We start from the raw sequence: 288,358 nt of genomic DNA on the forward strand, positions 1-288,358 counted from the left end.
AGTGCTTGTTCATGGTCTGTGCTTCTCAGGTTCCTGCCTTCAGGTTCCTACCAAGACTTCCTCAGTGCTGGAATGTGACCTGAGATTTGTAAGCAAAAATAAACCATTTCCTCCCCAGGTTGCTTTTGGTCATGGTGTTTTGTCACAGCAATATAAATCTCAAGACAGCATTTGTACTTTTAATACTCAGGCATCAGGAAAAACTTTTTATTTACCTGTGCTTCTTGGAAAAAAACTTGTAACCTAATTTTAATGATGTGCCATCATCTCTATTTACAGTTCATTTCTAATTCACTTCTAATCTAAATATATTATGAAATTTAAGTTGTGTATTGTAAGTCAAGTTACCTATAAGTAAAATCATTATAAAGTTGATAATGTTATAAATAAAACTTTACAGTCATTTTTATGTGTTAATTTTATTTTTCCCTCTGTCTATATTTCCCCTGGATATGAATCTTAAAATTTACATCTTGGGGGCCTGAAGAGATGGCTCAGTGGTCAAAAGCAGTTGTTGTTCTTCCTGAGAACCTGAGTTTGGTTTCCAGGACCCATATCAGGTGGCTCACAACTGCCTGTAGTATGAGCTCTAGAGTTTGTTACAGGCTCTTCTAGCCTCCAAGAGCACTCACGCACATGTAGCTTACAGAGATACACATACACACCCTCACATCTTGGAAGTAATGTAGCTCAGTGGTAGAGCACTGGTGTATTTGCTGGAGCACTACACACACACACACACACACACACACACACACACACACACACACACACACACATTTCCTTATACATTGGCAAATTATAGTAGGATTGAAATAATTAAATATAAGTAGTCAAAATAATTTGTCCAAGTGTGTGGTTTTCTAGTAATCTGTTAATTAAAGGGTAGAAGATAATTTCATCATAAATGTTTAGCATACATTTCTCAAATACGGAAAGCATTTCCCTAGCTTCTGGTTGTGTTTAGACAGCACACACACTAAGACTACCCTCACTTGAAAGGCTGACTAACTGAAGTGGTGGTGATAGAGGCATCAAAAGTGCTCCTGTGTGTCATCTCTGTGTCTCACAGCAACTCATTCTTAATGGTAAGTGATGTTAGCTCTGTCTTGCAGATCTGTAAACTGGCTTGATAGTCCCAGGCTATTAAAATGCAGGGAGGGAAATGGGAGGCGGACTTTCTCCAGTTCACAAAGAACTGTGGAGGAATTCTCACCAGCACACAACTCAGAGAGCATCTTTGATCTGCCCAAGTACTCACTGGTACTATATTAAAAATCCTTACTGACCTCAGAACCCTTGGCATGGAAGAGATCACTTTGACCTTGAAATTTTCAGAAGGCAGAAGTAAAACTACCCACAAATACCTACTCATTAGTGCCTGCAGGATGTTTATCTTTGAACAGGGCTGATGATCAAATCTATAACCCAATTTTAAAATGAGGATAAGCCAGAAACTTCCTGAAAAAGGGTGGCACCAACCATCTGTTCCCCATCAGGTGACACCTAAACCATGTCCTCACAGAAAATCCTTAGAAGAAACTTTGAATGTAAGGTCTTTGATGGGGGTCAGGATTAGGGGGGGTCACTGTTTAAGATCTGTGACATGTTGCTACTTTGGATTCATTTCTGCACATATAAATGGCATTTTTCACTGTTGCATACAGCTGACAGACCTGAAGACACTTCAGAGTTGCACAGGCTCTACAGAAGTCCTACAAGGTGTGGGTACAGAATCAGGAAGTCAGAGTGGCCTTTCTAGAGCCCAGCCAGGAGCTATTACTTCCAACAGACATAAATAAGTCAATGTCACTTTTTGTTTGTTTTTTGATTTGTTTTGCTTTTTGAGGCAGTGTTTCCCAGTATTGCTTTGGAGCCTGTCCTGGAACTAGTTCTGTAGACCAGGCTGATCTCGAACTCACAGAGATCCACCTGCCTCTGTCTCCTGAGAGCTGGCTAGGATTAAAAGTGTGCGCCACCAACACCCAGCCGTCAATGTCACTTTTTATTATTGCAAAGCAACTGAGCCTCTTCACTTTTCCAGCAGATGGAAACATCCATGAGTAAATAATGTGGTTCAATAGGAAGTAATGCCATTCCCTAACTCATTCATGGTCAAATTCTTTATATTAAAACAAATGCATCAATGCACCAGTGAACAGTCCAAGTATTCACCATAAAGTCAGGAAAATGATGACAGCAACTGATTCCCTGAGAATGAAGAGAGGTGGCAGCATTATTTGCCAGTTTGGACATCTTCTTGCCACAACTTCCAATTCTCTACCAAAACACAGAACTCTGGCATGCCTTCAGCATGCGCCCAGACACATTAATTAAGTTCCTGTTCTTGGACCCACTGCCATCTAGCTCTAATGCACAAACTGACTTAGTGGCGATCATTCTATGTGGACAGATACCTTGCCCAGCCTAGACACAAGGGTGTGGGGGGTGGAGAGGTGCATTGGTCCTGCCTCAAGGAGATGATGAGACAGGCTTATTAGACTCCCTAAGGGAGGTCTTACCCTCTCTAAGAAGCAGAGATTGGAGGAAAGGGGAAGTGGTAGGAGAGGAGAGAGGGGAAACTGGGATTGGAATGTAAAAAATAAATTAATTAAATTAATTAAAAAATAACTCCTGTTCTGAGAAAAGATTTAGAAAGCATGCCAATGCCTGAACCACACAGGGGAGCAGGGCAAGGAGGAAGAGAGGGACTCATATAACAAGCCTACAATGTGCCCTTTGCAGCAGCCTAGCCATCTTGGAAAGCTGCTGTTATTCTCCATCTTCAAAGATCTTGGATGAGTGTGCTAGCTGTAGTCTTGACCCAAGAGCTTGGCTACCATTAGGTATGTGGAGGGTATTGCTCTGGTAAGGGAAAGAAACTCCAATATGAAAGCTCCACTTTGAATACACATGGCAGACTTTTGTTCAACTATACAGCAAGAAACAGTCCTGTGGCCTACATTGGAATGCATCTGGATGAGCTTCCAGACCACTTCTTCCATGCCCACTCAGAGGTACCCTAAGCAAGGGCCATGCCACCGGCTCCATAGAAACCACATCTTAATGCTAGCTCATAGGTAAGGGGATCTGTGGGAGCGTGAGGTGCTTACCATACTTACTCCATCTGAAATCACCTTCCAGTTCTTAAGACCGGTGGGATAAGCATAGTGATGGAAAGGAGATTATCTGAGGCTGCAAGGGAAATGTCTCAGAGATTCTATGAGCAGACAAAGAGTGTGTTTGAGAGGCAAGATAGTTATTAGGAGTTAACATCTGGGGAAGAAAGGGAAAGGGAAGTCAGAAGGAGGTGACAAGTCAATAAATGACATCCTATATAAAAAAACAAAACCAAAACCAAAAATCATGTTCATACCTGGAAGACAGTCCTAGAGTGTGCTGATACAACATTGTTGATGATCTAATAAAGCCACTGAAGATCAGAATGCTAGGCTAGCCACAGCCATAGAGCCTGGCAGTGGTGGTCACACCTTTAATCCCAGAACTCAGGAGGCAGAGGCAGATAGTTCTCTGTGAGTTCAAGGACACCCAGGCTACATAAGATTGAGCCAGTCTAAAAGAGAAACAGAGCTCACACACTAGAGAGGTATGTAAGATAGGAGCGGGCATTTGGTATTTGGGCAATTAGTCTCCAGCCACGTTGAGGACAGGATCTCCCCAGCCTTGGGAGAAGTAAAAGCTCTCTGGTGATTGACTGCTTTACTTTTCTGATCTTCAGCTTGAACCCCTATATCTGTCTTTGAGGTTTTATTATTTTTTATACACTAGAGCAGAAATCACTCATTACACCTTTCCTGTACCAGATCTAGATAATTCAGCTTTGCTTTTCTACACTGACTCAGTCCCTGGCTGCAGAGATCCAGACCAACCAGAAGGAACTGCTGCTAGGAGATTGTTCCCCAGCCTCATCCCTCCAACTGGGCTGCTAGAGCATCCTTATGGGGCATCTGGGAAGGGCAGTCTGTGTCCATGGAAAATCAAAGGAAGGGAAACTCCAAGCCAAAGCCTGACACCCAAAGGGCTGCCACTGTTTTGTTTTTTCAATCAGCTATTATGGGATGCTGTATTATACAAATATCCTTGGTCAGATGTCATTATCCATCCAGATCCAAAGGAATTTTAGGAGGTCTGCAGATATCCAAGTCTGTCAATGCTCAAGTCCCTTATATCAAATGGTGTAGTATATTCATATAACCTACCAACATCTTGTTTGCCCTCGTTCCTAGATTATTTATATTATCAATGTAAATGGTGTGTAAAAAGCTACTGTACTGTATTGTTTAGGAGGTTATGATAAAGAAGAAGTCTATGTGTTTGTTACAGGTACAACTGTAAACACATTTGTCTTCTGAAATTGCTTAACTCTGTGAAGGCCAAGTCTATACAAATGATACACGGACTGGGCAGACCCTCTGAGATCACTGCATCCCAGCTAGTTGCTGTTAAAAATTGAACTATATTCCACATAGTTGTTCTTAAGTTTTACTCCATGAACTTATTGCTATGTGTTCTAACTTTGTAATTTTATAAATCCTATTGGTTTCCTGGGATGCTTAAAGCTTGAAGCCCTCCCTTATTTTTTTCCTTGCTTATAAAATACTAAAATAATAGACACACAGCACATGCCTTTAATCCCAGTATTTAGTAGGTAGATACAGGAAGATAAAGAGTTCAAGGTCATCCTCAGCTACATAGAAAGCTCAAGGCTAGCTCTGTCTAAAAAATTAAATATTAAATTAAAATTTTAAAGCCCAAATAAAAAGTAAAATTGTGTCATGCCACAGTGGTAGTAATGTGTACTATTTTTACTATAAAAAGTAATAATATTTATTATTCTTTCTGTCACTGAGATTAAAATATTGAAACAGTTTAAAAGGTGAAGGATCTACTTTGGTTCATGGTTTCTGAAGGTCTCAGTTCATTATGACAGGGAAAGCATGGCAGCAGGAGCAGTTTGCCCTGACGAACATTTTGTTAACTTAGAGTTTATTTAGAGACATTAACTGAACCAGAATGATTAAACCTTTTACAATTAACAGAGTTTAGGCTGAGTAACTCAACATCTTTGCATCTTTCCTTCATGTCCATCTCTGTATTAGAGTTTGTGACTCTGTTAAATTTCTACTTTCCACGTTAGTTCATTGATGGACTTTGATAAATTTAGGTAAAAATTATTGAGGAACCAATATGTATGCTCTTTCATGTGGTAACTTTAAACCACAAAGCCTGCCCAGATTATAAATTGGCATTAATCTCTAACAGGACACTGAAAATATAAGTGGTATTTGGTGGTATAGGACTTATATAAATGTTTTTATTTTTTGATTCAAAAAAGATATATTGAAGATTTGGCTTATTTAAGTCAATAACTTGCTTTTATTGTGATTCTTTAAATAATTATGCAGTTTAATTTGTTTGTTTAGAGCTGGGTTTGGTAATCAATGGCTATAATCCCAGCACTTGGGAGGCTGAGGCAGGAGGATTCTGAGTTTGAGGCCAGTATGGACTGTGTCAAGAAACCCTGTTTCAATTCCCATAAAATATGCCAAACTATATACATTACTAGTTATATCAACAATCATGCTATCTAACTTTACATCACAATGCAGTAAAGATCATGGTGACATTTTGTGTTTGTGTACTGGGACAGTGATAAGAATTAAAGATTTAAAAATCAAATCAAATTGAAGGCATTTTGAGTTCAGACTCCTTTCTCTATTTCCTTTTGATTTCAGAACCACTTGATAACTGTTCCTAATGCTGAAGCATGGGGGATCATCCAAATCCCTCTGCAGTTCTGAAACAGAAGCTGAGGTCTAAAGCATAAGTGTCTGAAGTGAGACTCAGCAACGGCGAAAGACAATCATCTTTAAGGGGGGCCAGAAGTGCATCCCATTGTTTTTGGAGTGAAGAGTACCACTTGTCCTCAGAAGTCACCTCTGCTGAAACTTCTCGGCCTATGCTGGGATTTTTATACTGAAGGATAAGAATCAGCCAAAAAAAGCTTCTCTTTAGGAGGACACGGCAATTTGAAGGAAGCATGCTCTCATAAAACCAACACAGCTGGCAGTAAGAAGCAGGCTTCAGTGTAGGACCAGAAGAAAATTTTATAGTGAGGCATGGAGGAGTGTGCCTGTAATTCCATTACTTGGAGGTTAAGGCAAGAGGATTGCCATGAGCTCAAGGACAGCCTGAGATACATAGTGAGTCATGCCTGATTTTATATATACATATACATACATATACATATACATACATATATATACATACATACATACATACATACATACATATATATATATATATAGAGAGAGAGAGAGAGAGAGAGAGAACGAGGTACCTGTTTAACATGCCCAAGGTGTCACCTAGGGGAAAAAAGAATTTAAGTAATAATGTAGTAGATGTTGAAGAACGTGGTTTTCAGAAACAATACGACTTGACCATGCATCTTCAAATTCAATAGATGAGTGGAAACTGCTGCTGGACATACCATCAGTTTGAGATTGAATGAAGAAACCATACCACCCTATGGAGAGCTTTCATGAGCCATGGAGAAAAAATACTACAAGCTGGAATCCCAAAAAGGAAGAGAATGAAGAGAGACTTGGGTCTTTAGGAGATGCAGCCCTCATGTTGTGTGGGCTAGAACAAGGACATATTGCCTACTGACATTCTTGTGCCACAAGCATGGAGTCTTGCAGTTTTTCAGTCAGAGTGAACTGGTTACCTTAAAAGAAGTGGAATAAAACAAGTAAGCCTTTTCATCTAACACTGGAAGACAGAAAAGGCAAAGAGCTCCTTTAAAGAGTGGTGGGTGGGGCATCCAACCCTCCGCCACACAGCACAGCAGTGGCAGAAGGAAGGAAGGGCAGGAAGACACATGACCACACGGCCTTTCTGAGAAAACTATTGAAGGAAGAGCGTGGGTAATGATTCCTGAACACTGCAGGTAAGCTAAGTGGACAAGGATACTGCTTCTGAGGACTGAGTTTAACCATTCGGAGAGGGTGCTTCTCATGGATGTTTCTAGCACAATTACCACCCTCCTTGCATCTGCACCCCTCCTCTTCACAACCGTCTTGACTCTCCACTCCCTGCAGATACCCTGTTTCCATACCCGATCCCGCAGTTAAAATCTTTAGTCTGTGCCCATTCCTCTTGCCCTTATCATCCTCTCATTCCTCTGATGACACTTCTTACAAATTTCTTCCTTGTCACCAGTCTAAGAGATTTTGTTTTGGGTTTGTTTCTCTTTGTTTGTTTGTTTTCAAGACAGGGTTTCTCTGTGTTGCCCTGAATGTCTTGGAACTCACTCTGTAGACCAGGCTGGCCTTGAACTCAGAGATCTGCCTGCTTCTGTCTCCCAGGTGCTGGGATTAAAGGTGTGAGCCACTACTCCCCTACTGGAATTAAAGGAACATGTTTATTAAAATATCAGGGGACTTAGAATATTTCTTTTACTTCCTCTTGCTCCTCCTACCCACATTATTTGACTTAAACATGGAGATGAGTGGTTCCCTCCCTCCTCAAATACTTTCTTCTGGTTGATTTCACGACACTGAGCTACTCATCTCAGGAGCTGCTCCTTTTGCTACTGGGCATGCTCCCTGTTCTTCATTAGTGTGCACTAAAATTAGCTATTGCCAGTGTGACAATATTAAGCAAGGCCTTGTCAATGAGACTAAGCTGTTCTTTAAAAAGAGCTTGACAGGGGTGGGAAAATAGCTCAATGAGTAAAGGAGTTGCCATGAAAGCATGAAGACTGAATTTAATTCCCAGTGCCGAATGCAAAATGCCATGAGAACTGGCAAATGCTTGTAGCAAGGGGAAAGCACACAGATTTGGGCTCCTAGGTCTTGCTGGCCAAGTGCACATGCACTCATGCACGTGTGCTCACAAACACACACAAAAGGGCTTGAATGAAGGACTTTGTCCCATTTTACCATCCACCTCCGCCAAGTGATGACACAATGTTCCTACACTCTGGAGTACTCAGCATTCAAGTTGTCATTCTGGAAGTAGAGAAAGAGGCCACAGCAAACAGCAAGCTTTCCAGGTTGGAATGATGGACTACCAGCCCACACAAGTGTAAGACAAAAGTTTCTGTTCTTTATACATAACCTATTGCAACAGCAGCACAAAAATGGACTTAAGATACTAATAACTAGGAAATACAAATCAAACCTTATATACATTAAGATGGTCATTGTTAGAAGAGGAGGAAGAAGAGGAAGAAGAAGAAAAGGGAGAAAGAAAGAGGGAGAAAGAAAAAAGGAAGGAAGAAAGGAAGACAAGCCAATAGAAAGCAGATGCTGGTGAGGACATGAAGAATTTGGTCCTCGGGTATACTGTTAGTAGACATGTCAAATAGTCCCATTCTCTACAGAGGTTCTTCAAAAATTGCCACATAATTAAGCTATTCCATTTCTGGGCATGTATCCAAAAGAATTGAAATCAAGATCTCAGAGATATTTGCATACCCTGACTAGCTCATTGAAGCTTTATTCACAATAGCCAGGGGGTAGAAGCCACCTAAATGTCTATCAACAGATGAATGGATAAAGAAAATGTAGAGTACAATAGAGTATTATTCCACCATAGCCCAAGAAATCCATCAGGGGTTAGTTCACAGATGAACCTTCAGAACACTGCATTAAACTAGGTAAATCAGTAATGAAAAGATCAGTACTGTATCATTCTATTTTTTTGGCTATGTAGAGAATGAAACTCTTAAAAACGGAAACTTGAATGGTGGTTGCCAGGAGCTGTGGGTAGCAAGGAAAAGGAAATTGTTGAATAGAGAGAGAGTTTCAGTCTTATAAGATGAAAAAGTTCTAGAAATTTGTTATACCAGATGTACATATTCATGTGATTAGCACTATTGCACAGTTTTGTTTTAAAGCAATCACAATGGTTGGTTTTATGTAATGAGGATTATTTTCAATACAACAAATGAATGGATTCACCCAATAAAACAATCCGTCTGTAAGTTATATAATGCTTGGCCCCATTTATGCAATATCCTCAAAAAAGAAGAACTGTAGTAACAAAAACAAGTGATTGCTCCAGGCTTAGAGTTGGAGGAGTGGTTCTATAAAGAGTGTTTTCCAGGGCTGGGGATATGGCTGAGTCAGGAAAGTGCTTGTCATGCACATATGAGAACCTGAGTTAAAATCGCCTATGTAAGGTGCTGAGCTCAGTGACAGGTCATGCCATTCCAGTGCTGGAGAGATGGAGCCAGCAAGATCGTTGAGGCTCACTGGGCAGCCAGCCTAGATGAATCAATGAGTTCCGGTTCAGGGAGAGATCCAGTCTCAGAAATTAAGGTAAGAGATAGAGTACGCACATACATATATACACACACACTAAATACAAGAGTGTGATGGTGATTCTATGATTCCAACCATACCACGTATCATGCTTATCAGTCTTCATAGGTGTTAATTTTGAGATTAAAATAAATAAAGGCTAAGTAGAAAAAAAGCAAGAGTTTGTGCATAGTATTTTATGACTAGCATAAAATTATTAATGACTCTGAGTCATGCTGACATTTAAATTGGTAATTTATATGTATCCTGGGAGAGAACTCAATGCAGTCCTTCACTGAGTTTTTACTCTTTCCCAGCACACTGCTGTGGGGGTGGGGGGTAAAGCTTGTGTCTGTTTAACACACTCAGGACCCTAGGTCCCACCTCAAGCACCTCCAAAAAAAGAAGGGGTGGGGGAAGAGGGAAGGACTGCGAAAGAGAGGACTCTATATAACAATGACACTTTTAGTGTCTGTACCGTGGTACAAATTGCTTTCGTGGACTCTTTCAACGTTGTTCTTTCTTTACTCATGCCTTATTTTCTTCCCTTTTAATAATGTGACTTGAAACTGTTTCCTTCCTAGCCTATCATACTTCTGATTAATGACAAAAAAGAAAAAAGCCTCCTTTTCCTATTCATTCACTTTGTCTAGTCCTTTGCTTCATAGTGTCACTTAAATATGTAATTAAAAGGCTTTTTAAATATCTGTCATCTAGATTATTTATGAAGATGTTAAACAAAACCGGGTTTGACCTAAAACCCTATGGGGTCTGCTAATCTAAACCAAGATCATCCAGCCCCCACATTGCTCCATGTTAGACTGCCTGCTGTTTATGGCCCTATCTAAGATCTGTTTCATGGTATCAGTGACCAAAGGAATTCATTTCCATTCCTCTAATGCATATGCCACAAATACTTGCCGAAATGTCCAGATGTCTTATATCTTTTGTCCATTCATTTGATAATTGTATGAAAAATTTGATCTCACATCCTCTTAGTGACCACCTACGAGGAGGCAAGGAGCACTGGGAGGCCATTAGAATCTGTTTGTTCTTGAAAGTTAGATAATAAGTCGGGAAGTAAACAGAAGAAATGAGCAATAGAGTCAGATTTCTGACACAGATAAGGAGCTCTTCAGCCTGGAGTAACAACATAGAAAGAAGGAAGGGGAAGAGAAGGGAGGGAGGGGGAGACAATGAAAGATGATGGCTCATGGTTCACAGATACAATCAGACTCAGACACAAAGCCAGGACACAGGACAATGTTTGGATATCACAAGAGCAGAAATAGGGTCAAAGCTGAATCTTAACAAGACATACAGAATGTTACAGCTTGGGAAAACATCCCTTTAATGATGAGAAAAATCAGAGGAAAAAAAAAAGCATCTGGATTTCTTCTATGAAGAGTTAGAAACTGGGTGCAATAGCACACAGGTGTTATTCCAGCCCTCAGGAGGCTGAGGCAGGATGGGAAATTTGAAGCCAGGCTGGGCTACATTGTGAGACTGTCTCCAGAAGAAGGAAACAGACAGGGAGGAGGAGAAAGAGAAGGATGCTGTGGAATATTTAAAATGTGTTACATTCTTTTATGCTGTGGAATTTTTTTTTTAATGATTCAACTATGTGTTACATTCTTTTATGTTCCATTTGTTTAACTCTGTGAAGCTATGTTACTTTTCCTGCCTAAAATACCTATTGGTCTAATAAAGAGGTGAATGGCCAATAGCTAGGCAGGAGAGGCATAGGCAAGGCTGCCAGGCAGAGAGAATAAATAGGAGAAATCTAGGCTGGTGGAAGAAGAAAAAGAAGGGAAGAGAGAAAAGGAGAAGGAGTGGAGGAGTGGAGGATGCTAGGAGCCAGCCACACAGCCAGCTATGGGGTAGGAAATATTATATATATGAGAGAAAGTCCAGAGGCAAAAGGTAGATGGGATAATTTAAGTTAGAAAAGCTTGGCTAAAAACAAGCCAAGCTAAGATCCGGCATTCATAAGTAAGAATAAGTCTCAATGTATTTATTTAGGAGCTGGGTGGCCAACTCCCAAAGGGCAAAGAGTAAAAACAACCAACTACAGAAGAAGGCAAAGGAGAAGGGGAAGGGATGGAGTGGAAGCAGGAGGGGAAATGGAAGGGGAAGGGGAGGGGGATGGAGAGGGATGACAATAAAAGAAATAACAATTTGCACAAGAAAACTTCAGTGTTCAAGTCTGGAACACAGGTGAATTTAATGTATCAGAGGTATCTTTAATTTGAAAAATAAGGAGATGAATTGGCATAAAGTCTTGTTTCTAGATGTGAGAAACTGGGATTCAATGTATGAGATAAGGGCATACTGTCACTCACGGTGATAAAAAAAAAATGTTACAGTGAGGACAGAGGGTTACAAAGCTGCTCTTGCTCCTTCCTGTCAGCTTAGTTTTTGTGTCACTCTAACTGGATGATCTTTACAGTCTTTCTCCAATGAGCTAACTCCTCAGAACAGTGTCATCAGGTTCAGGTGCCTCATTATAGTCTCAGAAGCCCCCACTGGAGAGTTGATACTGCCAACACACAAGTGCCTCACAAGGGTGATTGCCTCACTGAATGCTGTGTGCAAAGCAGCTTTCTGGGCATTTTCATATCTACTCCCTGAAACACCTCCTTTCTGTGAACAGGGTCTTGCTATGTAAAGCAGATTGTCATCAAACTCATGATTCACCTACCAAGGCTCATGTGCTTCTGAAAACCTGTTTCATTTTTTTCTTAATTTGGCAAAATGCAACTGACCATAGATGATCAGCGTCACCATCGGTTCTTCATATCTGTCTAGGCTGAAGAGCTCACACGCATCCTCCCAAGTTCTCTGCTCCTAGTCCCTGTAAAATCCTACTCAACAGCTTCTTACAGGATATGCCAGTAAAATTCTCTTGGCATCAAGATTTAATCAGATGTGATCACAATTTGCATGAGTCAGTAAATCTTGATATCACACACGATATCACACACTTTTTTTTTTTTTTTTTAAAAAAAGAGAGAATAGATTTCTGGGTTATACAATAAATATTTATAGCTAGAACAGCAGGGAAATCCCATTAACTGATAGAACTTAGTGAGTGTATCAATGTCTTCTTGTGTGGACTCTTGTCATAAATTTTTCATGCTTTTATATTAAAGTAATGTGAATTTTAATCATTTTTATAATAAGGGAATGTATTTATTCATTTTCTTATTTTCTTTGTGTACTTTGCCATCCTGTTCCTGAAGTAAAACACTGGATAATTCCATTCAAGATCTTTCCACCCGTGCGGGTGCTAAAGCCCCTACTGCGAGTTCAAACACCATGTACCGTTAGAATGGAGGAAAGCTGCTCATTTACGGTAACATGGATGAACCATGAATGGCAAGTAAAATAAATCGGCTCCAGAAGAACAAATGTCACAGGATCTTACATTTGAACTCTCTAAAAGGCAAATTCATAAAACGGAGTGCGTAACTGGGGTTACCAGAGGTTGGGGCTGGGGACCCGGGACTAATGAAATTTTGGTTGAAGCACACAAAGTTTCAATCGGACAGGAGGAATAAATGGAAGAAATTCACTGTGCAGTGTCGGGACTGTCGTTAATGACTAAGCTGCAGATTTGAATTGCTAAAAGAGAGACGGAGGTCTTTGCTGTTCTGATCACAAAAACAATAGCTATGTGAAATCGGGCATGAGAAGTGGCTTGGTTTAGTCATTTCACAATGGGAATGTATATCAAAATGTTGCAGTCACCTCAAATGTCCATAACTTTTATTCATCCAATCTTTAAGAACTGTGTGATGGGAGGGATGAGTGAACTCTGTTGCCTGCCACCTGCCACCAACTAGCTTTGGTAGTTGTGGAGATTTGGGCAAGATATTTAACATCTTGAATCATTTTTAAAAATTAGGGTTTAAAAAATTATAGTTTTCAAGATCTTTTCCAAGGAGTGCCCTCAGGACAAGAGAAAGGACATCTTGAAGAGCTGGGTTCTGTGTACCCACTCCTATAATAGTCACAGAAATTCTGCTTTTATTGTGTATCTTGTTCCCACTTACACTTTCTTTTGAAGTGATATTTTAAAAAAATAATTGGTACTCTGAAATAGCCTTCTATGTAGCTCAATCTTGCAACATTTCTGAGTGCAGGATTATGGACATGCACCACCATGCCCACCTTGAAGTGAGATGTAGAAAGCCAAAAATATTTGATCTCTCAGGTCCATTTTAGTCCTACCACTGTAAGATCTGGTCCAGAAGCCAAAGATGTGTGATGTTCTGTGCACGCTCTGTATTAATAAGGTCCCATTAGAATGGAAGGGAATGAGAGCAGGGAGGTTTATCTCGAATTATGTGTATCTTCACTTGAATGTATGTGTCTTTCCAAGACACAGGTTGGAATCCCAAGATGATGGAATTAAGAGGCAGAATCTTTGGGGAAGCAATTAAGCCATGGAAACATTCTGAGCCTTGTTTGCCTTGCCACCCTTTTGCCATGTAAGCAAACTTTGAGTCTGCCAGATTACTTGGTCATTGATCTTCTATCCTGAAGAATTATAAAGCATTTCTATTACTATAAATTACTAGCTTGTAGTGTTATGTCATAGCATCAGGAACTTAGACAATATGGAAAGTGGGAAAGACCCAGTCTAGTCTCTCTGGAGGACCAGACTTCTAGTCAAGACATAAAGGACCACCTTGTCCCAGTGTAATTCCTGGTGTTCAGCTGCTCTTGAGACTGGGCTCAAAGAGGAATTCCATTTTCCCCTCTCCTATGATTCCTCCATGCTCATGACAGAACTTAAAAATTGCTTTCTTTGGTCTTGCACTTTCTAAGCATATAAACACAGCTTCCAAGTGATAGAAAGTCTGGCTGTCCCAGTAGGAAGTGTCTTGGCATCTTGCAAATTCCCAAATCTAATCATCTTGTGCATAACCAACAGCTAGGGCTATTTCCTAATGACTCTACAAGTATGTAAGGTGCCTAGTTTACTTGTGTAGCTAGCTTTCAACTAAACCTTTGAAACTGTAAGCAAGTTCCAGTTAAATGCTTTCTTTTAAAAGAGTTGCCATAGGCATGGTGTCTCCTCACAGCAATAGAACACTGACTAAAATAATCATTGAGGCCCTTCATGTTAAATTAGTTTCCTCTCCCTAATGCTCACGTCACTTCTATTAAAGTCCCAAACAGGAAAGGACCAACAGGTTATATTATGTTAGCCTTGTATCCACAAATGATAGAGGAGACATTCAAATGCATTTGGAATTTCTTTAGATTTAAAAATCAAGCACAAGGGAATGGGGAGAAGGCTCAATGGATAAAATTCTTCCTGTACAAGCATAAAGTGCTGTAAGATGGACATGGGTAGATGGCTGAGATTCTCTAGCCAGCTACCCTAACCAAAATGGAATGCTCTAGGCTCAATGAAAAACTGTCTCAAAACAGAAGGTGGAAAGTGATTAAGGAAGATACCTGATGTTACCCTCAGTCTTTCACATCCTTCACTGGCAACTGCACAGTACATATGCATTTACAGACACCCCCCCACACACACTCACACACACTCACACACACACACACACTCACACACACACTCACACACACACTCACACACATACACACTCACACACATACACACTCACACACACACTCACATACATACACACTCACACACACATACACACTCACACACACATACACACTCACACAATACACTCACACACACATACACTCACACTCACACACACACTCACACACACACACTCTCACACATACACACTCTCACACACATACACACTCACACACACTCACACACTCACACTCACACACACTCACACACTCACACTCACACACACACTCACACACACATACTCACACACATACACACTCTCACACACACTCTCACACACTCTCACACACACTCTCACACACACACTCTCACACACACTCACACACATACACACTCTCACACACACTCACACACATATACACACACACTCACACACTCACACTCACACACACACTCACACACACATACTCACACACATACACACTCTCACACACACTCTCACACACTCTCACACACACACTCTCACACACACTCTCACACACTCACACACATACACACACTCACACACATACACACTCACACACATACACACTCACACACTCACACACACACTCACACACACTCACACACATACACACTCACACACACTCACACACACTCACACACATACACACTCACACACGCTCACACACTCACACACACTCACACACACACTCACACACACATACACACTCACACACATACACACACTCTCACACACACTCACACACACATACACACTCACCCACTCACACAAGACTCACACACACACTCACACACACACACTCACTCACACACACACTCACTCACTCACACACACACATACTCACTCACTCACACACACACACACACACACACAAATGAATGCACACACAAAGCCCAGTTGTGAAACTTCTATAGTTTTATATATTGACATAAATTTAGGTCAAAGAGGTAACTTTTGTAGTTAATGAAATTTAGATCATAAGAGAGTTGACAAGGTCTGGAGAGATCACTCAGCCATTAAAGGTTAGGCTCACAACCAAAAATAAAAGAGAGTTGACAAAAGGAGTTTTTACTTTGAAAAGACAAAAATTTACATGAGGCTAAATAGGAAAAGTATAGACCAAAGGTTGAGTATATTTTCAAAATCTGTCACTACTGAAAGAAAAAAAAAAGTGTTATGAAATGAAGACATTTAGGGAAGAAGGACCAAGACAATCAATGTGCGGCTCAATGAGACAATTCATCAGGCACTTTCCAAGCCTGACAACCCAAGTTCAGTCACTGAGACCCACAAAGTAGAAGGAACAGTGGACTTCAGCAAGTTGTCCTTTGACTTCCAAATTGCTTTATTGTATGTGCATACTGACACACATGCAGAAAGATCAGTAATTTAATAAATGTGTGGCTTTAATTCCAGCAGTGGAGTGGTAGAGCACACCTTTAATCCCAGCACTTGGGGGGCAGAGGCAGAGGCAGGCAGATCTCTGTGTTCGAGGCCAGTCTGGTCTGCAGAGTGAGTTCCAGGATAGCCAGGGATACACAGAGAAACCCAGTTGTCCTGGAGAGAGGGAGAGGGAGAAAGAGAGAGAGGAGATGAGAGGGGAGGGGGTTGTCTCTGCCTGGACCGCATACCAGTTTAACTTTGGATAATTAACCTTTTATGGTCAGAAATATTTGATTGGAAGTTTGTAATCCTCAAGGCATTTAGGGGAATAGACTCCTTCAGAGTCTGGAAGAAAATAAAAACCCATTACAACATCTAGCAGAAACAGAATTAACGGATTTTCTGTCAATCTTTTGGAAGTTTCCCCTCTACACAGTACCCTGTGCAGCCACCAACAGCTTATTGTCATGTAAATCTTTTGCCTGAATCAGATCTCAGCAATGAGATACGTTGTGATCTTAGGAGCCTTGTAAGGGACCTCACTGATGATTTCAGACCATGTTGTGTTTCTTGTTCACAGCTTGTGCACATCATGTGAAAATGGTACCTGGCGTAGAGTAAGTGCTTAATGTTCATTGACAGAAAAAATGTATATGCAAGTTTAACTTCAAAAGCTCAGTTAATATACAAACTATAAATCTCTCATTTAAAAATTAATTCTTGGGCTGGAGAGATAGCTCAGCTAGTCTCACAACCAAATAAAAATTAATCCTTTAGTGAGTTAATTTTAATGGCTCTGTTTAGTATACCTGTGGATCTTATACTCTGGAGGAGGCTAGCCTTATTTCATTTATGAAGGGGGAGAAAAATCTCAGCATGTGTTTAATGTCTAAAAGGGCTGTTAACCTGTCGTTCATAATATTTGCTGTATCCATGCCTTTGAATATAGCTTATAGATACTGTTATTTTTAATGTGTGAAAGTTTAGTACTCATGGTAAAAAATATTGCTCTCTGTTTTAATCTCTTAAGATAAGGTCTCTCACTGATTCTGAACTTTGCTGTTTTGGCTAAGCTGACTCGACAGTGAACTCTGGACCTGCCTGTCTATGGCCCCCCCACACTGGGATTATAAGCCAGGCTAAGCTATTGTAGTTTTTCCATGGGCACTGGGGATTTGACTCAGTCTCATGCTTGCCTAGCAGTATTTTACACACTGGGCCATCTCCCTAGTCCCAGGGACATTTTTTCCCATTACTGGTCACTAACTAAAACCAAAACCTAACCCAAACAACACTACCACCCAAACCATCAAAATATACTCTGGATTTTATTCCCCTTTTCCTTTTCTCCTGTATATAAAAGATAAGATTCCAACACTGCTTCAGTGTTTTGTTAGAAGTAAGCCACTAGGCACAAGATACTTGAAAAGGAAGATGATAGACTCTACCAGGAGGTAGGGATTCCAGAAAGTCATTCTAGAGGCTGTCTGCCACCTCTTCCAAGAGAGGTGAATTTCAGTTAGTTCCTGTCAATATAACCAATTAAAACAACAGGGAGGCAATGTTCTCTGGCAGAACACTTTCTCATAGCAAAATGGCCCTGGGTTCAACCCCTCCACCCCCAACCCACCTCAGCTCCACCCTAGCCACCTATACCCCCACCCCGATACCTCATATACTCATCTCAAAAGATAGGTTGCATCAGTTCCAGGCTTAGTAAAACTTTCCCCTTGTGACTCCTTTTTTACCTGGAGAAATTTGTGTGCAAACTCTGGTACATAGGAATATAAAACAGTACACAAACCAACCATTTACTGAGAATTAAAGCATTAGAATCTTTTTAATTTTGGGGCAAGTGAGATGGCTCTGTGTAAAGGTACTTGCCATCAAGCCCAAAGACCTGAGTTTGACCCCTGGAACTCATGCAGTTATGCTTAACATATAATGTAATTTGTTAAGTTAGAAAAGTTTTCACTTAGAATTCTCTTCACCGGTTGTAGTAACAGTTTCTTTTATTCAGTATTAGGGCCTCATGCACACCAAGTAAATATTCTACCACTGATTTATACTGCAGCCCAGTAATTACAGTTTAATAGTTGTATAATGTCACTTTCTATTATGTCATGTCACTTGATTTTACATGTGTTTTTTTTTTTCTTTTCAATGACTAATAATGAACCAGAGAACATTCCTGTGCATAACATTTTCTCCTTCTGCTGAAATGTAATTGTTGAATAAATGCCTTGGGGACAGAAAACAATTAGAACTATGCTACATGCTACCTCATTGTGTTTAAAAAAAACAAAACAAAAAACTAGGGCTGGAGAGATGGCTCAGCTGTTAAAGGCTAGGCTCACAACCAAACAACAACAACAACAACAAAAACAAACAAACAAAAAACTCTACTGGTATTACAGTTCAAAAGTATTGCATTTTTTTTACAGTGTGTTAATGTAAAAACAAAGCTCACTTTTTTATTGCAAAATTCACTTATATGCATTACTTGCTATCTGTAAAAGTAGACTTTTTAAAATACTCACTAACTGACTTTTTTGCATAGGTGTATGTTCAAAAGGTATTTGGGTATGTGTATATGCAAGAGTGCACATGTATGTGCATATGCACATGGGGAAAGCTGAACTTGACATCTGGTATCTTCCTTGCTTGCTCTTGTTTGTCAAGGCAAGGCCCTCACTGAACACAGAGCTCACCATTTTGGCTACTTTGACTAGACTGTTTGCTCTGGAATTCTCTGTCCTGTCTCCCTTGGACTGGGTTACAGGCAGGCTGCTACACCCTCAGGCTGGGGGTTCAAGCTCCAGTCCTCAACTGGAGAATTGTAGCAAAGAATATTCCATCTTCCCAGATCACTGCCTGTCTTTTCAGGTTAACTAACCATTTGAATTCACTTATCATTTCAAATTTTTACAGCAAATACGGTAGGTTCTATCTGGGTAGGGGTGTTTCTATGTATTTGATAGTTATGAATTGCTGGTAAATTAAAAACACAGGAAGGATTCATTAGGCATTTCCAGTTATAGCCACCAAGATGACTAGCACAATGACACTGTCAGATTTGGTGAGATTTCTGGGAAGGTTGGCTTGAAATTGTGCAAGTTTGCTAAACGTTTCCACAATTCCAACAGTTCCTATGATGAAGCTGCTTTATTAAAGAGATTTAAAATATTTAGAAGTCAGAACAAAATTGAAAGCATGGTTTTAAAACAAAGTTTTGAGGGGCAAAGTGAAAGAAAGAAGTAACCAGGTGCATTCATATGAATATCCATTTTTAAAGCCTGACTATAATTCTCTGGAGGGCCACAGTGCAAGTACCAACCACAGTGGATGTAAAATGTAATTGATGGCAATGATTGCAAGGAAGCATAAATCAAGAGATGGGCAAAAGATGGAGAGAGAGAGAGAGAGAGAGAGAGAGAGAGAGAGAGAGAGAGAGAGAGAGCGAGCTATTTGGGTACAAGAAGGATGAAAAGAGATTATGATTTGTTAAAGAAATTGTTTCAATTCATTAAACTATCCTATCATTTCACCAGTTGCAGCACCAGGAACATAAATGGCATACCTGCATTGGGAACTCCTACAGGCTTAACTAGCCACAGGATAATTTTGTTTTTCATAATTAAGCATGTATCCTTCTTACTTGTCATATGTAACAATAAGAGATGAAGGGGACTCTGTTTCCTATTCCATTGTGAAAAGATCTCCTTGGCAATTCTTTTCCTCCATAAAATCTGGCGTAAACTTCTTAGAAATACATGGGTCAGTATACTGAACACTTTAGCTGTGTCTGCTGGGATGAATGTGTTGTTGGTGGCAGTAGCACTGTGTGTGTGTGTGTGTGTATGCTGGACTGAGATCATTTATTCCCTGTGTTTTCATGGTTGTAGTTAATCTCCTTAGGTTGGAATTTCCTTCTAGCACCTTCTGCAGGGCTGTATCTGTATATAAATATTGTATAAATTTGGCTTTTTCATGGAATATCTCATTTTCTCCATCCATGGTGATTGAAAGTTTTCCTGCATATAGTAGTCTGGCCTGGCATCCGTGGTCTCCTAGAGTTTGCATGACATCTGTCCATGCCCTTCTGGCTTTTAGATTCTCCATGGAGAAGTCAGGTACGATTCTAATAGGTTTACCTTTAAATATTACTTGGTCTATTTCCCTTGTGCTTTTAAAAACTGTTCTTTGTTCTGTATTTTGTTCAGCATGTTGATTATTATGTGCTGAGGGCACATTATTTTCTGGTCCAATCTATTTGGTGTTCTCTAAGCGTCTTACACTCATGAGGCCTGCCCCTAACTGAGGGACAATAGAAAGTTAATAAATGCTGGGGAAGGGGTATCACTTTATTTTTCAGTAGTGTAGCCATTGATAAATTTCCCTTATTCCAGTAAATAACTCCTGATTCATATTCCTGCAAGAATCCATAAGTAAATTCAGTGGATTCTTCACACACAAAAGAAAAACATAAAAGTAGAAAAGAGTTCACTGGGAAGGAAAAAGTTCCAACAAAAGAAAGAAGAAAAGAGAGGGTAGATGATAGGGTGTCTTTGAGTTTCTGTTGCTGTGAAGAGACACCATGACCACGGCAACTCTTATAAAGGAAAACATTTAATTAGGGCTGACTTATAGTTCAGAGGCAGCAGGAGATTGTATGCCACACTAGGCCTGGCTTGAGCATAAGAGACCTCAAAGCCCACCTCTACAGTGATATACTTCCTCCAACAAGGCCACAGATACTCCAACAAGATCACACCTACTAATAGTACCAGTCCTTATGGGCCAAACATTCAAACACATGGGCCTATGAGGGGCATTCTTATTCAAACCACCACATAGAGTGAGTAAATATGATCAAAATTCAGCATAGGCATGTGTGAAATTATCAAAAATAAAAATTAGAAAAAATAAAACAAACAACAAAAAAATCCATCTTCAAGTCTCTTTGTGTCACTAACTTAGCAGAAGGCAAGTCATAAAATGTTCACTACTGTGCTACTAAATACCTTTTACAACTTTTCATCCTATGTTTACTTTTCAATGTTTAGTTCAAAATAATTTCATTTGGATAAAAATGTTCATTATGATGACCACTCAGTGGTACCTGCTCTTTTCTGCAGCCCCTGATGACATCTTTGGTGGTGGAAACTAATATTTGAGACAATGACCAAGTTAGGATGAACAGTCAAGGGAAAGAACACACAGTATATCTTGCTAGTCTAAGGTGGCATTTTCAGCCTCTTCCATCTGTAATTTGGAATAGTGGCATTGTTATAATCAATTCAGGGCAAATGGTCTTAGCAGGTATTTAGGTACAGGAAACAGGAAAGCGAATAATCCAAAAGGAATAAAATAGGGTATTCCCCTATACCACAGAGTCCTTAATTTAAAAACACTGGCTTCTGTATTTATTATTTTGCCAACTTACAAGTCAGAAATAATAAATTTCCTGAGATGTCACCAGATAGAATTTACATATATTGAACTAAATTTTTCATTGAAGTTACTCATTGTGCATTTGTGTATAAGTGAGTGTGTGTGTGTGTGTGTGTGTGTATGTGAGTGTATACATGTTTGCATGTACTGCATGTGTGTAGAGGGCAGAGGTCATTGTTGGGTACCTTCCTCTATAGCTCTCTACCTTATTTTTTGAGACAGAGTCTCTTTTCAAACCGAGAACTCATTGATTTAGCTACATTATCTAGCCAGGGAGCTCCAGAGGTCCCATGTCTTTGCTTACCCAGCACTAGGATTATAGGTGCAAATCACCACACCCAACATTTTACATGAGTGCACTTTACCCATCAGACCATCTCCCTAAACCTCATGAAAGAGATTCTTATCATTTCCTCCTACAAATAATTTACTCTAATGAGAATTTTACTTATTATCTTTCAGGACTCTGGCTTAGTGATATCAAGCTCTCAAAGGGGTTAATATAGCATCTGTTTTGCTAATCAGTTATTTTCATCTCACAGTTACAAAATTAGCTAATGGTAAAGCATAAATCAAAGAGAGAGTCAAGAGCCAGTGAGTCCAGCTTCTTTAGATGGAGGTAAAGACTGGATGCATGAACTAATTACATTAACTTCAAACAGGCTGAGCTGAAAGACATGCTTAGAAAACCAATGATCAGATGACACCCTTTACTAAAACCATGCTCACTGCAGAAAAGGACTAGCGTTAGCATTTAACAGTTCATGTCTATTTTCTTCATCATGTACACATTTATGAAAGGCAAAGGGAAGGGGAGAATGAGGTTTTCCTGGTTTTGCTTTTTGGGGTTTGAACAGGGTCTTTCTGTGTAGCCAGGCTGTCTTTGAACTCACAGTCTTGCTATTTTTGTTTCCCAAGTGCTGGGAATATGGGTTTGTGCCACCATTCCCTATGGGCATTTTCCTTTTAAGCATTTAAAAAACTATATAGTAAATATAAGGGCATGTGGTTCATAACAACCAGTAGAATTTTCTCCCTCAGGAAAATGATTTTTCTTAAATGTAAAGGTATAAATTATTATATTCTTGGCCAGAGAGATGGCTTATTGCTTAAAGGCATCCACCACCGAAGACCTGAATTGGATCTCTGAGACCCACACCAAAGAAGGAAAGAATAAAATCCCATAAGTTGTCTTGTGACCTCTACATGACTGCCAGGGCAAAACACAACAAAAACCTTTGCCTGTGGAAATGTTTGCCCCCTGGTGGTAAACTTATTTTTATTGTTATTTTAAGTGAAACATCTTCCAGAATCTTGGCACTGAAACATTTTCTGTGGTAAGCAAAAGAAATAAAGTATCACAGATTGGAGGTCGGGAGATGTAGCTGTGCTCTGTGGCTTGGAAACTTGGGTGAAATAGAGCAGTCATATTTGGGGCAGATAACAAAAATGTCCCTGATTTTATCTGAACACAGTTTTCCTTAGTCTGTTTTTTGTTGTTTTCATGTTAGCCATGTTGATAATTTAGTATTGTAACAAATGCCACCTCCTTTTAGTAAGCACTGATGAGGCATGGGATCTCTACACATACTCTAAAGTCTTAGCTGGAGCATGTTAATTGAGGTGAACAGCAATGTTGTTCTGTATTTTGTACTCCAATTTGGCATCACAAACAATATTAGAGGCCTAAAGCAGAATGCCAAACCCAAGCTGTTCATCCTGGGAGAATGGATGATGAAGAGGTCTGCTAAAATTTCCTTTGAAGACTAACTGGAGCCTTTGTATAAGGAAAATGCAACAGTCGCTGCGCCCAGGCTGAACTGAGGACCTGGTAGAGGAAAATGTCTGAGTTGTTGTTCAAAGAGGGAAACTAAGGTTCAAATCATAGAGTGATTTGAATAAGTAGCTGCAAGCTTTTATTGATTAAATGATAGTTCTGAGCCATATGGTAGGGGGAAAAAAGACATTTAAACATACATCTTACTATGGATTATTTTAAAATCCAGAAGAATCAGGAAATATTGTCCTCTGAAAATCTGGAGCTACTTAGCATAAGATAACAATGACCATTGGTTCTTCTGTGATACCATCATTTAATATACATATTTCTCCTTTTGGTTCAATTGGTCATATGTTCTTAATTTAGTATCTGCTTAGCATGAAAAATCATGAATGCTATTTTTATGGAATTGGAACAAAATATTAAATTGGCTCTCATATTCCAGTATTATTTTGTAAAGAGAGTCTTATCTCTTATCACCCTGAACAATCAAAGGATTGGACGGGTTCAGTAAATTTCCAGGCAATCACAGCCCAGGTTTATAATAAATTCCCTTAAAGACTACATCTAAACATTTGCCAATGAGTAAGATTTTATTGCAGAAATCTTTTTGTTGTTGTTGCTGTTGTTTTCATTTTGGTTTGGTTTTTGGTCTTTTGAGACAGGATTTCTCTGTAGCTTTGGAGCCTGTCTTGGAACTCACTCTGTAGACCAGACTGTCCTCAAACTCACTGAGATCCTCCAGATTTTGCCTCCCAAGTGCTGGGATTAAAGGTGTGTGCTACCACCACCTGTCCTCTTGCAGAAATCTTAATGCCACATGGGCAGAGATGTCTCAGAAAACAATAGCGATATTTAAATATAGCAATTACCATATGCTAGGCACACTGTTTTTCTCAATTGCCAAACAGCTTTACAATTGGGTAAGCCAGTAGTTACAAAATTTAGAGATGTGGAAACAGAGGCACAGAGATCACCTAGCTAGGAAGGAGTCAAGCCAAGACTGAAATTTAATCAGTTCGGTTCTGGAATCCATATTCCTATTAACTGTGAGACATAGTCAGTAGCACATTATTCACTGAAATGAAAACCATAGCATCAGCACATTAGAAATGTATTTATTATTTATGACACAAGGAACATCTGTATTTGTTTATGAGGACCTTCAAAACAATTAAAATTCAGTACTGCAGTATAAAAAGGATTATTTCCCAGGGAAATGCTTCTACCAAACAATATTTTTCTAACCTTTGCCAACTCAATAAATTTGTGAATAGTATTTGAACAAATAAATTATTGAGTGAAGGTGATGTTCCATTAAAGAACAATGCTATCTTAGAATTACATGTCCCTGTATTTGAGGAACAGCTTCATAGAGACTAATGAGAACATTTCAGGATTTAATGAGAGACGGGTATTTCTAAATCATAGAATAAGGAAGGCAATAATGGTTTTTTTCAAGATACTCTTACATTTTTAACTGTAATAAATACTTTATTCAACCCTGTTTGGTATGGTTAAATTAGATTTTACCCCAAACTGAAGGCTATACTATCAGATAGCTTATTTAGGTCTTTTTGAGTTCTTTACTTGGTTATTAAATAGCATCTGTGATAGTTAATATTGATTGTCAACTTGAGAGAATCTGGAATCATTTAAGAGACAAGTCTGGCTATATTTGTGAGGGAATTTCTAGACTGGGTTAATTGTGGTAAGAAGCTCCATCCCAAATGTGCGTGGCACTGTTGCATGTGCTGAGTGGGGCCCCAAGCAAAATAAAAAGAGAAAAGTGAGCTGAGCACCAACATTCATCTTTCTGAATTTCTTGACCCATAGATTCAACGCAACTAGCTTCCTCATGCTTGTACTGCCTTGATTTCTCCACCATGGTGGACTGTGCTCTCGAACTCTGAGCCCAAATAAGCCTTTCCTTCCTTAAGATGCTTTTACTAGGTATTTGGTTACAACAACAAGATAAAAACAAAACAAAACAAACAAACAAAAAAAAAAAACAATATAGTACCCTTTCTCATTTCCCCATAGAAAGCAAAGGTCAGTACACTTCCCCTGCGTGTTCATACATAATGACACCTGAACTCTTAGCAACCCCTGTGTGGATGGCCACCCAACACCCTGGGTTCTCCCTCTTTTCTTCATTGCCAATAGTATTTTAATGTATCTTAGTCATATACTGTTGTAATCATACCTTGAGCCCTAGCAATAGCAGAACCCACAAATTTTGAGTTACAAAATAAGATTCCTTAGCCGTATTTGAACTGCTATGTTCCTGGCTCACTTGCATAAATGCCATACTGGACACAATAGATGTCTTTATTGAAATTTTCACTTTAGTTTATCCCACAGTTATTTATGTAAGTCCTTAAGCTGGCACATGTAACTCCTTGAATTGGCTTAGTGCTTCCTGGAATACTTTTAAGGCTACAAATACTCTTTGACATTTTTGTCTTCGTTAAACCCCACAAACTATCCTTCACTTTACCTCTAATATAATTGACTTTGTTTTATTGCATTCACTCTTATTGAGATTGTTGAGTTTGCTTTATCTATGTTCTTCCCCTGTCTTTTAAAAACAGATTTATTTTATTTTTAACTATGTGTGTGTGTGGTCCGGGAGGTATATGTGCATTTGAGTATAAGTGTGCATGGAAGCCAGAGTTACAGGTGTTTTTGAGAGTGGTAACTTGGATGAGAATGGCCTCCTTAGGCTCACATGTTTGAATACTTGGTCCCCAATTGGTGGAAATATTTGGGAAGGATTAGGAGGGGTGGCCTTGTTGGAGGAGGTGTGTCATTCAGGGTGGGATTTGAGATTTGAAAAGATCTCATGCCATCCATGTTACAGTGGGTCACCCAACATAGGAGCTGAGAACCAAAGTCAGGTCCTCTGCAAAGGCAGTACATGTTCTTCCCCATCTCTCCAGGCCCTTTGTTTCTCTTTTTAGAAAAAGTTTTAGCAAGATGCAATTGCCATTCATACAATTAATCCATTTAGAGAGTACAAGCCACCAGTTTTAGTGTATCAACAAAGTTTTGAAACTGTCAAAAATTTACTCTATAAAAGAAAGCTAGCACCCATTTATAGTGAGTCTCTATCATTCCCTGTCATCAGCCCTAAGAAAACACTAATCTACTTCCCAAGTTTGCCTATTCTGGACATTTTGCATAAAAGAAATCATATACTCATTTGTGACTAGCCTTTTTCACTAGGGACATTTTCAAAGTTCATTTGTGTAATAGCAAGTATTCATACCTCACTGCCTTTTATTGATGAAAAAATAATACCATTAGGGATAATATTGACACTATCATTTAGCTATACCACATTTAAGAAAATCTGTTCATTAGTTGATGGACATTGTTATTTCTCCTGCTCTCATATTCCTTCGTTGCCTGTAATTGTTTGTCTAGGGCTGAGGCCTTGTGAGCTTTCCCCTCCCACATTAACTTGTCTATTGGAGTCATTCTTATTCAAATCTTGTATTGGGAGTGTTAGACTTCATGAATGTACCCTCTGACATTTCTAGTGACCACAATATCACAGCAAACTTCCTTTTACAATCTTTTTGTCCCCTCTTCTGCTCTGATCCCAGAGCCTTAGGAGTAGAAGTTGTGTTGAAGATGTATCAGTTGGGACTGGGCTCCACAATTCTGCTTTTTGATGGTTGTGGTTTTCTGTAACGGTCTCTTTGATGAGAAGTTTCTTTAATGAGGGGTGAGAACTACAGTTATCTGTTGGTCTAAGGACAAATATTTAGAATTTGGTTAGGGATTATCCTAGATATTGTTTGCAACATAAAAGTATCCATCTCTATGTAACCTAATTTATATTTTCTTTTCTTTTTGGCATTTGTGTAGTTATTTTCATATCTAATGACTCACTGGTTCCCTAAAAGGTCCTGCTTTTGCTTACAAGGGTTTTAAATTTTTAACATGTACATTAGCTCTATGATTCATTTTGAGTGATTTTTTGCATCTGTGGCTTCATGTCTGCCATTACTTTTGCAAAACTGACTACTAGCCCTTCAAATACCACTTCTGTCCCATCTCTTTCCTTCATTGTTTTGAATTTGTTATACTTATGCTGGATTTACTCATTGTATACCCTCCTTTCAAGGTCTAGTCTTCCTCCATTGTTTTCTCTTTCTGCTTGAGTTTTTCTTGATTTCCCCCAAAACCCACTAATCTCTGTGCTGCTTCATCTAGTCCTCAGTTTAACTCATTTACTGAATTCTTGACTTCATATATATTTTTCAAGAGTTTCCCACTGATTCTGTTAAAATTCTGTACCTTCTTATATATTTTACCCACCCTCCCCTCCTCCATTCTATGACCTATTGCTTTATTTTGTAATAGTCATTTCAAACCTCTCATCTAAACTTTAACATCTGGTTTTTCTGTCTGTGGGCTTTCTATTACATTTTTCCCCCTCCTCTTTATCATTGACCAAAACTTCCTGTTATTTTGTCATGTCTTACATTTAAAACAACCACATATTTCGGAGTCTTACCCAAAACTCCCATAGATGACATAGTTGCTTATTTTCCACTAAAATGGAAAGAAGACAAGTATGTTGAGTGTCTGATACCCTCCACACAGTCACAGATGAACTAGGCTGTGATTGGGATTCAGAGTTAGTATGACTCAGTCAACTTCTGATTTATTACAGTTCATGATTTCTCTGAACTTTTGCTCAAGAACCAGAAAGGTATCCACCTCCTTGGCCCTTACGCGAATAAGAATTCACATAACTTCAATTGTAAATGTCTTGAGTGTGAAGAATAATGTCCATGTATTTGAGGTAGGCTCATCCTTCTAGTCAGTAAGCCTCATATGGACTTAAACAGGTAGGTCATAAGATGATTTTACTCTAAGCACAGCTCCTCAACCTCAAGCAATATCAAGACTTAGATGTCCCGAGGGACTGCTGGTTATATGTTTGGGAATCCTTTGTACCTGCATTTCTAATAAACATTTCACTGGTTTCCTTTTATCTGTGAAAAGTCCCTCTGCCAAGGCCAAAGCCAACAAGTCTATGCCTGATATTAGTAAATGTCACCATGGAAGAAAACAGCTGATAACTGACAGCTCCCTTAGCCCAGCCTTCAACAAAAGATTTATTCAATTGCATTGTCTTTTGTAGCAAAATGGTTAACATGATGATACCAAATTTGAATAGCGGTCTTTTCAGGGACAGGAAGCAGTAGGAACATCATCTCAGACAAGAAAGTGTTATTGAAACTGGACAGGAGGAATCTTCCAGATTAATGCCTCTGTCTGTGAAAAGCACTATGCTGACACTCTACTTCTGTGTAGGCCTGGCCTTAGAAACTGATAAGCTCCCTGAAAACGGAGAAAGTCTTTGGAGTTCTAGGACACCACAGAGTTCAAGAAGTCAATGCTAGACTGCCTGCTAAGAGCTCAGGCTAATCCTGCTACAGTTGTGGCAAGATTGGACCACTTTCAAATAATAATTCAGTTAATGTGATGATCAAATGGGTAATACTTTTGTTGTTGCCATGATTTTGACAACCCACACATTGAAAAACCAAGCATTAGCTTTAATTTAGGGACTTGGTAAAGATGGGACAGTATTCATGACAGGGTTTCTCTGTGTAGCCCTGGCTGTCCTGGAACTGGCTCTGTAGACCAGGCTGGCCTTCAGCTCACAAAGATCCACCTGTTCCTGCCTCCTGAGTGGTGGGATTAAAAGCATACTCAATCAGAGCGGTGGTGGCACAAACCTTTATTCCCAGCACTCGGGAGGCAGAGGCAGGTGGATCTCTGTGAGTTCGAGGCCAGCCTGGTCTACAGAGTTAGTTTCAGGACAGGTTCCAAAGCAACATAGAGAAACCCTGCCTCGAAAAACAAAAAGCAAAAAGCATACTCCACCACCACCTGGTTAAGATGAGGGTCTTTTAAAAATGATTTATTTGTTAAATTTTATATATGTGTGTCTGCCTATACATGGTACACAGGGACCTGTGAAAGCCAGAAGAGGGTGTTGAATTCCCTGGAGTGGTGAGTCATAGGTGATTGTAAGATACCCCGACCCTGGGTACTAGTAACAGAATTCAGGTCCTCTGCAAGAGCAAGAAGTGGTTTTAATGACTGAGTCAACTCTAGTTCCAAGATTAGTTTTACTTAAAGGGCATCTATAAATTTAAGATTTAAAAAGAATTAAATTTTATTTATATGTATGTGCTTGCTTGCTTGAATTTATGTATATCATTTGTGTGCAGGATTCTGCAGAGGCCAGAAGAGGGCTTCAGATCTCCCGGAAGTGGAGTTACAGGCTGTTTATTTACATGACATATACCCGCAAATCTTAAGGCATAACTAGAAGTATATTTTCTTCTTAGTAAATTCATTTTTGTTTGTTTGTTTTTGTTTTCCCCTCTAAACACACTGGAGTGGATTTGTGTGTTTTAGTCATTGGTTCAATTCATCCTATCCTTACTGATCGAATAATAAAATGCACGAGAGAAGCTCTAATCAATGCATCGACCCTGAAATATGCTTTAAATGGTCAATATTTAGGAGGGCAAGGTGAAAGCCATTGAGAGGAAACCCTACAGGTAATCGTTCCAGGTTCTGGAGGTCTATAATTGTCTCCTACCCAGAGCAGACACACGTGCAGTTAGTTACTCTACGCGCCAGCTACTGAAAGGCTGTTCTCCAAGGGAGGGATGCGGAGTGCCTGGCGTTCCTACTTCCGGCCCCGGCCCCGCCCCACAGTTGCTAGGAGACGTGATGTCACCGGAAGCGAGGCCTGGGATAGGCTGAGGCCTGGGGAAGCCTCTCCCACACGGCATCTTGGGCGCCGGCGCTTGCTCTCCAGCTGTTCCTAGGCCGGCGGCGAGGCTCCCGGACGGTGCGACCGGTCACCGCTCCCACAGGCCCGGCCTGCCGTCCTCGCCGAGTCGGTCGGTGCTCCCGACGGGCCGGCAGCCTGGCTAGCAGCTTCCGGGCGGGTGCCCGCGCTGCTGACTGACAGGCGCCGTCCCCACAGCCCGCGCCACCCGCCACGTCCCCGCTCTCGGCCGGCGCACGGCGTGGCTGCCACCGACCTCTCGGAACCCAGCGCGATGTGGGCTCCTGGCTTCGGACCCGCGCGGCTTCCCCAGCGCCAGCGCCGGCGCCCGGGGCCGCTGTCGTCCTGCGTTCGGCCGCTGTGGCCGCTGCTGCTGTTCCTGCTGGCGACCGTGGGGCCGGTGCACGCCTGGGAGAGCGGAGACCTGGAGTTGTTCGACTTGGTGGAGGAGGTGCAGCTGAACTTCTACGAGTTCCTCGGGGTGCAGCAGGTAAGCGCGCGGGCCGCGGCGGGCGGGACCTCGTCGCTCAGCCCGGTCCACTTGACCGTCAGCCCTTTCCCAGTCCCTCACCCACGCGCCAACTTCGGAAGTTCTGATCTAAGAGCCAGGCTGGACCGTGCCATCAGCTTGGGGGTGCTTTTCTTTGGCTTTCTGTAGACCATCCTTTCTCCACCCCCAAAAGCTGTGCCGGAGGAAGAAGGAAGAGAGGTGTGGGTAGACCGTTTTTACGCTTACCCTCTCTCAAGTGTGACACAGTAACTATGTGTCACCCCAAATTGTCATCTTCCCACTTACACATATTTTTACTTCATCTGCCTCCTTCCCTCGTCTTTTCTGGTAAGTTTTGCCCAGCGTCTCTTGGCAGTTTTCTTGCACTGTATTTCGTAATCGTTATAGCCTGCTACTTAGTATTTGTGTTATTTAGAAATCTGGAAGAATTTGAAGCCTCCTCTCCTTCTCATAGGAAAAGCTGCAAAGCCTTCAGGGCTTAAGGTGTTTGGGGTGCTGTAGGGAGAGGAGCCCAGGATAGTCTGTATATGACTTTGCCTCTATTCCTTTCTGTTCTGGTTTTAGCTTGGATCTTTAACTTGCGATTGAGTGAGGATATTTATCCAGGATCTACCTGAAACGGTGAACAGAAAAAGTAGAAATGTCACTGACTTCATGGTTATGGAATGAAAGAGAGAATTTCCCAAGATCTGATTAAGTCCTTCACACAATACATACGTTGTGGAACTTTTTCAAAAAGAAAGACACACTTAACAGGATTAGCTAGGAAATGTACCTCTTCCTACAGATTATGAGATAGTAAACTTTCAAAGGAAATTAAATTGAACTATTAAATAGAATTTTTGTTTTGTTTTTAGAGACGGTATTTTGTGTAGCTTTGGAGCCTGTCCTGAAACTCACTCTGGGCTCAAACTCACAGAGATCCCCGTGCCTCTGCCTCCTGAATGCTGGGATTTAAGGCGTGCGCCACCAACACCTGGCCAGTTCTAATTTTTGTAAGCGTTACAAATATTTCACATCTCAAATTCTTAAACCCAAGTGGTTTTGTGGTCACTGTAAAGGGTCGTTACCTAGTGCCACTTCCTGTTCACAGAGAAAATGCCTCATTTCCAAAGGAAATAATACTGCAGTGTCTATAACAGTAATTAGTGAAAATGTAAGTTTGAAGGCTAGCTTTTTGTTTGTGTGTAGTTTTGTGTTGTGTTTTGAGACAGGGTTTCTCAATGTAGCACTGACTGTCCTGGAACTTAGGCTCAGGCTCCTCCTGGGTGTTGAGATTATAGGCTTTTTCCATTATATCTGGCCAGAAGATTCATTTTGTAATTAAAAAAATAATTTAGAGTAGGTGGGCAAGAAATAATTCCTTTTATAAATTTTCCATTTGTTTGTTTTTTTATTTTATTTAAGTTAGTTAGCCCCTCACCACCACTCACAAGATTTCTCACTGGGCTGCACTGGCTTGCCTGGTACTGGACTGGCCTCAAAGTCACAGATATCCATCCAGCTACCTCAAGAACTACTGGAATTGAAGGCATGTGTCTCTACATCTGGCCTAGTCCCTTCCATTTTTCTATTTTGGTGTGTTTACCTATGTCAGTGTGCTTACACATTTTTCCTTAGTGTCATATCACAGTGCTGCTGTAGTTTGTTTTTTTTTGTTTGTTTGTTTTGTTTTTTAATGTTTATGAGTGTTTTGCCTGCTTGTATGTCTGTGTACCACATTTGAGCCTGGTACCCACAGAGGCCAGAATAGGCCATCCAATCCCCTGTTGTGAATTGCCATGTGGCTGTTGGGAGTCAAACCTTTGAAAGATCAGCCAGTGCTCTTAACCATTGAGCCATCGCTCCAACACCAGGAATATTCTTTATTGAATTTATTTATTTATTTATGCATGCCATGGAAAACATGGAGATCAGAGGATAGCTCTTGGGAGTTGGTATTCTCTTTCCATTAGGGTCCCAGAGATTAAATTTAGTCAAGCTTTGTAGCAGGTGCCTTTAACTACTGAGCCATCTTGCTTTAATATTGAAAATACTTGTTTAGTATTTATTAAAATTGGTTAAATTCTGTAGCTAATAGAGAGTATTATATATAACTGTGCTGACTAGTATTTTATCAATTTGACACAAGCTAGAACCATCTGTGAAGAGGGAATCTCAATTAAGAAAATGCCTGGATTAGATTGGTCTGTAGGCAAGTCTGTGAGAGCATTTTCTTGTCTAATGGTTGATGTAGGAGGGCCCAGCCCACCTTGTGTGGTGCCACTCCTGGACAGGTGGTCCTAAGTTATATGTTGTAAGCAAGGAGAGCAAGCCAGTAAGCAGCATGCCTACATGGTCTCTGCCTCAGTTCTGCCTTGACTTCTTTCAAAGATGGACTGTGACTTGGAAATGTAAGCAAAAAAAACTCTTTTCTTAAGTTTATTTTGTCAGTGTTTTGTCACAGCAATAGAAAGCAAGGTAGGATAATAACCAATAAAGAAAATCTTGACAATGCTTTTGAATTGTTGGTAGAAATTAAGCTTCTTTGAGAATAAAAAGGCTGGGCAGTGGTGGTGCATACCTTTAATCCCCTCACTCAGGAGGCAGGGGCAGGCAGATAGCTCTGAGCTTGAGGCCATCCTTGGTCTACAAAACAAAACAAAATAGTGGAGGGGGAGGGAGGGAGAGGAAAAGAGAGAGAGAGAGAGAGAGAGAGAGAGAGAGAGAGAGAGAGAGAGAGAGAGAGAGAGAACACAGAGACTTAGCAGAAGTGATTTCAAATTTAGATTATCTATTGGCCAGAGAGATAGTTTAGCAGCTAGGAGCACTTGCTGTTCTTGCAGAGGAATGGAGTTCAGTTCCTAGTACCTGTGTTTTTCAACTCGCAACTGCCCACAATTCAGTTGTAGGGGATCTGGCAACCTGTTTTGGCCTCCGAGGGTACTGTACTCACTTGTACAAATCCATACACTGTGCACAATTGTGCTATTTAATTTGCAGTAAATTACTCAGCATGAACTGGTAAAATTTGGTAATAATCCAGAAAATTATTTTAACTTTATTTTTGTGTTTAACTGTATTGAATTAGAAAAGAAAGCCAGAAGGAACTTTATTTTATTGACACATAAAAATAGATTGGAAAGTACTTTGCATCTTAGCTTTCTAAGACTTTCAAGGGACCAGATAGTTGGTAGAGATAAACTCGACTTGTTTAAAGTTCAATGTGTGATAGTCAAGCTAGAGCCAAACAATCGTTTGTTGACTCGTAGATGTTGGGAACAGAATAGTAGAAAGCCTACCCAATGTTGTTCATTCAGTGGAGACTTATTTGGAATTTACTGAATCTTAAGCATAAAACCTTTAGACTTATTTAGCTTAATAGATTAGTGGGGGTGAGGACACAAATAGTGAAAAGGAGTAGATGGTCAGAGGTTTCTGAAGGAAATTAGAAGTTATACAGCATTAATTCCATTCCTAAGGACTACCTTTATAACCTATCAATTGTCAGATGTACTCACTGTTAGTATTTACCACTGGGTATTGGACTTCAATATATTAATTTGAAAGGACTCAAGCATTCAGATGGAGGGGTATTCAGCATGGTAGATAAGCAGTCAAAGAAGGGAGTAAGTGCACAGGCCTTACTGTATTGGCCTGTTTTTTGTGTTTCTGACAGGATACGCCCTCAGCTGCAGCCACTAAGAGCACCACCTGTGCATATTCACTATGGTGCCTACCCACCTCCCATCCTTCTCTCTCTTTCCTATCCCTCTCTCTGTTCCACTCTTTTCTCTCCCTCTTTCTTTCCCTCCTCTTTCCTCTCTCTCCCTCTTTCCACTCTCTCTCCCCCTCTTTCCTATCTCCTGCTGCTCTGTCTCTGGAGGCTGGTCTCCCCTCTCCCCTTTCCCCTTTTTATGATCCCTTTCCCTAATAACCCTCCTCCCCCTGCTTGAACCCTGTCTGGTGGCATCTTTCTCTCGAGCTGTTTTACTTAAATTATAACATTACTCAGAAATCTGTTGAGTGTTTGAAGGAATTGCAAGGCAGCCAGTATGATTGGGCCAGAGTGATAGAGAATAGTAACAGGAGATAAGATCCAAGTCATGAGTGCTAAGGACAGATCATACAGGGGCTTGCAGGCCATTATTAGGACTTTGATTTGACTTATAATTATGATGGGGAGTGGATATTGACCAGATTTGAAGTAAATTTCAAAATGGCCATTTTGTGTTAAGGTTAGTTTATAAGCCATTAGTTACTTAGAGAAATCATAGTAGTGTAGAACGTGACATAGGACTGGGTGGTAGCAGTGACATTGGTATGAATTAGATTCTGGATTTAATTTGATCATAAAGTTGACAAAGTTTCACTCAGATGGTGTACTGGTTAGTTGTTTGTTCTTCTTCCCCCAATTTGACATGGGCTAAAGTCATCTGAGAAGAAGGACCTTTATTTGAGAAAATATATCCATAAAACTGGCCTGTATGCAAGTCTTTAGGATAGTTTCTTGATAAATGATTGGCATGAAAGGGCTCAGCCTATTGTGGGTGCCACTTCTTGGCATGCGGTATTGGGCTGTATAAGGGAGCAGGCTGAGTAAACCATAGGAAGAAAGTAAGTAGTGTTCCTACACAGCCTCTGCTTCAGTTCCTGCCTCAAGTTCCACTTCTAACTTGTCTTCATAATGGAATATAGGCTGCAAGGTTAAATACCCTTCCTCCTCCCTAAGTCATTTTTGGTCATGGCCTTGATCAGAACAGTAGGAAAGCAAAATAGCACAGATGGTTTGAAAGTGGGTTCTAACAGAAGAGAGGTTGAATACAGTTCTAAAGGGTAAGAGGGCAGTTGAACTTAGTTAGTTGTAGAAACCTGGATGGAGACTCTGGTTGAGGGAAAGTCAAGAGCTTGGTGTTGGTCACACTGAATTTGCCATTTCTATTAAGTACAGAAGGGCTGGCCTGTAGGTGTTTGGTTATTCAGATAGAAGGGAGTTCAGATAGAAAATTTTGGTCTGTAGATAGTAGTTAGTTCTTGGTACCTAGAAGGTAACTTGAAACCACATAACTCAATGAGTTTATCCAAAAGAATGAATCTAAAAGGGAAGAAGTCAGGGAACTAAGCCAGACAGATGAACTAGTGAGGAAGATAGGAAAGGACAAACCAAAAAGAGGTAATGTCTTTCAAGTCAAGGAGAGCAAATATCTAAGAGAGGAGGGAGTAAAATGATGAAGATTCAAATAAGATGATTCTGAGAATTGGCTGAACTTAACATAGCTTGTTGGATATCTTATTAGTAAGAGCTAGTGGGTTCAGGAGAGAAGACAGAGGAAGAATTGAACAACAGAAATTAGATGTTCCTGATTGCATCCTTTGTCTTATAGTTGTAATAATGTGGCTTTTAGAGGTTAAACTATACCGTCATCTAGCTTTATGACCTTAGGTAGTTTTAAGAGTTACCCCATTTTTTTTTTTTTTTTTTAGAACAGGTGAATTTTATAGGCACCTGTTAAGACACTTCAGTATATACTGAATGAAATAATTATGAAACCATATAAATATTATAACAAAAACTAAATTGCAATTCCCCCCAAAGAAGTACTTTCTTGATAGTCACCAACAGGTTACACTTATATAATGTTTTTTTAAAAGGCCCTAAAAGAGCACAGGACTCTGTATGTATTTCAAGATGTTCTAGAAAGTTTGGAAGGGACTTCAGAAGTCTTTGGTAGAGGGTGAGTCTGAATGGCATATCAATAGTTTAGCTTGATCTTAGAATGCTTTTTAATTGTTCATAGGGCACTCCAACATGACTGTTGCATCTTTTCAAAGAGTTGGGGATGGGAAGTTGACCACAGTGTAGGGAGAAGGACATGCTTTTGAAAATCTTAAATCTAACTTAAATTCTAGATCTCTATAATATTTGTATTTCATCTAACAGTTCCTTGGACTCCGTTATTTATCATGGGATCGGTGGCAACTCCTAGTTTTTCTTTTCATTTCTTTTCGTTTTTGTAATTATCTTGTGAGACTATGACTTCCCTTATACAGTAATTTTGTAGAGTATTCTAGCCAAGAATAAATAGTTAACTTTTATTTTAAAAATCTACAAGTGTTCTCCAATAGCTTTATTAGTAATAAATGTACCATATATTCTCTCTGTGCCGAGCTTGTGTCGTCTGCTTTTTGGATGGGAAAGAAGAGTCATTAATTGGCCATCTTAAAGTCTGACACAGCCCTTTTGTTAAAATGGAGATGCTTGTCATGGTTGGCTGGTGACTGCACTGTAATTGTCAGTTATGTCCAATGATTTGTATTTGAGATCCTCTGCACTTGCAATGCTAGTGTGTAGTTCAATCTTTCAGCATTTATTTCCTTGTAAAATTGTTATATAATTAAGCCTCCTCCTTTTTATTATGATCTGGAATTATTTCTTAATTTGGAGAAAGGGAGATAGACAAACTCTAGAGTGGTAGATCACTTTCCAACTGTATTTCTTATGTTGGCATATTGTGTATAGTATAGACTTAGAGATGGATAAATACTTATTTTATTATATACAGCTTTGAATCAGATGTGTTTATTAGAATTAGTTTATTTTTCTTGTGTACAAAAGGCTTAGTGTAGCTTAGTGAGGGTTGGCTAAGCACATTTTATTGGGAAAGGCAAGTCTGTTGCAGAAATTGTACCACATACAATCCAGAGCTTACAGAACAGAAAGTTTTTAGCTGCCTTTTCTGGTGTTTGGAATCTTCAGTACCAATCAGTAGAACACTTGGATACTTTACCTTTTTCTCCCATAGCCAATAATTTATATTGAATTGGGAAAGTGGAATTGGCTTCTATGGGTGCAGTTACTCATAGAGGTCTATTCTTTGGTTTTTGTTTTTCAAGACAGGGTTTCTTTATGTAGCCATGGCTGTCCTGGAACTAGCTCTCTATATAGTCCAGACTAGTCATGAACTCACAGAACTCACCACCCATTATGAGGTATATTCTAACATCTTGTTGAATAGGTAAGCACCCTAGTGACAACGTAGCAGATTTCAAAATCTTACTTTTCTCAAGGTTCAGAGTGAAGTAGATCATAGATCATAGGATAGAAGTAAGAGTGAATATTTGGTTTGAGAGTTAGTGAGGGGAGAGTATTTGAGGCAGTTAAAAGTAACAAGTACTTTTATAAAATGCCTGTTATCAGATTAAGTGGGTTCCCAGATTTGTTAGATTTTTTTTTTTTTTTTTACCAGTGAAGAAATCATTGTGTGAACTGTTATTTTAATACTTTTTAAATACTTCCTAAGACAGGCGTTATTGATATATTTGGGTGGTGATGATGCCAATGAATTTTGTATATAATTAAAACTATTCAAAAGCCTTCCTTGAATAGTGTGACAAAGACATAAAGAAATGAAGTTAGAGTGAATGGAGACTTCTAATTGTGAGAAGACCTTGGGTGCTAATATAACAAAGCTATAGTCATATGTACTTTGCAGAACTCAATCTTTATTGTCATAAAGCATTTAATTGTGAAAGATGGGTCCTATACAAATGAATGTGAAATTTTCACTGTTTTAAAAATAACATTTTAAGAGCTGAATATTTGGGTTTTATGATATTATATTTACTGATGGAGATGGGGATCTGACCATTAGTACTTAAATTAGAAATTTAATCTAGAATTTGTGTTTCATACTTTATCTTACTGGATACTAAAGTAAAGTTAGCGCCCATTTACTTTTTCAGTAACTATTCCTGTTTACCACCACTCAGTAGCTGGGATCTCATATGTAATCAGGCATATTGCAAAAGCAAGAGCAAACAACATTCAGCACTCTTGCTTATAGAATGTACATAAAACAGAATGCTTCATTATTAAATGAGTACCTATTTTAATAGTTGGTAGTACAGCATTAGTACCATTAAGCTGTGTGCAGTCAGGAATAGAATTTGAGTTTAATATTGAACTGAGTCTAAGATCAAGAATAAAACAAAGGACATGCAGTATCTAAGTGCTACTGAGAACAAAATAATTCTAAAAGGTAATAATTTCTTTAAACAAATTCAGGAATACATACAACTTCTGATTATAAAAGGCACAAGAATTTTAAAAAGCTATGTGGTATTATACTGTGGCATGTATTGTGAACATTAAATTGAGACCAGAAGGAAGGCATCACCATTGTCACTTACTGGACCATAGGGAAGTCCGAGGGTTTAAAACTATGCCAGCTAAGGAAGATAGAAACTTATTTCTAGCCAGCCCTTTAGAAATTGATCCATACTGAAAAAAGTAAGGATTGGGAGTATTGCATGATTAATTGCATTTGTATATTACCAAGAAACCTCTGACTTTTAGAAATTTGGAAGTTGCAAATTTTATCAGCAGTTATTTTCAGTGATCACACTTTTATTAAAAAGATAGTATTTAGCTAGCCAGGCATTTGGGAGGCAGAAGCAGGCAGATCTCTGTGAGAGGCCTGCCTTGTCTAGAGAGTGAGTTCCAGGACAGCCATAGATACATAGAGAAACTCTGTCTAGAAAAAACAAATAAATAAACAAACAAATAAAATATTTGGGGTGTGGTGACACATACCTGTAATTCCAGCACTTAGGAGACAGAAAATAGAATTCTTTCAAATTTAGGGTCAGCATGGTTTACACAGTGAGTCCCAAACTATCTAGGGCTTCATAGAAAAACCCTGTCTTAAAAAATGTTAATATTTGTTTTAATATTCTTTTTTGGCTAAGTGGTATTTCGTGTTAATAGTGTCTTGAGTTGATTTATGGGAGTTAGGGGACAATAAGAACAATGTAGGAAAGTTAGGAATTGTGGCTTTGCTTTTAGTTAATTATATTTTACATTATTTTTGTATGGATCTTTTATCTATACTAATAAGCTGAAAATAGTGATTTATTTGCAGTTAGTTATATCTTATGGAATTTTAAAAATGGGTCTTTTATCTGTCATAGGAAATAGGTTTAAGTAAAGCAGATTACCTTAAATATTTGAAGTGCAAGTGACTATGATGCAATTTTCATAGTAGTTCGATGGAATTACTGTGACTTGTGGTATCATACTGTTAGATGTATTTTACCTTTAATTTAGGTTGATAGTGAAAGTGGTTATTGTGAAAAGCTTCAGTTTTCAACAGTGCTGACTTAAAAAAAAATAGCAAAACTTATGGTTTTGAATTGACCTTCAGAGACCATAGCACAAAATTCTTCACATTATCTTTATTGTACATAAATCTTTAAGTTGATTTGATTTTGAGCAATAGTTAATAGTCATTTGGAACTAAATTTGGTTATGAAATTAAGTTGGCAAGCTCTGAAAAATACTGTTTATGTTGATGAAGAGATCTGAATGTAGAACAAGTACTCTACTAGCCAAGGTGCGTCTTTAACCCCTGTCAATAAGTTTTTCAAGGCAGGCATGGTAGGGCACTGTAATTCCAACACCTGGGACCACCAGTTCAAAACCAGCCTGCCTTACATGGTAAGGTCAAGGCCATCCTGAGCTGAATAGCAAAAAAGAACTAACTAACTGCACTTAGTGGTAGAGTATTTGCCTAGTGTGTGCAAAGCCTTATAAGGTAAAAGAATGTATTGGAGTTAGTAACCTTTGGGGGAAAGTATGAAAAAAAAATGTATAAATACAAATATTAAAAATAATGGAGTAATATCTCCATCTTGTGGTCTTTTTTGGATATTGCCATTAAAAATGTTGTGGGGTTGTAGTTTCACAACTGTAGGTAAAAGTAAGAATACAGTGTAAGACAGGTAAAAATAAGAGCCAGAGATTTCCTGCAGTGTTCTGTAGGAACCTTGAACTGAGCATCCCAATTAATTCACTGGATATGAGTGTACTGAGGTAGTGATATCCGCCTCAGGCTGCCCTATGCATTTACTTCACTGTGTCTTACATTACATATAAGCCTGCTGGGAAGCACCTGGGTTTATGTGTGGTTCTGACAATAAATAGATATACATAAAAAGGCTCCTTCAAATTAGGTTTATTAAAACCTTTTATAAACTAAAGACCTTTATTTAGCTGTCACAGAAATAAAAGCATTAACATGAACCAGGGAATCAAGCCAAAGGAAGAGCCAGAGTTTTTAACATTAATGTAATTCAATTACTTGATTACTTACCTTAGATAGCAGAGTGCTGACTAAATGTTATCAGTCTGCAATAATCCAGAGGAATATAGTTCAGCTACAGATAAGGGATTCATGTACTTAATATTTGGGAAAAAAATTGTGTGTGTTTTGAATATGTGCAGACTTAGTCATTTTCCTGAGTGATACAATATAACAACTGTCTATATGGTGTTTGTATTGTGTACAGTGTTATAATTAATCTGAAGATGATTTAAGTATTTTTTTAAGATTTATTTATATTTTATGTGTAATGAGTGTTTTGTAGACATTTATGTCTGGGCACTACTTGTATGCTTGGTGTCTCTGGAGACCAGAAGAACGTGTTACATCCTCTGGAACTAAGAGTTATAGCTGGTTGTGAATTGCTATGTGGATGCTGGAAACGAAACTGGGGTCTTCTATGAGATCAGCAAATGTTCTTTACAGCTGACTGCTATCTCCAACCCTTCTAGAGAGGACATGAAGTATACAGGAGAAAGCATGTTGTGTACAGATACTACTTCATTTCCTATAAAACACTTGAGCACCCTTGCATTCTGAGATCTCCAGGGGTCCTGGAGCCGATTTAAAAAAAAAAAAAAAAAAAAAAAAGATTCTTTGTGTTCTAGTGATCCATTTTCATTTACTATATGAAGAGACAGACAAGTTTGTAGCATACAAAATATAGAGATCTTGAATAGCCTAAAGTAATGTTTTATGCGCTAAGAGAGCAGAAATATTCTACCTACAAATCTTGTATAGTAGACACTCCTGGTCTCTGACAGATAGTGGAGAACAGTACTTTGTGATATATACCAGCAACAGATGTAATTTAGAAAATAAAAGATACAAACAGGAAATTAACTTTAATAGTATATTTAACTTAAATTCATATGTCAAAAATACTCAACATTTGGGTTTTATTTGTAGCCCTATGGATTGAATCCAAGGCCTTGCACATGCTAGACAACTATTCTACTACTTATATGCCTTCCTTCCACAAATATCTTTTGAAATAGAGTTTTGCTGTGTAGCTCAGACTGGCCTTGATCTTGCTATTTAAGTCATGCTAATTTTGAACTGGCAATCCTGATTCATGAGATTATAGGTATGGGCCACCATGGTTCTAACTGTAGCAACACACACATACACACACACAGAGAGAGCTTTATTTATATTTCAGAGTCTAACATTTTGTACTAGACTTTAAAATATGATGTATATTTTACATCTATACTTCTAACATACCTCCTTTCTGATACTAAATTTTATTGAAAATACTTGATCTGTGTGATATTAGAGTTATGTTGCAAATCACAAACATTGCTCTAAGCATGCTTAAAGTTTGGCCAGCATGTTGTTCAATTTAAATATAAGTTAAAACTAAAATTGCAGTTATTCAATTCTAGCATATTTCAAGTGCTCACTTATAGATATTAGATAGCAAGTACTAGAAAACACATCCTTTGAGAATTGCAATTTCTGTGTTCTTAGATATAGTTGGATATTTTGAGTAGATTACTAATTGCTGTTTTTTTTTGTCAAATTTGTAGTTTTCTTTCCTGTTTTTACATTGTGTGTGTGTGTGTGCATGCATGCATGCCTGTCTGTGTCGAAACCGTGTGCTTGAAAGTCAGAGGACAACTTTGAGGAATGGGTTTTCTCATTCCACCATGTGGTCCTCGGGATTGAATACAGGTTGTCAGGCTTGACAGCAGGTGCCTTTTACCTACTGAGCCATCTCACCAGTCCTAGTGTGAAGGATGTTTTGTTTGCTTGTTTTAGGATTGCACCATTTATGCTAGATATCATCTTCCTAGTTAGTTGTTTGTACATTTTGTATGTGCTTTGTTCTCTAAAACGTTGGTTGATAGGTTCATGCTGTTCTCTGGGAAACAATGCTCACCTCAACTTCTATGAACAGGCCTGTTTGATCAGGGTGATTTTAAGTAATGTTTGATTTAAATTGATCATTTGCTCTTGCTGAATCACCTGGTATATTTTATGATTCTGAAATTTTGTTTTTGTATTCTTAGAGTGAGCGTGTGTTTTTGGGGGGGTAGTGTATATGCCTATGTGTGTGGGGGGGGTGCACATGTGTATGTGGAGGGCAGAGATCGACATAGGGTGTCTTTCTCAATCACTTTCTATCCTAGCCACAGAAGAAGAGACATTCAGTTGAACCTAGAGTTTGCAGATTTGGACACTCTAGCTAGTCAGCTTGCTGTGGGGATCCCCTGGGTCTCCCTTCCAAGTACTGGGATTACAAACAGGCAGCCACATCTGCCTTGGCATTTACAGAGGTGTTAGGAATGCAAACTGTAGTCCTCGTGCTCATGTGGCACATGCTTTACCCCTTAGGCATCTCTCAGCATTGATTCTGTGTAAGAAGAATTACCAGTGTTCATACTTTGTTATTTTAACTATGAGTTTCCTTCTTTATTCTATCACTCAACCAATCTCATATATTGGTAGTTATTAAATATGTACCTATTTTGTTGTCACCTATTTTGATTATTAAAATGTTTTAATTAGATGTTTTTCAAAGGAGATGTCTAGATGCAGTTAATATTTGTGCCAGTCTTGTAGCTCTTTGCAATACCAATGAGTAGTTCTGTGGGTGTTCTGTTGTTGTGGTTGCCTGTGCCATCTCTTCATATCTCCCTGTGAGTACTGCTTTACTCTGGTCTGCGTTACTCATCCTTTTCCTTTTCTTTTATAATTTCATAAGCAGTTAACGAAAAGAAGTATATCTTAATCTGACACTTTTTACATCTACCTAAGGGTCTGAGATGTTAGTGTTTCAGTGGAGGGCCCCACACTCATCGGAATGTGGGCATCACAAATCTAACTCAGTGGAAGATAATAGGTAGGTAGATATTTGGGGGGAGGAGGAATAGATCTAGAGGAGGGAAAGTCATAGGGATGAGTATGATTAAAATACGTGGTGTGCATGTATGAAATCTCAAAAATTATGTTGAAAATACTTCGATTTGAGGGAAGACCAAAGACAAACAAAAATTAAAGAACCAGCACTAGAATTCTGAGATTGGAAAAACCTCACCAATATCTATACACTTGAGGGTATCTTCTGTAGCACACCCAAGATGGATGGTTATCCAGCTTGCCTGGTTACATCTAAAAGGATTAGGAGATAATTTGCAAAATAATGCTGCCTACGTTTGTTCTTATGTAAAGCTCAAACCATAATTCTTATTCCTACCTAAAACTTCATTCATTACCTTGTTTTGGAACACTGATGACTGTCAGTTTTTCTATGATGCCTTATAAAAATACACAGGAATACGACTGATTTTTCTACACAGTAGAGTCATTAAAAAAAAAAAAAACAAAAGAATATGGGCAGTTGTGAGGGGGTTACTTGTTTTCATTACTGCTTGAGAGAAGACCCCAACTACTAGGCATAGTTTGGAGTTACTGTTAAGTAATTCCTGGGGCTCATCAAATCAGCCATAGGAAATTTCTGGAAAAATAAGATGATTTTGAGTTTGCCACTTTTGGTAATATAGACCATGAAATGAACCTAATTATAAATAATCCCAGAAACTGTTAGAGCTCTGCTTTTGAAGCAGAACTCCAATGTACAGATATGTTGGTTGTGCAACTATTCCAAACTGACTGCCATGATGTAGACAGTTAGAGACTTGGGGATTGTGCAGATCTGAATGTAAGTTTAGACTGTGATGTAAATAAATTCTCATTGATAAGAAAAAATGTAATACTTAAGTAGGTAGGGTTTTAATTGGCAGAATTTTAATTATCAGGCTCATCTTGAGTGGAACAAGTTTCTCTCTTGTCTGATCTCTTCCATGTGGCTTTATAGTTGCTTTTACTCCTTTTCCTGAGACACTTAAGAAGTTCGTTCAGACGTTATTTATATGTAGGAAGTTTAGGGCTCCTTCCTGAGCCTATATTGAGACCACTATACATCCAAACACCAAGCCTATAGGCCCCTTGGCCTGCTGTACAGTGCTGTATAATGAGACCTATCTTAACTAAAAAATATAGTTACACATGTACTTGCATTATATTTTGGTTGGTTTATTGCAGGAATGAACAAATTATGGCATACCCTATTTTTAGACCTAGTTTAAAACATATTCTAAAGTAGGGAAGTGGTTACCCATGGTGACCAGGGGTACAAAAAACAATTAAAGAAGATAATGTTTCTGTTAAATTATCCTTTATAGCTTTTATAAATTATCTCTCTCTTCTTCTTCCTTTCTACCTTTTCTGTTCTTTTTACTGCCTTGCTGTGTGGTCCAGGCTGGTTTGAAGCTCATCCTCCACTTCTTAATTTCTGTCATTACAGATACATACCGCCATGACTTGATTTATGTTTTCTAACCTATCACACTTTAGTATAATAATAATCTATAAATTAATAAGCAAGTAGGTATCCAAAAGTCAAATATGAAGATCACAGCTATTACACTGTATTCTTGCCTACTTTTCAAATGCTACTTACTCAGGAACAGGACTGCAGTATCAGCTGGCAGTCCCATCATTGAGTATACAGCCACAAGGCAATTAAATTAGTATTTCCAAAAGAAACCTGTGTTTCCATTGCAGCACTGTTCACTATACCCAAGATATGGAATCGGTCTATATTGGTTGAGTGGATGAAGCAAATGCAGATTAAAATGTTTTTCAGCAACAAAAAAAAGAAAGAAAAAAAGAAAATAAGAAAAAGAAGTTTTATCGTTTGCAACAATTTAGATAGACTCGTAGGACATTATATTAAGTAAATCAGTCACAGAAACACAGAAATATATTTGGAAACTGAAGGCTAATCTCAAAATAAAGAAAGAATAGAATGATGGATATGAGAGCCTGGAGACAGCATAGGAGAAGTGAGATGGAGAAGCAATAGATAACAGGTATAAGATGCAGTTGGATAGGTGTAATAATTTCTCATGTTCTGTAGCATAGTAGTACAAGTATAGCTACAATAATTGATTTCAGAATAGGAAGGAATTTGAATGTTCATAGCACATGGAAATAGCATATGAATTAGGTGATAGATCTGCCTTGATCCATATCACCATTGGATACATATGTATTGAAATCCCCTGCTGAGTTCCATAAGTAACTAAATTATTATCTGTCAATTAAAAATGCATTAAATAGGTAAAAATGGTAGCCAGACTTGATGGCAGAGCCTGTAATCCCAGCTACTTGGCAGGCTGCAGCAAATTAAAGGCCTGACTAGACCACAGTGAATTTAGGACCAGCCTTGGTAACTTCATGAGACCTATCTCAAATAAAAAGATTGGGGTGTAGCTGAAAGATAGAGCATTTCCCTAATGTGCTTGAGACCCTGTAGTACAAAAACAAACAAAGTAATGCTACTTTTTTAAAAGCTCACTCTAAACTTAATCCCACTATAGGATTTTCTGTATTGCCTATCCGTCTAGTAAGATATGACCACTCTCAAATCCAAGGCAATTTTTTTTTTTTTTTTTTGTAGGGGAAGAGGAGTGGTAGGGATGCTGGGAAAGGAAGCCATGTGTTCAGATATGCTGATCTCATGCTTTGCCACTGAACTACATACACTCAGTCTGGGTGGCAAATATTTTACAGATTTTTAAAAAATTTATGTATGTGAATGTTTGCCTGCATGTATGTATGTACATCATGTGTATACCTGGCTCCCACAGAGGCCAGAAATGGGCATCAGATCTGCAGGAACTGGAGTTATAGACAGTTTTGAGCTGCAATGTAGATGCTGGGAACTGAACCTAGGTTTTTTGTAGCAGGTGCTCTTAACTGCTGAGCCATCTCTCTAGCCCCCATAGGTTCTTTTTTATAGTTCACTCCAGATGTATGTAGTTAGTATAGTGCATGTAAATACAAGATAGAATTATGGTTCAGAATAAACTGTCTGGTTTCCATTACCAGAAACAGAAAAGGTAAGAATGATTAAAGAGAAATGTAATTCTGTAGTCTACTTAAGAAAATCAATTGCATAACTATAGGGAAGCTCTAGTTTGACCTTAATAGAAATAAATGCTCATGTCATTTGATTGCATGTTGAATTAGGCCAACTATTTAAATTTGCTGCTTTTAAATTCTACCCATAAAAAATATAGCATATTCTGTGTTAGTATGCTAAACAATCTTGCTGGCATATTTTAAGAGGGACACTGACAAACTGAATTTTAAGTAGAGATTCTGGGACAGTTTTCAAGAGAAACATATTTAGTGTGAAAAGAAAAGGTAAAGAAGATGTATGATCACTGAGTTCAAATGTTAGTAAGCTGGGTGTGTTCACGCTTGTAATCCTTGCACTCAGTCTGGGGAAGGAGGATACCTGCAAATTGGCAGTCAGCTAGAACTATGTGAGTCCCTGTTTCAAACAAACACCTCCCACAATTATTTTTAAAATGTAGTTTAACACATTTTTACTTAGACTTCCATTCTGAAATGGGATGTATGTTACAGTGAACAAAGGGACCCTGTCTCAAACAAGTTAAAAGCCAAGAACTGACAACTATGTTATCCTTGGACCTCCACACCTTGGTGCATGTGCTCCTGTACTCATGTACATACATACATACATACATACATACATACATACATACATACTATAAGATAAAAATGATAATATAATTCTTCTAATTTTTCATCAGCTTTCTCAAATGTCTTTTAATCTTAGTTAACTCTTCAGAATCAAGAAGTTAACATTGATACAATCTGCTCACTTAACCAGTAAATATTTTTCTTAATATTTATTTTATTTTTAACTACACATATGGTGTGGGGGGGTATATTGCATGTGAGTACCAGTGCCTGTGGAGGTCAAAGAGTTCATATCCCCCTGGAGTTGGAGTTAAAGGCGGTTGGGAGCCCACCAATATGGGTGTAGGGGTAGTATGCACTATAACCAGAATCTATACACCTGCTCACGTTTTATAGTGGTTCTGTCAACTTTTCTCTGACAGAGTCACAGAATTATTTATCTTTGTCTTCAGTGTTTTCTACTCTACATGAGCTCTCTTTTCACTTTCATACTTTTTAGAAATATTGGAGATCTTTTCTTTGAGTTCCCCCCCCCTGCGTCTCTGTCTCTGTCTCTGTCTCTCTCCACTAAGAAATTTATTCCCTTGAGAAATACTGGACTCTTCAGGGGAAAAAAGTTCTTTTGAGACAAGATCTTACTATGTTGCTCTGACTGGATCCACCTGCCTCTGCCTCCTGAATGCTAAGCCCTTAGAATACAAGTACATGCCACCATAACCAGCAACTCTTTAGAAATTTGAGAAGCCTGTTTAGTACTTACATATTTTTTAATCAAAGCATCTATTTTTCAATTAAAAATGAACCAGATCTCTTCCAAAATAACTGATATTAGGGCTGGGTCTGGAAATCCAAGGTGCATCTATTTTAACATGGTGCACTGAAAGAGTACATCAATTCTGTACTATTTATGATGAGTATGTACAGTGTGAATGTAATCATAAAGAAAATCCATTTTCATTTCCTCCTTCCTTTTATGTCCATTTGTTCTCTTTATTTCTAAATGATCTTGCTATGCAGTCATGCTGGCTCAAATTTCTTGGTTCAAGTGATTCTCCTGTCTCAATTTTTCAATTAAATGGGGCTACAGGTGTGTGTCATCATACCTAGCCCATCAAAAATTTTTAGAGAAACCCCACTAAAACATGTCCAATATTCCTAAAAAGTATGAAAATGAAAAAAGAGCTTGTGCTAGAGTAGAAGACACTGAAGACACAGATAGCTAATTATGCTGTTTCCTCACTATCTAGCATATATTTTCTACCAAATACAGAAGAGCTGCTTAGTATAACACTAGACTAGGTAGTGTAAAGACTTACCTTCTAGTTCTGAGAAAGAGAAATAGGAAACTAAACTCTCCACAGTGTTTATGGTAAGAACCGAAGCTTTGCTGTAAAAAAACCATAGAGGTTGAAGACCTATATATCAGGTTTTGCTTCAAGAAGGTAGTCCTTTTATCTGCTATACTGTAGTCTAACTGACTTGCAGAGGGCTTCTTGACTCAGATATATATTAAAGCTTCTTTTTTCTTTATTTAGTAGGGGAAAAAACTTAATATTTGATTGTTAGCTCCTAGGTGTTTATATTTTGGTCACCTGCCTAAGGATTGGGTCTAAACTCACATCTCAAATTGACTTAGCAATTATTCAGAACACATCTAGAGGTATCTGTACATTGAGCCATGTGAATTTCTGCATGGGTTTAATAATACTTTGGGGAGTTACTTCACCTTCAGCAATTTTATTTTGATTCATAGTTTATTTTATGTGCCTATCTAGAAAAGAAGGAAGTGAATTTCTGAGAGGAATCTGGTGATACTTGCTTTACAGAAACTGCATGTTATGACTTAATTAAACTTATCTACATTGTAGCTTTTAACTAAATAGTATGTTTACTTGGCATAGTGTATCCCTTTTTTTTTTTTTTTTATTAAAGTCTGATATTAGCTAAGATAAATTCCTGAATTTTGTATGGCCTTTGAATACCAAGCCCTAGGATTCTGCTTCCGGCTGGTGAGACTATTTCAGGAAGTAGGGGGTCAGCTGTGTGATTAATGTCTGCTCCAATGTCTGCCTAAAGGATTCTGCTTCCGGCTGGTGAGACTATTTCAGGAAGTAGGGGGCCAGCTGTGTGATAAATGTCTGCTCCAATGTCTGCCTACCCCTGAGAATGCACCAGTGTGCTTTGGCTTGCTCTAGAGCAGATGTAGGGTTCTCTGCTGCTTTCTTTTTCCTGTTGCTTACTATTAGCCCTGCTGATCATTACCAACACTGCTTCTTTTGATGAGATCCTTTTACTGTGGTTGTACTGGTATTAAGAAAGAAAAGTAGAGCCTGCATTTATGAAAAGACTAAGGAAGCATACCCCCAGGTTTATCTCTTCTTTCACTGATCTTAATATAGAAGTCAATAAAGATAGTTTCTGTCCCAAGAAGACAGAATACTTCAGTTTTGCATTTTGTGACTTAGAAGAGTTGAGAAAAAGGCAGAGCTGTGAATATCCCTTGCTCCTGAAAGGCAAGGGTAACCATTGCTGTTAATCTTTGTTGTGTCTGCATTCCTTCAAACTTGTCCTCAAAATATCTGTTAGCATTTTGACTGGATGGCTTCATTTGTTCATTTTCTTGAGACATAATCTCGCTATGTCACCTTTGGAGCATGTGAGCAGTGGAAAATAGAAAGCTAAGCGTGGTATTGCACTCCAGTCATCTTGGCATTTGGGAGGCTGAGACCTTAGGATCAGAAGTTTGAGACAGCTTTGACTACAAAAGGGATTTTGAAGTCAAGCTGGGATACATGACACCTTGTCTTAAAAATAAAATAAACATGTAATAAAAAGACATAGTATTTATGTGAATGGCCTTAGTTTATCATTGAACAACCACATGTGTTTACAGTCTCACATACTTTATAGAAATAAGGCTTTTCACATAAGCCAGTATTTCACAAGATGTTCATTACCAAATATTTGAACACTTTGTTGCAGTGTGGTTTTTGTAGTTTTTAGAATGTAGAAATAGGATCCATGCTTTCAAATCCACATATTTAAAAGAAGCCCTATACCTGTTTGGGAAGCAAGAAGATGAATCAGCAATAAGCCTATTATGTCTTTAAAAAATAACACTGTTCTTCAAGATGCAGAGCTTTTTTTTAAAAGTAATAAACTATAGTCACAGATAGAGCCAGCTGCTCATGCAGCAGCTATAAGGCCTATAATTTATAAACCCCTTCAGCTTAATCTACAATTTCTCAAGTACAGTTTTGCCTATCTGAAGTTACTGTTCTATCTGATTTTCCTAGAAGTAAATTGAGGTGAATCATAAAACAAACAAACAAACAAAAAACCACAACAAACCTTCATGCCAAAAAACTTGATAGTTATGAATTCATAGTTTAGTAAAGGGCATGTATATTTGTTTCTGAATAACCTTTCTTATTTGAAAATGGTTCCTAATTAAAACCAGATGAGAGTAGCGAAGGAGACATTTAAAACACTAAAAACAATGTATCTCATGAAATGTGGAGAATTCATCAATACATGTGGCCATGCTTTGTCATTGCATTTGGTCTTAACACATATCAGTGTGACTCTAGTGGGCACAGTAAGTAAGAGAGCTATAATAAAACACTAAGGTGAAAAGGTTAATTGGCCTTACACAGTTCAATTTACCAATCTAGTGGCACTTTCTGTTGTCTTTGTCAACAGAGTTGCTAAGTACTTTCCCACTAAGCTTCCACTCTTTTATTTATACAGTTGAGCTACCAGTGAGGAATGGATCCTCATTGTCAGTTTACCAGGTGTCAGGCCTTTTCTCCCTGTCCTTTCAGACCACTTCATGCTTTTTTACTCCAGCTGTTGCTACACACCTCCCTGATCTTTCCTTAGTCCTCCCATGATTTTCTTCTTTTAACAGTGTCTCCCTTACTCTTACTAGTTGATTGGAACATAGAGACATGGATACTCAGTTCAGTTCAGCTATTCTATACCTCTTTCTGCTCCTCCTTTACCAAATTATACCTCAATATCTTTCAATACTTCTTTAAAGTCACATTTTAAAACATTTAAAAAATAAAGCATAACGTCTCTAGCTAAAAGTCCTATTTAACCAGACTTTAATTGTGAGTACCCCACCCTATTTATCATAAGGTAACATATTGAAATATATACCTCCAGACTATTTTCTTATTACCAACTCTATGTATATATTCATAACTAGCATTGCTAGAAATTTACATGTTAGTTTTGAGATATGTTTGGCTGCTTATTTTTTTACATATATTATACATACACAAAAAGATGTACATCCTATGTAACAATTTCTAATTAAAACTTTTAACTGCTTCATATTACTTTGTATGTATCATTTTAGTTATCTATTAATAGATGTTTCAGTTATAATCTTTTTTCTCTATTTTAAACAATACTACAGTGTTTCTTTTATATAGTCCTCAGTTTTTTGAGGACATGGGGTTGGGGGAGGCAGTGTTTCCCAAACAGCAAGTAACGAAACCAGCTTAGTAGGTTTGGATCTACATTACAAAAGGCAATAGGAAATATTAGTGTTAAGGGTACTTAACGTTTTTGTAAAATAAATGTGTTAAGTTTTGAGTTGTGTTACTAAGTTTATCTGTTGCTATAAGTATTAAGAAAAAAAGCTTACGCTGTGATATCAAGTATATTTGTGCTGTAGGTTGTATTCCTAGTAGTGGATTCTCGGGGAATAGGCTGAATAGTATTAATCTTGTTAGAGCCCAATTTTCAGAGTGCCTATACTAGTTTATATACCCAATACTCTAATTAGAATTTAATATTATAGTCAGATCTTTTACATCTTGTATTTCTGAAAGTAAAAAAAAAAAAATCTTATTTCATTTCATTATTAACTAGTGAGGTTAAGGATAGCATTCTTACAGAAGGGTATTAGTTAAGGCTTGGTTAGTAGGCTATTATTCTTGACAGTTATATTGAAACTAGAGAAATATTTACCTCTGTAACCTTTTCTAACACTTTCCTTCAGTTTTTAAGAATAAGCATAAAAGCTGGGCACTCAAAGGAGGCAGAGGCAAACGGATCTCTGAGTTTGAGACCAGCTTGGTTTACAGAGCAAGTTCCAGGACAGGCTCCAAAAAGCTACAAAGAAAAAAACCAGACCAAAAAAACAAACAAACAAACAAAAAAAAAAAAGTAAAGAATAAGCATAAAACTGAACTTGAAAAGTGATTACCAAAGATAATTTTGTTAACAGCACCACATTGTATTAAATCAGGCTTGTCATTTATTTACTTTGAAACATAATTTACTTAATATGAGTAAACTTGGATATATAATATATTTGAAGAATTGACATTCTTTAATATAATAATTTAATTAATAGCCAAATTCCATTTTGTCCATTTAATTTATTGTAGAAGAAAAGATCGGTTCAAATGAAGTGACTGGAAATATCTTTTTTTGTTGTTGTTGTTAAGACCAAAATAGAATGATAGAACCCCTTCATTGAATAGAACATTCTAAAATAATTTTCATTTAATGTTGCTTTCAGATTGGTTTTCCCTGGTAATGGAGGTATGTTCACTCTTGTTTCAGGTAGTCGCTTTCAGTGTTAGTGTTGGTTACTAGAAAATCAAAACCTGCCAGCTTCTTTCAATGTGTTACATTTGCCTTTGGAATCACATAGAAAGTTAACATCCTGAGTGATGATGGTTCAAATGCTAAAAGCATAAGATTTCTTCTTTGATTGGAAGAATTTTGATTTTTTTTTTTTTTTTACAAGATTCAGACTTAGGGTATACATCAAATAACTAGTAGCACTGTTAATGAGGTAATTGTGTACAAGAATGTCCTATATATGTTAAACATACTAATTTCATTTGGAGGCCTTACTTATTTGTAAATTGGCAGTTTTCATATTTTTTAGTTATCCTTTGTTTATAAAATTGTAAACTGACTTGAAAGATGTAATTGTTAAAAGTCTGTCAGCTATTTTTTTCTTAAAGTAGGCCTTTTTATTTGACTGTATCATGGCATTTAGGTGCCATGTATGAGCAACTATTCTTCAGCAGTAGTTAGAAAAGAAGTTGTTTTACATTGAAACAGTGGGTGATCAGTCCATTCCGTACAGATTATGACTTGGCCTTCTGATCACTTGGAGCAAGTAACCATTTTGTTTGACAAGCAGGGATTATATATAAGACTGATTTAATTGCAGTCCCTCTGTGGGGAAAACAGGTCAGTAGATTAGATAAAATAATCATTTGTAGGACTTATTGTAATGGCCCAGTTTTTCTCATTTAAATTGATTGCATACTCAAAACTTTATTCAGTCTGCACACGCCTTCAAATATGTTTAAAGCCACTACTTAATTTTAAGAGTAAAGTTGAGTTAATGCATTTCTCTTAGATTTAAATACTTACTCTTTAATAGAAAATTCAGAGTAATAATAGAGCTTTAGCTGCTCGTTCCTGATTAGTATAATTTTCTGCTTTTGGGGGGGGTCTCTCTCTGAGAAAAGAGTGCTCAAAAGTGTAGTCTAAAAGCTGTCATGGTGGTTTCAAAATTGTTAATTGCTTACAATGAGATAAATACAGTAATTAACAATAACCATTTAGAAAATTTTATACCAGTTTGGCAGGACAATTTTATCATTACTAAGTTTAATAATAATAAAATTAGGGTTATATTTTATGTCTTTATTAAAATTTCATTCATGTAGAATTCACTTATATTTTTAAAATAGTTTTCTTGAAAACAAAATAAGCTAGATCATACTTTATATTAATGAACAATTACGGAAGAATGCTTAATGTTACACCATTAGGTATAAAATAAAAACATAAAGAAAGATGAGGAGTGAGCTCAAATTGTAGATTCTAATTCCTAAACGTATTTTTTGAGTACTGCCAAAAGACCTGTGCAGACTAGGAAGTGCTCTGTCCCATAGAACTGTTTCATACTTATTGCTAATGATAATTTCCATAGAAATAATTTGAATTATGAAATCAAACTTTTGTTTTATTATTTTTAGAAAATGAATTTTTAGCTGGGTGGTGATGTATACCTTTAATTCCAGCATTTGGGAGGAAGAGGTAAGGGAAAGTAAATTTTAGAAGTATTTCTACTATGAGCAAAGTTTAGTATGAAAAGTTATTAAAAGGAACAAAATATTTAGTGTTTCTCAAATGATGGTACTTAAAAATTGTTGTCTTATGTCAATTTTTATGCTAATATTTATTTCAGAGATTCTTCAAATTTTATTTTCAGATATTGTGTTCTTTTAATTTCTCATAGGCCTTAAAACCTTCTAAGTAATTTAGTCCTGATAAATATATAGCAAAGAAAATGATAAAATATCATTTCTTAAAATTAGGTTAGCTCCTTGGGGCTAAGGATGTAGCTCATTGGTAGATTGCTTACCTAGCATGTGTAAGTCTCTGGATCAGTACCAGTCCCCAGGGAGTTTATACAGTGTAAGGATGGATTATGTTAAGATGCACAGTTAATCATTTGTCATAGGTAAAGCACATCCAGATATTTTTACTCCAAGTTGTTACTGAACTAATTTGAAGGTGTTATGTCACACATATGATTAGACAAATATTTTTATACTTCTGGTGCCAGAGTTATGTTATTATTAAGTTGCCACCCTGTTTAGTATGGAATAAAAATTTAGAATTATCTTGTATGAAAAAGCAACTATGTGAAGTGATAAATTGGTTTCATTGTGGTGTTTTACCATGTGTATATGTATCTTTGTGTCTTTTCTTGATTGTCAACTTGACTACATCTACATTTAACTAAAAACCAAGGAGCTGGGTACACCTGTGAGGAGTTTTTCTTAATTAAATCATTTGAAGTAGGAAGACTCACTTTTTTTTTTTTTTTTTTTTTTTTCCTTTTTGGTTTTTCAATATGGGGTATCTCAGTGTAACAGTCATGGCTGTCCTGGAACTTCCTTTGTAGACTGCACTGGCCTCAAACTCAGAGATCGGCCTATCTCTGCCTTCTGAGTGTTGTGGCTAAAGGCATGAGCCACTATGCCCAGCTGGGAAGACCCACTTTTAATCTGGATCTTTTGAGGTAGGAAGATCCATCTTTTATCTGGGACACACCTTCTACTGGCAGGCTCTAGAAAGGACAGGGAAGAAGAAAGATTGCTGTCATTGCCTGCTTGTTCTCACCCTCATTCCTTCACTGGTACTAGAGCCTACCTCTTTGGGATGCCAGTGTGTATTGAAGACCAGCTGAGACATCTGGTTTTGTGAACTGAACAATTACAGGATTCATACACTTTCCATTGGTAGACAGCCATTATTAGACCAGCTGGACCACAGTCTGTAAACCACTGTGACAAATCCCCTTTATATATATGTATTCATTCTGGAAGTTCTTTCCTTATAGAAAACCATGTATAATACAGAATCAAAATCATATTATCAAGTTTTATAATGTAAAAGTGTATTATAATTTTATACTATCAAGTGTATTTTAATAAATTTTGAAGGGAGTTTAGAAGCTATATTCTTATAGGTTAGTATGATATAAAATGTAGAAAAGACAAATTAGAGTATGATACGGGGGGGATCCTCTAAAATATTATGACTCCATATTCCACTGTGATCCATTTTTGAAAATAAATCTTTGTTGTGCTAACTTTAGAGAGTCTGTCAAGGAAGGAATGATGTCAGGACCAACAATTCACCATGAAAGGACATAAACAAATATTTGAACAGGATTGCAAGTACTTTCTATTCCCCCTAAGTTTCAGATATTTCATTTTTTAAATGTCTGTTAGTGTCTCTTAGTTCTAATGCTATGTCTCCATTTTCATTTTAAGATCTTATAACTATGACTTTTTATTTTTTGCTGACCTTCTTTAAACAGCCTAGTAAAGGATAAAAGAAACTATGAATATATTAGATATTTTAGCTTTTAGAATGATATTTGAAAGGCCACAATGAAAAAAATTTAGCTCACCCATAGTAATTACCACATTTTATTTGCTAGAACAAAATTACATTAATGTAACTTTGAATTACACTATTTTACTTTTATATATAATAAAAATGTTCAGTTTATAAAAGTTAGAAAGACCAAAATAATGAAATGAGAGAAATGCTAATAGAAAGTAAATGAATTTCCTAAAATTTACAATTATAATGATCACTTAAATATGTGCAGTAATTTTACCTGTTACCTTTATCTTTACAAATTGTATAAAGTTTCAGATATGACAAAAAATCAAGAACTAAATAAAATATTACACTGAAAAAAGATCTGGGAAATGCCAAGACTAAAATATAGGTCAACTAGAACCATAATCATTGATCCTGTGCAATCCATGAGCTCCAGGTCAGAAATGGGACTGGAGAAGAGAATATATGGTCATTGATAGGACTGATGACTGAATTCAGTAGTAAAGTGTCTTGTAGTAAATTATTTGTAAACTTTGTCTCATATGTTACAGATGGCTTTAAAAGAGTACTGTCAATCCTTTTACCATCTAGTTTTAGTAAATTTTTTTAGAACTCTGTTACAAGATACAGGTAATATTATTTATAACGTTTGGACATACCTAACAGTGAAACCATATAAAAAAAATTAGTTGAGGAATTGCAGACATCCTCTATATCCAACTCAGTTGAATTGTTTCTGATCCAGTCATTGATGTTCAGTTTTTTTCAGTAAGTCTTTCTGTGTTTGGTTTTACTAAAAAGAATAAATAAAAAGACTATCCAGGTGCTGAGTTCTTAGTCTGGGTTTACAGTTACAGCTACGCCTTGATTTGTTATGAGATTACTTCTCATAAACCCTTTGAAAGTCCAAAATGCATTTAGTACAGCTCCTCTCCCAAACATAACTTGGCAACATCCTAAATGTGGAGTGGCAGTTGTTTACCCTGCAGTTTCATAGCTGGCTGGGAGTTGCAGTTGACTGCCAGTGTGCAGCATCTTCAGAAACTGACTTAACATAACCACTACCCAGGAAAAGTGAAAATTACAAGCGGGTAAGTACCTAAATGTAGGAGGCATGGAAAATTTGGCGGTAGCAAATGTTTCTGAAAGTGCAGTGACCAAACTTTAATTCATTCTCAAATGTGAACTGACTGCAAGGTGCTATGACAGTTCCTGTCTGTGCTACACTGAGTGACTTCCCGCAGCCTTGCTTCTAAATGCACAGCATGTGTACTTTGCACAAGGCCTGTGGTCGGTCATTCCATACAGTGCCAGCCAATGCTGCCTCAGCTAAGAGTCCAAGTTTTGACATGTTATGGAGAGCAGTGTTTTTTACTGTGCATACAAACTCTTCTCCTCTTACAGAAACAGAGTAATTGAGGAAAACAAAGATTTTAGTATTTCCAACTCATTCCTCAGCATGTATCAAATTAGTATATCTTTAGAATGGACTGAGACTGTTTGGTTTTTAAAAATCACTGATATATTGGTGCCTTTTATTAAGAAAAATGATTAAATGAATTTCATCTTGGGATTGAAGCAGAATTTCCAGTGGTTTCTGAAATGACCCTAAACTTGTGGTATTCTGTATTACATGGCTATGTGAAGTGATTTCTCAGCATCAGCAATTACAAAATCAAAATCTGTGTCCTGCAGTAGTAAATGTTCAGCTAAGATTTAATTCTTTATGTAAAAATGAACAAGCACATCCATTTCATTATTATGCAAATCTGTTTTAATCTTTAATAACTGGTAGAATTACAGGCATTTCAAATAATTATTTTAAAATAAATTTTTATTTATTATTAATATGCTTGGCTTGTATATTTGATTTTTGCATCTTTATGCTTAAGGTCACATAAAAATTTCTTGGACAAAAAGAAATTAATAATAGGAGCTGGAAAGATGGATCAGTGGTCAAGTACTCTTTCAGATGACCCAGGTTTGAGTCCTAGTGTGCCCACATGGCAGCACACAACTGCCAATGATTCCAGTCCCAGCAATCTTGACTTCATCTTCTGGCCTCCAAAGGCACTGCATTCATGTAGGGAAAACATGCATACATATAGGATTTTTTTTTTTTTTAACTTGACCAAAGGGGTCACAAGTTGGAAAAAAAGTAAAAATTACTATTCTTCATTAAAGCCCAATTTTAGGATATTTCCATTTCTTTAAAGTCTTTCATTCCATTTGCAGTCAATTCCTACTTTAATGTCTAACCCCAGGCAGCACTGATTTATTTTCTGTATCTTTAGTTTTCCTTGTTCAGAAATTTCCTATACATTCCTTGCTTGGAATTTTTAAAAAATGTGGGTCTGGTTTCTTTAACCTAGCATAATCTTTTGTTGTTCATCTGTGTTTCCTGCTTGCTTGCGTCCCTCTTTCCTTCCCTTAACAGTATTCTGATCCAGCCATATTTTAAGCATACATTGGTTTTCTTGCACCACATTGTTCCAGATGTGCCTTCCATTTCCCCTACTCAGCCCTGAAATCAGCTGGTTCTTAAGAGAGCCCTGGTTCTTTTTATTTACTTTTCTTTCAATTGTCTTCTTATCTAGAATGAATTGGTGAATTGATTCTTTCCAAAATTTGTTTGGCTTCTTCAAAGGCATTAGTTAAAATAAAGGCTAAGTTCCTGTAACAAAGAGATCCTAAAATAGGGAGCTGAGATTGTTCTCTTCTCATTATCATAGTCTAAAAATAGTGCAGAACTAGAAAGGAGGCTCACCATATACTTTGCAAATTGTGCTGACTCAAGGTTACTCACCCATCAGTGCACAAGAAGGGGAACTATGGAGGGTAGGGAAACAGAAGCGTTTGTTTCTCTTGAGGCGAGGCAAAACACAGCATTACACATGACTATTCAGAGTCCATTATTATCACCTCATCAGAGTTCCAAACAACCTTCAAAGGAAGTTAAATGTAGTTTCCAACGTGGCACCCGCATATCCACATAGTGATAGAGGGAGATACCCAGCATTGACCTGTACCCTCTGAAAATCCCACAAATGCACACATACATCATGAACATAAAGAAAAAGAGAAAAACCTACAAGTTCCTAGAGAGAAAATTACATTGGTAACTGTTCTTTAGTGTCCACTCATTATGGAGTCTTTCAGCAAATTATTCTTTTCATATATTACAATGGATAGGGAAATTTGAGATAACTTAAAATGTCCAGGAACAGTAGGGATGATTTTCAAATAAAATATACCAATGGAGTGGGTTGGAGAGTAGATGATAAAGGGCTTTAGTACCAGCCTAGATAGATACAATTGACGTTAGAGCAAAAATAGAACTTTTACCTAATTTTGAAGAAGTGGCAAGTGAGTTTTATTAATTGATCAATAGTCATATATTGGCATTTACTATTCATTAATCTTTCTTGCTTGTTACATGGTTCATACTGATTAAAGACACTGCATCGAACCAATCAGAATTATGTACTTACAGTATTTACATTTTAGTAGAAGAAAATCACCATGAATAAATGAAATACGTATTTATATAGTTAAAATCCTGTTGAGAAAAATAGAGCAGAAAAGAGGGATAGTGTTGGTTGGAGGATTGTAGTTTCAGAGTATATGGGAGAATGCTCCCTCAGCAAAGCCATGAAGTACAGAAAATGTAAGCCATGACAGTGAGAGAGAAGACCATTTCCGGTAGAAGGATCTATGAGTGTGCTCTCAAGGGACATGGAGTGGAGTCATATATGGAAAACAGTTGCAGGTGAGTTCACAGATAGAGGTATCTTCTGGCCCCTACAACTTTGTAGGTCATTTTGATATGCTTGTAAGGATACAGTCCTTTCAGAAGGAGTTGTGTGTGTGTCTGAGAGAGAGAGAGAGAGAGAGAGAGAGAGAGAGAGAGAGAGAGAGAGAGAGAGAGAGAGAGAGAGAGAGAGCTAGAGAGAGAGTGTGTGTGTAGTTGGTACTGGGGATTGAGTCTAGGGTCTTACACATACTCAGATACTCAGCAAATATTTTTAGTTCATGTGTCTTGGTGTTTTTTCTCTTATGTATGTCTGGTCCTACCTACATGCAGTACCATGATGGCTAGAAAATTGTTAGATCCCCTTGGGCTATAATTACAGACAGTTGTGAACTCCCATGTAGCTGCTAGGAATTGAATTGAGGTTCTCTGCAAGATCAGCAAATTCTCTTGTTGAGCCATCTCTCCAGTCCTTTCTTTTTATTTTGAGCCAGGGTCTCATCAAGTTGCCCAGGCAAGCCTTGAGCCTGCAATCCTTTTGCCTCAGCTTCTCACTTAGGTGGGATTATATGCCTGTAGTACCTGGCCCAGTTAGGATTTAGGCCTTTAAAAAAGAAATTGTAATAAAGTGAGTATAACAAGAATATTGGCATTTAAACCATGGTTAGACGTAAAATTCATTGACATTAAGTACAGTCACAATGTTGTACATCACTATTTTTTCCTTTAAAAAGAAAAAAAAAAAATTTATGCCTCCAGACAGAGTCTTTACCAATTAAGACACAGTTCCTCCCCTAGTCACTGGTAACTTCTAGTTTGTTTTCTGTTTCTGTGAATTTGCCTCTTCTAAATATTTCATGTAAGCACAATTATACAGTGCTTTAACCTAACATTTTACTCAACATAATATATTCAATGACATCCCTGTTGTTGAATGCATTAGTATTGCAATCTTTTTTATGGTCATATAATATAGATTGTAGGCATATACCATTTTAGTTTGACCATTTACCTGCACTGAATATTTGGGTTGTTTTTCATCTTTTAGCTATTGTGAACATCACTGCTGAAAACACTGATGTACAAATATCTGCTTAAATCTTTGGTTTCAGTTCTTTGGGGGCATATGCTTAGAAGTGGAAATGATGGAGCATAGGGTAATTAGATACTTAGTGTTTTAAGATCCTTTTAAGGGTGGGCATGGTGTTTTCTGCAGTAGTCATACCATTTTACATCCTCACTATTAAAGTTTCAGGGCCCCAGATTCTCTGCATCCTTGCAAACACTGGTTATTTTCCACTTTAAAACTTTAATCATTCTAAGCTAGGAAAACAACAACCATCCTGAGACAAATACATAAAAAAGTATATATTTGTTTATATGTGAATGCTAGCTGTCAAGTCTTCAATAAACAGACTATAATCTGTATAATTAGAGAAGTTAGGTATAGAGTAATGGACTGTGGATGGGAATGATCTCCCTGGGAAGGAATAAGAGAATGGACAGGGGCAGGGTAACTGGAACAGGAGGATTAAATGGGGAGGAGATGGGGTAAGAGGAGGTAATGATTGGAATATGGTAAGTGACAGCTAAAACTAAGGGCCATTTAAGGGTAATGTGGGAACCTAATGCAATGTAAGCTTTTAAAAATATATACATGTGTGAAAGAAATCTAAATTGGAATTACAAAAATAGAGGAGACAAAACCCCCACTAGACATCTCATTCCACCAAATTAAACTTCTAGTTTTGGAAATGGGTTACATTTGGTTGAGTTGTTAACCAAATGGAAATTCCCAGATAACCCAAATTATTGCCAAGTGTTTTTCACCTTCAGCCAAGGTGTTGGTCTTCAAAAACCTATGGTAAGGACCTCTTGCTGCAGACCCAACTACACAACTTACTGAATATGGAGAAGACAGATTGGTGTCTACCTGGACCCTTTACCCCTACTGACTAGTGTTCATAGTATTAGACCATGCTCTGCATACTGCCACAGGAAAAAAGATAAACACCAGCTCAGCTACAAACCCTGTGATCTACAACGATGACCCACCTTCAAGATACATTGGTGCAATAGTGGCACAAAAGTTTTGGGACTAACCAGTCACTCCCTGATTGAAAGAAATTAAAGCCCACTCCATGAGATAGAGCCTATCCATGCCCCTTCTCTGGTGGCCACATACCTAGGGGAAAATGGTATATTGCTGTTCTGCTAAAGGAACATAGCAATAAAATAACTCCAACAAGATTCTGCTATATTCATCGATCAGTATCTTGCTCAGCCATCATCAGAGAAGCTACTTCTTCCTGCAGTAGATAGGAACAAAGACAAACAGAGTGTAGAGAGTGAGAGTTCTTAGAACACTCAGTCCTAAGTGGGATGTCTCCATCAAATCCCTCCACCTCAGAACACAGGGAACTCTGTGAAAAGGAGGTAGATAGATTGTAAGAACCAGTGTGGATGAAGACACCAAGGAAATGAGGTCTTCTAGCCATAACAGAATTGATAACATATGAATTCATAGAGACTATGGTAGTGTGCCCAGGTGGTCCAAGGCAGATGGGGTCCCAGTGCTAACAGAAGTAGACACTAAGCTTCCAACCTTATCCTAGAAGCTATCTCCAGTTGATAACCTCTTATAAAGTAAAAGTTGTTGTTTTCTTCCAATGGAAGAGTATAGCTGGATACCCAAACCACACTTGAGGACAGGCTCCATGTCTGGCAATAGAGCCAACACAAAAAGAACTCAATGGTATTGTTTTGTTTTCTTTCTCACAATGCTTTGTAGGGGCTTTCCAACCCCCCCCCCCCGTTACAAATTTCTTGCATATATATGCATTTTATGTGTTTTCTTTTTGTGTGAATGTGTGTCCCAGTGTCATTATTTGTTTCTTGTGCTCCTCCCCCTTCCCCCTATTTATTATTCTGATTTGTTTGTTAATTTATCTTATTTATTTTTGTGCCTGTCTTGTACTCTACTGAGAGAGAAGGGGGTGTGGATTTGAGTGGGTAGAGAAGTAGGAAGGATCTGGGAGAAGATGGGGGAAAAGAAACCAATAGAATATATTATATGAGAAAAAATACTTTTTTTACTTTTATTCTTTGTGGATTTCACCTTATGCGTTCCGATCGCACTTGTCTCCCTGTTCCCTTACACTCACCCTCTGTCCCTGTAATCTCCCCCAAAACAAAACTGAAAAATAAAAAACCAAACAAAACAGAGACCCAAATAAAAATAAAAACAGAGGCATCTCCTTAACCTTCCCCAGTGTATTTTTGAGAATATATTTGATGTATGAGCCAATAGGATTGCTAATGAATTGGGTGTAGACTGAGAGAGATCTGAGTCAAGAATAACACCAAAATTTTTAGACAATGAAATTCCACATAGACATAGAATCCCAAGTTTAGAAGACATGGTTAAATGGGTTGTTGCCAAGTAATTTAAGAGGTGCACTCCATTTTTAGGAGAAACATCTCAGGGTTGATAAGTTTATGTCATAGTGGAATTTGGTTTTGTTTGTTGTTGTTTTAAGGCTTACCATTGGTGTCATCCATGTGTACTATACCCAGATATTGCAAGTACAAAAAAAGGGAAAGGAAAAAATAGTTCAGTTAAGCCTGTCATTCTTTTCCCAAGTGATTTAAGCATGCTGATAAATTTTAGTAAGAATTCCAGCAGCAAAATACTGCCAAAAAGAGAAAAATGGTCTTTGTTGTGGTGGTGATGGTTTGAAAGAAAATGGCCCCCAAAGGGAGTGGCACTATTAGGAGGTGTGGCCTTGCTGGATGAAGTGTGTCACTGGGGGCGGGCTTTGAGGTTTTTTTCTCACACTTCCCTCAATATGACTCTCAGTTGACTGCCTGTTACCTGCAAGTTGTAGCATGCTCAGCTTCAGCGCATCTGCCTATATGCTGCCTTCTTTCCCTTCATGATCATACTGGACTGAACCTGTGAGCCACCCTCAATTAAATGTTTTCTTTATAAGAGTTGCCATGGTCATGGTGTCCCTTCACAGTAATAGCAAACACTAACTAAGACAGTTGTTCAATCTAATACTTAAGAAAATCTGAAAAACCTCAGCTTCTTCATGATCTGAACTGCCCAGAAAATACAAATCTATACACTGAGGCATAAGGAACTTTGGGACTGATAGGGATTTTGTTCAAATACTAAACTTTTTATTATTAAATTTTGTGTATTTATTTAATTAAAGGAGTGGGGCACATGTGTCATTGCATATATGTGAAAGTCAGAAGTTAACTTGATACTGCTGGTTCTTTCCTTCCCCAAAAGGAGTCCCAAGGCTTGAACTCTGTCAGGCTTAGTGGCAACCAAGCCATTTTGCTGATCCAAACATCTGTTTTAAATGTATAATTTCTGTTTTAAATTCACAAAAGATGGTACAGGATTGGGAGAGATCTAACTCTCATAAGTCTTCCTCTTGGCCTCCATTATATGTCCTCTGGAGGGCCTGGGGGCACAAACACCGAATGAATGAATGAATGGCAGGCAATGTCTTTTGTGATGCTGCTAAACTTCATATAAATGCATCAGAAAAGAGAAAAATTATTTTTAATTATTAATCATTCTGTTTTTTTTTAATGTTTTATTTTTCAAAACAGGGTTTCCTTGTATAGCCATGGCTGACCTGGTATTCACTCTGTAGATCAGGCTGGCCTTGAACTCACAAAGATCTGCCTGCCTCTGAGTGCTGGGTTCAAAGACTTGTGCCATCACCACTTGACTCTGATTTATATTTTTATACTTATGTTGAATCTCATTATTCTTTTAGTTTCATTTCTATATAATTTTATGTTAAAGTAGCATATGATTTACACAAGAGGAATTCTCAACTGTTTCTAATAATAGCCAATCCTTTAAAAATCGCTGTTAAGTAGCATAGTTTGTATGAAAATGATGAATATTACAGTAAGCCCAATAAACAAATTAGTGAAGAAACAGAGCAGGCATTATAAATTATGTTTTCATTTTCATTTTGAGTGTGCTATATGTGTGTACATATATGTACATGTTTGTGTGGGTGTGAGTGCTCAAGGATATGTCTGACACTAAAACTACAAAGATATTTTAAAACTTAAATACAATTCTACATAAGTATAAAATGTTAATCAGAATGATTAATGACTAAGAATTATTTTTTCCCCTTTTGGATACATTTATTTACATTTTAGCACTTTATAAAGGAAAGTACTTTGCTTAATGATGGTATCATACAAAGTAGAACATTTCTGCATGTAATATATGTGATAGTAAGTGCATTTTTAAAAGCATAGAATTGTATATGAGCTGATGATTGTTTGCCAATAGGGCTTTAAAGAAGGGTGTACTTATTTCTTCATTATTACATGAATAATAGCAAAATATAAAAAACTTGAAAAAACATTAAATTTATAAACCAAAATGGAAAATTTTTGACTAAAAGCAGAAAATACAATACAATATGTATAATTTATTTGCAGCAGTAAAGATGAAGAGAATACTAATGATAAAGTCCAGTGAAGAGAGAGGCTCCCATTATTCTGCTTGCCTTAAAGGATATATAATGATAAAGTAAATATTCAAAATAACATGAAAAAATTTTTACTATAGGCAGAACTAACAAAATATATTGCAAATTATTTTTAAAATGTGTAAGAACTAGTTGATGAGAAGAATATCTACCTACCTTTATGGATCTTTAAGTATCATTCTTGAAAGTCACTACCTCTCAGTGTTATCTTAATTGAGGTTCAGTTTGCCAGCTTTCCAACTTACAGTTAACTAATTCTTCTTTAATCAGGCACAGTTATTTTAATCATGAATTTGTTATATTTTCTGCTAGCATGTGAGATGAATATAATGGAGAAATTCATGAGAAACAGTTCACTAAGTAAGCAAATGCAACTGAGATCATTGTGCCAAGAATAGGGTTTTCTATTTTTATAAACATAATAATAACACAGTTTGATAAAAATTCAATAAGGTACATGTTAAGTTAATTAGTACAAATTAGCCATATTTTAAAGCACATTGAGGCTAGGTGGGGTGGTAGCACAAGCCTTCAGCTCCAACACTTGGAAGGCAGAGTCAGGCTTATTTCTTGAGTTGGAGGCCAACTTGGTCTACAGCAGGAGTTCCAGGCCAGTCAGGGTTACACAGAGAAACACTGTGTCAAAAAACAAGCAACAAAATAAAAGTCCCACCCACATTGTATATGACTAACATATATGACTTTGTGCATTGGAAAACATTAAAGAGAAAAATAAGTCTGATGTGATGGAACATGTTTGTAGTCTCAGTACATGGTGCAGAAGGATCGTTAGGACAACCAAAGGTTACATATGAGACCATGTCTCAGAAAAAAGAAGTTACTGTAATACAAAATGTAAAATAAAAGGTAGCAGTCTTCTATTCTACTTTATTCTCCATTTCTCTTTGATAGAAACAGCTATTTCTAAATGTTTTCCTATTTGTCTCTGTAAGTCTCTATAAACCTTGCATTATCAAGTTTGCTTCTCATTGGATGATGTCTTAGACTATTATCATTCTAAAGTATTTGTAGATTATAATGTTTTGTGTTGCTGTAACTAATTTAAAATTAGGAAACACTTAATTTCATTGTTCATCAATTTATCTTCAGTGCTATAATTTAAATTTCTATTACTGATTCTCACATCTCCCTAGCTGGGACATTTAACAATGGAATCACTAGTATGGAGACAGTTTTGTTATCTCAGCTAAAAGGAGAGCTGTCATTGAAGCCACACTCCTGGCATCTGTTGTTAGAGATTAAGAATGCTGCTAAACATCCTACAGTGCACAGAACAACTTCTACACAGAATTATCTGATCTAAATGTCAGTAGTGCATGGATGGAGAAAACTGGCCTCGTGTAAAAGTCATTACTAGTGAGGATGACCCAGGCTGGCTGCTTAAGTATCAGAATCCCAGGAACTTTGTGGGTCATTATTTAACCCTTCTGTGCATTTTTTTTAATCAATATAATGATAGTTATGCTTGTTTTATAGAGTTGTTGTGAGGTCTATTTGAAATTCTACATATGAAACACGTAAAATAGTTCTTAGCCTATACTAGGGATGTTGACTGCCCTTGTTAAGTTGTTAATTTAATATGGAAATCTATACCTATAATCAAAGCTACAGAGTTTTCAATACCTCTAAAATTTGAAAATAGGCTTCTCAGGAAAAATTAAAATTTCATTAAAAGAATGGAATTTTCTGTACAGGAAATTTCTATTCTGTTTTTTCCTCATTCACAGGCTGTTGATAACATTTTCTGGAACAGTTCAAGGGTACAGTTTATTAAATTGGACAGTATTCACTTTAGTAAATCCTAAGAGAGAGAGAGAGAGAGAGAGAGAGAGAGAGAGAGAGAGAGAGAGAGAGAGAGAGAGAGAGAGAGGGAGGAGAGGACAAAGAAAGGATGAAAACAACGAAAGGAAGGTAAAGGAAAAGGGCCAGGTACAATGCTACTCTTTTCGAGAAAACTATGCTACTGTTCCCCTCCCCCCATCTAATAAAGATAGTAAATGAAATGGGAGAAAAGCTTAGGCACTGCAGAGAGTGCATAAGAAGTGATAAAGAGTAAGTGCAGTTCATTTCCTCTCTACTTTTAGGTTCAGTTTTAGTTTTTTACCACTTGATGGCAGTGATGGAACTAGAGCCACCATAAGGTTAGGGCAGGGACTCCTGAATGACAAAAGGGTCTGTACAAAGGAGTCTCTGACATTTCAATATTATTCACATTTCTAGGTGATATTACTTATATTGCAAGTGACAGTGATAGGAGGAAAAGCCTCTAGATGGAGCTTCAGTACTTTCTAAGAGAGAATGTTTGATCCCTTTCCAAATGTGTGCATTGTTTTACATAACATTGAATCTAGAACAGACTTCTAAAAAATATTTAAGAATGAATCCATCTCACTTGTAATCAGAGAAATTAATTTACTTAAACCACCAGTAATTTGAAAAATTGGCTGTTTAATTGTCTTAAATTTCTATATCATTGTCATTATATTTGTTGAAAGAAGTATGTTAAAGTATTAATAATATGTTTCTATCTAGTATTAAAATGAACTTGCATACCAATAAGCCAGTAAAAGATTTTAATAAGAAATCATGTTTAAAATTGGTACTATCTCATAATTAAAGGAATTTAACATTTTTAATTGATACAGCTATTAGCTTTTCACTTAAGAGACTATTGCATTTCAATTCTGGTATAATACTGGCTGTATGTATATATAATTTTATATTGTCTTATAATTAAAACCATCTGATCAATCAGTAGCAACTAAAAATATAGATGGTTTTGTTTATGAAGCAATATCCATTTTAAACATTTGTGACCTTAATAACATGACTTACTAACTTCATATATAAGCTCATTTTATGAGTTTTAATTATATGGTTTGTGAACACACATATGCATACTATATGTTTTGTTTGAACTAGAGTCTACTTAAAAAATACTATTATTGAACTTTTTTTTACACTTACTTAGCTTTATTTAACTTTTATTTGCTTGGTTTTTTTATCAACAAGGAAGAGCATGCTAATATAAAAATAGTTACATATCTCTTTCATTTAGGGTTAGCTTTAAGTTTTAAGAGATGATGATCTTGACTGTAACAGATTATTAGTACACATATAATTATGACTGAAATAAAAATGTTATTTTTCACATTTACACTATGTGTGTATTAAAACTATAGCTTTGGAAATATGAGTGCTGCTACTTTTTTCTTAGTGGCATAATTGTTGCCACCAAATTTGTTGGTAGACATTTCTTTGTGCTTAGGTTATATGTAAATATTGAACAACCTATGTCATCAATAATTTACTCATTACTTTTATTCTGTACTGTTAGGCTTGGAAATAATATTAGTAATAACAAAAATGATTACCTGTGTTGTTAATTTGCCTGTTGCCACTTTGCATTTGAGTTATTAAAATATAAATTCTTTTCAGTTTGTCCCCATTTAAAAAACATTAAAAGCTTTAAGAATTTTTGCTTATTAGTAAATACCTTTTTCTTACCAAAAATATTTTCTTTTTATAATGTAAGTCCATTTTTACTATATATTGAAGGGTGATCATCTTTTTTTTATAATTTACTTTTATTACATGTACATTAGTGTTTTTCCTGCATATATGTCTATGTGAGGTTGTTAGATCTCCTGGAACTGGAATTACAGAGCTTCCATGGGTGTTGGGAATTGAACCCAGGTCCTATGAAAGAACAGTCAGTGCTTTTAACCATTGAGCTATCTTGCCAGCCCCATGGGTGTTCATCATTTTTACAAAGATGCTTATATTTTTAGTTCCCTGTTTTCTTTTAGTGTGTCACTGTACATTTTAGTGATTACATCCTATGGCTTTACAATTGGTATTTTTAAGACTCAAATAAGGAAAGCCTCATATAATACTTGGTTTAAAATTGACTTTAGGTGGGTCAGTTGTTTTATGATGAATGAGAATATATAACTTGGAATTCATAGTAAATGCATGACAAATGGTTTGCAGTGATTTTATACATTTTCTTGAATAAAAAATATTTGAGACTAAAAGCTCACCGAAACAGTAACTTTTCTCTTTCTTTCTTCCTTTCTTTCTTCCTCCCCCCCCCCCCAAGTTAGGGTTCCTCTGTGTAGTTTTGGAGCCTGTTCTGAAACTAGCTGTTGTAAACCAGGCTGGTCTTGAACCTCCTAAGTGCTGGGATTAGAGGCATGCACTACCACCAGCTCTGAAACAGTAACTTACAATAATTACATTTTATAATAGTGGCAGAACAATTGATTTTCTCTTTTGCAATCAAATACACTACAAATTCCTCTCAGGGTGTGTATAGAACCAGAGAAATTCCATTATTTGTTTGTTAGTTGCTATAAGAGTAACAGTTCACTCAGAATGTAATCTTGATCTACTTTCCTTATCTAGTCTTTTAGATCTATTTAGGAAACATTTCAAAAACATCTAAAAGTATGTTTTTTTTAAAATTATTAATACCATTGAGCTTAAGGTAATTGCATTAAAATAGCTTTCAATTGTTTAATGAAGTGAACTTGAAAAAAATATTTTCAATTTCTAAGGGTTAGGGAAACTCCAAGGGCTACCATAATGATCTCTAAATGGTAGCCAATAAATAATAATGTAGTTACTAATAAAATAAACTCATAAAGTAATTATGGTTAACAAGTTTCAACTTAAATTGTAACTTGAAGGATCTCGCTTACCAAAGGAAACTGACATTTTGCATTTCTGTGGAAGGGCTTTCATGTGAAGGGATGGTTTCATCCCTGTTAATTGTACATGTTAAGCTTCTAAGGGAAAAGAACAAGGTATGTAGTTGTCGTTTGCTACAGTCACATACATTTAGTGTTTTTTAATTTGCTGGAGGAAAAATTGTTTTGCTATCATTTATGTTTCTCAGTTACATTTTTCTGCTTTTGAACCTGTATATTTGTGCTATATAGTATAACTTCTAGTATTTAAAGGTTGTTTAGGTAAATCTGGGAAGAAGCATTCTTAATAACTAACATTTTCTTTTAAATTTAGAGCATTTGTTTGCAGTTTAATATCATAAATATGATATTGGTGTCAAGACAAAAAGTAACGAAGTAGAAAAGGAAAGAACTATCAAGCTTTTCACTTTTTAGGAAAATGGTATTTAAAGGAAACACTAACCATTAAAGATGCAGGATACAAAATCAATGTTAAACAAACAGAACTAGCCTTTACTTATACCAACAGCATACTTTCAGGGAAAAAGCTAGAAAAGAAATGTTCCATTCAAAATAACCTCCCCAAATTAACTATTTAGGAATATATTTAACTAAAGAAGTGAAAGGTTCCTACAATGAAAACTTTGATCCTAAAAAAAGGAAACCACAGAAGATCCTAGATAATGGAGAGACGTCACAGGTTTGGGGGGGGGAATCCACTAATTCATAGGAAGATTATGAATAACCAAAGCAATCCTAAGGGGTAAGAATATGCTGGAAGTATTACAATAACCAACCTCAAACTGTACTGTATGGCTGGGACTGGCATAAAAGTAGGCAAGATCAGTGGAATAGAATAGAGGACCCAGAAGGGACAAAGCTATGCCTACTTCATTTTCGACAAAGGCAAAAGCATACATGGGTGGGGGGACACAACAAATATATTCAACAAATATAGAATGTCTACCTGCAGAAGAATGAAATTAGATTCTTTCAGTTTTTTACAAAAATCAATTAAAACTGAATCAAAACCAGCAACTTCTAGAAGAAAATATAGAGGATATTTGTCTTAGTTAGGGTTTCTATTGTTGTGATAAAACATCATGACCAAAGCAACTTGGGAAGGAAGGGGTATTTAGCTCATGCTCCATATTGCTGTCCATCATTGAGGGAAGTCAGGGCAGGAACTCAATCCAGGCAGAAACCATGAAAGAGTGCTGCTTATGGCTTGATCCTCATTGCTTGCTCAGCCTGCTTTCTTATATCTGCCCATGGGTAGCTCTGCCCTCAGTGAGGGCTGGCCCCTCCCACATCAATTACTTTTTTTTTTTTTTTAAAGATTTATTTTTAGTTATTATGTGTAAGGTGTTCTTCTGCCTATATGCCTGCAGGCCAGAAGAGGGTATCAGATCTCATTATAGATGGTTGTGAGCCACCTTGTGGCTGCTGGGAATTGAACTCAGATCTCTGGAAGAGCAGTCAGTGCATCTAACCTCTGATCCATCTCTCCAGCCACCCCCCTCCCATCAATTATTAGTCAAGAAAATACCCAACAGACTTGCCTATAGGCATTTTCTCAATTGAGATTCCTCTCCCCAGATAACAACAAAGGTTTGAAACAATCAACAGAACAAACTGAATGAGAGCTTATCTTCACTGGCTACACTTCAAACAAGGAGCTAACATCCTAAATTTATAAGGAATTTCAGAAATTAAATAGCAATGAAACAAAACTTCTAATCAGCAGTGGACAATTGAAATGAATAAACATTTTCAAAACAAGTAAAAAGAAACACAAATGGCGAAAAGATATCTTTAAAAGTGTTCCTTATTCTTAGCCATCAGGGAAATGTAAATTAAAACTGCTTTGAAATAACCACTTCATCCTAGTCAAAATGCCTGTTGTCAGTAAACCTGACAACCATGTTGGAGAGTATGTGAAGAAAAAATGAACCCACTACTTTATTTGCTATAGCAAAGAATTGGACTCAACCTCGTTGTCCCTCAACATATGATGGATAATGAAAACATGTGTATATACTTAGGTGTTTGTGTGTGTATAGATACACATTATACATATTCAACTCTAAAGAAAATTGAAATCACAAACTTTTCAGGAAATTGATGGACTTAGAATGTATATGAAGCATAGTCACAGAATTTCAGAAAGAAAAAGGATGTTCTCCCTCCTGTGTGGATTCTAACTAACATTGTGTCTGTATATGTAAACAGTTGCAAATGTAGGTGCAGTATAACATGTAGAAATGAGGACAAGAGGGCTGGAGAGATGGTTCAGCCATTAAAGGCTAGGCTCACAACCAAAAACATAAGAAATGAGGACAAGAAAGGCCAAGTATTAGGGGATGAGGAAGAACCAAATGTAGGAAATGGACACTAGGTTATAAAGCTAATTGTTTTTCTAGTTTTAACTTTGCATGGATTTTTTTTTTGGATGGTGCATGAGTGCATAAAATATATATTTGATAGTGAAAATATAAAGTGTGAAGTCCATAGCTTTAATTTTGAATGGCTGCTCTAACTGTATAGACATTCATTGACTTATATAATCTTTGGATCTGGTTAAGTATATGATTTTTTTATATGCTACTTTGAAAATGATTGGTTTCTTTTTTATTCCTGAAATGTAGTCTGGTTAATACATTTTTAAAAGAGATGTTGAACATAAAAGTGCAAGGAAATCTATAGCAGTTACATGCTTAGTAAATTTCCATTTTGTCAAAACAACTGACTAAAAAAGAAAAAGGAGGCTAGCAATGTAGTTCATTTGGTAGAGTATGTTCCTAGCATTCACAAAGCACTGCCCAAACCGTGGTGCCTGCCTAAAATTCTAAAACACTTTGCTGCTGGCAAGAGGATCATGTGTTCAAGATCAGCTTGGGTTACATTATAAGTTAGAAGCTAGTCTAAATTACAAGGGACAGGATCTCAAAAGAAAACAATATTACTGAAACAGCTTTTGCTGTTAAAACAGAATTCAAAAAAACATTTCACTTTTAATTCCTAAAATGTATCTGCCTAACCTTGTTTCACTAGTCATATACCCGTTAGATACTCTGTGTATAAGTTTGGCTGGCTTTCTATTAGAGTAGTTTTCAGTAATATTTAAAATACTAAGACACAGCAGCTGTAAAAAGTTTTGCTATCTAAAAAAAAAAGTTTAGCTATCTAGTTTTATTTTTCAAAATAAAATACATTAAAACAATTTGGTTTGTTGCTGGAGAGCTGGATCAGAGGTTAAGAGCCCTGGCTGCTCTTCCAAAGGTCCTCAGTTCAATTCTTAGGAACTACGTGGTGGCTCACAACCATCTAAAATGGTGCCCTCTTCTGGCATGCAGGCATACATGCATGCAGAACACTGTATACATAATAAATAAATAATTCTTTAAAAAATTTATTGGAGTACTTTTCCAACACTTATTTTCTTCTGCAGTACAACTTCAGACTCTTCCCCAGAACTATTCTTAGTTCTAATAGAACTGTTCTTAGACTATTTCTTAGTCTGTCCCTCCTTTTAAATGTCTCATTCTTTTTCACTAAAATTTTTGTGACTAAACAAATAAAAAATACTAATGTTTCTCTAACAATACCATGACTTTTAAACTAAAAAAGCAAGCTAAATAGATGAATAAACCCTCCTACTTTTGGTCTTCTGTGTCCTTTTAGCTTTTTAAATATCCAATAACTATAAGAAGACCACATGACTGTAGTAAAAGTCACATGCGTTTTTCATAGAAAGATATAATTTTAATATACTTTTAAATATAAATTTTATGTTAGTACCCTTTATATGAAGTAGCCAAATAAACTTATGTGGATCCAGATGCAACTATGGTAGTGTACAAGAATTATTTGTATTATACATTTCTAAATCCATCGAAGCTGATCCCCAAAGGAGAAATTTCTATATTAATAGTGCTGTGTTAATAAAGATTAATAGTCATATCATGGGAGGCAAGTGGGTACAAAGTACAAAGGGAAGATCATATGTTATTCAATAATATGTAATATCTATATTTTGAGACTTTGAAAGTAATGAAGTAATTGTTTGCCAGTAAGAAATAATATTAATATAAATATTAGGGACTATAGAGAAAAACTCTTCTACTCATCTGTTCTAAAATTGTCAACTACATAATATTTTATTACTGTTTAAAATTTGCTAAAATTTGCATACTACCTTGATATCTGTGTTGACTTAGTCTGCTTATTAATGGACCTGTTGAACTACAGCATGAAAAAAGTAAATTCATGAAACTCAATGTTCTACAGACTGAAATGTTCAATAGATACAATGTTATGTATGTGTTAAACTCATGTGTTATGAAAACATATGTACATGACTTAAATCAGCTTATTTCAACCTGGATCTTGTTTTTAAAATTATTTTTCTCTTTTTTAACAAGTATATTATTAAAGAATATTTTGCCTACATGCACACCTGTGCCCCATATGCATATGCCATATACCTGTGAGGACCCAATAGAGGTTGTTGGATCCCCTGGGCCTGGAGTTATGTTGTGAGCCACCATGTGGTTGGTGGGTTCAAACTTGAGTCCTCATAGAACAGCAGCCAGTGTTCTAAAGCACTGAGTCATCTCTCCAGCCCCTCAGCTTATACCCTATGGTTATCTTCTCATCTTGAAGCTGGTATATCTTAACACAGTGTTGAAATACTAGTAGGAGTATTTAGTTTGTGGTTTAAGAACTTATCTTAGATTTTTAAAATTTTATTTGTTTGCTTGTTTGGTTGGTTGTTTTTGGTTTTTCAAGACTGGGTTTCTTGTGTAGACCTGGCTGTCCTGGAATTCTATCTTTAAACCTGGCTGGCCTCTAAGTTACAGAAATCCACTTGCCTCTGTCTCCCAAGTGTTCAGATTAACAGAATGTGCCTCTATTATTAAATATTTTAAGCATTATAGATTTTCTTGTATCTTTTCTAGTCATTTTATATCCTTTTGTTTTTAATATTATGGAGATTTGTAAATTTATGAAGATAAAGTATTATGTAGTTTATGTATATTTAATATGTAGATTTGAATGTAAATGAATTTGTATGCGCATTTTGAAATGTCATGTAGTCTAGTCTTTTAAAACTCATGCTTGAAATGTTTGTTAGAATATTCTGAACATTTCTAAAAATATGAAGACAAGTAATATGTAAGTAAAAAATTATATAAACTTCATGAATTGAGTTATTTTCTTATAAAATGTCATAAATACTATATTTAAATATTAAATTTTAATCTACTAGATGCAGTGTTTGGCATGAAAAGCCATATAGCTTAAGCCCTTTTACACTAGAAGTCATATATGACAAAGTTTTTTATAAGTAGTACTTCATAATAACCCATAAAATTATGATTTGGGATAGTAAGAATTTGCACACATAGTGAAATTTAAATTGACCAGCAAATCAGCCTAAGAATTGGGTATTTTGTTTATAAATCTTGATTGTAAGCATTTATTCAGAGGCTTTAAGATTGTAACATTTAAATTTAGATATTCTGACATTTAATGTAGCCCATTAGCTACGTTTCTTAGCATATATTCATATAGGTATATGTGAATTTGTATTTGTTCTCTATACACAACATACTTTTTTTTTTTTTTTTTAAGGAGAAAAAAGATACAGGTTGTCTGGTATGCTCTTTTATATTAAAGGTTTTGTTAGGGCTTGTAAAGGAGGGGTTAAAGGAGCCCAGTTTAATTCCTGACTTCCTGATCATAGGTACTGTTTGTGCCATGCTAACTTCTTATATACAAATGATTGTTATACATTTATATATACGTGTGTGTGTGTGTGTATATATATAACATTGAAGTTTTTAAGAAAACTTTTATCAGTGTAACATGCCATCAAACCTTAAATTAATTTGGTTTTACTGAAAGCATTTAGCATATTGTCATAACATAAGTTCCTGCAAAACAGGAATACATGTTCCAGTCAGAGTAAGTCTGGGCTACTCAGATGAGGAACTGGCGATGCCGTTGTTGTAAAACTTTCACTCAGAGCTTAGCTAATCAAGAAACTTGTTTTCTAAGTAATGATTATTAATCAGTTATAGCCAAAGGTTTACTTTACTGGCAAATTTAGCAATAGATCTTTTATAGGTTGAGGTGGAAGGATGTTTTTACTTTGGAAGAATAGTTTAATTTCTGAGATATCTAATGCCATGCTTCAAATGAGTACGTTATAATAAAAGTACTAGTACTAAATAGTCATTTCCTTACCAACTTGCAATCATTAGTGTTCAAGCTATCAGTTGCATGTGTTTGAACTTCTGCATATTACTTTTGAAGGATGACAGAAATCATTGTACAAAGTAATCCTGGGAACAAAGTAAATGACGACAAAGAATTAAATCTGAAGCATCTAGTGCAGTATCATAATAATTTGAAAGTCAGTATTGATGGAATTGATTTGGGAAAGCTATAACTGCAGACTCTTTTGGTGACCTGTAGTATAACGATAACATTCATGGGGAGCTTAAGACAAGTCTAAAGTGTCTATTCTTTAAAACATGTGCCACTAACATCCACTTCACTTTTCCTACCTTCCTAACTGAAGACTCAAAAAAAAAAAAAAAGAGTAGCTTGGAGAAATTCTATTTGTCCCATCAGGACATCAGCCCTCAGTTATATTAGAGGAAATTGATTGTATTACATTTCTGTGTGTACACACAGTATGGAAGTGGAGGTCCAACAACTTTCAGAAGCCATGTAGGACATCACATACTGACAGGCGTGGGGGTTCCTTTTTTTGTTGTTGTTGTTTTTTTACCCACAATTGTTAAAAGTTTTAAATTTTGGATGTGTATTTTCATTGACTTATTTCTGTCTATTAAAACAAGCACAAGACAGACCACAGAAATGGAATTGGCAGAAATTTAACTAGTTTAAGATTGATGATTCAGTTTTCCCCCATGTCACATATATGTTAGAACCAGGAGTAGATTGTTGAAAATAAAATTCTGGATGTATTTGAATGTAGTTTCTTTTTCTTTGCTTTTGACTGAATTGTTAATTAAATCATTTTCAGATTTAGTGGTCTATATTCTATTATATTTTGAGTTCTCTCTTTGCTTTAATAAAATGATTGCATCTAGGACCACATTAGGTAAGTTAGTCCTATAATTTTGGGGGGTTACTTTGATAATTAGAATGATTAAAGAGAGAAATGAGGTTTTTTTTTTTTTTTATGCTGTTGGACAGTTACTAGTTTCTTTTTTTTATTTTTTTTATTTAATTTTATATAACAAAGTCCAATTAAAAGAAAACAAACATTTATACACAATATTTGGGAATTTGGGCATCGTTCTTTCCAAACTACTTCCTGCTGGTAAGGGGCGCTGTCTTGGGGGATTCGAAGAAGATTCAGATATCCTAGCTGTAGTCTGTAGGGCTGTTTTGTCCAGCTGTTTGGAATGTAGGATCAGCTTGTACTCTGTTTCAGGCGGTCTGGTGTGATCAAACCACATTAGTCTGTAAGGAATCCACATCTTTTCATTTTCTGTGGAAACAAAAATAGAAATACTTTTCCCCAGTAACTTGTTCTTCAACTTAAATTTTGGAGTCAAAGCGTTTTTTTTTTTTTTTTTTTTTTTTTTTTAATTTATTATTTTACATGTCGATCCCAGTTCCCTCTCCTTACCTCCCTCCCTCCCCTCCAGCCCTCCCTCCCTCCTTCCCTCCCTTTTGCCCTCTCTGCCCTCTCCCATGCACTCTAAACACCCTCCCCTCCCAACCCCCCACCACAATACCATATGTAGGGGAATGCCATCCAGTTGGGGTCATGTAGATCTGACAGGTCCTGTGAAGTAGGGACTAGGGCTTCTCTCCTATCTCTAGAATAAGGCAGTTATCCCTCCATGGGGGATATGTTTGCAAAGTCCTTTTGTGCACCAGGGATACATCCTGGCTCCACTGTCTGAGGTCTCTTAGACTGCTCAGACCTTCTGACTGAGACCCATATTCAGGGGGGTCCGAGTCAGTCCCCTGTTGGCTTCCCAGCTATCAGTCTAGTGGCCCTTAGCTCCTCCTTGTTCAGGTAAGCTGTCTCTATGTACTTCTACCGCATGGTCTTGTCCTCTCCATCTGCTTCTGGGTTCTAGTTCGACTCAGTATTTATGTATGGGTGTTTGCTCCTGTTTTCAACAGGCATTAGTTGAGGACTCCATGGAGAAGTTAGTTGTTGATCTCACTCTCCGGGAAGGGCATTTATGATAGCCTTTCCACGGAAGCTGAGATTGTTAGTTGGGAGCAGTCTTGTAGTTCCCTCGACCTTTCTTTGTGTTCAACTTTATCTTCAAACCAATATTGGCTCCCTCTTTTATGTTCTTTCTCTCTGTCTCTCTCTCTGTCTCTCTCTCTCTCTCTCTCCCTCTCTCTCTCTCTCTTTTTCCTATTTTCCATTCCTAACCAGGCTCAATCCTCCTGGTCGCACATGCCTTCCTCTCCTCCCTCTCATTTTCTCCTACTTCTCTCTCCACTAGCTGTCTTCCCCCACTTTACCTGAGGTCTGGGGGACTTGTCCCTTCCCAGTTCTGTGAGGGACTTTATATGAATCTCTTAGAATACAACTTGTATCCTAGTTCCTCTGGTGATGTGAATTATAGGCTGGTGATCATTTGATCTAGTTCTAAAATCCATATATGAGTGAGTACATACTGTGTTTCTCTTTTTGTGACTGGGTTACCTCATTCAGGATGGTTTCTTCAAGTGCCATCCACTCTGCGAATTTTAAGATACCATTATTTTTTTCTGCAGAGTAGTATTCCATTGTGTAGATGTGCCACATCTTCATTAACCATTCTTCAATTGAGGGGCATCTAGGTTGCTTCCAGGTTCTTGCTATTACAAATAGTGCTGCTATGAACATAGTTGAACAGATGTCTTTGTTGCATTGATGTGAATCCTTTGGGTATATGCCTAAGAGGGGGATTGCCGGGTCCTGTGGTAAACTAATTCCCAATTTCCTGAGGAACCGCCATACTGATCTCCAAAATGGCTGTATGAGTTTGCACTCCCACCAGCAGTGGAGGAGTGTTCCACTTTCTCCACATCCTCTCCAACATAAGTCATCACTGGTGTTTCTAATTTTAGCCATTCTGGCAGGGGTAAGATGGTATCTCAAAGTTGTTTTGATTTGCATTTCCCTGATAGCTAAGGATGTGGAGCATTTTCTTAAGTGTCTTTCAGCCTTTTTGATTTCCTCCATTGAGAATTCTTTCTTCAGTTCTGTACCCCATTTTTTAATAGGGTTATTTGGTGTTTTGTTCACTAGTTTCTTGAGTTCTTTGTATATTTTGGAGATCAACCCTTTGTCGGATATAGGATTAGTGAAAATCTTTTCCCAGTCAGTGGGCTGCCGTTTGGTCTTGTCAACTGTGTCCTTTGCCTTACAGAAGCTTCTAAGTTTGAAGAGGTCCCATTTATTAATTGTTTCTTTCAGTGTCTGTGCCCCTGGAGTTATGTTCAAGAAGCGGTCTCCTATACCAATTTGTTCAAGGGTACCTCCTACTTTCTCTTCTAAGAGGTTCAATGTGGCTGGATTGATGTTGAGGTCTTTGATCCATTTGGACTTGAGTTTTGTGCATGGCGACAGACATGGGTCTATCTGCAGTCTTCTACACACCCTCATCCAATTGTGCCAGCACCATTTGTTGAAGATGCTGTCTTTGCCCCATTGTATAATTTTAGCTGTTTTGTCGAAAATCAGGTGTTCATAGGTGCGTGGATTAATATCAGGATTTTCAATTCGATTCCATTGGTCTACCTGTCTATTTTTATGCCAATACCAGGCTGTTTTCAGAACTATAGCTCTGTAGTAGAGCTTGAAGTCAGGAATGGTGATGCCTCCTGAAGTTCTTTTATTGTATAGGGTTGTTTTGGCTATCCTGGGTCTTTTGTTTTTCCATATAAAATTGATTATTATCCTTTCAAGGTCGGTGAAGAATTGTGGTGGGATTTTAATGGGGATTGCATTGAATCTGTAGATTGCTTTTGGTAAGATTGCCATTTTTACTATGTTTATCCTACCTAACCAAGAGCATGGGAGGTCTTTCCATTTTCTGGTATCTTCTTTAATTTCTTTCTTTAGAGTCACAAAGTTCTTATTATATAGATCTTTTACTTGTTTGGTAAGCGTTACACCAAGATACTTTATGTTGCTTGTGGCTATTGTAAAGGGTGATGTTTCTCTGATTTCTTTCGAAATGAGGTTTTATGTAACATATAAATAGCATACTTATAATCTAACTGCAAATGTGTTGTATTTTGCATGATGAAACATTGTAGAGTAGGTTTGTTTTATTCAAAGTTCTCTAGTCTTTGCTTAGGTAAATGATTCTTTCTACACATCTTTTTAATAATAATTTAACTTTATTTCATGTGCATTGGTATGAACTGGAGTTACAGACAATTGTGAACTAGCATAAGGATGCTGGGAATTGAACCCAGGTCTTCTGAAAGAGCAGCCAGTGCTCTTTAACATCTCTCCATCTCCCTTCTACACATGTTTTTAGCTCAACTTACAATGTGATATAGCTTTATTCTGTGACAGTATATACATTAACTTACAAGGATAGTTTTTAGAAGAACTTCCTACTTGATAATTTCTGTTGCATATGCCTTATTCTAATTGTTTTTACTTCGGAACATTGAATGCTGTCTGCTGCTTATTTGTATTAGTATATTAAATCTTTTTCATAAAGTTTGAAGTATCAACTTTTCCTACCATTGTTTTGTGCTAGTTAAACTCTTTATTTGTCCAATTATCACTAAAACAGTTAATTTTTCTCATAATTCTCTGCTTTGCCTATTGTTACACTTGCCTCCCAACCCAGCTAGGCTTTATACTCATTCTTTAAAACAAGCTAATCAGAATTTAAAATTCAGTGACCTTTATTTGGCCCCCTCTATGGTTTTTGCAAAAGTGGGATTACATATTTGACTAAATTCCTTTCCCTTTAAAATCTTGTTTTTTATCCTCTGATGTGTTATGCATGTATATAATAATTAATTGTACATACACGTGCATATGTGTGTGTGTGTGTATGCACACACACCGGGGGGGGGGGAGAGGGGGAAGGAGAGGGAGAGTTCCTGTTGCTATCACTCATCTTTTATCCCACTTTTGGTGAAATCCTACCTCCTGTCAAGCTTCCTTCCTATTTCCTGTCTTATTTTGTAGGTGCAATCCATTAAGTTTAATTATGGCTGCTTGCATAAGCATGGGTGGAATGTTATTTATTGGGTAACTTTTCAGTGGCTGCAGTACTGAAGAAATTGACACCCTTTTCCCAGCACAATGATCCCCCTTCCCCTCCCAGATGCAGTGTTGAAGGGCCCAGTCTTGGGTAGATGTTGTACAGGTAACCACAGTTACAGTGAGTTCATGTGTGTAATTGGCCATGTTGTGTTCAAGAGACTTTTTTTTTTTTTTTTTTTTTTTTTTTTGCCATACTTCTGTGTCCTATAGCTCTTACTTTCTTTCCATCCCCCTCTTCTACAATGTACCCTTGTTGGGGACCATCACCATCCTCACAACCTCAGGTCTCTGACATAGAAAATTACTGCCTCTTAAAGTAAAACAGGATGTTCAGCAGAACATTCCAAGGTACAAGCTTGAAGTTTCACAGCCAGCTAAAGAATAGCTCCGGGCTATCTCTCCTGCTGCAATTTATAGCCAATTACAGGTCAGCTAAACAACTTAGGGCATTCCTTCCAGTGACCTTCTCACTCTGCCTACATGCCAGTGCCCATACCCTGGCTACACATAAACCCCTGCCCACAATCCTATTATAAGCCTCCCCTGAGAAAATAAAATTTGTCAGCTTGATTAGAATATTGCTTTGCTGTCCATTCTTCGTATCCCTTATCCCCCATTTTCTTCTAGGTGCTCCCCAGTCTGTCCTTGACTGCCCCGCAGGTTGGGGCATAACCTGAGCCTTGGTGGTTATAAGATAGATGTCTCCTTTAGGGCCAGGTCTTCCAACTTGACTAAAATTTTGATCAGCATGTCAAGTGGAGTACTGAAGGGAAATGCATTATTTTTTCCTCAGTGTGGGGGATAATTGGTAATACATCCTCAGATACAATGATAAGGAAATAAGCATAATGAAATCTAAAATTCCTGTTTTTCCAATCTGTTAAAATTCACAAAACAGAATATGGTATCATTGTGTGGACTACTCTGTTATTAATTTTTTATGCTGACTTGCCTCTGAAATTTCATAAATTAGATCTGTTCTACAACAGGAAAGAACTATTGTAAATTGTTCTAGTTACTGTCATAAAACTAACCAGAGCCAGGAGGGAAGAATGTAGTAGGCCTTTAGCACACCAGGCAGTTTCTCTGCTGGGAAGTGTGAAACTAGGCTTCCTTCCTTTCTTTCTTCCCTCTTTCCCTCTTTCGCTCCCTCCCTCCCTCCCTCCTTCACCCCCCCCTTCATCTTTTTTTCTTTTGTTGGTTTTTGAGGGTTTTTTTGTTTGTTTGGTTGGTTGGTTGGTTGTTTTTTTTCAGGCTAAAGGAAAGGGGGAAGACTAACCTGGAACAGAGCTAGTTACAGGAACATTTTCTTTAGTTTGCATGCAGTGGGTTTTTTGAAGCTTTTTATTTTATTTTTATTTTATTTTATTTAAGAGAGGTTGCTTAGATATTGACATTATACATTTCATTAACTATTGGATTATTGCCATCTTTCTGAGAATATCATTTGGAAAGTCAAATCTGCCAATACATAGTGTTTAAAAGTAAACTTTTTATTGAGATGAAAAAATAAATTATTCAGAAAAATACAAATCCCCTAAATTTTAGTTCAGTTAGTTTTTCAGCATTTATACCCATTCCTGTATTAGATAGGTCTCCACCACAGTCATCAGAGTGGGTGATAGGTTTCAGTGCTCATTTAACCTGTCCTTAGTGCTGATAGTGTTGACTCTTCTTTCATTGCTGAAATGAAACCACATACTTTTCTGATGTTATACCTACCATTCTGAATTTTTCTTTTTTTGTCGTCTTTGCTCTTGTAGCAAATACTTGACATTGTTAAAAGCTTATTTTAAGCCTATGTATATTACCACTATATACTAGAACTCCTTTTTTTCTTTGTATCATTTTTAGAGACAGGGTTTCTCTGTGGTTCTGGCTGTCCTTGAACTTGCTTATGTAGATTAGTCTGTCCTCTAACTCAGAGATCCACCTGCCTCTGCCTGCCTAGTGCTGGGATTAAAGGCATGCATCATCATGCATGGCTATACTATGTACTTTAAGTTATTTTAATCATACCTGACATTTGACTTTTCTTCATGGCAGACTTCTTTGAGCTTAAAATTATTGTAGCCAGATGTTAAATTCACATTTCCACTTGACTATTTTCAGAACACCACCTCTTTGGCACATTCATGGCCTTTGCCCTTCTAAAATTATGTTAACATTTCCCATCTCTAAATGATACCAGCATATCTTCATTTTTCATTCTTTTTGTGTTTTTACCAGTATCAACATGTATCCTTGTTTGAAACCAACAAGTTACAAGAATTTTTTTTGTTTAATTTTATTCCTGTATCACTGAGTGCATTTGACAAATATATTATGTATGCAAAATTCACATAGATTTTTTTCAGACTCTAAATCACATGTAGTTTTTCTTCTTAGAGACTTTCGAGACAGGTTCATTGCCATTTCCTGAAATGGTGCAATTTTGTCTCCTGTATGATTACCCTAGACTTACTCAGTGTCTCTCCCCTGTGTTGTTATGAATTCTGCAAAAAGAAATTCATGTAATCAGTTAGCACTGTGGCATTTACCCTTTCTAAAACCACACTTTACCCCATACAAGGGAATGACCAACACCTTGGTTGAATAATAGGACTTTTGCTAACATTGTTATAGGAAGGCCAGCAACCTTGTTTCTGTCAGTAGTGGTCTTTGGGCTAGGAATGTAGTTCAGTGGTGTAGCTACATTTAGTCCCCAGCAATAAATAAATAAATGTATGATGAACAAATAAATAACTGTTCTTTGTCATGTGTTCATTCTGTACCAAAGTGCATGTGATTGGCTAAACCTAACTCATATGTAGTTTTTCTTCTGTAACATGAGAAGGCACTCTAGAAATAGACCAATTATACTAGTAGCCACTAACAATGTGTAAGTATTAAAATTTAAGTCAAATAAAATTTGAAGTCTCATCTTGGAGCTGCTGTACATGACCTCAAGTGCTCCATGGCCATTTGGACTAATCAGCTTTGTGTTGTGACAAAGTATTTTTGAGTAACAATTGAATTTAAGCTAAAATAAACCTTTCCCACCTTTTAAATGGAGTCAGCTCCCTTGCTGGTAGGTTTCAATGAGGGAAAACTTATGGCAGGGAGCTTGTGATTGTGCAAAACTCATGAATGGTAGGAAACAGAAATAAAGAGCCCAGGAAGAGAAATAGTTTTTACAAAATCCACCACTACAGACGTACTGCCTCCAATTAAGGCTCCAACTTCTAGTAACCATTTAGCTGTGAACTCATCAAAGGATAGATATATTAAGTCATCTTCATGATCTACCAGCTAGGGACCAAGCCTTCAACACATGAGACTTTTGAGGGGACAACTCATATCCAAACTGTAAGAATATCAGACAATGTAGACACAAGTGTTTCCCACATTGTAAGAGATTCCTTTGAATATTGCTGGAGTAGAAGGGAGATGAAATGAACATGATTTTATCTAATTTCAAAGCCATGGTATTTGGAAGAGACTATACATCCATAGATGGGCAAGAATAGGTGATGTAGGCTAGATCTCGGAATTTGAATGACTAGTGAATTACATAAACACCTGAAGAATATAAGTGAATTTAGTTTTGTTATTAGGTTTTTGGCCTGTGCTGCTGAATAGAGAAGCGAAAATCAAGGGAAGGGAGTCTAGAGTCTTTCTCAGTTACTGTTCTATTTCTGAGATAAGACACTTCATGCTTAGTACAAAATGCCCTTGCCCACTTTCTGTTTCATTAATTTCAGCATTTGTGTTTTTACTCCTCTACTATTATTTAGTGTAAACGGATGTTTCCTGTCTCAACTGCCCAGTTCCAAATAACCAACTCAGAAGCTGAATATGGATTATAAATTCTCAGTTGATAGCTCAGGCTTCTTACTAGCTCTTCTATTTAAATTAGCACATTTCTATTCATCTTTGTATTGCCATGTGGCTTGTGGCTTCACCTGTCCTGTAGCGTGTCTTGCTTCCTGGGCAACTGACTTGTGGCTCTCCTGACTCTGCCCTTTTTACCATCATTCTCAGTTTGGCTTTCCCACCTAACTGCCCACCTACCAGCTTGTCAGCTCTTTATTAACCAATCAGAGCATAATTTACACAGTGTACAGGAATATTCCACAGCATTTCTCCTGTTTTTCTAATTTAAAGGAAGGCTTTAACCTTAACATAGTAAAACTATATAACAAAATAGTTATTAAGAATTAGTTACAATATCCAGTCCATTTGTATTTGACAACTTTAGAGAAAGTACTCGATTATCTATCTTATCTTGGTGAGTCTAAAGTTTTATAACTAATTTGTTTTCTATAATAATTAAGGAAAACTATGTTTAACTATTTAGTCTTTAATTCCATCAAAGACCCCAGAAGGATGAAATGTTACCTATTAACAGGGACATTAGGCTGTCTGAACAGTCCTCTGTAATGTTGGGACATCCAATTCTGGCCTACAGACTTAGCTTATCTGACAAACTTTTCTGTGAAGCAGGGAATTTTGAAGGACTGTCTTACCTTGCCTTGGCAAAGTTTGTCAGTTGCCTTTTTTGTGTCCTGTTTGTCCAGTTTGAACAGTAACTGTCAGCATTTGAGGAAAGGGCTGCAGCATCCTTGTGGAGGCCAGAGGAAATTTTAAGGAGTTTGTTCTCTCCTTCTATCATGTGGGTTCCAGGAGTCAAAATCAGGTTTATCAGATTTGGTCTTAAGGGCCTTTAACTACAGAACACTTCACTGGCCACCTTTAAATGTTCTTGACAAATGTCTGTACAGTTTTATAGTTCTAAACTTGATTTTTTTTTTTTTGTATGTTTGTTTTAAGGAAAGTCTTCAAAATACCAGAGTAGACAAACAGGTGAAAACAACCATAACTCTTTGAGAACAAGGTCAGCTGTGCCTTTTCTTGCCTTCAGAGCACTTCCTGAGAATCAGCTTCATTTAATCTTAAATGCCTGCCTGGTTGCCATAAGTTTTAACTGGTTTCCAGGGTTCAGATAAAGTTTATTTTAACAGTTTTGCCAGTTATTCACTGTTTCTGGGGTGGGGCAGCACTTGGAGTTCTCTATCCTGCCTTTTCACTGTATTCATCACAGTATTCCATTTTGAGAAGCATATATGACATTAAAAAAAATGTTAAGGGTGACAATATGTCTCTTCATTACAGAGGTTATCTAAGTGTTAAGATAATTCATATTTTGTCTGCTAGTGAACTACATCACATTTAGAAGTAATAGAATCATGGAAAAATTAATGTAGTGCATCTCTTGATATCAACAATGGTCATCTCACCCTACTCCCTAACAAGTTTTTTTCTATATAAGCCAAAGAGATTTTAAATGATCTTTTGCTGAATTTAGTAGATGAATGTTCTAAATTCACATCTTTAATAGAAATGTGATTTAACAGGCATTAGAGAAGACAGCACAGATCTGAGGCTTTACCTTTAAAAAACTTCATAAAGTAACTTGGTGCTGGTTGATGTGTGCCTATATTCCCAGCTCAGGGACCAAGGCAGGATGATCACGAGCCCAGGAGGTTGAAGACATAGTGAGACCTCATCTCAAATACCAGTAACTGTAGGAGGAAGAAACAGAACTTCATGAGACATACTCACCTTATGGTTTTGTGGATTTCTCAAATTAATAAGATGGTAATGGTTACTTGCCAAAGTGTCCTTCCTTTACAAATTTAAGCTTACAAATTACAAATCTGAAAATTAAAATTTTAAAAATAGTTTATTTAACTTTATTTGCATTGGTACAAAGGTGTCAGATCCCCTGAAACCAGAGTTATATACAGTTGTGAGCTGCTATGTGGGTGCTGAGAATTGAACCCACGTCCTCTGGAAGAGCTGTCAGTGTACTTATTAATCTCTGTAGCCCTGCAAATTAAATTTTAAGTAAAACAGCCAACATAACTGTGATCTAAAAGTAGTATTTTGTGTGTGTTGAATTCTGTCTTCATCTTTGTGTAGACAGTATAATTTTGAACATGTTACTTAGCTTTTCCCTGCCTTACTTACTTGTAGAATGGGCCCAATAATAATATACTTACACAGTAGGTTTGTATGTAGCTAAAAGTAAGACTGATTAAATTCCTCACATGAAATAAATGCATGTTGCCCCAGGGTACAGCTTGTCCAGAGGTTGTCTCTTTAGATAGAAAAAGCCATACCCATTTATGGTAGACATTATTGGTAAGAGACCGTGCTGGGCAGGTTCTCAAGAGGAAAGTCTTCTATGTGTGCAGCCTGAGAGGCCAGCTCCTTAGGAGAGAATTGTCTGGCTTTGTGACCTAGTAAAACAAGAACACAGGTGCTGAGCTGCACCCCAAAGTGTAATTATGTGGGAGACCAGCAGGGTAGTCCAGCAAGGTTGAAAGACAAAGCTAAACAAAGAGATGGGAAAACACTTGACAAAGATAATTAAAACTCTTGGAGGTGTTGAGACAGAATGGTCTGGCTGTATTTATATTTGGGAAGCATACTGTGGCAGAACATTCGGTCAGACAAGACCAGAAACAAGGAAATATCTTTGGTCATTTTTGTTTTTAAGTCAGATATTATATGATTTATGTGATTTTATAATGAAAATATATAAACTCATATTTTATTTAAACATCTGCTTTTTTTCTCTCATACAGTATTAATATAATTATATTTAAATATCACACATTTCCATTAAATAACCCCTTTCTTTCATGTATTACCTGTCATCTAATTTAAAATAAAATAATACATATTACCTGCAAGATTTACTTTGTTGGTTTTATAGCTGCCGGGAGTTCTGTAAGTCATAGATGTATTGCACCGAGGGCAGCATACTAGCCTGAAGCAGTAAGTACTCCTTATACATATACACTGACAGAAAAAATAATCACTTATAAAGGAAAACTTTGACAGACTAATTGTCTTTTTTTCTTTTTCTCCAGATCTGTTTCTTTAACGATTATTTGGCCCTTGGTATATAGATTTTTTGTGTTGGTTGAGTTTTCAGTAAAATTTGAGCGTTTTAGTAATTAATTGAACAAATAGCTATCAGATAAAATGGAATAAGTTGCTTTACTATTACTCGTCTCAAGAATCTGTTCTTAAATATAGTAGAAATGAAGTTTTGAACTTTGGTGTGTTTATTCTAGATATGTAAATGATGTTTTCTTATTTTATCTGTGCAAACAAACTTACTATTATTTTAAAACCTTCCTAATCCATCTGAAGCACTGAACTACTGTGACCTTGTATATTTTTAAACTGTTTTCATAATGCATGAATAATGACCAAGTTTTTTTCTACAAACCAGAATGGGAAGACTATAGAATGGTGGAAATACCCTTTAAAGGACATAACTGTTTGTAATTACAACTGTTTGGGTAATTCAAATTAACTCCCTTCAAATAAACATTTTTGATATGTGAAATTGGGTTTCATAAGTTGTTGCTGGATGGTTACTTCTGTATAAATAATTATATAAAAATAAGCTTGAGCTTCAGAAACTGGTTTTAAGGTTCTCAATAAAGTTTTTTGATGGCACACAGATACATTAATTTTTAATTTGTCTCTTTTTATATCTTAATTAATGGAAAAGATTTATTGGTTAATTTTAGGGAGGCAAGTGTTGGAAGTTTTGCCAAATACCATCTTCTTTAAATGACTGTATTGTAATGAAAGTTAAGAGGAGAACCAATTTAGATTGAATAATTGTTCAGTCATGTGGGTCAGGCTAGCTGCATAGTGTGGTTGTGAGACTGATTGCTCAAATTACATTGCCTGGGGTCCTGCACTTGGTTGGCTGTCTTCTCAGATCTTAACAAGGTTCTGGGAATTTCTCTTTCTGACAAAGTTTGCTTTGTGTTTTCCCTTCCCCCTGCCAACCCAGGATGCTTCATCTGCAGACATCAGAAAAGCATATCGTAAGCTTTCACTGACCTTACATCCAGACAAGAATAAAGATGAAAATGCAGAAACTCAGTTTAGACAAGTAAGTGAAATACAATTTTAGTATAGTAACAGTTGTATTAAATGCTTATGCTAGAAATTTAACTTACACATAGAATATTTTCATTTGAACCTGAAATTTAAATTATAACATTTAGATTTTTATTTGTTGTTAATGTACTATTTTGTGTAAATTAGAGTTTCTTAGTTGTTGGAGGGTCATGGTTATGATTTTCTTATCTAAATTATGCTCTTACTCTTAAAATATTTTTAAGGTAAACTATTACTTTTACACCTTTCACAACAATTCATTTTAATATCAGTTTTTTAAAAAATTGCTTCCAAAAACCTAATGTTACTTGTAATTGGATTTTTACTGTTTATTGCATAGATGGGCACATGGGGTTTTGTGCATGTGCGTTATAGAGCTTTCATCCTCCTATATGATGTCTTACAGTTGAAAGTATTTATATTTTAAAGTAATGCTTCTGTTTTAGTTGGTGGCCATTTATGAAGTTTTAAAGGATGATGAAAGAAGGCAGAGGTGAGTGCTCATTTGTGCTTTTGAGTTTGGATGGGCAAGTTTCATGCTACAACTATTTAGGTTAGGATTAGGGCTTTTATTTGTTTGTTTCCAGAAATGCATTATTTTACATTCTTGTGTAGAAAAGGCCTCATTTCTTTTGAACCTGTTTCCTAGGTTGATTCACAACTCACAGACTAGGATCATGAGTCAGAAAGTTAGCAAGTTTTGCTTCATCAGAATAGATTTTTGATATTGATGTTTATGCCCTGGAAAACAATCAGGAGTACTTGATTTCAGCCGAATTGCTCATTCTTTGCACTATATCATAAACAACTCTTCTCTGTATTCTGTGGACCCACCTCCCTTATGACCACTTGTTAAGTGTTTGAGATTATCATTTAAGTCATGAACTGTAGATGTGAGTTTTTTGTTTTTTGTTTTTTTTTTTTAAAGCCCCTCTTTTCTCACATTTGTTATGCCTTCTTCCCCAAGTCTTCTCCAGTGATGGCATGTCTGTAACCTTAGAGTAGAGGCAGTCCCTCACACAGACCTATCTCGCCCCTTCAGAAGAGCAGTGATAAACTCTAGTGGTTTATAGTGTCAGTGACTCAGGAGATCACAGGCCTTTCCTCTGCTCTAGAATCCGTGGAACGTGGATCCAGTGTGAGGTCCTTGGAGATCTTACAATCAGACCCGTAGGACAAAACACATTTTAAATTATTCCTTTGGACACATACAACAAAAACTCAAAAAAGTTATTGCAGGTGAAATAAACTGCCTTTTTGTTTGTTTTATTCTGAGCTCTGTAGTCTTTGAACAACAAACAATAATACTGCTGGTTGGAGTCCAACTAGTTGCTTTCATGAGACAGTAGTGGACAGCTTTGGAAACTTGATAGTATTATCTTAAAGAAGATACCCACATATTTGAGATTTAAGCTAATGCAAGCATAAATACCTGATAACATTTATGTGGCTAACACATAAACCCCAGAATTACATTATGTGACATTTCTTCAAATGTATTTGGAATAATTCTACACCCTAAAATGTTAGCTGCCCTTCCTGGATCTTAGCTGTTCATTTGAATACCACAGTTGGTCAGGTTGTAAAGCATGGGATTCAGGTACTCTTCTGAAGTCCTTTGATCTATAACAAGAACTGCCTGGCACTGGTCTAGACATTCCTCTAGTTTACGTAGTCTGTCCTGCTGAAGAAGCTTGGTTCCTCTGTACACTTACTCCAGTAGATTTTCTTTAGTGAACCCCTAGTTTTGCTTCACACTTCAAGAATGTGTTGTAAAGATAGCTAACTTTATTCTTCCAATATCTTTGCCATCAAATTTTGTCTTTGGTTATTCTCTTAGAAGTCAATAAACTTTATGATAACTTCTTTTAATTAATAAAATCATTTCTGTCTTTGCACAGCAAATCACTTCTTACCTGTGCATTGTTTTTGTGTTAACATCTAACATAATCTCTTTAGCAATAGTCGCCTCTGCATTGACTTTACTGTTAGTATTTAAAAAAAAAAAAAATGGACCTGACAGTTATACAAACATGTGTAGTATTTCCCCTTGAGGCACAAGTAACTCTTTGGTAACTGGTTTTCCTTGAGGCAAAAGTCTTAACTAATCAAGATGAGAATCACTCCTCTAAAGCTTGTGCCTGAGGCCAAGTGACCTGTGAGCATTTAGACATATAGGAGAAAGAAAAATGTACAGATCTTTTTCTTCAGTAAGTTCCTGATTCCTTACAAAGTAAAGAGCATCTTCTAAAAGACCATCTCATATTAACTCTCACAAAATAAATTTTGTTGACACAATTGTTTATCATAAATAATTATTGAGCAAGTGTAAGAGAATAACCTAGGCATGAACAATTTGAAAAGTTGTCATAGAAATGTTTGTTGTTTGTTCTCCAGACATGTAATGATGTTTTTATTGAAATTAGATGCATTTTTTTAAATTTGGTAGGAAAGAGAAATGCAATAAATATGTTAACAAATGAAATAGCCTTTTCTTCAGAAAAAGACAGATTTTATTTTCTTTTGTAGTGGCTTCATTTAGGTGTAAGTTGCATATCATGAAAATCACCTGCTATAAGTGTGCAATCCAATGATGTGTAATAACTGTGCAGAGTTGGACATTCTCTCTGCACAACCCAGTCTTTAAACATTTTCATCCTTAAAAAAGATGTATCCCAAGCTCATATGTATGCAGTTCCTGCTTTGAGTTCCAGCCCTAGGCAATCACAGATTTATCTGTTCAGTGTTTTTATCAATTTGTATTTTCTTTTCATTTCATAATAACAAAAATATGAAGTATATGATCTGTCACATAATGTTTTTTGAATTTTATGCATACGGTACTATATTCTAGTACTTTATTCTTGTTTATTTTGAGTACCATTCTATTGTGTGGATAATTTTGTTTATTCACCATTTGACTTGTTTTGAAGATGCTTTGAACATTTTCATGAAAGTCCTTGTATCAACATGAGTTTCATTCTTAGGTAGATTCCTAGAGCAGTATTTGAAAACTTTTAACTTGCCCATTCCCCAAAGGCATAGATTATAGCATGAAATTGACTGATTTTCCTGGTGAGTGTAAGGATTCCTAGCACAGAATTCTTCTCTGAACTCCATACAAATTTGGTCATTTGAAGGACCAGCAGCCTATGATCCAACATAAATTTCTACACAAGTTCCCAATGATTTTATCTAAATTTCTGAAAGTGATTTACTACCTGTACACTAGATTGAACTTAGTTAATATTAACATGCATACTTTTGTTTTAAATGTATTATAAATTTAAATATTTCCCCTTTTCTTTCTTTCCTTCCTTCCTTTTTTTTCTTCCTTTCTTGCTTTTTGTATTTTTGTTTCTTTGTGTTTGTTTTTGAGACAAGTTTACTGTATGTAGCTCTGGCTGTACTCAAACTTGCTGTGTACTCCAGGCTGGCCTTGAACTCACAGATCTGCCTGCCTCTAGAGTGCTGGGATTAAAGGCATGTGCCTGCTCACCTGGCAAACTAGTATTTCTGTTAATCCAACTATGTGATTTAAATTCGCCTTTGTTGTATTACTATGTTAGTAAAGCTTAAAATATTTTTTAATTCACCAAAGAAAATCATGTCTCATGTACAAATGCAGGTTAAAATGTGGCATTAACTTTAAGTCTACTAAAACTTTATAAATGCATTACAATAACTTTCATTATAGGTCTGTTCAAATCTGAAAATAAGAAATCTAATTTGACTTTCCCTAAATTAAAGCTAGCTGTTATGACATGAAAGCATTATGTAAAATGCTCTGTACCACAATAGGTTTGCCAAATAGATACATACACACATGAAATTAGTTAAGAGCTGTTAATTTAGTGCTATTTATTGTTTATAATCTCTATACAACTGAGTTTTGCTGGAAGGTTTAAAAATCTGACCTAAAATGGAAATTATGTTATTTTAAACTAAAAAAAAATCATATTCTGTATAATAGGAAATTCACTTCAATTTTGTCAAATGCTAGAATTATTCATGTTTTACTATTCAGATTTTCATTTATTTTCTGCTGATAGTTTAAAATTATTTTAAATTTGTTCTTCAGTATTTTGAGGAGACAGGTGTGTGATGAATTGCAATTCTAGTGTGGAATTGTTATTTTATGTTTATCATGTGTATTGAAGAAAATCAAATAAAGCAAATGTGCATTAGACCATATGTTGGATATGTGGGACTGATCAATTAGTGTTTTAAATTTTAAGAAATGCCTTTGTGATTCTGTGTCAGCTTTTATTTGTGTGTGTTACTGATTGTTTAAGATAGAGATTTGCTTCTGTCTAACTTGTAACACATTTATTCATTTGTACATTCTTAATCTAGTTTAAATGCAGACTTGAGAATAGTTTGTATCCATCTCAGGTACAGAGTGTTTAAGCGTTGTGTTTAAATATGGGAACACATAATAGAGTGTTGTAAATTTTGTGCTGTCAACACATTTTTTCTTTAAATAACTTATGAGTGTCTGTGTATATTTTAAGAAGTATATTTGTCTTTTCAGTGTCCCATCAGGAAGGTAGTAGTTTATATTTTAACAATATACATTCTAAAAAGTGAACTATAATAGAAGCTATCTTCCTTCCAAATGGCTAATTGTGTGAGCCATAATGTTCATTGGAGTAAAATCAATAGAGCATTGACTATACGCTTAATCCCTGGACACTTTTTCAGAGTGGCAGACACAGCCGAGTAAATATCTGCTGTTTCATGTATTCTGTTCATTTGAATTTGGTTGTACACCAAACACAATTTATATGAGTGATAGAAAAATAGTAGATTTTCCCAGTGGCAGTGATGAGATATTTGATAAAAGAGTCAGTTTTGAGCGCAGCTGTATTTTCTTCTACTACACTTTAGGTCCAAAGCAGACTTAATATTTGTACTAGTTAATGCTAATAAGGAACCAACAACACATTCTCAAATATTTTTTATTGAAACCATACCCTTTAGAAGTTACTTCAGTGGAGATATTTCTGAAAATAGTGATTTTTTTCATTAACCTTTATTTCTTCTCAGAAAATATGATATAGAACAGAATTCAGAATAAATGTGAGACCTAATGGTCACTGGACCTCATTTGAGTATTGTAATATTCTGGCATACTAACTGAATGAAACCCTTTTACCTGGGTCTAAATTAACCAGTTTGTAAAAGATAGATTTGAAACATAAAATTCTGAAGACAGAATACATTTTCTAGGACACCATAATATTATATCGTGAAGATAATACTTAAGGAATGGCACAAATGCTGGAAAAGGAGAGTATTTAACACCAAACTGCCTGACCCTGCCACCACAAAATCATATTGAAATTTGACTTTTGTAAATATCCTTTTATTTACTACTCAGATACTCTGATCTAGTTGTATTAATAATCAAAGTTGATTTAAAAGTTGGGTTTTTAAAGACTGACTAATAAATTATAATTTGCATTAATAACCAACGTTTTTCTACTGAAAAAAGTTTTCTATAATAAACCTTCTGCTTTATATTTTTAGCATATCTCCAAGGTATCAATTTAATAACTATCAAAGTAGCCACTGCAGTTGTTGCATTTAAATTGATTTCCATGTCAAGACTGGCAGTTTAGCAGCTGCGCTATTATTCCTAGATCGGTCAATTTACTTGAGAAAAACCTACTACTGAGCTCCGCTGACCTGCCTGACAATATAGGTCCTATTTCTATTCCTGTAATTAGGCCTGCGACTAACTCAGAATATTTTTAATTAAAATATTTTGGTCAATGTGTTGCACCAAATTAGGCCTTTCAGTGGAGGTTTAATTCCAGAAATAGTGTGATTAGAATATTTAATGAGTTGTGTTCAGTTAAGATTAACAGGTTGTGCGTATTGAGCATACAGTGCGTGTGATTATTTTGAGTTTCACAATCAAAGTTACTCCTTATTTTTAGCCTTAAAAATGTTTGCTCAGTAACTGAGAATAAATTTTAGTTTAGTTGAATTTTTAGCCTGATAGTACCAAGAATGATTATTTAAATCTATAAGGAAAACTGTTATGTATTAATGTTCTTCCCTTCCAGCAAAAGCCACAAATGAGGAAATTACTACTTAAGGGTTTACAAATAAGCTGTTTTATTGTGAACTCTGACATACATTTGTTATTTTCATGCCCTTCTCTAATTTGAGATCTTTTTGTTATTAAACACGAGCCCTGCAAAATCATGGGTGCTCATTTTATTTATGTCATTAAGAAGCTTTAATAAAATTATGTATATAGATATTCAACTACTGTTGTCATGAGGGTAGAAATAAAAGTATAAATAAATGTATACTGAGCTTGATTCAATTAATGTATAATTCATTCAAATAATATATAATTTAAATAGGTCTGATTTGATTTTATTTCCTCTGTGAGAGGCTAGCTTTTGTTACTGGTTCTGTGGCAAAGAATTTTCTACATACAGTGTAGACAAGTATACATGTCCCTCTGGTTATATAACTGGGAGCTGTAAATCATGAGATCTGGTGTCCAGTGCATTAATACTGTGGACCTTCCTGAAGACAGTTGCTGAAGCCATGTAACCATGCTTTGATTTTACTAGACACTGCAATGCTGGGAAACTACAGTTGTTACCTCTCTGAGAGAATTTTGTTTTCTTTTTAAATATAGGTGCAGATGAAGTTGTTTTTTGTTTTTTTTTTTTTTTTTTTGTGTTTTTTTTTTGGTTTGTTTGGATTTTTTTTAGCTTTGCTTTAGTTTTGCTATATTAAACTCTCCATAAAAAAAAAAAAAAACTGTTATATTTGCTACCGCAGGTATGATGATATTCTGATCAATGGACTTCCCGATTGGCGACAGCCAGTATTCTACTACAGGCGAGTGAGAAAAATGAGCAACGCTGAGCTGGCATTGCTCCTGTTCATTATTCTCACAGTGGGTCATTATGCTGTGGTTTGGTCAATCTACCTGGAGAAACAACTGGTAAGTGTTGGTGATAAATCAAATGGCCTAGCTTCCTTTATTTTATATAGAATTCTAGTCATTTATTTCTCATCGATGGAAGTTTCTATTTTTCAACATGTTCTCTGTATTCTAATAGTTGTACTGTCACTAGTTACTTTTTGATTCATTTTTATGCCAAGGAAAACACATGAATATTTCTAAATCTTCTAAAAAAAAAACACAGCATTTGGGTTTATAATAAAACTTGGTAAAGTGGGGCCATATTTTTCTAATTATCACCTTCTAAGTAGGATTTTTCTTAATGTAATTGATGAGAAATTTTTGTCACAGACTTCTTGTATAATATATTTACTTTAAAAACATGAAGTAAGATTTAAAGTGGATATATATTTTGACTTCAGGGATCAGTTTGTTAAAGGATTTATTACACTTTCTCAGTCTAATATGCAATATAGCTTATTCTGCTATGACTTTTATTTGTGTGCTATAAATAATTATAAACATTCATAAATTACCATTTACACACTCTTTTTTAAGTAGCACTATTCATGAAAGGTGCATGAATAATGGAAAGTAAGTTGAATGCTTTCTCTTCCTAGAAAACTTTGAATGCTATGGGCATGCAAATGACTGACAATGTTGAATTTCATGTGTCTGTAAGGCTGGATACCATGGCAACAAGTTATTGTGAAAGACTGATGATTTTACTTGATCATGTTGGACCCTACACATTTGCATAAATGTTCTAGTGTTTTCTCTTGATGAAAGAATCTTTATAGCACCTGAGGTATACATGTTAAACACAATCAGTTACTGTCTTTCTTTTCATGGTAAGGATGAGCTGCTTGGTAGAAAAAAGAGAGAAAAGAAGAAGAAGACAGGAAGCAAGAGTATGGATGCAGCAAAACTTGGTGCTTCTGAAAAAAATGAAAGGTAGGAATGCACAAAATAGTATATACTTTAATAGGGTTCTGCTTCATGTGTTGTCTGCTTCAGATATGCTGTCACATCCGTCTTAGGTATAGACATGAATGTGCCATAATTTACAAGACAAATTCTAAGCAAAATTCTTGAAAGTTTTCTTATGAAGTGTTCAGTTATATCTAAATAGTATTAACCTTTTGTTAATACTATTGTAGTTTGCAGTTTGAAATATTTCTACTGAACTTTAGAAACAGAGTGCTACCAGAATAATCTGTCTCTGTTCATAATTGACAATAAATAGAGAGGAAGTGAGTGATAGCAGAACACTAAAAAAGATACCACATTTCTTTCATTGGTTCATAACAGTAATAAAGGGTTTAGTTCACACAGCAGGGCAGGAATTGAATCAATATGGGATAGAGATTCAAAGACCATTCTGCTTGTCTTCTTTTTTGCTTGTTTTGTTTTTCAAGACATGGTTTCTCTGTGTATCTCTGGCTATCCTGGGACTCACTTTGTAAACGATAATGGCCTCAAACTCAGAGATCCGCCTGCCTCTGTCTCTGGGACTAAAGGCGTGCACCACGGCCGCTGCCTGTCCTCTGCTTGTCTGCTGTCATGATGACATCAGAGAGTAATGCTTCAACAAAGTGCAAATGTCATTTACTTTTATGCTTTATAGTTTGTTTATGTTGCCATATTGGTAGCAATGTCAGCACTTGGGAGCACTTTGACAATGACTAGTCTTTTATAGCTGGAGTAATCATAAGGTCTAAGAATTCATCTTGTGTTTTTTTTTTTAATTGAGAATTTCACACATTTATATGATGTATTTTGAACAGATCTCTCCCAAACCCTCCCCTCCAATTAATTAGGTTTTGTGTCTTTTTTTTTTATAACTTGATTATAAACCTCTTTCCCCAAAATTTTATAAATTGGATTCTTGTACTTTTTAAGTCAGATTATCATAAATATGTCATTGAAAACTTTATTTTTTAATTTAAATTGACAATTAAAAGAGATTTAATAATTGCATAAAATGTTCTTTTTCTCAATTTTGTCTATTTTTCTGATTTGTTACTTGATTTCTCCCTCTTTTAGATTGCTAGTAAAACCACAGTGGCATGATTTGCTTCCATGTAAACTGGGAATTTGGTTTTGCCTTACACTAAAAGCATTGCCTCATCTAATCCAGGTAAAATGTACTCCTTTCATAGAATGTTAGATGCTTTCATTTTTAATTATTCATGAAACAATTTATGACCATGTCTGCTATTTGAATGGTGACATATAGTATATGGTTCATAATATTTTTTGGATAATATATGTTCATTACCCCTAACTTAGAATTGTTCTGAGATTATTTTGGCACCTATTCCTATACTTATCTCTTATGTTTCATTTTGAAATCCAAGACACTGGGAAAAGGAAAATGATAAACTATCTTTATGACAGACATAAAAGCAATAAAAATTTATTTAATCTGATGTTATTCTTAAAAGGCAAAACTAATAAAAAGGAACAAGATTTAATGAACGTATCCATTATTTTAATAGCTTTTAATACAGTTTAAAGAAAAATGTTTACATGTACATTACCACTATACATGTATCTATATCTTTCCATTTTATTTGTAGTTTCAAGGAGAATGGGAACATTTTGTTTTCTACCAGTTGAGAATTTTTTTTTTCAAGTTAGCTCTGATCAAAGTAGAAGAACATATGTTAATAGTTCATTTCTTTTTTCTTTGTATTTAGCATACCTGTCATATTTTATGAAATTATTCCTTTGGTAATTTTAGTTACTATACCCAGCTTGAAATTTTCCAATAGGTAGCCATAATATTTAAAAATAAAAGAGTACTTTTTAGTTATAAAATTTGAGGTTTGGTAATAGAACTTGGGGTTAAGATTGTAACTTTGGAGGAGAGATGTTTCATTTCAAAAAGAAGTATTTATCAGACAGCCAACTCTGCCCACTGTACTACATATAGCAGAACTAGTTTTTTGATACTTTACAGAAACTAGTTATTTTGTATTTTATTTTCTGTTTTCTTCTTTTAATGAATTTTTTTAAAACTACTTTAGAATCTTTGCAGAAGGCAATCTACAGTATTGATTCTTTGGGAATTTCACATCATCCCCAGCCCTTCCATGTCTGCCCTCAACCTTGTAGCCTCACCCATAAAAAGAAAAGGAAAAGTAAAAAAGGGAAGAAAACCCACTTCACTGTTTTCTTTCCTGCTTCTCCATTAAATGTTCGTTTGTCATACTGGCCTTGGGAGCTGTGGCATGTCACACAGTGTTCCCTTTTGTTCAAATAGCTTTACTTGTAGATGTTTATTGCAATGGGTTGTTGGTCTGGTTCAAGGCCCTCTGGATTCTGGTACACCATCAATTCTGGACCCTCACCGAAAATCCTCTCAGATATCCTGCTGTTTTCCTGAGTTCCTTCACGAATTTCAGCAGGTTATAGATGGGGTAGATGTTAGGATGGGTCAATTAAAAGCCCTGGATATGGGTCTAGGTAGCTGAGTTGGTCAGTCTCTACTGAAACCACCCACCTTAGGCAAGGGAGAGGGACCAGCTCTCCTGCAGGATGGTGAGGGGTGGAACCTGCTCTCCTAGATGCAAGGCCAGCTCTCCTGTTGTGGCAGACAGTGAGGGCAGTTTTCCCAGGGTGGTCAAGGGTCTCAAGGCCATCTCTCCCTCCCCTAATACACTTGGGCCAGTTCTCCCAGGAGGGGGACAGCTCTCTCTCTGAAGGAGTCTGGCATGGGGCAGGGCCAACACTCCCCATGGCCCCTGGTGGTAACAAGGACCACTGACATCAACACAGACCCTGTCTGTGGTAGTCTCAGACCAGACATGGCCCTCAGCTGCAGCTTAGGCCTGAATATCACCATAACCTCAGGTGACAGTGTAGGCCATCCATATCAGCCTGTTCCTCCCCTCCATCAAGTCTTTAGTTCTGCTTCTCTCCACAGTGCAGGAACCACTGTGCTTTCCCTTCTCTCCCATTTCTCCACCATGTACCTGCTCAGTGTAGTGGTGTCTGGCCACCTGGGCTGCTGGGCACCAAGCGGTTTTACAAGCAAGCGGTTCTCAGGACCTTTTCACAGGGGTCACATATCAGATCTCTTGTGTATCATATATTTACATTGTGATACATAACTAGCAAAATTACAGTTATGAACTAGCAAAAAAAAAAATTGTATGAAGTTGGGGTTACCACAACATGAGGAACTGTACTAAAGGGTCACAGCATTAGAACCTCTTCTCTAGAAACTCTGCACTCCTTAACTCTTGATCAGTTTGAATTTTAACATTTTAACTTTGAGTATGGTTCCATTTGCCTTTCTACTTTTACAGAGACATTAGCCTTCCAGACCTGTAAAAGCCTAAGTTTTACATTTTGCTCTTATCATTTCTTTTAGTAAACATAAGAAAGAAAATGAGGTAATTACCCTTTTTTTAAAAAATTCTAATGTTTAATATTTGAATTCTTCTTTTGGAACTTACAATTAGTTTTTCTGGTCATCACTAACAGTATAATTATTGGAATAGTGAAAGTACTTTTATATTAAAAAACATTAGGGTCTCAGAATTGGCTCATCTGGTGAAAGTCAAGTAATCCATTCCTGGATTCAAGTAAAAGTGAAGGGAGAGAACCAACTCCCGGTAGTTGTCCTATGACCTCCACACATGTACTGTGGCCCAAGTATGTGCATGTGTGCATAGACACACATACTCACATAGTTGTTGTAGTTGTTTGACTTTTAAGAAGAAAACATTAGTTAGCTTATGAAATACATCAGTAAAGAAGTGCTGAATAGTTGCTTTTAGAATTAGGTCGTGGTTTGACTTCTTATTTTCCATCTGTTGTGACCTTTGTATTAATTCATCACCCCTAAAATTGAATAGTGTTGCATACACATGCCTTGTGATGGCACTGGGATATCTCTTTGAGATGCTCTTAATTAAATAAGGTACTTGTGAAATTTAGGAGTAGCCACTTTCACTTGAAGAAGCCTAGATGATAATTGACACAGTAGTCAGAAAAAAAAAGGGCCCTACTAACAACATACATATATATATATGTATATATATATAATCATATATTTCAACTTTAGACATGTACTTTATGCTTATTCATTACTCAGTAATACAGAGTCACTCTTTAATGTTTACATAGGAACTGGCTCAAAATGGTCATTGCCCTCTTGTATAAACCAAACCTATGATCATGCTTTCTTTGACAGTTAATTTTCATCTTGATTTCTTTAAAGAGCCAAAAACTAGACCCTTGTGAAGGAATATAAGTGTGTAATACAGATTTTTATGATTTCTCTTTAGTCTTTCACATCTAGATCCAGCCTCTCTCATATTGAATTTTACAACGTATTACGCTTGTTTTTATAGAAATCATATTGGTAGCCTGCTCTTATTTTATTTTTCTTACACAATATTTTTGAATCATGTACTGTAATACCAAGGTTGACTAACACAAATCTAAGTGCTTATAAGGCCCCTTATAAGTATACAGTAAATTAGTTAAGTAGTCATCAATTGAGAGAAATTTACTTTGGTGTGAAACTCTTGAATTTCCTGAATTCCTGAGCTGCAAAGTATATCGAGATATGGAAGATTTAGTCTTCTAGCAAGTGAGCTTCACACAGAGTCTGAACACACTGACCCAGCTCTTCTCCCAACTTCCTTCTCATTTATCTACATACTAATTCCTTTACTGTAATTCATATATATCTAAAAATTTTCAGCAGAATTGGGAATAATAATATTTTGCTATTTTTACTCCTAAGTTCTCTTTTATTGCTTAGCATCAGAGATTCCTAAGGATACTTCTTATTGCCTACTTAATTTGTCTAAATTCTTTTCTGTCTCTCACCCCCAAAAATCCAAATGAGAATAGTTACATAAAAATTTGATATATAAATCTTTTGGTCATTTACTGAAAAATAAATCAGCCAATTTAACAAAAATATGGTAAGCATATAAAAACAAGACATGACAGGGGGCACTGGAAATGAATATGCCTTCTATAACTTACCAACCAGTTATATCACATGAATACCAGATCAATATCCAGTGATTACAGTATCAGTTGTATGTATTTAGTATGATGAGGAAAACTCAGAGGACTATATGAACTCAGTCATGAAAGATGAATGGATCCTTAACATATAAGTGGCCATTTTGTACTAGGTAGTAGCTTAGTGGTTTCTATTACTGTGAAGAGACATCATGACCACAGTAATGCTTATAAACAAAACAAACAAAAAAACCTCTTATTTAATTGGAATGGCTTACATTTTCAGAGGTTTAGTTCATTATAATGGTGTAACATGGTGGGTGGTATGCAGGTAGGCATGGTGCTGGAGAAGTAGCTGAGAATACTACATCTTAACCTGCAGGTAACAGGAAGTGAACTGAGATACTGGACATGACTTAAGCATATACGAGACCTCAGAGCTTACCCTCACAGTGACACACTTCCTCCAGCAAAGTCATACCTACTCTGAAAAAGCCATACCTCCTAATAGTGCCCTTCCCATGAGCTTATGGGGCAATTAAATTAAAACTACCACAGGTGGTATACAAAGACAATTGCATAGATATAGCACTTCCCATGAAACCATATTATGTGAAAGCTGAGAAAAAGATTCAACCGCTTTTTAAAAAAGAGTATATCATATTACCATCAAAAACTATATTCCAAATCTCTAGATTTAGGTATATTTATTTAGCAAGTTAATTTTTAACAGATAAATCTTCTATGATGAGTCTGAAAAGAATGTTTAAAAAGGATAAATAGACAAGGAAGAACTATAATGCATGATTATGAACAAAGGTGAAGAACTTGACAGTGTTTAGATAAGTAAAAATATCAGTAAAATGATCAGCAAAGGACATGGAATATGAATTAGAAGGAACTTGAATTATATCAAAAGGCTTTTATGCTTTGATGCTATAATTTAACTATGTCATTAAACAGGGCCCTAGTCACTTTCCCAGTCTGCTTCTTGTTCTCATGATAGTTTTGAAAAGAGTACATGTTCCTTAATAGTCTGACTAAGCTGGGCTTTTGTGCTCATTGTAGTTAGCATGGAACATCCACAAAATATTTTAAGGTTCCTAATGCATTGCTGGAGATTATATACATAGATACATGCATGCACACATGCACACATGTATGGTTTTTGTGGCTTGAAACCATGGCCTAGTAACTAAGGTACACTAACTAAGCATGCATTTTACTGCTGAGCTATACCCCTGACCCAGGGATGTTTTTTAATTGATCATGTTCTATATTCTATAAAATAGCAGAAGTTCATAATATATAATCAGTGTTGTCTGTTTTCAATTTTAATTTTACAACCTAGTTTATTTTAATCACCATGTGTGTTGGAGTTGGGTATATTTGAGTCCATAATAATTTAACCATTAGCACCCTCTATTTCAGGAAGCACCACATATCTACAGTTGGTTATCAAGTCACATCTTATAACCTGAAGTAAAACAAATCTTAAATGTCCATAGTTTATTGATGTGAATCCATCATTTTAGCAGCTTACTACTTGATATGTAACATTTCCTAGTAATATTTAAAATTTAAGATGTACATTTCCTAAATTTAAAAATTTTTTACATTAAATTGTAGTCACATCCAATGTAAACATGATTAAATGTTAAATTATCATAGGAAGGCTCTAGTGTGCACACCCTTCACCCCCATCAGGATTCATGAGGTGCACAAAAACAGTAGCTGAGTAGAGATGGGCATCTTCACTGTATTACTCTAGCCTCTAAAAATTGCCTAAAACACAGACTCTGTTGGCGCTTTACAGAATAACCATGTGTAGAAGCGGCCTTCCTTCTCAGAAGTTTCTTTCCCTGAAGCCATAACAGAAGGAAGCCTGGAGGCCACCCTCCCTTAGCAAGATAGCCTTCAATGCTGGTTCACTGCTTCTGTTTACTGAGATTCCTGTCGGAATCCAAGCAGACTAAGCATTTAGAGAGAGCTGGAGCACATGTGGGAAACTGAGTGGCCTCCCCTTCTACTCATTTTAAGATGGATTGTCCAAGGAATGTGGCCACTCTAAAATATATTTTAAAAATTTCAGCCTTTTTGATACTGGGATTACATAAGCAAATAAAAGCTAGTTTGAAGTTTCTAAGACTGAAGCTCTACTGCTAGATAAAAAGATGCAGGGAAGCTGGAGAACCCTCACATCATAAGACCAGAAACCCTTATTTCTTCTTCTGTAAGTGTGTGTGTGCCAGGAGGGCATAATAAAGTGCAGATTCTTGGAGATACAAACTACAGTGCAGAATTTTCTAGTTTTACTGCTAGATGTAGAAAACCTAAATAGCCATAAAAATGTTAATTAGGGAGAATGTTAAAGATACATAGTCTCACTGATGCCGTATTTTAGCATTGAAAAATACTCCTGACTCAGATTGGTGAAATAATTTGCCCAAGGCCACAACTAACTCACATTGTAAATGAAAATTGAACCGATTAAAAGAAATTATAGCATATAGAGAGAAAATGTACAGTGCATCTGATCTGAATTTCTCTGAGTATTTAGGCTGCTTTTCATTGTTCTAAAAGTGGAAGGTAGCTCTTGTGTTGGCTCCTGTTCTGTCTCATCCCAAACTTTGTGTCCCTAACCATTTGACTGTCTCAGGCAGAGGATGGTATAGTATCTACCCCTTTGCAGGAAATTTGCCTCTTACCCAAAGTGTACAATTGTGAAATTTTCCTACTATGTATATAGTAGGATATATTATATGTAAGTCTAAGAATGTATCATTAGTGAATGGAACAACAAAATGTCAAAGTCTTTGTAGGCAGGTTTTCAGGAATGTGCTTATGGTATTTTCCTATTGGAAGGTTGTTTGTAAGCTGCAATCAAGAGATTGATACTGTCAAACAGTCAAAATTACTTGGGACATCCTTCATACTTTTCCCACCTACTTCTTTCCAGGTCTCTTCCACATACCTTATCCCCACATCTTCCGGCTCCTATCACTTTAGAGCAGTGTCTGTCTTTTCTAAAATATCAGATTGCTTCCTATTTTGAGGTATTTAGGGAGAAGTAAAAGTAAACTAAATATAACCAACAATGCCAACTAAGAATGTTATTTTAATATTACTATGTCAGTAATGTCAAAATAAAAATTGATACATGGGCTTTGTCCATTCTACAACCTACCTACCTCAAGAATTGCAATTTACTAAATTTTTCTCTTCATAATAAAATCTCTGTCAGACTAACTAAAAGTTCCCATTTAATGTTCCAAAAATGTGAAATCCAAAATATAAAACTTTTTTAGTGCTGACATGATAGCATACCTCAGGTGATTCAGTGTCCACTGACTTTGTTTTGCAAATTAATAATAGTCTATAATATCTTGCCTTCTTGTTATGTGTCTAATGTATATGTGAGATATTAAAGATTTTACGTTTAGATTTGGGTCCTATTGTATATTAGCACATAATCTAAAAGTGGACAAAATATGTGAATGTATAGTAGTCATTGGAAAAATAAGAGTTCTAAATTGCTTCTGGTCTCAAACATTTTTATATATGAGAGATATTCAACTTATTATTACAATTGACTGATAGATTTTGATAAGACACAGATCACCCTAAAATTCCAGTAGACTGCAGTTATTTTGTAGGTTAGACAATTGTCTGTTGGCTCTTAGGAAATGGGACATTGTTCAGGTCTCATGTCACTCAGGCTCAGAACAATGATGAGTTCCATAGCATCTAGTTGTTACCTCAAACCTCCTGAGTCAACTTGAGCTTCCTTGTTCATCATGGCAAGTACAAAGAGCCAGAGATTTCCATGATCTTCTCTATCAGCTGATTTCAGAAAGACATACCTCCACCTGCCACCCATCCAAGCAAAGAAAAGAAATACTCCTTTTGTATGGAACCAGTATTCTACAGTCTAAAATTTAATTTAATGTAGTTTTTTTATATATTCCATAAGTACAACTTATTTTTTTAATGGAATTATGGTATAGATATGAATACTTCATTTTGGAATGGATTTTCATTTATTGATACAATTTTTTTTAGTTTTTTTATTTAATTTTATATAACAAAGTCCAATTAAATGAAAACAAACTTTATACACAATATTTGGGAATTTGGGCGTCGTTCTTTCCAAACTACTTCCTGCTGGTAAGGGACGCTGTCATGGGGGATTCGAAGAAGATTCAGATATCCTGGCTGTAGTCTGTAGGGCTGTTTTGTCCAGCTGTTTTGAATGTAGGATCACCTTGTACTCTGTTTCAGGCGGTCTGGTGTGATCAAACCACATTAGTCTGTAAGGAATCCACATCTTTTCATTTTCTGTGGAAACAAAAATAGAAATCCTTTTCCCCAGTAACTTGTTCTTCAATTTAAATTTTGGAGTCAAAGCATTTTTTTTAATTTAATTTATTATTTTACATGTTGATCCCAGTTCCCTCCCCCATCCCTCCTTCCCTCCCTTTTACCCTCTCTGCCCTCTCACATGCACTCTAAACACCCTCCCCTCCCATCCCCCCACCCCAATTCCATATGTAGGGGAATGCCATCCAGTTGGGGTCATGTAGATCTGACAGGTCCTGTGAAGTAGGGACTAGGGCTTCTCTCCTGTCTCTAGATTAAGGCAGTGATCCCTCCATGGGTGATATGTTTGCAAAGTCCTTTAAGTACAACTTATTTTATGATAAATAATTCTCACATATTTTTTAAAAAGCACAACGCATAATGGCAATTATTTATCAGGTAAATCTAAATACAGCCCACTGGCTTCTTTTTCAGGAGCCCATGTTTCATAATTATGTACAAATACTGATAACATGAATCCTTTAGATTAGCCACACTATTAAATGTAAAACCAAACCTTTGCTCTCTGTACAGGCAAATTTTGAACTCTTGAAGAACATTTGAATATAAAGAAAGTTGTTTCTAGAGGAAAAGCTTTTGTTGAAAGTTCTAGCCATGAGAACTACAGGCTCCCTAAGAAGGCGAACTCTGGAGAAATGTAAATGCCATAGTTTTGATACACCACTAAAGAGCACTAGCTAGTACCAAAAGCCAGGAGAATGGATATGGTGTTTTATTTACAGAGAGTCTTTAATCTCTTGTGTTAATAAGCTGAAGTTTATCTTAGATTCAACATTTTTTTTTCTATTTTTTCTAAACAATGCTATTATCTTGAATTAACACCTGAAGGAAAACAAGAGGGTGGGGGGTGTTAAATGCCATGTATCCTTTTAAACCCTTTTGAATGGTTGACTCCCTTTAGAAAATATATAAGGAATACCACCCACTCTCTTCTTGAATGCTACATACAGAGTCAGCTTATTTTCAGCTAATTTTTATTATTAGAAAATGATTTTTTATATTCAAAATTGAAATATTCATTTCTAGAACTTTACACAATATTCATACTGTCCTTCCTTTGAGCCTTAAAAATGCTTATGGTAGTTACCAGGTTATCCTTAATCTCATCTCGTACTATATAAGACAGAATTTCAAACTGCCACAGCACATGATCACTCTCCTTTTAGAATCTTCCTGATTGTAGTGTTTTAGCATATTATACTGTAATATCCACAAGGATGGTTGAAACATAGCAGAATTGTTTAGTTACTGTGGAATTATTTGAATGGTAGATTTGTTAGGGAAGTAGCTTTTTTTTTTAGAAAAGGCAAATCATAGCTATAATTTGAAAGTACAAATGAGCTAAGGAAACAAAAACATCAGTAAATGCTTAAAGCTTGAGCAAATGGAAAATGAGATTCTTTGCCTTGAACAAGCAGGTAATAAGATAGAGAATGCAAAACAACTTTGAATTAGCTAGAGTAAGTTTAGGGATTTGATACTTTACAACTCTTGGTATGGTTTCGGATCAAATGACTATTTTCAAAGCAGATTCTTGGTAAAATTACAAGCTGTGGCAGGAAGAAGAAACCCTAGTGGGAAAATTTTCAAGGTTGACGACCTTTAAGAGGCTGGTACACCCAGGTCTTTTCACTGAGTCAAGGAGGTATGGATAAGGAGAAGTAAGAGAAGCAGGAAATGCAGGGTTTAAGAGGAAGCATTTTGGTGAGCTTTGAAGCATAAAAACTCAATCTTTTGTAGCAGAAAGTACCATGATGCCAAATGATTAAGAAGCCATTTAAAAAGCTGATATATGGAAGACCAAACTGTACAGATGGCATCTTAAGTGTCTCCTAAATAGTAAAATGTTAAGTCTTTATAATAGTCCTCGTTTATGAATGAGAAAACTGATCTGTAGAGAAACAATTTGCTGAATGTTACCTAGCCGGTAAAATGGAAGAGCTGACTTCTTCATAAAGAAAGGCAGACTCCAAAACTACCTCAAGCACTTGAGAAGCTAAGGTAGAAGGATCGTAAGTTCAAGGCCTGATGGGGTATCTAGTGAGATCTTGTCTCAGAGATCAAATCTGTCCTCTTAAACACTATATCTCATTGTACTATATACTATGATGGTATATTTCAATCTATATTCTTTCACCTCATAAATAACTAATCTGTGCCCTTCTTTTTTTTGCATGGTGCCACATTTCCTACTCCCCTCAAGGAGCCAATGCCTTCCTGGCCTTTTCTTCTTCCCTACTATTAAACCTACTCTGTGGAAAGAAGCTAATAAGCTCATTCATTCATTCACACCAAGGTATAAGTGACTGATACAACTTGCTACAAAGTAATACTCATATAGGATTGAGGGTTTTTTAGGGGAGCGGGGTGGAAAATGTTAAGGGGCCATAAAACCTTAACCAAGACTTTGAGGAAATGTAGGTATAATTTATGTATATATTGGTATGGGAGGATGAGTAAGTTGGGTGAATTATTATCTATGCTCTTTTGATTACACATTTGTGTAGCTGACCTGTGGCTTTAGAAATGCTTATACTAGAAATTATGAGCACAAATGTTGGACTAAAAGAATAAAAAGAAATATTTTTACTATGTATTCAAGTGTTTTAGGAAGTTTCTGTATATAAATTTCCTTAATTCATAATTTGTTGGAGGAGTTCTAGTATAATCTCAAGAAACAGACCCTATGGGATACCTTTGATTTTGCTTACAGTCATGAATGAAATGAGGTGGGATCATTCATGTATCTACTACATTTGATCTAGGTAGTAGCATTCCTTCATCTCCTGTAGACATCATCACAGGTGATTTATCTTCTCTAGGAATCTTACAATACAGTAATATCACCTTAAACTTATCCTTGATACCTACTTTTTTCCTTACTCTTCATCCCTCATATCATGCCTTCTCATTTCCTTCTTTTTAAGATTTCACATGTATTCCAATTTGATTCAGTTTGGTAAACACAGAGTGCCAGGACTTTGTTCTGTCTCAAATGTCTCATCTTCTAGGTGATACTATAACGTGATACAAGCATGTGAGTGTATGGTGTTTGCAGTTTCCAAATATGAAAAAAAGTTGTCAAAATAATGGCAGGGATCAAAATAGTTCAACCTGAGGGCAGAACAAATAGAGGTATGGAAGCACAATGTGGCCTGGTATTTCTGAAACATAAGAGACTTGGATCAAGAAGATCTGCTTTGCCGATTGTTAGGAATGTCATATGCCCAGAGAATCAACAAGCTTATGTTCATCTCTGTCCTTAATGTGATGCTTAGCCTTTTATATTGGAACCTTGCTAATTGGAACACTTGGCTGTGTGCCACTCATTGAGACTCTAGCCACTGGATGTTTACACCTGAGTGTCTATGTAGTTTGTGTCTTCAGTTTTCTATGGCAAGTGTTACAGTCTTCTCTGAGAGTGATAGGTAAGAAGAGTGACAGCTTTCATTCAGAGCTCAATTGCTTCATCCTCAGTAGTGTGGAAGATTTGGAGCTTGGGTAATAACACAATGACACTAGTACTTTGTTAGTCACAGTAAATAATTCCACATGAAGTATTTGGTTCAGTCAGTATGCTTTTCTGCTGCCTGTACAATAGTATGGTGTTGGGGAGACATCAAACCGTGAAAGAGAATTGGAAGGGAAATCTTCCTTTTTGTGTGTGAAAAGTCTACTTAAAATAACACCCATGCACTTTTTGGCCTTAGTTCTCCAGGCAAGAAATGTTTCTTCCGTTCATCGTGTCAATAGAAAACTTACATGGAAATGATTGTTCTAAAAGGAGCATACTGTCAAAACAAAATATTATGTTGATTTGCTTGTCACTTTTTTTTTTTTTTAAGGATGCTGGGCAGTTTTATGCAAAATACAAGGAGACAAAATTGAAGGAAAAAGAAGATGCACTGGCTAGAATTGAAGTTGAAACACTTCAAAGTAAGTTTTAAATATTGTTTATTAACAATGTCCTATAAAACTAATCTAAATTCAAATTTTCCTTTAATACTAGTTGAATTTTCTGTGTTTTCTTTGTACTTACTGTATTCACACATGGAAAATACTGCTAGTGAACACAAACAAAGTCCAGTCTCAGGAGAGATGATGAATCAACCTGGGGTCATACAACTCTTCAAGTTGGGACTGACCATTCAAAATTTGTAAAGGCCAATTATCTTTTGGTACTAAAATTATAATTAATATATAATGCCCTGGATAACCAACTGCCATTTGTTAATATAATACTATAACAGTGGATAAACCTGGAAAAATATTATTTTTTGTTTTGAAAGCCTTTGCTTCTTTTGTAATATTGTTGCATAATACAATCTTAAATAAATTATCAGAATATTGAAAAGAAGTCATGCATGGGGACTCCTACTTTTAATCCAAGCACCTGGTAAGTTGAGACAGAAGGCATACTCCTTGAAGGCCATGAACTACAGAGCTACACAATAAGATCCTACTTAAAAAAAAAAAAAAAAAAAAATAATAGAAACAGGGCTGGAGATTGGCTCAGGTTATGAGCACTGGCTGATCTGACAAGAGGACTCAGAGTCATCTGTAACTTCCATTCCAGAGAGTCTGAGTGTCTGGCATCCATGTGTACCATGCATATAAGTAGTACATGTCCATACATGCAAGAAAAGTATATACATACTTTTATATACATAAAGTATATACATATACATAAAGTAAAAATAAACAAGTGTTTAAAAAATTTTTAAACAAAAAAGAAAATATAAAAATGCTCCATCAAACACAAAGACATTTCTTGACTTTGTTTTATGTACCTTTCCCATGTGTACACTGACTACACATACTGGTTATTTTATTCACCGTAGAATGTATTAATTTTATTTATATCTAGTTTCTCCCCCTAGATTATAAACTCTACAAATGTTAGGACTTTATTTTGTTCACTGTTGTGTCTTCAAGACATAGCTATTATTAGGGAAAGTTTTTCTGTCACAGTTGTTCCTGTTTCTGGGCAGCTGTAGCAAAGGAACTTTCTTTTTCACTTTGTGTCTGCAGTAGTGAACACTGTCCTGGCACACAGTAAATGCTCAGTAAGTAAATGGTGAGTGGATGAATAGATGAATGTATGGAATTCTACGAATAGTAGTGAATGCCAGCCAAGTATCTCTCCATATAGTACCTGGTCTCAAGGAGCATGTAATTCAACTAAAAAAATTCTAACAACTATAAAATGATACTTAAATCTGTATAATTATTTAAGTGGATGCCTATAAGAATTGAGACAATAGGGATTGTGTATGAAGGTTGCTAACTATGTGTGCTGGGCAATAAAAGCAGTCAAATGAAACTCTAGTAAAATTGTTCCTTTTTAAATAATGTTAACATTTTAAAGTCTTTTAAGTGAGTCAGAACGAAAGTAAGAAAATAGGGAAATTCTTAAATTAACCCCAAATTTACCTGTTAAGGCAGTAGGAGCTTACTATATTTCACTGCTTGCTTCCTAGCTTGTCATTTTTATCTAATTTTTATAACAAATCAACTTATTGGTAAAATTTTAGCGTATATATTAGAATTGTCTAATAATAGCAGATTAAGAATATATACTGCCCTTATGAAAATTGGAGTTAAACACGAAATGTTTATCACAATGTGAAATCTACATTGGAGGTTTGCAACCATTTTTCATTTGTATAAAGACTTTTTAATTTCTGTTCAGTTAAAATTTTCAGGTTTAAAAATTCTATTTTTTTATTTTGTTACTTAATAAAAATCATGTAAAAAAATACAAAATTTTAAGTAGACAAACATCTGGAATTTCTCTCTTCTTTAGTAAAGGTATGTAATAAACAGCCTTGTAAAACTCAGCAATCCATTTCTAGCCCAGTGTTTATATGTGGCTTGTGTTATAAAACCATCTTGTGTTCATATCAGTGGTATATAGGAAAAGGTGAGAATATCAGTGTTAAGAACAGTAAAGAGCAATTGTATTTACTGTTAACAGAGTCAGAAAGTGTTGTGTATTTTAAAGTAATAGTATAATGGTTACATAGAATCTTTTTGTTTGGTTGGTTTGGTCTGGTTTTTCCACACAGGATTTCTCTGTGTTGCAGAGTTCTGGCTGTTCTGGAACTTTCTTTATAGACCAACTGGCCTGGAACTCACAGATGTCTGCCTGCCTCTGCACCCCTACCTCCAAATGCTGGTATTAAAGACATGCCCCACCCACACCCAATTGCAAGGAATCTTTAATTTTATCAACTCCATTATAGTTTTCTACATTGTGTAGTTTAAAAAAGGTTTCTAAGAAATAACAACCAAACGTGACAAAATAAAATATATAAGATAAAGCAAAAACTTTCATATTAGAGTTGGGCATGGCAACCCAATAGGAGGAAAAGAGTCCCAAGAACAGGCACAAGAGTCAGAGACCCACTTTCTTGAGTCAAGAGTCCCATAAACATACTAAGCTAACAGCTATAATAATATAATAGCTATAATACATACTAGAGGACCTGGTGCAGACCTGTGTAGGCCCTGTGCTTGCTGCTTCAGTCTCTGTGAACACATGTGTATCTTGCTTAGTTGATTCAGCGGGCCTTATTCTGGTGTCCTCCATCCCCTCTGGCTCTCATCTTCCTCAGGATTCCATGAACTCTGAGGGGAGGGATTTGATGGGGAACTCCCATTTATACTCTCTCTCCTCATAATATCTGTCTATGAGACTCTGTATTTGTTTCCATCTGCTGCCAGAGGAACCTTTTCTGATGATAGCAGATACCATTAGGAATTACTTTGTCAGGTTTTGTTGTTGTTTTCTGACCAGTTGTGTTTGGTTTTACCCTGCGTCTAGGGACTGTCTATTCTCTGGTTCTTGGCTACCCCGGCAGTGTTGGGTATGGGTTCCTTCTCATAGAGTGGGCCTTAGGTCAAATCAGACATTGGTCGGTCACTCCCACAAGTTCTGTGCTGCCATTGCCTTAGCAGATTTTACAGGCAGGACAGATCGTAGGTCAAGGTTTTGTGGCTGAGTTGGCATTTGTGTTTCTCTTTCAGTAGCCTGAAAATCTTGAGATAATCCTTAAATATTTTATTATTTTTAATAGTATGTATGTGTATTTGCCAGTGTGTAGGTATGTGCATGTGACTGCATGCCACATGCTATAAAGGCCAGAGATGTTGGATTGCCCTGGAGTTGTAGTTACAAGCAGTTTTGAACCACCACATTCTGAGAATCAAACTCAGGTCCTTTAGAAGAGCAGTAGTTGCTCTAAACTCCTGAAACATCTCTGTAGGCTTACAATCAAAATTTAATGAAAACTTCAGTAAGATTTGTACAAGTAGCATCAAGATACTACATGTTTTTCTTAATAAACCTAACAATGCTGCCAAAAAGAAAAATCTTAGATTTTTTTTTTTCTCGAGTGAGGTATAATTGATGTTACTACCTCCAAAATTGTGCTGTGTAGGTTTTGTTGAATCACAATTATTGGAGGGTTACTGAGAGTACTTGGCAAATAGGAATCTTTGGGTCACTTAGGCATGTTTTCTAGACATTTAGTTCTGAAAATACTTGCTTTTTCACTTATAAGAGTTTGCCAAGGGCAAAATGTTAAATGGTGCAAATTCATAAATTACTTTAAAAGCACAGAATTTAATATTTATTTACCAAGCAATTGTTCATTGCTTATAGAACCCCGAATTTACAAAGAGATTTATATTGTATGTCTTGTAAATTATGTCTATAGTTTTCCCATAAGATATGTAAACATACCTTCACATACATATTCTTGTTTTCACTGTGGTATTCTCTTTCTGTATTGGTTTTCACTGCACTTTCTCCTTCATCTCATCTCTACATGCCTTCATGTAGTCATTCATATTATAGAATGTCCAATCTTATAATAATCAGATATGTATGTGCAGACTTGTATAAATGTGAGGATATATAGAAGCATGATTTTGCTTAAAATACGCTTTTCTTATGTTTTCTTTTGCTACTTAAGTTCTGTGAAATTATTACTGTAGCTCTCCTTCAGTGATGATTTAGTATTTCTCCATGTAGATGAGTCATCAATAATTTATGTAGTTGTTTCTTACAAGGTATTTACTGTTAACTAGTATCTATAAATAGTAAATAGTCTCATATATACATACATAAGGACATACATATGTATACACATGCCTGCAATTATATTCAGATTCTTTTATGCTCAGAAAAGTTTTATATTTAATTTTAACAGATCTTCTTAGACTACTTTCCCATAAGGCTATAATACAATAATTCACATTTCTAACCCCCCCAAATTAGAAAGAACCTGTCCCCTACCAGAAATATATGCTATGATATTAGATTTTTAATTCATACCCTCATGATAGGTGTTTAATTATTCATGGTATTACTTGAATTTTCATTTCTTTAACCTAAAAAAAAAAAAAAAAGCTGCTTTTATACCCCTATTTTTTTATTAAAAAAAAAAATAAATTTATTTTCCATCCTGGCCTCAGTTTTCCCTTTTTTTCTTCACTCCCAGTTATTTCTCCCCCCATCCTCCCTCTGTTCCTACCCACTAAATCCATTCCTCCTCAGTTTCTGTTCAGGAAAGAGCAGGTCTCCCATGAGTATCAACAAAGCATGATGTATCAAGCTGCCACCAAACCAAGCACCTCCCCATGTGTTAAGGCTGTAAAAAGAGTCAGAGGCAGCCCCTGTTCCAACTGTTAGGAGTCCCACAAGAGGACCAAGCTACACAACTGTCACATATATGCAGAGGGCCTAGGTCAGTCCCATGCAGGTTCCCTGGTTGTTGATTCAGTCTCTGTGAGCCCCTATGAGCCCAGGTTAGTTGATTCTGGAGTTTGTTGTCCTCGACCTCTCTGGCTCCTTCAATCCTTTCTCTTCTTCTGCAGGATACCCTGAACTCTGCCTAATGCTTGGCTGTGGGTCTGCATCTGTTTCCATCAGTTGCTGGATGAAGCCTCTGATGACAATTGGGCTAAGCACCAATCTAGTCACTATTGCTGGAGTCTAAGTCTTCCTTGTAGATTCCTGAGAGATTCCCTTGTGCCATGTTTTTACCTGCCCCCCAAATGGCCCTCCCTCATGTCCAGTAGTCTTTCTCAATATTCTCCCTTCTGCTCTTCAACCTGATCCCCTCTGTTCCCATCCCCACGCACCCTCAGTCCACTCACAAAATCTCTTCTATTTCCCCTTCCTAGGAAGATCTGGTGTTCCTGAGTGTAGGTTTCTTTTCTTGTTTTGTGGCCTTGTGGATTTAAGCATTTGGATTGCCTAGTTATGACCTTTACTAATGTTGAGTTGCCCGTCTTCTTATTTATAAAATTAATCACTTTGTATAATGTCTTTATCAATATACTATTTGTCCTCTGAGTCGCAGTTATTCTTTCCAAATTTGTTGTCTCTTGCCATATGTTTATTATGGAATTTGAGTTTGTGATATAAGTTAAGATTTCCTCTTCCTTTATATAGCACATAGTTTTTAAGTTAATTTTCATAAGATTTTTGGAATTCCATTTTTAAAAATCTCTTTTCCAGATGGCATTTATTTTTGTATATGTTAGAAGAGTGTATCTGCTTTTATTTTAATTTAAGTATTTAATTTGGTTGGCATCAATAGTTAAGTCATTTTCCCTCTGAACTGAAAGGTTTATGGATTGTCTGTTTTCTTCTAGAAATTAGATTTTTTTTTTTTACAGTAACATTATAATACTTCCATGCACACACAAATATCAGATGGTAAAAATGTCATTGTGAGGCCAGGGGAGTTTGCTGATGAAAAAGGAGCAGCTTCTCAGTGTTGTCATTAATGAGAATGCCATCCATTGCATGCCAGGCATTGTTTGAAGACAGGCAGGGAACTTCTTCATTGTTGGAGTATCATGGGGTGTGCTGACACAAATTGAGATAGCTATGATTTTACTTGTTGATTTCTGTAACCACCATAATAATTTCATTGTTTAAAAAATTTTTTTCTTTCCCTCCCTCCCTTCCTTCCTTCTGGCCTCTGTGAGCACCTGCATATATGTGGCACACACTCACATAGACACATACATATACACGTAAATAAATGTAAATCATTAAAAAAAGTAAGATGCTAAATAAAAGCTCTTTCTATTGTCCCAAATAAACTGTTTTGATGAAAGGTACTTTGAAGACTAAAGGTATGTACAGTGTGATCATGTCATAATCACATTGACAGCATCTGAGTTTATTGTTATGTAATTTACTGATCAATGCTCAGTAGACCTTATAGCTATTTACAACAAAGCAATTCTGTCTTGATAAAATAACATTGATTATGTGTTCTTCAGAGGTAGAATATTTTTAATTTCTTTTTATTATGAACAAATCTCAATAACTGATTCTTTTAAATATTCTTTTTAGGACAGAAGAAAGTTAAAGTTAAAAAACCAAAACCAGAATTTCCTGTATATGTGCCTTTAGAAAATACATATATTCAGTCTTATGATCATGGGACTTCTATTGAAGAAATAGAGGAGCAAATGGATGATTGGTTGGAAACCAGGAACAGAACACAGAAAAAGCAGGTAATTAAATTTAAAGTTGATTTGAAAAACTGATTGGACATCACATCCACAACCCAGGCAAGCACAGCCTTTGAGCTATAGTCCCACCCTGTGTATCTTAGATGGCTGATTTGTGTTTCTGTTGTTATTATAAATCTTGGCCCAACTGTGTAGCCCAGGCTAGCCCAAAACCTGTTATCCTTTTGTCTCTACCTCTCACATTCTACATTATTTCTCTCTGTGTAAGTACATATTTACACTGGTTTTAACTGAATAAGAAACCTAAAGTACATTCACTGTTGTTACACAGTTCATTGAGCTATTATAGAGTCAACCTGTTAACCTTTGCTAAAATAAAGGACTAGAACACAAGCCAGCAAGAGAACTCAGGGGGTAAGGCACTTACCACCAAGCCTGGTGGTTCAGCTTCAATCTTTGGAACCCACATGATGGAAGAAGAAAACCAATTCTCAAAAATTGTCCTTTATGCTGTTAGGGGATTTTATCTTTATAGACTGTTTGGAACCTTTCCTCCCCTTTGTGTTCTATGGAATCATTTTAGGAACACTGGCATTAATTTGTCTTGAAAGGTCTGGGAACTCTGCAGTGAATCCAGGAGACCTCATTATTGCTCAGTCTCATTGCATGCTACTTGTCTGTTTAAGTGGGTTATATCTTGCTTTAAATTTTAGAGGGTTATATGTGTTTGGAAATTTGTCTTAAGTTATTCTAGACCTCTTATTTTATTGGAATATAACTGCAGAATGTTTCTTAATGATCCTCTGGATTTCAGTGATATCTGTTATAATAGCTCCTGTTCCCTATTTACTGATTTGGATCTTCTCTTTTTCCTTTCATTGGTTTGGTCAAGTTTGTTAGTTTTATCTTTTCCATAAGCCAAACCTTTATTTCATTGATCCTTTCTATTATTTTAGTGCCTATTTCATCGAGTTCAGCTCTGATCTTTTTTTTTTTTTTTTTTTTTCTTTCCTTAGTGGTTTTAGTTTATTCTACTTGAGTCATATCAGTAGGTTATTTGTTTGAGAGTATTCTGTCTTCATCCATTCATTATAATAAGTTCTTATACATTATTCCAATTTTCATTTAGTTATAGGAACTTTCCCCCTGATTTCTTTCAATGGCCTTCTTTCATTCAAAGTTATTGTTCAGACTCCATGTGTTTGCATGATCTGATGGGAGTTGTCTTTCTGTATATATGTTTGTCTTATTGGTTGATGAATAAAACACTGATTGCCAGGCAGGCAGATAGGTGGGACTAGGAGAGAAGAGTCTTCATGTGATCCCAGGAAGAGAGGATACAAGTCAGGCATTCTCCAGTAAGATAAGACCATGTAGAAATACTTAGATTATAGAAATGGGTTAGTAATTAAAACAGAATTAGCCAATAAGAAGCCCTAGCCAGCAGCCAATAGTATTATAATTAATGTAAGTTTCTGTGTGTGACCTGCCAGACCAGAGACACTCCCTCAACAATGTTCCTGTATGTAGTTCCTCTGGCTATTGATTTTTAGCCTAGTTCTATTATAATCTGATAAGACAATAAATTGCTTCAGTTTTTAAAAATTGTTAAGATTTGCTTTATAACCTAAAGTATGCACTGTTTTGGGGAAAGGACCATGTGCTGATGAAGAGTATATATACTGTGATAGAAAATTCTGTAGGTGTCTCTCAAGTGTGTTTTCATTTGTACTGTAACATAATTGGTGTCTCTTGTTTGTTGATTTTTTTTGTTTGTTCTTTTTTTTAATTTTTATCATTTATTTTTATTTTATTTTATGTGCTTTGGTGTTTTGCCATGGGTGTCCGACCCCCTGGAACTGGAGTTACAGACACTTGTGAGTGGCCATGTGAATGCTGAAACTTGGACTCAGGTCCTTTGAAAGAGCAGTCAGTGCTTTTAACCACTGAGCCATCTCTTCAGCTGAATGAATTTAAAAATACAGGAGATGAGTGAAATACTCAATAAAAATCAAACAGAAATCTTGGAAGCAAAAAAAAAAAAAAAAAAAAAAAACTCAATAGATGAGATGAAAAGGTAGACACAAAGAGAGAGTTCAAAAGCTTTCCTCACCCAATTTTATAAAACTCCTATGGACATAAAGCAAACAGACCAAATTAACAACAGTGGAAGACTTTACTCTCAGTGATCATTCAGACCAAGAAACAACTAGAGGCTAGATTCTATTATGTCTTTTATTACTAGAATTTTTGTGGTTTCTGTGTTTGAACTTAAGCATCCAAAGGTATGCATAGCAAATTCCCAGTAAGTATTTGTTAAATTAATCAAGCACCCAAGTAATTTATTATGTTGACATCTGTTGACAGAGCATAATGAGGAGGATGGAAATAAACTGTTGGCTTGAAAGACCTAGAGTTGAATTTTAACATCAGGATTTATTACCTGTATAATAGAGCTTAAACTGACCTATCATTTAATACCGAACAAGAATGAAAGGACCTACTTTTTCTACTTTAGAAAAGGAGAATATAAGCTAAACATTGTATTGGAGCTGGGAGTGTACCCCAGTTGTTAGAATTCTTGTCTGGTATGCCCAAAACCCTGGATCCACTCCCAATATTATAAAAATAGATGATGGTGCATGCCAATAATCTCAGCCAGGACCTGGGAGGTGGAGGCAGAATGATCAGAAGTTCCAGGTCATGTTCCGCTCCATTGCTAGTTTGGAGCCAGCCTGGGATATATGAGACCTGATCTCAGAAAGAGACAGGATGACTACTACCCTGTTTGTGATTCTGCTCCTATCCTTTTTTCATTACATGTTCTACAGTTTCATTGCAGTTAAATCATCCTGTTTAGTAAAAATGGAACTTAAATACATATTCCAGTTTCCCAGAGCTTCCTATGTTTTGATATGTAGTCTGCTGACTATATTGCTGTTAGGTTCATGTACCAGGAAAACATCATGGAGAAAGGGCATGACTGAGAAAGCTGTTTAGTAACGGCAGCTAAGAAGAAAAAAAGCAAAAGGTAAGTCCTTCAGAAGCACTCTCCCACCTCAAAGACATGCTTCCTCAATCTAGGCCCCACTTTGCAGTCTATTCAAAATTTATTCATCAATTGATTAATCTCTTGATAAAGTTTCAGAATTCTCATAATCCAGTCATTTCTGAAAAGCTCATCAGTTAACAGCCATTTCCTTGATACATGAACCTGGGGATAGTGGATTTTATAATAGACAATAGCAAATAACATGACAGATGGAGGAAGTATAAGATGTGCTGCTGCTGCTGCTGCTGCTGCTGCTGCTGCTGTTGTTTTTGAAACAGGGTTTTCTCTGTAGCTTTGAAGGCTAGCTTTTGAAACTTGCTCTATAGACCAGGCTGGCCATGAACTCACAGAGATCCACCTACTTCTGCCTTCCTAGTGCTGGAATTAAAGACATATGCCATCCCCACCCAGCATATAAGATTGTTATAATCATTCCCAACATATTTGAATGCCAGGTACTGTGATGTAGCTTGTTTAATCCATGAAAAAGTACAGTGCAAGGAGCATTTGAATATAAAAAAAAAAACCTTGAATTGCTGAGAATTTTACAAACAAGTATAAGCAAATTGACATTAATCCATCTGTATTAGACTTCTGTGGAGGAGAACAATTGACAGACTGACTATATATAAATATACATACACGCATATAAATAGAATTTATTAAGAGTGGTTGGTTTACAGGGTTTGATCTGGCTAGTCCAGCAATGCTGGTTTTCTGACAGCAAGACTGAGAATCCAGTAATTCTTCACTACACACGGCTGGATATCTCAGCTGCTCTTCAGTTGGAATCTGAGGAAGTAAGTGAAAGATTTCCTGTGCAGGACAGATGAACTTGCCAAAGAATGAGGGCAAGCCAGCAAAAAGCAAGAGCTTCCTTCTCACCAGAGAGTGAGGCCAAGATTTAGGGTGGGTTACTCCACCTCAATTGTCCAATCAAGAGAAATCTCTCACAGGTGTGCCAAGATGCTTGGGTTTTAGTTGATTCCAGATGTAATTAGGTTAACAATGAAGATTAGCCATCACAAATCCACTCCTTATCAACTTGACATCCTTGAGCTCCTTATGTCATGCTTTACTTTCCAGTGAAAACAATAAGCAGGTCATAACTATGCCTAACATGATATAACTATCCCACATACAAGTACAAACACATCATATATTTTAGGATAGGTAGCAATGTCTCTTGAGGAACATTATTTGAGTATCTTATATAAATATAATAACCACTGATATTATCTCAATTGATGCAACATTACATGATAAGGAAAATGAGGAAAGAAACCACCAATACTACCTTAAAAATATATGTATATATCCACAAAGCCCCCCCCCCACTTTTTTTTCTTTTTTCTTTTTTTGGTGACAGGGTTTCTCTGTGTAAAAACCCCTAACCAAGGTGGCTTTGGACTCATTGAGATCCACCTGCCTTTGCCTTCTGGTGCTGGGATGAAAGGCATTTGCGGCTCCACTGTCTGGCATACAGACACATTCTTAAAAACATATGACAGAAAACCTCATGTCAATCTCATGTCAATTATAATGCTTGTTTCTGCAACCCGTCACATGACCTTAATTGGTATTTATAACTACCTTCTTTTACTCTTGATCCTCCTGCCTCTGCCTCCTTTAGTAAATCCTACTGGTGTGCACCACCACAACCGGCAACTACCTTCTTTTACTACCTATTTTATATTTCCTTCACTCAGCAAGCACCTTAGCATATCTAGGCTCTTCCTGGAGGAGTGACCCATACCATGATTCCTGAAGGGTCTGTGCCCTTTATCATCCTGCCATGATTAGGTTATTGTTGTTTCCCTTTAACTTTAATCACAGGACATGGTAGCGCCAAGAGTTGCCCCTAAATCATCTCCTATACTCCAGCATAATCATTCTTTCCTCCATGGTGGAAAATCAATCCAATTTCCCCTGATAATTTTAATCCATCACCGCTCCTAACACTGTTATTTCTTTCCTAGCCTGTTGGCTCAAGGACATCAGAAGCCCAAAGTGGCCAAGCAGAAGCCTAAGCTTTCCAGATCAATGTAACGTTTGTGTCTCCTTGCAGGAACACTTCACTCTCCGAGACCAAAACTTCAAGGCTAGCAGATTTAAGATAAGAGGAACAGGAAGCCAATTTTTTTCTAGTGGGTACTAAGGATGATAGTGAATGGAATCATTCCATTTTCCACCCCTTAATTCCTGCACTTGTGAATCATGGCTATGTGATAAACCCTACCATATTTTGGATGCTGATTCAAAGCTTATACTGCCTTAAAAGGCCATTCCATGTTTCTGTCAGGCTAGCTGCTTTAGGATATTGAGGAACATGGTGTGACCAGTGGATCCACTGTCACACTTCAGTGACTGTGAAGTGAAGTCCCTTGGTCAGAAGCAACACTGTGCAATACCCATGACAGTGGATATAGCACTTTTTAGTTCACAGATGATTTGGCAGAAGCATTACATGCAGCAAAGGTAAAGCTATAACCAGAATAAGTATCTACTCTTGTAAAGGCAAAGAGTTGTCCTTTCTATGAAGTGCTTCAATGTAGTCAGCCTTGCTGACTGATAACCCTGAGGAATGCTGTCATATCTGGTACTCAGTGTTTGTCTTTGCTGTTGTCAGATCTGGCACTCAGCAGCTGCTATAGTGGTCAGGTCAGCCTTGATGAGTGGGAATCCATGTTGTAAAGCCCATGTACAACCTTCATCTCTGCCACTGTGGCCACTCTGTTGATGGGTTCATGGGGCAATGGAACAGATAGCTGGCTGTCCACAGAATGGGTCATTTCATCTATGATTACTGAGTTCCTCCTCTGCTGAAGCCACCTTTTGATGAGCATTTACATGGTACACAGTATCTTCATATTGTTTGCCCATTTACAGAGCTCTATCTACACACTTTTTCCCCAGATGTCTTTCTCACTGATTTTCCTCATGCTCTTTTCAAGTCCCTGATCAGTGAACAGTCGCACATCTGGCCATTTCTCCTTCCAAACAAAATGTATGACCATGTGTATTGCCTGAAGTTCTGCCCACCATGAAGATGTGTTCTCTTCTGTTTCTTTCAGGGTTTTTCCAAAACTAGGTTGTAAAGCTGAAGCTCATCCATACAAATTACTTCACCTTTAGGCACTGGTGGCACATGCCTTTAATTCCAGCACTTGGAAAGCAAAACAGAAACATGAGGCTTTCTGTGAGTTTAAGGCCAGCCAGTCTAAGAGTAAGTTCCAGGACAACCAGAGCTACACAGAGAAACCCTGTCTAGAAAATCCAAAAAAAAATTAAATAAATAAAAAATAAAAATAAATAAGTTACTTCGCCTTCTTAAGCTCTTAAAAGGCTCAACTTAGGTAATTTCTCTAGAATTTACTGTGTTTTTTCATTAGTTGATAGCATCTACAACATTTTTATAACAATAAATAAAAGATGACATTTTATAACAATAAGTAAAAAAAATCCCCTAAGTGATAGTAGTGTTAGATTAATTCAATAAATTTTAAAACATTTTTTCTTTTTTTTTTTTAATTTATTTTTTACATTCCAATCCCAGTTCCCTCTCTCTCCTCTCCTCCCACTCCCCCACTTCCTCCCCACCCCACCTCCCATCTGCTCCTTGAAAGAGGGTAAGTCCTCCCCTAGGAATTCTACCAAGTCTGTCCCATCATCTTGTTCAGGCAGGACCAAGGCACCTCTCCACTCCCAAACCCCCGTGTCTAGACTGAGCAAGGTATCTCTCCATATAGAATGGGCTCCACTAAGTCAGTTTGTGCATTAGAGTTGGATCTTGGACCCACTGCCAGTGGCCTCATATATTGTCCCAGCCATACCATTGTCATTTGTATTAAGGGAGTCTAGTTCAGTCTTATGCAGGTTCCCCATGTGTCAGACCTGAGTAAGTGATCTCTCACTAGCTTGGGTTAGCTGATTCTGTAGGGGTTTCCCTGTTATGGTCTTGACTCCTTTGTTCATGTTGTCACCCCTCCCTCACTTTGATTATACTCCAGGAACTTGACCCAATGGTTAGTTGTGTATTTCTGCATCTGCTTCCATCTGTTTCTGGAAGAGGATTCTAGCTTTTTGGGGGTTGTGGATTGTAGGCTGGGTGTTTTTTGCTTTATGTCTGGTGTCCACTTATGAGTAAGTACATACTATATTTGTCTTTCTGTATCTGGGTTACCTCACTCAGGATGGTTTTTTCTGGTTCTGTCATTTGCCTTCATGTTTAAGGATGTCATTGTTTCACTGATGGGTTTCACTGCATTGTATAAATTTACCACATTTTCTGTATCCATTCCTCAAGTTGAGGGTCATATAGGTCATTTCCAAGTTCTGACTATTACGAATAATGTTGCTATGAACGTACTTGAGCAAATATCCTTGTGGTGTGAATTTGTCTCCTTTGAATTTTCTGAGAAATCACCATACTGCTTTCCACAGCAGCTGTAGACATTTGTACCTCGCCAGCAATGGAGGAGTATTCCCCTTTCTCCATATCCTCTCCAGTATAAGCTGTCATTGGTGTTTTTGATCTTAGCCATTCTGATCAGTGTAAGGTGGAATCTCAGAGTGGTTTTGATTTGCATTTCCCTGATGACTAAGTAGGTTGAACATTTCCTTAAGTAAGTGTTTTTCTGCCATTTGAGATTGTTCTGTTGAGAATTCTCTGTTTGGATATCTATCCCATTTTTTATTTGGGTTGTTTGGTAGTCTGATATCTAGTTTCTTGAGTTCTTTGTATATTTTGGAGATCAGCCCTCTGTCAGATGGGGGATTGGTGAAGATCTTTTCCTATTCTGTAGGGAGCCATTTTGTCTTGTTGAGCGTGTTCTTTGCTTTATGGAAGCTTCTCATTTTCAGAAGGTCCCATTTATTAATTGTTGCTCTCAGTGTCTGTGCTACTGGTGTTCTATTTAGGAAGAGGTTTCCTGTGCTTATGTGTTCAAGTGTATTTCCTACTTTCTCTTCTAGGAGGTTCAGTGTGGATGGATTTATATTGAGGTCTTTGATCCATTTGGACTTGAGTTTTGTGCATGGTGATAGATATGAATCTATTTCTATTCTTCTACATGTTGACAGCCAGTTATACCAGCACCATTTGTTGAATATGCTTTCTTTTTTCCATTTTTTTTTAAGCTTGTAATTAGGTATTCATAAGTGGTTGTGTGGGTTGATATCAGGGTCATAAGTGGTGTGTGGGTTGATATCAGGGTCTTCAATTCAATTCCATTGGTCCACCTGTCTGTTTTTGTGCCAGTACTAAACTGTTTTCATTACTGTAGATCTGTAGTAGATCTTAAAGTCAGGGGTGGTGATGCCCCTGGATTTTTTTTTTTTTTTTCCATCTGAAGTTGAGTGTTGTTCTTTCCAAGTCTGTGAAGAATTGTGCTGGGATTTTGATGGGGATTTCATTGAATCTGTAGATTACTTTAGGTAGGATTGCCATTTTTACTATGTTGATCCTACCTGTCTAAGAACATGGGGAATCTTTTCATTTTCTGACATTTTATTTAATTGCTTTCTTTAAAGACTTAAAATTCTTGTCATACAGGTCTTAAATTTGTTTAGTTAAAGTTACCCCAAGATATTGTATGTTATTTGTGACTATTGTAAAGGGTGATGTTTCTCTGATTTCTTTCTCAGCCCATTTATCATAGGAGGACTACTGTTTGTTGTTGTTGTTGTTAGTTTATTTTGTATCCTGCTATATTACTAAAAATGTTTAGACATTATTTTTGATTATTTTATAATTGCCTGATATTTTGAAAGTTATATTTAGTTTCTAAAATAATTATCTAGTGTTTTAATCCAGTAAGGTCATCAATTTTGTGAAATAATTATTCAAGTTGCTGACTAATGAGAATAATGTCTTACTGTCAATGGAAAGCATACACACAAGTGTGGTCTTTGGAAGAGTTCCCGGCTTCTGTTTTCTGGTGCTGGGAATAAGAACCCTGCCCTGAGAGGTGCTCAGTGGTGACTGATGGTGGTTCTTACTGTGCTCTCACCTTACTTACTTCTCCTCAGCATGACTTTAAGCCATCAACTCAAGGTTGTAAAAATCTCATTTCCCCTACAACATCCTGCTTAACTGCATTCTGCCTAAACATACAGTTACTATTTCATCCTATGTAACCAAGGAAGCTTTGTAATCTCAGACTTTCAGTCTTTTGAACTTTCCTTTTAAACCTCCCCACCTCAGCTGTAAGTGGTATTCTGCTTGCTCACCAAGCGTGCAGAATCCATGCTGTAGCATGCCAATAAAAGAAACTTTTGTTCTTGCATTTGGTACGTCAACTCCTTGGTGGACTTTTTGGGGTTCTGAGTACTGGACAAAACATTTGGTGCATTACGCAGGAATCCCAAAAACCCCCCAGGACCCCGACCCCCAAAGGTTTCGTTTTCCAACTGGTTGGTGAGTATTTTGTGTTTGTTAAGCATGTAAATGGCCTGTGCTTGTTAAATGTGAGCTTTTCTAGGTACACTAGCATCCAGGCTAATAGGGCGATGGTTCCCTTGGTGGACCTGCAGGGATCGTGGGGATGTCCTACTCTTCATCCAGGGTGGGAATTCAGCCAGCGATTGAACTGACCATCCATGGCAGGGGCTCAGCTGGTGGCCTAACTAACCTGTACCCCGTATTTGGCTAGCCATCTGAAGTGAATGTTCTTGCAGAAGAGATTTTGGATAGGGCCCCAGTCTTAGTACGGTCATGCTGTGTGTTATTTTTGTCTCAATCCTATGATGAGTAACAATGGGACAGAGCCCCTCTTCCCCCATAGACCTTTGCCTTGCCCACTGGAAGGATGTGATGATGAAAGCTGGCAACAACAGTGTAAGCATCCATAAGAACAAACCGGGTACTCTGTGCATTTGAATGGCCCGTTTTTAATGTGGGCTGACCACTTGAAGGGTCTTTCCAACTGAACCTCATTGCCAGGATGGAAGAAATTGTCTTCCAACTCTGCATTGGTCACCTAGACCAAATACCATATACGTAGTTACCTGGGGTCAAACATTTTCTCCCTTGCCTCGTTCCTTCCACCCTACAGATGCTGGCAGTCACGCCAAAGTAGCCACCAGAATTCAGTACCAAACCTATCCTTCAGGGGAACACAGAGAAATTTGACCTCTTTCCTGCACCTTCACAGGAACCCCGAGAGTGACAAAATGGGAGGAGCTGGCCAGACACCCTGCCAGAGATCTGGGAGGCCCTGCACAAGCCACAGGCAGCTGCAGGGCAACCACTCCTCAGGCAGAGGCTGTGGCCCTCCACCCTGCAGGACTCCCAGATGCTGAAGGAAACCAGCCTTTTCACTACCTGCCATGAGCCACTAGCGATCTGTATATGCATTTGCAGAATGCTTCATTCTCAGACAATTCCCAAGATCTGATTAATTTGTTAGAAACTGTTCTCTTTACCCATCAGCCCACTTGAGGTATCTGTCAACAGCTCCTCCAGGTCCTGTTCACCACCGAGGAATGAAGCAGGATCCTAAAAGTGTCCTGGAAATTGGTTCCAGGAAGGACAAAGGATCCACCCACTGACTAGCCGGCCAAAATGTCCAGGTTGTACGATGTTAGATACGTTTCTTAGGAAAGTCCGACTGTGTACCTAAAAAGGCATCAGGAGGCCTTTCATGGTTACACCGCTCTGTTCTGAGACAAGAGATTCCAGAGATGAGTGTGACATTTGCTTTCATTAATCAGATGACACCGGATATTAAAAGAAAGCTACAATCGATAGAGAGATTAGGGGAAAGCGCCTTAGGGACCTAGTTGCAGTGGCAGGAAAAGTTTATGACAGAAAAAAGGATGTAAAAAAAAAAATCAGAAACCTTAAAAAGGAAAGAGACAAAAAGGCTAACCAGAGTTCTGGAACAGCAGCAAGCACGTCATCAGGCAGAATTAAAAGAGATCCTTTTGGGCATAGGAACAGCAGCTGTGGCTAAGAAAACAATGAGCCTATTGCAGAAAGGATGCCCCAAGAAAAGACAGGCTGCTCTCCTTCAAGGGGCTCAGTCCCCCTTGCTGAACCCAGGGTAAAACAGAAGGGCAATGACTGACAAAACCACTTGGGTACAAGGGACTATCAATGAACTACCTAAAGAACAGTAAATCTGGGGATGGGATGGGTAACCCATTGTTTTCCAGTCATACCAGAATGCCCTTGCCCCCTCCTGGGGCAAGATCTCCTCACCGAAAAAAAAAAAAAAAAAAAAAAAAAGAGCCCAGATTTCCTTCTCTGAACATGGGACCAAACTCAGGCATGAGAATGGTTCCTCCGTGCAAATCTTTGTAACCACCAGCCTGCCAAAGAAATGCAGGCTACATCAAGAGGAAAATGCTGCCCCAACCTATAATCTCTAAATTGTTAACTGCGCATTCTCAGGCCTGGGACAAGACTGGGAGCATGAGATTGGCTAGCCACTGGCCCCTGATTTTGGTAGAGCTAAAGCCAAAAACTAGACTAGCTAATGTTCACCAATACCACATGCCCCTAGAAGCTCAATGGGGGCCACCCCACACAAATCCATCGCCTTCTGAACCCAAAAGTCCTCACTCAAAATGTGGGCCCCTGAGAGCTACAGGTAGCCTACTTGACAGAGAGACTAAATCCAGTGGCAACAGAATAGCCACCCTGCTTAAGGATGACTACAGCTACCATTCTTGGTAAAAGACACAGACAAGTGACAGCCAGGCCCTGTGCCTTTAAAAAAGAAAAGTGCTCAAACAGCCTCGGGAACATTGGCTAAGCAGTGCGTGTGTGGTGCATTATCAGACTCTGCTCTTAAACCCTGCAAGAATTACCTTCCAGGAGCCCACCACCAGACCCCAACCTAGAGGCCCCATCCATGGCTGTCCAGAAATCCAGACCTTAGAGACAACCCCTGCCTGATGCCAAAGAGACTTGGTTCACCAATGGCAGCAGCAGCTTCTCAGAAGGAGCAGAGAAGCTTTTCCAGTAAAGCAGGAAATGGCACAGGTGTTCGCAAAGAAACTTCTTAAAGACATGGTATGGTTTTCCTGCATTACTGGGGTCAGACAGTGGACCAGCTATCATCTCTTAGGTAAACCAGGCAGTAGCCACTGCACTGAGGGCACATTGGAAGTTACATTGCACATATAGACCCCAGAGTCCAGGACAGGTAAAAGAAATAGGATTTTAAAAGACACCTTAACTAAATTGGTCTTAGAGACTGGCAGCTCCCTTTGCCACCCCCCAGGACTACAAGGGGGACACCTGGGAGGTATCCAGATATCCCACCAACCCCCCCCCCAAGGGGAGCTTGTGTCTCATGTTAATCCTGACCTGCCTGCTGCTGCTACGCCTATCTTCCCCAACTGCCACAGCCTACACCGCACATTTACCAGTAAATACCACCTGACTGCTGATGAACATCAGACCGGAAAACTAGCCAACTCTACCTCATCCAGCAACCGTCCCAAGAACACCTGGCTTCCTGACCTATATGTGGATCTATGAGGTTTAGTGGACAGCGATTGGGATCCCTCAGATCAGAAGCCGTTCCCAGAGTCTGGCTGTAATTCCCCCAGGGGCCAAGCCAGAGACCTAGTGTTCTATGTGTCCCATTGGAGGCTAAATCTCTTGTTCTTCCAGAAGGTCATTTCTAGAAGAATGCTGTTTTTACAGGGACCACTCAGGAGCAAAAACTCGAGGGACTTGAAAAACAAAAGCGAAAAAGAGAGGCCAGCCAGGGATGGTATGAGTCCTCATTTAACAGCTCTTCCTGGATAACCACTCTGATATCTGCCTTACAGGATTCCTTCTGATACTTCTTGTACTGCTAGCATTCGGGCCCTACATTGTTAATAAGCTACTCCCTCCAGTTCATGAGGGATTGCCTAGGCATTATTCAGTTAATGGTTCAGAGATCCCAGGTCTACCAGCCTGTACCCCGGGCATCCCCAGAAGTTCTCAAATTACCCACCAGAAACTAAGGGATTGGTTTTTGATGAAAAAGCCAAAGGGGGAATGAAATGGGAAAAGTTAATAGAAGTCTAAAAACTTAAACTCCCAAAAAGCAGCCTACAGATAAGGCTAAACAAAGAATTGTGTGACTAGAGGCTTGAGGCCAGATACACCCTAGCTGTGTCAACATTTCTCTGTCTTAAAGAAGACCAGATAGCCATCAACTCAAGATTGTAAAAATTCCTGGCCCAGGAGATAATTAACAAACTTATTTCCCCTACAATATCCTGCTTAATTGTATCCTGCCTAAATGTCCAGTTATTGTTTCATCCTTTTAATACACAAGGGCCAGAGGGCTCGTTTTGTCCAGCCATATTTCCTGTAGCTAGTAAATGTAGGCTCTGAAAAGTCAAAAGAAAAAAAGTCTCTGCAGGTATATCTCACTTGTATTTTAAAATATGAAAATTACACTTCTAGAAAACCCTTAATACAGTAAGATTTGTCATGAGTTACTTCCCTTTTGCAAAAATAAAATGATTTACTTAAGTACCTGTTTTGTTTATTATCATAATCTCATGAAAACTATTGTTCATTTGGAGATATAGGAGGAAAACAGGAAAATAGCATCCAGTTAATCAGTAACATGGCTGTCTAGAACAGTGGTTCTCAACCCTTTGGGGTCACCTGTCAGTTACCCATATTACAATTCAGAGCAAATTGACAGTTATGAAGAAGCAATGAAACAATTTTATGGTTGAGGGTCACCCCAACATGAGGAACTGTAGTAAAGGATTACGGCATTAGGAAGGTTGAGAACACTGCTCTAGAACAAGAAGCGATTAGTTGTCATAAAACAGGGTGTGTTCTCAGATTTCAAAGTACACAGATATAGTAAGATTCAAGGTAGCAGTCAATAATTATAAGCAAGTCAACATGCAGTTTTAACAAAAGACTCACTTTAAAGACTTAATTATCAGTATTATACTGGCATTATTTAATTGTAAACTATTTCCATTATAGAAAATTCCTAAGAGAAAAATAAGTTTATATTTTAAAAAAATTAAAGTCAATAATCACCACAAGAGAAATGGTATAAAGAACATCTTTGTGTTACATGAAATAGTTTTTTGCATGAGATTATTAAACTGAATACAACATTAGAGAATATTAGATTTTGGAATAAGACAGTGATAAGCCATTAATAATTCCATTAATCTTTAGAAAATTAAATCAGATGTCTGTCCCTTCCACTTTTATATACACATATCATTATTCTCATAGTATTTTGTTAAAATATGTACAAATGTTGTCTGTGTAAACTAGGATGTAAGTCTTATATGCATACAAATGTACACTTTGTTCTATGCTTTTGTTTTATAGCCTACTCTGTAAAATTCTCTTCTAATATCTCATCTGCAAAATGTTTGAGACCAAATGCTTAGCTTTAAGGGTATGTGCAGTTTGCAGGACCCCCAAAAAGTCCACCACCAAAGAGTCGACTCACCAAATGCAAGAACAAAAAAGTTTCTTTTATTGGCATGCTAATTTAGTAAGTTGGTGGTTGTAGATTGTCCTCCAATAACCATGATTTCACCAGCACTGAATAGTAAGCTAGATTTCTGATACAAGGTATGGGACCTTCTTGTTGAATGCTTCTTAAGTTGGATTTAAGAATATTATAGTGTTTAAAACATAACAATATTAAGTTTTTCATCCACAATCATGAGATAGTTTTGTATTTATCTGAATCTCCTTTATTTTCTTTCAGCAATATTTTTAACCATGTATAAGTCTGTTGACAGTTTTTTCCTAAGTATTTTATTCTGTTCATTGCTATTTTAAATTTAGATTGTTCTTTATTAGTATATAGAAACACAAATTACTGTTAGACCTGGTAGTTAATGCCTATAATCCCAGCACTGAGGATATCAAAGCATGTATAACACAAGTTTTAGGCCATCTGAGGCTATATTTATTGCAAGAACCTGTTCTTTTTTTATTTATTTATTTTATATAACCAAGTCCATTTAAATGAAAACAAACTTTTATAGACAATATTTGGGAATTTGGGCATTGTTCTTTCCAAACTTCCTGCTGGTAAGGGGCACTGTCATGAGGGATTCAAAGAAGATTCAGAAATCCTGGCTGTAGTCTGTAAAGCTGCTTTGTCCAGCTGTTTTGAATGTAGGATCACCTGGTACTCTGTTTCAGATGGTCTGGCTTGATCAAACCACATTAGTCTGGAAGGAATCCACATCTTTTCATTTTCTGTGGAAACAAAAATAGAAATCCTTTTCCCCAGTAACTTGTCCTTGAACTTAAATTTTGGAGTCAAAGCATTTTTTTTAATTTAATTTATTATTTTACATGTCGATCCCAGTTCCCTCTCCCTCCCTCCCCCCACCCCTCCCTCCCTCCTTCCCTCCCTTTTACCCTCTCTGCCCTCTCACATGCACTCTAACCACCCTCCCCTCCCATCCCCCCACCCCAATTCCATGTGTAGGGGAATGCCATCCAGTTGGGGTCATGTAGATCTGACAGGTCCTGTGAAGTAGGGACTAGGGCTTCTCTCCTGTCTCTAGATTAAGGCAGTTATCCCTCCATGGGGGATATGTTCGCAAAGTCCTTTTGTGCACCAGGGATACATCCTTGCTCCACTGTCTGAGGTCCCTTAGACTGCTCAGTCCTTCTGGCTGAGACCCATATTCAGGGGGGCCTGAGTCAGTCCCATGCTGGCTTCTCAGCTATCAGTCTGGGGGCCCGTTAGCTCCTCCTTGTTCAGGTAAGCTGTCTGTATGTGTTTCTGCCACCTGGTATTGTCCTCTCCCTGGGAGAAAATAGAATTTAAATTTACACCTATAGCAATACCCATTTCCTCTAATTCCAAATTATGTTCAGTTCATGCAGCAGTTTCCTCAGTTAAATGACACTTCATGAACGTTGTGCTTTGAACAGCTGCACACCGTCCAGCAGCGCACTTGATGCTGCAGTCTTTCCCCACAGAATTCTCACTGCAGCTTATTCTCTCACTGAGCTGACAAGATCAGCTTGAGCCGAGCAGTGACAGCAGAGCATCTGAGAGCTCAGTCAGCTCTGCTCTCTACAATTTAAATCCTGTTAAACAGAATTACTTTACTTGATATTCCCACTTATGAAATTTTATATATCTCTAACCCAAATACTCATTGACAATTTTTAGTAACTGTACTAATAATGTTAATATAGAGTATCCTGTATTATAAGATGACACAAGTGTCATCTTGCAGACAGTACTGTACTCTCTGTCCTCTATATTTAGTCACGTGTATGGTAGTTTGAAGGAAAATGGCCTCCAAAGGGACTGGCACTGTGTGGTCTTATTAGAGGTGTGGTCTTGTTGGAGGAAGCCTGTCACTGTAGGGGTGAGCTTTGAGATGTTCTGTGCAGAATACTCCTAGTGAAACAGTTTACTTTTGTTGGCTACAAGATGTAGAACTCTCAGGTCCTCTCCAGCACCAAGTCTGCCTGCATGACACCATTTGGCACCATGATGATATCAAACTAAACCTCTGAAGATGTAAGCCACCCCAAATAAATGGTTTTCCTTGCTGTTCTTGCAGAGGACCCAGGTTCAGTTCCTAGCATCTGTATGGTGGGTGACAGTCATCTGTAAGTTCAGTTCTGGAAGCTCCAATACCCTCCTCAGGTTTCGCAAATATGTGCTACACATATGTAACACAAATAATATATGACCCAGAGACAGGTACTGGGGTTCAAGCTTCAAGCTGAAAACCAGAAAAGCAAAGCAGCCAAGCCACTAGCTCTCACCTCTACCTCAGGCTGAAAGGGCTGATCCTGTCTCTACAAGTTCTCACCAAGCCTCAGACTGCTGCCTTTCCTCAGTGTGACTGGAGAATCAATGCCTTCCTTTCCTCAATGTGGCTAGAGAATGAATGTCAGCTCTGAGACCCTGTTCCTGTCTTAAATGCCTCTCATGAGCCCTGGAATTGAAAGCATGAGCTCTGTTCCTCTTTTAGACTTAATTCAATCTCCTGTAGCCCTGGGTGGCCTTGAAGTCAGAGAGATCCATTTAGCTTGGTCTCCTGAGTCCTGGGATTAAAGGTGTGTGCCACAACTATCTGGCTTCTAGTATAGCTGCTTTGCTATTTTGATCTCCAGTGGCTTTAATAAATCATAAACAATATATCACCACATACATACATATATACATACATATGTGTGTAAGGTGTAAGGTTTTTCCTCCCGCCTCTGGTCTGTCCTGCCGCCGCGCCAGCCCCAAATAATACACTGAGACTCTGTATTTGATATTATGCTATTGGCCAGGTACTAGTTTCTTATCGGCTAGCTCTGTCTTAAGTATTAACCCATTTCTATGTATTTCCACATGGTCTTACCAGGGAGAGGCGGCTGGCGCTTCTTCCTTCTCCAGACTCTCCATCTTGGCTCCTCCTTCCTACTTCCTATTTCCTCCTTTTCTCCTAGTCCCTCCTATCTTGCTTTCCTATTGGCCAACAGTGCTTTATTCATTAACCAGTATGAGAAACATATACAGAATGACATCTCCCATCATCTCCTCTTTTCTGTCTAAATAAAAAGAAGGGTTTTAACCTTAACATAGCAGAATATATCACATAACAGTTATCAAATAAGAATCACAGTTAACAATATTTAGTCCATTAACATTTAGCCAGATTTAAGAAACTATTCTATCATCTATCCTATATTTGTGAGTCTAAAGTCCTATATGTAACTTATCTTTAAGCCTAACTAAAGAAAACTATAACCATAACTATCTGTCTTCAACTCCTTCAAAGACCACAGAAGGATAATATATAAGCTCTAGAAATGACAGAGACAACTCACTGCCTGGTCACCCGAAGTTCTTTTGTAATCTTCCATCTTCAGCCCATAGGCCATAGTGTGTCTGGCAGACTCTTCAGCAAAGCAGGAAACTTTAAACTGTCTTCTTGTATTGGCAGTTTGTCAGTCACTTTCCTCTGTGTCCTGCAGACTGTCTGGCAGACTCTTCCATGAAGCAGGAACTCTGTAGCAATGTCCATCTTGAATCAGCAATCACGTTTCTGTGGGTCCTGCATGTCCAGTTTATACAGCATAACGTCAAACAGCCCAGACAAGAGCAGTATCTTGTCCAAATGGCTAATCTTGCCATATTGAAAGCAAACTTCATAACGCGTTTCTTCAAGGTCCATCTTCCTTTCTGACGCAGATGGCGTTGCCAGGAGCAATTATGTCTCACTGTCAAGAAAAATCCTAAACCATTTTAAATGCCATTTTCTGTAGGTCTTTGAAAGGTTTGAAGAATTCCTATCTCAAATACATCTCTATATATCTAGAAAACCTAACTCACCTAGCTATATAAGTTTTTACTATTATAGGTAACTATCTAAAATCTGTACTAAATTACATATTACATTTTTAAATGAGCTATATAAACACAATACATAAACAAGAGAAATATACATATCACAAAATTGACCTTAAATTGTATCAATAAATGAAAATCCATTCCAAAAAAAGTATTCATATCTATACCATAATCCCTTTTTTACGTTTAAAAAGAATTTGGTTGTGATCATTAACCATTTATAACCAACCCCAATTTAAATGAAAACAAACATTTATAAACAATATTTGGGAATTTGGGTGTCATTCTTTCCAAACTACTTCCTGCTGATAGGGGACGCTGTCATGGGGATCCTAAGAAGACGCAGAAATCCTAGCTGTAGTTTGTGAGGCTGCTCTGCTTTGTTCAAGCTGTTTTGAATGTGGGATCACCAGGAACGGTGTTTCATGTGGTCTGGCTTGCTCAAACCACATTAGTCAGGGAGCCGGCCGGCATACTGCTTTCTCCCAACTCTCCATCTTGGCTCCTATTTCCTATTTCCTCCTTTTCTCTTAGTCCCTCCTATCTTGCTTTCCTATTGGCCAACAGTGCTTTATTCATTAGCCAGTATGAGAAACATATACAGAATGACATCTCCCATCATACGTGCAGACATACACATACACATGAAAGTGAATAAATTTAAACAAAAAGACCTTTTACTTTTATAACTTTTAATCCTATCACCATCTACTAAAATTCAACATATGTAAACCAAACTTATTCTTCTCCAATTTACAAATATCTGTATTTGTATCTTAGTGTGCTATTTTGATAGACCCATTTATTTGTTTGTGTATTTATTATTTACTTTTTCCTATCATAAATTCCTTTTATTTGGGATACTCTCTGTTCACCTGTCTCATTTTTGAAATCCCTCAGTATTGTCATCCTAGGTAAGTGCTTAATTATCTTATGCTTGCAATATTGAATCTTACTGTATACCCCAGCTTGCCTGGAATATCTTAAGTATATGTAGCCAGGCTGACTTTGCACTCATGCTGTGATTATGGACATGTACCTCCAATCCTGGGTTTGGTCTTTAGATTCTTGAGACAGAACCTTCCTGTGTTACTGGTCTTCTTTCCCTAGAGCTCAGTAGGTCTTTCACTGCAAAACTCTTTCATAAAGGTATTTGCTTACAAACTCATTCCAGAAAGGTCTTTTCTTATATGAATTCTTACAGCACTTAATCTTATAATTGGCTGTATAATGTTTCGAATTAACTAGTTTGATTGTAACTTCTAAAATGTTGAACTGCCTGTTGTGTGGAAAATATGTGATTGGTCAATATGGTGATAAGGTAGTCCAAATTTTGTCCTTCATATTTTTAGCAAATAGTTACTAAGTAGCTTCTATGGACTTGGCACTGTTGTATGCACCTAATAAGTAATAACCCATTTAATTTTTATAAGCAATTCTCTGTGACATGCACTGTGTTTTACCTATTTCATGCAGGTCAAAACTGAATTAGCCATTATTCAGAACTAGCTTACTGTTTCAAAATCCATGCTCTTGGTTCTTGTATCATCTTAGTGTTTGTATTATCTAGTTTAGACAGTACAACAGAAGCCTCACTAGACATATTTTGAAGTATACTTTAGGAGTTTCATGAGAGGTCTAAAGTTCAGCAGATGGCAAGATCATCTCCATCTGGAATAGAAACAAAGGCTTTATAAAGAAGTTGGAAGAAAGATAGGATGAATTCTTGAGACATAATTGTTCAGAGTATATTACCAGGAGTAGTGAACAATTTAGCTATATCAGTGGTACTTTAAATGATAAAGAGAAAGAAACCTTAGAAAATTAGATTGTGGCCAAATCATAATTTTAATTTATTAAATTTTAAAGTTAGCATACAAAGTAGTAAGTTTCATTGTATCATCTTCATATTTGTATACCATTATGCTTGTTATTTTGAAAGAGAGGATTAGTGTCATTGTGTACTTTAGAAATACTTAGCTATAGTGATGTATGAGTTTGAAGGGAGGAGAATGAATGCTAAAAGTTTATTGCAGTAGTTCCAGGCCAACCAGGGTACATAATATGACCATACATTTAAAAAAAAAAAAAGTTATTGCAGTAGTCTGAGTGCAAGAAAAATAATAAGTAGCTAATTATACTATGGCTACTATGTAATACCTAGCTATCAGGAGAACAGGAGGCCATGGCAACCAGAGAAAGATGAGATGCCAGCTGAGGCCGAAAGAAAAGCTCAGCTTTGGGACTCAAGCTGAAACTGCTGCACAAAGCATGGTCTCAAAGGCCAACTCTCCTTTGAAAGGGAGCAGGAAACTTTAGTCTTCAGACCACTATAATCCCTGCGGCTCTAACAAGAAGCCAAAGCAAAAATTCGTAGGACTTTCACAACAGGGCTTTGGGGAGTTTTGTTGGAGGAAAAATAAATCAAGTGAAGATGTGCTCAGAAGAGGCATAAACTTTGATGGTCAGCAGACACAACAAAGAACACAACTGGCATGACAGCAGCAGGAAAGAAAAACAACCTGAAAGAGACCATAAAACTAATTAGCTTTATAGTGCTTACAGAGGAAAGAAAGAATAAAATCGTCATGAGTGAATGTGGCTGCAGGGTAAGCACAGATATAGCTTGTAGGAATAAAGTGTTCATTGAAGGCCACTGAATTTTAGACCACTGAAGTGATAATTTATGAATCAGAAGTTGATCCTTTACAAACAAAAAATGAGGATAAAAAAATACAAGAGTAACTAGGAATGTAGAATGGGACGATAGAATGCCTAATGGTAGTTGCAGATGGAGAGATTGGGAAATGTGACATTAAAATAATAGCTGAGATTTTCTAGACTGGTAAGTTCTGAGAAGTACTCAGTGTTCTAAACCGAATAAATAAAAACAGTCTACATAGAAACAAATCAAGGAGAAACTATTGAAGCAAATAGAGAACCTTAAACCCAACCAACCATAGGAAAAAAACAAACATTAATTACATAAACAATACCTTCAGAATATCTACTGAACATTTTACAAAAAAATAAAAAAAGAAACATGTATGCACTTAAATTAATATTTAACAGTGTGCCAGCAATGGACCTTTACTATGAATATGCTTCACAAAAAGATTGAAACCAACTACTGTGGCATACCCTGTAACCTCAGCATTTACAAGACTGAGGCAGGAGGACTGCAATTCAGGACCCACCCAAGGAAAGACTCTATTGGGGCTGGCGAGACAGTTCATCAAGTAAAAACATGACCTGAATTTGATGCCCACAACCAACTTAAGAAAGAAAGAACCAGCTCAGCAAAGCTGTCCTCTGATCTCCATGTGTATCCATGGCATTCACACAATAAAATATGCAAGTAAGTTTTTCCAAGTTTTTTTCTGTATCTTAGCTTTGCTTTAAGATAACATCGGACCATGAGCCAGTATTAGTTATGAATGAGTGATCACTGAAGCTGGGTGGTAGGCACATGGGAATTGTATTATTGGTTCTATTAAAACAAACTCAAAGTAGAACTAATAGAACTCAGAGCTTCATATATGCTAGACCAGTGATGTACTGAGATGTACTCCCTGGCTGTGTTTGTTTAATACATTAATAGTTGGAGTTGTTTGATTTGAAGTAACAAATTAATTCATCTGACAAAACCAAGGTTAGATATTGGCAGGTATTTGGAGGTAGTGGGACAATATCTCTCCATTGTTGATGGGAAATTCAGTTAAAGGTTCTCTGACAAGTAATTTGATGTGTAATTGTAAAGCTGAAACTATTCATGATATTAATCAGAAATTCCCTTTAAAATATATTGACTAGAGAAAGACAGGCATACATAGACAAAGAACTATTTAAAAGATATTCATCTCAACATAAGTAAAATATGAAGCAACTAGAATATTCATCACTAGAGGAAATAAATGAATAAACAGCATATATTAGTCATGTAGTACATAATTTAATCCAAATTTTACACACACACAAACTCTACAGAGAACCTCAGAATTTAATTATCTGGAAGTAAGGTCTTATTTAAGATAATGTCATATTGAAATAGTATAGTCCCTGTGGTGGTTTGAATAGGAATGGCCCCTTACACTTATGTATTTGAGTGCTTAGTCACCAAGGAGTGACAATATTAGGAAATGTGTCTGTGTTGGAGTAGATGTGGCCTAGTTGGAGGAAGTGTGTCATTGTTGGTGTGCTTTGAGGTCTTGAGCCAGGCCATATGGTATTCTCATCCTACTGTCAACCAATCTGGATGTAGAACTCAGCTATCTCTCCAACACCATATATGCCTGTGTACTACCATGCTTCCCACCATGATGATAATGGACTAAACCTCTGTCCTGGTTAAGGTGTCTACTGCTGTGATGAGACACCATGGTCACGACAACTCTTCTGAAGGGAAACATTTAATTGGGGGTGACTTACAGTTCAGATTTAGTCCCTTATTGTCATGGTAGGAAGCATAGTGGCATGCAGGCAAACATGGTGCTAGAGGAGCTGAAAATTCTACATCTGGACCATCAGGCAGCAGGGAGAGAATGTCATAGTAGGTGTGACTTGAACATCTGAAACCTCAAAGCCCATTCCAATGACAGTTCCTCCAACAAGGCCACACCTACTCTAACAAGGCCACATCTCCTAATAGTGCCACTCCCTATTGGCCTATAGGGGCCATTTTTATCCAAACCACCACAACCTCTGAGACTGTAAGCCAGCCCCAATTAAATTTTTTCCTTTATAAGAGTTGCTGTGGTGTCTCTTCACAGCAGTAAAAAACCTTAAAAAGATAGTCCCTAAAATGAGCACTATGCATGTATTTAGAAAAAAGAACTATATAGAACAGCCACAAGTAAGAGTCCTATGGTAACACAAAAGATATTGGAGCGATGTTATTACAGTCCATGGGACACCAAGAATTGCTAGAAATCAACAGCAATTGGGGGGGGGTCCCATAACCTCCAAAATCGTATCAGGAGGCTGGATAATGAGTAAGTTTCTGTTGTTTCAAGGCACTCTCATAAATTTTTTCAGCCATAGTGGGAATCAGATGAAGAACAGAATATCACATAGATGTTAAAATTAACAAATTAGAACTATTTGAGTAAATCTTGAAAAAAATACTGTCAAATGGGAAAGGACTTTATGGCATGATGCAATTTATGTAGCCCCAAAGGATACAAGAGGGAAAGAAGGAAACTGTCTCCTAATAAGCTAGTTGCCTGAACAAAGTGAATGTGAACTTCATTATAAAAGTGAATGAACTGCACTGAAAATTGCTACTCCATGAACATGAAATGCTTTTTTTTTCCATTTGGTACATTCTCCAGCAAAGTGGAATCTTAAGGGACCCCAAATAGTCAAGACAATCTTGAAAAAGAACAGAAGTGAGATCTCAGACTTCTGGTTTTAAAACTTACTGCAAAGGTAGAGTGATCGAACTAAGTGGTATTGGCATAAACTTAAGAACCAATGAGTTAGATAAAGATCCTAGAAACAGACTTTTGTGGTATTTTTATTTATTTAATTATTTATTATCTTATTTAATTTTATATAACAAAGTCCAATTAAATGAAAACAAACATTTATACACAATATTTGGGAATTTGGGCGTCGTTCTTTCCAAGCTACTTCCTGCTGGTAAGGGACGCTGTCTTGGGGGGATTCGAAGAAGATTCAGATATCCTGGCTGTAGTCTGTAGGGCTGTTTTGTCCAGCTGTTTTGAATGTAGGATTAGCTTGTACTCTGTTTCAGGCGGTCTGGCGTGATCAAACCTCATTAGTCTGGAAGGAATCCACATCTTTTCATTTTCTGTGGAAATAAAGATAGAAATCCTTTTCCCCAGTAACTTGTCCTTCAACTTAAATTTTGGAGTCAAAGCATTTTTTAATTTAATTTATTGTTTTACATGTCGATCCCAGTTCCCTCTCCCTCCCTCCCTCCCCCCCAACCCTCCCTTCCTTCTTTCCTCCCTTTTACCCTCTCTGCCCTCTCACATGCACTCTAACCACCCTCCCCTCCCATCCCCCCACCCCAATTCCATGTGTAGGGGAATGCCATCCAGTTGGGGTCATGTAGATCTGACAGGTCCTGTGAAGTAGGGACTAGGGCTTCTCTCCTGTCTCTAGATTAAGGCAGTTATCCCTCCATGGGGGATATGTTCGCAAAGTCCTTTTGTGCACCAGGGATACATCCTTGCTCCACTGTCTGAGGTCCCTTAGACTGCTCAGTCCTTCTGGCTGAGACCCATATTCAGGGGGGCCTGAGTCAGTCCCATGCTGGCTTCCCAGCTATCAGTCTGGGGGCCCGTTAGCTCGTCCTTGTTCAGGTAAGCTGTCTCTATGTGCTTCTGCCGCGTGGTCTTGTCCTCTCCATCTGCTTCTGGGTTCTAGTTCGACTCAGTGTTTATGTATGGGTGTTTGCTCCTATTTTCAACAGGCATTAGTTGAGGGCTCCATGGAGAAGTTAGTTGTTGATCTCACTCTCCGGGAAGGGCATTTATGATAGCCTTTCCACGGAAGCTGAGATTGTTAGTTGGGAGCAGTCTTGTAGTTCTCTCGACCTTTGTGTTCAATTTTATCTTCAAACCAATATTGGCTCCCTCTTTTATGTTCTCTCTCTCTGTCTCTCTCTCTCTTTCCTATCTTCTATTCCTAACCAGGCTCAATCTTCCTGGTCGCACAGGTTTTCCTTTCCTCCCCCTCATTTTCTCCTACTTCTCTCTCCATTTGCTGTCTTCCCCCACTTCACCTGAGCTCTGGGGGACTTTTCCCTTCCCAGTTCTGTGAGGGACTTTATATGAATCTCTTAGAATAAACCTTGTATCCTAGTTCGTCTGGTGATGTGAATTATAGGCTGGTGATCATTTGATCTAGGTCTAAAATCCATATATGAGTGAGTACATACTGTGTTCCTCTTTTTGTGACTGGGTTACCTCATTCAGGATGGTTTCTTCAAGTGCCATCCACTTGCCTGCGAATTTCAAGATACCATTATTTTTTTCTGCAGAGTAGTATTCCATTGTGTAGATGTGCCACATCTTCATTAACCATTCTTCAATTGAGGGGCATCTAGGTTGCTTCCAGGTTCTTGCTATTACAAATAGTGCTGCTATGAACATAGTTGAACAGATGTCTTTGTTGCATGGATGTGAATCCTTTGGGTATATGCCTAAGAGGGGGATTGCCGGGTCCTGTGGTAAACTAATTCCCAATTTCCTGAGGAACCGCCATACTGATCTCCAAAATGGCTGTATGAGTTTGCATTCCCACCAGTAGTGGAGGAGTGTTCCACTTTCTCCACATCCTCTCCAACATAAGTCATCACTGGTGTTTCTAATTTTAGCCATTCTGGCAGGGCTAAAGATGGTATCTCAAAGTTGTTTTGATTTGCATTTCCCTAATAGCTAAGGATGTGGAGCATTTTCTTAAGTGTCTTTCAGCCTTTTTGATTTCCTCCATTGAGAATTCTTTCTTCAGTTCTGTACCCCATTTTTTAATAGGGTTATTTGGTGTTTTGTTCACTAGTTTCTTGAGTTCTTTGTGTATATTGGAGATCAGCCCTTTGTCGGATATAGGGTTGGTGAAAATCTTTTCCCAGTCAGTGGGCTGCCGTTTGGTCTTGTCAACTGTGTCCTTTGCCTTACAGAAGCTTCTAAGTTTGAAAAGGTACCATTTATTAATTGTTTCTTTCAGTGTCTGTGCCCCTGGAGTTGTGTTCAAGAAGCGGTCTCCTATACCAATTTGTTCAAGGGTACCTTCTACTTTCTCTTCTAAGAGGTTCAATGTGGCTGGATTGATGTTAAGGTCTTTGATCCATTTGGACTTGAGTTTTGTGCATGGCGACAGACATGGGTCTATCTGCAGTCTTCTACACACCCTCATCCAATTGTGCCAGCACCATTTGTTGAAGATGCTGTCCTTGCCCCATTGTATAATTTTAGCTGTTTTGTCCAAAATCAGGTGTTCATAGGTGCATGGATTAATATCAGGATTTTCAATTCGATTCCATTGGTCTACCTGTCTATTTTTATGCCAATACCAGGCTGTTTTCAGAACTGTAGCTCTGTAGTAGAGCTTAAAGTCAGGAATGGTGATGCCTCCTGAAGTTCTTTTATTGTATAGGGTTGTTTTGGCTATCCTGGGTCTTTGTTTTTCCATATAAAGTTGATTATTATCCTTTCAAGGTCGGTGAAGAATTTTAATGGGGATTGCATTGAATCTGTAGATTGCTTTTGGTAAGATTGCCATTTTTACTATGTTAATCCTACCTAACCAAGAGCATGGGAGATCTTTCCATTTTCTGGTATCTTCTTTAATTTCTTTCTTTAGAGTCACAAAGTTCTTATTATATAGGTCTTTTACTTGTTTGGTAAGCGTTACACCAAGATACTTTATGTTGCTTGTGGCTATTGTAAAGGGTGATGTTTCTCTGATTTCTTTCTCTGCCTCTTTGTCGTCTGAAAAAAGTAGGGCTACTGATTTTTTTTGAGTTTATCTTGTATCCTGCTAGTTTGCTGAAGGTGTTTATCAGCTGTAGGAGTTCCCTGGTAGAGTTTATTGGGTCACTTATGTAAACTATCATATCATCTGCAAATAGAGACAGTTTGACTTCTTCCTTTCCAATTTGGATCCCCTTGATCTCCTTTTGTTGTCTTATAGCATTAGCTAGAACTTCTAGTACGATATTGAAGAGATATGGAGAAAGAGGACAGCCTTGTCTTGTTCCTGATTTTAGAGGAATTGGCTTAAGTTTCTCTCCATTCAGTTTGATGTTGGCAGTTGGTTTGCTGTATATTGCTCTTATTATGTTTAGGTATGTTCCTGTTATCCCTGACCTCTCCAATACCTTTATCATGAAAGGGTGTTGAATTTTGTCGAAGGCTTTTTCCGCATCTAGGGATTTAATCATATGGTTTTTCTTTTTCTGTTTGTTTATATGGTGGATCACGTTGATAGATTTTCGTATGTTAAACCATCCCTGCATTCCAGGTATGAAGCCTACTTCGTCATGGTGGATGATTTCTCTGATGTATTCTTGAATTCGGTTTGCCAGTATTTTATTGAGTATTTTTGCATCAATGTTCATCAGGGATATTGGTCTGAGTTTTCTTTCTTAGTTGTGTCTTTGTGAGGTTTGGGTACCAAAGTTATTGTGGCCTCAAAAAAAGAGTTTGGCAATGAACCTTCTGTTTCTATCTTGTGGAACGACTTTTGTGGTATTATCAAGTAATGTTCTACAAGGTTGGGCCTTAAAGTCATGATGATCTTACACTATATAGAAAAAATTAACCAAAATGAATCAAAGGCAAACATAAGAGCTAAACAAGGAAAATACTAGAAGGAAACAATGGGAAAGTTTCATGGCATTGGATTGGTCATGATTCCTTGACTATGACACCAAAAGCAAAAACAAATAACTATAGCTATTCACCAAAGATAAAAACTTAAATGTGTTGTCAGGCAGTGGTGGCACATGCCTTTTTTTTTTTTTTTTTTTTTTTAATTTAAATTTGAAACAAGGTTGTTTTACATGTCAATCTCAGTTCCCTCACCCTCCCATCCTCTCCTATTACCCCCACCAAACCCCAGCCCATCCACTTTCTGCTCCCCTGGGAGGGTGAGATCTTCCATAGGGAGTCTTCAAACTCTGTCATATCATTTGGGGCAAGGCCTAGGCCCTGCCCCATGTGTCTGGGGGAAAATATTCATGGATGTGGGATGGGCTCCCAAAGTCCATTTGTATACTAGGGATAAATACTGATCCATTACTAGAGGCCCCATAGAAAGCCAATTCCTCCTAACTAACACCCACATTCAGGGGGTCTGGGTCATTCCTATGCTGGTTTCCCAGCTATCAAGACTGGGATGCATGAAGGCATGTGCCTTTAATCCCACATTTGGAAGGCAGAGGGAGAAGGTTCTCCATTACTTCAAGACCAGCCTGGTGTACTGAGTTCTAGGACACTCAGTGCTGTTACACAGAGAAACAAAACAAAACAAAAACTGCTTAAAAAAAATCTTTAAAACCAAGATTGACCAAGAACTTAGTTTGACATTTCTCCCAAGAAATAAGTTGATATCCAATAAATGGATTTAAAAAAAAAAAAAAAAAATGTCCCTCAGAATCAGGGAAATGAAAAACCAGTGAGATAACAGCTCAAACTCATTGAAACTCATTGTAATCCTTAACAGAGGATAAGGAGAAAGTGGAACCTTTGTTGTAGTGAGGGTGTAAAATGGTTCAACGTCTATGTAAAACAAGTTAATTTGTGACCCTATGGCCCAGCTATATGGGAATATGGTTTGAGCTGAAAACAGGCCCAAACATGTGCACAAAAACCCAGCTCACAGCAGCACCAACAGCCAAAAGGAGAGAAGCTTCCCCAAATGTCCATCAGTAGATTAATGGATAGATAGACTATGGTGTGTAACTATATATAATAAGATATACTGTTCAAGCCTGAAAAGAAGTGATATCCTACACTATGGTGTTTTCCTATTGTATTCCCACTTACCACAGGGTTCATATATCTTTGATGGCAACCATACTTTGTACCACCATTTACTTAACTCCATTTTTAAACATTGCAGTTTCATTTGTTTTCTCTAATTTCATGTTGTGATTTCTTGCTCATTGATTTCTGTCTTCTAGTCTCTAGAAAAAGCTGACAAATTTTTATTTTATTTTATTCATTCTGTATTAAAATTTCTGACTTAGGACATGCTCTCTACTCACATTTAAATGAAACAAATCAAAAGGTTCTTTTTTTTTTCTCCCAGCTTAAGCAATAACAAATTTAATTTATTTAATTTTATGGATATGGGTGATCTATCAGTTTGTTTGTCTGTGAACAATATGCATGCAGTACCTGCAGAGGCCAGAAGAGGGCATGGATCCTCTGGGACTATGGTTATAGATGGTTGTGAGCTGCCATGTGGGTGCCAGAAATCAAATCTGGGTCCTCTGAAAGAGCAGAGGTGCTGTGATCTCCAGCCCTTTCATGTGTTTTAATACTTGAAAGCTTTAATTTAGTATAACAAACATTATCAACTGGTAATGACAAACCAAAATACTCTCTGATTGTAACCAACACTCAACAGGCTTATAGTAATGATGTTCAATTAATCAGTGGCTAATTTGGAAGAAACAGTTGGGGCATTGTGAGAGGCTGAGTATTGTCATTAAACGGCTCTTGTACATGACATAGTAGATTAAACTCACTTGCTTTTTCACTGAAATACTAGTTTCAGAAACAGCAGCAGTTATTAGCTGTTTCCATATGCTACCACATAGCAGCTCTGAGCTTTATCTGCAATAAAACTGGAGATTATTTTCTAGGATAAAAATCATTTATTTTGATTTATAGAATTTGCAAACTTTAGTCCAGCAGTGGTGATGCATGCCTGTAATTCCAACACTTGGGAGGCAGGGGCAGGTAAATCACTGAGTTTGAGGCCACCCTTGTCTACAGAGCAAGTTCCAGGACAGCCAGAAATACACAAAGACACCTTGTCTCAAAAAAGCATCTCAAAAAAGCAAACAAACAAAAGAAAGAAAGGAAGGAAGGAAGCAAACCTTATCCTGATAATAGTGTCATGTAAATTGTAATGCTACCATAATTTTATATAAACACTCAAAAGATTGCCACTTTCACTCTTTGTTTTTGTTTTTGAGATAGGGTTTCTTTCTGAACAGCCCTAGTTGTCCTAGAACTTGCTCTATAGACCAAGTTGGCCTAGAACTCATAGAGATCTGCCTGCCTCTGCCTCCCAAGTGCTGGGATTAAATCTTGCCACCGCCCGGCAAGATTGCCACTTTCAACTGTTCATCTTGTGATGCAGGTTTTCTTTTCAACGTTCACAACACTTCGATTTGTAACCTCAGGAACTGCTGATGAATTCTTGAGCTAAAATTGGGGAACCTGGGGTCTCCCATAGTGCAGTTATTCATGGCACCGTGAAATTAAGGTTTTCTCAACTTTTGTATGTTTCTATTTCTTCTTGCTGGAAAATGGGGCATAGGACTAGAATGTTTCTAATTGAGATGAATCTATTTTAAGCAAATACAATTACTAAAAATGTTAACTTTCGTGCTTTAAAAACATAGATTCTAGCGCCCTAGAAATCAAGTGCCATCTACTTAGATATACAACTGTAGACTAGGAAAAAAAAAACAGATTTTTAATTTTCTCCATAGCATTTATCAATCATATGCCCTGATTTTTTTTTTTTTTAATCTCTTCAATTTCTTTTGGTTTCAGTTTTTTCCCCAGTAGGATAATACAGAAATTTTTCTGCCTGAAGATAGAATAAGATGTTCTCTTGAGATCACATTTAATTTTAAGAGCCATAAATCTATAAATTAAAATGTCCCCCGAGACATGAACATCTCCTCTGGTAGACCTCTGACAGCGCAATGGAGAACGCTGCTTTCCCCATCACTGATCTTGGGTGTGCGTGTAATTGTTGTCATTCCCACTTAAGTAGAGTTGTCCACGTTTCAGTGTGTCTTGAACTTATTTTCCTACCTAGTAACAGCCGGGTTTTGTATGAATTCTTCTGTTTTACCCCCCAAAACTTATTTAATAATTACTCAGACTCTAAAATGTGTCACCACTGAGGATGTGTACATGAGAATCAAAGGTGGTTGTAATCTATATTTAGAAACAGTTATATGAAGGGACCATCAAAGTGTAGTGCAGTAATTTAAATAAAACTATAAAATGTTACAGAGGGGACTTAGCAGGATTAACTTGAGTATCCTAGGGAGCTAGGAAAACTTCTCTGAGAAAACAATTCTCAGTGGAGGAGGAGTTACCGGGTAGGTAATTTAGAACAGTTGTATTCTGAATAGAAAGAAAATATTGCAAAGGGTCATCGATGTGAGATAGTTTGAGTATTTAGTACCAGTAGTTTTAGCTAGCTGAAGATTTCTGAGACAGAGATAACGGTGAGATAAACTAGAGAGGGAGGCCAGGTCCAGATAACCAGTCTTTAGATCCATACAGAGGAACTTGGGATTTTTTTTTTTTTTTTCCCTTTTGGAAATGGGAAATAATTTGTAGATTTTTAGTAGTGAAAAAATAAAATAATTGTGATCAAATATGTATGTCTTAAACAAGTTCTGTAACCTCAGAGCCCCCACACAATGGGACAATCACATTTCCAAGGTTGTCTTGAGGCCTGAGTAGTAGAATGCATGCGCAGCACTTAGGGACTCTGCATAGTAAGTATCAGTTAACAAGTCTGCAAGGCCTTATGGCATCTCATCCACCACCCCATCCCACTAGAGTCTCTCCATCCTGTTTATTCTTTACTAGACCCCAAATTCAAGTTCACTGTGATTATAATTTGTATACTATTGCTTTTCAATCTGTTAGTGGTGTTAACATTTCTTCTAGTTATTGGCTTTTTGTTGTTGTGGTTGTTTTGTTTTTTTCAAGGCAGGGTTTCTCAGTTTAAGTCATGGCTGCCCTGGAATTCATTGTGTAGACCAGGCTTGCCTCCAGCTCACAAAAATCTACCCGCCTCTACCTCCCAAATGCTGGAATTAAAGGCATGGGCCACCAACATTATTGTGTTGGCTATTTATAAACCATCTTTGGAGAAATTTGTCTTAAAATCCTTTGCCCTTAAAAAAAAAAAAAAAACCTTCATACATAAATATTGTATCTATATCACAACCATCCCTAACTTTAAACCTAGCCTTCTCTTTTCCTTCAAGAGGTATATGAAGATAAGATGTTTTGTGGGAACCATGCTGTTGGCCTGACCTAGCTATCTTGAGAGGCATGCATGCATCATGGATTTTTCAGGTTAGAGTCCATGGTTCCTGGGGCACACTGTACCTTCCAGTTCCTGAGAGACTGGCCCATTCCCTCAGGTAGTGAAACATGCTGGCCACTTAAGTGTTTCTCTGTATGTTCCCTTAGTAGGCAAGGAAGCATTAATCTTGTGTATCCTTTATAGTTTGCAAACATTGTACCCTGGTAACTACAACTGTATTGATCCTGGCAATGCCATTATATTCTGTTGCTGATAAAGGTATAAAAATTCTAATTGCTTTCAATAAAATTTCCACAGCTTAAGTTTTATGAACACTTCAACAGGCCTGGTTTAATTCCTCATGGCCATATCAGGTGACCTTACCCCACTGAGGAAGCACAGACACTTACAATGTTTTATACAAATTACAGGCCCCCACTTACAACTGTATTGGCAGGAAAGTATATTCAACCATATGACCGTGATCTAGGACTTTGTGACTCCTGCAAAAAATTTGAAGTGGCTGACCCAGGACTAGGTCAATTCTCCTATACCTTTTGCTGCACTCTTCCCAAAAGGTGTACCAATGAGACCAGCCTTTGGTTGCCATCAGGAAAAGATGGAGGTCATGCCACTCAAGTCTACATTCTGAATTTTCTAAGTAAATATCTGTTATCACCTACCCCTTGATTATCTAGAAAGTAGCTAAAAGGAAGAGGTTTCTTTCTGGGGACAGTTGCTTTTCATAAACAAAATGTAAAGATGAGGAAAAAGTGAGAGAGGGAATCAGAATTTTTGTTTGCTTTGGGGAGTTTGGTTTGGTTTTTTGGTATTATATGGTTCTGGCTGTCCTAGAACTCACTATGTGATCAGGTTGGCCTCAAATACAGAGATCCACCTTCCTAGAGTCAACGTTTGGAGTTGATGTTTGAGGAAGACTTTTCAGTGTTCAGTAGTCTGTAGACAATAGGGGACATGGAGTTTGCATCCATATTTTTGACTCCTGGCCCCTTGTTCAGTGGCTTTAGCAATGAAAGCTATACTGTTGGCTGTCTGCAAACTGTCTGAAATGCTAAAAACATGACAAGATTAATTTCAAGATTTACAATAATGTGGTCCAACTTAATTTACCTGATGGGAATGGCAACAATATAGTCACCTGAAAAAGAATCACAGTCACAGGACACTGTCATAGCTCCAAGAGGAAATGAGAACTCCACAGTAAAAATCAAATCTGCCAGAAAAGAGCAGCGGAACTGTCCCAGGCAGAGTACTCTCCTTCATTATAAAATAACTGTGTCAGTTTTTGACCAGAGCCACACAGAAATGTCGTCTTGTTGGATTTATCCCAGTAGTGGAGTACTTGCTTAACACTGAAAACAACAACTAAGGAGTAGAGTCCTGTTCTCTGTCCAGTCTTTAGTGGTGGATGTATTGTTATGAGCCCTCTAGATGTGAGAGGTAGCCAACTACAAGCCAGGAAGAAGGGCCTCAAGAGTTTATCTTCTTAAGAGTAAAGATAATTTGAGGTGGTTTAGTTTTAGTTTGTTGCTCTTGGCTTACAATTGGTTTACACAGTTTCTCAATGTCGCTTTAAAATTGGAAAAGTAATTATATAGCTGAAAACAGAATGCATTCTAAAGCTGTACAGAATATAGAGTCAAAGGAATACATCCACATTATAGCTCTATAACTGGCATTTTAACCAGGTGACAGAATGTAAAACTATTTTCTTGAATAAAATTTCTAAAACTCTGAGTTGAATGAAACCAACTAGAACTGGTTCGATACCAAAATTTAACTAATAAATAGAAAAGGACATTTTACTATTAAAATATATGAATACAAGTAATGTGTTTTTTCTTTTAATGTAACCATAATTTTTCAGCCAAGTAAATTGTGTATTATATTATATTTAGTGTTTTATGGCCTAAAACTGGAAGAGGAAACTGTGTGTAGGGTCTATAAAATAACAGCAAGCTTTTCCTTGCCACTTCCAAGCCCTGGTAACCCAGAAATATTAAAGATTTTCAAAGGCACCAAGTCTTTGAACATGTCAGTTTTCATGGCAAAAATCCATCCCAAAAGAATATTATTTTGATAATATAATTTAAATTTCCCTCATCATTCTTATGCATATATATTTGGGGGTCACTACATAAAATATTGAATATAATTTGAAAGCTTACTTTTTATTTTGTATTCAGTATGGAGATTTATTCCCAGAGTGGGGCTTTTTTGATGCAAAATTGGAATGCTTGTGTAGTCACAACAGCTGTCCCCACACCATGTGGTATCTTCCATTACTTTACTGTAGCGATGAATTTTTGGCCCAGTGTTTCAGTAATATTGGACACACATGGTTTTAAGTGGCAAAGCAGTATGCTTATGCATTCATTTGACTTTCACAGCTACAGTTGGCTCTATATTAGAACAGGGAGAATACATTCACACCACGGCCACCCTCACGGCTGCTGGAGTAGCTGGGTCACAGTGGGCTCTGTTCCTTCTAAAGACACCACTAACTATTGCTGAGGAATTACACATTCACCAAAGGGCCGTGCAGCAGTAGGAGAGGGAATAATGAGTAGTCAAAGGCCACACTCAGATTTCAGCCATGGGTTCTTATTATTACCCATATTTTAACAATAATTGTAAAAATCATGGCCATGAAACAACGAAAACTGAAAGGAAGTTTGCTGAAAACTGAAAAAATCAGTCAGTGATTTTTTTTTTTTTCTTTCAAGTTTTCTATACAGGTATTTGATTTAAATAAAATGTTGTTTTCCCAGGAAAACAGTAGTGCTATGTTGTTAGATTCATTAAGAAGAAATTAAAATCTGATTGGTTTTAATGTTGACTGTTGGTGTGTGTGTGTGTGTGTGTGTGTGTGTGTGTGTGTGTGTGTGTGTGTATGTTTTTGGGAACCCAATCCATTAAAATGGTAGTTAAGTTTCTGTTAAAAGTGATGTGGACATCAGGTGGCCTGCTGTGCTCTACTGCACTAGTGTGGTTTTGGTGTGAGCCCTGTTCCAGTGAGAGTCTTAATGGTCTGCATGGCTTGCTTTTGCACTGCCAGCTTATATTTAAATTCTCCTCAAGCTTAACCTCTTCACACTTCTGTATACTTATTAGAGTTTTGGATTTTAACAATATGAATAGTATTTTCTTTGAAAATCTGATTTGTTCCCCTAAATGATATCTAAATAACTAATTTTTCCTTAAATAAGGCAAAAGGAAAGGAAAACTCCACTGGGTAATTTTTAGCTTAAGAGATACAGAAAATTAAGTTTCTGATCTTCATTAAATAGCAAAGAAATTCTAGCCAGATCCAGTGTAGACGACCTTTTTAATCTAAGTGAGTTTATGCATGTATTGTAGGGGCTATACTGATGAATATGTTCGAGGCTTTCAGCCCATAGTGGATACAAAATAGAATGATTGATAAAATCCTCCCTACTATTGGCTATTATTTACTGACTCTTAAGTGGCAGGTTGTATTTATGCCAATTTATCTGCTTCAGGGAACATTCTTGATAGCAGAACAAAGTGAATAAAAGTAGTTTGCTTTGCAAATGAATGCAAATCGGAAAGCCTTTCGGAAAAGCCCTTTAACAGGGGCAGTGCACTGATTCTGAGTGAAGCTGCCATTTGGACATGGTGAAAAGAGCATGCTTGAACCATTGATTGAGGGAGACAGTAAAAAGTCAGGAAGGGCCCCTTTGGCTTGCAGTGAGGCAGGCGGATGTCAGTGTGGTTAGAGCACAGTGGGAGAATGACAGGGAGGATTAGTGTCAGGGAGAGGCTTTGCTGGGGCTATGGAGATAGTCCCTGGGGTCACTCACTGCTAACTGTTGTTCTGTGCTGATGGCTCTGTAATGCACACTGGCTGATGGATGCCTGTTCATTATTGGAAATGGTGATTAGAAAAGGTATTCGTTTCTAAGATTTCTCCACTACCTTTCTCCCCCCCCCCCTTTTTTTTTTAATTAAAGGAAAATGAGGTGAGCTTCCTTCATCTCATTGTTAGTGCCTCTGATTGCTGGTAGCTTATGCCAGACTATGGTTGTCATATTATGGTCTTTTCCCTTATCCAACAGTGATTTATGTTTATTTACTTGGTTTTAGGTTTTAGCCATTGGTAGTCACTAGTAGTAAAATTTGAGAGTATGTTGCTACTAGAATTTTTGTGCAGTTTTGTAATCTTTAAGGTGTTTCCATTATTTCAACTATGAAAAGCTTTGCATGGACTGAACAGTTCACATCTTGGTGTAAGAGTTCCTAATTTTACTTGTTCTCAAGTTTTACAGAATGCTGGCATTTGACAAATTAAACATTTCTAAAGTTGAATGTTGTTATTGTTACATAGAATGGGCACAATTCTGAGTCTCAATACTTTTATCTTCAGATTTTCATGTATACATCTAAGAACCATTTTGTTTTCTTTTATAGTATTTTTTTTACTTGAAAACTTTGCTAGCCATGTTATATGAGTTATATGAGTATTACAACATTTTGTAGCAAGAGTTTTTTATGGGCTTTGACAATGGTTTTTTATTTTAATGTAAAATTGGTTTTTTAAGAAATATCTTCAAAACCATGGTTTTGTATTATGCAGTACTCCCATTTTCTTATATGCATACAAAAATCTTTCCAAGGCTTCTGGGACTCCATTCTGCCCATGAAGTTGGTGCTCCAGTCTTTGACTAAGCTTAAATACATGCTTAGTACTGTTGGTCATTGCAGAAAAGGCTCTGCCAGTAATTGTTTCACAGGCTTGTTAGTGTTTTAGTAAGCATTTTTCTAATTACTGTTTTATAGGCACCTGAATGGACAGAAGAGGACCTCAACCAGCTGACAAGAAGTATGGTTAAGTTCCCAGGAGGGACCCCAGGTCGATGGGAAAAGATTGCCCACGAATTGGGTCGATCTGTGACAGATGTGAGTTCACTAAGATTTGCTTTATGTGGGGAGTGACAAACCAGAACAAGCCAGCTATGCAGGAGGCAGACTTAGATGGGTCCTGGGTTATCTGTGGAAAAAGGACCTGTGACTGAACCAGTAGTGAAAGAAACAAGAAGCAGATGTGAGTCCATCCCCTGTTCTACAGTAAAACAGCAGTGTGAAGAACTGTAGTGTTCAGAGACTTAAGCTACTGAAATTTAATCATAGAAAACAGTGTTAGCTTCTTTGTTTATATTGACCCTTTAATTGTGGAAAAGACAGTTTTCAAAGTGACCAGAGTTAGAGAGATGACATTTCAGCCTTAACAGTAAAGTACAGATTGCTGATGTATTTAGACAGGTGGTTGGGATTAATGAAATAAGCACTAGTCTTAGTGCAGATGGAATGTTTCTTTCCAGGATGCTACTGGCCATTCATTTCGGCTTGTGTGTCTGAATGTCCATACCTAACACCTAGAAGACAAAGTACTGACCTTTTGACAAAGCACTTTAGATGTGTTCATTCAGGGAGTCTACAGTAGAGTACCTGACATGTGCCAGATCTTTAAATATCTAATTAGGAGTGAGGATGGGACTCTTCTGTCTCAGTTATCAAACTGATATTTGTGTAAGGCATAGTAAATACCCTTTACTAAGTTTGCTTTAAATACATCTTATGGTTAAAAGTTCTTTAAAGAGTTGCTGAAAAGCAAAGATTTGAATTTCCTCTTTAATTCTATTGGCGTGTCTTTAGGTCTTTTTTACAGTAGGCACACATTTTAATGAGCATACTGTCCATTTTTTTCTATTCCTCTTTTCCTTTTGTTTAGGACTTGCATTGAGAATTTTTATTATATATATTTACATATGCATGTATATATAAGTAAGTTCACAGAACAAAAGCTATTATATCTAATAACAGATCATTTCTGTGGTTTTGTGAAGCGACCAGTTATCTTTAGCTCATGGACTACCGTAGAGATACCTTTCTTCTTCTAAGAGCACTGCTGAAATGTGCATTTCATTTTCTCATTTTAAGGCATTTTGTAAAGGAATGGTATAACTAAACACATTAAAGACATTCCAAGGTTGCTTATATTTTAAACATTATATTTTTAATTACTAAAATTATTCTTAATCATTCTAAAAATACTTCTTTAAAGAGCCCAAAACATTTAATTTGATTGTATGAAGAAAAAACAGTAGTATGCTAATTAGTGTCTTCTTAAGAGGTAAAGAAAGGCGGCTCATGCCTTTAATCCCAGCACTTTTGGGAGGCAGAGGCAGTTAGATCTCTCTGTGAGTTTAGGACCACCCTGGTCTACAGTGAGTTCCAGGGCAGCCAGGGCTGTTACAGAGAGAAACCCTGTCTGGAAAAATCAAAAAAAAAAAGTTGCTTTTTAGTTTAAAGTTGATTCAATAATCTACCCTTTTATCCTATCCTTTCCATATCCCCCTTTTATTTATTCATTTACTTACTAATTTTCTCAGAAAGAAATCCTTGAATCCTACCTCCCTTGCCTAGTTTCCTCCCTTACCATGACCAGTAATATTTTGCAACCAACTCCCCTAAATGATGACATTCATACCCCATTGAACAGCCAAAAAAATCACCAACCCCCTCCCTTGGGAATGTGGGCATCATGTTCTCTAGACTGCTTCCTGCCGTCTGGGGGCAGTGACATCTTTAGGGACCCTGAGAAAATAATGATCAAGTCCTGGGTCAGCTAGTTTTATCATTTGTTGTTCAGGCTCTGTGTGATGGGAAAGTGTAGAGCTTATCCGAAATCCTGGCTGGGGTCTGTGAGGCTGGACCATCTCAGCTAGCAGATTTGAAGTTGTTCTGGATGTAGAATTTTGAGGAGACTGCAACAAATCTAAGAGGCTGGATCACTTAAGTTACTTGTTTTGTCTTCATTCATGTCCAGTCCCTTTGTTCTGAAAACCTTTAAACTTTTAAAGGTAACATATATATCTGCATTATTACTGTTAGCAGTATTACTCCATACTGTTAAACAAATATGGAATGTGCAGTGTGCATAAGTCAGCTGAAGATACTTCTGTCAGCTAGTAGCTAGCTCTACCCTCTGATTCAAGATAAACTTTATTAGCACAGCCAACTGGCAGTGCAAACAATTTTCCCGCAAAAAGAAGACTCAGCTAACACATAAGTAATGTTTCTTGGTCATATTGTATTGTGATACTGGTTTTTTTTTTTTAATTTTACTTATATATTATATGTGTGGGTGTTTTGCCTGCATATATGTCTATATACCATATTCATGCATGCCTGGTGCCCAAGGAATCTAGAAGAGGATGACAGATCCCTTAGGACTGGAGTTGCAAACAAATGTAAGTTGCCATGTGGGTACTGGGATTTAAACCCCACTACTCTTAACTACTCAACTGTCTCTAGCCTCCAGCAGACTTGTTTTAGTAATGCCCAAGACTTGTGAACCAACTAAACCAGCTGAAGTGGTTTCAGCTGGTACAGTTCCTTTAGTAGAATGTTAATCACACTTTAAAAGGTCACTTACACTTCTTTTTGGCCTGCAGTGTTAATTAGGTTTGTTGTCATTAAGTCCTTGATTGTGTAAGAGAAGCCAGGTTCCTTTGTCGGTCACATTCTCCTCTTACAGCACACTGACCCGATCTTCTGGCGTCCAGCCCACATCTGCACAGCTGTTGTTTGACCCCGTTTCCCTGCTAAATGTGTAGCTTCAGGCTTGCTTCTTTCCTTCCAGAAACAATTGACCTTTTACGGGGAAAGGTGAGAGTGTATGGCTCTTTATTTAGATTGTTAGATTCTACTACAAAACCTATTTTTTTCCTCTGTTTAAAAAAGAATCAATATATTATTTGTCATAAATAGAGTTAAATTATTAAATTCTACCCAGGAAAAGTACAAGCAATATTTTAATTTTTAAACATTTTTTTACATAAAGTATTTTTTAACTCAGGTAAACTGTGAGACCAACTTTATTGTGGCTTAAATTTTAAATGTTAATTATATGCCTTTTGGCATATAATTTTAGTAACCACAAAGGGCACTCAAATTATAAAAACAACAAAGGAAACAAAAACTGTCTGGCATGTAAAACCACCTTTAATGTGATTATTAACTGCAGGCTTCTAAGTTAAGGTCAGGGAGCATCAGATTTCTTGCTCCTGAAGTAATATTCTCTTGCCTGAAAGGCTGTAAACTGACCCTGGTGTGCTGCTGGCCACTAATCTCTTGCATTCTGTTTATGATAATAGACTGAGTGGAATTTTCTGCTTATTTAGTAAAGGCCCAGGTAGACAGTTAAACAAAAGCCAGGTGGCTAGATTTAACTTTTATAATTAATGCCAAAGATAATGTAAGACCTGTGTAAGGTATGCCAGTGAAGAGTAAAGCAAAGAGTAAAAGCCAGCTTATTGTCAGATAGCTATAACTAGCGCTGAGACAGAAGAGCCCTAGTGGGCAAATTGATACAATGTTATTTTGGTGATGTTTTCAAAGTCAAGAAGCCTTATGGTTATTGGCAAATTTAAAAATATAGCTTGATATTATTTTGACAATATATTATTATTGTTAGCATCAGTATAGCCCTACCTGAAGTCCTGAAAATGATGAAAGTTAACCTTTTGGTTTCTTCACTACACTGACAGCTTCCTGCTCTCTCTGTTCTCTGTGGCCAAGCCTGAGCTGTCTTCTAGGTCCTGTTTTCCTGCCTTTGCCACCTCAGCCTTCAAAAGCACTTCATTTTGGAATGCCTGAGTGCTTTATACCATCCTCCCTGCTAGATGAGTCACTAGCTCATTTGAATTATGACTTTCATGTTACTAGATATAATTCACATGCATATATTAAAAGTTTTTCCTTTTTTCTTTTTTGTTTGTTTTTCTTTTTTGATTTTTTTTTTTTGTTTTGTTTTGTTTTGTTTTTTACATAGGGTCTTACTGTGTAAGCTAGACTGAGCTAGAAGTCACATGTGTCCCGGGCTTGCTACAAACTTGTAATAGTTATTCTGCTTCAGCCTTCCAAGTGAATGATAGCCAATTACTCAATCACTCTATTTGGCCTGTTCCACTGAGTATTATACAGTAATTACTGCAGAAGGTTTTATTTATCTTTTAATAAAGAAATCTGGTTTTTGGCTGTTAGTTTACTGTTAGTCATTAATATGGGATATACTGGGGAAGTTTTCTTCAGTTTAATTTTTTGGTTCTTATTTATGACAGTTTTTTCAGAAATCAATGTAGATTTTTTTTTAGTGAGTTTTGAGGTTTGCATTAGATTTATTTGCTCTGTGTTGTGTGAGCATGCATGCCATGGCATGTTTGGAGGTCAGAGGGCATCTTGAAGGATTTTTTTTCTTTGCTTCCATGACGGGGGTCTGAGATCAAACTGATTACTTTGCATACATGCAGGTATCTTTCTTATCAGCCCAGATGTGAAATTTTAACAATGATGACCTAATATTTTCTTTAATTTTCCAAGAGAAACTACTTTGACATATAAAACTATTCACTTTCAAACCGCTGGACTTGGCTACTTACTTTTTATTTTAGTTACATATGAAAATAACAATGTTGTAGACTATTTGATGTTTTACTAGTTGGATATCTTTAGTAAAGCTGAATCAGCCTTCTTGAATTAGTTTATTTGAGCCTATTGATGCAATCTCATTATAACATCCTTCTAATATCCAGATAATCAAGAAAATGCTGAATTATTTTAAAAAGCAGGTAGAGGTCAGTGCATACTTACACATGCACACACATACACACACACACACACACACACACAAAACATACATACATAATTCAATATTTTAAAGGACAAGATACCATAGAAAATATTAAAACAAAAATAAGTATCAAATAAAACAACAGAATTGTTGAAAATTATCTTTAGGAAAATCTCCTAGAAAGCAGAATAAAAAGACTTTTAACATACAGAAAAGAAATACAGGAATTCTGCTGGGCATTGATGGCACATACCTTTAGTTCCAGCACTAAGGAGGCAGAGGCAGCCTGATCTACAGAGTGAGTTCCAGGACAGGCTCCAGAACAATACAGAGAAACCCTGTCTCAAAAAAAAAAAAGAAAAGAAAAAAGAAATATAGAAATATAGAAATGCAATCCTAGAAATTCAGATCTGATTGAGTCTCATTAAAAGAAACCAGAGGCAAGATTTTGCTTAGTAAATGATACAGCAAAGCTTTCTGGAATGCAAGGATACCTGGGGCTACTTTGTAAGAGTTTTCCAAAACCAAATGGCTATATGGAGAAGATCATGGGGAGATTTACAAGCACTGAGAATATATAAATCCTCAAAGTTCTCCTTACTATGGAGAACACTTCTCAGTGTAAGGCATGTCAGAGTGATATCGGGTCACTAGGCCACAGTAGACTCTGGGAGGTGAGGAAGCTGTCCCTTTACAGGTCTAAGAAGTGTCCTGAACAGTTCCTGTGTGAGATCAAATACAGGAGGTTATCCTCCATGAGAAAGAGGGAACTTAAGCTCCAAACAGCCATGGATCAAGTCCTGCAACATCAGTCACAATACTCCACACTATAGCTGGCAAGAGCAGGACGTGCAAGTTGGAACAAGAGATTGATTGGAAAAAGACAAAAAGAGAGAGATTGAGGACTTTCTGACAAGGATCAGAACCCTGGGAAAGGGGTATTTTTAGAATAAATAGTACAGCTTAGAACTTGGGCAATGTATATATTATATGTGTATACAAAAAGAAGACAACTCCAAACTCCACAAAGTACAGAAGCCCATTACCACCACCACCAAAAAGGGGAAATTTCAGTAGACTAGGTAAAAAATACTTACTAGGTCACAATATTGTAATATTTTACATAATGACTTTTCATGTTTTAAACATCATGTTTTACACATATGTTTTCAATTTAAAAATCTGCAATTATAGAAGATTCTTGTGTGTTGTCCACCAAAACATATTTTCTCCTTACTCTTAGATAATAATAGATTTGTAGTTGGGTTCATATGTTCCCAGTAACACTGCCTCTAAGTCTTCTGACCTATGATATGGCTGCATAACTAATTCTGTTCAGTGGAACATAATGGAAATGAATTTTCCCTTCCATTGAGCTAGAATACAAGTTTTCCTGTAACTAAGCTGCAGCCATCTAAGCAGAGGCAGTTGATCTGTGAAACTGCAGAGAGCCCTGATGGGGAAACCCTGATTATATGGAAAAGTCAGATGGGGACAGTCCTAATATGAATAGTAATAAATTAAAACACCCTAAGAAGGTAGAAACTGAAGGAACCTAGTAGAATTCTTGGAAAATCCTTCCTGAGATGTTGCTGAATAGACACAAAGTGAGGGCTCATGGTTGTCCAAGAAGGAGCCTCAGGGATAAAGGAAACGCACGTAAGGACTGAAGCAAGAACATTTGGGGGCTGTGAAAGGTCAAGCGGAGAGGTCCTCGTGGTCTGGAAAGGCATAGGTGGAGGTTATGTAAAATGTGACCAAGATATAGTACAAGAGCAGATCACACAGGGCCTTTCTGACTGAAACTTGGAGATTTCCTGTGAGTGGGTGGGAAAGTACTAGGATGTTGTGAGCACAGGGAAAGTGGAAACAGGAAGGATGGCCAGGTAAAGAGTAGTTCACTTGTCCATGTAAAAGACAGCAGTGGTTTGAATGAAGAATAGAGAGAAGCAGGAAAGAAACCTCGAATATATAGTGTATATGAGAAGCATGCTATTTAGCTGGGTATAATTCTAACCTTGTAACATCCACAAGAGCTGTGAACAGAAATGGAAGCCCATGGGTATAAGGAGCATTGCTTTTCATCCCATGCCCTTATGTACTGTTTTCCCCTAAGGCCATTTACATGCATTACCTTAATTTTTAAAACTTAAAGAAATGTAACATTTTACCTTTCAGATTTTTCCATATTATATATTTAAATATTTATTTGTTGTATTGTTTTATTTAAAACACTATTGATTTATAGAAATAGGATAAAGCAGTTGAAAAATTTATTTGGACCTATAAAGAGTCCCAAACATACAAAACAATCTTGACAAAGAGGAATAAAGCTGGGAGCAATCATATTTCCTGACTTAAAAATATATTACAGAACATGGTAATTAAAGCAATATGGTACTGGCATGAAGACAGACATAGAGACCAGTGGAACAGAATAGAGAGCCCAGACACAAACCCATATATATTCAGTCACTAATATTCACAAGGGGTGCAAAGAACACTTACTGAGAAAGAATAGACTACTCAGCAAATGGTACTTGAAAAAACTTGTACTATATGAAAATAAGGAAATGTCTTGCATCATATACAAAAAATTAACCAAATGGATTAAAGAACTAAATGTAAGGCATAAAACTATAAGTACACTATACCTTGTGCACTGTTAGTTAGAATGTGAATGGGATGTGTAATGCAAAACAGTATTGAGGTTTCTCCAGAAATTAAAAATCTAGCAGTTCTTCTGGATATCCATATTCCAGAAGAAACAAAGCCAAGATGTGGAAAAGGCATCAGCACTTTGTTTCCATCATGGCAGTATTGCCAAGACCATGAGATAACCCAAAGGAATGGGTAGAGAAAATGTGATATAAAGATCTCCAGAGTAAATTTGGGGTGGGGAGGGGAACATGATGGGTCAGAGAGGGAGAGCAAAGAAAGAGATACCTTGATAGCCATTATGGGGTTAATGAGAAACCTGGCACTAGGGAAATCCCTGGGAATCCACAAGGATGACCCCAACAAAGAATCTAAGCATTAGTGGAGAGGGTACTTTAACTGCCCTACCCCTATAATGAGATTAATGACTACCTTACTTGCCATCACAGAGCCTTCACCCAAGAACTGGTGGAAACAGATGCAGAGATCCACAGCTAAGCACTGGGCTGAACTCCTGGAATCCAGTAGTAGAGAGGGAGGAGTGATGAGCAAAGGGGTCAAGACCAGGCTGGGGAAACCCACAGGAACAGCTGACCTGAGCAAGAGGGAGCTCATGGACTGACAGCTGGGGAATCTGCATAAAACCAAATTAAGCTCCCTGAATGTGGCTGGCAGTTGGGGGGGAGTGAGAAGTTTATGGGGGCCACTGGCAATGAAACCAGTAATTATCCCTAGTGCATGAACTGGCTTTTAGGAGTCCATTCCCTATGGAGGGTTACCTTGCTCAGCCTAAATACAGTGGGGGGAGGGCCTTGGTCCTGCCCCAAATGATATGACAGACTATGATGATTCCCCATGGGGGGGGGGGGAGTAGTGGGACAGGAGGAAAAAGGAACTGGAATTGGTGTGTGAAATATTGTTTTAAAAATGAAAATGTGGTTTGTGCACACAGAAGAGAGCTTCTCAACCATAGACAAAGAAATGCTGTATATGGCAATATAGACAAAACTCAGAGATCAATTCAATTTTAGTTGAACAAGAGATGAATACCACTACCTGAATTCATGGCAATGATCCCAGCATTCAAGACCAACATGAAAAGATCTGGTATATAGTATTTTGCCTACAACTAACAATACCATTTTCTTTAAAAAAAAAAAAAATATATATATATATATATACATATATGTGTGTGTGTGTGTGTGTGTATATATATATATATATATCATCTCATATTTTTGTTATCCATTCTTTAGTTGATGGACAGCTAGTCTGTTTCTCTTTCCTAGCTATTACCAATAGAACAACAGTGAACATGGGTATGCTAGTCTCTCTAGTGACATATGGAGTCCTTTGGATATTTACCCAAGAGCAGTGTCGCTGTCTCATATGGTAACTTTGGCTTTACTCTTTTGAGAAGCTTCTACATTGACTGCTGTAGTGACAGCACCAATTTTCACTCCCACCACAAGTGGATGAAAATTCCCCTTTCTCTGCTTCCTCTCTAGCATATGTTTTCTTGATGAATGTGATAGCCATTCCAATTGGGGTGAGATATTTCCATGATGGCAGAGGACATGAAGTCTGCTAGGCATTTGTATTTGAGACCAGTCTCTTAGCCCATTATTTAATTAGGTAGATTGTTTTGTCTAATTCTATGTATGTTCTAAATTCTAATCCTCTGTCATATACATAGCTGGCAAAGATTTTCTCCTATTCAGTGAGCTGTTTCTTCACTTGATTGACAGTTTCCTTTGCTGAACAGAAACAAGTCTTTATCTTTTCATTGGAGACTAGAGATCATTAATATTCAAAGGTATTATTGAAAGATATATATATATATATACATATATATGTATATATATATATATTCCTGTCATTTTGTGATTTTTTTTTTTTTTGGTTTTGTGATGTTTTCTTAAATGTCTTGATTAACTGTTCTTGTATTATTCATTTTTCTTGTTTTCTTCATGTATATTTATACTTGTCATTCTGAAGTATTTCTCCCAATAACCTCTGTATCGCTGGCTTAGTTACTATATGTTCCTGTAGTCTGTTTTTTCTGTTATTTGTTTGTTTAAGAGGGAAAGAAAAATAAAACAAAAGGAAAAGAAAAAGATGTATTTAATGTGAACATATTGGGAAGAATGACAAAGAGACCCATCTACAGGATCCTGAAATGAGATCAAAGTTTAAATAGACCCCAACTCAGGTTGGGGTGTAGTTCTACCCACCACTAGTCTGTTTTTATCCCAGAAAATTTTTATTTTCAATCATGATAAATAGTTTGGCTGTGTATAACAGTCCAAGTTGGTGTCATAATCTTTTAGAACTTTGAATATATCCTTCCAAGCCCTTCTCACTTTAAAGGTTTCTGTTATAAATCAGCCATATTGTGTGACTTGACGCATTTTTTTTCTTTTTGCAGTTTTCACTACTGTCTTACTCTGTATTTTTAGTGTCTTAACTGTAATATGATGTGTGTGAGGGTATTTTTTTGTTCCTTTTGATATTTTATATGCCTCTTGTATTTAAATATGTCTTTTTTTTTCTAGATTTTGTAATTATCTTCTATTTTATTGAAAATATTTCCTGTAACTTTGTCATAGAATGCTTCTCTCTTGTCTGTGCTCTCAATGGCCTTTTCCTGGTGGTTCTAAAACACTCCATTATCCATCCTTTTTTGATTTATCACTGATGTCTTACTTTTTGTAATTATACCTATGTGTATGTGCATACGTACACACTTATGAAAGCAGGTGCTCACACAAGCCACACGTGTCAAATGATCCTGGAGCTAGAGTTGTATGTTGTAAACCACCTGAGATGAGGGTGCAGATCCTCTGGAAGAACAGTGCATGCTCTTAATCACAGAACCCTCAATCCAACCCCCCAGCTCTGATTTGGGTTATTTGTTTTTTAGTTATTTGTGTATTCTAGATGTTATTCCTCTGTTAGCTGTGTAATTAACAAAGATTTCTTCCCATTCTGTACACTGTTCCTTTAGGCTGATTGTTTCCATTGTGCAAAATGTCATTCCAATTGTCAGCATTACTTCCCTAGTGATTACAGTCCTATTTAGAATTCCTTATCTATGTGCGTTCTTTAAGTGGCTTCCCATTTTCCTCTAACATTTCAGAGTTTCAAATCCTATATTAAATTCACTCAATTAAGATGATATATAAATAGCTTTGACACAAGATCTTATACTGTAGCCCAGGTTGTCCTGAACCTCACTCTGTAGCCTAGAATGGCCTGAAATATGTAGTAATTCTCATGCCCTAACCTCCCAAGTATTGGGATTTACAAGTGTGAGACACAATACCCAAGTTGAGAATGGTTTCTGGAAAAATGAGGCCAATTTCACAAATTGAATTCTATTTCCTTACTAAACCCAATATTTTTTTTAAAATAAGATGATGATGATGATGATGATGATGATTATTATTATTATTATTATTATGTTTAGGACAGGGACTTCTGGGTATCCAAGAGCATTATTTACTTATCTTGTCACTATGACATAATGCATTGACAAAAGTGTCTTAAGGAAGAAAGGTTTGTTTTGGCACTCAGTTGAAGTACATAGTACATCATGATAGGGAAGCAAGGAACTCCTGTGTCCATGGAACTAAATGTCTCTTCTCAGCTTCCTGTCTTTAATTTGGTCCAGCACTACAGGCCCCAGGCCATGGAATGGTACTGCCAGCCTTTAGGGATCCTCTTCTCACCTCAAGTAATCCATCTAGATGGTCAGTCCCTCACAGACATGCCCAGAGAGGTTTCTCTTCTGTGACTCTAGATTCTGTCAAATTGACAGTATTAACCATCATAGCAAGTATGACCTTGACCTTCTGACCCTCCTCCATCTCCTTTCCAAGTGCTGAGATTGCAGGGATTATAGGTATGTGCCACCATGTCTGGATATACAAATTGTAAACCAATAAAGCATGCTCTTTCTTAGAAACACGGTCTTAATTAATCTGAACTCTATTGAACAAGTCCCTGAGTGGCTAGAACTATATATGTATAATGCCACCATTGTAACTGCAGTGCTGCCCTAAGCCAACCCTGAGTGGGAAGATATTTCATTACTAATGGCACAACAGATGAAACAGAATGCTTGAACTAAAAAGTTATTAATACAGTCCTTCGGTAAAGTGGATAAAGAGCACAGCTTAAAAGAAAGCCTGATATTGCTGTCTGACTTCTGTCTATGCACTCTGTGACTCTGTCATCCCTCAGGCCACTCTGAGCTTCAGTTTCTTCGTTGTGATACTAGTTTTGTAGGGTGGTTAGGATATGGCATGCAATAGCAGGATGGAAGTACTGTGTTAATATAAACCATTGCCACTTTGCTGCAGATAACATTCTAGAAAAAGGATTTGTTCAAGGCCATAGAGCTATGGGGTTAATGGAGGTCTGGGTTAAGAGCTCAGCCCAGGTGACTCATTCTTGGCCCATGTTGCCCTTTTGAACCCCTCATGTACTGCAGCCTTATTCTGTTAATCATGCCTCAGTCAAAGTCTTTTCATCTTCTGAGGCCAAAGGGATACTTTTGAGCACAGCACAGTCCTGTCCCAGCAGCTGACCAGTAAGCATAGCAGGCTCCTGGCAGGCACCACTGTCTCAGATGTTCTTCCAAGCAGCTGACTGCCATGCATTGGAGGAGCTCTTATCCTCCTGCACCAAGTGTGCAGTACCCAGACTGAGTTCCACCCTTAGCACCTTGGGAGAAAAGATCTTTCTGTGAAACCCAGTCTGACTCAAATTCACAAACCTTCTGCCCCTGCCTCTCAAGCACTTAAATAGCATCATGCCCAGCTGAAATTTTTCTGTATAATTCTCCCACTTCATTCACTCATTGTTTCTGTGGCCCTTTACATGTTCTGTCACTAACAAATTGAGTTTGTGGATCATACTCATCAAAACTTTGTGTCTTAGTAAAAGCATAACATCTTTAACAGCTATTTCCAATTTACTAGTTAAGACATAGGCACTTTGAATACCGGGGTCATTCTTATTCATAATACAGTAGCTCAGCTCACAGTGTAACCTGTGTTCTTATAATAGAATCAGCTTAGATAGTAAAACTTAATATAGTACCCTCAAGTTATTTATATAACATCTTATTGACCTTGGGCAGTAGCTCAGAGGCTAATGCAGTTTAAATTGTCTCCTTTCTCTAATGTTTTAGAAAGCTACCAAACAGAGAGGGACAAGGGTGAATACATACTGGATTACTTCAGTACTCACTGGGTGTGCTAATAGTAGCTACAAAACCATACTGGTGTCTGTCACAGAAGTATTTTCCCAACAGTCAATACAATTTATAGAGATGGTCAGTCAGTTAGTTGAGATGTACCCCCTTTTTTTCTAGGTCTCCCTTTTTAATGGATTAAAGACATTTGGAACAATAATAAGAATGTTCAGCACTGCTTCCTACCAATTGGAAAGATTTTTCAAGTGGTTTATTTAATGGTTAGGGTAGTAGAATATACTTTGAATTTGAAAGCTGCAATAGTTCTAGGTTGTAGCAAATGGAAAATCCAAATGGAAAACTAAAGTAAGGAAAGAGTAGGGGTTACACAAGTAGTGGCACCATGTGTGGGGGCCAGAGGACAACTCTGTGGAGTCTGTTCTCTCTCCATCTCTTCACATGAGTCCTAGCGTATCTAACTTAGATCACCAGGTCTGCGTGGCAAGCACCTTTACCTGCTGAGACATTGTGCCAGCACATAACTTCTGCTATTATACTAATAGTGCAGATACCAAGGGAGCCAGAATCTGAAAGTATGACTGGAAATGTCACTGCAGTTAACATCTTCCCTGGGTTACCTGAAGACATCAGGACTGTGATCATATACTCAGTACAACTTAGAGAATCACAGAGTTCCATGTGTTAAACAGAACTTTAAACTTGTGTGTATCTGTCTGCTTACCCAGCTCTTCTCTGTTTTGCTAATTTCCTTGTTTTTGTATTTTTGCTAATTTTGAGGATAGATTAAGATAATTATTTATAAATGGATTATTAGATTATTTTAGATAATATAAAAGATAATTACAAAGAAATTATTAGGTTTTTTGTTTGTTTGTTTGTTTTGTTTTGTCTTTTGGTTTTTCAAGACAAGGTTTCTTTGTGACTTTTGAGCTGTCCTGGAACTAGCTCTTGTAGACCAGGCTGGTTTCAAACCCACAGAGATCCGCCTGCCTCTGCCTCCTGAGTGCTGGGATTAAAGGCGTGCGCCACCACTGCCCAGCCCTACAGTTCTTTTATCCACACGACTTTTGCACACTAGGTGCATTGTGTTCCCCAAAGCTGCCCAATCTAGTTGTTTAGGTACTAAAGAAGAGACCACAGCTATTTGAATGCTGTGAAGAAATTTATTTCTTCTTCCCAAGTGAGACAAGGAAAGAAAGTCCTAGCTGTAGCTTATTTCATACTGCATTGAGACACATCTGCACTGGCACATAACAGAAAGTAGGACTGGCAGCTAAAACCTCAACTGTGCAGCAGAGAAAGCAGCATAACCAGCTCAAGCAACTCAGCACCCATGTTTCTCAAGTCACACAGTTGTAGAGAAGCAGTACACTTGATGATGGCCAAGCTCACAGAAAGATAACCTCTGGGTAAACTGTATACAGTATAACTTTACTTTCCCAGTGTATACCAGTATACACTGGACATTAGCATTGTTTTTGGTAACTTCTTTATTACACTCAAATGATCAGCTGAAGATGCCAAATTTGCCCCTCCATTTTTGTCATTAGCTACCATATAGATGCTTCTTCTGAGAAAATAGAAGTTATCAAGAAAACTGAGTCACTTGCAGCCATCATTTTTATAAACCATCGTTTTTTATTATTTTTGTCTTATCATATGTGTATAGGTGCTTTGCCTACATACATGTTTGTGCATCATATATTTGCTTGATGCCAGCAGAGGCCAGAGGAGGACATTGGACATCCCAAGGCCAGAGTAACAGATGGTTGTGAGCCACCATGTGGGTGCTGGCAATTGAACCTGGCTCCTCTGAAGAGCAACCAATGAGTGTCTTAACAACTGAGCCACCTCTCCAGCCCCTAAAAATCATCTTATGACATCAGAATCATGCAGACTTGGCAAAGAGGCTAAAATATCAGGTTGTTGAGCATTATAAGTATATATATATAGAGAGAAGCCAAATTCTAATATAAACTGTATTAGGAATTGTCTGTGAGAACAAGGAGTCTCAAGCATCATGTTCTCAAAGTAATTCAATGACCTTGTAAAGTTGGTCTTGACTACATATGGCAGACTTTATCATTATAGTCTGTGTTATGATATCAGAACGCCCTTACCAAGAGAGGGGTTCTTTAAAGTGCTTCATCCCCACATGCAGTGTGGCCTTGTGCTTATGAGAGGGCCCAGGGAGAAAGAATGTATTTGGTTTGAGAAAACATGACAGAGCCAGACATGGTGGTACACATCTTTAATCCCAGAATTTGGGATGCAGGGGCAAGAGAATCTCTGAATTTGAGGCCAGCCTGGTCTGCAAAGCAAGGGCAGCCAGGGCTATGCAGAGAAACCTTGTCTTAGGCTGGGAAAGAAAGGGAGGGAGGAAGAAAGAAAGAAAGCTTGGTAACACTTAATATACTAGCCTTTCATGTGAAAGGAAAAGTTCCAGTGAAAAGAAAAGATTTAATAGAAGGTCATCTCATGATTTTGGGGTACCTCAGGTTCTGAGATTCTGAGGCCAAATACATCTATGACTTTGTTATTTGACCTGAGTAAAATTAAAAACTATCTTGTGGTATATGTCTGTCATCCCAACACCCCCAAGAGGCTGAGGCAGGAGGACTGTAAGTTTGAAGCCAGCTTAGAACAATTTTTTTTTTTAAGTTTGGATTTTTTAAAATGAAGTTATTTTTACTGTATGTGTAATGTCAGCTGTGCATTTAACAACCACAAGCATGGAGATCAAAGGACAATCCTCAGGGTTGGTTATTTCCTCATCTGTAAGGCTTGCCTTGCACACACATTTACCAACATGCTCACCTCCTAAGTGTGAATTCTTTTTTTTTTTTTTTTTTTTTTTTTACCTCACCAGTATTTGAAGCAGGGTGTGACTGGGTACTATATTTCTATTCACAAGACCTGGGGAAACATAAGCTTTTTGTTTTGTTTGAGTGTTTTTTTTTCCCCTCAATACATTATTTTGGAAAACAATCCATGTGGGAAATCCTTCCCATCAAGTTGTCCCAGCTTGTATTTTTAGCTCTAGAACTAATACATGCAGAATTAACTACAGGAGATGGATTTTGGTTTGGTTTGGTTTTTGGGTTTTGGAGGAAGTTGGTTTTTCAAGACAGGATTTCTTTGTGTAACATTGGCAGGGATTAAAGGCATGTGCGAGATGGAAAATTTTTAAAGTAGATTCTTGATGAAATTCAAGCCATTTTAACTTTTTTTTTTTTTTTTTACATGAAGATAGAACATTTTGGTGACAAATGATTATGTCTACTAAAGAATCCGGCCAAATTCAAATTCTTAAAATACATGTATACCCATATAGGTTTATGTTTTACAATTATGTAAAATAACTAATGAATCCAAGCCAAAATAGAAAAGAATTGTACATTTTGGGAGATTGGCTAGAAGCTATATCTGAAGTTATGTTTTTGTGCTTCGTTTATTGTTGATGTAAAATATGTATTCTAGAGGATGGGAAGATGGCTTAGTGGTTAAAGAGTACTCTGGCTCCGTTCCCAACATCTACATGGCAGCTCAAGACTGTCTGTAACTCTAGTTCCAGGGGATCTGTCACCCTCACACAGACATATACACAGACAAAAGATTAATGCATATAAAGTAGAAATAAAGTATATGTGTATGTGTGTACACACATCTATTCTATGTCTCCATGCATCTTTGTGTGCTTGATGGTAAAGGTTTAAATAAAATACAATTTACTATGCATTTTTTTAAAAGGCCAATTTAGGAGATAAAGCAATTGTAAATATATATGTACCTAACAAGAAAACACCAAAATATACGAAGCAAAAGTAACAGAAGTAAGGGGAAAAATAAAAAATTTAACTAACAGTAGTGGTTTGGAATTTCTGCGCCTTCTATTAATGAGTTAATAACAAGGCAGATCAGTTAGGGAGATGTTAGTGATACGATAAACCAAACAAATCTAAAATAGTCTGTGCAACAATGAAATGCCCATGGGCATCCTCCCAGATGACCATGGTGATACTGTGAAGTGTGCTCTTCATCTCTTCATTCCCCACCCACACCCACACACCCACACACACACACACACACACACACACACACACACACACACACACACACGGGGGGGGGGGGGGGGGAGGATGGGGACAGGACGACATTGAACCAATTTGTGGATATGAAATAAAGTCCCTTTAAGTAGCCAGTGGATCTAAGAAGTAACCAGAACCAGACATTTCTTAGCAGTGAGTGAGAAAACACAGCATCCCAGAACTTAAGCAATGTGGTTGATATGTTTGTCATAGAAGAGAGAATTAGCCGCCAGTGCATGCATGCTGAGTAAGAGCAAGGAGCTGAGTCATTAACTGACACCTTAAAATGCTGGGGAAGCAGCATGGTGGCTCAGCTTGTAATCTTAACACTCAAAGAGGCTAAGCCAGGGTAATTACCACGAGTTACGATCCCCCATTATATATGGGTGGGCAGTTCAAATAAAAAATTAACAAAATAGGAAAAACCAGTGCATCAGCAAAGTCGCTGAAACCAAAAGTTAATTCTATACATTAGAATTGGCATGTACTTAGTAGGCTCAATGAAGAGAGGCGTGTGAGAGGATTTAAATTGCTGGAGTAATGAAAAAGACATTACCACCAACCTTACAGAAAAATTTTTAAAAAGATTATGAAGCAATTCTGTTTTGAACAAATGTATGCTAAGAAATAAAATACCTCTTTTAAAAATCTTAACACTTTCCTAAACGTATATGCTAAACCATTAGAAAAACAGAGGAAATTTCCCTTACCTAAAATTTGTCAGAAACAGGCTTAACTATGACATCAAAAGAACAAGCAACCACATGTTAACAAACATCTGATCAGAGTTCTGCTGTATGGAATTCTTCTCTGAGAACTCTTACCCATTAGGAGGCTACTCTATTAATCAAGTGAGAATGAACCCTAATCCAGGGGTGAGGCTGGCAGGGGAGGGAGTAGGTGAGACTGACAGGTAAGAGAGGACTGGTTGCGAAGGAGGTAAAAACCCAAGAACTGACTCTTAGATTTTGTCTCCATGGGGGTGACAGTGCTAGTTGGAAAAGACTAGCTGGTGTGAAGCATACACCTACAGCCCCAGCATGCAGGTGGAGCAGGGGTGTGAGTTTTAGGCCAGCCTTGGCGAGCCTAGCAAGACCTGTCCAAGAAACAGAGAAGCTATTCTTAGAGAGAGATGGTGTTGGTTTTGTTTGAAGTCTGTTTAGTCCCTGGACCTAGCAGACCCTGCATAATGAGATGTAGTCAAAGAACACCTGACCTGTTTCTTAGCCTATAAGAGGTTTCATTTCTATGATTGACAGCAAGAGCCTTAGATCCCTTCCTGCCTAGGCTCCTCATCTCACAGTATTTATTCTCTTTGGGTTTTTTATAAACTGGGTTAAGAGCTGTACACCTAATTGTGGCTGTTGTTAGGATATGTGTATACAGAGTTTACACTGAATAGACACTTATTCACAGTCTGTATACTGCTTATTACTGAAGCCCTTTTCAGATCTGAATTTCTATGAAATGGACAAGAGCAGGGACACAAGTTAATAATTGCTATTGTTGTTATATAGAATCAGTATCTGCTAATAGCAAATAACAACTGAGGTAGGTAGAAAGAGACACCAAGGAAGGCAGGGGACAAGAATAGACTGGCAAGCACAGAAGGTAGGGAGCTCAGGACAGGAAGTGGAGAGGCTAGAGAAGGGACACTCAAGAGTGGGGGTGGGGTGGAGTGGAAAGAGGACCCTGAGAAATCCAAGTGTTAGGATTATGGGATGTATGCAGTGGCTAGGAAAAAGCTGAAGAGGGAAGTGAAGGAAACGCATCAAGGTGAGCTCAGTGAGTGTGCAGTAACAAGCAGGAGACAAGATCATGCAGTCAGATTTGGGGAAAGTTGTAATTCGAAAATCTTGGAAGTTAAACTTGTGTTGTATAACTTCAGCTTGCTTCTAAATAGGAGACATTAGCATCTGATGGGGCAGGGGTAAATTGGTAAATTGGTGTTTCTCATGCTCTGCCTGCCTCCTGCATGATTTACCAAGCTTTAAGTATCTCCCATGCCTCATGTTAAGAGCTTATTTCCAACTTAAGCATGGTTGGGCCTGGAGATGACTCAGCTATTAGGAGCACTTGTTCTTGCAGAGAACCCTGGTTCAAGTGCCAGCAATGACATGGTAGGTAGCTCACAACCATTCAGTCCCAGGATGAGACACCCTTTTCTCGCCTCCACAGGCGCTCCATGTATGTAGTGCACATAATAAATACATGAAGGCAAAATACCCATACTCATAAATATGTCGTTAAAAAAATCTTTAAGAGGTAAGTGTATTAGTAACACAGAATTTACCATTTTTAAGTCATAAATATCACTGATTTATTATTCCTTTGGCTCCACACTCATAGACAAATCTGTTCTGTTTCTTGGATCTATATCCCTTGACCACCAGAAGTTGTCCCTCTGTTACACTCTTGTGATTTTTGGTTTCTTTCCAGTGTGTGGAGAACCTTAAAACATCATTAGCATAAATGTTATTTCCCCACCCTAACTCCTCTGTACTCACTGGTAAGGTGTCTTCCAGTGAAGAGACACATTCAGTTTTTGGAAATGCTAACTGAAAATACTGATCCATTTGGACAGCTATTTTAAAACTATTTTAGGAAACAATCTAGTATAATTAACTGCCAACAGAAGTTAGTGAAATGATTTGGATTCTGGTTCTGTTGTTGATGGGTGTTTTAGAGCAAAACAATTTCTTGGGCCTCAGTTTCCTATTTAATAAGTAGAGTAACCTGGTGTGCATTGATCAGTGAGATTAGGACTGGACCTCACTGGGAGTGGTGAAAGGATAAAGAAAAGACAGATACCTGTACAGAAAAGCTTTGATCAGCTGCATTATGCTTGCTTTGAAAGAGCACACCAGCTACACAAGCTACCTACCACAGCAGCCCAACAACTGAGAATCTCAGCATTTATTTATTATGTATATAGCACAAAGGGGTTTGATGGTTTCAGTAGGAGGTCTCTGTGTGTGAGCATTCTCAGGCCTTGAATATCCTGGGCGAAGAAGCCATGGATGGCAGTTCGAACACAATGGTCAGTTGTTTATAGTTGCACGCACTACCTGCATTTGTACTTGGGAGTAAGGCTCATATCAGCAATGCACATTGACTCAAGGTTTCCTCAGTCTCTTTATGTTCATGACTCCCATGAGCCCTGTTCCTTCCCAAGGGCCTTATGTGAAAAAAATCAGCTTGCAAGGTGTGTGGAAAGTAAGATGACTTGCCTTTTTTTTTATATTTTTAAACAGGTGACAACCAAAGCCAAAGAATTGAAGGACTCAGTCACCTACTCACCAGGTGAGTTCCCACCTTACCAGATTTTATCCCATGTATCCAAGAAACTGAAAGATTCAGTCACTTGCTTCTACTCTGACCGGTTTCTTAACAATTAATCCCTTTGTGTAATAATGTCTTTAAATGGGGGGGGGGAGTTGCCTAGAGACCTCTGCTGCTCCTCTCTCTGAAGGAGGTTAATCATAGACAATGAGTCAGTCTGGTCCTGCACACACAGTTGAGTAAGTTTAAAGATTTAGAGTGTTAGCATACTTGGGGAGCCCGGTCTCCTCAGAGAGGGTTCAGTATGATGTTCTAGCTTTAGAAAAGACTGTAGTCAGCTTCCTCTCTCACCAAGTGTTTGGTCTGGGCACAGGGGCAGAGTGACAGAGGTATATCACAAGAATGGAGCCTACTGCCAACTTTCTCTGGAAACCGTGGTGTTGCAAAGCTACTGCAGTAAGAGTGAGAGACTGCCCTGGAACTTCTGGGTCTTTGTGTTGCCTCCTGAGTAGCTACAGGATTATGTAGGCATGATCATACCCGGATTTCCTTTGGAAAGAATTATGAAATTGTCCTCCAAAGTTGTTCTTTTAGTCATACTACATGGGAGACGTGCATGTGCATGTGTGTGTGTGCGCCCACTCACACACACACACACACACACACACACACACACAGGGAGTGAGAGAGAGCTGGTTCTCTGCCATGTAGGAACAGTATAGGAAGATTATGTTAGGATTTCTCGTGCTTATTTTCCATCTAAAATAGTGAGGATGAACAGATTTCTTTTATTTGATCTATGGAAGTAAGCCAGAGTCTCACTGGCCTTTATGGGAGAGCAGATTCCCTAGGGCTGAGACTCCAGAGAGAACATATGTTGGCAGAGCCCTCACTCACTTTCCTGAGCTTACTTGAGCTCACTACAACCTAGTACCTCACCCCCTCTACTATCAGAGCAAACCTTTCTGAATGACATGGAAAGCAAGCCTGGGACTGTTTCATGTCACACAGAGGCTGTAATATAATAGATGCATATAAATAAATGCTTTCCTGCAACCCAACTATATGTCCAGTTACTCTCACATTCAGTGCTTAAAAAGTCACCTTTGTTTCTCTGAAGCATTTTATCTTAATATCTGGAGCCAAGTTTAGAACTACTGTTAAAAAGTGTGAAAAAAAGTGTTTTTTGTTTGATTGATTGATTGATTGATTGATTGATTGATTGATTGATTGGTTGGTTGATTTTTCAAGACAGGGTATCTCTGTGTAATTTTGGAGTCTGTCCTGGAACTCATTGTGTAGACCAGGCCAGCCTCGAACTCACAGAGATCCATCTGCCTCTGCCTCCCGACAGCTGGGATCAAAGGTGTGGGCCACCACCAACTGGCTTAAATAAATTAAAATTTTTAATTAATTAAAAAAATTTAAATCTGATTTGGGGGTTGGGGATTTCACCTTACAGCACTTTGAAGCCTCTGAGTTCGATCTTCAGCTCTGGGGCGGGGGGGACTAATTGGTGTAAGAATGACTTACTTGGAATTATTGCCAGCCATTCGCTACCCACTTCCTTGTTTGTACCTTTCTTTTTCGTGCTGTTCAGCTATGATTCAGCTAAGTGCCAAGAGCTAATAGGCCAACTTGCTGTTTTGTCCAGTGTTATCTCCTTTTATCTATTTTTTCTATACTGTTAAGGAAAATTTCATGATACTATTTTATTTCACCTAGTAGTTTTAGAAAGCAGTCAGTATGGCGTCCCTGATTACTTATCTGAGCCTGCATCTAGTGTCTTTCCTGTTGGCCCAAGACCTTAGAACTAAAGAAGCCATTCTGATGCAGGGTAGGAACACAGTGTACTCACACTGACCACCCCATAGTGGACAGAAGCACAGGAACAGAATGCCCCTTTATGCTAGGCAGCCACATCACCCCTTCTGATTCTCCTGCTGTGTTTTTAAATGTATGTATGTGTCTGTGTGTGTACCATATTGCATGTAGAAGCCAGAGAACAACCTTGGGTTGGGGGGGGGTGATATCTGTTCTTTCCTTCCATAATCTGGGTCCTGGGGTCAAACTCAGATTGCCAGGTTTGGTGACAAGCATCTTTACCCTCAGAGCCATCTCATTAGCTCAGTATTTTGTTTTCCTAAAGATAATGACAGCTCAGAAACTTCCTCTGTCTGCAGTGGCATCAAATGTGATACCGAGGTAGAAATGAGCCCTGATTGCCGGGTCTTTCAAGGTGAACTCGGACCTCTGGTGGTGGGCAGTGCTGCCAGGCAGGAAAGGGTCATGTGCAAATGAATGCTTCCCTGTTTATGATAACAAACGCCTCACAGGCCACCACTGAAGAGTCTGGCTGTGAACACAGCTCTTCTGTTATACCCAACTAGTCTCACTTTCTTATTATGATGTGTGAGGTAAAGTTTTCAACTGTATGTCTGTCGGTCTGCAACCAGACCATGGTGGCCAGCAACATGCAGTCTTATTGAGTGGACCGACTCTGCCAAGCTATCCTTGGGCTATTAGGACTGCAGTTTTGTCTCTTTTATCCCAGCTCAAGGTACTTGAAGGGCAGACTGGTGAAACTGCATGCCAGAACCTCCTCTTCCCCAAGGAAAGTGAAGCATTGGATGAGAATTTCAGGAGGAGATATTAATTTGTATTTTAGAGACAAGCAATAAAGTTTACTTCAAAAACATTTTTAAGCTTGATGTGGTGGTGTAAGTCTTTACACCCAGCAAAGACAGGTAAATCTCTGAATTTGAAGCCAGCCTGGTCTACAGAGTGAATGTCAGGGTAGCCAGAGCTATACAGAGAAATTCTGTCTTGATAAACAAACCACACACACACACAGAGAGAGAGAGGAGAGGGAGAGGGAGAGAGAGAGAGAGAGAGAGAGAGAGAGAGAGAGAGAGAGAGAGAGAGAAATATGGTAATGTTGTCACATTTATATTCTCCTTTGGTATGTTTCATAATTAAATGACACATTATTGATTGGTACATTCCATGAATTAAAGTAAGTATATTTTAAGGTTTACCTACATTTGACAAATTGTCCTCCAAAAAGACTAAGCACATATCTAATTTGGTAACCAGTAGCCACGTGCAGCTATTTATAATTAAAGTGTAGGGCTGGGGGGGGGGTGGCCTAGCTTTCCATCCTTAGCACCTGTGTGAGAAAGACGAGAAAGAAAGGTAAGTGTGCCTGTGATCCCACTGCTGGCAAGGGAAGACAGGAGGACCCTGGGCCTATAGGCCGGCCGTTCCAGCTGAACTGGTGAGAGCTGCAGGATCTGAGAAGGAATAAATAAAATGGAGAACGCTAGAGGAAGACATTTGATGCTGACCTGCAGCCCCCACACCCATAGGCACACATGTAAGCACATACACACAAAAACAAATTAACTGAAACTGAAATTAAGTAGAATTAAATGAGGTTTTAAACATGGTTCCTTAGAGACCTACCAAGTGGGTTGTGGTGCTGGGGAACATCATATTAGACTCCAGGGCTAGAGAGTCCCTGCTGCCAATGCCAGTGTCCCAATTCAAACTGTTCTTGAGGTTGTCCTGCCTCTGATCATTGCCAGTTTAATCACTGAAGGTCACAACTAGTTCTCATTTATGTGTTCCTATTTGTCTGTCTTCCTTTATGAGGTAAGAGGTTTAATCTTTAGCGAGACCCTTTCCCTGCATTTAAGAACCCACCTTGGAACCAGACCTTGGTGGCACGTGCCGCCTTCAGGAGGTAGAAGCAGGTGGACCTCTGAGTTCCAGGACCACCAGGACTACACAGGGAAACATGTCTCAAAAATAAAATAAGTTCACCTTGGGCTGGGGTGATGGCTTAGCAGGTAAAGACACTTGGCACCAGGCCTAGTCACCTAAGTTCAATTCCCTGGGATCTACATGGTGGAAGGGAAGAACCAAGTCCCATAAGGTGTGCTCTGGCCTACACAATAAATAAAAAGTGGTGAGAGCTCTCCTAATAGTTACTAGGGTGCTGTATCTGTGTGCTTGCCTGCAGAGGAGGCACAATGCTAAGCCGACCTCGTTTATTTTAATTACGTTAATAGAACTAATGAAACCTAGATTATGTATAATGCCCTCATCTGTCTAATGAGTATCAGGTTCCTTCTCTAAGAGGTCCCTGTTCTTTATCACACCCTCACCATATACCCTTAATTCCTCAGGGCAGTGACAAGGACAAGGACAAGAAATCAGAACTGTGACCAACTGCATCTCTGTTACTTTCAGAGAACCCTTCCCTTGTGTATAAGATTGAGGTGAATAGTATAAAAGGTAAACTAAGCAATATGTATAGAATGCCTGAATTCACTATGGCCTTTTTGCTTTGTTCTGTGGCCCTATCCTAGGAATGGTCAGGCTCTCAGAACTTAAGTCAAATATTCAGAATTCCAGGCCAGTCAAGACAGCCTTGCCAGATGATATCATCACCCAACGGGAGGACTCGGCAGGGGCCATGGAGAATGAGGGGCAAGAGACTGCTGAGGGTGAGCAGGAGACAGTGGCCACAGAAGCCCGGCTTCGGAGGCGGAAGTCAGCCAGAACGGCTGAGGCAGTGACCAGAGTCGAGCCAGAGGGGAAGCTGAGAGGAAAGAGGCAAAAAGACTTTGATGTTTCAGAACAAAATGAGTCCAGTGATGAAGACAACCAGAGAAAAGAAAGAACTCGTGCTGCAGAGGAGGCCTGGACTCAGAGTCAGCAAAAACTTCTAGAACTGGCATTACAACAGTACCCAAAAGGAGCCTCTGATCGCTGGGACAAAATAGCCAAATGTGTCCCATCTAAGAGTAAGGTGGGTACCCAGGGACTGCGCCCTGGAGCAGCGGCACCATGCTTGCCCCCGCTTACACCCATCTCCATGACCCGATGTCTACCCTGTGTTTCACAGATGTCTTCAGTCTCTGTTCCCCTTGTGAGGTCAGGGTGCTAGCCGCCTTCTCAAAGAAATAGAACTTAGCCTGGCCAGATGGCTCGGTGGGTGAGGGTCAATCCCTGGAGCGCACTCGGTGGAAACCAAGAAACAACTCCCTTAAGTTGTCCCAACTTCCACATCCATGCTCTGGCCACATATGCACAACATGTGTGCATGTTCACACACAAACGAAAATGAATGTAATATATATTTTATTATAAATATATGTAATATAGAAGTGTACACACACATGTAATATCTGTTTTTTTAAACATAAACTCCACAGTCGCCTGCCAGCCTACTGAAACTTCATTCTACTCAGGAAGGACTGTCTGAGTGGGACAGCGAGAAGTGTCACTGCTCCACAGAAGGCAGGGTAGGGAGAGTGGGGCCAACCCCTACACTGCCATGGTGACTCAGTTCTGCGATGGCACCTCAGCACCCAAAGCTGGATGTTCATATGGGGTCACTACACAGTTGACCTGGGCACATGTCTGACTGTCTGCAGCTCTAGGCAGCTGCTAATATGTCCTTCTCAAATATACGAAGGAAGAAGTGCCCTGCCGAGAGCCAGCCTCCTCCAGCACAGCATCTTCCTTGCAGGCTGTGCTCTAGTGTGAGGCACTGGGAGCAGGAGAAATCAAAAGTAGCCTCTGGGCACATGGATGCTCATTTACATACTTTCTTTTTTAATTGAAATTCTATGTTGGAAAACCTGGCTTGTGGCCATGCATGTCCCTGCGTGCACAGGTCTAGTTATCTATCACCTACTTTATGATGATGAAACTAAGGGTTTCTGGGGAGAAAAATAAACCATTAGCAGCCGGTCTCGTTAGGAAGCACAGATTTCTCCTAGTCCCTCCAGTGGATTTGCCAGAAGTAATTATTTCGCTGAGTTTCTCTAACTTCTGTCAAACTCGGCCATTTACATGTGTGGTAAGGTGAGTTTTGTTCAAAATGAAAGCACTAGAAAGAGATTGGAACTTTACTGTTTGCACCAGAGCAGAGCAGGGCTTCAGAGCACCCACAGGCATCCCTCAGCTTTGACTATGGCCTCACACAGCAGGTGCAGGATGGCTGCCCACTGACTCCCTCATGAGCTGCCTGCTCAGAGCTCAAGACTGCTGAGGGTTGAATGCTGAGGCTGGCCACAGCTGTGCTGACACTGTGATGGCAAGGGTGGGTAGGGATGTCGGGATGTAGGGAGGCCAGTTCAACACCACTGCACTGAGAGTAGGCGCCGTCCCCTGTCCCCAAGCACTAGATAAAGGACCCCGTTTAGAACAACAGTCATTTGCCCTGGACGCAGTTAACAAGCTCACAGTAGCATAGCATTGGCATTACTAAAACACAAACGAAACTGCTTGTGAAACACACAGTGGCCACCTAAGGATAATGAGCCCTTTCCCACCACCTTGTCTGTTCAGGGGAGTGCTAAGGTTACCATTCTATAACCTGATGGCATGGGAAGCAGGTGGGCCTGGGCAGAGTGTGAGGACGTGATTCACAGGAAGGTCCCAGCAGCCACCAGGGAGAGGTCCATCCAAAGGAAAAGAGCATTGTGGTTTCAGGTTGCTTGGTATCTCTGAAATGGGGTGTGATGAGGTAGCAGATGCTACCATGACAGCAGTTCCCAAGCTGAGGTGGGGGTTGACATGATGATCTCCCGGAAGCTGCGGTCTACTGTCACTCCATGCTTAGCGCAGTCACCATGGCCAGCCTTGCAGCAGGTCTTCTCGGCCCAGATCTACCTGGGACCATCTGAGCTTTCCAGGATGATCCAGAAGGTTCCAAAAGAAATGAAGCAAGGCTTTGGCATTAGGACTGGGCATGAGCCAGCAATTAGGTCACAGTGAGCTGACCACACCAGGGCACTAACCCATGGAAGTAACTGTTGCCATCTCTTTTTCTTCCTACAGGAAGACTGCATTGCCAGATACAAGCTGCTGGTTGAACTGGTCCAAAAGAAAAAGCAAGCTAAAAGCTGAAGCTGCTGGAAGATGATTTCTCATCATCGTTTTCCAAAGGAGTACTTCAGAAATCTCATGCAGAAAATTGCATTTTGTACCTCAGTATTTCTAAACGTCATGTGCCTTAGTTTAAAAAAAAAAAAAATCAATCATAGCTGCTGTGTGGTGCTGTTTATACGCCTTGGGTTTCACGGAAGGGATGGGGTGTTTGCAGTTTTAACTTGCCCTCACTGCAAAGTTTACTTCTCTGGGAGATTTCAAATAGTGTTCTAGAGCCAGGCAGAGAGGGGAGCAAGGGAATGAACTAGCGTGGAAGAATTCCAACCTAGAGGCGGGGGGGGGGGGGTGTCCCTGTGAATTTGAGGTCAATCTGGGCTACATAGTGAGACCCTATCTCAAAAAACAAAAACAAAAAAGGAACGGAAGAACACAGTGAATTCATTGCTGAGACTGAGCAGCAAGACAAGGTTACTTACAGAGATACACCAGCTTGACCTGGAGCTGGCTGGCAGGCAGCAATGAAAGGTCATCTTAGCTGATTCAGAAAAATAATCTAAATTAACAGAGCGTGGGGTAAGATAGTGTAAGCTTGGGATGCTGAGTAGTAGCATGCCCACAGCCAGAGAATTCCTAAAGAGCTTGTGTTGGAGTTGCTGGCAACCAAAGGGAGGGTGCAGGTCAAAGTGTACTGTCCTGCTGGCTCCTGTTGAGCCTTCTTGCTCTCTGAGCTGTCACTCCTGCCAAGCATTCCTCCTTTAAAACCTGCCACTGCTGGTGCACGCAGCACCTGAAAAGCATGGAGGTGTCCAGAAGACATTTTAAAAAAAAAAAATTGGATGTCTGTAAAGGTGTCCTTTTCTGTAAAGATTGAATTACAGTGGTAGAGGTGGACATGGAACTAGGTACACCCACACCCTTCCCTGGGCTTAGACAAAAGACGCTTTCCAGCTCTAACCTTGGGGGAGCATCTCAGACTCAGCTGGTCCCAAAAGAGCAACCAAACAACTTGTGTCCTGGAGCAAGAGTTTCATCCCCTCAGCTCTATGGAAAAGGGACCGTGGGGACATGGAAAAGACCACTTATGCCTGGCAGAGGTGGGATGGACAGGACAGCCAGAATCCATCCTTCCCCTAGATCAAGCCAACTGCCAGCCACACTTCCCCAGGACTTCTACCCGTGGCCTAGAAGTGGCCACTACATTCCAGGGTGACCCTACCGTACCCCCACCCATCCAAGGCAGACACATGGGAGAACAAAGTAGACTGTCTGTGCCCAGGGCCATTGTCAAGCCTGTCACTCATGCAGCTTAGGACATCTGTGAGCACCCTGCTACTAAGTCACCCTTTTTGGTCACAGTGCTTTGAACTGCGGCTCCATCATGCCTTGTACAGGTTTCTGGGCTTCTGTAACCATATGTATTTCATAGCAGGACATGGTGACACACACCTGTAGCCCTAGCACCCAGGAGGGGCCGCGAGTCTGAGGTCAGCCTGGTTTAAACAGTGAGTTCTCGGCCAGCCAGGGCTACATAGTGAGACTGTTCTCAGAAGCACTTTGTAAAACACAATTGGTATTTTACCTCCTTCACACTCCTTAAGAACAGCCTTCCCAGCATGGCTTCTTGGCCACATCTGGACTTCCAAAAAAGAGCTATTCCAAAAAAGAGTTGGGTTGCTGTAGGACCAAACAAGGACATGTACTAGACTACTAGCCCCAGAAGTAGGGGGAGAGGAGGTAACTCCAAAGGGACACACCCAACCAGTTGCACTATCTGTGACTCTTTTAGCTCCAGATAAAAAACCCTGGGGCCCAAGAGTCTGTTGTCCTCAGCAAAAAATCTCCATGGGTTCCTGTCACCTCCAACCCTGCCCTTTCCCTGGTGGTGTACTCTGACTTAGTGTATGAGCCAGCAAGTCTCCCAACCCTCTCCACCTACCTTGTTTGTCTTTCAGGCTACGGAGAAGTTGGCTGTGGCTACTACCACGTGGAACCTTTTTTGTCCTTGTTAGATGTCAGAGACATGCTAAATGTCCCCCATGAGAGGGACCTTCCAACCCCAGACCCCATTCTTGGACCAGGGTGATCCAGCCCTGCACCAGACTCCCCTCCATGGTTGTGGAATTTGAGACATTGTCTTTACAATACAGGATTTTGTGTTTTTAACAATGGATGGATCAATCTCACACTTGACAATAGCCAGGGGCCCTTTTGAGAGCCATTGCTAGGCAGCAGCCAGTGTCCAGGAGAGCCTGGAGCTGGTCCTCAGAGGGGCCCAGACCTGGTTGGCTTCAGCTAACCTATGACCTGGGCAAGTTGTATTAGCATCTGTTGGGGGCTATTTACTGTTTACAAAACATGGGTGCTAATATATGACAAGTCCACATGAGACCTTGTCCACCACAGTAGCTCTTCTCTTTGCCACTATATGTCACCAGCCTGGTTCCCAACACTACTTCCTCGGTTGTGATTTAAATAAGTGTAGATTTTGAGTTAAAAGACCCATGTCTGAATCCAGATCTAGAGCATCAAGAAAAGGAGTGAGGGCCAGAAAGTGCCAGGGCCCCACTGCACACAGTTTTTGGATGGAGGATTGGGGTAGGGGTGGGGATTCCCACTTACATTCTACAGCTTATCAGGAGCAGTGCACCATCTGACCATATGACAGGTACACGAGATCTCAGAACTGACTCAGTTCGCCATCATCGTGATTGAGATGATGATGCCCTGACCTGCAGCTTCTGAGCTGTCCCTTCAGGAGATCTGAGCCCCAAAGACACACATGGGCTGTATACCGTGCTAAATCCTGCACCTGGATGAGGTCCATCCTGGACAGGGTTACTCCTGTGTCAGGCTTCTCTACTGGCTGCATCTCTTGCATGGGTAACCCTCCACTCCCCAGAGTGGCTGTGGAAGCTGGAGTAAGGCCTTATATGACTGCAATGACATCACCTAATCAAGGGTAGGCATTTAGCAAAAACAAGTTTCAATTATTTCATCCTTAAGTTTTAAAGCCCCTCGTCCTGATTAATAGCTAAAACAAGGCCAAATTCCAAATAACAGCTAAGACATAATTATTCCATGTCTCTGCTCTGTTTTCCTATCATAACCTCATTCCTGAGTTAGCATCCATGGGGCAGATACTATTAGAAATCGGGTCAACTTTAATGGTGATCCTTAAAAGGCCAAATTTGCAAGAGTCCTCTCAGCTTTCATGAACCCTTTGCAGCCTTCCCAGGAAGCTCCTAAAGACTGGAAGCCCTGAAAGACCTTTGTGGGCTATGAAGTTACCAGCTCCCTACACTGGTCTGCATTGTGACTGTGGGGGCCTGTTCTTTTTAGAAGTAACAAGGAGCCATGAGTGATGAGTGCTCTCTGAAACTAAGGCTCCATCCCTGCTGTCAGCTGTAGCCCTGTCACCTACACCTAGTTCACAGCTGTGGGGTAATTTGCATGGAAAAAGTGAGTAGGGAAGGCTTTCCATGAGCTCTGGAAAAGCGAAGGGCTCCTCGTGGGATGTTAGCAATGTTCCGAAATAGCAAGCACAGAAAAGCTGGTTCTGCCACTGTTCTGCTCCCCTCTAAGAGGTAAAGCCAGGGTGGAGCAGGCAGCCCACACCCTCCCACCTGGCCTGAGATGGTGTACTGCCTAGTGGTCAAGATCTAGTACCTGACTTGGTCCTGAAATGAACAAGCCCAAGTAAGAGGGTGAGGGTGTCCCCACTGAGCAACCTATCTGTTACCACGAGTTACTCAGTGAAGCCCACCATGTTAGAAGGAATCCTAAACTTCAGAGATGGGGGAATATGAATTAAGAGTTCAAGGTCATACTTGTAGATAGCAAGGATGCATGGAACTGTCCCACAAAACAAAAAAGTCAGGCAGTGGTGGTGCATGGTTCCAGGACAGCCAGGACTATATAGACAACCCCTGGCATAAAAGAGAGAAGAGAAAGAGAGAGAAAGAGAAGAAAGGAAAAGAGAAAGGAAGAAAGGAAAGGGAGGAAGGAAGAAAGGAGGGAGGGAGGAAGGGAGGGAGGGAGGGAGGAAGGAGCTGGGAAAATGCCACCTTCCATCTCAGCAGCAGGGGACACACTCTCAGAAGGACAGAACCCTGAAGGGAACCATTAACAAACAAAAACAGAAAACAGCTGGGAACTTCCAGACCTTCTATAGCCAGCACTCTTGAAAAACACAGTGTCATAGGCCTATACACACTGAAAGCCTGTCCAGCAGAAACTTACAGACTGCAGGAAAGAGATCAGAACCTTACCTTCAGTGAGGTGGAAACCGACTGGAGACAGCCTGCACGGGATAAGCCATGCATCAGTAAGGTGCACTGAGGACTGGGACCAGCATTTACAGCCACACTCCCAGTGGACCACCCAGAACTGAAATGGGCACCTTCAACCTATGTACATGGGTGGGGTGTCAATGTGATGGAACTGTTTGGGAAGGATGAGGAAATATGGCCTTATTGGAGGATGCTTAGAAGTTTGAAAAGCCCAAGCTGTTTCCAATGTCTTTCTTTGCTTGCGGACCAACATGTGAGCTCTCAGCTAGTGCTCCAGCGCCATATGCCTGTCTGTCTGTTGCCATCCCCATCTTGATGCTCTTGAACTCTAGCCTTCTGAAACCGTAAGCCCCCAGTAAATTCTTTCTTCTGTAAGTTGCCTTGGTCATGGTGTCTTATCACAGAAATAGAACAGTAACTGAGAAAGACCCTAGACTCCCTTCCCTTGACTTTCTCTTCTCTATTCAGCAGCACAGACCAAAAACCTAATAACAAAACTAAATTCACTTATATTCTTCAGGTGTTTATGTAATACACTAGTCATTCAAATTCCGAGATCTAGCCTACATCACCTATTCTTGCCCATCTATGGATGTATAGTCTCTTCCAAATACCATGGCTTTGAAAATAGATAAAATCATGTTCATTTCATCTCCCTTCTACTCCAGCAATATTCAAAGGAATCTCTTACAATGTGGGAAATACTTGTGTCTACATTGTCTGATATTCTTACAGTTTGGATATGAGTTGTCCCCTCAAAAGTCTCATGTGTTGAAGGCTTGGTCCCTAGCTGGTAGATCATGAAGGTGCTAACATCATCAATATATCTCTCCAAAGTTATAGGTATAGGCAAGGGTCACTCAGGAAATAATGTCAAATGGGACCATATACAGTCAAAATCTACACAGCAGAGGACACAATCATGTGAGGAGATAGCCTAGAAAGGGGGAGAAAACTCTCCAATAGCTGTCCATCTCACAGGAGATTGATATCTGAAATATAATGAAAACTTATCCTATGTTTTCTGTCATTGCTCAGAAATATTTTATTGAATTTAAGATGACATAGTTCATTTAAAACAAATTCTCCTGTTAAGGCCATGTCAGATCTTCAGCCTACCACCCCATGTTTTGATTTTAAGAACTTGGCTAACAAAATTCCTCTTAGAAATTTATTCTTTGCCTATGGTCCTATTGTGTTAAAAGTGAGAATGGGGCTGGGAATGTGTCTTGGTGACATAACACTAGAGTGCTTAGCACATAGGAAGCCTGGGACCTCACAAAAGGCATGATAGAGACAGACGGACAGGTACCATCTACCAATTGGTCTGGCACAATGTTGAGTAGAAGAGGAACAGATCCTGGTCTCCACAGGATGAATCCAGCACCAGGGTGTGGGCAGCACACTGAATTCCGCCCACTTCTGCTCAGAATGTGGCATTCCTGACAGCTCTGCCACCTACCTACCTACCTCAAACTCAAGCCAAGGCATCCACTGATGTTGCTGAAGAGCTGAGGCCTGGGGTGCACTGTCTTCTCTAGAAACAATGTTCCATAGGCAACAGGGCTGTAATCCAATACCCATAGCCCCCTGGTGCTGTGCCAGCATCACGCTGGCCTTTGGCAGATGCAGAGTTAGAATGGGTGACACAGACCTGTGGTAGTGGAGTGTTCAGAGGTGGCTTGACTCCAGCCCCTGGAGATCAGAGCACACCTTGCTGTTGAAAGCAGGCCCAGCCCTCTTCTGCTCCTAGCCTAGCTACCTCATGACCTTCCAGACACAGCCATGCTCCTTCCTACAAGGCTGTCACTACCCAAGGCAGCTGGACGATCTGCTGAGTCAGCATGGCAGTCACGATAGCACCAGTTTTCATCAGGTGGCTCCAGCCTGTCCCAGCTTTGATTCCATTTCACACAACTATAGAACTAAAGAAGCTCCTGCACAGGTGAGCTGCAGGAGCCGCATTGCTTGGTCAGGACATGATGTGTGTCTCTTCACAAGACAGGCTGGGCAGCTTTCGCTGGGCAAAGCTTCCCCCTCAAAGTAAAACCCAAGGCCAGGGACTTTGTGCACCCTTGCAATGTCAAAGCTGCCCACTGCAGACTGGGAGAAGCACTCAGGACACACCCTTCACCCAGTAGGGATGGAGGATTCCAGAGAGCATAGAGGCCATGAGGCCAGAATGGCCCATCCTCCAAGGCCCGGGTTGTTGGTCCCAAGGAGAGTCTCTCCAAGTGGGGTTCATATACACAGAAGACTCAATTGGCTGCCAAATGAGACTGCAAACAGGTACCGACTGCATCCAAAGCCTGTGGGTGCAAGGGCTAAAGAAAGCACAGTGTAATCTGACATTTTCTGTCCCTGCTGCCCAGTCTCCAATAACCAACTCAGAGCCTGAATATGAATTATAAATGCTCAGTTGACTTAGCTCTCTTCTTACTAGCTCTTCTATTTAAATTGGCACATCTCTATTAATCAATGTATTGTCATATGGCTCCTGGCTTTACCTGTCCTCTAGTGTGTCTAGCTTCCTGAGCAGATGGCTCATGGATCGCCTGACTCCTCCCTCCTCCTTCCCATCATTCTGTTTGGCTTTCCCACCTAACTTCCAGCCCATCTATCAGCCTGTCAGCATTTCATTAACCATGAGAGTAAATATATATTTATAGTGTAGAAAGGGATTGCTGACCGTCTCACAGGAGCAGGCTGTGGCCAGACAAGGGGGAAAAAAAATGGGTGAATCAAGCACAAGTAGAGAGAAAGCAAATAAATCTGACTGTCAAGAAAGAGAATTTGGGGCCTGGGAGATGGCTCAGTGGATAAAAAGAAAAGCCATTGGGTGACAAGCTTGGTGTTCAGGTTTACTCTCCAGGAACCACGTGATGGGAATAGCGAACCCAGTCACCTCCACATTTGTGCTGTGATCACCACATACACCCAGAGCCCACAAACACACATGCACACCGGAAAATGTAATTCAAAACCTTTAAAGAGAATCTCTAGCTTTCTTAAAGATTTCTTTTGCATGAGTATTTTCCTTTCATGTATGAATATGTACATGTGTACCTGCTGCCCGTGGAGATCAAAAGAGGACGTCGGATCCCTGGATCTGGGGATATGGATGGTTGAGTCACCATGTAGGTATGTGATGGAAGTTGCACCTTGGTCCTCTGCAAGAGCAACAAGTGCCCTTTACTACTATGCTGTCTATGTAGCCCCTTGTGTGAAACTTCTAACTGCTGCTGAACTGGCTGCAATGTGCTCTTTGTGATCATGGCTCATTCTACACAATGACATCTCAAGGGGTAACTGCTGAGTTCATTAGGCTGACTTATAGAACAATGGGGAAGGGATTATGGGCAGGCACACAGGTGACCCTGAAGCAGCCACATTAGGTCTGCACCCAGCAGGGATGGTGGCTTCCTATGGTTACACCGAAGGAGCTAGCTTTCCCATCTATGGTACCTACCCCCCCCCTTAGACTCCCCAAAGTGCATGCAATTATAACAGAATTGAATAAAACTGGTGGGAAGGGTGGCTGAACGTGGCTGTCCCATGTCTCTCCCCATTCCCTCCTTTCAAGACAGAAGGCCAACCAAAGTCAGCAAGCCCAGAGTGGTGAGCTTTCCCAAGCAGGCCCAGCTGGCCTCCTGAAGGTGGGGCCAGTCTGCAGAGCCCTAGAAAGCCAGCTGTCCCCTTCTCACGTGCAGACACAAGAGGGCTGTCTATTGGCCCAGGCACACAAGAGGGCTGTCTATTGGCCCAGGCACTCTGGCCTTAGCCTCCAGCTTCCAGCATAGGGCTGCTTTCATACACCTATGGCATGTTGTCAAAGGAGGCCACCTCCTTTGGTTTTGTGTAGTGCTCCTACACTGTGAGTACTTGTGGACCTCCCACTAGCTATCCGACACTCACTTTTTGGCTAGTTATCTGTGTCCTGTCCTGGTCCTCTCTCTACCTCCAAACCCCTGCTCATATCACTGTACACCCAGGTACTGCACCCAAGGCATTTTCTGAGGCTGACTCTGCCTCTCTAACCCAGAAAGTCAGTAGCAGTCTTCTTTGTAGTCTCTTATGGAAATAAAGTACACATAAATGCCCCCAAATTCTGTGCTGAGGCTGTAGCCCAACTGGTAGAATAGTTGCCTAGCATTAAAGAAGGGCAGAGTTCAATCCCCAAAACCCCAAAAAAACTGGGTGTGGTGCTACATGCCTGTCATCCTGGTGCTCTGATGAAATGTCTTTCAGATGACATTTGAATGGTTGGTCCATTGTGGTCTGGATGTAATAGGCCCCTATAAGCTCATAGGGAGTGGTACTACTAGGAGGTGTGGCCTTGTTAGAGGAAGTGAGTCACTGTGGAGGCGGGCTTTGAGGTTCCATATATGGTCAAGCCATCCCAGTCTCTCAGGTCACTTCCTGTTGCCTTCATATTTAACTGGAGAATTCTTAGCTCTTTCTCCAGTACCAGGTCTGTCTGCACACCACCATGTCCCACCGTGATAAGAGACTAAACCTCTGGAACTGTAAGCTGCCACTTCAATTAAATGTTTTCCTTTTTTAGAGTTGTCATGGCCATGGTGTCTCTTCAGAGCAATAGAACCTTAAGACATCCATAGTTCATGGCTTAGTGGAGAGAACAGAACTAGGTGTGGCCTTGCTGGAGGAAGTATATCTCTGCTGGTGGGCTTTGAGGTTCCAAAAGCCATCTCAAGTTAGCTCTGTTTCCTGCGTGTGGCTCCTGTTGATGGCTATGCTGGACCCACCACCTCCATTCAGCCACCACGGAGTCTCATAGTTCTGGAACCACAGGCCCAAATGATACCATCCCCCAAGAAGTTTGCCTTGGTCTTGATACAGAGAAAACTAACTAGCATACAGGGGTGAGAGGGGAGGGAGGCAGGGAAGCAGGACAGGATGCCCACATGATCTCCCCTGAATTCTTCAAATCACCCCAGGTGGGCCAGATAATGGGCGTGGAAATCAAGATTCACTAGACTCTGTATATATGAAGTGGAGTTTATTTGGGGGAAAAGAACTTACACAGAAAACAAGAGGTGCTCCAGGGATACAGACCTTGCCATCTGTAGCACTGACCACGCCTTTCGGGTGTGGCCACAGGTGCAGATGTGACTGGTTAAAAGGAAAAGTTCTAGGGTCAAAAGCCGGCTTCATTCATAGAGAGCATCTGGGTGGCCGGGTCTGTATCACTTGAACTGGGGCATTGTTTTCTACAGGTGTGGAGGCACATCTATCACTACAGTGGGACCCTGGAGAACAGGGTAGGTGGTTTGCTGTTATACGGTGGCTCCCTACCCTTCAAGCTACAGACAACTGGGAGAACAGACATTACCTGCCACAGATAATTCTTATGTAACATTTACATGGGCTCATGTGATTAAACCATTGACTCCCTACACAAATCTAGAAACAAAGCCAGGACTGTGTCTCGGGTGAGTAAGAGTTGTGACCCCAACCAGAAAACCCAGTAAAGGACACTTCACGCTGCTCCTGGGATCCAAGTCTGCAGAAAGCAGAGGCCTGTGAAGAGTAACATGATGAGCTAGCTCCCTGAGGTCCTACTGGCATGTTTGTCTTCTGACCTCTGCCTGTCTCTCAGTTTTCCCATCAGTCTCTCCCCACATCTATGTTTCCCTCTTGCCATGGTCAGCTGCTGCCAGCACAAATTTACCTGCATGTACATTCAAATCTTTTTCCTGCCCTACCATCAGGCCCACACTCCAGGTCCCCCACCCCCATTACCTCTCCCAACCCCACAGAACACCCACAGAGGCGGCCAAGGTGTCCATGTGGTGGGAACCATACAGATTAACCACAAAATTAAGCAAACAATACAAAATTTAGCTAGGAAAAAAATCTAAACTCATTCATGTATACCACTTTATTCAAGTTACTACAAGAACAGGGAAACTGTTTGAAAACCGGCTATGCATGTGTACGTGTGTCATAAAGACTGGGAGGAGGAATGGAAGCTTTCTCTTAGCTAGTCTCTTCTGCTGGGGTCCTTTCCTTTGCTGCAAATATAGACAAAGGAATAGGATAGAACAGACTTAGAGCTTCCTGTCTGGGGACACAGCTCAGGAGTGAAAACAATTGCTTACCATTTCCAAAGCCCAGCTCCAGTGCAGAAGAAGGCATCTCATTCTAAAAACTTTGTTTAATTTACACACAAAGACAGTTCCAGAGTGGTGGGTTCATTTTCTTTCTGTTGGTTTTTGTGACTATATCTCAAGTAGCCCAGATGAGCCTTGAACCTGGATCACCTTGAATTCTGATGACCTTGAACTCCTGAAGCTCCTGCCTCTACCTCCCCAGTACTGGCATTACAGGCATGTGCCACCAGCCCAGCTGTACCTGTCTCTGGAGTTCCATCAGAAAGAACTACATGGCCCACTTAGCAACAGCAAAGGGATTCTTCATCCTAAGACCCCTCCTTGAAGTCAGGATCTCTGCTCCTAGGAACTGTCCAGTGAGCTATGGGGAGTATGCTGCCTTCCTTTTGCTGGTTGATAGTTTAACATCTGGGTGAACAGGCAGGGTAGAACAAGCTTATAGATCCAGGGCTGCCAACTGAAAACCAGATGTGGTCTTCCCATTTAAAAATCATTCCCCCCCCCACACACATTTTGGGTGAATGTTTGCCTGCACACATGCATATGTACCATCTGTACACCTTGTGGCCAGAGTTCAAAAAAGGGTTTCAGACACCCCAGAAGTAGAGTTACAGATAGTTGAATCACCATGTGGATGTTGAGAATTGAACCTGGGTCCTCTGCAGAAGCATCTGATGTTGGGTTAGCAGATGTGAATCTCCACATATGGGTAACAGAAAAGACATTTTTTTTTGGGGGGGGGGGGAGACCAAGACAGACAGGATTTCTCAGTAGCTATGGAGCCAGTCCATGAACTCGTTCTGTAGACCAGGCTGGCTTTGAACTCACAGAGATCCATCCACCTGCCTCTGCCTTAGGAGGCACCCATTACCACCCAGCTAGAAAAGACTTCTAAAGTCAAATTTCCATTTGTCTCTTTCCATAAACCTAGCATTCAGTCTGTAATAAAGATGGGGGCTCAAGGATGGATATTTAACTCACATAGCATCACATAAACCAGGTGGGACAGCAGATACCTGCAAGCCCACCACCCAGGAAGCAAAGGCAAAAAGGATCACAAGTTCAAGGCCAACTACAAACTGAGTTGAGTGGACCAAAATACGTAAGTCCCCTGTCTCAATTAAAGTAAAATAGGAACCTAGGATCGGGTTTTTCTGTCCAACTCTTACACACACTTCTACCCAAGGGTCATTAAAAACATCTGTATTCTCTTTCAGAGAAAGCCTAGTTTACTCTGTGAACAAGTGAACTTAGTCTTCAATCAAGTGTGCATGATACTCTATCAATATGCTTTACTTAAACACCTCCTCTGGAGTGGATTCTCCTTCCTCTTACTATGGACACGCCCCACCCACTCTTCTCAACAATCACCTTCCGTCTCTGCACACAGCTCATTTGCTCCCTGTCGTTCCGCACAGCTACCCCTGACAAGTTGAACAACTCCAAGATGGTACTGTGTTGACACTTACAACAAGCTCTGCACACATGAGGGGCCATGGGTTCAGGACAGTCACCTTTCAGAAAAAGACAGGCACAGGGCTATAAACATCATTAAATTTTATTAACAAAAACTTTGTACATTTTAATACATGTGGAATTTTACATCTAAGTAAAATAACAGCACATTCGAAATTTACCATTTATACAAATTGTTACAGAATAACAACCAGTGGGTTAAATCAGTAAAATAAACCACACTGATTCTTTTAAATTATCTACAAAAGGTTTGACTTTCTTTAAAATTCCCCTGAACATATAAAAATAAATTAATTTTACTTTTCAATTAAATCTACCAATTAGAAATATTACAAATCAAAATATCAATGTTATCTTATGAATTTTTCACATTACAAAACAGATTCACAAACCGTATTTACAGAAGTGAGGTAAGAACTGCAGCGTCACCGGGAGGCAGGCCGCGGTGCTAGCTTGATCTTCCAGCTAAGCACTCAGTGCAGGTCCAACTGCAGCTGGGTCTTTCCACTAGGAAGTCATGCATTCACAAACAGATCAACGATGGTATCCCCAACTTTTTAACCTACCAGCCGGCCATCTTGTCACAATCAAGAGCGCGACTACCCAAAGTCAAATGGCTGTGAGACAGGTAGGTCTTAGCAACTGTGGTGGCCCGTTTGTTCCAGTGGGCACTTCTGAGAGGCTGATTATGTATACTTCCCAAATCCACTCGTTTCCTTGTGAGTCATTAGTGGACAAATACCCAGGTAATAGTTTGCATGAGCTCTCGATAGTGGCATAGTTTCAACAAAGGCAGAAGCACGGGGAAGGCTGCTGGTACCAGAGGCCTACCCTGCTGTCTAGAGCCCTTCATCTGTGCAGGTCCGTACAGGCACTTGATTAAGGCCAGACCCTACCAGCAGTTTCCACATTGGTGTCTCTTTCTGAAAAAAAAATTATCCATTTCCAATTGATCTGGTTCTCCCAGCAGCCTTACAATTCGCTTAACTCAAGATCTCTTTAAATAGAGTAGGTTTTAACAATAAGAAAAGCATTTTTTTTTTTTTTTTTTGCAAGAGAAAATTACTGTCAGCAGAAGCAGGTGTTTCTGTCCTAATTTAATCACCAAATGGACAAATCTCATTAGAAAGGAATTTTTTAAGACAACATTTGCAAAGCCCCAGTTGAGGATCTGTATAATCACAACAGTTAATGAAACAATTCCAGGAGAAGAAATTGGACAGTTCTCAAAACTTAAGCTCCGCCCCATAGAGCAAGCACACTCTATTCCAAATGAGATCCCAATTTCATATTCCAACTTTGACAATAAAACCAAGTGGTTTGCAAATGAAGTAAGTCTTTAGTTTTACCATTTGTGTCTCTAATTTATAACAAAACCAGCTGGGCAACTGAGCACATTCCATTTTTCTCGGGTTGATAAACTCTGTAAGTGAATTATTTCATTGACAAAAAGTTACTCATTTTTCTTCCAAAGTTGAACCACTTTGGTAGGGGATGGGGATATAGTAATTTCATTTCAGTGCAACAAAGTGACAAGAAAATTAAGCAAACCCTTACAAGAGCAAGCATGGCGTCCTTCCCTGTGCAAGCCTGCCGCCTTCCTTCATAGCTGTGGCAGAGTTCTACAGCAACTGGGGAGTGCAGGACAGCAGGGGAGTCCAGAAGATGCTGTCAACTTTTCTCTTGAGCTACAGGCCCAGTTTTATCACTAAGTCTCTGTGATTCACAAAACAAAGTAAATGCATTAGTTCAGTCAATTTTGCTCAAGAATTGAGATAATACCCTCTAACTGAAATTGGAACTCATCTAATGTGGCACACGTTAGGATTTATCCTGAATTGGCCATTTTGCAGCATAGTGAGTATTTAAGATTAAAAACACCACACTGGGCATAAAGGTGGTATGTCTGTCCTTGAATATAGTGCCCAATGAAGGACACAGAATTCACTCCCTTTCCACGGGGGGAACAAGGTATAGCCAACACTTCACTTTTATGGACCGAGAAAGCCATCATTCTGACCCCAATGATGTATGTTTTCTCATCATTGACCTCTTTTACCTCTTGCCTATACTAAGTGGGACTGCACCTATTATTTTAACGACTGAAATCAAATGACAGTGTACTTCACAGACGCTGGTACCTCCCTTGTTGACCAGCTTTCCTGTTAGTACTCTGTTGTTTGAGACGGGGCCTCAGCCAGCCATAGTTGGCTCACACCTGCAATCCCAGCACTCAGAAGCAGAGGCAGTGGACCTTTATGAGTTTGAGGCCAGCCTGGCCTAACACAAGTTCTAAAACAGCCAAGACTGTGTAGAGACCCTTCCTCTGAGAAGGGGTAAAGGGCAGGAAGTAGAGAGACAGATGGATGAGGTCTCTCTATATGACTCAGGCCTAAAAACCATGGTCCCCTTCTTCAGCCACTCAAGCAGCTTATAGGAGGCCATATGCCAACACCCCAGGAGGATGGTTATTCTCCAATTATTTATTGTGGTTCTCTTTCATTTAAAATATCTCATACTGCACAACTTGGATAAAACTAGCCTATAATTCATTGATTTTTAATATGGAAAAATCCACAAGCAAAAGCATGGGAAATGTCCATGTAAATACAGAATCATAGATGAGGGAAAAGGAGAGTACTCACACTAAGAAAGCAAGCACAGAAAAAAGACAAACAATTAGCCCAGATTTTGAACCAGTCAGTATTCATTACTAAATGAAAACCAATGTTTTTGAAGGTTAAAATTAAAACCAAAAGAGGAAAACCTCAAAGTAATGGAACACGGTAATATCAGTGCTCACATTTGCAAGTCCTTTGCCCACCTGACCTCCAGTCCTTGTCTGGCCTTCACACTCCTGGCACCTGTCCTCCACAATACTGCAGTATCCCTTCCTCTCACAGATGTCTGTCCTCAACTGTAGTTAGGGGAGACTTAACATAAGGCAACAGTCCTAAACCATGAGCCCCTGTGTGCTGGCTGTTGGTGCAGCCACGCCCATCCTCACTTTTATCCCCAAAGGGTGAAATGCTATGATTCATATTATAAAAATCAATAAATTTAACTTTTATATCCTATTAAAATTGTGATTGCAATTTTTTTTTTTTAAGATTTGAATTTAAGTGTATGTGTGTACCTGTCTGTGGAGTTATGGTTTAGGTGCCTACAAAAACCAGAGAGGACATGTAACCCCTGGAGCAGGAGTTACAAATGGCTGTGCTGTGGGTACTGGAAACTCAACTAGGGTGCTTTGGATGCCCTGTCAAGCACTCAATCATCTCTCTGGCTCAGCAATTTCCTTTTTTAAGGAATCTATTAGAAAGCTTAGAATATTGTCCTGCCTTTGTATATCTACCATATCAAACATGTAACTCCATTTGAAAAAGCATGTTGGAACAAAATAATGAAACATATATAAAATTAAAGGGAGAAAAATTCTATAACCAAAGTAAAGTTTCTTTTTAAAAAATAAAGAATCTGTTTTGAATGGACTGTCTCATACCTCGAAAATGCTATATTATAAATGGCCTTCAAACCTTATATGCATATTCAAATTGATATACTTAAGGGACATGTAAATTAAACAGGCTTAGACCCTCTGTTTATAATATCCAGCTGCAAAATCAACTGGTTCTATGAAGGGACTACTGGCTAAAAAGCATCCATCTCTCCTTACTATGATCCCTGCCTCCCAAGGAATACCACAAAACATACTCACTGTGACTTTCTGACTTGTGCTGTCCCCGTGGATCGTGAGAAAGGGGTTGGTGGTGGCTGTGTGAAGTGGGGGCGCCTGAGTGCCTGCAAGGAGGTTGTTGATGGGGATCTGTGTGGGCGCAGGGAGCTGCAGCTGCTGGAGCTCAGGTGGGTGGTGCTGCTGCTGCTGCTGCTGCTGCATCAGCTGATACAGGAAGGCCTGATGCTGTTCCTTCAGCAGAAATGGAGAAAAGATGAGCTTTAACCAGGACACAGCAAGCAAGAGAATATCCCTTCCATTCCTTTCTCTTACAACATTACTTAAAAGTAAACCATGTTCACACTATTAAGAAAACAAGAGCTGGCTGTGATGGCACACACCTTTAAGTCCACCATTTGCCAAGCAGAGGCAGGCAGATCTCTATGAATTCCCAGGCTAGCTTGATCTATATAGTGTCATGCCAGCCAAGACTATATAATGAGACCTGTTTAAAGAAGAGGGTTGAAGAGACAGATACCTTACTGCTCTTCCAGAGTTCAATACCCAGCAACCACATGGAGGCTCAGAGCCAACTATAAGGAGATCTGGCGCCCTCTTCTGGCACATAGGCATACAAGAGGCAGAATGTTGTATAAATAATAAATAATCTTTTTTAAAAAAAAAAAAGATAGATTAAATAAATAAATAACGAGCAAGGAGGTACTGGCACATACCTTTAATCCTAGTGCTTGGAAGGTAGAGAGGCAGGTGGATCTCTGTGACTTTGAGGCCAACCTGATCTACAGAGCTAGTTCCAGGACAGCTAGGGCTATTACAAAAAGAAACTCTGTCTCAAAAAACCAAAAATAAACAAACAAGAAAATAGGCAGATAGGGCCAGGTATTGGTGGCCCACGCCTTCATGCCTCTAATCTCAGCACTTGGAAGGCAGAGGCAAGCGATCTCTGTGAGTTCCAGGCCAACCTGGTGTACAGAGCGAGTTCCAGGACAGGGTCCAAAGCAATACAGAAAAAATCCTGTCTTGGGGGGAAGGAGAGAGGAAGGGAGAGAGGAAGGGAGAGAGGAAGGGGGGAGGGAGGGAAGGAAGGAAGGAAGGGAGGGAGGGAGGGAGGGAGGGAGGGAGGGAGGCAGGCAGGCAGGCAGGCAGGCAGGTTGCTTCTTCACATACAAGTGCAGCTATGTAGTAAGCAGGGAGATCCAGGGATGCTCTGGACTTCCCTGGACAGAAGTCTACTCTGAAGATGAAAACATCTACACATGGACCAAACTGAAACATCTGACAGTGAAGAACACTGCTGAACTCAACTTTTAAGTAAGAAGGAAGGCCCAAAATGGGCAACAAGAAAGGACTAGCTAGATAGGACCGTGAGACTGCAGCAGTTGCAGAGAATGATCTACTGTCAGATGTGACTGCTAAGAAAGGGAGACACAGGAGAGTGACTGTGAGTCTATTACCTTCCCTGCAGGAACAACTGTAGGTGAGGTTTTGGCTTTTTGAGACAGTCTCACACAGTTAGTCTGACCTTCAACTCCCACATGCTAGGATTACAGGCGTGTGTTGCCCTATCCCATAACTATCAGATGTATAGGTCATCCTATGTTTTTAAGACATAGTTAAAGCTAAGTTTGCTGAGACATGCCTAAAATCCCAGCACTTGAGGGGACTGAGGCTGAAGGACATGAATTCAAAACCAGCCAGTGATACATATGGTTCAAATGCCATCTCCCATGAAGCTTGGACAAATCCATCTCAAACTGGGGCTGGTGATGGAGTGTCATGGTAGAATGCTAGTCCAGCAAGCCTACCATGTGAAGCCCTGGGTTCTCCTCCCAATACCACAAAAGAAGTGAAATGGCCCTCACCTTCATCCTTTTGATGCCCTCATCCCATCTCATTTGCCTTCCTCACCACCATCCCTTAAAGTGAACTACCAGGAAAATACAGCTTGTATTCCAATCCCCAGAGCCTAGTCAGCATCACAATACATGTTCTAACATTTGTAAAGCAATCAACAATGTGATGGTACAGGTTATATCAAAGGGCAAGACAACTTTTTGGATACACATTCACAATGGAGAAGCCTACACCATAATCAGCATTTCAGTCTACAACACTAGACCCTGACCAAAAATACAAACATATAGTCAACACAAAGAACTTACCGGTGTGAGCTGCTGGGAGTTTAATAGCTGCTGGAACTGCTGCTGCTGGATAAACATTTGTCTCTGCTGGTCGGACAGTAATCCTAATCCAGAGGCACTGAAAAACCATTGCAATCCTTACTTCTACTGCAGGCTTTTCAGGTGATACGAAAGGCAGCCTCTTCAGTGAGTATTTAACAAACTCAGTTTTATCTATAACACTTCATTATGTACAAATTATTCTTTTTGCCTATGCATGTGTATACAACTAAAAAGGAATGCACTGCCCAGTAGTTAAATAGGCACAAACTTAAGAAACATAATCTATGTGTTTGTAATGAAGTATATATAATAATCACCTATCCCTCACTTCATCAGAATCTTTGATTAGAGAATATCAAAATTGTGCTGCTCAATCTTTGCGGAACCAATAGTATCTCATGACTGCCACAGTAATATCTTTTGCAGTAAGATAAACATATGACTAAGAGAATGTAACATTTAAAGAGATATCACAGACTGGGACTCACATTTTCAACAAAGAATGTATTTTACATTATGTTACTGAAACTGATATTGAACTGAATTGTATCAGTTTAATTATAAGGAAAAAAAAAAAATACTGTACCAAACACTTACTCAATGAGTTTGAGAAGCTAATTTTCCTACAGAACATCTACCAAATTCATTAAAAATCCTAACCCAGAACAAGAACAACACTGATAACATGCTGCATGGAAAATACCCCCCCCAAAAAAAGAATAATGAAACCTGTATTGAAGGAAGTTTCTTACCTGTTAGTCAGTGCAGCAGCAGGCATTGGATGTGCTGCATTAGGTGGTACAGTGGTGTGGGTAAGGGGGGCAGGATTCTGGGATATTGTGACAGGGGTCTGAATTACACCATTTAAAGCTCCTACAATGCCGTTAATTGCCAGTTGGTTACCTGGCAAAGCTCCAATTATTCCCCCAACTGCAGACACGGCAGGAATGGTGGATGTTACAGTCTGCATTCCACTAGCTAGCGCCCCTACTGTCACACCATTGACCTGCTGAACCCCACTAACTCCTGAGCCTTGCTGAGCTGGACTCTGCCCAGCAGGCGGGGGGGTAGACAGAGCAGAAGAACCGCTGGTGCTTTGTCCACTGGAAGTTAAGTCCTAGTGTAGGAAAGAATAAACACAGGTTGGAAAGAGCACAGCAACACTGTTTAAAATAATTTTACATCATTGAATGTAATATGCTACTGTTTCCAAGTAAAACACAAAATTGAACATAACCATAAAAATTACCTGGTTCAACACAGGGAGAGAATTGTCAGGTAAAAAGTTGTTTCCTATATGTGGGCTCTTACTGCTGTTCAATGAATCAGTAGTAGGAGCTAGAAATAGTAAAAGATAAAAAAAAATCATGTACCTTGTCAAATTAATTGTATTATCTGTAAGATTAAATGCTACTTTAAAAGCATATGCCGAAGCCTGTTATTCCTAAAACTGATTTAAATGGTCCTGTTATTCCTAAAACTGATTTAAACAGGAGGGGGGGGTGAATACCATAGTTTTGAATCAATTATGAAATCATTACATTTAAATGAATTTTACCATTAAACTATGTACCGAAGTGAAAACAAAACTCAAGAAAATTAGAAGGGATTGTCTACGTCCCTCAGAAATAACCCACCATTTATTTACTATAACCAAACATAACTACTAACCAGTATGTAGATGACATTAGGAGTCCAGTATTTTCACACTCACCAGTCTGTGCAGAAAACGTGTGTATTTGATGAGGCGGACTAGGATTGGTCGCTATTGTTGGAAAAGGCACGGAAAGCTGTGCGTTCAGTAACTGCAGACGCTCTTTTTTGGCAGTCAAGTTTTTAATTTGTTCTTCTAATCTTCGATTTTCAACTTGAAGTTGGTGTAACGACTTCAGCATTCCTAAAACTAGCAAATTATTTGTGTGATTTTTAGTAAAGACAGCTCTACTCCCATGACTAAGACTTATGCAGTCAGTGTCAACTTCTTTAGAAACAAAATAAAAATGTGCAAATTCTGTAAACCAATACTAAATGACTAAGGCTTATTACTAGATTTGAATGTATATATAAACATGTTATATTTAGAAATATATACACAAAGGAAGAAAAGATTTGGGGCCAATGTTGATCAAATAAACAAAACTCCACAATCAGGTTCAAGTAGTTTTTATCCTCACAGAAACGATGGCATTTTATTTTCCTCAAAAAAACCAAAGCAATTACAGCAGTAGCAGCAGCAGCAACAAAAACCAAGCATGCCACCAGACACCTGGCAGAAAGCCTTTCATTCTAGCTGCTCAATCTGCCTCTCTGCAGGATGCCCAGCAGGGGGCGCTGCATCTGCACCCTGCTACTTGTCTCTTCAGAAAGACAGGCTTCATCTGTTAACAAGCTTCCTGCCCTGCCACATCACCTCAGATACAATGTTAATTCCTCCAAGGCTGGGACTTCCAACTGACAATCAAGAGCACTGCTGTTAGGCCAGTGATGGACACTTTAAAAACTCCAGGTATTAAAAAGTTGTATTTACTTAACATGACCTCAGGGCCTTCAAAAGACACAGCTGTAGCAGTACAAGATGTAACTTTATCCCCCTTAAGGTGCTCAGATGAGACAAAATAACCTGTCCTCTGGCTAAGGTGTAAAAGGTTATCCCCACATCAATTTCCTCACAAACAGCAGTTTTAGGTAAGGGCACTATTCATAAAAATATCAATTTAAAGCCACTTGGCTTGCAGGAAATTTTTTAAAAGCCTTGTTTTCAAAAAATAAAACAGTGGAAGCTTCTGTGTAAAATTGATAGAAATCACCTGCTTTTTTCTCCTTCACCTGTTTCAACTTGGCTTTTTATTGGGGGGGGGGTATATTCCCCCATGGTTTTAATACTTAAAACAAGAAGTACTAGATACGTATATACAACATATACTATATAATTTCATAAATATGATTAACATTCCAATTAAATTTAAAATATGCTAATTACTATTCCTTTTGGGGGAAATAGGGCCTCACCAAGTAGCCCTTGACTGGTCTGGAACTCAGAGATCTGCCTGCCTCTACTTCCTAAATGCTGGGATTAAAGGCATGTACCACCTGCTTCTACCTCCTGAGTGCCAGAATTAGAAATGACTATCACCATTACTACTCCTTTAAATTGTAAAATAGATAATACCTAGCTATACCTGACTAGATACATTTTTCTAATTTCTTAAATTTGTATTTTATGTACATTGGTGTTTTGCCTGCATGTTTATGTCTGCGTGATCCCCTTGAACAGTTGTTATAGACAGTTGTGAGCCACCATATGGGTTGAGAATTGAACACGGGTCCTTTTAGAGCATCCAGAGCCCTTGACTGCTGAGTGGCCTGAGAGGACACTGTGCATTTTTCACAGGCTGACAAGAACAAAGGGTACATCATATGATAGAGGGAGAGGAGAAACTTTGTATTTCAACCAATAACCAGCTAACAAAAAGCACTTATTTTTCATGTAATTTATCTTCATAACAACCCTAGGATACAGGTACAGTCTTACTCCTAATTCCACAAATAAGAGACTAAAGAAACTAAAAATGAAACCAAACCAAACAAACACTATAGAGTCGGCTCTGTCAAAGCATAGCACCAAAACTTCTCTAATTATATAAAGAGCATGCCATAATGTCATTATCTTGGGTAAATAGTTTCTTCTGCACACATTAATCTATCTGTTGTTCCATTTTTAGACACAAGAAGATGAATACTTACTGTCACTAGGAGTACCCTGTTCTAATAAAAATTGCTGTCCTTCACTCCACTGCCTCTCCAAAAGTTGTTCAATACTTGCTGCTACTGGAGGCAGATTTTCCAAACTGCTATTGCTTGGTTGATCATAGCGAATCTGTAAGTTGCTCACAGGGGATCTGTCAAAAATATTAATTCTTAAGTTACAAAACAAGGGAATGCTTCTAAGTAACTGTGTATCAGTTTCTTGCATCATGCTAAGAGCCCCCTTCCTGTACAACTTTTCTCAACCAAGTGGAAGAGGTATCAGGTCTCATGAAACCATAAATGAATCATTACCAGCCTTCCTCCTCAAATTATAAAATAATGTAGTTGAATATAGTAGATAGTTTAAAAAAAACAATAGAAAACTGCTAATAACCTCTGAATTGGCCTGTGACTTTTTTATTTATTTATTTATTTTTAAATAAACTACAGGGCAGTCATTAGGAGAACTTTTAAAGTACCCGGAAGGAGGGCTGGAGCTGCAGAGATAGCTCAGGGGTTGAGCACTTCCTGCTTTGGGAGAAGGCCCCAGGTTTAGTGTCTAGAACACACATGGTGGCTCACAACCATCTGTAACTCTAATCCCTGAGGATCTGATACACGCTTCTGTACTCCTTGGGCACGTGGTACACATACATGCATGCAGGCAAAGCATACATACACATTAAAATAAACAGCCAGAAAAAGTCTATCACTGTGTCTTAATATAAAGTGTAACACTGTGGGGGCATTTGAATTCACAACAAAATCCTAAAGATCAATTAAAAAGAAAAATTTAATGATTTTTGAATTGAAGATGAAAATCGGTTTCAGTTCTAAGGAAAATCATTCAGTCCAAAGCAATTTCATGTGTAGAATAGATCATACAAGTATTTTTTAAATGTCTTAGGTTAGTTCTTCAAACAGATCTTAACCTTGCCAAAATAAGTGTTTCTTGAATGAAAATGCACATAAAATTTTCTCTATGTCCAGCTTTGGTTTTACATTAATAAACGGGGCTATCTTTGGTCTCTGGCTTGTTCACAGATGGGAAAGAGCATCTTCTAGCAATGCACTAGTGCTCTTGGGTTGGCCTAAAATAAGGACTTCAAGTAGTAAGGCCTTCTATTCTACATACACGCATCACGAGCTGGCCACCACTTTCCAAATACATTATACAAGGGTTAGTTTTACCACTCCAGACTTATGTTTACAGAGTAATGTAACATTTTAAATGCATACGAAAAATAATTTAGTACCATTCATTGTGCTATGGCCTGTTTAAAAAAAAAATAAGTTTCACTAAGCAAAATCGCACTAAACAATTTTGAATGCATTGTGTGATATTTTAAGTTTAAAAGGGGACAAGGAAACTCTTCCAGTATTAAACATGAGCAAAACTCCATTAACAGTCTCATTTGAAAAGAAAAACTTAAACAGTATAGAAATATAACAATGGTGTAACTTACATAGTTCAGATACCTGGTTTCCAAATGAGGAAATGTTTTCTCCAGAATTTAATAAGGAACAACAGCATTACTATTACTGGAATTACATGAGGAAGGTATACTAGATATACCATTGGAAATGGATGATGTCATAGGACTAGTGTCTACAAGGATAAAGAGTGTGTTCCTTAACAAACATTCCCAACTGGGTAGGCAACACAAATGTTCCTTGTGTCACAATACAAAGATTCCTCAATTCTCAGTGGAATACTTCCCTTACATGAAAAGAACCAAGGACTGACTTCGGTTTTTATTATCCTCAACCAACTTAATGTGAGACAAAGTGTATAACACTGGAGACCACAGAAAAAACAAACTAGAGAAAGATGCAGAAGTTGAAAACAGAATAAAAAGGCAGGCATCACTGAAGTCCATGCCCTTCTATAAACTGACACCCACTCCCCCACAACATTCCCCCCATTTAGAGCAGAAGTTATAAGGTTCCATAATCCCACTCTGATAAAGTTCATAGTAGTGGATGGTTCGGGGTGGGATATTACCTAAAACCTAAGAAAATTTAATGATAACACATAACACTGACTAACAAACAGTCTAAAAGGAACTAGAGAGACTTTAAAGAGCTTCATTTGTGGGGTAGCAACTAGAGACCCAGCCAAAGTTGTAACCCAACAGTTACAGTCCTGGGTTTGTAACTTAATGGATTAGTATTTTATGATTTTAAAAAAAGTCACCCAAGTCAATGTATTAATCATTCCAGAAACTAAATATACAAATGATAAATAGTTCAAACTTATTAGAAACATATGAAAATGTATTCCTTTTAGCTTAGAAATCTAACAATGTGTTTAAAATTAGCATTTCAATTAATTTAGGATCATTTTTCTTGACGGTCTAGACAAGCTTCTTATCTACAGAATGCTTTTATAGCCTCAACAAATATACACTTTACTGCTCAAGATAACAAAGTTTCCAAATCTCAATGTATCCCCTCCCTTCCCTATGCCCTGCAGTATAAACAAGGCTTACCTTGGTGAGAGGCTCCCTCGGGGTGAGCTTCCTCGACCAACTAGGCTTCTGCTATTGTCTCCCAGATCTTGATCTGCAGTGTAAATATTTCAGAGCTGAGAAAGTGGCTCTCTTACTAAATAAGAGGTTTCAAATTCTTGCTCTGAGTTTTCCTAATACACATCAAGCCCATACCAGAATCTTACCAGTTATAAAAGTGGGAGACCTGGCCTGTTGCTGTTAAGAGCTGTTAAAACTGTGGTGTGTAAAATGTTGTCTGTACACGTTTTTGTGGGTGTAAAAGACCATGGATTATGTTCTGTCCTTTCATTCCTTTCAGTTTTACAGCACAGAAGCGTGGTTTGAATTTGTACTGCCCTCCCCTCAGCCACTTTTAATTTCTACGGTTAAAGTAATGAATCACAGCTGTAGACAGCTAATCTGTATGCTTATCACAGCAAATCCTTATGCTTTGTATTTTTTAACACCTCGTATCCCAGACAGGTCACAAAATACATTTCTAAGAACCCTATACACCAAGACTAAAATTGTTAAGTGATTCTTCACACCAATTAAAATGTATGTAGCCATATATCCAAATTGGCAAAAAAAAAAAAAAACAAACAAACAAACAAAAACAAACACACACACAGCTAGATATCTTTATTAAATGAAAAAATTTAACCTTGATAAATATATTGCTGATATGTAATAAGAGATGGTCAAGTACCTTGCATCCTAGTCCTTTACAGTCTATCTAGTCTTGTTCAGGTTACCACCAACCCCTTACTCTAAGACCCTTGAAGGGTAAAGACACAGTGAGTTCTTGGCCAACTGCTAAAGCCATTCCCTTCCCAGGCATGACTACTTGAGCATGTCAACAAATTCTTAGGGAATGTAATGAAACAAAGTAAATGCAGAGGCAATTAAAACAGTACAAGAGGCAAATGCTATGAATGTCAACAGGGTTTAAAAGGGAGAAAAAAAAAAGGGGGGGGGAACAGGATAACTAAATACTGTAGAAATTCTCTAATGGGATTTTTTTAAACCAAGTTTGTCTAGTTCAATTCCATGAATTATGCAAATAAAGGCTTGGGCTATTCACAAAGCCCAATGTTATGTTATTTTCACTGCATGGAACTGAGGACTGAACACATCTGTCACAAGAGACACTGTCACACTTCTGCCTGTTGATGGCTCAGCTTAAATATTTACATTCCAGAAAGTAAAAGACACATCACTACTCTGCAGCATAGCACCTACTTACTTCTACTTGTGATTCTTTTGGTTTTTAAAAAAAGAAAACAAAACTACAATCCTCTATTAACTTTTCTTTCTTTTTTTTTTTTTTTTTTAAATGACTTAACACAGAGAACGTTTACACCAGGGAGGGGCTTTACCTGTTTGGTTGCTTTCAGACTGAGCTATGAGAACTGCCATGGGTGGATTTGGATTTAATCTACTGCCATACATATGAGCTGGTGCCTGACTAAGAGAAGATCCAGAAAGGGTATTTGCCTATATGAAAAGAAGCACAATAATTAGTAAGTCAGACTGAAAATGCAGTAATAGTTTACCTCCTGTAGTCTTAGCAGCATTCTCTATCTCAGAATGCAAACAGAAATACTGGCCTTCTAAAAAATAATTGATTTGTTTTAACAGCTAATATGACAATTTTTGAAAACTACAATATTTTTAAGGAATGGATCTAATCTACAATAAACCTAGTACTATGGTAACCGTGTAGAATTAGAACTAATTCTTTAATCTCATTAAACCATTTAGAAAATCGGGCAGGTAGACAACAGATGTTTAACAAATGCTGCCTCTCTTACATCACAAGCTGGCTGTGGAGGTCAAAGGTTCAACTTCTACTTCTAGTATTTGAACTGCTCAAAGCCGTGTTTGCTATTGCTTAGCCCTGCCATCAGGAAAACCTGCAGGGTTTTGTTACTTCCTATTCTGACAGATTTGGAAGCCTGCTGCTTGTGATGTTTTGTTTTGTTTTTATTTTAAAAGAAAGCAAACAGGCATCACAAGTATGTTTTCTATACAATGCAGAGCTCAGCCAATCACAGCTTTGCCCTGACCCCATATACAGGGCTGCCTTTTTGGCTGGAAGCCAGTTCCACTGACTGAAGAGCTCCTCCACAGTGTGTGGTTCATTCATGTTGCTAACCACAAGTATGAAGGCCTCTAACTGGGACCTGTGCCAAACAAGCAAGAATGAACCCTTAAACAGATGAGTTAAGGAGGCTGGCCAAAGTGTTGCATAATCCAATGTAATAAAAATGCCTTCTTTGATGTGTGTAGGCTCCCACTTTCCAAGAATATCAGAACCTTAAGATGTGCCATTTTGGAAACAAATCTCCTGTTCACAAGATATTGTAGCTACCACAAAGCTTTTACTACCCTGAAATAATTTTCAGATTTAACAGAGTCTCAAAATTTAAAGTAAACTTACTCCTCATTTTCATGGCTAAAATCAAAACATAGCTTTTACAAAACATAGTTTTTACAAAACTCTTGAAAATTATTTCAAAAGAGATGGAGTATTTGAAACAGAAAGGAGAAAGATGACATGGGGTCTTGTGACATGTTTAACAGCAGAAGAGACTGGTGACATCAGTTATGATAAGCACATATCTAAAGAATAAAGTATTTCTGAGCAACTCTTATCTCAACCAACATTATATCAGGGCATTTGACCAATTTATTAATAATACAATCCATAGTAGTGGTTTCCACAATATAGACTCCTTTGCTTCCCATCATTCCAAAGTATTCTGTAGTTCACATTTAATGTGTAAATTCAAATGAACAACTTCTATATTTATCCTCAAGAATATACATATAGAGTAAGTTTATATATGAAACCTTGCTTAATAACTGAGCAGACAAAATTGCTGAGGGGCTATGGACCCTTACATCCAAGCTTGATGACTTCATTCCCATTCCTGGGATCCACTCATTGGAGGGAAAGAAGTGATTCCTACAGGTTACGCCCCCTGACCCTCACATAGGTGCGTGTACACACACACACACACCACCACCACCACCACCAACAACAACAACAACAATAACAAAAAAACCCATTTAATCCACAATGAAAGATCAACAATGGATATTTACTATGTATTTAGTACTATGGATCCTAAAACACAATGCATAAACTAAAAGATATGACTCTTTTGGCTTAGGAGATAGTACAGAGGGTAAGGGGACAGGCCACCATGCCTGATGATCTGAGCACAATTCCCATGACTCACACGGTAGAAAGAGAGCTGACTATTCTAAGTTATCCTAATGTCCACATGTGTGCTATGGCATATGCATGGATAAACAAACATTTTTTAAATGTGACTTTTTGCATCTCCAAAAGTGATGATTTTAGGGAAGCTTAAAATAACTTAGAACAACAACAATGGAAACAAATCGGTATTACTGGGCATCAGTAACAAGTCTCAGATACTGACACAAGTTGACACAAGTTCTTCTCATGAAACTCTTTTATGCTTATTTAAGACAGATATTTTTAAAGAGCAACTAGGCATATAGAAAATTTCAAGGAGGAACAAAGTTGACTTTGAGGTTTGATGACAGCAAGGAGAGATCTGTGTGTAACGGGACTGCTGGGTAGGGAAAGAGAGGACTAGTGAGTAGAGCTTTGGCACCTACCTGTTCAACAGGAGACACTTGGCCTGTGAGCTCTCTTTCCCTTTGTGGCTATCTCTCTCTGTTCTATAATTTACTGACAGGAATACCCTCTCAGTTTTGACTTTCTTACTAAACCAAAATTTAAAAAGGGTGCATTTCCTCATCTCCCTGGCCATGAAGCCCACCATACAAAGCACCAAAGCAGAAAGCAGTTCCATACAATAACTGGCCCACCTGATAACATGGCCAAATGAATAAACAGAACTGTCTTTAGTTTATTCTGTCTATTTTAAAATTATTATTTGTTTGTATGAATATGGGTATTTTGCCTTCATGTATATCTGTGTACCACAGGTGTGCTGTACCCACAGAGGCCAGAAGAGATCAACAGTTCCCATGGAACTGGAAGTACAGGTAGTTGTAAGTTGGTCAACCCAAATATGATGTTGCATTCTTATACATCTAACATTTAGGAAGGGAATCACAAGCTTGAGGCTGTAAGAAAAGATCTTGTCTCAAGAAGGAAAATAAACTTTCAAAGGAGAAATTGTAATAGTAACTTCAATGGGCAGGAGGTACTTGTGTTTTACACAGGAATGCTTGTAAACCTCTGCATATTGAATTCTGCTAAGACACAGTATGAGGCAAAGAACACGAGTCAGCACTGAGCACAAGGCCTAACTGGGTAACAGACAGTTTTCCAGCCCAAATTAGCTTTGTTGTCACCAACAAAAGGAAGCACCAATGGTCAAAGGACTGGGGAAAAGTCCCCGTTAACCTATAGAAATAACAGCAAAGGGCACGGAAAGCTTTTGTACAAAAGAAAGCTTGAATGAGGAATAAAGGAGCGATTTACATAGATACATGGCTCTAAAACATATTTCCAACATGGGTTTTAAAAAAGTACGCTGAGCTGGGCAGTAGTGGCACATGCCATTAATTCCATAACTCATGAGGATCACTGTAAAGTCATATACAGCTAGTTCCAGGGTAGGCTCCAAAGCTACACACAGAAAACCCTGATTGGTGGTGGTGGGGGGGGGGGAGATGCTGAAAAAAAAAAATTACCAGTGTATCACAGGTCCACTTCAGAAAGTACGGTATAAGGAGGAAGTGTGTTTGTTTTTCTTGAAGAGATGCCTATTTTATAGCACTATAGCATTGCTTTATTCTACCCAGGTAAGAAAAGTGACTTCTGAAGATTCTTAGATCTGTTCGCATAAGGAGAAGCTGAGTGAACAGGACATTCACAATGCATGTACAAACATTCTGTACTGCTCTAACAGCTTTTCCATGAATCTAGAAATAAAAAAAAATCACAACACTCAAGGAAAAAGCTCAGTATGAATAATTATAATTATTTTATAATTGGACCCAAAGACCAACAAACTAAAAATAAATTGAACTATTGAAATAAATCTAAATCACTTTTAAACAAGAGCTTAATATCTAAAACAAAAAGGCCTTAACAACTTAATGTATCAGACTGCTATAAAGAGGGCAAGCATCGACCTCAGGCAGTGTTCAAACTCAAGACAAATAAATAAAACTTAGCATTCCCTGGATAGACCAACCTATCATATTAAAACTATCTCTGCTTTAATCTACCTATTATCTTTTCTACCTATCTATTCTATTTTAAGGTCTAGCTTATGAACACAGACAAATTTGTGAGAAGCTCTTGCAAAGTAGTGACTAAACAGTGCCTAAATACCTGACCTACACAGGAGGAGAAGTGTTAGATCTTAGCCTGACCACATAACTTTGCTGCCAAGCCTGGTGGACCAAATGAGTTCAATCCTCAGGACCCACATGGATGATGAAAGAACCAACTCCCACAAGTTTCCTTAACTTCCATATGCAATCAGTGAAGCACATGCACGCACATACACAGACGGGGACACACACACACACACACACACACACACACACACACTCTCTGTAATAAAAAGAAAACTGGAAAATGCTGGGTCTAATAAATTATATAAATATAAGACTTAAAAGCTGCATTCTTTTGAGGACTATTTCCCCCTCAAATGATAAAAAGAGAATTAGACCTAGAAAGGGCATTGTGGAGGTAGATTTTGAAGTACTCTGCCCATAAAAAAGAAAATAAAAGAGGAAATGGAATAGAATGGTAGCATCATTTAGAGGTAGGCTTTAAACGCTATAGTTCTTCTAGCACACAGGACCAATGAGAACAAACATTGTTTTACAGCATACAGTTAACCTGTTAGTCAACACTGTAGTCAAATAAGCTCAAAATGTTATGGTAGCTATTTCTTCAACATTCTAGCACTGGAACATAACTTTAAAATGTATGCTTCCGGCCAGGGGGTGGTAGTGCATGTCTTTAATCCCAGCACTCTTGGAAAGCAGGGTAAGGAAGATCTCTGAGAGAGGGAGGGAGGAAGGCAGGGAGAGAGGGAGGGAAGGCAGGCTTAACTTTTATATATTACTGTCTTGGTGGATAGACAGGGAAAGAGCAAAAAGAAACGACTTTTAATAAAAAACACTATAGATAAATTTATACTTTGACTTCATTATAACAAAGTTCTTTAAAATTTTTAAATATAATCTGGCAGTGGTGGAGCACAACTTTAGTTCCAGCACTCCGGAGGCAGAGACAGGTAATTCTCTGTGAGTTCAAGGCCAGCCTCGTCTACAGAGAGAATTCCAGAACGGGCTACAAAACTAGAGAGAAACCCTGTCTGAAAAATACAAAACAAAATTTAAATATAGAAATTAAACATCAGAAAGCAATTCATTTTACAAAAACAAATACTTTTATTTTAGATTCAAAAGGTCTAATCAGACCATAGTGGCTCACACCTTTAATCCCAGCACTTGAGAGACAGAGGCAGGCAGCCCGGGCTACAGAATGAGTTGAAGGATAGCTAGGGTTACAAGGAGAAATCCTGTCTCAAAAAAAAAAAAGAGTATTCTTCCAACATTTTATCAAGAGTATTTACTTTGTTGAATGGTAGAAGAGATGGCTTAGTGGATAAAAACACTAGCTGCTCTTTCTGAGAATCCAGGTTCAATTCCCAGCACCCACATGGCAGCTAAACTCACAACTATCAGTAGTATCAGTTCCAAGGAATATAAGACCCTCTTCTGGCAGACACCTGGTACACAGGCAAAATACAAACATCAAAATAAATATTTTTTTTAAAAAATACTACTTTTGAAAATTCCCAGTTCACATATACTTTTGTTTTTTGGTTTGTCTTGTGGGCTGGGAGTGAAGAGAGGAGTCTACATATGCTAGGCAAGTACTCGACCACTAAGCTACATCTCCAGGGCCTGACTTCAAATATTCTTTTAAAGGAAAAATATTTTTATTAAATTGTCACTGGATTTGCTACTAGCTAAGCTGTAGAAAAGCCATTAAACTTCTCTATCCTTAATTTTCATTTACGAAAATGCCATAATGCCTCTCTTACCAAAAAACTAAATGAATGTAGTTAATATGCATAATAGGTTCATAAAAACATCTGGAACTGGACAAGTAAGCATCACAAAAGTTTAGCTTGTTATTTTATTTTTGTGGCAGCCAAAAAAACATTTCAGCATGTAAAGAGGCCTGCTGCCAAGCATGGCAAGCTAACTTTGATTCCTAAAACCTGAAGGAAAGGAAAAGCAGACTTCTGCAAGTTCTAGTCTGACCTACACACACGCAGCACATGGACACACGCACGCACGCACCACTAATGTGCAATAAAAAACTTTTAAGAACACACAGTTTGTAAACTACTATGGTTTCTGTTTTTCCATGAACTTGAATAAGACAAATTATCAATTATATACTGGGACTAATTGTGGCATATACCCACAAGGAAAAAGTTTCCAAAGAACCATTACATGGCATAAATGCTTCACTTTAGGTAGTATTTCACCTACAGATTTCCATAAAAATACAGCAGTAATTCTTAGCATAAGTGGTCATACCTGTAATCTCAATAACTAATAAAACATGATTCAGACCTCTGTATGAGTTCTAAGCTCACCAGGACTATATGGCAGGACTGTCTCAAAAAACCAAAGCACAACAACAAAAACATATAAGACTACAAATACAATATAAGTATTAAAATGTCTTCAGATTTACACACACACACACCATCATGAGCACATGTTTGGCAAGAATGGTTTTGAGAGAAATAAGAATGAACATTAGACAAGGACTAGATCAAGTTTCGTTTATTCTCAGCCATGATACAAACTTTATACTTTCTGAGAACAAACTCCATTTCTGAGTCAGCCAGTGAGGCTTTAATACCAGCGTGTGATGAGTGATGAAACCAAGTGTGAACAACTTTCTGGTCCCATGAGTAGGCATGGCTGTTGAAGCTGTCAGGTTCAATTGCATCATTCCCCATTACTCAATGCACCAAACTGCTCCTTAATTGTTAGGAGCTTAATATATTCAAAACCATTGTTTAGGCTAATGCTGAATTTTTCCACAATTGAGTCTCCAAAAAGTAGTAGGAGGCTTAAAGTGCAGTTAAGCCATTACTGAACACTCTCAATGGGACAGAAGGACTGGACAGAATAACCAATTCTAAATAGGTTTCTTAATTGATTACTATGTAATCAATGTTATCACTTACCTTTTAGGGAAAATATAGTGGAATTTGAAAGGCAACATGAAAAGTTAATGCCACTCCTAATATAATTACTTTATGCGCTTTATTTATGATCCAATTAGAAAGAACACATCACTGTCACAACATTTTACCTTCTGATAATGTTAAGAATCTACAGTTACTACTACTGGTGTATTCTAGAAAACCTACTGCGTGCTGAGTTATATCAATTACTTGGGAAAAAAACAATTACTCTAAAAACAAGTATATCAGATAAGCTGAGATAAAACATGAAGAATATAAAATTAAATTATAAAGCGGTTTTTAATATTTTCTCTCTACAATTTTACAACTGTCCTTTTGTGATTAAAAGCCCAAATGAAACTATTCCTAGTCTTTAATTTCTAATAGCCTATCCTGATTTTCATCTTCTTGATCACTTCCCTGAGTGACAATTTATAAAGCATCTAAAAATAAGTCTGTTGATTTTACTTAAAATGAGGGTCAGAAAAAGATTCAGGCACTAAAAGTTCTGATTGAATTATGTGGGGTTGATCGAGAGAGAGAGAGAGAGAGAGAGAGAGAGAGAGAGAGAGAGAGAGAGAGAGAGAGAGAGAGAGTTACCTCTTTTTCTTTTTGGTGTTGCTAAATGAGTGAATCCTGGCACTTGCACATGCTAGGTTCTTAATGTTGTTGCACAATTCTTAGTAACTGTGACAAGACATCTAGAATCACATTTTAAATACTGATTATTTCCCCTACCCATCTTTTAAGTAACTACCTAAATATAATGGATTATATGTATGAAAGTCAACTAAGACTTACGTAAAGGTTAAGCTAAAATGAACATTGCTATGGGGAGAGAAGAAGGGATTCAATAAGCAATTTTAGGAGTTCTCTTAATTCCATCAAAATATTTTTGTATCTTTTCTCTTATAGAATGCTGAGAACATTTCACATTTTCACACTTAACACCATTACTTTTGTCTCAGGCAGCTAAATTGAAGTAGATCTGCACTCAGTTCAACTGAGAGGTCAATGTGCCTCAGTTGCCTGGAGACTGATTGTTGCTACAGCAGCACCAATAAGCCAATCTAAATAAGCTTCAGCTTCAAGGCAGAATGCATTTACTGCTACACAGAATCACACATGCAGCTGTCTCAGCATGCAGTATATGAATCTAAATGGATCATAAATACACACATACACACACATAAACATGCATACATATGAGTGATCCATCTTACAGCAACATGGAAAGGAGACAAAAAGTAAAGATTATAATTTCCCTGAATCCTTGATTACTTACAACTTATTTCTTTGTTCTTTGCTTGAATCACATGTCATGTGAAATTTTTCTCGTGCACTATAAATTTCCCTTCACTACCACTTCCCCATGCACCTCTTCCTAATGCCAGCCCCAAGCCCACTGACATGAGTGAGAAGAAATGAGATTTTGCTTAATTCAGCCTGGAATCAACAGAATAATTAAAACAGACCTTAAAAACAGAAAAGAAAATGCAAACTGGAAATGTTCAAGTGAAACTTGGTATTAAGCTACCAGACAGCACAGTTATATTTAATAAAAAGAGATAAAACAATTTATTAGTGCAATCTTTCATTTACCTTTTTAACCTCTCTAAAAAAAAAAAAATAAGCCCTATTATATATTTCTATCACCTTAATGCTTCAGAGAAATAAGCTAAAGAAAATCACTCTAAAGTATTCAAGCTATCCTTGATGGCACAACTAATCATACCACTAACTGATCTGTTGTTCATTTTAATAGTTGGTTTAATTAGAATGATGACTATACAACACCATTCATAAACACATGCATTACAATAATCCACTGCTGTATTCTAATAATACAACCAGGAGGTAGTGGTGCGCACCTTTAATCCCAGCGCTCAGGATGCAGAGGCAGGCAGACCTCTGTGTGTTCAAGGCTGGCCTGCTCTACTGAGTGAGTGTCAAGACAGCTAGGGCAACACAGAGAAACCCTTTCTTAGATAGATGGATGGACAGAAGGTTAATAAACAAATATAAAAATAAAGATACGGTTACTGAAAATACCAAAAAATGCATGTATAAACCCTATATAACAGAAACTTAGCAATATATAAAAGCTCAAATTTGTATGTGTGTATATACATACACACACACATATTGTTCATTTTGTCCTTTGTTAAAGTTGTGTGGAGAATCAAACCTAGGGCCTCATATAGGCTAGACGAAGGCTATATCCATACAGTAATTAAATACCTACTAGGAAAACTAGTAGTTTAAAAATTACATTATAACAAGTTTTTTTGAATTTTACTAGTGCTTTGAAAAAAAAATAAGATTACAGAATTAAGTAAACTGGGTGTGGTGGCACAAACTTAGAAAGCCTTGAATCTCTTCAGATGGACACAGAAGAATCAGTTTGAGAAAGGGCTGTTGCTTAAAAATATGGGAGAGGCAGCAGAGGTGTGCACAAGACTGCTCAGTGCGTGAAGGCACAAGCCTAACCACCTAAGTATGACCTCCAGAATCAACTAAACATGCACACTGGTTTGAACCCACATACATCAAACACAAATAATTCATATATATATATATATATACACATATATATATGAATTATATATTTTTAGTGAAGAGCCCTGCATGGACCTCGGAGGCACCTTGAGCAAGCCTGAAGCTGTGGGCTGGAACATCTTGCACTAAAGTAGTTCTTGGTACTCTTCCTGATTTGCTAACACACATCTGCTGGGGAGGAACTAAGCCCGGCAACTTGCACACTTGACCCTTGATTGTTTTCCACTGTGCAGTGAGTCAGTATATAAGCCCACTCCTACTGCTCAATAAACAGCATTCGGCATTCCAGCATTCCTGTTGCACAAGTGACCAGCTGTCTTGCCTTTTATTTAAACCTCTAGGCCTTCTCCCGATTAGTGAAACAGATTGTAGCGTGGGCACTACAGTTTAGGACTCTCAAACTATTACCTTTGGAAGTGTCCATTCACATGGCTTTTCAAAACATTTAATTATTTTTCTTATTAATAAGATATAAGACTATGGTCTTTCTTAAATCTGTATCTTGTTTTTTACAACACTCTTATTGCCAGACCTAGTGGAGCTAACCAGTGTCAGTTACTCAGTTACTCAGCAGTCTCAGATGGGAAGACCACATGTTCAAGGCCTGCTTAGCCCAAAAAAATGAGTTCAAAGCCAACCTATCCAACTTAGTTGAGACCCCACTTCAAAATAAGTTTTTTTTTTTTTTTTTAATTGAGGGCTAAAGCCAGCCAGGTGTGGTGCTGCATGCCTTTAATCCCAGCATTCAGAGGCAAAGGCAGGTGGATCTCTGTATTAGGACAGCCTGATCTACAGAGAGTCTAGTTCAGGGCTAAACAGAGAAGCCCTGTCTCAAAAAAAAAAAAAAAAAAAAAAAAAAAAAGGATGGAAAGCTGGGTAAGATATAGCTCTGTGTAAAGCACTTGCCTGGATTTAAAGATTGTGAAATAAAGTAAAAATCCTATAGAACAGGCTGCAATATCAAGCTATAGGTCTGAGTGTGGCAGAAAGGAGAGACAAAGAAAGCATATTTATGAACATTTATCACCTACCAGGAAAAAAAGAAAAGCTTGCAGTATATGAAGGGATCATTCATTTTTATGTTTATGAAAGGAACATATTAGGTGGGTCATTTTACATTTGGGAATTTTTAAAGGTTTATTTTCATTATTATGTTTTTAATTACGTGTATGTGGGTGGATGTGTGCAAATAAGTGTAGGTACCAATGGAGACCAAAGGAATTAAGAATCCCTGGAGCTGACCAGGTTTGGGTGCTGGAAACTGAACTCTCCCTACAAGAAGAGGACACACTCTTTATCGCCCAGCCATCTTGTCAGACTGGAGTCATTTATTCTTCAATATTCTCTCCTAGGTTAATTAAAATAATGTAGACAAAAGGTTTGTACAGCTTTAAATGATTTTTTAAAAGACAAACGAAAAGCCCACAAACGTGCCAAATCAACCCATACTTTTTTCTACCTTTTCTCATTTTTGTTGGAGACAATGTTTCACACTGCTTGCTAAAGCTGGCTCTCAGCTATAACATACCTGAGTCGTAGTGGCTGCAGAGGTTACAGATGATGAAGCTGAGGGGGAGAGGGCTCCCACCTGTTGCAAATGCCCAGATGACTGCTGAGGTATGTGAGAGCTAGAGACAGGAGTACTAGATCCGGAGCCAGATACCACATTTGGAAATGTTACAGCTACATCATTGTTGTTATAAATACCTGCAACCAAAGAAATTTTATTTAAATATCTCATAATTTATCAGTCAAATTGGCCAGGCAAGACTTCTCTCCTTCATCCCTCCCCTATCAATAAATTTAATTAGTAATTAAATACTGTACTAAAATAAGCTAACACTAACTTTTCATAAATACTTGCCTAAAAGAACCTAAGTTGCCTTTCACTTAGCAAGTTAAGCACTGTAGGTATTTCTAAGCAATAAAAGGATTCCAAACAGGAGAATGAAGCAGGTGAGAGCTCTTTTTAAATCACTTGGCAAGTTTTCAAAATGCCTAAAACCCTAGAAATTGTAACTGACAAGTTATGAAATGGGAAGAAAGCTTGTTCTAGAAAGGCTACGATGTACAAATAAGATAGAACAGGACTTGATTTGATTCCAATATTAAAAATGCTGGTGGCCTCCATGCATCACAGCTGTAAGAACAGAGGTGGCATCTAGAAATAAACAGGAATAGGGCACACAGGAGTTTTTGAATGGCTGCACTAAGTGAATAAGGCCAAAGTAAGTGAATAAGGCCAAGGAAAGAAGAATTAAAACACCATGAGATGGAAGATGAGGCAGTAACCGCCTTTCAATTCTAGAAACATGGGAAACAAGAAAATGACAGCACACTTGATGAAAATATTTTTTCATCATTCCATTGGGTAAAGCCAACAAAGAAGGAAATGAGGAAGTAGATGTTATTATTCACTGTAGAAGAGCTAGGAAGAAAAGCAGGAGAGAAGAAAACCTCAGCAGAAGCTAGCAGTTACTGAGGAAAAACTGTCCCATCATCTGCCTGATTTATGCTGAGGAAAGGCTCAATGGTTAAAGCCCTTAAGGCATGAGCATGAGGTAAGGTCAGGTTACTAGTACCCACATGCAGAAAGCTAGGCACAAGAACATGTTAACTCTAATTCCAGTACCAGGAGAAGCAGAACACACACCTCCAGTCTCTATGTATGTGCACAGGTGAACTCACCTGTGCGTGTGTGTGTGCACATGCTTGCATGCGCGCGCGCACACACACACACACACACACACACACACACACACACACGCACACACACAGTGGGAGTCATGGGGTTGGGGGGAGGAGCTTTTCCTCAACTAGGAATGACTGCCCCATAGAAACACTTGACTAATTCCAGGAAACATTTTTGTCAATGTCCCAGATTGTAAAGAATTTGGGAATGCTACTGGAGTATACCAAGAGGCCAAGGATGCTACTAACATCTTTTAATGCATGGTACAATCTCTTGGACAACCAATTACCTGGGTCCAGAGCATCAAGAAAAATGGAAACTACAAAACTGTTACAAACCTGAGAGGAAGAAGTTGAGAAATGGAGGGAAAGAAAGAAGAGAGGAAGGGAAGAACAGACCAGGAAAACCTGGCATTTAAAAAGGAAAGCAGGAAGGAATTAAGGAGGCTGTAGTTGAAACTGCCTAAGAGGCTGGGATGGCTCAGTTGGTACAGTGGTTGCTATGTACACATCATGTCCTGAGCATGAGGGCCAGGTTGGGGTGGGGGACATGCACACCAGAAATCCTGAGGTAGAGACAGGAGGACAGCCAGTTTAGTCAGATTGTCAAGTAAGTACCAGGTTCAGAAAGAAATTTTCTCAAAAATTAAAGTCTGTGATAGAGAGAGATGCTATCAGCTTCTAGACCCTGCATGTATATACACATATATTATGAATCTCACACAGAGACAATCTCTCCCCGACCCCTCAGAAACTATACCTCTAGAAGGCAATAATAATTAGTAAATTGTATCAGCTTATCAATGGGGTTTTGTGATTCTTAAAAAAAAATAATAATTTATGCCCTTCCTATTTTCTATAACTTTCTTCTAAATAATTTTGTCTCCGCAGTATATACAGAAAAAAATGCAAATACCTGACAACTCACTGTACATTTTTGTAAGCCTTAGGTGGAATTACTCAAGATACATAGTCTCTGCCTTCAAGAAGCCTGGCAGAAAAGAGAATTACAATAACCTATGAAAAGTACCAGAGACTGTCTAGAGATGGGGTGGGATGAGTACACTCAAAAGGGTAACTAACCTAATCATCAATGACACAGTCTTGGAGGTTTCTGTGGCCATAAAATACCTGCATAATCTAGAACACACTGGGATGAGCATGAAGCCCCAGGGCCACTCCAGCCCATCAGTGGCAGGAAAGTATGTGCTTATTATAATAGCCTAACTTGATTTAGATCTTCAAAACCCATAAAAGTAGAATGAAAAAACTGAATGCACAAAGTTGTGCTCTGAACTCCACATGTGTGCTGTTAATAAGTCACATGCATGTATGTATGTATTCATGCACACACACTATAAAGCACACTTTTTAAAACCACCATGGAGACAAAACTCAGTGTCATAAGCACAGTGACCATATGTGATCTTGTGAACATAAGAAGCTATTGCCCTGTGCAATGGCTCCAAGCAATGAACATACAGAAGAGCACAAATTTCATTCAAAAAAAGTGAATTTTTAGATTCTATTTAAAAACAGATGATCTAAGCCAGGTAGTGGTTCCAGCACTTTGGGAGGTGGAGGAAGAGGCAGGCAGATCTCTCTCTCTCTCTCTCTCCATCTCTGAAAAAGAGTTATGGAGGACAGAAAAGAAACAGCTCTTCTGGGGCTGGAGAGCTGGCTCAGTGGCTAAGATGTTGCCGAATACTATTTTAAGAAGTGTTACATATGTCTATGCATTCCTTTATGTTGCATTTGTTTTAATTCTTTGAAGCTGTGTTAATGTGCCTAAAACACCTGATTGGTCTAATAAAGAGCCAAATTGCCAACAGCAAGACAGGATGGGGGGAAAAAAACAAAAGGGAGTTGGTGAGCAGAGAGAATATAAATAGGAGGAAAACTCAGGGAAGAAAAGATCAAGGAGTGAGAGAAGGAGAAGTAAGCCACAGGAAGCCATGGAGTAAGAAGGAAAGAAAGGTATACAGAAATAGAGAATGGAAAAGGCCCAGAGGCAAAAGATAGATGGAATAGTTTAAGAAAAACTGGCTAGAAATAAGCCAAGTTATCGATGTTCATAAAACAGAACAAGCCTCCATGTGTGTTTATTAGGAGCTGGGTGGTGGGACCCCAAAAGAGCATAAGAGTAAAAAGTTAACAAACAAAAAACCAACTACAGTTAAGAGCTGCTCTTCCAGAGTTCCTGAGTTTAATTCCCAGCACTCACATAGCGGCTCACAATCATCTATAATGAATGATATCTGGTGCCCTCTTCTGGCCGTAGGGATACAGGCAGGCAGAACACTGTGTACATAATACATATTTAAAATAGTAAGAAACAACACTTCTATTAAAATAATTATTAACCAAAGATAGGCACATGGCTGAGAAAAAGATGTGTATATGTGTGCGCTTGAGTGTATGCATGTGGACCACACATGTGCAGGAGGCCAATTGAGTCTCTGGAACCTGAGTTCCACATAGCTGTAAGCTGTGTAAGCTGTCATAGGAGTGCTAGACACTTAAAATGGGTCCTCTGAAGAGTAGTAAGTGCTCTTGATGGCAGGGATATTGTTCTAGTTCAAAAGGGACTTCTGAAAGTTGATAATTCCAAAAGTTTATTCAACAATTATTAGCTTCAAGATATATAAAACAGTAAAAAGAATTTTGCCTTAATAGTCTTCTAGTAGAGGTAAGACTGGTGGTAGACATCTATAGTCCTAGACTCAGGAAGCAGATTGAATGACTGCAAATTCAAGGCCAGTCTAAACTGCAGAGTGAAATTATGCCTCCAAAAATGGAGGAAGGCTGATGATGAGGAAAAGAGAAAACCAGTATGCAGAAATCTAAAGAAAGGTTTAGATGAGTTAATGAAGTTTGCACTAGTCTCTCCAAGGTATACTAAAATCATAAAATGATGAATAACTACATAGACTTTTGTATATATGGTATTCCCATGAGTTTGAGTATTAGTGCTTTGTAAATAGGTGAGTGGAGAACAGAAGTCAATACTGGATGCTTTCCTTTTCTTTGTTTTGGTTTTGAGACAGGATTTCTTTGTGTAGTCCTGGTTATCCTCGAACTAACTCTGTGTGTAATCCAAGCCTGCCTCCACCATTGAGGCATTTTTTATACTGCCCTCCCACCTTTTGAGGCAGACTATCTCACTGAGCCTAGAGCTCACGGAAACAGCAAGATAACTGTCAGCTATCTCCTAGAATCCTGTCTCAGCTTCCTCAGCAGTGGATTACAGGTGTCTGCCATCATGTTTGGCTCTTTACTAGAGTACCAAGGATCTGACTCAGATTCAGCATACACTTTACCAGCAGTCCCAGCACTAACTGCTTACAAGTTCTGAAGATGAAAAGCATATCATACACATCAAATCCAACTTTTAAAGTTAAAAGCTAGGGAGGGCCATGCTGAAGTCAAAATAGTACAATTGCTTTAAGTACAAACTTGGCTGAGATAAAATTGAGTACTGATGTTGCCATATTATTATCCACAAAAAAAGGTAGCTACTTCAATATGAAGACTTTAGCAACATCTACTACACAATAAATTTCAATAAATGGTAGTTACAACCATTTTAGTTCTTTAAGTGCTAATTTAAAATTTCTAAGTAGCATTATAATTTTCTCAACCACTAATGCCTCTACAACACTATGAAAGCCAAAATTATCATCACCATATGCAGCAAAATTCACAAAGTATAATATTGAGAAGCAACATTGTGGTGAATGAGAATCTTCAATCTTAAAAAAAAGTCCAACTATTTTGATACCATATGAATTATCCAGCTTGAGTGCAATCTACTAATCATGCTTTGGGGCTGTTTGTGACACTTGGGTTTTTGTTATAAAATACTGCAAATCAAAATGTTCCTTTCATGGCACAGAAGTTCAAGGAAGACTCTGAACTTCACTCAACACCTTGGCATGAGAACTTAGTAAGACCTCTTAAATTCTCCTGTGTCTGTTTTCTTAATAATAATAATAATAATAATAATAATAATAATAATAATAATAATAATTTGTATTAATATTTTTATTTAAAAATTAGGGGCTGGAGAGATGGCTCAGAAGTTAAGAGTACTTGCTGTTTGAGTGAAGGACCTTGGCAGCACCCACATAATGGCTCACAACCATCCATAACTCCAGTTCCAGATAGTCTATCTGATGCCCTCTTCTAACGTCTACAGGCACCAGGCATCTACGTGATAAATGTACATATATTACATGCAAGAAAAATACACACATCTTTTACAAGTTTTACAGTTTTTAAACCAAGTCAATATGACATTCATTGAGTTCAATGGAACTAAATCCTACAACATACAATCTCTAGGGAAATACTCTGAAGTTCAGGACAGAGAACAGAAATGATGATGCAGAAAGATACAGTGGATGGCAGTGATATATTGATCCACATTCATTTATTCACCCTTCTGTCCCTTCATCCAGTTGACAAAACAAGTATTTAGTAACTACCAAGAAACAGGTAATGAGTTTGGAGCAGAAATAAAACTGAAAACAAGAGCTGGGCAGTGGCACACGCCTTTAATCCCATCACTGGGGAGGCAAAGATAGGTGGATCCAAGCCAGCCTAATCTACAGAGCCAGTTACAGGATGGGCTCCAAAGCTTCAGAGAAACCCTGTCTCTAAAAACCAAACCAAACAAAAAAGAAAAACACTGCAAACAAGAAAAACAAGAGTGCTCATCAGGAATGTACAGTTCAGTAACAAAGACAAGCTTACAAAAAAAGATATGAAAAGCATTCCAACATAAATTAGGATTGGCAAGGAAAAGGCACTTTAATATAAGCAAAAGAACTAGAAGGCTAAAGATGCATCTCAGCTGGTAATACTTTCTTAGATGCACAAAGCCCTATGTTTAAATTCCCAGCACCATAGAAAACCATATGGCACGTGCTTGTAATCTAAGAACTTCGGAACTACAAACAGGATGATCAGAAATTCAAGAACATTTTCAGGGTCAAGGCCAGCCTAAGCAACATTAGACACATTCTCAAACACCAAAGAATAAAAAATAAAAAACAGTCGATAAGATCTCTTTGAAGAGATATAATACCATAAACCAAGATCTAAAAAGTTTGATAGGTGTTAGCCAGACAGGGAAGAAAAGACTGGAGAGGAACTCTCATAGGAGCCTGTAAATAAGAGAGGGGCACTTACAATGTGCTATTATCAGTGGGAAGACAGCAAAGGTTCACAGAAGTAGTTACTCTTTTAAACAATAAACTCCCTGACCTGAGTTACTGGCCAGGCATTTATAATTAGCATTAAGCCTCTGTGTGGTTACTTGGAAACACATTACAGGACAGAAACGTCTATCAACAGACTACTACACAGGCATTAACATATACAGCATGGTTTTACTAGCCTGAGGGACAGTTCTCACCCAGGTAGGATAAAGAAAAATGTCAGGACATTTCATTATGCATGCTACTCAGAAGATTGTCCTGGGATTATCTGTTGATTATTTTCAGACCATCATTCATAGCAAACAAATAAACTAGAGAAAACAAGATAGACATCATCGTTAAGATGGAACTGCAGAAAAACACCTCTTAATTTCATCCCAATGGTTACCAACATTGAACACATAATTAAAAAAAAAAAAAAAAAAAAAAACACAAGTGGCTTGATGAGGAGTTGACAAAACCACTATGGTTGCAGTGTGGACAAAGACCCAAAAGTAAAGAGTAGAAGTACATCATTAAGTAATATTTTATTCAGTGGGGATAAAAGGGGAAACAGAGAGAGGCTCATGGAATTTAAGCAAGCACTGATCTAGAACAAAGAGAAGACACCAGAAGTCAAGAGTGCAGCCAAGGTAAACTGAATGTCTAAAAAAAGAAAACCAGTTTCCAACAACAATTCTTTACCAAAAACAAATTTGCTAAGAGCTAGTATAAGATAAAGAATAGCAAATATTCACTGACTTGACAACATGAAAGTTATCTTAAGTAAGGAGGCAACTCCAGAAGCCAGAATGGTGTATTTTAAAAATAAAAAAAAACATAAGTGAAAGAATTTCTATCTCTAGAAATAAGGTAAACTACATAACTAATAAGCCCTCCTAATTAAAGTTACCTAAAAATGAATACACAAGGAGCTGAAAAGATGGCACACGTGTTAAGAGCACAAACTGCTTTTAGAGGACTGGAATTTAATTGTCAGCATCCACATTAGGAAGCTCACATCGCCTGAAACTCCGGTTCCAGAGAATCTGATAACTGGCTTCTCAGGAACCTGCACTCACATGGACATAACCCCCCAACCAACACAGACACACAGACACACACTCATACACATAACTGAAAAAAAATTAATTTTTAAAATTTTTAAAAAGGAAAGCCATGCTCACAAAAAAAGAAAAAGACACCCATGCAGACCAGGAATAAAATAAACCTAAACAAGCTGGGCAGTGGTAGAGTACATTGTCAATCCTAGCAGTCGGGAGGCAGAGGCAGGTCGATGATGACAATAATGATAGATACTTCAGACAAATGAGATTTTTTTTTTTTTTAATTAGTAGATCTTTAAGTCATGTGTAAATGAGAAGAAAGTGGTTTAGTGAAAGACTGCAGGACTCTGGCATATACTGCAGGTTTTGTAAGGAGTTTAAAGTTGACAATACAGGTGAAAATCAAGGGCTGTACATCCACATATATAAAGATTTCTTTGATGTAACTTCTTAGACCCTGAGTTCCCTAGATTAGAACATTTCTTGGGCCATACCTCCCCCATGATAATGTGAGTAGATCTAGGTTTATGTTTCTAATGTCCCAGTGAACATAGGGAGGTGAATCTCTGATCTACAGAGGGAGTTCCAGGACAGCCAGGGAGGGATACACAGAGATGCATAGAAAGATGTGCTTCTGCCTAAGGAGCCTTCTGATTGGTTTAAAAAAGAGCTGAATGGACTTCATGAGGAAGAAACTGAAGAGGAATCTAGGAGCAGGGATTTTGCCAGCAGACTTGAAGCAGGTCGGACGTGCCTTGTTAAGGAAAGATAACCATATGGCAGAACATAGATTAGTAGAAGCAAGTTAATTTGAGTTATACCAGCTGAAGACCAAGCTTTCACTATTAATAAGTCACTGTGTCATTATTTGAGGCTGGTAATCCAAAGATAGTTTGACAAGAAAGCTTATTGTGGGGGTGAGAGAATCCTGCCTAATTTGTTTTATAATATGAAAAGTTGGTAAAAAGTCTACCCTAAAGCACAGCCTTATTGTCAAATAGGTTTGGGGTCTGAACTGACAAGGATATGCACAAATCCTTTATGAAGGGTTACAATATAAACCCTAGATACAATGAATTCACAATCCAAGATTAGAAAATGTAAGGAAACAAACCCTAAGATGACATGGATACAGAGACATTGAAATCCATCTGCCCTCCAAGAACCACAGAAGATAGAAAGGGCAAACAAAGCTCATCTAATACTTATTATGAATGACAACCTACAACAGCTGGGTATAGTGGTATACACATATAATGCCAAGACTTGGAAGGTGGAGGCAGGATGATAAAGTACCAGGTCATTATCCTCAGCCACTCATGCTACATAAAACCCTATCTCAAAAAAAAAAAAAAAAAAAAAAAAAAAAACCAGAAAAACCTTGAAGGCCTTAGCCTGGTAGTCTGTTATTCCAGTTACTTAAGAGACTAAGGCACCAGAAATTCAGTCAGTCTAGGCTATACAGCAAGCTTAAGGTCAGCCTGGGAAACTTAGTAACACCCTACAACAAAATAAAAATGTGTTGGGGGGGGGGAAAGATAAAGAAAAGACCAACTTCTGGAGTTGACTTTTTTTTTTTTTTTTTTTTTTTTGCATTAAAGTTTAGGTATGGAATAGGAAGACAAATTCTAAAGGATCCCCCTGTAACCCAGCTTTTTTAATCTTTTGGTTAAACTACTGTGAAAACACTTTGAAGACTGAACAAAATAGGACCTAATAAAATTACATGAACCTGTTAACACTGGGATGGCAGAAGAGTCAGGAAATGTGGTTAAAAAGAAAAAATACAAGGGTATGCTGGACAGTTTTATGTCAACTTAAAAAAAAAAGGAGGGGGGAAGGGGACTGTTACCTTAAAGGAGGGAACATGTAGGGAATGTTCTTAAATAGTGATTGATAGGGAAAGACCCAGCCCATTGTGGGTGGTTCCCTTCCTGGGCTAGTAGTCATGGTTTCTGAAAGAAAATAGTCTTAACAAAAGATGGGGAGCAAACCAGTAAGCAGCATCCCTCCGTGGCCTCTATCACCTCAGGCCTCCACGTTCCTACAGGCCCTGTTTGAGTTCCTGTCCTGACTTCCTTCAGTAATGGACAATGATTTAAAGTCTAAGCCAAATAACCCCTTTTCTTTCCCGCCCATCTTGGTTTTGGCCATGGTGCTTCATCACAATGACAGTAACAGATATTCTTCAGAAAGGAAAGTTAGAGAAAATCTGGGAATTCAATTTACCTTTCATAGCTTTAAAACACAGAGATGCAAAACCAGTTAAAAAGCCTCTGTCAGTCATGCTGGTGCTCTAGGTGAAAACAGTGGAGAAATCCTAACTTCAGTCATGTGACTGTAGAAAGGAACCAGGATGAGCCTACAAGTAGCTTTCTTTCTAGAATCCCCAATAAACTAGTAAACACTTTAATCGTGGCCATGTAGAAACAGAAAAAAACAAAAACAAAACCAATGATTTGAACTAGAACTTCTTTCATATGAATAAAGTAGAAAAGAAACAAAAGCTAATAAATTCTTTAAGCTGCTAAATGTGTGTTTATCTGTAATGGCAGCAGTAATGGATGATGCCCCCATAAAGCATCAGGGGATGCAAACATACTGGAGGGAGGGGCTCAGGGAAGAGAACAAGCATTCCAATCACAGGGACACAGAATGAGGACAAAGGCAACACACAAAGTCTGTGAAATGAGTCACGGCAAAGAATTACAGTAAAACATGAATGCCAACCAGACCTGGAAGAAAAATAAGGAATGGCTTTTTACATCATCTCATGCCTTATTCTACAAATTACTCATCATAATGAGAAAAAGAAAATCTTTACATTAGAAAAAAGCTGACTTTATTTCATCTAATACTATGCAATGAAAAGACTGTTTCTATTATTTCTCCTTAAAAAGAAAACAACTTGAATCTAACAATAGGGGGAGCCCCAAAATAAGGGGTGCATTTAGATTGCGATTCTTGGTTGTCAACTTGACTACATCTGGAATTAACTAAAACCCAAGTGACTGGGAACACCAAACCTATGAGGAATTTTTTCTTAATTAAACCTCTTGAGGTGGGAAGACCCACCCTAAATCCAGGTCTTTTGAGGTGTCAAGACCCACATTAAATATGGGCCACAATCTCTGGTGGCAGCCTATGTAAAGGACATGGGAAAAGGAAGTGTTTGCTTTGCCTATTTCTCCTCACTCTCACTTCTCTGGGATTCTGGTGTATACTAAAGACCAAGTGAGACACCCATCTTTGGCAGAGTCAGACCATAACTTGTAAGACAAATTAATAAATCCCAGTTTTGTATAATACTCCTATCAGTTCTGTTTGACTAGGGAACCCAGACTAATATACTTGTGTTCTTCAAAGTGACTAAGACAGGGGCAAGATCCTTGACCCCCAAATCCAGGCCTCTGCCAAAGAAAGAGGCCTCAGCTGGAGAGTTCCAGTTTCCAGTGACATCCAACTATCCTGCAAAACCTTCTCAAGTTCCAGCCCAGCCCTCGCCCTCTTCCGCCAGCTATTGGCCAGAGGTGAGTCTGGGCCCAATCAGGGCTGCCTGTCCCCAACAACCTCTTTTCCCCCCTCCCCCGCCCGAACTCCCTGGGTTGGCCCCTGATCCTCCTGTTCCTGTCTTCAGTCCCCATCTGGAGAGCACACTTTGGAGCTCTGATGCACCCCCACCCATCCCCACCTACAGCCTACCCCCCTACCCTACCCACGGTCCTGCCACTCTGGTTGAGCACTGGGACAAAGGGTGGAGCCAACAGTCCACCCTACATCGGAGACTTCTCTGAGCAACTCTGAACAAAGGAGACCTGACTATCCACGCAGGACCACCCGTAATTTCCACCTGCTTGGTCTCTGACCCCCACCTCCAGTGCTCTGCTGGAGTCCTGGGCCCCTCCCAGAGATCCGCCTATCTCTGCGGGACCACTGTGAGTACCTGCTGGCATCTTCTACTGGATCTTCATCCTTGACCCCATTCCTGGATCCCTGTCTGTGGAGAAACCTCCTAGAGAGCTTGGACCACACAGAGCTACAGATATTTAATCTCAGACTCACATAAGCTCATCGGGGAAGTACCATAGAGAGAGGGGGAGACCCCACCAACACCTACTGGAAGAAGCTATGGGAAAAAGGCAATACAAGATAACACCTAACAACAAAAAGACAAGCATGACACCACCAGAATCTAGGGGATCTACACCAACTAGAATGGAACACAACAACAAAGCAGAGGAAGCAGAAGGGAACGATTTAAAAATTACCATCATAAAAATGATAGAGGCCCTCAAAGATGTGAGAAAATCCCTTAAAGAAATGGAGGAAAAAACAAAGAAAAAAGTGGAAGAAATGAACAAATTCCTTAAGGAAAGTACAGAAAGCCAAGAAAAAACAATTAAGCAGGTGAAGGAAACAGTTCAAGGCTTGAAAACTGAAATAGGGAAAATAAAGGCAACACAAACTGAAGGAATGCTGGAAATAAAAAAGCTGGGCAAAAAAAAAAATCGGCAACTACGGACACAAGCATAACCAACAGAATTCAAGAGATGGAAGAGAGCATCTCAGGCGCAGAAGATAAACTAGAAGAAATAGATTCATCGACCAAAGAAAATCATAAATCCAACAAATCCTTAACACAAAACATCCAGGACATGTGGAACACCATGAAAAGGCCAAACCTAAGAATAATAGGCATAGAGGAAGGTGAGGAAGCCCAGCTCAAAGGTGCCGAAAACATATTCAACAAAATCATCGAGGAAAACTTTCCAAATCTGAAGAAGGACATGCCTATGAAAGTACAAGAAGCATACCGAACCCCAAATAGGCTGGACCAAAGAAAAAAGACCCCTCGACATATAATAATCAAAACACCTAGCATACAGAATAAAGAAAGAATATTAAGAGCAGCAAAGCAAAAGGGACAGGTAACATATAAAGGCAGACCTATCAAAATTACACCTGTCTTCTCCATGGAAACCCTCAAGGCCAGAAGGTCCTGGATAGATGTTCTACAAGTATTAAGAGAACACGGATGCCAGCGTAGGCTACTATATCCAGCAAAACTCTCAATCACTATAGATGGAGAGAACAAGATATTTAATGACAAAACCAGATTTTCCAAATACGTATCTACAAATCCAGCCCTACAGAAAGTATTGGAAGGAAAACTCCAACCCAAGGAAGGTAACTACGCCCACAAAAATGTAGGCAACAGATAATCCAACTACACCAGAAACCAAGGGTGAAGCAGAACTAATATATTCACAATATTACTGCCAACAACAAACCTAAATCAAACAAGCATCAACAATCAATGGTCCTTACTCACCCTCAACATTATAAAAAGACACAGGCTAACAGAATGGATACAAAGACAGAATCCATCCTTCTGCTGCATACAAGAAACACATCTAAGCTTCAAAGATAGACATTACCTTAGGGTAAAGGGTTGGGAAAAGATTTTCCAAAAAAATGGAAATAAGAAGCAAGCAGGCGTAGCTATCCTAATATCTAACAAGTTAGACTTCAAACCAAAATTAGTCAAAAGAGATGAAGACAGTCATTTCATAGTCATCGCAGGAGAAATCCATCAACACAAAGTCTCAGTTCTGAACATCTATGCCCCTAATACAAAGGCACCCACATTTGTAAAAGAAACACTACTAAAACTCAAAGCTCATATAAAACCTCACACACTTATAGTGGGAGACTTCAATACACCACTCTCAACACTAGACAGGACCACAAATCAGAAACTCAACAAAGAAACAAAAGAATTAACAGAAGTTATGTCTCAACTGGGGTTAACAGACATCTATAGAACATTCCATCCAAAGACAAAAGAATATACCTTCTTCTCTGCTCCACATGGAACCTTCTCTAAAATCGACCACATACTAGGTGACATAACAAACCTCAACAGGTACAAGAGAATTGGAATAGTGCCCTGTATCTTATCGGACCACCATGCTTTAAAATTGGAATTCAACAACACAAATAGCAGAAAACCTGCAAACTCATGGAAACTGAACAGCGTGCAATTGCACCACTCCTGGGTCAAAGAAGAAATAAAGAAATTAAGAACTTTCTAAATTCAACGAGAATGAGGACACAACATACCCAAACTTATGGGACACCTTGAAAGCAGTGCTATGAGGGAACTTCATTGCACTAAGTGCCCATATGAAGAAAACAGAGGATAGTCACATAAGAGAATTAACAGCACAACTGAAAGCCTTAGAACAGAGAGAAGCGAACTCACCCCGTAGGAATAGATGCCAGGAAATAATCAACTTGAGAGCTGAAGTCAACAAAATAGAAACCAGGAAAACAATACAAAAAAAAAAAAAAAAAAAAAAAAAAATCAATGCAACGAAGAGTTGGTTGAGAAAAATCAACAAGATAGACAAACCTTTATCCAAATTATGAAAAAGCACAGAGAGAACATGCAAATTAACAAAATCAGAAACGAAAAGGGGAACATAACAACAGACACAGAGGAAATCCAGACAATTTTCAGGTCATACTTTGAAAATCTGTATTCTACAAAAATTGAAAATTCAAAGGAAATGGACAAGTTTCTGGATAACTATCACTTACCAAATTAAATCAAGAACAGACAAACAACTTAAATAGACCTATAACCCGCAATGAAATAGAAGCAGTCATCGAAAGCCTTCCAACCAAAAAAAGTCCAGGGCCAGATGGATTCAGCGCAGAATTCTACCAGACATTCAAGGAAGAACTAATACCACTACTCCTCAAACTGTTCCACAAGATAGAAACAGAAGGTTCATTGCCAAACTCTTTTTATGAGGCCACATTAACGTTGGTACCCAAACCTCACAAAGACACAACTAAGAAAGAAAACTACAGACCAATATCCCTGATGAAATAGTCACAAAGTGTGCGTGTGTGTATATGTATGTATGTATGTGTTGGGGGGGGCGCCTAGAATAAAAGGATACATGAACATTATGAGCCTATCTTAAAAGTTAAAAAAAAAAACCTGTAAGATAAAATGGAATATTTTAAGGTATAATATTAGAAATATTATGGAAAGATTGTATCCAAGACTGAAGGGTGTGAATATTATCACCCAGGAAGCAAAGCTGAATTGATTTTCTATATTGAGAAAGCTGAATCATCTAGAAAAGCAGACTACCAGAAAACAATCTGTAGCTTAGTCAAGGTTATACAAATACAAAACTAGATGTTAATCTGAAAGTATGCAAGGAAATAAACTGCACTACACAGAGAAAAAGAATGTTGTGAATATGATGATAATCTTCCAACATGACCTACCTGTCTGATATATAAACTAGCTAAGCAAGCATGTTCAATACCAATTTTGTTTTTCCAAGATGATTACCTCGAAGAAAAGTAAGACAATACTTGGCATTCGTTATAGTTACAATTTATCAGGTGATTAAATGTGTTCTTTTCTACATTCATTTCTGATATTGGCTCCAGTCTGCCCACTTATCCAATTCTAGGTATAGTAATGAAACAAATGTTATTATAATAGTCTATGCAAGAGAGATAAGGATTTGAATCAACACAGATACACAAGTAAATAGTGGATCTTGAAAAGTAATAAACTGGATATGAAAGTTTATAATTAAGTACAAAAAAATATTCAGAAGTAATTACCTAAACTGATTTAGGTGTGAAACTCCAAACAGGACAATTTAGGAGTGCCCAAAAACACTAACTACCGAACAAAAGCACTGCAGACAAGAGATACAAGAATACAAGAGAGATGAGTTTTTACCCAAGAATGGTATGTATTGCTCTGGCTTCACAGACACTAACCCTGTCTGAGGGACATTAAAAAACAGCAGCTATTCTGAATTCTGGCTGGGGGGAGAAAAGACTCTTTTTTAAAATTTCTGATAATTTAAGCCATGTTAGTCAAAGATGATACAGATTTTTTTTTTTTTTTTTAAAGTATGGTGGTCTGAACAAGACCTCATATGTTTGAATGCATGTTCCTCCAGTTGGTGGAACTCTTTGGATAGGATTAGGAGGTGTGGCCTTGTTGGAGATGTGTCACTGGGGGCAGGCTTTTTATGTATTAAAAGCTCATACCATTCCTACTTAGCTAGCAACATCCATCGCTCTGTGTTTCTGGCTGTGTCTCACTCCTTTTCTCCCTCCCCTGACCCCTTTCTGCCTCCTGGTTTTGACTCAAGACATAAGCTCTTAGCTACTGTTCCAATGCCACATCTGCCTGCCTACTGCCTGCCTCACCCCCACCCCATGTCAATCATGGATGCACCCTCTGAAACTATAAGCAGGCCAACAATTAAATGCTTCCTTTTATATGTTACCCTGGTCATCTTGAAATTTGCAGGCAAATGGATGGAACTAAGAAAAAAAAGCATCCTGAGTGAGGTAACCCAGACTCAGAAAAACAAACACAAAATATACTCACTCGTACATGGATATTAAGTATGAAGCAAAAACCAACACCCCAAAGAAGCTAGGTAAAAAGTGGGACGATAGGGCTGGAGAGATGCCTCAGCCATCAAAGGTTAGGCTCACAACCAAAAAGTGGGACACTAAGAAGAACAAACACACATGGAAGGCCCTAGGAATGGAGGAGTAAAAGGGTATCAGGGAACATGAGGAGTCAAGAAAACCAAGTTGGGAAGTGTATGGAGGGGGTGGGGAGTTTAACACGAAAAATAAAAAGCCAGAGACTGATATTGGGGTTCAAGCTACAAGTTGAAGATCAGAGAAGCAAAGAAGCCAGAGCCACTAGCTCTCACCTCTACCTCAGACTGAAATGGCAAGCCTGTCTCCACAAATGACAAAGCCCTCCACCAAGCCTCAAACTGCAATCCTAGACTGCTGCCCTCTCCTCAACATGGGTGGAGACAAATTCTTTCATGAGGCCCTTTGCTTCTTCCTATTATACCTCTCAAATCCTGGGACTAAAGGCATGATGAGATATCCTAAATGCTGAGAGCTCTTCTTCGTGTAAGCTGTTTCTCTTTTAGACAGGACTGGTTTTCTGTAGCACAGTGTGGCCTTGAACTAACAGAAAGATCCATCTACCTCTATCTCCTGAGTCTTGGGATTAAAGGTGTGTACCACCACCACATACCTTCTATAGCTAACTAGTTTGTCTGGCTTTGCATTCTAATACTTCAGGCAATCATTATTAAATCATAAATAACATATCAGCATAGGAAAGCAATGAAAGAGATTATCCTGATAGAGAGGGAGCCAAGATTGGCTTAGGGAAAAATCCAGTGCTAGAGAAATTCTCAGGAATCCACAAGGATGTCCCCAGCTAATACTCCTAGCAATAGTGGAGACAGTGTCTGAATGAGCCTTCAGATTAATGACTACCCGAATTGGCATCATAGAACCTATATCCAGTAGCTGATGGAAGCAAATGCTGTGAGCCACAGGCAAGCACTGGACTGAGCTCCTGAAGTTCAGATGAAGAGAGGGAGGAGGGGGGTCAAAAGCATCATGGGGAAAACCACAGACTCAGCTGATCCGAGCTAGTGGGAGCTCATGGACTATGACTGACAGCTGGGGAACCTGCGTAAGTAGACCCTCTGAATGTGAGTGACAGTTACGTGGTTTGATGGGGGGAAAGGGAACGCTGGCAGTGGCATCAGGACCTATCTAAATGTATGAATTAGCTTTTTGGAGTCCATCCCCTATAGTGGGATATGTTGCTCTGCCTTGATACAGGAAGAAGGGGTTTGGTCCTACCTCAACTTAGTATGCCAGACTTCAATGAGTCCCCAGGTAAGGCCTTACACCCTCTGAGGAGTGGAAGAGGGGAGGGAGAAGGAACTGGGGTTGGTAACTAAAAATGAAAAACAAAACAACAAAAAAAAAAAAAAAGACTTAAAAAAAGATACAAGAAAGGGCCTTGCCTATAGAAATAGGAAGAGCAGAACTTATATCAAAAGGAATACTAGCAAGCAGAAGATTTTTTAAAAAAAGTTTTTAAATATAGAAAATTATTAAACTTAACTGGAAAAGATGCATGAAGGGGATACCTCCTGTGAAATGTGAACACAAGGAATGGAAGATCTAGTGAACTGAAACTTTTTTTAGATTAATATTTTCATTTACTTTTAGTTGTATATTTTATGACAATAAAAATATAATACAGTTTGGTAAGGGTTTTTTGGGTTTTTTTGTTTTGTTTTGTTTTTTTTACATGAATGCTACATGTCTATTGATTTTACTGGCATTAAAGCTTGTTACTCTCAGGAAGGAAGGAAGGAAGGAAGGAAGGAAAGAAGGAAGGAAGGAATGAAGGGAGGGAGGGAGGGAGGGAAGAGCTCCAAAGCAATAGAGAAACCCTGATTTCCCCCCCCCAAAAAATGCAAAGCAAGTAAAATAAAATTGATCCAAAGTCTTTGTTCTCTCTACCAGCGCTTTTCAAATACAACCAAGAATTTCTGTACCATTACCCCTACATGAACTGACCACAATTCTTTAGTGCCCAAGTGTTATTGCTTTAGGGATAAACACTTGTAAATTAATACCTTCCTTCCCCCAGACACTGCTAATCAGTTCATTGACAACTAAAAGCTTTTTCATTTTTTTTTTGGGGGGGGGGGGTTATGCTGACTTTCACATTCCTCTTTGGGTCCATACTATCTAGCTATATTATAACAATATTCTATTTGGTTTCTGTCTCAGTATTAACTTCTTTCAATTCTTATATGCAATCATCAAATGAATCTTCCTATTTAACAAGTATATGAGATGTTTTCCCAACTCAAAAAACCAACTACTTTGGGCTCACTGATGAAAAAGCTAAGGCAATTTTTTTTAATGTTATGTATTGCGGTAAATAAGGATCAGGATAAACAAATAGGCCGAATAGATGTTTATTCAGGGAGAAATAACTTACAACCTAGACAGATGAAGACCAGGAAATTCAACCCGATCCTCTCCTGTCCGAGTCACGCCAGAAAGAGAGCGCCTTTCCTGGCCCCCTCCGACCTCCTTCCACAGGTCACTTCCGCCCATGGCTCCACCCCCCAATGGGCGTGGTCAGTGCCACAGAAGGACTATCTCACTATAGTTATGAATCAAATATCCGTCATTACTGTCACCTTTGCAGTCTGTGTGCTGGCTGCTTGTCAACTTGACTAAAGTTAGCATCATCTGGGAAGAGAAAACTTCAATTGAGAAAATGTTCCTAAAGGACTGACCTTTGGGCAAACCTATGGTGCATTTTCTTGATTGAATGTGGGAAGGTACAGCTCACCTTATTTGAGCCACCCCTAAGCTGACAGTCCTAGATGCTATGAAAATAGGCTAAACAAGCCATGAGAAGCAAGCCAGTAAGAGCACTCCTTCATGGTCTTTGTATCAGTTCCTGCCTCCAGTTTCCTGTCTTGAGTGCCTGCACTGACTTTCCTGGATGAGAGAATTTGATTTGAGAGTTGTAAGCTGCTTTTGGCTATGGTGTTTTACCAAAGCATTAGGAAAGTAATAAACACAGCCACACTTCAGTGGGACAACTACTTGTGCTAATCAGGCTCTGATGCACTCTTAAGTATACACTCCTATACACTCTTAAGTAAACAGGTCAAAAGCTATATTCCCAGCACATCTTTTTCCTTCAAAGGTAATTTTCCTTTACTCCCATATTTCCTTACTCCTATATTACTAACTATATTTCTTGAGAATGTTATTTAAAAACACATTTACCTCTTGTTTAGAGTGTATTCCCCAAAAGCAGGATCAATTTATAATATACATTTTCCCAAAGCAACTACCAAAACTCTTCTATATGGAAAGAACTTAATGTGTATTTATCAAATGAGGGAGGAGATGAAAAGGGCTTGAGAAAGATTTTGTACTTTACAGATGTCTATACTGATAATGCATTTTCCATATGTGAAAACTAAGGATTTTAGGTACTGACTCCATTCTATAAATTAGAACACTCATGTTCACTCCCTAACAGTCTGAAAAGATGTTAGCTAAAAATAATTTAATACACCTTATAACAATACTTCCTTCTCTCAACACATATGCAGACGGCATCATTTAGAAGGAAGCAGACAGGAGGAGGTGGTACACGCCTTTAATCCCAGCACTCTGGGAGTCAGAAGCAGGTGGATCTCTGAGTATAAGGCCAGCCTGGTCTATAAAGCAAGTTACAGCTTGGGCTATTACACAAAGAAACCATGTCTTGAAATAACACCGCCCTCTAAAGAAGGAAACAATGAATATTAAAGATAACGAAAACAGAGGCCAGATACATAGCCCCACCAACTACAATTCCAGGATTTGGAGAGAACAAGCAAGATTATGGTATGAAAATCATTCTTAGCTGAATAGACTACATGAGACCCTGTCTCAAAATAAATTGACTGACTGACTAATTAAAGTAAGTAAAAAGAAAAGGGGGGGGGGAGCTCAAGGGGGTTGTATGGGAAGAGTGATAGGATGCTAATACTTATTAAAATAAAAGGATATGAAAATACTATATGCTAAGTTATATGCTAAGTACTTAGTGCAGCTGAAATAAAATTATCACAAAATATACAAGCAAAACTAACACAGGAAAACAAGAATTCTGAGTGGTTTAAAATAAAGAGATCAAGTCAGTAACCAATTTTCCTCAACCTGCTAAAGGGTACCTTCTATGGATAATGGCTAAGACTCATTGTAATGATGAATGTTAGCATCTGTACTACATGTGTGGAGTTTGTCAATTCTATCTTCCAGAGCTGGAAAGAGGAGACATATGGTGTTGTTTAATGACTACTGCACTTCCGTGCTAAAGAGAAAGGACTATAGGGAATGCCTAAATAACATTGAGAAAAACTGAACATTACTCAACTCCAAGAGTAAAATACAGGTGAAGAAAAAAAAAAAAATAGTATTCCTGGTATACACAACAGAGGACCTAGTATATACTTATCAGAAGTAAAAGGAGCCTCAAAATTTCTATCAAAATCAAATACACACAGGTGTACATACCTACAATCTGTGCACATTCACAAAGACAGACAGACACAGACACACACACACAGGGAGCCAATAATATAACTCAGTGGATAAAGGCATTTGAAGCACAAATTTAATAACCCAAATCTATATCTAAAAAGGTTGATAGATGGAAGCAACTCCACAAATTTGTCCTCTGATCTCCATATACAGTACACTCCCCATCATGTATACATGTGTACACACGTACACACACACACGCACGCTCTTAAATAAGAAGGAAACAAAACAATAAATCTATAAGGTTTAAAGTACATTTCTAACAGAGAAAAAAGTCTACACTATGTATCATTTAATGGAAATAAATCCTTAATTTGCCTTTATATCCCCCCCCCACAATAAAGGTCCATTCACTTCTTTACTCTGAAATATAGGGCAGAGGAAACACAAATAAGAATTATCTCATAACCTCAATCTGCTAAAATCCAAAATTTTAAAGAAAGTTCACATTTATATTAACCTGACGACATTTATTTACCTGCAGAGTACAAAAACAGTTTTCCTATCAAATTAATGCAGCTCAAAGCACAATGGCATGAAAAGTCTTTGTGACAGTTCATCAATATTCCTCCCTGTGATATCTACTTTACTTAAGTATACCTGGCTTAAATCGTTAATATTCCAGCGATTAATGAACATATAAAAATACAACCATATAAACTGAAAAGTCTGCTAAGGTTCTTCAGCTTTCACACTCCCCCATCCTCCCAAAATCCTGTAAAAAAAAAAATGTTTAAATGTTTAACTTATTCTCAAGAAAAGCTTTCAATTCTTTATTCTATCATTACTATTTTTAGTATCTACAGTTGTTCATTTCCTAAATCTGTACAGGCTGTGTAGGAAAGTGAAATTTAAACAAGGAGCTCATGCAATTCCATGGCAGAACATTTCTCTACCATGTACAAGGCCTTGGGTTCAATCTCCAGCACTGTACATCAAAAACAAATTCCTGTAAATAATGCTTTTATTCATAAACAATACTTCTGGATTTCCCACATCGACCACCTCTACCCTCACTGCAAGGAGGCTCACTTATGTCTGCTCATTAAGTCACTTGTCTCCTGTTTACTGTCTTCTGTAAACACCTACATTATAACCTATATATAATGCAAATCTGTTACATTAACAAATTCAAAGTTAAAGAAAATGTACTAGAAATTTGCTTGAAATCATAGTCTCAAGCAAATTAGCATAATTAATTAACAACCGAAAAAGAAAAATCAATAAAGATGGCATCATACTGAAAAGAGATATTTTCAGGGCCAGCAAGATAGCTCAGCAGGTAAAAACACTCACCCAACCTGACAACCTGATTCAATCCAGGAAACTTGTAGTATAAGAAGATAAGAAGAGAATGGACTCTTCAGGACAACCACACATCCACACACAAAAACAAACAAATAGATAAATAAATGTAATTTAAAATTTTTTAGATACAAAGGGATTACAGAAAGTTCTTGGGGAAACTGAAGAAATCCTCACATGCTCTACAATAGTGACTGTCGTAATTACATGTTAAAGTAAAAAGTGGTAGAATTTGCCTTATATGCTGACTTAGAATCCAAAGCAGAAGATGTAACCCCACTGTGAAAATGATCCACAATTAGATACAATTTAAAATACTATCTTCCACTTAATTCACTACATGAAATATAAGAGTATTAAAATTAAAGATCTGAATAAACCAAAAATCATATTCCACGTTGTGGTTAAAAGCAAAAAATCCTTGCTGCATATACTAATTGCTAATGCATTAGTAAGAAAGATTTCAGAAGTAGACTATTTGCAAACATAGAAGACTTTCAGAAACTCAGAAGACACAATAAAAGCCAGACTGACGAACTGCACTAACCTATCTATCCTCCTCCTGTAGGCAGTCTACAAAGTCTTTACTAAAGTGCCAAACAATTAAATAACTCACCAGAGCACTGTATTTCATCTCATTAATAGATGGTCCTAACTTTCAACTAAGCTTCTTGACAAAAGGCAACTTTTGTAAGAAATGAACCTCCAGAAAAGATTCTAATGAAACTTACCATTGTGTATTGCATTCAGCAACTCTGAGAAAGCTTTTAAGTAAGGAAAAAAGGATGTCAGGTTAAGATCATTCTCAAACACATAAAAGAAATACATAGGCACAGGCTGAATCTTTTTTACAAAAATCTCAGTATATTCTGCTTGAATTATTAAAACAGAAAGCTGTTTTCATTTTCCCATAACATAACTCCCTATATGTTACATTTCATTTATAATCATATTGCCGAGACACTTTCTTTAGTGTAATGTATTTTTGAGAATTACTTTAAAAAAGACATCTACATAGTATCTCACTATTCATCTACATAGTATCTTGCTAAAAGTGAGTCTTACAGGATGTAATAATCAGCTTTACAGCACAATCAACAAGTTATAAAACAAAATCTCATTACATCTTCTAACCCTATCAAACATTTATTTTCACTTCTTAAACTTCAGGATAACATAATTTCAACATAACATAAAGCTACCTAATGCTGATGTACAAATACTGAAAAATTATGTTTACATTATGACTGATGGCACCCAAATACTGAAAATAACATGTCACCAAGGGCAGAGGTCACAATTCTACAATGTAAGTACTATAGTACAAGACCAAGTAAGTTTGCAATATTTGAATATAATACAGATCCCAAACACAAGATGTATGCAAAGGCATCTTCATAAGAGAAAAAGATCTACACAATAAAAATGTAATGTACTTTGGAAAATAAATAAATAAAAAATTAGACTTTCAAAGGTGATATATTATAAAAGGCACCGAACTAAGAGTCAGAAAGCCCAGATTACTAACCCAGTTGGACAACTTACTAGTTGTTGGACAAGCTCCATCATGCCGATACTGCATGGAAATTTCTGTGGATAAGGGGGAAAGGGGGAGTTAGCCAAGAAATTGCTAGTAACTTAAGGATAGAAAAAGAAACAGGCTAGGAAAATGGGGGACATTCATGACAAAGTCCATCTAAAAACACCTGCAAGAACAAAAATTATAAGCTAGTATTTAGTATATAAAGGGAAAATTAAACCTAATTCTCACAAACATCAATGGGTTAGTCTAAGAATACACATGTATAATGAGTACAAAAAAGACATAGGGCTTCCATATCAATATTCATACAAGTATCTGAGAGAGATGGCGTTGTTATGCCCAACTTGCCATAAACTAGGACCACATGGGAACAAAGTCTCAATAATGGATTTATTTCACCTGTGGGCTTGTTGGTGGGACTGTCTTAAGCAATGTGGGAAGACCCAGCTCACTTTGAATAGCACAATTTCCTAGACAAGGAGTCCTCAACTGTGTGTAAGGTGTAGAAACCAAGCTAAACACAAGCATTAAGCATGAATTCATTTCTCTCTGCTCTAACTAGTTATCAAAGTTCCCATCTTAACTTCACCACAATGCTAAGGCTGCTAAGAACTATAAGCTGAAATAAGCTCCTTTGCTTCATGTCAGGAATGATACACATGAACTCTTTAGAAAGAAATCTTTGAATTATTTGATCACTGGCAATCTTTTATTTTGGTAGAAACTAAAAGTGAAGGGGGGTGTGCCTTCACTCCTGATTAGCCTGCTCATTTCAAGAACTTGCCTCTATGACTTTATTAACCAAAGTGTCTTTTTCACAATCTCCTCTTGTAGCATTTATCATCACTACAGAATTTCAGCACAGATTCTAAGTGTTTTTTTTAAACAAATAATATGTCAGTATTATAATGATTTGAGGCTTCTGTTTTTAAAAGTAGGAAGCTGTATGTTTTGAAAAGGACAAAACACGGTCCTGCTAACAGTGCTAAACCATCAACTTCATATTATATTTACGTGAGGATGCATCATGCCATGTATATGTGAAGAGGTAGGACAAATTTGTGCAGTTTTCTTCGCACACACTTATACATGAGTGCCGGATCAAACATAGGTTACCAGACTTGCATGACAAGCATGTTTACTTGATAGATGAACTCACCTGTCTTCTTAATCTTTTTAATGTGAATATGCATGTTTGTGTGTGTTTGGGTATGGGCACACATGTGAAGGTCAGGGAATAACCTTCCATCTTGCTTTAAGTGGGTCTCTAGTTTTTCACCGCTGTGTACACCAGGCTATCTGGCCTGAGACTTTCTGGAGATTACTGGTTTTCCTCCCACCCTGCCAAAGATGAACTGGAATTACAGGTGCATGCTTCTTTCTTGGCATTATGGTTGCAAGTGGATACTTGATTCCCTAAGCAGATCATCTATCTAGCACCCTAAATCATGAATCCATATAATGTGATAAAGATTTCAGAAGAAAAGGACCAGTTTTGAAAATTCTAAATACTAATACTCAGTGTTTCAAAAGATCAGGCACCAGAGCTAGAGAGATGGCTCAGTGGTTAAGAACACTCACTGTTCTTACAGAGAATATTTGAGTTCAGTTCTAAGCACTAGCATGGCAGCTCACAACTGTCTGTAACTGTAGTTCCAGGGCATCCACTGCCCTCTTCTGGCTTTTGTGGGCACAGGCATGCATGCAGCATGTATACATATAAGTACACACAAACATGCAGACAAAACACTGGCACACATTAAAAAAAAAAAAGTTGAGGGGAGGGGTACACAACTACCAAACTGTTCATAACCTAAAAGTTTATTTATACAAAATAATGAATTAGAATCCTAGTATTAAGATGGATATGGTGGCACATTCCTGCACTCAAGCATCTGAGAGAGGAGGATTTTGAGCTCCATCCAAGAGAGCCTTGGCTAAGACAAACAAAATCAAATAACAATACTAACAACAAATTTGAGTACCTGCAATGTTCTTTAGAAATTCAAACATAAGCCAGTCCTGTTACTATTGGCTAAATGAGGCAATTCTTTTCTTTTATCTATTAAAGAAATTGTGAAATAATGGAAATTATCAAAACTAAGTCCAGAATGCCTTATTTCTTCACCTTAACACTCACCTCAATAAGCCCATCCACCCCCAATTTCCTCAACCATTATCACCTCCAACTGTGTCACAAACTTAAGCTTCTTCTATTAGGTTTATTCCTTAAATACATATTTACTTTCTCTTTTGTAAATATTGGACTACTTTTTCTTCTTCAAAGTATAACTTAATCTCTCTCTCTAGTCTTTTCCAACTTGATATAAAACTTTACAATGAAATGATTTGTATTATATAGCCTAACTGTAAGTATTTAAAGGGTGTGTACAATTACACAGGATATTATTGCCCACATGAAATAAATTCAGTGCTTACTACTATGTTAACTCCACTTTTAAAAGGCAGTGTTTCATGTGCTGTGCTGGCAGTGGAGATAGAGTGACAAATAGCCCCTAACCTCACTAAGCTAGATTAACAGTTGATCACATTCATCATTAGTAATTTATCATCCTGTCAGGGGGAAAAAAAAAAAAAAAAAAACTTTTGGGACTGGCTCCCAACTGTATATCTTTTAGCTGACCTAGAATTTCCTATGCATACCAGGCTAGCTTTGAACATATAGAGACCCTCCACCTCCCTACTCCAGGGATTCATGGCATGTGCCACCATTCCACCATTCCAGGCTTCTGCCTACACCACTATTTGCTGGACGGGGGCAGAGGGATGACTGGTTTCTTTTTTTTGGGGGGGTGAGGGGGTGGGGGCAGAGCTTTCAAGACAGGGTTTCTCTTTGTAGTTTTGTGTGTCCTTGAACTCACTCTGTATACCACACTAGCCTAAAACTAAAGAGATCACCTGACTTTGCCCCCAAGTGCTAGATTATAGGCATTTATCACCACCACATGGCAATGACTTTCATAGTTAATAAATGATTTTTGAATTTAAAATTTAGCCCAATGGAAAAAAATTTTATAGCACAAAGATTGTATTATTATTATTGAAAGTTACACTGTTTAAATTTGCTCATGCATTCCACTGCTTAAAGACTGACATTAAAGTACCTCTGTTGAATTTTGTAACAAAATTGTTCTCAAATCAGGAATTCAGTTTCAGCACTTAATGATATGATATCTGTATGTGTTAGTTTCTTGCCCTATATAATAAGCACTAACATTTAATGTGTCTTTAGTGCACCACAATGTGAAGCGCACCAAGTACTCAGCAGCAGTTGTCAAAATGTGCATAGCACTTAGCCAAGCGTCTGTAGAGCAGACCCTTCACTCCCTATGTATCAGTAAGAAAGCACTCTGTTCTTACAAAATTGTTATTAGAAATACATAAAATGGCCAGGCAGTGGTAGCACACACCTTTAATCTCGGCATTTGGGAGGTGGCAGCAGGCAGATCCTGGCCAGTTCCAGGACAGGCTCTAAAGCGACATAGAGAAAACCTTATCTTGAAAGACCAAAGAAATGTATAATTGGAATTATCTCGGCTTTAAGTAAAATAATTTTATTTTATAACTTAGTTATTTTAAGACATATCAGATTGTTTTAATACAACATGAAATTTATTTGCTCCATTAAAATATTATTTGCATTATTAAAAAATTGAGGTAATTTATTGAATTAAAACTATACTATCTTCTAGTGGAAATTACTTCTAGATAAGTATATTTAGACAATAGTGGAGTAAAGGGAATATGAATTAAGCACTGTACTGCAACTAATGTATTAACATTACTGTTCATGTCTAAAATATCCCTAAATCTGTACCAGATTTAAAAAAAAAGATCTGCAAATTCATTATTTTTTAATTCTATTAATCTAAAGACAAGTGATTCAAAAAAGCGTTCAAATGTAACTTTGAAATTCAAAATTTTTCCGTCTGTGTTTCAAAAGTACAAGACTCAATAAAGGCCTCCACAAAAACAAATTTAAGCTTTATGTTCTCAGTAAGGTACTCAATTATTATAACTTTTGCTAAAGATAATATGAATCCAATTTTTATGAGTAAATTTATTTAAATTTACTTTTGTAGCAAAAGGTTAAGGCTGATTGCTAGTCCCTTACAATCTCACGGGAAACGTAAATAAAAAACATTTATTCAAATGTGCAATATATTTAAATCTTTTTAATGAATTTTGTTCCCACTGTAATTTATTTTTCCCACTTCCTGAAACAGTGGGTCTGAACCAGAAGCAATTTTGGCCTCCTGGGGACATTTAACAATGTCTGGAGACATTTTTATTATGGGAGGAGTGCTACTAACAACTAATGAGAAGGGGCTGGGAATTCTGGCAAACATCCTATAAAAGACAAATACTGAATACAAGAATATCCCACCCAACATGCCAGTTAACAACAAGACTGAAGACCTTATCCCCACAACCCCCCATAGTGCTAGCAATGAAACAATTCTTCTACAGATTCCAATAAATTGGGGGCTGTTTGAAAACCACAATAGACACCTAAGTGATCTATTAGAAACAAACAAAAAACTCCAGGCTGTATGGGGCAACTTTACCCTCCAAATCTCAGCTTTACCAGCTCTGGAACCAGGACATCAATAGCCCTTCATAAAACTACTGCTAAATGAGATATAAGTAACAATGCACTTAGTGAGACCTAAAATAACACAGTGTTTTCATATAGGATTATATATGTATGCTTCTTTCTAGGAATGGTCACTGTTATTTTCTATTTATAGAAGTTAATATTCAATATGAAAAAATATAATGAAGATTTTTTTCATTTGACTTTATTTTATACACCAATTCTTACTCCTCTCATTATGAGCTAATAAAACTAGTATTGTCCATAATATTGTATCTTAGCTGAAATCTCATTTCAACCATCAGAAATCCAAAGCTAGCAGAGGAGTGAGGTTTATTGAAAGCCATTTATCTCATATTCAAGAAGAAAAAATAAAACACAAATGAAACTTGAAACTGTTAAAGGATGATGCTGGAAGAATGGCTTGGTAGGTAATAGCATTTGCTCCCCCACCCCCAAGAGGATCTGGATTCAATTCCCAGCAACTACACGGGGAGTTCACAATAGTCTGTTGAACTCATCGCCAGCATAATCATTGCCCCTGTCTGTTCTGACCTCCATGGGTGCCCATGCATATGCCATCACACAGATAACACATAAATGAAAATAATAAATCAGGAGGAGGAAGGGGTAGGAGGGGGGAGAGGGAAAGAAAGGGGAAGGGGAAGGGAAAAATAAGGGAAGGAGAAAGGAGAGGAGGGGAGGGGAGGGGGAGGGGAGGGCAGGGGAGAAGAGGGGAGGGCAGGGGAGAAGAGGAGAGAAAAGGAAGAAAAGCCCAAGGCAGGATGTGGTAGCACACACTTTTAGTCCCAGCACAGACAGGAAGAGGAAGGCAAATGTCTATGAGTACTAAGACACCCAGACCTACAAAGCAACACCCTGCAAAGGACTCAGGTACAGTTCCCAGCACCCACCCAGCAGCTCACAATCATCTGTAACTCCAGTTCCAGGGGTCCTACACATACTTTTTCCTCAGAAAGCACCAGGCACTGACATGGAACACAGACATGCAAACTCTCATAGACATAACAGAAATCATTAAAACAAATAAAAGAATAAAGTATGCGCTTTCAGTATTTTTTAAAGATTTAAAATTATTTGTAACACAAATTACAGGTTACACAGAAGCACACCACTGACATGAGTAATATATAAATTCATTTGTACTGTCACAAAATGTTAAGAAGTATGGTGGCGCACATCTCAACACCAAGAAAACACACAGACAACTGATTCGTGGCTGATTTCAGGCCTACTGGTGCTAGATAGTCACTTCTAGACAAGACTGGGACAGTATTTCAAAACTAAAAATAAAAGTAAGCCCTGGGACCACTTTCAAATTTATGCAATCAACTCTAGTTTCAGATAAAAATAATGGTAAATGCATTTATAACAAATTTTAAAGCAATTCAACTATCATTTGACTTGAAATGTCCCTGATAAATTCTAACTTTGGTTATTTATCACTGATTTAAAAATAAAAGTCCCAAACAGAGTAATTCACATTATTTAGGTGCAACTACAGAGAAAGTGAAATTAAAAATGAAGTTTAGCAAAAGAGCACAAAATAAGAAAGCAAAAGCCAATGGGGAAGTGATGTGAACCCTGGTTTAATTTACAGTTAACTAAGTAACACAAGATTAATGCCGAATATTTAAGCACCAAATAGTTTTTTCAGGACTGTCAACTACTTTCAGTTTCCCTCAAACCTGATAACCTGAGACGCACATAGTCGAAGGAAGGAGAGGATCAACTGCTTCAAGATGTCCTCTGACTTCCATACATGTGCTATCATACATGCCATCTCCTCTTGAAAAAATGGCCAGACACGGTACCAGACAACTACAATTCTAACATGTGGAAGGCTGATAAATGAACAAGAATCTGAGGCCAGTCTAGGTTACAGAGTGATCCAGCACAGTCTAGGATATTTAATAGCCCTGTTTTACCAAAATATACATTTTTAAAAATTAATTTTAAGAAACACCATGTTAATTAAATGTAGCCTAGCAATTCAAAGTTTACTAATAACAACAACTTTTTGGATAGTGAAAGAAAGGGTAGTGGAGGGATGAATGGGGGAACAAGGCACATATCCCTACCTGAACCAACTGGAGATGAGCCGACACTAAGACTCTGCAAACTTCCATTCCTGAGCAATGTAGGAGATTTCTGAAGACTAGAGCTTGTTACACTTCCTGCAGCTGATGCTACAGATGATGTTGGTGAAGCAGAAGAAACTGAAAGGTGTGAAACATTCTCTTGATTTTTGTTTCCTTTGGGTCGGCCAGGCCCATGTTTACTTTGTTTATTTCCTTTTCGCTTCTTTTCCTTTACAGCCTCTTCCTCAATACCAGAAGTCTGAGCCCGCTTATAGCCTGCTGTAGAGAGGCTGGAACTTCCCAAATCTCCAGGTGAATTTTCAAAGCTTTTGGGCTGTGAAATGACAGTTGGGGTCCCAGGGTGACCCACCAGAGAACTGAAGCTGTTTGCTCCTGCTTCCTGGCTCCCAGACTCTCCTTTATGCACATCTTTGGTTGATGATGACTGCTGGGAGTGAGTGTAACTGTCATTACGCACATCTGAGTCTGTGAAGCTTAGGAAGTCCTGGGGAGACTGCACAGAACTTCCAGAAGATGATTTCACACTGCCTGGAGTTCCTGAGAAACTGCCTGCAGCAAAACACAAATAAAAAAAAAAGGTGGAGGAGGAAGAAAACTTGGAACACAAAGCTCCTTTAAGCAACAGACAAAAATTATCAAAAAGAAATGGATGTTTGAAAAGTAAATTATAAAACATAGGTCATCACTAAGTACCAAATCTTGATACAAGAAAGGTTATTATTGAAATCAATTTTTTCTCTAAAATTATCTTTAATGTTATATACTATGCCTCATTCGACCTAACCTTTTTTTTTTTGGGGGGGGGGGGGGGGGGTTTCAAGACAGGGCTTCTCTGTCAAATAGTCCTGGATGCCCTAAAACTCACTCTGTAGACCAGATTGACCTCAAACTCACAGAGATCTTCCTGCCTCTGCCTCCCAAGTGCAAGGTTTAACACCTTTTATCAGAACTCCTCAGATCTCCCTCAAGGAAAGACCAAACACAGATGAGAACATCTGTCAAAACTACAATGTGTTCTCCAGGGAACTGTCTTTTTCTTTAAATGTTTCACTATTGGGGGGGGGGGGATTGAGACAGGGTTTCTCTGTGTAGCACTGGTTGTCAAGGTATTCATTTTGTTGACCAGGCTGGCCTCGAACTCACAAAGTGCCACCTGTCTCTGCCTCCCCAGTGCTGTGATTAAAGCCATGTGCCACAATTGCCCATCAGGAGCTATCTTTTGTTCATAATGGAAAACCAGCCATGAATACTGTTTTACTGATTTTTTAAAAAAAAAAAAAAAAAAAGAAAGAAAGAGAGAGAGAAATTATCATGTGGGGAGATAGCTCAGTGGTTAAGAGTATTTGTTTCTCTTGCAGAGTACCCAAGTTTGGTTCCCAGCACTCACATGGTCGCTTACAACCAACCACCTGTAACTCCAGTTCCAGTGGATCTTATGCCCTCTTCTGACCTCTTCCGACATGCACATGATACACAGACAAAACAATCATACACATAAAGTAAATGAACCTAAAAACAAGACTGAAAAAATCATGAAAGAAAGTAGTTTTTTTTAATGCCTCTTTCCCAACTGCTTATTCTCTCTCCTCACTCTAGTCAAAAAACGCTTAGCATTCTCCTTTCATCATGCAGCATTTAAGAACCTCGAAATCCTTGTTTGCCTGGTAGAAAAATTACCCTGGGAGTAAAGTTTCCATCACCACAAAAATCTTTACATTTGACAAATCAAACAGGCATCTAAACAGACTCAACTCTAACATCTGTTTCGTAAAACTAAACTATAGGGCTTGCACAACACATGGAAGGCCCTGGTCTCAATCCCTCCCTAAAACTAAAAGACAGACAGGCAGACAGACACAAATACTTTTAACTATTTAACTACTTAATGTATTTAAATTTTCTAAAAGTCACAAGGTACAGTTAATAAAAAAGGCCCTCTTAAAATACCTTATCTTCATATTTCAACATTTTACTGCTTGCCTTAGTACAGAACTGTAAAATATTTTCTATCTTCAAAATTCCTAAACTATAGGAGCTACCTCTTCAAAATAGATTAGCCTTTCATAGAAATAAAAACTTAAGAATAAAAGCATGCCAGGTAACCCCACACCTACAGTTCCTGCACTTAGAAGACCGAGGAAGGCAGATCAGAAGCCACAAAAGGCCAGGCAGGACTAAATCTTAAAACTCAAACCAAAATAAAGAATTTTAATAGTCTTATTGACTTCTGCTAATCCAATATTCATTGAAAATGTAAATGAACTTACATTTAAGGTTGATTAAGGTTTGATTAATTTTCAAAGCAGTATAAAATAATATTTAAATAAAATAGTGACTTTGGCATTCTGTTTTATCTATGCTTACTCAACTGCTTGTTAAAAAGGACTATATGCACATACATATACCTGAGACTTATAACCCTGTAGCTCCTAATTATTACTAGTATGAAATGTATTAATATATTTTTAATGAAAGATCAACAAATTAGCAATCTACTATTTACATACTACTGTAAGATTTTGAATTTAAGTTTATCGCAACAAAAACAAATGGCACTTTTCTCATTTACTTCTAGGGGGAACAACAAACACATGGAAACAAGCTACTTTTTTTCTCAAATTTTAACATTTCTGTTTTTCAAGGTATTTGTGTTCACATTTAAAATTACATACAAAGCATAAGTGAATAAATTTTAAAAGTTAGCCGTATTCCTAATTTTCATAAAGAGGGTGGCCATAAAACTACACATGCCTAGTAAATATTGAATTTCAATCTAACACCAAACAGTATTTGGGAAATACACTAAAATAATATTTGTTGTTTATGTGGAATTCAAATATACAGGGTATTCTATTAATATAGCAACCTGAGCACAGAACATAGGGCTGATAAGTAAAAATCTATTTTTAACTCAAGCTTTGGAAAAAATGCACTGCTTATCACTGTATCACTAAGATCTACTTAGATTACACAAGACATGCTCAGTTCTCACTTACCTACTAAAACTTAACATGTTGTTAGGAAAAGTAAATAAAAACAGCTTGTAGAAAGAGAGTACCTATCCTTGAAAGAACAGGAGCTTAATCTTAATCTCTATTCTTCAGCCATTTAAGCATTAAAATTAGTTTTTAAAAACATAAATCATTAAATACAAGGAGAGCAAAGTTGTAGAAACATTTAAAATACTTTTAGAAGTAATCCTACACTACTACCAACTAATTGCATAATCTAGAATAAATGAATTCTTTTACAAAACATTAGCAATTATTGACTACTATTGAAGTATTTTAACTAAAAAAAAAAAAAAAATACCTTGTGGAAAGGGGCTAGATGCTGACACAGTGGTTCCTGGGTTTCTTCCACCACCAGGCTTCCTGCCCCTTTGCCCTGAGCTGTGAGCTGAAGATTTCTTCCCTTTGCCCTCTGACCCTCTAGCCTCTGAAACATCTTTTCCACTAGAGGTATGTGCAGAGACTTCCTGGAAATTTGCATTTGTAAATCGTGCTGCAGTGTCTTCCAAGCGCTTCAATGATCCAGATATAGAGTTGTTGCTAGTACTTGTGTAAGTCTAACATTTTGATTTAAAAATAAAAAAAAGGAAATAAAAGGAAAAAAAGAACTAATTATATTTGGCTAAAGAAAAGAGCATGAATAAGCACTGAATTTATGTGAACATTTATTTCCATTCTACACATCAGGCAGTCTATCAAAGTAAAGCATACAAAAACAAGTAAATCTATCTTAACAAGATAAAATCTACCTTAACTTTTTTTTTTTTTTGCTGCTGTTTTACCATCTTCAAGATCAACCCCAGGGCCTTTCATGTGTTGGGCTTCCACCACTGGCTCCCTACAAACCCCACCCTGTCACTACTTTTAAATAAAGTATCTATAATTGATGACTGAATTAAGGTCAGAAAGCAGCAAATAAGTTGACCTGAATAATAAATATATTTTAAAAATGCCAAAGGTGTTAATTTATCAAGCACTAATTTCACCAAGAACATACTATTGCTTAGCCATGAATTTATAAGCTGTAGTGTTCAAAATAGCAGTAAACAAAGAAAACAAAAGTACATCAATCCACTAGGGACTATACTCATTAGTCTACCAGACTCCATCCTAGGATGTACCAAGAATACTTCAAGAACCTGAGGAAAGCTCTAGTCTTTCAAACACAAATCATTTCTCTGCAAGGAAAATTGTATGATGTGCACATGACTACAAAAAATAACAAAGATTGCTTAGACAGGTAGTTTCTGGGTTTAGTAATCATCTTAAATACAATGTATAGCCAAATAATGGCAAATTAAGTGAGTGTGGATATATATTAAAGTAGATGTATGCTAATTAACATGATTTATAGCATCCCTGAGGAACAAGAAACTTTTATGTCACTATTACATTCACAAGTATCTGAGGCGTTTAAATTCACTGACTACCTTGAACATAATTAGCAATAAATTTCTGAATAAATCTTTGTGATATACCGGATACAAAATTTAATGTGAAAATGAAAACAAATTAAAGATATACAAGTATTAATTGCCATGTAACACTTAGTATGAGAATAAACTTGAAATTGAAAAATAATAAAAATCAATATTTAAAACGATTGGTGATTTTTGGAAAAAATCAATGTTCAAAAGAAGGACTAGGAGAAATGTTTTAAAAATCAAATCTTTTGTATGGACAAAAGGGTAAACTGTGTGACTCAGCACAGAGTCATACTACAGCTTCCATGATAAGATTCTTCTTTATTTTGTTTTGGTTCATTGCTTTCGTTAGTTTTAGGAGCTTTTTTTAATTTGTTTTAATTTTTTTTTTGGGGGGGGTTGCGAGGGCAGCAGGCATATTCTAGGGAACAGGGGGGATTGGTATGCCTGATATGATATCACAAACAATAAATAAAAGTTTTTAAAAAAAAGTCAAATCTTTACTGCTACATTTCTGCTAATACCTATCACCTCTGCCAATAACACAATAAATCCAGTATTATCTCATAAAAACAAAACAGTCAGTGTTCTAACCAGCTATAACCCGCAAACAAGATCAAAGGCAGACTTGAAAGTCTGCTAGGAAAACAAAAGAAAACAAAAAAACTTTTAATAAACCAATCACATTAAACTGATGAAACCTCACTTTAGAAATGTGAACCTTTTCCAAGCTTGATAGTCAATTTGAAAACTACCCCACACCTCAGTTTTCAATACTTTTCCTTCTCACTTACATGTGACCCTTGTATGACATAGTAAAGCTTATCTAAGTAAACAGCAGTGCTCTTCATTCAAGCATCAAATAAAGATAACAGAAAACTGCAGTCTATATACAAATGTAGTATTCATTTCCTCAGACAATTTTAAAACGAGGATAGTCAATTTTCCCATTTATTTAACAGAATGTCTGAGTTTTTACTCAAAGTCTAAGTCTAAGTAATTAAGAGCAATGAATAATTAAAATACAGTGACAAAAAAAAAAAAATCACATTGAATAAGGTAAATGAATATATCTTACTTTAGACTTTTTTCTGTACTTTCTAAGTTATCAAAAGATATCAGACTTATGAAAAAATATAATAGCTGACCACCTTACTATACATAATTAACTGTTCCATCCCAAAAGCTACACCGGTTTCATTCACCTCTGTATTTTAAAGGTATCTCAACAGTGCATGTTCAATACTATGCTGCTGAGGCAATGTGCTACTGCAGAATTCTCATTCGAACATTCAAAGTCGAGGAGGAACGAGTTTAAAGGGGGGGAGATAAGTGGAGGTAAACGCAAGGCATTTATTTGATACTTGGATCTAAAGTAGCTCCAAGGGCCTGGATGTCACAGTAGTGGAGCCTACAGTACATACATAGGTAAGGCCAAGCGGATAGCAGGCACCAGGGACACCACTCTGGTCCTAACTTCCTATTTTTACCTTGAGATGAACAGACAGAAGGCCAAAACAATGAGACTACAGACTAAAGCCTCTGAAACTATGATGGCCTTCCTTCCTTATAATGCCCCCACCTTGGGTATACTGTCAAAGTGATAGAAAGCTGGCTAGCATATACTCGACTGAAGGCAATTCAGTCTTTCTTCTTTTTAAATGTATACGAGTGTTTTGCCTGCATGTACGCATGTGGTACACCAAAATTAATGTTTGAGTTCAAAAGAAGGGGTCAGAGAACCCTGGAATTGGTTCTGAGCCACCGTGTGTGCTGAGAACTGAACAAACACAACTTGTGCTTTTACTCACTGAACCAAGGTCTCGAGCACCCCTGATCCTTGTAATACAGTTTTGAATCTTCATTTATTTTTATTCCATGTATATGGGTATTTTGTCTATTTACCATGAACATGCAGTGCCTGAAGAGATCAGAAGAGGGTGTCAGATCTTCTGGAACCTGGAGTTACAGATGGCTGTTAGCCACCATGTTTGATACTGGGAACCATAACTACTGAGCTATCTCTCCAGCCTGGTAATATATAAAGTCTTTCTATCCTTTCCATTAGAAATAAAACTGCCTATTTGATTGTAACGAAAATCCCTCAATGCATGCAAACATTAGTCTACTGTGATTTTTAGGCAATTTAATGAGTAATTAAGAATATGTTTTGAGCCAGATGGCCGTGGCGGCAATGTACACCTTTTAAATCCCAGCACTTGGGAGGTGGAGGCAGACGAATCTCTTTGAGTTTAAAGCCAGCCTGGTCTACAAAGAGAGTTCCAGGACAACCAGGGCTATACAGAGAAACCCTGCCTCAAAAAAAAAAAAAAAAAAAAAAACCAAAAGAATGTTTTGTGTTTCACAGCCAGCTAAAGTCACTACGCTGTAACTAGGTACAAAAACTATACGCTACTTCAAATAAAAATCTTAAATTTATAATGAAGGAATGACTTTGTACTAAGAAACTAAAACATTGCAGTTATGGTTTTATTTAAAACCTGTATGAGTCGTACTGTTGTACAGGCTCTGTCATTTATATTGGTGAGAAGGCAAAGTATGAACAGTAGAGGTCTTCAGTCATGAGTAGGTGTAAAATATAAGAGTCAGAAAAGTCACAGACTTTCCATAGATAACTTGGAGAACCCAGTATAGAAACTATCCTGATTCAGGAAACAGGAATGGAGACTTGAGTTTGAACCTTGGAAGCCAGTGGAAAGACAATACCTACTCCCAAAGTTGTCCACTGGCTCTGTGACTTCAAGATCAGACTGGTCTATGTAGTTAAGTTGTAGGACAGCCAGGCCTGTGTAGAAAGCATGTCTCTCAATCCCATGACTCCCTCATGCCCCCCCCCAAATTGTTCTTAACCTCTACATACAGCATATAACTAACTAACACACACTCACTTTAAGTAGGGGAAAAAATAGCATAAAAACCACAAGGTAGGAATGAATTCATATATGTTATATGATTATTTCTGGTAAAATGCCATATTGTGGTGGTGGTGTTTTTATAAACATGGCCTTCACCAACCTGTCTGTGTTTCTGGCCTGTAAGCCTTTGTGCCTACTTCTGTGTAGCCTATGTGTTTACTTATGGGGTCATCTGTATTCAGCTCAAAGTCACCTGACAGAGTCTCCCTTCCTGAAATTATGTTTTACCTGCATATTGTTCCTCCCATTACCTCCAAATCCTGAGCAATTCTAACTATCCTTTGACAATAACTGGATGAACAAATAGTCAAAAAATTAATACACTTAAGTAAGTGTCAATAAATTTAAAGGAAGTTACATAAAGATAGTAAATTGGAAACAACCAAGATAAATGGAAAATAGTTCAAAATTAAGTAATGCAATTCTAATTAACCTATGGGATAAAGAAGAAATCAAAATAAAAACAAGGTTTTCTTAACAATCCATAAAAAAGCAAACATAACATCAAAGTTAGAAAAGTTAACACTTAGAGGTAAGTTTCTATCAGGAACTGTCTAAGACATTAGGATTCCTAATGATGTAGTCTTTAACTCTAAACTAAAACAAAAGTGTAACAATCTAAAAGTCACCAACTCTTCTGTTACCAGGAAAGTGAAGTCACATACAAGCTACTTCCCAACATACTAGAAAGACAAACAGGATATAGAAACACAAGTTACTAAACAGAAACTTATACCAGATTAAGCAATCTAAATTAGAACTGGGAAAGTGCTCTCAGGTCAGTGCAGACCAGGCCAAGGGAGAACAAACTTGAGGAGGACCCTCACACTTGTGAATCTTACCTCTGGAAACCCTAGCAGGTCCTCACAGAAAGTTTAGGGAAAGGTCTCCAGCACTTTGTTCATAGAAAGAGACTACTGGAGAGTACTTAGATCATGTGCTCTGTTTTTGGTTTGTTGCTTGTCTAATGTAACTGATTTCGTGTGAGGGGATGTGCTACAGAGCACATGCATAAAATTTGTCAGAGCTGTTTTTTTCCTTCTACCATGTAGAGCCTGGGAATCAACTCAGGTTGTCAGGCTTGGCAACAATCCCAAATGAGTCCAAAGCATTCTGTTCTTAACAAGTTCTATCCTTGGGAGGAAACAGCTAACCAAAGCCTAATGTGCTGGCGTTTGTTTTATCAGTCCTGGAGTTGAGGAGATATATCCTTGATCAGTACATACCTTTCCCCCACCTTCAAGGGAGAAGGAGAGATGGTTAAAGCAGAGCAACATTTGTGAAATTCACAGTTCAGGGTCACAGAAACACTTAAGGGCTAAGACTTAATAGAAACACCTCACACCAGTATGTTACTGATTTTATCTATTTACTTGGGTTGCTTTTACTGGAACACATTGCAGCAAGTAAGGAATACTAATGATTTAAAAAAACTTTAATAAACTAGAAGAGCATTAAAAACAGCATTAGATACAATAAGAATAGCAAAATAATTGAACCAGTAATTAAAAGTGTATATGTGTGTTTGATGTGTTAGATATGGTAACCCATGCCTAGTCTCAGCATTCTGGAGACTGAGGCAAGAGGGTGCTGAGTTGGGACCCACCTAGACACACACAAGCAGAGCCTGTCTCAATAGCTCCTCCCTTCCCAACCAAAAAAAAAACAAAAAACAAAAAAACAAAAACACAAAACAAAGCAAAGGGGGGGGGGGGGTAATCAGGAGGAACAGAATATACAAAATCACCAAAGGTTGTCAAGACAGATGAAAAAACAAAATTAACAAAAAGAAAACGCTAACAATTATGGTCCTTACTAACCCAAGTATCCTAAACATAATTAGGAAAGATTGTCAGAGTAGTTCCAAATTCAAAGACCAGTTACAGGTGTGGCCTACAAAGAAACCTACTAGATGGTTAATCTCAACTGTCAACTCGAAGAGATCTAGAATCACCTGCACATAGTCAAGGGAGTTTGTCTTGGTCAGGTAATCGGGATAAGAAAGGTTTCATCCTTGCAGGCAATCACAGTCCTTGGGCTAGGATCCTGGACGCTATAAAAGTGAAAGAGCTGAGCACCCATTACCCTCTGTTTCCTACTGCAGGTGCCACTCGAAAATCGTGTGCCTCAGGCTCCCACCCCCATGACTTCTCTACCAGGATGGACTGTAGAATAAGCTACTTTCTTTGACTTGCTTTTGTCAATACAGTTACCACAACAGAAAAATAACCAAGACATTAAGTACAGACACACAGGTTTGAAGGAAATGAATAAATAAAGCCAACATTAATTCTAAATAAAGCAGTAGTTACTATTAAGAATGAAGAGAACAGAGAACAAACGAGGTGGTGGATCTCTGAGGTTGAGGCCAGCCTGGTCTACAGAACAAATTCCAGGACAGCCAGGGTTACACGGATTGAAGGGATGGATGGGATGGAATGAGGGGTAGATAGAGATGGATGGGATGGAATGATGGGTGGATAGAGATGGATGGATGGATGGATGGATGGATGGATGGATGGATGGATGGATGGATGTGGAGGGGTGATGGGTGGGGGATGGGATGGATGGGTGGGTGGACTGGTTAGTCGGACAGATAAGATTGAATGGATGGACAGACAGATGGGTAGATAGACAGACCAAGTCATATAACCTGTCACATTAATAGTTTAAGAAAGACCACCTGTGTAAGAGAAACTGCAGGCCAGCCTAACCAAGCGACAGTTACCCTGCCCAAGGGCCCAGGCCATCCCATATGAGTATGATCATCAGGCACTCCCTCCCTCAGCCATGTCTGCCTCTATACCCAAAGACTTCTGACAAAGAGACACCTTATTGGAGACCAACAATGAGAAAAGGAAAAGACACCAGAGTCAACCACCTGAGCCAATGGAACCTTGGGAAGGGGCATAAAGGCAGGTCTAACTTCCTTAATAAACAAGTCTGCAGCATGCTCTGCTACTTACTTTCTCCCAGTGACTAAGTCATTGGTGCTGTGTCTTCTTACTCCCTCCCCCCAAGGGGGGTCTGAGCAAGATTACCCACAATATTTGGGGGAGGAGTTCATTCAAGATTTAAAAAGAAAACAATGCTCTTAAACTAGAAGGGGAAATTGCTCAATTTGATAGAGCTTTGAGGATTCTGATTTAAAAAAAAAAAAAAAACTTGCAACCAGAATAAAAAGTCTCACAAAACATACTGAAACAAACCAAGGAAAAAGGGCAAGTTGTGGTGTTGTGGTGATTATCTTTTTATACTCTAACAAATAAAGCTTACCTGGCTAAGCTAGCCACTGGCTAACCTTAAAAGTCTATACAGATACACAGGAAGATGGCTCGGCAGAGAGGAATATAGGTAGGTTAAGACAGGAACTCAATCTGTTTTCAGTCTGAGAATTTCATAGAGGTAAGAACTCTAGTGGCTGGATATTCTGCTTCTGTGATCTTTCAGAACTTAGCCCCTAATATCTGACTCTGGGCTTTAATTATTAAGACCTGTTAGAACTCATGTTTATTTATAATTTTCTCTACAGACATATAATGCAAATGGTCTTTTGGTAGTCCCAGTCCAATTATTACAGCTGGCTTTGGAGTTGGAGTGTGGCTCTCTCCTTTTCTAAACCCCAACATGCCTGTTAAAGTAAAATTCAAAATCTCTGTCTCATGTCAGAAGAGCCATCTGATTACTGAGCAGAAGAAAAACAAAACTTAAGGGACTATTGTATTGCCAATAATCTCATAATCGTTTGCTTTTACTCTGACTCTTTAACTACTTTACTTGAGGTATAAATATTATCTCAAAATTTATAAGACTAATACATACATATTTTTTAAAGTTTTTGTCATACCGATGGTCAGAGTACTAATTCTAGAAAAAGGTGTCATATAGCTTCCTGTACATGATTTTGGATTTGTGACTCTAACAGGTAATTAGGACTCAAGTCTTTGTATTCTGGATGTACATAATAAATATTGATCATTTAACCACTTTGAGATCTGCTGCATATGACATTTAAAATATTACAGTTTTCTGCAGTGAACTATGACTGTGGCTAGCAGCAACTTTTAAAGTCTCCACTAGGACTGTGACAATGCCACTAAGCCAATAAACATCACCTAAAGACAGGCTTTGAACTACAAACTGCTCGGGAAAATTTCAAGGTGGCTAGCTGAGATGATCCATCCTCACAGACTACTCTAGTCAGAACTTGAGAAAAGACCATCACTTTCCCATTAGGCAGAGACTGGACAACAAATGACACACAGCTACCTCTCCCATGATGGGAGATGTCATTCTATAAATATGTCTCTCCTATTGGTTTATGAATAAAGCACTGTTGGCCAATAGGAAACCAAGATAGGCAGGACTAGGAGAGGAGGAGGAGAGAGGAAGTAGTAGGGAGGAGATTCAAGATGGAGGACGGAGAGAGCAGAACGCCAGCCCCTCTCTCTGGTAAAATAGGACCACGTGGGATGGGTTAATATTTAAGATCTCCAGACAGCAGGAATATGATGCCCACATTCCCAGGAGTTGGGATGGGCAGTTCTTGGTCATCCAAAGGGTTATAGATGTTAGTAATTGTTTTAGGGGGTTTGGTTACAAGTTGTTACCGGTAATGCTCAGGAAAAAAGCTGAACAAGGGGGATGGAGGGATGGCTCAGAGGTTTAGACTAAAGGCTGTTCTTCCAGTGGTCCTGAGTTCAATTCCCAGCAACCACATGGTGGCTCACAGCCATCTGTAATGAGATCTGGTGCCTTCTTCTAGTGTACAGGCATGCATGCAATCAGAACAGTATGTACATAACAAATTTTTCTTAAGTTGAACAAAGGAGATTAGATTCAGCGTTCTTGTTTTAAAAGGGGGATGGTATAGATAAAATAGGATATAAGGGTAGATTATTAAATCTACCCTGAAAAGGGGAGGACATAGAAGTAGGATAAAATGGTAGATTACTGAATCTACTTCTAAACCAAAAGAGCAACTACTAGTTTTAAATATTTTACATTGGTTTGAGGTTTTTGTATATTGATACAAAGTTAAGATTTTTTTTTGTTAGAACACAGATTTTTAATTTTGTTCAAGGTATTCTACCTATGCAACTCATTTAACAATGTAATGCAAATTTTCAGCCCTTGAAAATTAATATTACCAACTATTTAGGATAAAAAGAAATGTAGGTTAGTAACTGATCACCTATTACAATCGAACTTGTAGTCACATTAGGTATGTTTTCAAGGTCAATATTTTAGATGGACAAATCATCTTCAAATATTTCAGAGTTTACAGAATATGCCACTTAAGACGTTTTTAGTAACATAGGTTCTTTTCTTTATATGACAATGACACGCATGCTCCTGGCAGCATCAATCTATTTCATAGAAGATGGTGGGCATTGAAGAAACTCCACATGGAATTTACTGTCTTTGTAGCAAAGGTTAGCTTTAGCCACTAGGCAAGAAAGCACTCTTGCATCGACTGCTGACAGTATGCTGTCCAAATTGGGCAAGCAGGACATAAAAGGACAATAAAACTTTCCCAAGACAAGGTAGCACAGCCCTTCAGAGTATCCTGCTTCACAGAAAAATCTGTCAGATATGCTAGGCCTGTAGGCTGAAAATGGATGTCCCAACATTACAGAGGAACCTTGGGTGACTATTCAGACAGCCAGTTGTTCTCACCATTTCTCATGTTTTTTGGAAGTTGATTGCTTGCACTTCCTGTTTACTCAGGTAATATTATTTATTACACATACACATTTTTAAAAGTTATGAGCGGACTACAAAATTAAAGCCCTAAGTTATTTGCAATAATGGTCAGAAGTATTACTTTGTCATTTATTAACTATAAGAAGTAATGAATCCATTAAGATTACTCTTTTTAAATTGTTGGGATCAATTTGTCACAAATTTAAAAACAGAGCTGGGTGTTGGTGGTGCACATCTTTGATCCCAGCACTTGAGAAGCAGAGGCAGGCGGGTCTTTGAGCTTGAGGCCAGCCTGGTCTACAAAGCTAGTTCCAGAACAGGCTCAAAAACCACAGAGACATCCTGTCTCGAAAAACAAAACATAAAACAAAACAAAAAAGACAGAAATAAATTGATACTTATAAGTATCTAGCAACTTTGTAGACCAAAAACAAAGGGGTTTTTTTTTTTTTTTTTTTCTTTCATTCCTTGGCAATGTCCTGTCCTACCATGAAAAGAAGATAATCCAGTTCAGAATGTACAGAAAGACTGAAAATTAATTAGAAGCGACTTCCTCTGGGATGAAGAAGAGAAGTGAGGTGAAGGATAGCTGACACAGAAATCTTACAATCCTACAACCACAAGGATCTAATTCTTGGAAGAACTGAATTATTCGAGGTTAGAGGATTCTTTCCAGTAAGAACCCAGGCTATCCAACACTTTGATTTAGCCTTAACCTGTGATAAATAAACTCGTTGAGTGTATCCAGACTATCTTGGATAATATCTGTATCCACACAGAACCAGGGACATGATATATTTTTATTTTATTTTAAACTCCTTAACTGTGGTAACATGTTCTGATACTAAAACCTGCAAATATGAGGATTCTTTCTTCTGAAACCTCCAACAAAGCAAAGAAAAGTTATAAAACTCAAGTCACATACCATATTTAATTTCAGTTCTGCCTAGTGGCTCATTTTTCACTCACACTAGGTATTTACACTGGCTTATCTAAGCTACTCCTTGGTGATGAGGCCCTTACACCAGCCTCATCTCCAACTGCACTTTCTCACTCACCACTGTGTTCCAACCAAATGTCCCTACTTAGGTTTTGTTTGTTTTCAAATTAATCACATAATAATCTCAATAACACCTAACACCATAAACCAGATGTGTAAGCTCTTTTATATATTTTAATAATACTTAAATAATATCAATAAGATTAAATATTTTATCTTAATCTATTCCAAAAACTATTTCCCCTATTTTACAGGTATTGAAATAGAGTGGCAGAAAGGTGTATTAACCTAAGGTTCAATTACTAAGTGGTAAAAGCAGATTTCAAAGTAATAGATAGCTGAAGTCTGAATTAAACCCTATCTCTAAATTTAGACGGTGCCATTCATTTGTTATCCTTACATAGTCTTTGAAAACACTACTTAGAAGTCAAAAACCAAGATTCCCTTAGTTATTGCATAAAAGAAAGTTCAATACTTCAATCTTACTTTTTCTGTAGTAACAGTCAAAGAAGGAACCAAAGCAGGTGATGGTTCTGGTTGCTTCTTGTGTTTTTGTTTGTGTTTGTCCTTTTCTTTATATTTCTAAAAATAAAAAGAACATGTTTCAAAATTAAACAGTAATTCATATGTAATAATTCTTTACAACCTTTTTAAATAAAGAAATCACCCCTTTTATCAGTTCTTATAGATAAAAAATTATTTTAAAGATCATTGTAAGTAATAACAATAAATGATTGAAGCCTTGACTATTTGCTATATTTATAAGTAGCAATAGTGGAGAGGGTCTCTGAGCGGGCCTTCCCCCTTAATAAGATTAGTGACTACCCTAATTGTCATCATAGAACCTACATCCAGTATCTAATGGAAGCAGATGCAAAGATCCCCAGCCAAGCACTGGACCTAAGTCCTGGACTCCAGTGGAAGACAAAGAGAAGGAATAATATGAGCAAAGGGGTCAAGACCATGATGGAGAAACTCACACAAAGAGCTGCCTGTTTCCAGCCTGGAGCTAATGGGACTCTGGACTGACAGCTGGGGTACCTGAATAAGACTAAACTAGGCCCCCTGAATGCAGGTGACAATGAGTGGCATGGGCAATTTATGGGGCATTTGGCAGTGGGACCAATATTTATCCCTAGTGCATGAACTGGCTTTTTGGATCCTATACCCTATGGAGAGATACCTTACTCAGCCTAGATGGAGGGGGAGAGGGTGGCCCTGCCCCAAATGATATGACAGGTTGTTGACTCCCCACAGAGTCCTGACCCTTTCTGAGGAGTAGACAGGGGTGGAATTGGGAGATGGTGGGGAAAGGGAGGGAGTGGGAACTGGGATTGGTCTGTAAAATAAGACTTTTAATTAAAATTAAAAAAAAAAAACTAAATATCATTTTAAGATTTAGAGGGTTCTTCACATATATTATTATACTCCATCACTACACATAATTAACTCTTTGGGAGATACCCTGCCTGCTTCATCCACCTTAGTGCTGAGATTGTTTATAAGAACCACCATACCAACTACCATGCACTGTGTATTACAGACCAGTTTCTAGACACAAACTCAAACCAAAAAAAAAAAAAAAAAAAAAAAAGTTGACTGTAATTTCTAATGACCACAACCCAAAGAAAAGAAAAAAACAAGAAGGGCAGGGGATAGGGGCAACACCAAGGCTAGGTTATAGGATGCAACTGTGAAAAATGAACTAATCTACATAGGAATACAAAACTTGGCTGAACAAGAAATTACATATTAATATCCCATCTTTGATTACTGTCAAATATTTTCTACAAAAATGTTCAGTATTGTGTATAAATTTTCATTTAGTTAAATATATCTATTTCACACAGTGTGTAAATTTAACCCTTTAGACCACTTTACCTATTCAAGGCATGAAAGTTAAGTTTCCATTTCCCTATCATATTCCAGTTGAACAAAACACCTAAAAATTAAGGATACAGTTCTTACAATGTTCCAAAAAACATCCACTGTTTCTGAATGTAGTATTAATACTGCCACAAAAAATGTACACAGAATAAAACTTTTCTTTCGAATTTCACAACTTAGTTTTTATAGTTTTTTTAATTGACTGCTCCAATCATATGTCCGTGTTTTACATTATAGTATTATTGTTCTGTCACAAAAGTACAACCCCTTGAACCTGAGTTACCCTTGTGACTCGCTGTGATCAAAAGGACATGGTAGAAACTTTGCATAGCTACAACTACTAATGACATTATCCTAAAACATCCCTTAAAAAACAATGCAAACAAACAAAAACAATGGATGGAGAAGGCTTGGGTTAAGAATGTTTGGTATGAGACTAGAGAAAGATGGGTCAGCAGTTAAGAGCACTGGCTACTCTTCCAGAGAGCTCAGGTTCAATTCCCAGCAGCCAAATGACAGCTCACAACTGGAACTTCAGTTCCAGAGGGTCCAATGCCCTCACACAAATATACATTGAAGAAAAACAATTTATAGAATAAATAATTTTCTTAACAAAGGTAAGAAAGGTCAAATGAACAGTAAGGCCTATGTGTAAGCAGCAATACGTAGCCCCAAGTAAGACTAATAACCACCACCAAAATCAGCCAGCACTTTCTACAGAGCCAAGAATGAACCCAGCTGTCATGACATGAACATGAACTATTCTCCTGAGCCTCAATTATGGAGTACTTTATCAAGGAACAGTAACAACTGAAGAATAAAAGGCAAGAGTATACAACCAAATCACAACTCAAAAGTAATAGACTTACAGGATTTTTATGTATGGATACTAAAATGTCTTTATTACATTATCTAACTTATAAGGTAAAATGATCCTGACCTAGATGTACTATACTGTAATTTTTTGTATAGAGGTTTTTTTCTTTTTCTTTTTCTTTCTTTTTTTTTTTTTTTTTTTAGAGGTGGGAACATAGTAAATAAGGCATTTCTATACTTATTTATCACATTCTTACCATACTGGATTATTATTAATGCAGGGTACAAAAGCTGATAAAATTATTAGTAAATGAGCCTTGCCATTAAGAAATAAACACTAATACTTTAGAAAGCATGATGGAAAACACAAAATATATACACATAAATATATGAAAAGATGTTGTGTACAAAAACACAAGCAAATCAGGAATACAGAATATTGAAACTGTAACACATCCAGAAATATATGTATCCTGAAGTAAAAATTTTATAGCTCAATGAATAGGCTATATGCATGGATTACAAGGTTATTAACAGCCTTTATAGACAGTCAATCAAAGTCGTTAAAAAGACAAAGTGACTTTAATAGGTTAATAAAAGGATAAGACAATTATATATGATCATGAAATATATCTGAATGAGTAGATAAATCTAAACTTAATTTAATAATGCTATTAAGACAACTGGTAGCCAGACAGTGGTAGTTCATGACTTTAAACCCAGCACTCAGAAGGCAGAGTCAGGCAGATCTCTGACTCTGAGGCTAGTCTGCTCTACAAAAAGATTTCCAGGACAGCCAGGGATGCACAGAAAAACCTTGTCTTAGAAAACAAAAACAAATCTCAAGTGATCAGTATGGTTCAATATATTTCCAATTTTTAATGTAAGTAATTTGAGAGCCTCTCATATACCCCAGACTGTTTTCAAACTCAGTATGTTCTATAGAACCATGAACTTTTGATCCTCCTGCCTACATGCACTCACTATCAGGATTATAAATGTTGATCACTGTGGGCATTCCATTTGGGGTTAGGAATCAAAACCAGGGCTTAGCGTATGTCATGCATACCCCAATCTCATTAATGTGTATTTTTTCCTACATTTTAATTTGGGGGGGGGGTGCTTTTGAGTCAGGGTTTCTCTGTGTAGCTTTGGAGGCTGTCCTGAAACTAGCTCTGTAGACCATGCCAGTCTTGAATCAGAGATCCGCCAGCCCCTTCTCCACGAGTGCTGGGACTAAAGGAGTGCGCCACCAACAACCGGCTCGAGAGTTTTTTTTTGTTTTTTTTTTTTGGTTAAAAACCCTAAAACACCCGTTGACCTTGCAATTTCATCAAAAGAATGCACAATCTTAAATACAGTTCACTAAAATATATACAAATAAAACATATACATGTAATGGGTAAAAAAGAAAACAACCTAAATGCCAAACACAGGTGTTTGGCAGGTACTATATAATTATTTAAGAATCACTGAAACCAGTATGGTATTAACTAGTTAAGACAATAGTCAAGGTGACTTTTGTTTTTATGAAGGACTGGTAAGGTGGGCCAATGAGTGAAGATGCTTGCTGTCAGGCTGACCTCCCACACGTTATCCTTTTACCTTCACATGTGCAAGATGGCACTCACAGGTACACACAAATAAATAAATGAATGTTATAAAGTAAAAATCTGGGGCTGTAGAGATGGCTCAGCAGTTAAGAACATTGAATGCTCTTCCAGAAGACCCAGGTTCAATCCCTAGGACCCACAAGGCAACTCCAAGATCTATCACCCTGACACAGACATACATGCAGGCAAAAAACACCAATGTACATAAAATAAAAATAAATAATTTTTTTAAAAACAGTAAAACTTTATTCAAAGAGAAAAATCAGAACATAGGAAAATGAACATGGCGAAAGAATATTCCTATAAACTATGTGATATGTGATTATTTGGGAACTGGCTAGCAATTTTTTAAAGCACATAGGTTAACAGAGTTACCATTTATCATTTCTGACTCAATCAGTGCCTATAATCAACAATTCTCAGGTGTCCGTGTCTCCCTGAAGCCAGCAGTAGTAAACTGCACCCACAGAGCCAACAAGGGCACTAGGGAGGTGTTCCTTGTTCTTCCTTGATGTGCAGAGAAGCCTGGGCATTAGCCTTGATCATTAATTCACAATCCAAAGAGCTGAACAGTCCTACAAGATTCCCTCTTAACACCCTGCTTTGAAAAAGAAAAGATAGAATGTGCACACGTAATCTGTGCTACCCAGGTTAAAAGAGTCCAAGATAGAATAGAAAGATTTCAAAAAATGTTTTCTTAGTTCAAAGCAATCAAGTGCAGTAGGATAAGCTAGTCAAAGAGGAGAAATATACCACTATACTTCATCATGGAGTAAAGGGAGAACCCAGGCACTGAGCAGAGTAACTGGAAGCTGCTTTTCATGCTATTTTCCACTGGGGGGGAAAAATGTTTATAATAAAGCTTCTTCACTGAATATATAAAAATAATTACTCGATCCTAAAAATTAAGAGACAAACAATTCTTTAAAACTTAGATCGCTGAATTGGAATTAGTTTTTTTTTTTTTTTTTTTTTTTTGTTTTTTTTTAAAAAAAAGCCCATGCCTTTAATCACAGTATTCAGGAGACAGAAGCAGAAGAATCTCTATGAGTTTTGAAGCCAGACAGGACAGCCAGGGCAACACAGAGACACCCTTTCAAGAAGAAGAAGAAAGAAAGATGAAAGAAAGAAGAAAGAAAGAAAGAAAGAAGGAAGGAAGGAAGGAAGGAAGGAAGGAAGGAAGGAAGGAAGGAAGGAAAGAAGGAAGGAAGAAGAAGGAAGAAAGAAGAAGGAAGAAAGAAGGAGGAGGAAGAAGAAGAAAGAAGAAAGAAGAAGAAGAAGGGAGAAGAAGGTAGAAGACGATGACGACGAAGAAGAAAAGATTATTTATAATTGAAAAATACCTTTATTTTTTCTTTAATGTTCCAGGAGACATGGCTTGTTGCTCAGTGGTAATGAGCACAGATTGATCTTTCAGAGGACCCAGGTTAGATTCCCAATACCCACATGTCATTTCACAACTGCCTTTAACTCCAGTCCTAGAAGATCCAATGCTCTGTAAGACTTTGCAGGCATACATGTGGTCTGATCACAGAGGAAGAGAGGAGAACATGAGGGAGCAGAAAGATTGAGTCAGGTGAAGAATAGAGGAGATCAAGAAAAGAGATACCATAATAGAGGAGCCATTATAGGTTTAATGAGAAATCTGCCAATAGGAAAATGTCTAGAGATCTACAATAATGACCCCAACTAACAATCTGAGCTACAGTGGAGAGGCTACCTTAAATGTCCTTCCCCAATATTGATGACTGCATTATATGCCATCCTAGATCCTTCATCTAGTAGCTGATGGAAGCAGAAGCAGACACCCACAGCTAAACACTGAACCGAACTCCTGGAATCCAGTTACAGAGAGGGAGTAGTGATGAGCAAAGGGGTCAAGGCCAGGCTAGAGAAACCCACAGAAACTGCTGACCTGAACAAGAAGGAACTCATAGGCCCCAGTCTGGCAACTGGGAAACCAGCATAGGACCAACCCAGATTCCCTGAATGTGGTGTTATTTGGGAGGAATGGGCAGTCTATGGGGCCTCTGGTAGTGGATCAGTATTTACCCCTAGTATATGAATGGACTTTGGGAGCCCATTCCACATGAAGGGATAGTCCCTCATGATAGACACGTGGAACAGGGCCTAGATCCAAATGACAGACTTTGAAAACTCCCCTCACCCTCCCTGGGGAAGCAGAAAGGGGATGGGATGGGGTTGGTGGGGAGAACAAAGGCAAAGTCTGTTCTAATTTAAATAAAAAAAAAGAACACTTGCCACTTTAAACAGTGAACCCGAATTCAATTAACTAGCACCAACATGATATAATAGTTCACAACAGTGTAAAAACTCTAATTAATTTAAAAGAGCTAGTTAGTAATAAGTCTGAGCCATTGGCTATTTTGTAATTAATATAAATATCTGTGTGTTTATTTGGGACAGGGCAGTTGAGACAAAAGAAAAACTCCAACTCCGTTTACATATGGCACTTCATTATAGGGCCGGACTTTCTACATAAGACCTAACAAATTATAAACACACAAAATACAGAGCCAACAGAAGCTTCACAGTGCATGTCTCTCACAGTACAGAGACGCATACCATAGGAAAGGTGTGCAACTTGAGCTGCAGCCTGATGGGTTCCCACAGTCTCACATGGGCCATGGTTCAGAACTCTACCAGGCCCTGCCTACAAGATTGAGGGCAAGCCTGGCGTTATATGGCAGATTTGCTCATACAGACAAAAAGGGTTAGAGATACACAGTAAGCATAGATTCAGACAAAAAGGCCTCTGAACAAATCGCAATGCTTGAAAACTGTACATAGGCTTGGGAGAGAGAAAAGGTTAATTACTCTACTTGAGTAATTAACAAAACTATGATAAGCCAAGTAAAGATATAAAATACAGAGTCTGGATTCTATATCTTATTGTGTTTTCTTTGGATTATTTCACTGCTAAGAGACATCTGATTATAAAAGACATTTGATTGTAAAATGATAACTGCTAATAGCTACTAAATTAAACCAACCTGTATATTTTTAAAATACCTTAGCTCCAAAATTTCTTACAATACTAACATCAGAAACAATAAAGTCCGTATTAAGTTGACCAGGTCAATTTGCTGAGAATGATCTAACAAAGTCAATTTTAGAGAGATCCCTTCACATGTGCTATTCAAAGATCACAATGTATATTACCTACGAGGTAAACTACACTAACAGCTCTACTGAGATTCCCAAATTCACAATTACACATGAAATTGAACTGGAAGTTCAACTATAGATTCTCATATGTTGTAACTTATGTAAAAGTAAATTTGTATTCCTTTCTTGAATAATTTGTACATTATATTTTGTCATATTGTGTAAGATCTTTCTGTGTGTATGATGTTTTGTGCACAATAACGTCATCATATTCTATGTATGTATACTTTTATATATGTTCAAGACATTTTGTATATTCACACAATTTATCATGTTCCACTGTGGTTCTACCTCAGGTCAAAACATTTCATTCATACATACATACATACATACATACATACATACACACACACACACACCATTGTCCTTGCTAATTACTTAGGGAAGTTTCAACTATTCGTATAGCTGTGTTCCTGAGTATTACAGATTATATTCTAGTCAGACATAGATGTTTCATCTTCAAACACTTACTGCAGAGCATGGCATTTAAACATTTTAATATTAGTACTCCGTTGACATATGAGGCACCACTGCTTCTCACAGCATGGAGCTATTCCCAAAACTATGTTGGGCACTAATATCACTGCTTCTACAGTCCATCCTTTCCTTGGCTAATGGCCTCTTGGGCAAAGAACTGCCCCCACTTTGACCACTAACTTTGGACATGCTGTCCTACTGTGCTTGCAAAAAACATAGAAGACTGCTGAATCTTGCCAAATCAGAGTGAGACAGTCTTTCTACCTCCCTGCTTCTGTAGTGGTCTACACACACACACACACACACACACACACACCCAAGAAACCAGTAATTTCAAACTCCATTTAATGTAGTGAGAAAGAAGAAAACAAAAACAAACATTGGCAGCAATCTCTATGAAACACCACATAAAAACAAAGTAACTGAATAGCAAAATCAACACAACAAGCTCAGTATTATAATGAACCCCTAAATATAAGCATATAAGGGAAACAGAACTACTACAAGATATACATAATAACAATAGACATGGGGGAAGGAAGCAATCAGAAATTCCCCCTCCCCCAGAGAACATACCAAACAACAACCACTGAGGGCAGCCAATATGAAACCAAGCTCTGCCTCTGAAAGATGTTAACAAGGTACCCCCTATGGTGCTAAGAGAGCAAACAATGGTCCCAAACTGACAGAAAGGAGTTTACTACTCACTGCTACCCCAGGAATAGATACACTACATTTGTATTAATGGTCTAAGTAAGCCCCAGTGACGACAAGGTGACTTGATGAGGTTCATGTGACTCTTGTAATCACAGATTGGGATACATTACACAAAAGAAGAAGAACCTTGAACTTAGTGAACCCAATTTTGTGCAATAAGTATGCCTGTCAATTACTACAGAGGGTAGAATTATCTCTTTATTTCCCATACATGAGCTTCCATTTCTCAAAACTATTTGCTACAAATAACCTGCATAAGATAATAAGGAAGAAAGGAAATCAGAGCCCTTTAAGAGTCTCAGATGTTTGTAAACATTAGATATCCCATGGAGAACCATGTCCCAACAATCTAGATACTTCCACAACCCAAAATAAACCAAGGAAATTCTAAATGAATGATCTACTCTGTCTATAATCTATTTTATGGGAAGGGTGTTTGAGACAAAAATCTTTCTACATAGCACTGACTGTCCTGGAACTCACTATGTAGGCCAGGCAGGTCTATCTCTGTAGAGTAAATGCATATACCAGCAACTGTAACTTATACCTTATAACCTCTTATTATGCTCACTCTTGGAGCTCATAAAATATTCTAGGCCCTTAGCTCCAATATTTTTCTAGACCTCTTTTCCCCTTCTCCATAGGGCAAATTCTAGCTGGTCTTAATAATAAAAACCTGGAGTCATAACCAGGGGTAAATGTACAAAGATTAGAACAGGCAAAATCACCTCTGGCCTCCAAGATTCCTCAGGCCAAAAGGGAGCTAGCTAGCTCCTGTCTCAGTGAGCTTATAGTCATTCCTATTGCTGTCCAACCTTGTCACTTCCTATTCCTCCTACCTAGTGCTTTGGTCAAAGGTGTGTGCCTCCCAAGTACTGTGTCACCATGGCCTGGTAGTTAACCATAGAGGCCAGGCCATGGTGACACACTCCTTTAGTTAACTAGTACACTCTGATCTCCAGGCAAGCTTTATTTTGTTAGAGTATAAAAAAGATATAACCACATTTCCCCATGTTTAAACCATGACCATGCCTAAAAAACATTTGAAGTCTCCAAAAGATGGTGGGATCCCATAATGAATATTTCACCTTGTATGAATGATAACACCAATAAGCTGAAAAACACCACCTAAAGATCAACTTTGGCCCATACACTTCTCAGAACCATTTCAAGGTGGCCAGCTAAGATGATCGAGCCTCAGACTACTCTAGCCAGGATTTGAGACAAGCCCTGCAGAGATTGTACAACAAAATGATACAGCTACCTCTCCCAGGACTTAAGAATTAGCCCAATTTTTTCTTCTCAAGATCCTCCAAAAACAAAAAAAAAAAAACAACAAAAAAAAAAAAAAACAATGCCATCACACCTCAGACAGAAGGGAATAAATTTAAGAAAGTGACACTTACAGTCACAAGAGGTAGGATGGGTGGTTTTTGGTCAATCAAAGGGTTATGGCTATTTGTCACTATAGAGGATAGTCGGTTACAAGTTGTTAGTGGTAATGTTCAGGAATAAAATTGAATAAAGGGAGATTAGATTCTGAGTTCTTGTGAAGGGGAGGGGAGTAGATTATTGAATCTACTCTGAAAATAAAAAGGGATATAGGAATGGTTAAAAAGATAGATTATTAAATCTATTTTTAAAGCAAAAGACCAACTACTAATTTTAAATATTTTACATTGATATGAATCTTTGTATATTGATTGATACAAAGTTGAGATTATTTTTGCTAAAAATACATTTCTATTCTTTCTCAAGGTATTGGACCTACACAACTAACTCATTTAACAATACAATGCAAATTTCTAGTCCTTGAAAGTTATCGTTACCAACTAATTAGGATATAAAGAAATGCAAACTAGTAGGTGGTCATTACAATCCAATATGTAGTCATATTGGGTATGTTTCCGAGGTAAAACAGATATATTTTAGACAGGCCATCTTCAAACACTAAGAGATCTGTAGAATATGGCCCTTAAAATGTTTTAATAACATAGGTTCTTTTCTTTTTATATGACAATGACACATGTTTGTTCCTGGAAGCACCAATCTACATTCAAGGAAATGATGGGTATCAGCAAAATTGCACATAGAGCTTACTTTCTTTGGGGCAAAAGTCCACATGGAGTTTACTTTCTATGGGGCAAAAGGAAGCCACTGGGCAAGAAAAGTGTTCTTGCCTCGACTGCTGAGAGTATGCTGTCCAAATTGGACAAGCAGAACACAAAAAACAGTAACTGCAAAACCATGCCAAGACAAGACAGGTCAGTCCTTCAAAAATCCTACTTCATAGAAAAATCTGTCAGATAGCAGATAGCTAGATACTGGTGCCTCACTTGGGAGGCAGAGGCAGTGAGCTCTAGGCCAGACTGGTGTACTGGTCTACAAAGAAAGAGCCAAGACAGTGAAATCCTGCATATTTAAAAAAAAAAAAAGATAGATGTCCCAACATTGAACACTTTCTCAAATTTCCTGCTTTTTCAGATTATTTCCTTCTCAGATTTCTGTTACCAGATTCAGAAAATTTCACTAAAGAAAAGAAAGTGTATAAAATTAAGAGACATAAAAGATAGTTTTGGTGATGCAAGTTAGAATAGAAAATAAAGTAGTACAGCATTTTAGACTCACCAAAATGGAGTATTTTCTCATTTGTCAATTGTTAACGGACTAGACATTGTTGATTTATTTATTGCTTATATTGCATATAGTTATCATTCTTATTATATACAGTTTATTTATATATAGTTTTCCTCATATTAGTTAAACTTTTAATTATTTAAGACAAAAAAAAGGGAAAATGGTATTTTGTTTGTTTCTCTAGGGGGGAGGGCTAAAGCAGGGATTTTCTGTAGCTTTGAAGGCTCTCCTGGAATTCACTCTGTAGACCGGGCTGGCCTCAAACTCACAGGGGTCATCCCTCTGCCTCCCAAATGCTGGAATAAGAAGGTAAGTTCCACCAATGCCCATTGTGATATTTTATTTATACGCTGGAGATCAGAGTGCAGTTAGCCACTATAGAGGCCAAGCAGTGGTCTAGAGAAGTAGAGACAGAAGTGATATGGCTAGGCAGAGAGAGAAATACAAGAGACAAGAACTTAGCCTCTTTTCGGTCTGAGGATTTTGTAGAGGTAAGAACTCTAGTGGCTGGCCACTCTGCTTCTCTCTTTCAGCTTTCACCCTTAATATCAGATTCTGGGTTTTTATTAAGACCAATTAGAACTCTCCATACTTTCTCTACACTTATTATCTACCTTCAACTTTCTGATTATAAACTCTCTTCCTTATAGCCACTCTACATAGCATTGTCTTCCATAAGGTACTTATTTATGTTCATATTTCTTTACTTCTTTCTGAACCCAAGTAGGGCAATAGTAGTTCTTCATACATGTACCTTTTTGTTTATTTTTTGTTTTTTTTTTTTTTTTTTTTTTTTTTTCTTCAAGACAGGGCTTTGTTGTATAGTATTAGCTATCCTGGAACTCTTGGTCTAAAGACCAGGCTGACCTCATACTTGTAAATCTGCCTGCCTGTTTTGAGATTTAAAATTTTTAATCCTAAAAAATGTTTTAAGATTTATTTTTATTCATATAGATAGGTAGGTACGTAGTAGATGTTTCTCCTAAAAATGTTTCCCATGAAGGCCATAAGAGGAAGCCAGATCCCAAAACTGGAGTTATCATATGGGTATTGGGACTGAACTTTGGTCCTCTAGAAGAATATCCTGTGCTGCTAACTGCTGAGCAACCTCTCCAGCCCCATATATAAAATTCATAAAAGAATTAAGTACTCTCACTATACCCTAGTCTTCATGCTACAACTTTCGTTGAGCTTTTGCCCCAATAGCTCCCCAATAGCTTCATTAGCACTAAATCAAACATTTTATCTCTCTGCATTGCTTAATCCACTCCTTAGTTATCTCCTTCTTCACTACTGAAGGAAAAGGCTGTGTAGTAGAATGCCAATAGATATGGAAAGAATAAAATTATGTCAATCATAAATTGAAAGACAGAAATTTGAGAGAGATACTCACATTATATCCACAATCAGAAGGAAAGAGCAATAAATGCATCCATGAAATTAAACACTAGCTCACTTTCTCCACTCTTACACAGTGCAGAGTTCAGTCTATAGGAAATTGAGCATCCAACAATGGGTAGCTCTTCTACTCAATTCATGCAATCAAGACAATTCCCTACACAAACTTAGTAATCTGACCTAGACAATCCTTCCTTGAGGTTCTCTTCTTAGGTGATTCTAGCTTGTGTAATTAACCATCATTCTCCAATCACCCTTGCCCCTAGGGAATATCTCCTCTTCATGAACCAACACTGATCTATGAAACCAACAGGTAAAAAAATGTAAAAATGACAAGGGCCAGGCAGTGGTGGCACACACCTTTAATCCCAGCATGCAGGAGGCAGGGGGAGATGGAACTCTAGGAGTTCAAGACCAGCTTGTTCTACAGAATGAACTCTAGGACAGCCAGGACTGTTACACAGAAAATCCCTATGTTGAAGCCCCCTCCAAAAAGAATATGACAATGTGCCATTAATACGGTTCAAACAAAAAGTGTTACATCACATATTATTTTGCTACAATCACCCCCACAAAAAGGAGTAGTGTTCAGTATTCTCTCTCTTAAAATCATTCATGCCCTGTCACACTCAGCCCTAAGAAGAGAATGATCAATTTTGCAAAAATTCCAACTAATACCAACTTGAAAACCACATAAGTAAGGCATTTTGGAAAATGTTTCCACCTTCACCCAATCCTTCAATAGAGTGATCAGCCTACTCCCGGATTTCTGCTGCACACCTTCAAACACCATTTTTAATAATTACTTTATACTATGTTTGTTTAATATGCATTGAAGCCTTGTCTGCATGTATATCATGTGAGGGTTATCAGGTTGCTTAAAATGGAATTATAGACAGCTGTGAGCCACATGTGGGTGCTAGGAATTGAATCCAGGTCCTCTGGAAGAGCAGTCAGTGCTCCCTACTGCTGAGCCATTTCTCCAGCCTCCCCAACTCCGTTTTTAAGCCAACATCTTGAAAGAAATTGGGTAAGATCCTAACCTAAAAATAGCTGCTAAACTCCAATTATTGATCAACAGGTAGGTACAGGGCCATAAATTTTAAACCAATAAATTTTAATATGACACACACACACAGAGGGGGGAGGAGGGGGAGGAGGAGGGGAGTGGAGAGAGGAGAGAAAGGGAGAGGGAGAGAGAAACCTTTACATACAAATAAAACATTTATTCTCCACTAAAATAGAAAGCATAAAAGAAGTGGATATATTTTTAGATCTATGACCTACTAAAACAATTTTACAAGACCTAATGTAAGCAGTGAGATTAGTGAAGTAATTTAAATAACTCCTAAATAAAGAAGGCCAAACCTGGGAAGATTCACTGTTAAATTCCACCAAATCTTTAAGAAAGAACATCACTACTTCTATTCCATGAAACAGAAAACGAAGGCATGCTACAAAATTCTTCTTTACAAAGCCAGTACAACCCGGGTATCAAAAAAGATAGACACACAAGGAAGAGAGGGGTAAACAGTAGGGAGGGCATGCACAAGACAATGATTGGTAGAACAATGTCTGTCTCTCTTGAAAATAGATGCAATACTTCTTAACAAAATATCTGCAAACCAAAAACTACGACTCCCCATAATCAAGTTGGCCTTACTCCAGAGATACAAGAGATGGCTTATCATGCACAAATTAATAAATGTTAACGGATTATCAAAAATGCTGAAAGGACAGAAATCACATGAGCATCACAGAAGATGCAGAAAAGTCTTCGGACAAAATCCAACTATATACCTTCATGATAAAAGCTTAGATAGAATAGGACATTACCTCAATGTAAACAAGGTAACAATAAACCTATAGCCAAAATCATTAAATGGGGAAACCTCAAAGTTTTTCCACTAAAATAGTCCTTAAAGATTTAGCTAGAGTGATAAGATTAAAAAGAAAAAGACAGGAGAGAAATACAAATAGGAAAATGGAAAAAAGTCAAAGTATCCTTATTTGCTGATGGTATGACCCACTGGATACATAAAACCCCAAAGAGGCATGCTGAAAACATCAATGTGGTCAATGTGGAAAGAAACAAAATTAACAAATAAAAGTTAGTGGCCTTGCTACTTTTTAATAACATTTGAAAAAAAAAAAATAAGGTAAACAGCAACTCGGAAGATAGCTCATTTCTAAGTGCTTGTCACACAAGCAAGAAGACCTGAGTTCCATTTCACAAAGCCACCACATGAAAAAAAGAGATGCCTTAGGATTAACACTAAAGGCTGATCTCTGGAGTCCATGTATACACATGCATGTGAGAGAGAGACACACACACACACACACACACACACACACACACACACACACACACACACACAGAGTGAAGACAAATGAACTCATCAAAGTGAGAAGGGGGCACGATATCAAGAAATCCAGGAGATGGGGAAGAGAAAAGGTGAAGATAGATATTATATACATACATGAAATTGCCAACAAGTTTAAAAGGGGGTTGGGGTGGTATTTTTAAAAGAACACTACTAGAGTTATGACCATGTCTCATATATTACAGAATCACAGTGACAAAGCCAGCAGAGTAGTAGCAAAACAAACATGTCAATCTGGAAAGATACAGATATAAACTCACCTAACTTTTGGCAGAGATGCCAAAAATATACCTTTGAGGATGGATAGAGTAAATAGCATCTTCAACAAATGCTGTTAAGAAAATTGAATATCCACATGAAGACAAAACTAGACTGTTACTTCTTCCTACCTATATAAAAATCAACTCCAAATGTATGGAAGGCCTTAAAACCAGAACCTAAAACTCAGAAACTGTTGTTAGAGAAAACAGACCAAAACACAGTAAATTCCAGCACTGGGGAGGGGAGGCAAGTCTAGATAGCCAGGGATACACAGAAAGACCCTGACTCAAAAAGGAGTGTAGTGCAAACTTCAAGATACAGGAATGGATAAGAACTTTCTGCATAGGAGTCTAGTAACTTAAATAAGATCAACAATTGAGAAGTGTGGCCTCATATGAAATTTAAAAATTTAAAAATTTTAAAAATTTAAAAATTTCTACACACCATGAAAGGTGATCTTTGCTAGGTATACATCTGACAGAATTAATACACAAAGAACTAAAAAACTAAGCTGGCTGGGGAAAAGGTTCTGCAGTTAAATACACTTGTTGCTCTTGCAGAGGTTCAATTCCCACTCATCCTGAGAGGGGTAACCCAAACCCAGAAAGATGAATATGGTATATATTCACTTATAAGTGGAAATTAGACTAACTAAATGATAATCAAGCTACAATCCATAGACTCAGAGAGGTTAGATAAAGAGGACGGTTCTCAGGGCATGCAAGGATCTCCCTGGAAAGTCTCCTGTTGGCTCTACCCTTCCTTCTTTTTCTCAGCATCCAACTGTGCCTGGAAATCCTAGTAATCTATTGGCCATTCAGCTCTTTATTAAACTAATCCAGATTTTAATTTTAGAGATTTCAGAGCAGACTGGGGACAGGTGGGGATGGGAATGGGTGGGGATCAGAATGAGGGCTCAAGGGAGTAGAGAACAAGGAGAATGCTGGAATGGTTTGCAAACCTAGATCAGTGAAAACTTTCATAATATATGGTGATCCTAATAAGGACTCATATTAATGGAGCATAAGTAACTGGTCATCTCTTGTCTGAAGGCAAGGCTTAACAGTGAAAGAACTAGGTTGCATTCAATTTAGTTATTAGTCAAGTTGTCCCCCCATGAAAATCCCTAAACAACCCAGTCTGTTGCTACGACAAAGGGTTGCTCTCCACAAACTGATAGCCCAGGGATTTGGGAAGGGGGCAGGGAGGTAAGAAACACATTATCTAAGAAAACTCTCATACAACTCGTTCAACATGGAGCCTTAGCCCCTTCATTCTAGTCTCATGGGTGCAGGAAGGTACTCTACAAGCTACCAAAAAAGAGATGTGGACACCAACCCAGCCACAAAACCTCTGACCTACAGTCTGTCCTGCCTGCAGGACAGTGGTGGCACAGAACTTGTGGGAGTGAACCAATGTCTGATTTGACCTAAGGTCTACTCCACAAGAAGGAACCCATACCCGACACTCCTGGGGTAGCCAAGAAGCAGAGACTAGATAGCCCCAAACTTATGTTAAAACTAAATACAACTGGTCACAAAAAAGAAAAGGGGAGGGGGGCTTAAAATAAAATGACTCTTAATGATGTTCTGCTAGACTCATAGATCAGTACCTCATCAGAGAGGCTTCCTCCAGCAGCAGGGAACGGATGCAGAGACCCACAGCCATATAGTATGCAAAAGCTTTATAGCTTTTAGGAGACTGAAATAAGAAAACAGCCACAAATTGCAGGCCAGCCTGGCTTATAGAGTATGATCCTATATAAAAATATTTTTTTAATCAAGTGGTGGTGGTGGTACACGCCTTTGATCCCAGCATTTGTGAGGCAGAGGCAGGCAGATCTGAGTTCCAGGACAGCTATTTCAAGATATTTGATTGTACTGTGTAAAGATACATCACTCTTGATTAGTTTAATAAAGAGCTGAACGACCAATAGATCAGCAGGCTTTCTGGGCACAAAGGATGCTGGAAGAAGAATTAGACTTGAGAGGAGACTTGGTGCAAGAATAACATGTAGGAGATGAGGTAATAAGCTATGAGCTGCGTGAGCATGTAAGTGAATAGAAATGGGTTAATTTAAGTTATAAGAACTAGTCAGAAACATGCCTAAGCTACATAATAGTAGTTTCATACTAATAGTCTCTATGCCATGATTTGAGAGCTGGCTGGCAGAACAAAGACTTGACTCAGAACAGCCAGGGCAACACAGACAAGCACTATCTCAGAAAAAAAAAAATAAAATAAAATGTGCTTAGAGTTCAGCTCAATGTACATACAGTCTACACCTAACTAGCAGTCACGAGGCCTGGTTTCCATCCTCAATACTCCTCAGCACAGCTCCTCTCAGTCTAACTTTCCTCATATGTCAGTCTCACCAAACGCACTACAGCCATTCCACACCATTGCTCTTGACCACATTACTCTCTTAGCTCTCTAGTTATGAAAAAACTTCAACTTCTACACAGGATTCCAAAAACAAAACGCATTTTTAAAAAATAAATGAAAAGGTTGAATACTGAAAGCTCTTCTGAGACACAGAAGAAAGTACTCAAATTATCTTAGGAGATGAGTAACCCTAAACACAACGTAAATCTAATACTAAACCTGGCACCAAGAAACTTCCACCTTACTCTGAAGTGTTTACATTGGCAAAATCTCCTCCTTCTGTTGCCAACTATTAATGGCAGACTAAGGGCAAGTGATAATCCCTTCTCACTGTAATAAGAGACATATGGTCTGGCAAACCTACTTAGAACTGAGTTCATTTCAATAAAATAACTTTTTACTTAATAGGATTCAATTTAACATTTTTAAAATGGAGCTGGGCATGGTGGCACATGCTTCCCAGAACTTGAGAAGCAGAGGCAGGCAGATCTTGAGTTCAAAGCTACCCTGGTCTACATAGTGAGTTACAGGACAGCCAGAACTATGTAGAGAAACCCTGTCTCAAAACAAACACACAAACAAAAACTGTTAAACTGGTGCAAAAACCTCTATAAATGGTTCAGCATATATTGCACAGTAACAACACATCAAACTACGAATTTTCATCTTTCCTTGAATAAGCAATATACAGTACAATTCACTCTGGCAACAATGGGCAGTGGCAACAACAGCAGGCCCCAGTCAGCAATGAAGATACACTGTACAACACAGTGTACTGCTAAACCGTGGTACTCAACAGGCTGGATGTACACTTCCAATTTACATTTTCCATTTGTGAACTTATCTCAATGTATCCCCTCTACTTTAAGCTGCAGTTCACCTAATGTTGGCAAGCTAAATACTAGAAATATCTCATATAAGATTGTCTCAGTGTATTAAATAACCAATGAATTCCAAATAATGATCTACAAGTTAGTGTTTAGCAATATTTTTTTATTTTATTTTCTTATTTTTCATTTTTTGTTTGTTGTTTTTTGAGACAGGGTTTCTCTGTGGTTTTGGAAGCTGTCCTGGAACTAGCTCTTATAGACCAGGCTAGTCTCAAACTCACAGAGATTCACTTGCCTCTGCCTCCCGAGTGCTGGGATTAAAGGTGTGCGACGCCACCGCCTGGCTAGCAATATTTTTTTTTTTTTTTAAGAGTCTCACTATGTAGCCCTAGACAGCCTGGAACTCAACTGTGTAAACTAGGCTAGCCTCTAATTCACACTGAGATCCACCTGTTTCTGCCTCTGGATTGCTGGGATCAAAGGTATGCACCACCATACCTAGCTAAGCAATAAATCTTTTCTGAAGTTGGAAAATTCCCAATGTGATGTCATGTGGCCACAAATGGTAATCTTCTAAGTTTCTCAACTCCTATCTATGGCTATACTTGTTTTAGTTAAGAACAATTAGACATAAAAGTCAAAATAATTTCATTTTCCTCTAACTATTACTGATTATTGTAATCTATTGACTATAGACATGCCATTTAGCCTCTCTAGGAAAAGATGGCTTCACAGGTCTTAAATGGTTACATAAACCTTCAAACTGACCATCCTGGCAGTATACAATTGCAATTCTAGTTCTCAAGAAGCTGAGGTAGGATGGCAAGTTCTGAGCCACGCTGGACTACATAATTATTTCAAGACCAGCCTCAGCTACACAATGAGAACATGTCTATAAATACAGAAGTCCTACAAATTAGAGTAGGGCAAAAGAAAGGTTGGGTACAAAACTAAATAAATACATCTTTTAATACAAATTTTATTTCATGGGCATGCATGTCTTGCCTGCATGCATGTCTATGCACCAGGAGTGTACCTTATACCTACAGAAGCAGAAGGTAGCACTAGATCCACAGAAACTGGAATTACAGTTATGAAACCACAGGGTGAGTGCTTAGAACCAAACCCAGGTCCTCTCCAAGAGCAACCAGTATTCTTAACTCCTAAGTCCCATCCCCAGCCCCAAGGTTGGTGCTTTTAAACCTTCCTAACATATGATCAGAGATTATTTTTTTCAATGAAGGGTTTGTTAAATATAAAGATGATTCCAAAGACCAATAATACTCCATTCCTACTGATTTCAACTATAGTCAGATCTACTGTTCATTTTAAATATCACTTGGTTACTTCAGGAAAACATTTTATTCCATAACTATTTAAATGCCTATGAGTGTTTTACAATCCAAATTATGAACAGCTAAATTAAAACCTCACATGTACTCTAAATTAGTATGTCCTTTGTTTCCTTTTAAAATGTGTCAGATTTTCATAATTTATAGAAATTATCTTTTAGCTAAAATCCTATCTGTACATTATATGTAATTGCTACAGCATTGTAAATAAGATACTTGATTATCCATGAATGTGTTGTCAGAAACAGAAATGTAAATCAGATGTTGTATTCCATTGAATGTAGCTTTCACAATCTGTTTATACTTGGGTATTGTACAATATTATTTTAAGATTTATTACTTTTGTTTAAGCTCTGGAACCTTTGCTTAATGATGTAAAGATGTGTTTGATTATATAAAATTTACCTGTGGTCAGCAAGTAGCTGACAGGAAGTGGTAGGGAGGAGCCAGATGGAGAAGGGTTTTTAAGGAGGGGCGAGGACAAGCATGAGGGTTTCTGAAGGGATTAGGAGAGGAATGAGCTACTTACTATTCAGCCTCTCTGAAGTGCAGAATTCAATCTCAACCTTTGAATCTTGAGTTCTTCAGAGGGACAGAGATTTAGATAAATTCCCTTGGTAGCTTTGAAAGAAGTCTGTGCTTGAGGGAATAGAATTCCCTCAGGCTTTGGTTCTTGCTGCATAACCGCTGCAGATAGTTGCTGATTGGGACAGCTGTGGCTTAAAAGGCGGCAGCAACTTAAAAGGAGGACAACACTTGGGTAGTTTACTTTTAAGGCTTATTGAGAGAAGACTTGCCTTGAATTTCTGATCTTCTTGCTTCTACCTCCCAAATTCTGGAAATGTAGCTATGTGACACACTAAGAAAACATTGGCAAATTTTGGTAATACCTGTTTTTCAAGACATGATTTTTTTTTTTTTTTTTCTTTTTTTTCTTTGCAGCCCTGCTTGTCCTGGAACTCACTCTGTAGAACAGACTGGCCTCACACTCAGTGATCTGTCAGCCTACCTCTGTGTTCCAAGTGCTGGGATACAGGCAAGCACACAACTGCAGGCTGTAATGCTGTTATTAACTGGACCACTTTTGTTTATGTCTGTTATTAGGGCACATACTTTTTGTATTTTTGTAGAATGTTTTTTTTATTAAATTAAAAATATGTTGTTCATACACTGCATTTAATGCTAAATATTTTGTTGCCTAAATTTCTTAAATCTGAAAACTGGCAAAACAAAAATCAGAAAACAAAGCTGTAGTTTTGTTTTGTTTCCAAGACAGGATTTCTATGTGTAGTCCTGGCTGTCTTGAAACTCACATACCCCACACACTGGGATCTGCCTGCCTCTGCCTCCCTAACACTGGGATTAAAGTCATGTACCACCATGCCTGGTTAAAACTTTTAACTTTAAAAAATTAATGTATCAAGATGGTATCTCACTATAGTTAAGCTGGCTTCAAAATTATAACTCTTCTGCCTTAGTATTCCACAAGCTGGGACTATAGACTGTTCACCCTGCCTGGCTATATTTTAGGTAACACATATTACTTTTACAAATGGTTATATTTTGTCATTTTTTTCCATACATGTATGTAATGCATTTTGATCATATTGACACTCCAGTATCCTTTCTTTTCCCTCTCTCTCCAATCCTTTTACTTTTACTAACTAGTGATGGAGAGGACAGCCCAGTGAGTTTAAAAATGAGTATAGGTGAGAGGTTGCTTATAGGGTCATAAACTACTCATGAATATGCACAACTGAAGAAAATGTCTCTCCTCCAGCAACTATTAACTGACTATAAATCCTCAGGGAGGACGTGGCTAAACTTTAAAAACATCTGTGTGAACATTTAAGGGATTGGACATTCTAATTTAGTTAGAGTGCATGTGAGGTTTTAATTTAGCTGTTCATAATTTGGATTGTAAAATACTCATAGCCATTAAATAGTTATGGAATAAAATTTTGTTTTCCTAAAGTAATCTCCAAAACAAATATTATCTGTAATGGCTAATACAATGAGGTCTGTTGTGGAAACTTTGTTTATGATATAACAACTAAAGCTTGCCTGAAGATCAGAGTGCAAAGCTAGCCACACTAGTTAGCCACAGAGGTCAGGCAGTGGTGGCACACACCTTTAATCCTAGCAGCCACACTTGTTAGTATTAGAGCAGACAGAAGTGGTACACACCTTTAATCCCAGCATTCGGGAAGCAGAGGCAGACAGATCAATATGTTAGTTCAAGGCCACCCTGAGCAATACAAAATTCATCATTCTAAAAGAAAAACACAACTCACACAAAGGTGATCTCTGCACTTGGGACTCCATACCTTAATCCCAGCACTAGAGAGGAATATAAGGTGGTAGGGGACAGGAGCTCAGTGCAGTCTGAGATTTGGTAAAGACAGATGAAGGTTAGAGATGCAATTAGAGAACAGGATTGCCCTTTCTGTCTGACCATTGGTAGAGGTGAGAACTCTCCACTGACTGGCCGATTTGCTTCTCTAATCTTCAGCATTAACCCCAGTATCTGACTCTGAGTTGATATTATTAAGAACAATAGAATTTGTTTTGCCAGTCTGTAAATATTCAATATAGGTACCATTTTTTTCTCTCTAATATTTATTTGTGGTTGCCATTAGTAGACCAATCTAGCCTGGAAACCCCCTAATTTACTCTTTGCATATTGGAATTACTGGTATGTATCACCATGACAAGCCCAGACATATACATCTAAAAGACAATAGCCAGGTACACTATAATGCAGGTCAGTAATTCCAACTACTAAGGAGGATGAAGCAAGATAGTAACTTAAGCATAAGGGTTTAAGGCTCTTGCATGAAAGAACCATCTCCAATGAATGATGACCAAACGGACAGATGGGGTGACAGCTCTTAAAATAAATAGGTGTCAAGGAGGAAAATATCTGTCTGTAACACTCCCCCCATCAATTCAATTTTGTTATTACTTAACATCATAACATTATTTTAAAAGTCTAATGATAAAACTTACAGTAGTTTTACCTTGTATAATACATTTAATAACAAACCTCATCTAATAATAAAACACAGAAATATAGACTGGGCCTTCAGTTCAGTGTTAAGAGAGCTTATTTTGCATGCCAGAGGCCTTGAATTCAACTACCAGCATCAGAGGAAGAAAAATAAACAGATTTTAAACCTGGTGACCAATAAAGATTAAGCTATATCTTTCAACATGCTAAAAGTAAAATCCAAATATTGTTTATAACTCGAAAATCTGCAGCTAAACAAATTTAATTAAACACAATTTTTAAGTCTAGAATTCCACAATAATTTATAAAGATTTGGTAAAAATATAGAATCACATACATTTGGGGAAGATAAGTAAAATGCACAACCCCAAAAAGTAACTGTTCTTCAATAACATTCAAATCAGTATGACCATACAATGGTCATTTCTAAAACAAAACAATGCTCATGAAATGCCACAACTAGAAAGACCAATAATGGCAACACTTCCTTAATCACACTGTAATAAGGCCTACCTACAGAGGCTTCAGTTTGTGGTTTGAAAAGCCTAAATAAAGCCACTTATTAAACCAAAGTGTCATTCTTTCAATCAACAATCTCAGCAATAAACATAATCCTACTGACACTTTTATCACAAAACTACCTCATAAGATAAACACATCCAATTACTGGCTACCAGAGACCTCCAATATTTTCACATATAACCCTAACTATGCTAAACTAAATCACATTTATTATTTTGCTCACAATGAAGGACCAATCTCAAAACTAAATATTTGAAAGTATTTTGTATTTAACTTGAAAAAGGGTACAAACATAAGCTGAAGTCAACACTTGCTAAAATAACTGTACTTTAAAATTTCCCAAAGAGATATAAAATGTTATATGACCTCATTTTCAAACACAAAATAAAATCTGTACACATATTTCTAAAACTAGTTCATATCAACTCTACAAAAATATTCTTTCTCCATTTAAGATAACTTCCTTTATTTCCATTAAGATAATTCAGAGGGGTTATCCCTTAACTATACTGCCATTATATTCTTAAGAGAATCACAAATCGGGGACTCGAGAGATGGCTCAGTGGTTGAGAGCACTGGCTGCTCTTCCAAAGGACCAGGGCTCAATTCTCAGCACCCACATGGCAACTCTTAACTTTCTATAATTCCAGTTCCAGGAGATCTGACACCCTCACACAGACATGCAGACAGACCACCAATGTACATAAAAATGAAAAAGAACCACCAACCAAGTATGAATAATTCTATCAGGTTTGCTTTTAATTAATTAAAATTAATCAGCATTTATTGTAAGTAAAATAAGCAGAAAACAGGTAAATCAGAACAAAGGTTAGTATTTAGGCAAGATTTAGTATTTTGATTAAAAGGGCAAAATATTCACGAACAAATGATATATTTGGCCGCTAGAATAAATAAAACATTAGCATCACTGAAAGAAAAAGCCAATATTTAGAATTTAAATTATTCTATTATAAAAGACAAAAGCTGATGAGAAAAGTACTTACATGTGAATAATCTGTTAGTGATACATAGCAACAAACTATCATTGCTCAAGTCACCTCAAGATTTTGTAAGATGACCTGTTAACACATGCAAGAAATCACTCTCATGCTGTCAATCACGTTGTATTTAATTTTCAATTACAATGGTCAAAACCATATTTACAAATATGGCATTATTCTAGACCTACTCTTTGATTTAATATTCTATTGGTCAAAATTTTTCTGAATTTCAATGCTTCCATTTAGCTGTAAAAAACAATTTTATCTAAAAAGAACTTTTAAATTTTAATAAGTGTGCTACACAATCAGCAACAACAAATCCACTTACTTTTTTCTCTTTCTCATGATGTTTATCCTGAGAGTGAGAGGAAGAATCACTTAAACTTTGATCATATGACCTATTAGATCCCCGTTTGCTCTTTTTCTAAAAAAGAAAACATATACATATGTGTATATGTATATAAAATTCCACTTTTTATTAGGCTTAAACTATTTTCCATGTGAAATGTTTAAATGTCAAGTTTTTTTAATCAGTTATTTCAATTTATATAACAAAATTTAAATATCAGACTATATTACAAAGGAAAAAACTAACCCTATATTTAACATCAATGCCATATTTTTTTATATTTATTAAGATTTGTGAAAACAAGCCAGGCATACAGGCATACATCTTTAATTCCAGCACTTGGGAAGTAGAAGCAAGCAGATCTCTGTGAGTTCAAGGTTAGCATAGCCTACACAGAGAGAAGACATCCAAAAACATAGAGACCCTGCCCTGTCCCCTTCAAAAGTGTTAAAAATGTTCCTATTTTCAAATAAGTACTATATTTTCAAGGTTGACTAAAAAAAGAAAAGAAACGCCTTAACCAAAAGACAACATATTAAAGAATGCCACTGGGGATAGTGGCATACACCTGAAATCCCAGCACTTGGGACACTGGAGATAAATAGATGTCAAGACTGGAAGAATAGCAAAATAAATATTTAAAAGAGATACTTTATACCATTAGTAAAGCACAAAGCATTTACCTGAGGAAAACACTTCTTATCTCTACAGGACATTCAGAGCAAATTAAGACCAAGTATCAGTATTAGATCCATGCATTTTTAAAAGCATTACCTATTTCTGTTTTAAATGTAGCACTGCCTAATAGAGTATGAAGGTAAAAGTCATTTGGGTGGGTGCTTACAAGTTGGTCACACTCCAACTAATTAGTTTTAAACTGATTTTTCAAGTGACTATAAAATAACTTCAAGTTCTATGCAACTTATTAACTAGATGAATTTTCACAACATGCAAATAATATTACATCAATAATTAGTAATGAGAAAAACTATTTGTACAAATGTCAAAATTCTTTTTGGCTTTTTTTTTAATTTTGTTTTTGTTTTGTTTTGTTTATTGTTGTTTTGTTTTGTTTTGTTGTTTTTGAGATATGGTCCCAGGTTGGCCCTCAACAATATATAGCAGGAAGATTACTTTCAAAACTTTATTCTCCCACCTCCCAAGAACTGGGTGGGTGGGCTTACAAACATGCCACCACACCCAGCTTCAAACTTTTCAACTGAAGTCTAAATTTCTTATAAACAGTTCATTTCTATCAACCATTAAGATAAATCAATCTTTTGCAATGAGTGATACAGATATACACTTAAATACAGTCGTGTATCATCTGATGAGAAACACCATAACAAAGTTCTGTATTAGGTAATTTTGTGATTTCATCAGTAGAAGCCTGAAGGATGGTAAATAATAAATATTATTTAGAAGAGGAAGGTAGGAGCAAGCAGACCTATTCAGCAGGTAAAGGTAATTAAAAATAAGGCACTTAACAACAAAGGAAAAAAAAAAAACATTGATTGTATGAATCTACATATTTAAGAACTGAGAAACAGATATTTGGGAGTATTAAAA

The 288,358-nt window shown here is 38.0% G+C and overlaps 2 protein-coding genes across 17 annotated transcripts in view; one reads left to right on the forward strand and one right to left on the reverse strand.

Moving 5' to 3' along the window:
- Window positions 1-30,426: 30,426 nt before the first annotated feature.
- Window positions 30,427-181,653, forward strand: Dnajc1 (DnaJ heat shock protein family (Hsp40) member C1). Its single transcript, XM_051205672.1, has 12 exons — window positions 30,427-30,859; window positions 89,606-89,707; window positions 90,162-90,208; window positions 96,526-96,691; window positions 97,509-97,606; window positions 98,699-98,792; window positions 110,872-110,962; window positions 117,405-117,568; window positions 154,490-154,609; window positions 174,566-174,614; window positions 178,967-179,409; window positions 181,449-181,653. Exons 1-12 carry the CDS (start codon window positions 30,644-30,646, stop codon window positions 181,515-181,517), a joined length of 1,659 nt encoding a protein of 552 aa, XP_051061629.1. The 5' UTR covers window positions 30,427-30,643; the 3' UTR covers window positions 181,518-181,653.
- Window positions 181,654-194,409: 12,756 nt separating this feature from the next.
- Window positions 194,410-288,358, reverse strand: part of Mllt10 (MLLT10 histone lysine methyltransferase DOT1L cofactor) — a 144,888-nt gene continuing 50,939 nt past the window's right edge. For 13 of the 16 annotated variants that reach the window (XM_051205622.1, XM_051205621.1, XM_051205620.1 and 10 more), the window contains 16 exons: window positions 286,769-286,864; window positions 262,448-262,543; window positions 251,197-251,452; window positions 247,864-248,433; window positions 241,146-241,190; window positions 240,332-240,364; window positions 217,854-218,032; window positions 206,897-207,014; window positions 205,518-205,590; window positions 203,023-203,177; window positions 200,993-201,181; window positions 200,528-200,616; window positions 200,031-200,395; window positions 199,258-199,354; window positions 197,117-197,326; window positions 194,410-195,114 (listed from right to left, as the gene is read on the reverse strand). In XM_051205622.1, coding sequence (XP_051061579.1) covers window positions 195,070-195,114; window positions 197,117-197,326; window positions 199,258-199,354; window positions 200,031-200,395; window positions 200,528-200,616; window positions 200,993-201,181; window positions 203,023-203,177; window positions 205,518-205,590; window positions 206,897-207,014; window positions 217,854-218,032; window positions 240,332-240,364; window positions 241,146-241,190; window positions 247,864-248,433; window positions 251,197-251,452; window positions 262,448-262,543; window positions 286,769-286,864 — 2,616 coding nt within the window. In that variant the 3' untranslated portion in view covers window positions 194,410-195,069. The remainder of the gene's footprint in view (window positions 195,115-197,116; window positions 197,327-199,257; window positions 199,355-200,030; window positions 200,396-200,527; window positions 200,617-200,992; window positions 201,182-203,022; window positions 203,178-205,517; window positions 205,591-206,896; window positions 207,015-217,853; window positions 218,033-240,331; window positions 240,365-241,145; window positions 241,191-247,863; window positions 248,434-251,196; window positions 251,453-262,447; window positions 262,544-286,768; window positions 286,865-288,358) is intronic. The other 3 variants (XM_051205624.1, XM_051205623.1, XM_051205625.1) reach the window with 3 other exon arrangements.

The sequence above is a fragment of the Phodopus roborovskii genome, unplaced genomic scaffold, assembly GCF_943737965.1.
Source record: "Phodopus roborovskii unplaced genomic scaffold, PHOROB, whole genome shotgun sequence".
Lineage (NCBI taxonomy): Eukaryota > Metazoa > Chordata > Mammalia > Rodentia > Cricetidae > Phodopus > Phodopus roborovskii.

Excerpts from the sequence above, each read along its gene's own strand:
- Dnajc1 (XM_051205672.1), top strand. The coding sequence starts at position 30,644 with ATGTGGGCTCCTGGCTTCGGACCCGCGCGGCTTCCCCAGCGCCAGCGC. Across the intron at positions 30,860-89,605 it reads AGTTCCTCGGGGTGCAGCAG|GATGCTTCATCTGCAGACAT; the intron begins GTAAGCGCGCGG and ends CTGCCAACCCAG. Across the intron at positions 89,708-90,161 it reads CAGAAACTCAGTTTAGACAA|TTGGTGGCCATTTATGAAGT; the intron begins GTAAGTGAAATA and ends CTTCTGTTTTAG.